Raw genomic sequence first — 285543 nt, 5'->3', positions numbered from 1 at the left:
ATTACCCCTAAAGTCAAGAACAAGACCAGGATGTCTGCTCTCACCTCTTCTATTTAACATTGTGCTGCAGGCTCTAGCCAGAGCAATTAGGCAAGAAAAAGAAATTAAGCACATCCAGATTGGAAAGGAAGGAGGTAAACCACCTTTATTGGCAGATGACATGTTCTCGTATGTACAAAACCTAAGGAATCGACTAAAAAACTATTAGAACTAATAAATAAATTCAGCAAGTTTGCAGATACAAGATCAATATACAAAAATTAATCATATTTCCATATATTAGCAATGAATAATTAAATAATGGATTTAAGAGCACAATTCCACTTACAATAGCATCAAAAAGAATAAAATACTTAGAAATACTGTTGACAAAAGAAAGGCAAAAGTTGTACTCTGAAAACTATAAAATGTTGTTGAACTAAATTAAAGAAGACCTAACTATATCTTTTATTCATTCATTTGAAGATTTCATATTGTTAAGATCATGCTAAATTTCAAACTGACTTACAAATTCAATGCGAACTCTATCAAAATTGCAGCTGAATATTTTGCAGAAATTGGCCTGATCTTAAAATTTAATGGATCCTAAAATTCATACAAAAATTAAAGGGACCAAAAATAGCTAAAACAAACTTGAAAAAGAACAAAGTCAGAGGACTCACACTTCCTCATTTCAAAACTTACTACAGAACTTACCAGAAAGATAATATGGTGCTGGCATAAGGGTAGACATATAGATCAATGGGACAGAATTGAGAATCCAGAAATAAACCAGATTTATGCAAAAGGGATTTATGCCAAATAAACTAGATTTATGCCAAGACAATTCAATGAAGGAAAAAAATAGTCTTTTCAACAAATGGTGCTGGGACAACTAGATATCCACATGCAAAAGAATGAAGTTGGATCCCCTTCTTTACACCACTTGAAAATCAACTTAAAATGGATCAAAAACCTAAATGTAAGAGCTAAAACTACAAAACACTTAGAAGAAAACATAGGTATAAATCCTAATGACCTTGGGTTAGGCAGGTACATCACCTAAAGCACAAGCAACAAAGGAAAAGATAGATAAATTAGATTTCATCAAATTTTAAAACTTTTGTCCTTCAGAGGATACTATCAAGAAAGTGAAAAGACAAATACAGAAAGGGAGACTGCATTTGCAAATCACATACCTGATAAAGAAAGAGTGTCCAGAATAGATCAAGAATTCTCGCAATTCAATAGTAAAAAGACAAATAAACCAATTTAAAAATAGGCAAAAGGCACAGACATTTCTCTAAAGAATATATACAAATGGCCAATAAATACCTGAAGTAGATGCTCAATGTAATCAGCCATCAAGGAAATGCAAATCAAAACTACAATGAGATACCACTTCAGACCCACTAGGATGGCTATAATCAAATTAAAATAAAGAAGGAAATAAAATATCAAGTATTGGCAAGGACATGGGGAATTCAGAACCCTCGTACATTGCTGATAGGAATATAAAATGATACAGCCACATTGGAAAACAGCCTGGCAGTCCCTCAAAATGTTAAACATGGGGTTTCCATATGACCCAGCAATTCTGCTCCTAGGTATATACCCAAGAGAAATGAAAACATACATCCATATAAAAAAATTACATATGAATGTTCATAGCAGCATTATTCATTAAAAAAATGGAAACAACCCAGATGTCCTTTCGCTGATGAATGGATAAATAAAATGTGGTGTATTCGTACAATGGAACATTATTTGGCAATAAAAAAGAATGAAGTACTAGTACATGCTACAATGTGGGGAACCTTGAAAACATTATGCTAAGTGAAAGAAACCAGTCACAGAAAACCACGTATTGTGTAATTCAGCTCATGAGAAACGTCCCGAATAGGCAAATCTATAAGGACAGAAAATAAATTAGTGGTTACCTAGGGCTGGGGGACTTCAAGGGAAATACGGAATGACTACTAATAGTTGCGGGGTTTCTTATTGGGGTGAAGAAAATGTTGGAAAGTTGATTGTGATGACAGCTGCCCAACACTGGCTATACCAAAAACCACTGAATTGTACCATTTAAGTGATGAATTATATGGTATGAGAATTCTAGCTCAATCAAGCTTTTTTTTTTTTTTTTAACATATTCTAGGTAGAAGAGAAAATATCTCAGAGTGGGAAGGCCTGAGATGTAGAAAGAATGGTGAGCAAAGATGGTAAATATGTAGTTACATTCAAAATACAGTGACTACATAATACAACAGTAATGACGTCTAACGTGGGGGCGTCTAACACAACAAAATAGAACTTACTTAGCTTTGTTATGCTAAGTAAGAGTATGAAAATAGTCAGGGGAACAATTGAAAGAATAGATAAAGAAAATAAAACTGCTTAACTAGTAGGAGGAAGAATGAAACCCAATACACATAGAAATCTGGCCCTCGTCTCGTCACTGGTGGTACAGGCAGGTCACAGAACACAGCACCTGTGGGCAGAATTCCACGGACAAGGCACAGCTCAACTCAAAGCAGCCAGCTCTGTTTGGTTTTCTTCTGTTGATACATTTTCCAGTGAGGATCAAATCCATTTAATTCAAAATGGGGCACTAAAGAAAAGGAACAGAAACAGCTGTACAAACAGAAAGCACACAATAAGAAGGTGGGAATAAACCCAAATATTACAATCAATATAAATGGACTCAATGTTCTCGTTAGAAGACAAAATTTCCAAGCTAAACTCAAAATTAAATTCTAGCTCTAAGCTAGTTATTTTTAAATCTCTGAGCCTAGGTTTGTTTTTATGTTTGCCTCTTTGTTTCTCTTTTAAAATCGAGCTTGATTTAGACATAATTCATATGCCACACAATTCACCAATTTGAAGTGTCCAATTCAGTGGCTTTTAGTTTATTCAGAGTTGTGTAACCATCAATCCGAGAACATTTTCATCATTCCAAAAAGATACTCTTGTGTCCATTAGCAGTCTCTCCCCATTCCCCTCAGAATTCCTCAGCCGTAGGCAACCACTTCTTTCTATTTTTTTATTTCTATAGTTTTCCTTATTCTGGACGTTTCCTTTGAATGGCATCGCATACTATGTGGTGCTTTGTGACTGGCTTCTTTCTTTCATTTAGCATAATCTTTCCAAGGTTTAACCACATTGTAGCGTGCCTCAGTACTTCATTTCTTTTCTTTGCCACATAATATTCCACTGTATGGAACACTATCTATCCATTTTATCTGTCCATTCATCAGCCAAAAGACACTTGGGCTGTTTTTACTTTTTGGATATAAATTATGCTGCTATAAATATCCATGTACAGTTATTAGGCGATTGCATCCTTTTGCGAACATCATAGAGTGCACTCACACACGCCTAGCTGGTCCAGCCGCCTGCACACCTAGGCTGAGTGGTGGAGACTATTGCTCCTGGGCCGCAGGCCTGGGCAGCACGTTACTGTGCAAAACAACACGGGATTAAATCAGCACAAGAGAAAATGACAAGATCAAGAGACAGGGTAAACACGAGATGTAGGGGACTGCTGCCGGTGGAACAGGGCGTCCTGTTTTACAGCAAACTTTTTTTATAAGTAGGAAGAGTACACTCTAAAGCAACAATAAAATATAGCGTAGTAAATACATAAACCAGTAACATAGTCATTTATTTTCATTATCAAGTATTCTGTACTGTACATAATTTAATGCGCTATTCTTTTATATGACTGACAGCACAGATTTTACACCAGCATCACCACAAACACACGAGGAATGATGTTATGACGACCACAAAGTCACTAGACAATAGGAATTTTTCAGCTCCATTATAATCTTATGAGATCACCGTCACATATGTGGTCAACCATTGACCAAAATGTTGTTATGCAGTTAATGACTGTTCAACTTTTAAAAAGAAATTTTTTTATTGGAATATTGGGCAACAGTGTGTTTTTCCAGGACTCATCAGCTCCTACTCAAGTCATTGTTTTCAATCTAGTTGTGGGGTGTGGGGGGGGTGCAGCTCACTGGCCCATGTGGGAATCGAACCGGCGACCTTCTGTTATGAGCACTGCGCTCTAACCAGCTGAGCCAACCGGTCACCCTGACTGTTCAACTTTTCGTGTGAGCATGTTTTATTTTTCATATGTTATGTGTGGACATCTGTTCTCTAGGAGTAAAATTGTCGAGTCATTTGTTTAACCTTTTGAGGAATCGACAGATTTTTCCAAAGCGGCTGCACTATTTTACATTTCCACTAGCAGTATGTGAGGGCTCCAGTTTCTTCACATCCTCTCCAATACTTGTTATTATCTGACTTTTTTATTACAACCATTAGATTGATAATGCATCATGACCAAGTAGGGTTTTATTACAGAACATAAGTTTGGCTTATCATTTCAACATCAATCAACACCATTCACCATTTTAACAGACTAAAAAATAAAAGCCATTTGATCACCTGAATGGAAGCAATAAAAGCATTTGTCAAATCCAACAACTATTCCTAATAAAAATTCTCAGCAATAGAATAGAATGGAATGGAATGGAATGGAAGGGAAGGGAACTTCCTCGCTATGATAAAGGGTACAAAACCTACAACTGATATTGTATTTAATGGTGAAAGACTTAATGTTTCCCTCCTAAGTTTAGGCTCAAGTCAATCTGCATTCTGCCTTGACATCCCCATGTGGCTCCTCTACACACGCGATGTACTTACTCCAGGACATGTGAGTAATAAACTTCCATATTTCAATTTCTCTTACAGCGTATTGTTGAAACTTGACTCACCATCTGGCACCCTGTGTTCCACTTAAGAAATGCTAATTGAACAAAGTCATAACCATAGTCTCGTCACCACATGGTGATGGAACAATTGGATGTCCATATTTTTTAAAAATTAACTTTGATCCATATACCTCACACCATATACAAAAATTAACTCAAAATGGATAACAGACCTAAATGTAAAATATAAAATTATAAAACTTCTGGAAGCAAGCATAACAGAAGATATGTGTGACCTTGAATCATTAAAGAAAAGAACTGAAAAACTGGACTTCATCAAAATGAAGACCTTTTGCTCTTTAAAAGACGTTGTTAAGAGAATTTAAAAAATCAGGTCACAATCAGGGAGAAAATATTTGCCAATCACATATCTAAGGAGGGACTTCTATCCAGAATACACAAAGAACACTTAAAACTCAACAAATAAAAATTAGAAAAGGGCAAAAAATTTGTACAGATACTTCACTAAGGAAGATATACAATATAGATGTCAAATAGCACATGAAAAGATGCTCAACATTATTAGCCAAATAGAGAAATGCTAATTAAAACCATAATGAAATACCATTATACAACATTAGAACTCCTAAAGTGAGAAAGACTGATCCTACCAAATGCTGTGAGGATAGGTTAGAACTCTCAAGCACTGCTGGTGGGAATGTAAAATGCTACCACCACTTTGGAAAAGTTTGGCAATTTCTTGAAAAGTTAAATATATACACCAATCATACAACCTAGCCATTCCACTTCTATTTACCCAGGAGAAGAAAAAGCATATGTTTCATTCAACTATTTGTACACCAATGTCCATGGAACTTCATTTACAATAGCTGAAACTGGGAGCCACCCAAATGGCCATTGAAAGGTGAAGGATAAACAAATAATGGTATATGCATATTTGTGGAGTATTACTCAGCAACGAAAAGGAATGAACTATTGATACACACAGCAACTTAAATGAACTTCGAAATATTATACTGCATGAAAGGAGCTGACAAAATAAAGTATGTGTTGTATGATTCCATTTTATACAATTCTAGAAAATGCAAGCCAGTGTATAGAGACATAAAGCAAATCAGTAGTTCCCTGGAGGGAAGGTGAGGGACAGGGCATGAGGAAACTTTTGAAGGATGACAGCTATGTTCTATCATGAAAGTGGTCATGGATTCACAAGTGTATACAGATGTCACAGTCATCAGCTTTGCATGTGTGACGTTAGCTTATGTCAATTATACCTCCACTAAGCTGTTAAAATTATCAGAAGATATTATGAGCTTTCTCCAAATACATATTAAAAACTATGCGACATGAATGAGTTCTAAAAATTGGCACCAGAAAAAATACTATTTAAAATGGTGTCCTGTAAAGGTGCCCATGTGGGCCCCTGACCTGAATAGCCCTACAGCCACAAAAGAAACTGAATCCAAAGTTTCAGACTTTGCACAGTTGAAAACACCAGGCTCAGACAGCTTTCCAGGCAAGTTCTACCAGTCAAGTTTTAGATCATTCCAATCTTACACAAAATACTCCAGGGTTCATAAAAAACATAATCCCCAGCTCATTTTTATGGGATGAGTAAAAGCTTGGTATCCAAGCCAGACCCGACATGATGGAAAAAGGAAACTATTTCACTCATGAATATAGAGACAAAACTCTGGACAACAACATATTAGCAAACTGAATCTTCTAATGAATAGAAATGACAACACATCATGACCTGTGCAGTTTATCCCAGGAATGCAAAGTTGGTTTGACTTTGGAAAATAGATCAATGTAATTTACCACATTAGATAAGTCAAAGGACAGATGTTATATAATAATCTCAAGAGATGCAGAAAAAGAATGAGATAAATTTCAACTTCCATTCATGAAAAAAACTCTTAGAAACCTAGGGAGAGGGAGAAATTTTTCTTTAGCCTAGTAAGTAGCATCTTTTTAGAGCAAGCAATATAAAGCATGAGGAATGATTTAAAACTTTCCCTTTAGGGGGTGGCCAGTTAGCTCAGTTGGTTAGAGCGTGGTGCTAAGGACACCAAGGTTGCCGGTTCGATCCCTGCATGGGCCACTGTGAGCTGCGCCCTCCTTTAAAACTGGCATAAGACAAAGATGCCTGCTAACACCACTTCTAGTCAGTATTGTATTGGAGGTCCCAGACAGCACAGTAAGACAGAAAATAAGATAAAATAAAAATGTTAAAAGCTTAGAGGATATAAATATTGGAAAGAAAGAAAACATAATAACTACTTGCAAATGATGTGAGTGTTTCATGGACAACCTAAAGGAATTCGGGCATATAGCATTAGGATTTAGCAAGGTTGCTAGATACAAAATCAGCATAGAAAAATCCATACGTTTCTGTGTCCCAGGATGAACAATTAGGAAATGTAAATAATAAAAACAGTACTGTTTATAATAGTTGCCTCATCTATAAAATGTGAATGGTCTGTCTCACCATGTTTGTGTGGGGATCAAGGAGGTTAAGCAAGAAAAGTACTAGTAAGTACACAGTTACTAAGTCAGTACAGGTGATTTCCTCTTGCTGCTCGCCGGGGTACCGTGTTAGGCATCCTCTGGGGACCACACGGCAGGACTCAACTCACATCTTGGCCTCCAGAGCTGCAGGAAGCCAGGTATCACTCTCATCCAAATATCTATCATGTAAGGCTGAAAATGACCAGTGCCACAGGAGACAAGGCACCACGGAGCCAGAGGACGGATAGAGATGTTTTCCATCTGGAAACACTTTACTGGGGGCCTTGAAAGTAGGCAGAATATAGATACTCAGAGAGAAGAGATAGAAGGAGGGGCCATTGTGGACAGTGGCTGGAGGTGAGAACGGGAGGGTGTGAGGAGTTGGTGCTGGCCGCAGCCAATACCTGTGTCTCTCATGCTCTTTCCTCTGCTTGCTTCTGAGCTCAGCAGGGTCACCTATTCCATTCCCTGCTCCACCCGGCCCTGGTGGCTTCCCCAGAGCTGGTGGCCCTCTGGCTTCTGAGGTTTAGAGAGAGGCCTTCTGTCTAGGAGAGGAAATCTCAGCAAGGGGTTTACTGCAGGGACCCAGGGTGGCCGTGAGCCAGGCCTGAGTGCTGACCGGGACTTTGGAAGGAAGAGGGAAGGGGGCCTGGATGTTTGAACAGCTGGGGTGGATCAGGGGCTGCCATCCCCATTCTCCTCTTCCCTCCCCTGCTTCCGGGCTCAGGCTCAGCTGCCCTTTCCTACCTGGGGGTCTGCCAGTCGAACAGTCGGTTATTGGAGCTTTGTGGCTGGAGGGCATTTTCTGCTCTCAGACAGATTATTGAGGAAAAGCGTTCTGTGTTTTCCCCTAAGCGGGTTTATGAGGAGAATGTAAAGGCACACAGTAGAATTGTGCCATGGGGTTCCACAGAGACCTGGGCTGGAGACCGGCCCCTATCAAACAGTGATGTATAAATCATCAGGAGTGATTAATACAAAGGATAGCTTCTGAGCAAAGAATACAGGACATACTTTGTTTCCTCAAGGAAAAAGGCCAGGGAGGGTGGCGATCTGGCCTGGAGCTTTTTGGGAGCCCTTCATGAGGGCTTTCTCAGCCCCAAACTTCAGTCACACTTCCCAGAAAAGCCAGCCTGAATCCCTTGCATGGCTGAACAGCTTTTTATGAGCCATGTCTCCTGAATCTCGCCTCCACTTCCTGGCACATTTCTTCGTCCAGCCCCAGCTTCATCTTGCTCATCCTTCATGGGGTGAATCCTAAGTACCAGGCATCCCCAAGGATGGTCACTCTGCAGCCACCTGTCAGTGGCCATGGGCCCTGGGTTCTATACCGTGTGACAAGGCCTGGAGGGGCTGACCCCAAGAAGTTCTGTACAAAACCATCGCTCGGAGAATCCCCTGCAGGGACGAGAGTTACTTTGGGTTAGAGTTTTCAAATGACGTGACATGGGACTCTCAAGAAATTTCAGAGATGGTCTAGCAGATTCACTGGGACCCTCTTGACCCAGAACAGGCATCAAAGTGACTTAGGAAGTTCGTGACTGAGAGAGACTTGCACTCAGCCCCACCTGGGTGGGAAGGAGCACACGTGAAAGCTCAGATCCCAACAACCCTACTCATCAGCGTGTAATCTCGCTGAGCCTCAGTGTTTCCATCTATAAACGGGGGTCAGTGATTCCTTCCCACAGGGTTACTGTGAAGCTCAATGAGACATAAAGGGCTTATCACTGAACGTTTGAGAAAGTTACTTCCCTTCTGTCCCCTCCCCCGGCCCCAGCCACCACACAGTGTTGGAGGAGGGGTACTTTGGAAATCCCCATGCCTGAGAGCTTGGTTTCCCTGCCTTCCTGAGGATGGCATAGCTGACACCATTTTTCCAGGGGTTCCCAGATCCATAACAGTATGCTGCCCCTGGGGTGTGGGAAAGGGGTAGCTGCAGGGCGGAGGGCTGGTGAGAGGGGTGGATTCTGCTGACTTTGCCTTTCTCCTCCTCTGGATCAAAGTGGGAGGAGGCTCCAAAGGAAGGAAGCCAGCCTCCGTTTCTAGCCAGCCTTGCTTTTTCTTTTTACCAGAGGCTACAAGATCCGTGGGGCAGAAAACTGTCAGGAGGCTGTGAAATAGGAGAGGCAGCTAGCATGGGGATGGCATTCTCTGTTCAGGTCAAGTTTCTGGGTCCCCCCAAAGAAACTTAAAAACTGGGCTCTCTTCATTTTTTTTCTCCTCCCCTCCCCCACTCATTTCTCCTCCTTCCTTGCTGACTCAGGGGGTGCTCTCCTGGCCAGTGCCCTGGCCATATGCTTACCAGCTGGGAAGTTTGGGGGCCTCATTTTTCTTCCTGCAAAATGGGCATAACAACGGCAGCCATCTCCACGGGTGGTTTGGATTAAATGAGATGGTGCAGACATTTATTGTTTGCCACTGTGCCTGTGCTAGTGTTAGGTTTCAGGAGTGGACCAACGTGACTCAGACAGCAGGTCCCCAGCCCCTGTAAGAAGCTCAGAGGGAGAAGACAGACACACAACCCTTCTTCAGGCAAGGCAGACAATGTAATCTGTGTAAATGGTGCCTAAATAAAGTGTTGTGGGAACAGGGGAATGATTACCTCTTGCTGAAGGTGGTAGAGGTGGGGGCAATCTTTGAAGACCTGCTGGGGAAGGTATCCTTGGAGATGAGTGCTGCGAGTGGACAGGATTTCTCCGGTGGAGAAGAAGACTGGGGGATTCCAGGCTGGGGGAAGATGCGGGAACAAACCAATCAGCCTTGAAGTATGGGCTGTGTTTGGTGGAATATAGGGTTTGCTGGAGGAGGGATATACAGTAAAACCAGAAAAGACACCACACAGTTGATCCCACAAGTGGAGCTGATGGTAGGGCAGAGGTGGTCTCAGATTTCCTTCCTGTGCCAGGGCCTCTGGGCCCAGGTCCTCAGTCATAATACGGGAATAAATCATAGACTCCTAGGAGGCAAAAAAGAGAGAGGGTGGTAAGGCTCATGACTCACTGTAAGGACTTATGAAAGCGGGGTCCTTCTAATATTTCTTTTCTGTCCAACGACCTCCCCCACACAGGCTCAGTCCGAAAAGCAGACTCAGCAGAAAGGGAGTTAGTTGTGGACGGAGTGCTCACTGTGGTGTCAGCTCCAGGGGTAGGGGCGCCATTAGGTCCAGTCAACAAACAATTATTGAGATATCACCGTGTGCAGCATGCTGGCAGTGCATGGTTCATGGAGAGCTCTCACCAAGTGGAGAGAGGGCTGGAGGGATGGAGGAATGGAAGCAGGAATGGAAGGAGATGGAGGGGGAGATGGAGAGAGGGCCGTTTGACTAAATGAAGAATAAAGGGGTGGAGGGATGGGTGAGGGAAGAAGGGAGGGATGACAGGAGGGAGGGAAGGAAGGAGGAATAGAGGGAAGGGCAAAGGAATGGAGAGATAGATGGATGAACGAAGGGATGGAAGGGTGGGAAGTGGATGGAGGAATGGAGGGATGGAGAGATTGAAGGAGGAATAGAAGGATGGATGGATGGATGGATGGATGGATGGATGGATGGATGGATGGATGGATTGGTGAGTGGATGCATGGATGGATGGATCTGTGATAAGATAGATGAGTGATGGATGGAGGAGAGAGGTTAAAATGAATGATTGGCTGGATGAAAGAAAGTATGAAGGGGTGGAAGTTTGGGTGGAGGGATGGAAGGAAGGATGAAGGAATAGAGAAAATGAGAGACGATGGAATAGAGAAATGGGTGGATGAAGAGATTGAAAGGTAGAGAGGGGATGGAGGAATGAAGGGATAGAGAGGTAGAAAGAGAAAGAGAGATGAATGAAGAGAAGGATAAAGAGTGAAGGAGGGAGGGAGGAAGAGAGGGAGAGAGAAATGGAAAGATGGATGTATGAATGGATGGATGGATGGACGGATGGATGGATGGATGGCTAATGGGGTGGAGACATGGGTGAAAAGCTGAAGGTCTGGTCATCCTCTAAGGAGCTCACCTTTACCTGTCCCTGCAGATCCTGGCGCGGGGTATGTGTCTGTTTGATTTTTGTTTGACTTCAAGATATGTATGCATATTTGTCTAATTGAAACCAATGTATATAGACATTTTTTTGGAAAGTTTGGGGTCCCTGCAAATGCTAAACCATCCCATTTTAATTTTTCCTGGGTTAGGAGTAGGAGGTCCTTTGAGGAAGACAAAGAGAAAAGAGGCAGGGCAATCTGTTGGGGGAAGAAAGAGGAGGCGAGGCCAGTTCAGCTGTTCAGTGTAAACTTCCCACCCTGGTGACATATGGGGAACATGTGGCCCCCTCCCTCCTGGCACTGGAGACTCATCATGCCAAGAATGCTGGCAGTCAAGGGCACAGAGCGTTCCCAGAGGGAACTACTGGTAGTTGGGCAGGAGGCAAGCATTTAAAGCTACAGCCTGGAGCCTGGCGTGGGAGTGGGGGACTGTGGGAAGCTGAGAAAAGGTGGGTTCTGTGCTCCTGTACCCCAGGGCTCTAGGCACAGTCACCCCTCCAAGTCTCCAGCAGGGACCAGATGAACTGGGCCCTCAGAGCCCGTCCCGCTCTGAGAAATCAGTGTTGGTGAAAGAGCCCTGGACTCGGGCTCCACTCTGCCACTCACTTTCCTTGGGACCTCGAATATGTCACTCCTTTCTGGGCCTTAGTTTCACGTTGTTCCAAACACCATCCTGCCCACTGGAGCTAGTCAGCGAGGACGGGTTCATGACCAAGTAAGAAAAACATGCACTGTGTATTGAGCTTTCCAAAAAGCCCAGTGTTTTCCATGTAAAAAACTGTCCATTATCTTGAAATCGTGCCCGCCTTTCTCTTACAGTTTTGGCATTAAAGAATGCCATTTCTTTTATGAAATAAGGGCTAGTAAAGAGAATCTTGTCAGACAAGCCCCTTTTATTTGTGTAATTTTTTTACTGGGTTCACAAAACCACAAATTGTGAAGCACAGACAATTCCTGAAGGGCCTTCCAGAACTGGTGGGAATTCTCTGTCCCAGATGGAACCCCTCCCTTGCTCCCGTCTCCTCCCGGTCCCCACCAGGCCTAGATTTGGAACCATGATGCCTACAGCTTCTCTCTTGAACCTAACCTACCCCTGGAGGCAGCAGTGCCATGGGGTTCAGGCGTAGGCAGGGACATTCACTGCACCAGAACTAGGCCTTGCCCTCAACAAGCCATTTTAGCCTTGACGTGTGATGGTCAGTCCAGTTCCCCATCCCCCATTCCCCACACTCCGCCCACCCGGGACCTGTTCACTCCTTTGGTGACCCTGTGACCAGAGTCCTGAGAGGCGTCCCAGGGCCGATGTGGGCTGATGATTGCTCCCTGTGAACTGCACTGCGTCTGGAGAGAGTTAAGTTCAAGTTCAACATGGGAGCAGCCCTGTTGGGCTGGGTGGCTCAGACCATAGAACACATGATTGAAGGTTGGTGAGCCTCAGCACATGTGGACTGGCTGGTCTGGACCCCGAGGGTTCGTAGGCGCTGCCAGACAGCGGGTGGGGTGTCCATTAGAGGCAGTGGGAGCATGGCAATCAGAGACACTCCCAGGCCAGAGCAATGCTTCTAGAATCTCCTCCTGGGACATAGCTCCCTCTTGGGTATCCCCCAGCCATTGCTGGCTTTCCCCCTCTTGAAACTTGCAAAAGAAACACCAGGGCCAGCCCCAGCAAGACCCGCCAGCTCAGCAGTCTCTCCCTGCCCCGTGCCCCAGCTTGGCGAGGTCTCTCTCTCCCTCTCAGCAGACAGCGGGCAGCTTGGGAGACCACGGAAGCTGCAGACAGGCAGGGCCCAGCCGGGCTCTCTGGTTTCCTGGATCCGAGAGTTTGTGCTCATTTATTATTTAGCAGATATGTCTTAATCACTGACTAAGGGATGTGTAAAGCACCCCTGAGGGTGGGGTAGGAGTATGTGTGTCTGTGTATCTGTGTCTGTGTGAGTTGGGAGGGCTTCTTAGCTGAATCAGATAGGGCCTCTGTGCTCCAAGGGGCCTGATTCCAGCAGGTGTGTATGTGGGGGGGGGGCCCACGCATTCATGTTCACAGGAGCAATTGTAGAAGATGGGGGTAGGAGCTCCTGCTAAGGACCAGGCCTTGAGATATTGCCTCCCTGGTCTTGTTTTTCTCCACAACACCTGTCAATACCTGACATTCTATATATTTTACTTCTTTCTTTATTATTTCTATCCTCAATATGTTCCACAAGGATGGGGATTTTTAATTGTTTTTGTTCACTATAAATTCTCAGTACCCAGGATGGTGCCTCGCACAGAGAAGATACTCCATGAAGTTTTGTTAAATGACTGAATGAATCAATGAGCAAATACATGCAGCATTTCAGCTTTGAGCTGAACCCCCCATAGTGTCTCCCAAAGAGCTGTGGCCTGAATGAGGGAGTGAGTGGGAGGGAGGGAGGTGAGCTTTGCCCTGGAGAATGTTAGGTTCTGGCAGGTCATCAGCAAGGCCTTCAGCTCCATCAAAGATGACAGGGACCCACCTGGGCAGAGCGGCTGGGGGAGGGGCTCCCAGTATCCACTTAGGTTTCTGGGCGCTCAGGCTGTGGCTGCCCTCCAATCCATTGCCTGGGATTAAGGACAGGCCCCAGAGTACTCCTTCCCTGGGACCCTGGGTCCCATGAGGTGGGAAAACCCTGGGAAGCTTGCCTACCCTGTGCCCCTGGGCCTTCTCATGCTCCCACAGCCCCTGTGCATCTGGCGGCCCAGCGCGTGCCCCACCCGCACTACCACTGACTGCCTAGCTGGGGGTCTCCCCCTTGCTTCAGGCTGGGAACCAGGGCTGACTGGTCATCATTTGCCCAGCCTCTAGCATACAGTCATGTCATAGGGACCCAGGGGATGTTGGAGGTGTGAGTGAAGGAGGAAGGACTAAATGCCACGCCTCCTCACCCCCACCCCCACCCCCGGATGGCAGCCTCAGCACCAGCCACCTCGCCTTGGGGTCTGCCTCCTGTATCTTGGCCACTGACTCACTTGATGGGCAGCCTCTGGAAAGCTCACAAAAGCCCATCTGTGAGCACAGACCTGCTTCTTCGCCCCTCCCTCTCTCCTACCCCCAGGATTGCTCTCAGAGCCTCTCCCTTTACCTCCCATTAAAATTAACGTTCATTGACCGGGATTTCCTCAGGGTGCCTCCCCTTCCCAGAGCAGCCCCAAGCCTGGCTTCCTGCCTCTGGGTTTCCTCTTAATTGTCCTTTTCCTTTTACTTGTGGGGTGGGAGGGAGGGAGGGGGAGGGGGAAAGACAGCTGGGCCAATCCAGCTGTTTCCCCAGCAGCCCGGAGCTGCTTGGGAAACAAGGTGACAGCCAGCTCCCCCCAGGTCCCCCCAGCCGGGTGAGGATTAAGTTAACAGGCTGCCAAACATTCTGGGGCAGCCACCTCTGGCCCCTTGGCTGGCTGGCTCCCCGTAGCCAATGGAGGGGGAAGTCCAGTGAGAGGAGTCTGCCCCAGTCCAGTGAGGGGCTGACACATTGCACAGCAGGGATCCTTGGGTTTCCTTCCAGCTGCCCCCCACACACACACACACACATACACACCCTCACCCTTGATCTTCTTGATCTTGTTTCTGCTGAAACTTCAGTCAACGGGGCTGCTCTGCTGTGTGACCAGACCTTCTACCTTCCCTGGTCTCCCATTTTACCTTCTGGAAAGGGGAAGAAATAATGAGGCTGAGAGGGTGCTGGACGTCCACCACTGTCCCCTTGGACTCTGGGGTCCATCCATCAGTCCCTACATTTTGCACTGGGTCATTTAGTAAATGTTTGCTGGGCCTCAGAATGTGCCAGACCAGGTGTTGGGGACACAGGGATGAACAAAGCACAGAAAGGCAGATGGAGAAGAGACAAAGAGAATTCTGTGTGATCAGGGCTCCTGACTGAGGGAGGCAGGGAGCAGAGAAGGGTGCCTATATCTGGTGTTGAGAGACCAGGGACGACTGACATTTGAAAGACAATCATCAGTAGCCAGTAGGAGAAAGTCCTCCTCAGACATAAAAATGCCCTATCCTATGGGCGGTGTTGCTCATACAGTTTCTCCCTGGGGGCTCAGGTTCCTGGGCTCCATCTTGCCTGATGAACTATTCCCATTACAACTATCCATTAGTTTCATTGGGGTTTTTGAGTGCCCTGACCCAATAGGATATAATATATACATATATATGTATAATAATATATTATTTAAAAGTTAGCTCCTACAATTACGGAGGCTGAGGAGTCCCATGATCTGTCATCTGCAAGCTGCAGGCCCAAGGAAGTCAGTGGTAATTCAGTCCAAGTCCAAAGGCCTTGGATTTGGAGCCAATGGTGTAGATTCCAGTCTGGATCTGAAAGCCTGAGAATCAGGAGTACAGAGGGCAGGAGAAGATGGATGTCCCAGCTCAAGCTGTAAGGCAGGGAGGGTCTAGTTAGTTCTTCCTCCACTTTTTGTTCTAGTAGAGCCTTCAATAGATTGGGTGAGGCCCACCCACACTGGGGAGGGCAAACTGCTTTAATAAGTTCTCAGATTCAAATGCTAATTCCCTCCGGAAACACTCTTACAGCTACACCCAGAAATACTGTTTAGCCAAATTTCTAGGTACCCCGTGATCCAGTTATGTTGACACATAAAGTTAACCATTACATCCCTCTATTCAGTTCCTTTCTGCCAACCACCACCTCCTCTATCTTCTGAATCCAACTTAGAATTCACAGTGGTCCACCATTTCAATGACATTCTTGCTTATTCCTGACTCCTGTCTTCCATCTATTTTTCATACCCCCTGCACAATTCCAACCCTAGATGAGTTCATTCTCAGCTTTCTCTTTGCTGGCACCAGGACAGCAGAGAAAATCACCCCTTCGGATGGATTGCCCCAAATTGAGGGGCATTCTACAAATTGAGGGGCCCTTACAAGACCCTCAATGCCCTAGTGTATCTTGGAACCATTCACCCCCCAAGCAGCAAGCAAGCACTCGCCCTTGCCTTGTCCGAGCCTTTCATTTATTCCTCTGCCTCTCCAGTTTGGCTGCCGTCTCTCATTCTTCCAAAAGTGGTGGCTCTCATCAGGCTCCAAACTGACCTCCTAGCTACTAAATTCCATAGGCATTTTACCCCTCAGCAGTGTTCTACCGGTTGAGAATTCCCTCCCTCGTATTAGAAATCAATTTCATGTTTTCTGTAAAAATAATATATATGCTTATTATAAAAATTGACTACAGAATATGGACCTGAATAATGTAAAAAAATCACCTGAACTCCATTACCCAGAAGCAACTGTTATTACCATTTGATTAATACAATTCCAGATGTCACTTTATGTACACACACAGATAAAAGGATGGGCAGATAATAGAAAAATAGAGAAGTGTAGTGTAATAATATGGGATAACAGATATCCTATTTTAAAATATAAAGTATTGCATTTAATTTTACCTGACTTTAATGTAAAAAACAAAAACAAAAAAAACAAAAACAAAAACAAAAACAAGAAAAAAACATCAGTGAGGAGAAAGGAACTGACTTAAGTGTTATAACTTTGAAAACAGTTTTTTCACTGGATACCTAAAGCTAAAGATGAAACACCACAGGGCACTATAGTCTCATTAATTTGTTCCGCAGGGTGTCTAGGTTAGCCTCCTAAAAGTACTTTACATGTGCACTAGGGCCGAACAAATAAAGTATATATATTCTAGACCAGTAGAGCCAGGTTTTTCACTGTCAGAGAAAGAAGTCACAAGTACGTAAGAGGGGAAGCTAGAATGAGTGCTGTAATGCTGGATTACAGTCAAGATATCAGCATGAACTCATGTTTATTAGAATACACACACAGGTCGAAGAGAAACAAATACAGGTATGTGTGTAGACATTTATTTCCTAGCTCTGTTTGCTGAGAAGACCTGGAAGCAATGACAATGATACCCCGGAAACAATAAGCACACTCAGCACCCAGGTTTTGATCTCTAAATACCATTCTCCAATAAAAGGAACCAGGACTCCTCAGAGAAATGGCTGATGCTAGGGCTGAAACAGAGAAAACATAAGATGAGCCTGGAGCATCTTGTTGTGCCAGAAAGTAAGAAAGTGCTGACCAAAAATAAGAAAGAAAAGAAAGTGTCAAAAGAAACAGGAGGATATACAACATCCTAAGTTATTAGGAAATTGCAAATTAAAACAACAATGAGATACCACCATACACCTATTAGAATGGTTAAAATCCAAAGCGCAACACAAAATGTTGGCGAGGATATGGAGCAGTAGGAACTCTCATTCATTGCTGGTGGGAATGCAAAACATTCCAACCACCTTGGGAGACAACTTGGCAGCTTCTTATAAAGCTAAACATAGTCTTACCAAACGATCCAGCAATCATACTCTTAGGCACTTACCCAATTTGTTTGAAAACTATGTCTGCACAAAAACCTGCACACAAGTGTTTATAGTAGCATTATTCATAATTGCCAAAATGTGGAAACGACCAAGATGTTCCAATAGGTGAATAGATAGATGAATGGATAAACAAACAGTGACATATCCATGCAATGGAATATTATTCAGCAATAAAAGAAAAAAAAAAAGAGCCATCAAGCCACAAGGATACATTCAGAAACTTTAAACGCATATTGCTTCGTCAAAGAAGCAAATCTGAAAAGGCTACATACTGTATGATTATAACTATATGACATCTTGGGAAAGGCAAAACTATGGAGACAGTAAAATGATCACTGGTTGCCTGAGGTTAGGGGGGAAAAGGAATGAATAGGTGGAGCAAAGGGGAATTTTAGAGCAGAAACTATTCTGTATGATTCTGTAATGGTGGCTGCATGGCTATGCTTTTGTCAAAGCCCATAGACTATATTATACAACACACAGCGTGAACCCTAATGCAAACTATTGTCTTTAGTTAATAATACTGGGTCAATATTGACTCACCAGTTGTGATAAATGTACCACACTAACGTGAGATGTTAATAATAAAATAAACTGTGGAGGGGAGAGGGCATGTGTGATGGAGTATATGGGGACTCTCTGTACTTTCTGCTCCATTTTTCTGTAAACCTAAAACTGTTCTAAAATATGAAGTTTATTAAGAAAAAGAGAGAGAGAGAGAGAGAGAGAGAGAGAGAAGAGCCAACCTGATAAAGCTCCCAATGGCCAAGGCTGGAATAATTTGAGCAATAAAATAATGATAATGTTTCTTGTCACCCAAAGAATAAAATACATAGTCATGAGTCCATAGTGGCATAAAGAAACGACTGACTAAACAGATAAATGGAGGAGAAGAGACACATCTTCCTTCTAGAGAATTCCAACTAATAAATGTAGACGGAAGGAGGGCAATAGAAAAATTACCATGAGAACACGAGTGTAATAATTCCTGGCAGGGAAGATCTACTGATGAATGTCCCCAGAGTATTTCTCCTAATATATTTATTAATTACTGTCGTGGTTTTAATATATGTCTGCAAATTCTTTCATACTCCTCCCTCTAGAAAGTGGAGATGAATTCCTCTCCCCTTTTAGTAAGGGCTGGACTTAGTGACTCACTTCTGTCAAATAGAAGATGGAAGGGGAAAACAGTTTCTTTTCCCAGAGAAACCTGGTAGACCTCACCTTAACCAAGCGATCAAGGTTCATTTCACCAGTAATAAGTCATAGGATACAAGAAGGGCACTTTTACTTTTTTGGTGTTCTTCCCCCAAATCTACAGTCTCAGTCAAGCATGAGAAAACATCAGACAAACCCAAACTGAGGGGCATTCTACAAAATGCCCAATCAAGGGTCTTCGAAAGTGTCAAGGTCATGAATGACAAGGAAAGACTGAGAAACTCACAGATTGGAGGAGACTAGGAGACATGACAACTAAACGTACTGTGCTATTCTGTATTAGATCCTGAGACAGAAAAAGGGGATTCGTGGGAAAACGGGTGAAATCCTAATAAAGTCTATACTTGATTAATAGTCTTGTACCAACACTGCAATAGTCTTGTCGTGTCTTAGTTTGGACAAATGTGGCATGGTTGTGTAAGATATTAACCCGAAGAAATGTTGGGAAAGGGCCTATGGGGAACACTCTGCAACTTTTCTGTACATCTAAAATTATTTCAAAATAAAATGCTTAAAAATAAATTGGTAAATTGAAACAGAAGAAATCGCTCAATTTTAGATAAAAGGTTTTTTTACTGCATGTGATATTAGTTCTTATCAGGCCCTTTTCGGTAAATTATTATTTATGAGATTAGAATAATTGTTATTTTGAAAATGACATTTTTTCCAACTTTATTCCAAATATCTCCCGATTTTTGCTGTGAAAAATGAGGAAATTAACACATTTACAATTCCTCCTAGCTTCTCGCCTCCATCTCCCAGCTCTTGTTAGTCATATTATTATTTTATTGTTGATGTTTACGGCGGTTATATTGTGCTCTACACTTCAAATTCACAAAGATTTTCATTACTGTATTTAAATGAATGTGGTGCTTATCACCAATATGTTTACCCTGGCTTCTCCTTTCTGAGCTATTTATTTTAATAAATCCCTTTGTTGACTAGATTTCACTGCCCAATAGTTTGTGTGTTTCAAGAGGGACTAGGAGGCACTCATTCCCAAAATTCTTGGGTGCTTGGGAATGTCTGTCTGTGGTCCTTCTATTTGAAGGAAACTATCTGGGTCTAAATTCCTTGGGTCACAATTTTCATCCTTTAGAACCCTGTAGATGTTGCCCACTGACCCTGGCACAGAACATGTCTAGAGAGAAGTCTGTAGCCAGCCTGGTTCCTCCCTTCATGTAACTCAAGGTTTTTGCTTGGGTGCTCATAAGATTCTGTCTTTAGACTTGAAGTTCAGTAACCTCATTAGAATATCACATTTGATGCTGATGGTCCGGAATCAATTTTGTTGTGTTAAACCACCCAGTTCGTGGTACTTTGTTACAGCAGCCCTAGGGAACTAATACACTATATGTTTATTTTATGAAAATGAACAAGGGAAACCTCAACAAAAATTGGGAGTCTGGAAGGCCTGTAGAGGGAGCTCTCACACCCTACCACTGGGTGTCAATCACACCAACCAGGAAGACATTAATTACTGACCCTAAAAGGAAGAGGCTCATTTAAAGACCCCAACAGGAAAAGACCTGCCTTGCACTCCCGAAAAGGAAAAGGAATTGTAGCCACTTTACTACACCAGCAGGAGGAAGGAAGATTTTCCTCTTGCCCAGCAACAAGCCCAACCAATGGAAACTCCACAGCTCAGCCAATGAGAAGCTATCATCGCCTGAACTCTTACTTCCTCCAATAAACTTTCATTTTTTTTCTTGCTGATTACTTTCTTGTCCCACAATTCTTTCTATAAAAGCCTTCAATCTTATATAATCCCTCGTAGTACCTTTGCTTGCTAGATGAGATGTTGCCCAATTCATGAATTGTTTAATAAAGCCGATTAGATCTTCAAATTCACTCAAACTTTTTTTATTAACAGTTTGTTCCTTTCCATTTATTTTTGTCTGTTTCTCCAGGTGTTTGCCATGTACTCTTCCCTGTCCTATGTCTCTGTTTATTCTGAGTTGTATTTCATCTTTTTAATTTCTAAATGTCTTTATTCGTTGCTTTCACTTTTTTCCTGAGTGCTGCCAACTCTCTTTGTGTGTGTTGCTTTACAATCTCTTCAAGGAACACTTGACATCGCTTAACTCATTCAGAGAGGTCAGACTGCAATCTCTTCGAGTCCATGGAGAGTTATGTGCTTGAACTCTCCCTCCATTTTTTTTTTTTTAAATAATGCCTCTTGTGATGTAAGCTCTTTTGCTTTGTGCTTATGTTCCTTACCTCCATTTCCTCTTTTTATCTCTTTTGTTTTTTTCAGTTGCATGATGTTCCTTTGTGATTATCATTCATCTTGGAATCAGGCCAGACATTTCTTGAAGGTTGATGTTGAAAGGAACAGAGTAGGTAATCTGGGAGAGTGATTAGGGTTTGTGCTGTCCAACACACTCTTACTAAATCCTTCATTTTCTTTCCCTGGGGCACATCACCCCCTACTTTCAGCCCCAAGGCTTCCGAGATTCTCAGCAATGACCTCTAGGCTGCAGGGCTCCAGAGTGTAATCTGCAACTTCTATCTGCCTCCCTCTTTCTTTGCCTCACCTGGCAGTCTCCCGGTGCTGGGAGGTGTTGGAGCTAGTTACGGAGACATAGCAAGTCAGCAAACTCTGTCCCTCCTCCCACACTGCCCTGTGGCCTTGAACTGGGCCTGACGCCTCCATGGCCTGAACTCAGCCTAGACCTGTCATCCACCAGGCAGGCCTCTCAACGGTCACTCCCTGGAGGAATACCCACTTCCTCCTCAGGGCTCTGGATTATCTCTTATTTGAGATCGCATTTTATAGCATTTAGCAGGTCATACTTTCTGGTTTAATGAAAAATGGAGGTCTTGCCTTTTTTTTTTTTCTCTTTCAAATTCATTGTTTTCGGTGGGCTTTGGGTTCAAGGAGCAGAGTAACCAGGACTTTAATCTGCCATTTTAAACTCCTGCTTTCTTGGAAAACTCTTGGCTTCTAGCACCTGCAATACACGCCTAATTTTCCTTTTTTCTTGTAGACAACCCCTTCTTGTCACCCCTTGTCCCTTCCTTGTCTATCAGGCCATGCAATGTAGACAGAAAGGAGGTGCCTTGCTGAAGGCCACACAGCTGGCAAGGGGAGGAGCCAGGATTCCAACCCCAGGCACTGTGGCTCCACCACTAAGGATGGGGGCTTCGGGAGAATGAGTTAATTTCTATTGGGCACTGCCTCACCTGCAGCTTCGAGGAACCGCTATGCCATCCTCTCTCACTTCTCAGGTCAGAGTCCCAGAAATAATAACCAGGGGCTAGTATGACGGAGAGGGACTTGTCCCACTTTCTTCCATCAGCTTCATGGCCTGCGGGGAGGGGGGTCTGTTGGCATCCAGGAATCCTGGATATTGATACTCTGGAGCATTACAGGGGTTGCAGTGAAAGGAATAGCTGTTTCCCAATATAAATAAGGCCTCAGGAAATGGTATCCTATCTGGTACCAGTACTCAGTCAAGGAATAGATAACGGGCCTAGTGGCAGTGAGGATGCAAAAGAACCCCAGAGCCTGGGACCTGCATTTCAGCCCTACTTTGCCATCGATTGGCCCGTGGGGCACCTTGGGATCCACTGCCCTCTCTTGCCTTTGTGTCTCCATTTGTCCAGGGGGTGGGGTGGCCTGAAGGATCCCTGAGTCCCTGCTGATGTTGGTGCTTCAGGATTCTGGGCCCTCCTCCAAGGCCTCTCCTGGGGTCTCACCCTGCTCCCTATTCGTCCTGTAATCCAGTTTAAGCAGCTGGGTGGGGATTATCACAAGACCTCTCTAGGGTGTTTCTGAGATGGCCCCTCAGAACCTGAGGCTAAGGCCAGCTGGACAGCACAGGGCCATTTGTTTTTGAGACCCTCAGGTCGCCCTGACCATTCACTCTTCCTTGCCAGTGGGGGAGGGGCTCAGGGCTTCTCTTCCTCAAAGAGCAACTTCAGAGTTGCTGAACTTGGGTTTCCAAAGGCTCTCAGGGAGCCTCTCAAGCCAAGGGCAGTTTTGTGGCCCAGCATTCGGTCCTTCAGATGCTCCAAAGGAAGCCTACTTACTCCAGGGACGTAACCTCAAGTGGCCTAGGAGCAGCCAGTGGGAAGCTAAGTTATGGGACCTAGTTGAGGCTTGGGCTGTGGACAGAGGCTTGGGTGACAAGCAGATCTTGAGTCTTGTCTCTAGTCACTAAGACCTTTTGATCTTCCTGTCATTTTCTTGTCTCCTTTCTTACTTATGAAAGGAAAAGATAGACTTTTCATCCATCCATTCTAAAGCGATCCATCCATCTTCTATACATTATCCTCCATCTTTTCATCCTTTCCTTCATTATCCATCCATCTGTCCATCCATCCTCCATTCAGTCATCCCTCCCTTACTCTGTATATCCCTTGTTCAAAAAACCATCAGCGTAACAATAATTACAACAAGACTACTGTGAACAACAATGGCCACTATTTATTGACGTTATATGTCAGGTGCTGTGCTAATTGCTGTGCTTGCATTGTCTCATTTAATCCACCTCTATCCAAGGGGTCTCATGTTACAATTGAGGAAACTGAGGGAAACAATCATATTTCCCTGAGGTTGGAAATAGGAAGAAGGTACCATTTCTCTAACTTCCAGTGCTCACCACAGAGTGGAGACTGATCTTTGAAAATATAGGGAATCCAGAAGCATCGATGATATTTATTTACTTATTTGATTGAAGATGTCCTTGACAACATTACACACACACACACACACACACACACACACACACACATTCTGCACAGTAGAAATGCAAATTGATAGATGCTCCAACAGGACTTAAATAAAAGTCCTGCAGAAGCACTGAAAGAGGAGGAGGGATTGGAAGAGAAGGGAGAGATCAGGGAAGACATCACCGTAGAGGTAATATCTGAACTGAGTATGATTTTGCTAAGCAGAGAATGGCTCTACAAGTGGGAGGCACGGCTGAGTGCAAGGGCATGGAGGCATGAATTGAGAAGAGGTGATCAGAGAAATGCAAATCGTTTTCGATGTTTGGAATAGAGGCATTGTGGGAGAACGTGGGCAACGTGAGGCTTTCAAGAAAGGCCACCGTGAGCCTGTGGGGTCATTAGAATGATGTGGTCTCAGAAATAAATGTCCCAGTGCTGCCCGGCTCACATGTTATATTGAGGTATGGGGAATACCAGATTATGAAATAGTCTATTTATTATTATCCTACTTTAGACTATTAATTGTATATGTGTTTATAGAAAAAAGACTGGAAAGATATTCTAGAATCTTAGCAATGGAGATTTCTGGGTGGTGGAATTTTGGATGGTTTTTATTCTTCTCTGTATTTTCTTTACAAAGAGCATGGTGGAAGGAACCTGGGCTGGGAGCCAGGACACCTGGGTCCTGGTCTCTTTTTGGCCCCTGACTTGCTAGACCTTGAACAAGTCCCTTCCCCCTCTGGCTCTCTGCTTCCTGATCTGCAGAATGAGAACTGGCCCCATAGACTTCAGGTCCCATCTGGACTGGCTGTTCCACGTTGAGGTTTCTCAAATTGGAGACTGGAAGTGTGAAAATTTTCAAAAACTGAAAAATTTTTAAAATTTTCCAAAAACTGAAAAATTTCCAAAAACGTTTTCATGTTTTTGTTTTGATGATCAACTTTAAGAAATGAGCTCATACACATAAAATACTAAGAATTATGTCTGGGACATAGTAAACCCTCCTCATATGTGAGCTATTTTTATCAAGAAAAAAATGCTGGTTGCCATTTATCGAAACAATGCCTCTCTTTTACAGTGATTGTTTACAATGAAAAGACTTTTTCCTAGAGTTAGACTTTGGGTCTTGGGCCAGTATTTCTCAAATCGGAGCCTGCGGACCTCGGACCTCAGAGATCCCCCAAACACATTTCCTTCGATAAAAGGGGGTTACCCACGAGTCAAGGTTAAATAAGAAACACAGGTTTAGAGCCCCCCAAGAGCAGGGAATGCAGGTTCTGGATACCTCTCATCTCTGCTTTCACAGCTTCCCTTCAGCAGGGGTGACTAGCTTTTTCTTGAGGTTGGCAGACCCCTTGGAAACACAGGTACCTTTCCCGGGAAAATGAGTCCCTGGGGAGGCCTCCCTGCCTGCAGGCTCAGTCCAGCACCTGTGTTCTGTAACGCAGCCCTAATTGAAATCACATTAACATTATGATTCCATTACAGGGAACAAGAGGCTGGCTGCAGGAACTTGCCCCGTGAGGCCTAATCAGCTGGACTGGAACATTTATAAAGGGCTGTGCATCTGCTTGGAGCTCAGTGTTAAGTAAGGCAGACGGGGTCCTATTCATTATTAACAAGGCTTTATGCGTTTGGCCAGGCAGGAGTACAATGCTGGCCGCAAGGGGAGTCTGATGGAGGAGAAGCATTAAGGCGCTGACTGCAAACAGCACCCCACCCCCACACCCCTCCCCTCGCCCCCCCACTCCCTTCTGCTTTGTCCATCACTGGAGCCCAAGTTGCCTTCACCCAGGAGACGGTGACTTCTATCCCCAAAGTCTTGCCTGTGGCAACCCCTCCTACTGATGGGAGAGACTAAGTAATTTTCCTGAGGTCCCATAACTAATACGTGGTAGAGTCAGAATTTAAACCCAGCGGGCGGCCAGATGGCTCAGTTGGTTAGAGCGCGAGCTCTGAACAACAGGGTTGCCGGTTCGATTCCCACATGGGCCAGTGAGCTGCTCCTTCCACAACTAGATTGAAAACAACGACTTGACTTGGAGCTGATGGGTCCTGGAAAAACACACTGTTCCCAATATTCCCCAATTAAAAACAAAAAAAGAGTTTAAACCCAGGCAAATTGGGTGCAGAGTCCACATGCTTGCCAACCTGCTGTACACAGTCCGCCCCTTGACACTCCCACCTCTCCTGGGTTGTGCCCGTGACCACTCAGCGTCCCAGCAACTCCAGATCCTTGAGGTTGTGATGTAAAGGAAAGCGCTATAGAAATCAGAAAAAAAAAATTTCAGAAAATGTGGTTGGGAGTTCAGCTCTTCCACTCATTTATTTTATTCCCTGCTCTAAGTACCAGGCACTGTGTTAGGTACCATAACTAAAAAGGTGAATGAGACCCAGCCCTTGCTCCAGAGACGCTAAGAAGTACCCGGGCACTCCCCGATCTCTGTGCATTAAGCATTGTGTAGACCAGAGGATCTAAGTAAAACATGCATCCTTATCCTTAATTACAACAAATGAATTCTTAATTATAGTGTAATGTGTAAGAACCGTAAATGGGAGATTAATGAATTATAAGAACGAGAAGTATTTCACTATCAGATATACGTATATAAGATTAAATACCAAATTAAATATGATTGGAGATGATATTATGTGATATTTAGGCGCGCAGACTGTGGAATCCCACAAATCTCATCCTCATCCTGGATTTTTTGCTTAACTGTTGTGTTGACCTTGATCATGTAATTTCTGCTCATGGTGTCCACTGCTGCCTATTCCTTCTGGCGTGCCTTGTAGGGGGGATGAGGTGAAAGGACATGCAGTACTTGACATCTTATAGGAAGGGATGTTGCGTAGTCACCAAACATGGCTTTGGAGTTGAGAAAGAAAGTGTTGGTCAGTAGAGGATGGTGGTTGAGAGTATGAGCTCTGAAGGCTCTGAAGAATGGAACTGTTCCTAAGTCATGGCTCTCTTCCAGTGGCTGTGTAACCCAGGGCAAGTAATTCTATATTAGGACCCTCAGTTTCTATACCTGTAAAATGGGAACAATAGTAGCACTTGCCTTACAAAGCTATTATGAGGATTAAGTGAGATGACAGATATAAAACACATGAGGTCTGAGACACAGTAAGGGTTAAAAACAAAACAAAACACTTCAGTTATCATTTTAGAAGACTATTCAAAGGTGATGGGAGCATATTTAGATCTCCACCAGCGGTGTGGACTCTGACAAGTCTTCTGGCCTATGTGAGCTGGTAAAATAGGGGTGGCAAAGCCAATCCTAGAGAATTGAGAGCTAATAACAGATGTGGATATGTTTTGTAAAAGGTAACACCATGCACACATGTGCAGTTCCGTATTGAGCACTGACTGTACACCAGTCCAGGACTTAGATGTGGGAGATGGAGAAAGGGACACATGGTCTCCTGCTCTCCAGGGGTATCCAGTTGGCTGGGGGAGGCACTGTGGCAACTCAGCCTGCCCCATATGTGTGATATCAACTAGGAAATGCAGGCCCTTGGAGGGCAGAGAGTAAGCTGACTCCTCCTGCCCGTGGCATTTTGGGGGCAGTCTGTTCACTGGGCGTGAGCATGACGTCACATGTTTCTGTTTTTTTCACCCACATTTTACCCCACCTCCTTTGTTTGGTGACAATATTTAAGTTCTACTTTCTTGGGAAATTTAAATTATACAATGCAGTGCTATCAATGAGAGTTATCATATTTTACTTCGATCCTCTGATCTTATTCATCTATAACTGAAGTCTGTACCCTTTTACCAACCTCTTCCTATATCCTCCATTCCCCAACTCCTGGCAACAACTTTTCTACTCTCTGTTTCTATGAGTTCAACGTTTTTTGTTTAAGATCCTAGCTATAAGTACCATGCGGTATTTATCTTTGTATGGCTCATGTCACTTTGCGTAATGCCCTCCAGTTTCATCCAGGTTGTCACAATGACAGGATTTCCGTCTCTTTTAAAGCTGAATAACGTTCCATTATATATATAAATGGTTAGGGGAGGCATAGATAGATAGATATAGATACAGATATAGATATAGGTATAGATCACATTGTCTTGATCCCTTCATCCATCAGTGAGCACTTGGATTGTTTCTGCAGCGTGGCTATTGTGAATAATGCTGCAGTGAACATAAGAGTGAAGACATCTCTTTGAGGGGTTTCATTTCCTTTGGCTATGTACTGTGTTCCCCCGAAAATAAGACCTCGCCGGACAATCAGCTCTAATGCATCTTTTGGAGCAAAAATTGATATAAGACCCGGTCTTCTTTTACTATAATATAAGACCTGGTCTTATATAACTTAATATAATATAAGACGGGGTCTTATATGAATTTTTACTCCAGAAGACTCATTAGAGTTGATTGTCCGGCTAGGTCTTGTTTTCGGGGAAACACGGTATGTACCCTAAAGGGGAACTGCTAGATCTTTTTAAAATCTTCTGAGAAAGCTCTGTCTTGTTTTCCATAGCGGTTGCACTAGGTTACAGTCCCACCCACAGTGTATAAAGCTTTCCTTTTCTCCACATTCTCACCAGCATTTATTATTTCTTGTCTTTTTGATAAAGGCCATCCTAACAGGTGTTAAGTGACATCTCATTATGGTTTTGACTGGCACTTCCCTGATATTAGTGACATTGATCATATGTCTTCTCTCCACATTCAAGAGGGACGATTTGCTTCCCTTCCCTCCAAGGTGCTGAGGACCCTGACCTTGTCTAAGGAATAATTATAGAAACGAAAACTATGCTTTATTATGAGCCCTTTCTAATGTAAGGCCCTGAGTCCTTTACACGCAAACATAACAGCTCTGCTGGGAGGAACCTGACAGATGAAGAAACTGCGGCTCAGCGGGGGTGAGAATTGTCATTCCAGGATCCATGGCCCGCTGGTGCAGGCTGTCTGATGCCCAGGCTGCTGTCCAGTCCTTATCCACGAGACTGAACTGACCCGCACCCACTCCCTACCCCAAGGAAACATTTCATGACCGTGAGGGGCCTCTTCCCATGTCACTTTTTACTCAGATCATAAGAGACAAGGACCGGGATCAGTAGGGGTCCAGCCTACAATGGCCCCCTCCCCAGCTCAGACCCCACCGTAGTAGGGATTTTGGATTATTTGATCTTTCATCCCAATCTTCTCATGAAATAACAACAAACAATAACAGCTACCATCTCTCTAGTGCTTGCTAGAGGCCAGACGTGTGTCATCCCTCCTAATCCTCGTGTTAACTGCTTAGGAGGTGGACAGTCACTAAGCATATCTTACAGGGGAGGAAACAAGCGTGGAGAGGCTGAGTAGAGCTAAAAGGCGAATCCAGGTGGCCTTCCCCTAGAATTTCAGCTCAGCTTTCCTAGTGTTCACCTAGTTTCCCCTAGAGCACTTCCTCTGCAGGTACTGTGTGTGCAAGCACTGCCCAGACAGGGTCCCAATGAATTCTCAAACTGTCCCTGCAAGGCACGTACTACCAATGAGATTCTACATGATTAAATGATTTGCCCCAAAATATGTAATTTAAGTGGCAGAGCTAGAACCTGAACCTCTTTCTGAGTGAAGTCCAAACCATGTTCTCCACCTCCCCTGCTTACATGGGAGGGGCTCCCGGTGACCTTTCTCATGCTGGGGCTGGAGAGACAGGCTCCCGGGGACAGGGCAAAAGCAGCCCCACAAGGAAGACAGAGGCAGAACCTCCTTCAAAGCCACCCAAAGGAATCAGTGGCCTCCATCAAACTGCCCCCGATTCAAAACAGAGCCCTTAAGCCTGGCTGCCCAGCTTCCGAGCTGAGATCAGAAACCATTTCCAGCAAGCCTAGGTCTTTTAAGTTATTTACCCATCTGCATTTTTCATCATTTGTCATTGATTTGCAAGGGCCCTTCCTGAGAGCCCCTCTGGTGCCCACCTGGCAGGGTAGCTGGCTCTTTGCCTCCCTCACCCCTGGGATGCTCCCCTTTTCCTGTAAAGCAGCCCAGCACCAGCTGTCTGCTCAGTGCACCCCCCCAACCTAGATCCTCCATTTCCTTTGTCCCCCTCCTCCCTCCCCACACCTCCCAAAGTACGAGGGCTGCAGGAGTTCTGGAGCAAGCGATTTGAATGCAAATGCGACTTCTGCTCTCCTCTCTCACACACACACACCCCCCACCCACAGTCTGCACCCCTCCCCCTCCCACCCTCGCCCTAGGAGGTGGACCTCTAAGGATTGCATCCCTCGGGCTGCCTCACTCTCTAGATTGTGGTTGGCCTTCGGTAATGAGAAACACAGCAGGAGACCAGAGAGTGGCTGGAGAGAGGGGTGGGGGTAACTCTACTGAGGTTTTGGCAGCAACCCTCTACCGTGGCAGCTCCTGTCCCACACTCCAGTCCTGCGGGGTTCTCTCCTCTGATGCCTCAGGCCCAGGGGAGTAATGGTTTCCAGCTGTTGCTGGTCTGTGGGTGCCTCAGCATCCATTGTTAGTTCCCTTAGCTCTGTCTACACCTCTGGAAAGTCCCTTCATTAAATCCTCCTCAAAATCCTGGTTGATATGACTTCGTTTCCTTCCAAGACCCTGAATGATCCACGGGAACTCCTGGCTCCATGAAACACAAATCATGGACAGAAATGAAAGCTCTCAGGGTAAGGCTGCCAGGGACCCAGGAGATACTCACTTTTATTTCTGGTTAGAGGACACAAGTCATGCTCCCACCACCACACACCTTAAGTGGAATGCCTTTATCCACTGCTCGGGCGCTCTCTCTCTCTCTCTCTCTCTCTCTCTATCTCTCTCTCTCTCTCTCTCTCCTCTTGATGGATAAACAGGGAGCCTCTGTTTAATCAAAACTCTTTTGACAGCTGCTTTGTCTACAAAGGTCTGAGGCTAGATTTGCACCTCCTGAATGGAAGGGGTAGAACCCCTGACGGAAGAGTGAATTTGGGTCACAAAGCTCCTCACTGGGGCCAGTAGCCTTCCACTGTCCCTGGCCAGGGCATGATTTGGGGCAACTCCTCCACAAACCGCATGGAGCACTTCAATTGGCATGCTTTTTCTGCAAGTGATAGAAAGACCAATGAAAACAGCTTGAATAATGAGACATGTATCTCACCTAACAAGATGTCTAGAATGAATATTACAGAGTTAGCAAATTCAGCAGCTCAGCGGAAGTAGGACTCAGTTGGCTTTTCAACTAACCTCTTGGCTTTCCCCTCATGGTCACAGGATGGCTGCCACAGTTCCAGACATCACAGCAAGATCTAAAGCAGGAAGGCAAGAGATCCTATATTACGTAGGACAGCTGCTATAACAAGACCCAAAATAACAATGGATTAAACAGCATAGAAATTTATTTTCCTGTCTCTTTACGGTCCAAGCCCAGTTCAGGGTTAATATGGCATCCTAGTCGTATTGAGGTATCTCTGTCTTGCTGCTCATCTGCAAGAATGGAGATGGTTGATCTTTATGTTAAGTGTCCTAGTCATCAAGAAGGAGGAAGAGAGGGAGGAGAGGACATGCCCCTTCTTTTTCAGGCACAGCCATAGAATTTGCACACGTCACTTATATCATTGATTAGAATTTGGTTGACACGGCCATACCTACGTAGCCATAAGGGAAGCTGGGAAATGCAGTCTTTGGCTGGATAGCCATGTGCCCAGCTAAACATGCAAAAGGGTACATGGAAAAGGGTAAAACAGATACCTGGGATGCAAGCTATCTCTTCACAGGCCCTGTCGCATGTCCCCTTTGAATAATAAGGAAAATCTTTCCAGGCACCATCTACCATCACTGTCAAACTCTCCCTTACATTTTATTGGCCAAGGTCATGCCAGGACAGCTCCCTATCTACAAGGAAGCCTGACTGGGATGCAGGTTCTGCCAGGAAAAAAAGAAGAGCAAGAATGGCTGTTGAGCGGTTAATTCAGATTGTCTACCAAATGACACAGCTTTCATCTGGGAAGCAACTTTATTCTTGTATCCTTTTTCCTCCTCCTCCTCCTTCTTTCTCCTCTTCTTTTTGTGGCCAGCAACACAAGCTGGTTCTGCTCAGCCAGGCCAATATGAAGGAGGCCTAACACCTAGGAAGTGTTTAAACCTTGTTGGTTAGTGTTATTATTATTTCCCCTAAGATCTCATTTAAAATAAAAGTTCTGTGGCTAAAGGAATTTGAAATGACTAGTCTATTAGAACAGAAAGGGCCCAGGGTCCGCAGGCCTGTGACCTGGCAAATCCCAGCCTCCTCCTGCAGACTGGATCTGCCCACCTTGTGCCTTTATGCCAATTGGCAAACAAGTCCCCTTCGGAACCCTGGGGACAGAGTCCCACGCCAGGGCACATGACTGGGCGGTTGGCCAGCCTGGATTCCAGCCCCCATCTCCCTCCTTAGTCGGGTGCCCTTGTTCACGGCACACCCTGCCCATCTTCCCAGGCCTCGGGTTCCTGTTTGGTTTGGTGGAGGTTACACAGCTCCCCACTTGTTTGTCAGGGTCATAATGACTGTTGATGTGGCAATGACTGTGCAAGGGTTTGAAACCTACTCTGTCCTTGTGAGGAAGACGTGGAGTTGACCAGCTGGGAGTCATAAGTGTTAGAAGAACAGGGTTTGGGAGGGGGCAAACGGGGGCCCCAGGGAGATCATCTGGGAAGAGCTCTTGCCTGACCCCCGGGAGAGGCCTGGGGGTGTCCATCTGCCACCTCCACCAGGCCTCACCCCAGTGCTGGCAGACCCCCACCTGAAAGTGCCTTTTAGACACGGCCTTTGACCTCTCATTCTGTCCAGGCTGTCAGATGAAAGGGGTGCGGAGAAGGGAAGCAGGGATGTAACAGCCCCCCAGCTCCACCAGCCCCGGGGCAACCTCCCATCTACCCCCTCTGAGATGTCACAGAGAGACCTCCTGCCCTCCTCACAAGCTGCAACTTTCAAAGCCAGACGTTGCCATCTGGGTACTTTCTCGCTCTCTCTCTGGATAGGTTCCTTCGACAACCTAGTGCAGGATTTTTCAAACATGACCGATCCCAAGAATCACCTGGGGTAACTGTCAAAAGTACAGCTTCCAGAGCCTTACACCCCTTGCATTCTCATTTAGTGAGTCAACGTGGGACCTAGGAATCTGCATTTGCCAGCACCTTAAATGATTCCATGGACACTGAAGTTGGAGAGTCACATAGCTATTGAGATTAAGGAGGTGGGCTATGGATCCCTTCTGACCTGGATTAGATGCTGTGTGACCTTGGGCGAATGATTTGACCTCTCTGGTTCCCTCTGAGACAAAATGGGGAGGACAGAGTTCGTACTGCAGAGGGTCCTTGTGAAGCCTGAGACCAATCGAACAGGAAAAGATCTCAGAACCTGCATGGTGAGCTTCAGCAGATTTATTTATTTATTCTTTTCGTTATTACTATTAATATCCTAGCTAACCCCTCCCTGGACTAGGACATTGTGTCACTTAAGTGAGGGGAGCAGGGGTACCCAGGGCCCCTGAACCAACTTCCAGTCCTACGTTTTGCCTCCTCCTCGGCCCCCAGATGGGAGCTCAGCCCTGTCCACCCTTAGGGTCTGTTAATGCCATCAGCTCTCTGGCCACATCCGCTCCTGCTGCACTCAACACCTCATCTCCCCAGAGCCCCATTAGGCAGCCTGCCTGCTTCTCCCATCAGTGCTGGCCCCCTTTGGGGTGGGAAGTAGTCAGTCCCACTTCAGGTGATAAGCCAGCAGAGAGCTGCCGCAGACCCCAGGCTCCTGGCTGGGGAGGGGGCTTCAGGAGGGCAGGGAGTAGGTGGGTAAGTGGGGACTCCCTGTGAATGGTCGCCAGTTCAGGGTCTGCCCTTGGCACTGGGCCAGCCGCTGAGTCCCAATCTCTCCCCTGGGCTGTGTGGAGGTTGGGACCAAGATGCCTGGGTAGAGGAGTACAAGGTGGGGAGATATGAAGCGTCCCCCACAAGTCTCCTTCCCTCCTTCCCTCGGGCTGGAGGTGTGGGGTCTCTGATTCAGACAGCAGATGTCTTCTCCTTTCCACCGCACACGCTGGGTATGCAAAGAAATCCCGGCTGTCCTCTCGCCTCTGAGATGATTTCTACACAGGGAGAAGGATGGCGGAGAGGCTGTGGGACTGAGTTTGTTCTGGCCTGTTACTGGGGCCTGTCTAATCCCCTCGGATCACGGCTTCCTCATCTGTAAAATGGGGTCACACAGGCCCTGCCGCCAGCAGGTTCCCGTAAGGGTGAATTACAACCCTGGACGATGGCACACAGTAGGTGCTCCACTCATGGTGCCTCCTCCATATACCTGCACTGGACAAACCAGTGTACTCACCACCCCCCACTAATATCCTCGTTTCCCCTGACCCTTCAGTCCTTGCTCCCACTCGGATATAATGCTTACAGAATTGCCGTTTGGTCTAGAGCCAATGTTGCAGTCTGGATTTTTTTTTTTCCTACCTACACTCATAAAATTCAACCGCAGTATTTCATGTACGAGTATGTCACTCAATTCAATAAAAACTTACTGAACACCCTTCGTGTGTGAGGTCCTGCGTTATCATCTTGAAGAACCTTCTCTTGTTAAACTCAATAACTTCCTAGGAGGCCAGTACCTTTATTATTCCCATTTTAAGATAAGGAAACCAGGATGCAAAGGGATTAAAGAGCTTGCTCGAGGCTCCCATAGTGAACAGCTGAGATGGAGCTCGAACCCGAAACCTAGGACTGACTGAGGCCAGAGCCTTGCTCTCAGCCCTGCATTCTGCCCTCATCAGATCCAACCTGGTCCCTTCCTCCATCCCAGGAGCTCTCAGTGAGGTAAAGAACTGCAACACTTGGTTTTTTTTTAAAGCCCAACTGCTACCTGCAATGCCCCTGAGATCACTGTGTCTCTAAGATAGTGCTGAGGAGTCATAGCCCGTTGATTTTATTTTATTTATTTAGTTTTTTTGGTACTAGTATGATTTTACTGATGCTGAACTGCACCCATGGTCTGGACCTCTTCCTTATGTTGGAGACAGGCCCTTGGGTTCAGAATTTCCATGGCAGGTGAAAGATCAGAGTGAGATGTCCTCTTTGCTCCCACCTTTGTCCCAGGCTTGTGGAAGTTACGAGCCCTCCCCTGGGACAGCAGAAAAGAAGAGAGTCCACACACCACTGTTCCTCCGTGCCTCCTGTTTTGCTAGAATGAAGGCAAGGCAGAGGGCAGGGATGCTTGTCCATCTGAGCCCTCAGACTCCCAGTCTCCTACAGGACAGGGGTGAACAGCCTGGGCAGAGCCAGACTGACTAGGTTCAAATCCCTGCTTTGCCACTTACTAGCTGTGTGACCCTGGGCAGGACACATAGCCTTTTCATGGCTCAGTCTTTCCATCTGTAACATGAAGGTAAGAGCAGACTCCCCTTGTAAAATTATTGTGAGGCTTAATTGAGTTAATGCCCAACCAGGAGTAAGTGCTTGATAAATGCTGGCTATGATCCACTGCCTGGTTCCACTGCACGGTCATCTGAAGTTGAACAGCCCTCTGCCCAGCTCTCTGCCTCCGAACCAAGGCTCTGCAGGTCCAACTGAGAAAAGCTGGAGCGAGTCCACGTGCTTTGCACAAGCCCCCAAGCCATCTGGAGTCTGCTCTGGCTTCGGTGACATCTCACCATCCAACAATATTTCTGATTCTGAATCAGACCTTGACCAAAGCCCATGGAGTCAGGCCACCCACTTGGCTTCCACAGGGCTCAGATTTTGTTGCCTGTTTCCTTCCCGTCATCACCAACACAGTGGTAAAAAGAGGCCTGGATTTGGATTCAAGTTGTGGTCTCACAGCAGACTTCCCAACACCTCGGTTGCTTATCTTTCCTCTCCACGCGCTGAGTCTAAGCCCCACAGCAGAAAGCTCCTCCTTGTTCTGACCCCCAGGAGCTACACTACCACAACCAGCCACCGCCTCCTCCTACTGCCCTCTCTAGAAAGACCAGATTTCCACATCTTGCTGTTTATTACGGCTATGCTTCTCCTCACTCCTGAAACTACCTTTTACTTTTGTGCGTTTGATCAGTACCTACTGATCCTTCCTGATTCGCTCAGCTAAGGTATCACCTTCTCCTGCAAACCTTTCCTGAACTGCATTGAGAAGAGATATGCTCAAGATTTAGTCAGGATTTTGTTGGTTGCAAGTGACAGAAATGCAAACCAAACTGGATGAAATAATAAAGGGAATCCCTTGGCTCATGGAAATAAATGTCAGCATGTAGGAAGTGTCAACATGCAGGGCTTCAGGTACCGTTGGCTCCAGGGGTCATAATTACATTCTTTGCACTCAGTTCTCACCCAGAGGCCAGAAATCGCCTGGCAGTTCCAGGCTGACACCCCATATTCCTGGCAGCTTCCCTTTTCTGAGTTAAGCTGCAGACTTGCTGGGGTTTTTTGTTTGGTTGGTTTTTGTTTTGTTTTTTCCTATATTGGACCTTGGGTCACAGAATTGGATTAATCATAATTCTTCCTGCACAACACTTTCTTGTTCATGATTAGTTTTCCTTTATTTGTTTATTTATATAAACACTCAGGACCTGATCATTCAACAGAAAAATCAGAACATTTACCAAAGCTTGCATCTGTCTGTGGGCTTCTTCCTTCCCTATCCAGGGAAGCCACACTTCTGAAGACTTGCTCAGGATTCAGAATGATCCCCTTCACCAATCACATGATCATCCCCTTCACCAATCACTGTGGCCTGGGGGAGAGAATATACTGATTGGCCGGGTCTGGATCACAAGATCACACATGGAGTTAGGGACTGAGGGAAGAGTTAGCCTCACCCAATGCATGTGGATTGAGTGGGAGTGATGTGTGTTTTCCCAAAGGTGACCTGAGGGGATGGATGCCAGGTGGAGAAAACAAGAACTGTCAACCACCCGTGGACCCAGACTCAGTGTCACATGAACCAAGTCCTTCCACAGCCACATAGGGCTCAGGCCTGCCTGCTTGCCCGAAGGCAAGGACCCGAGTTCCTGGACATGATGAGAGTCGGTGAGAAAGGAGAGCTTGATTTCTCCCACAGCCACCAGGCCCTCATCCCCACCTTGGCCAATGGAGTAAGGAAAGGGGGAGGGGAGGACCTTAGGCTGGGTGGACAGAGTCCTGGGTTCTGGTCCTGACTCCTCCTCCCCCTCCCCACCGGCCCATCATGTGCTCAGGGCATCACCCATATCCTCTCCTTTAGTCCTCACCTGGACTCTGTGCAGGAGGGTCCTTCCTATCACTCTCTTACAGCCCAGGCACCCGAGGCTCAGGGAAGAGAAGGGACTGGCGTTACATGGCTAAGGAGGATCAGGCAGAGCCACAGGATTCTAGAGCCTGGGGGCCCCTGGAGTCAGTTTGACAGACATGTTGACCTTAGGTGTGGAACTCGAAGCCCAAAGAAGCTGGATTCTCTGCCCCAGATTGCAGCCCAGCGCCCACTCCACAAGGTCATCAACGGCCTACTCTGCACCCTAAGGCAGACCTGTCCTCTCCCCTTCCGATTCCTTAACTTCTGTCCCTCCACGTCCTCATCCTAAATAGGGACAGCCACAGGGCCCCCTTAGGAGTTCGTAAGACTAACTCAGGGTCTCACCTCCTAGGGGCTGGGCATAGTGGCTGGCACATGATAAATTTGGTAAATCCCCAACAAATGAGGATTTTTTTTATAATTGTAAATCTAGGCCTGTGTTTCTCCATCTGTAATGTGGAAAGAAGAGACGCTCAAATGAGCTAAGGGGTATATCAGCGCTTTGGGAAATGTAAGATTGAAACAGTCATGAAGACGGGCCTGATGCAAACCAGTGCAGTGGTTCAGAATACAGACCCTCACACCAGCGGGGTTCTAGTCCTCTGTCACATGTTAGCTGAGTCATCCTAGGCAAATTTGTCAACTTTTCTCTGCCTCAGTTTCCTCATCTGTAAAATGGGGGTAATATTAGCTGCTCCCTTCTAGAGTTGTTGTGAAGATTATTTCTCTATGAAGTGCTTTGAACAATACCAGGATATGGTTAACGGGTTCGTAAGTGTCAGCTGTGACTAAAATTGCTGGTTATTAGGCTTTCACTTTTTACAATCAATTATAGTTACTGTAATAAAACAAAATGTAGGTGCTATTAACCTTCCAACATAAAAATAAAATCACACAACCAACAAACATTAGGGAGTGGTCACTAATTTCCTCACCTTTCATGGAGGGTCATCAGGGGATATCGTCTAAAACAGACAGATGAAGAAATAGGGGTGGATGCATTTTTTAAAGTTTAGTTCAGAATAACAAAAAGCAAACTTAGAGTGTTTGGGAAAATAGAGAAATTTATTTTTACATTTTTAACCATATGTATGTATTCCTCCCATGAGAAAAAAAAGTTTAACAACAAAATTTAAAGCCAACTAGATAAAGGTGTATCCACAAAATAATAGCAGTTGCTCCATATGTGCTGCCTTGGAAAGGGTTTCTCAACACATGATTTAGCTTGGAAACAAACCGCAGAATAATAGATTCAATATGATCTGGGTTTGTAAAGGAAAGAAAGGTGAGTGGGTTGAGTATTCAAATGTGGAGAAGGACACGTGCTAAATTATTAAATGCCAGTCTCCCTCTGGTTAGTGAGAAAACGTAGAAGGAACAGAGAATTCACACGCTCGTATCATTTGGAGTTCTTTTGACAGCAAGCGTGTACTACTTATAAAGAGGAAATGCGTAAATGCAGAAATAAATTTGAAGCTAATGTGATGACTTTTATTGCCAGCAGGAAGGAGAGTGATACCTAGAACCGTGGTTCCCGCCTTTCCCCTCACTTCTGACCAGGCCTGGGTGGGAATTCCCACTCACATCCTGGGACTGTTGCAAAGGCCCCAGGGACAGTGGCCCTGATCCAACTCCTGCGGGGCCTTCAAACCCAAGGGGCCTCTGCTAAGGGGCCCCAAAAGCAGCACTAAACTTATCCTGAGCAACTCCCTGACCCAGCAAGGAGCTGGCTGCCGGGATCAAGGAAGCCTTGTACTTAGTTGGCCCCACAGAAGGTTCTGGAACTGGAAGCAGACAGGCCGAGGCAGGCCCAAGTAAGAGGTCACCTGTGGGTGGTAATATGAGGGTAACATGAGAGCTCCTTCAACGTGGCACCAGTCATCCAACCATTCAGCCATCAGCTGTGTATCACGCCCCTACTGATGTCTGAATTCTTACAGCTTCATAAGGACTCTGCAACGCTGGTTCTCATACTTTCTCCTTATATTAAAGATATGTAATATCCTCTTTAATACTCTACAATGAACCCCATGGATACTATAACCTGCTTCCACACATAATTTTTCAAAACTATTCACACATAATGCCCCAACTGTAATATAAAGGAGAAATAAAAGGAACCTTGTGTAAAATAAAATGTGTTTGCACATGTAAGTGCTCAGGCCCAGCTGCTCCAGAAGACAAAATGAAGTTGTCAGGAGCTCGTAGCCTCTTCAGAGGCATCCTGAAGGTGACAGCTACAGGAGAGGTACAGAAACGTGGGGTGCTGAGAGGAGACTCTAACACGTGTCACCATCCAAAATGGTGAGTGGCTCTTGACATGTTCTGAATAAAACCAAATATAGACTTCTCTTGCTTTTGTCTTCAGTTGCAGCCCCGGAAAACCCAGTGTATATTCAAACTGTGCAAAGATGCTTTGTATTTATTTATATGTAGAATGGACTTAGTTACAGTCTAGACTCATATAATTATGAGTCTCTTCTTTCCTATGATGTCCAACAGAACACGGGAGAGTCATGTGGATTGTGGGACAGTTCTCACCAGTCAGGACGGTCCCACCCTTTGTTCATCACCTGCCTTCCCCAGTCCACTGCCCGCAAAATACAGTCGTGCTCCCCACCTGCCCCCGGCTTTGTGATAATCAAAAATTCACCCCCGTCCATTTCCAAAACATCCCTGAGGGCAGTGCCCCTCAGTTATATGCATCATGTAATCATCTGAACAAGCTGATGTAAGAGGTACTAATATTATCCCCATTTTACAGATGAGGAACCTGAGAGCACCCAGGTAGGAGCAGCTGAGCCAGGACCCTCACCTGAGGTTGTCTTAAGTCCACCCAGTCCGCTACACTGCCTTCCCCCCTGTCCACCAGGCCTGCGCTGGCACCGGGGACCCAAACATGTGAGAGGCATCCCTCCTAGACCCCTTCCTATACAGCACGCAGAGGACATGGACAGAGGAACGCGGGAAGCGCAGGGGACATGAGCGGAGGAGTGACCACAGAGGAAGAGTTCCACAGGTAGTGAAGCTAGAGGGACAATGGCTGAATGGCAGAAGTCAAGACGTAGAGGACAGGGGAGCGTGATATGCTCCTCAGGAGAGGGAAAGAGTGACAGGGACGTGGGCCAGGACAAGCAGGCTGTGATGTCACAGGGAAGCAGCCAGGAGGCCCGGGGAAGCAGTGTGTTTGGGTTGGGGAAGCAATGGGGAACCATGGGAGATTTTAGAGCAGAGCAGTTATGTGAGAGTGTTGGTTTTAGAACAATCCCTGGGAGCAGAAAGGTGGGGGACCTGGAGGGTGGGGAGAGGAGCTACGGGATCAGTGATGGGTGTCTCGACAGTCCAGGAGGGGGATAGGAGTGGGAGCATGATGACAGGGCCATTTCAGAGAGAGAATCTTCAGCCTTGAAGCAGGTGGGCTGTGGGGCCCAGTGCGGAGGCGCCTCTAGTGACTTGGTAAAGCAGGTAATGGCTGGAGGAGAAACAAATTCAAGTCGAACTGCAGCCTGGATTGGGACATTTGATTTTGAACTCTTTTTCCCCACAGGGCCTCTCCACCTGCTGCTCCCTCCACCTGGGATAGTCTCCCCCAGTTTCCATCGTGGTGGGGCTGTAAAATGTCTCCTCTTGAGAGAGGACGTCTGCCTAGAATAACCATCCCTTCTGCTATTTCGTGTCCTCGCACTCTGCTTGTTCCGGTTGTAACACGCGTCCCCGTTGGTAATTATTACTGTTCTTCACCAGCTTGTTTTCTGTTCCCCATAAGAGAGCCGGGATCCTCCTTATTTTGGGTCACTTTTGTATCCCCAGGGCCTAGTACTGTGCCTGGCATACTTGAAAATGTTTGTTGAATGAATAAATGAGATACCAGAAGGTCATCAAGGGAGAAATGCTCACGAGCACTCAGACATGCCGCTGCTGCTTGAAAGCCACCATTTGGGCTCTTTCCTTTGATGTCAGTCCTGCCCGCTCCTCACCTCAAGGACCTCTTTAAAGTCACAGAGAGGGATGTGAACCCTTCTCTCTGAGCCACCCCACTAGGAAGGGGTATATCAGGCTCTTAGTGGAAGCCTGGGGTGGGGTTGGGGGTCTCTGTGGACCTCCCCTCCACTTGCTGCAAGAGGGCAGTGGGAGGAGCTCCCTCCATCCCTGCTCTGAAAGTGTGAGAGTGTGTCTGGGGGGGGCAGGGGTTGAGGGGTTGGGGAAAGGGAGCTGGGAGCCGGAACTGCCAGCAGCCAGGAGCCGGGTCTTTCCTGGAAACCAGAGGCAGAATGCCAGAGGCAGGCTTTCCCAGGCAAACCCCAGGCCCAGGGGAGGGGGCATCAGACCTGAGCTCAGCAGGTCCGACATGTACCCGGTATCTGCACCCCCTCCCAGGTCCTGCTGGACCAGCCCGTTTCCCTTTCTCCTCCCCACAGAGCTCCTGAAGGGGTCGTCTGCCTTAATAATAGAAGTGAAACGTCCCCAGTTGTGCTGTGACTCCCGTTGTCCCCCTTAATTCCTACACTGGCCCTGGGAGGTGGGCACTGTCACCATCCATATTCCACAGAGGGGGAAACTGAGGCTGAGGGAGGCTGTGAGTCACCCAAGGATGAAGACTAGGCAGAGGCAGCTTGCAGGCTCTTAGCCATCCGGCAACGTGTGCCGTCACCCTCCCAGCCCCACATCCAGTGGTCCCACGCTGACAGAGGAAACTGGCCGCTGGGGGCCCTCCGGCCCTGAGCAGTAAACCCTGCTGTGGAGCTCTGAGAGCCTTGCTCCCATCGTCACAAACACTCACAGGAGGGTCTGCCTTTTTCTGCCTATCTCCTTGGGCAGGAAACTCAGCCAGGAGAGAGATAAGGAGAAAAGAAAGGACGGGGAAGGCCTCTGTGGAGCCATGGCTGCTGCCTCCCACACACAGGGCAGAAGAATAGAAGGAAATGGCCAGAGAGAGGCAAGTGTCTGTGTTGGGGGGGAGGTGGCACCGTGGGGTTATCATCTATAAATAACCCTACCTCCAGGCTCCCCAGGAGAGAGCCGGAAGAGCTTGAGGCCAGAGGACCTGGTCTGTGTGGCTGGGAGTGGGGGCAGTGGTCATTAGTGTCAGCCTGGGTCTCAGATCAAAGGGCCAGCTGAGGATAATGGCGTGACCTAGGACCCTCCCCCTTGCCTCCTACTTGAGGTAGCTGCTCTGACCCTATAGTGGCCCAAGCACGTCGTGTAGTTTTGCATCTTTCATGCATTCTTGGAGGCCTCTCTCAATCCACTTCGTCCTTCAGTCGTCCCGCCATTCCACCACGCGCTCCCACCCCCTCATCTATACATCTATCTACCCTGCCTCCCTGCCTGCCTCTGAGCCTTCCCACTTTCTGTTCCTTCTCTCCACAACACTCTTCCTTCCCTCTTCACCTTGCTAACTTGTTCTTCAGGAGCTGACAGCTTCTCTGAGTCTCTTGACTTTTCCTTTATGGTGGCAAGATGGCTGTCACACCTCCAATCTTACATTGTTGAAGGTAGCAAGGAAGGTAGGTGGGTGTTCGGCATGATTTGGAGGAGCCAACCAACAGTGTCTGCTATAAGACACCTACTAGCCAGAAAGACATTAGAAAACTCTGGAATGCCTTCTATTTTTTTTACCCCGCCCCCTTTTTTTTTAAATGATCTGAGAGCCGCCAAGTCCTGTTCATTTTAACTCCATAAGATCCGCTCAGTCTGTCCCCTGTTTGTCATCCCTTCTGCATGGCCTTTGCCAGGGCTACAAAGGCTAGAGGACCACAGTAGCCTCCTAAATGGTCTCTCAGGTTCCTGTCAATCTCCCTTCATCCAACGAAGTTCACTGAATCCCTACGATGTGGCAGACAGGTACTGATGTAGGCATTTGGGATGGTTCAGTGAATGAAACGAACAAGCTCTGCCCTCACGGAGCTTATGTTCTCACAGGAGGAAGGAAGTAATAAACAATAACCGTAACAAATAACGGAGTTATCTAGATGTGGGACAGGGACCATCCTATATAATATAATATATATACATATGTATACATAAATCAGGACTAGGGAGATGAGAGGTGGGGGTGCAATATTAAATGTGGTGGCTATTATGGGTTGAATCATATCCCCCCCCCAATTTTATTTGTTGAAGTCGATATGTCCCCCTGTACCTGGGAATGTGATCTTATTGTAACGTGTCTAGTTAAAATGAGGTCATACTGGGGTAGGATGAGTCTGTACTGGGTCCTTATAAAAGGGAAATTTGGACACATACGTATAGGGAAAATGCCGCGTGAAGAAGACAGAGATCGATAAGCTAAGGAACATCAAAGTTTGCCAGCAAACCACGAGACACTGGAAGAGAGCATGGAGCAGATTCTCCCTTACAGCTCTCAGAACAAACCAACACTGCAGGCGCCTTGATTTTGGACTTCTGGACTCCGGAACTGAGACACTACATTTTTGTTGTTTAAGCTACCCAGCTGGCATCACTTTGCTATGGCAGCCTAGGAAACTAATGCAGGAATCGGATAGGGCTCCTTGATAAGATAGCTCTGAATGAAGATGTGAAGGAGTGTGTGTGAAGGCAGTGAGCATATCTAGGGGAAGAGCACAGCTAGGTAGATGGAACAGCCAGTGCAAAGACCTTGAGGCAAGTACTTGCCTGAAGTACTTGAAGAAGAGCAAGGAGTCCAGAGTGTAGTAAGTGAAGGGTGCAGAGTTGTAGGACAGGGAATCAGAGAGGTGAGGGGCTAGAGGGTAGATGGTGTCAGGGACTCAGGTCATTGCATAGACTTTGGCTTTTCAGCATGAGATGGAGCCACCACAGAGTTTTGAGCTGAAGAGTGACATGATCTGACTTCCATTTTAACAGGCTCACTCTGGCTGCTGTACAAGAAGAGACTCGGGGTGGAGGGAGGTAAGGGGAATGGGAAAACAGAAAGTCAGGGGCTATAGCCCAGGCAAGAGATGATGGTGTCTTAAATGAGGATGGTGGTGGTGGAAGTGGGAAGTGGTTGGATTCCAGGCACATTTTGTAAGTGCAGCTAACAGGATTTCCTGACAGATCTGCTATAGAGGGAGAAAGGGATGAGTCAAGGATGACGTCAGGGTTTTTGGCCCGAGCATCTGGAAGGATGGAGTTGCCATCAACTGGAGAGAAAAGGCCATGGTTCTTCCTGCTTCTCGCAGGTTTGAGGGAGAGGTGGGAAAGATCAAGAGTTCAGTTCTGGACATATTAACTTTGCAAATTCAAGTTCCTGTTCATCTTCAAAACAGCTGTCAGAGTGATGTTTCTTTACAAAGCAAACAAACAAATGAAATGAATGAATGAGTGAACAAAAACCCTAGTTAGCTAAGGTATAAAGTCCCAACTCTTTAGTATGAGTGGAACAGTCTTTTAAAAAACCTGCCCAGAGCTGGCCCGGTAGCTCAGGTGGTTAGAGCTCCATGCTCCTAATGCCAAAGGCTGCTGTTTCAATTCCCACATGGGCCAGTGGGCTCTCAACCACAAGGTTGCCTGTTCGACCCCTCGACTCCTGCAAGGGATGGTGGGCTCCACCCCCTGTAACTAAGATTGAACACGGCACCTTGAGCTGAGCTGCCTCCCGGATGGCTCAGTTGGTTGGAGTGCATCCTCTCAACCACAAGGTTGCCGGTTCGACTCCCACAAGGGATGGTGGGCTCCACCCCCTGCAACTAGCAACGGCAACTGGACCTGGAGCTGAGCTGCGCCCTCCACAACTAAGATTGAAAGAACAACAACTTGACTTGGAAACAGTCCTGGAAGTACACACTGTTCCCCAATAAAAATCCTGTTCCCCTTCCCCAATAAAATCTTAAAAAACAAGAAAAAATAATAAAAAAAAATAAAAATAAAAAACCTGCCCAAATACATCTTCCCAGCTCTTCTCTCTCGAGCGCCTCCATGCTCCTTATGCCTCCAGGCTCCACTGAGCCTCTTGCAGCTCATTCATTCGTTCAATCATTCATCCACTCACTCAGCATTTGTTTAGCATTTACTCTGCCAGACACTGAATTAAGCATCGAGGCCACAGCCCTCAGGGAGCTCACTGTTACCAGCACTGTCTCATTCCCACACCCCAGGACCTTTGCACAAGCTCTTTTATTTGCCTCAAATCCCAGTTACCGTTTTTTTCTCCTACCCCTGTTCACCTTCTAAGGTCCAACGATTACCCGCTCCTCTAAGACACATTTTTAATACCCTAAGCTCAGGGAGGTTGGTGTTTCAACCTCTGTCCCTATCATCTTTGGGGCCTCTCAAAGGCAGGTACCTGTCTTGATTCAGCCCTTTTTCTCTACATGTTCGAATGAATGAAAAGTGGAATGACTGAATGAATGAGTGTAGTAAGGATCTGGCAGCTTTGGTCTTGGTCTGACCCACACTTGGCTAATGGTGTCCTGGTCATGAACCCAGCTGAGATGAGCTGGCCATGGTTCTAATTTTTTCCCCCCCAAAGGAACTGCCAGCAATGTCCTTTGATAATTGTATGGCCTCTTAGAGAATTGTTTTGGGTTCTCCAGGCTGACGCCCATTGGAGAGGAGGAGAGGGGCCTATTGAGAAGCACGGGAGCCAGAGAGGTGTTTCTGGTCCCAGTGAGTCCAAGTACCAGCGCCAGTCAATCCCTGAGGCCTCTGAGGAGAGCTGAGGTAACCATGGCAACCGGGCACCAGAGCCAGGAGTGGAATGGAGCCAGGCCTACAGAGAGGCCTGCAGGCCAGGGTGGGCTCCAGGGCCACTCTGTGTTTGTCGGGGTGAGGGCACAGGGGGAAATGAGGAGGTATCCCAGAGACTAAGGCGTGAATTGCCTGTGGGAAAGGGGGGATCTGTAAGGGACAGAGTCAGGGTCCTAAGTTGATTAACTGTCTTTGTGAGCCATACAGTGCAGTGTTCTCTAGGCCCCAGGCCCCTTCTCTGAGAATCAGAAAAGAAAGACAGTGTGAGAGGATGTAGAAAGATTGACACTGGTAAAAGGGGCAGAGATGCACTGGGTGGGGGGCCGGGGGGAGAGACCTCACAGGAAGAGAGGGAGAGAGTCAGATACCTATATAAAGAAAGTATTGACAGAAGACAGAAAGACAACCAACGACACAGAGACTGAGAGACACACAGAGAGACTGATGGAGAGACAAAGGGCAAGAGCTAATAATGGAGGTAGAATGAAAGGCCTACCTCCTTTCAAAAAGAGGAGGTGAAGAGATGGGAGAAGTAGACACAAAAAGCCGGGAGGTAGGAGAAAAATGGTGGCAGAGAATCAGAACCAGTGAGAGAGGAACACAGAGAAAATATAGGTGAAAGACGGACCAGAAGAAGGGGGGAAAAAGAGATAGAAAAAAACAAGAATAGCCAAAACTGAGAAAAAGAAAAAGGAGAAAGAATCAGAAATAGAGAGATTGGCAGGAAATGGGGAAGGAGGAGATGGAGGCTGAAAGATGATCGGATTGGCAGAGGGGTCAGCTGAGGTGCAGTGGTGGCTCCCGGCCCTGCTCTTTGCAGGACTTGAGACCCCTGCCGTGTGAAGGATCCCTGGAGATCCCCTGTCTGCTCCGGGAAAGGTCAGCAGGGCTCTTCCCCTTGCCTCCCCAGGAGAGTGGCCAGGCAGAGTGTTCCTAGGCCCAGGTGCCCCTGTGCTGTTTGGAGGAACCTCAAGGAGCAGCTGCGACTGGGCTGCGGTGGCTGCAGTAGCAGCAAGCAGCATGTTGGCTGCTGGAAGGTGTCCTGGTGGCTTCTGCACTCCCAGGGTCCTCCATATATCCTGTGCATGTGTTTAGCAACCTGCCTCCAAACTAGGAGCTGTGCTTACACCCAGGGTGGATGACAGTCTATTATTGGGAAAAAGAAGCTGGCAATGTTTTACATTTTTCAAGGTGGTGTTGCCATCTTTGCAGGTTGCCATCTTTGCAGTTGCCTGCTGAATGGGAAAATAAAAGCTACTGTTTTGCCACCAAGAGATAAATTCCTCACAGACGATGGTGGGGCTTAATATGCTTTCTTAATAGGCTTTCTATAGAACCCAATATCTCTTTTCACTTTGTCTGCCAGGAAGCTCAATACTAAATTGTAGTGATTCATGCATTTATAACCAGTTTCTAAACCAAGGATGCTTATGTTGAAGTCCATGGATCCCAAAGGTTTTCTAAAGCCCCTGAAATTGTATGCAAAATTATTGTCTTAGTCATAGACTAGGTGGCTTAAACAACAGACATTTATTTCTCACAGTTCTGGAGGCTGGAAAGTCCAAAATCAAGGTACCAGCGGATTCAATGTCTAGTGAGGGCCCTCTTTCTGGTTTGCAAAAGGCTGCTTTCTTGCTATATCCTCACACGACGATAACAGGACGCTCTGGTGTCTTTTTCTCTTCTTATAAGGCCACTCCACCCCCATCACTTCATCTAAATCTAATTTCCTCCCAAAGGTCCTACTTCCTCACACCATCACATTGGTAAGGGCTTCACATATGAATTTTGGGGAAAGACAAAAACATTCAATCCACAACAGTTATGTGTATATGTATTTTTTTTTTGCGGGGGGGGCATTCTTCAGCTTTCTCAAGGTTCTCAAAGAAGTTCATTACCTTTAAAGGGTTAACAAAAAGGGGCAGCCTGGATCAAGCTTACAATAATATCCCGTGTGTTGGGTCAAGCCACTCTCAGTAACTTTCTGTTGCAGAGGCTGCTGGTGTTCCACCAAAGCCCCTCTCCAATTCCTTCGAAGTAACATAAGTACAGGTGTGCAAATGGCTGCCCAGCTGGACTACATTTCCCAGCCTTCTCTGTACCTGGACAGGGCCACCGAGCAAGTTCCAGCCAAAAGACTGTGAGTGGAAGGTATGATGCTACTTCCAGGCCATGCCTTAAGACGCTGGGCGGACCTTTTTTCTACATTCTCTTCCTCCTCCTCACTGGCTAGAACCTGGCAATGCCAGGGACCTATTTTCAAATGACCATGACTTCAGCGGAAAAGCAACTAGCAGGAACCTGTCAATCGTGGCGCTATTACGTGAGGGAGCAATATATTTCTATAGTGTTTCTCTGTGTTTGGGAGTCTCTGGTACAGCAGCTGAGCTTTGTCCCAACAGATGGTCATCCTTGAGTTCCCACTGCAAAGTCACACGCGTTGAACCTGAATCACCTACTTTCTGGGGCCTCTTAGCATTGTGTGAGGGTATCCCTGCCCCATCATGACCACCCAGAGGGCCTGTGCCCACGCCTGGACTGCAAAGCTCATAGCTCTCCAGCACTTCCAGGTCTTCCTTTCCCCAGTGATAGACAGTCACAACCCACTTAGTCCTCACTCCCCACCCTCAGAGCCCTTCTGAGTTCTTGGCTTTCCTGGGTTCTGCCTGGAAAGGCAGTGTACTGGCTCAGGGCACAACTTCACACTTAGTGTGCCTCTGGCCAAGTCCTGACCCTGCCCTGCATGGACTTTGGGACCTCAGGGAGCTCATTTGACCCCTCTGAGCCCCAGTCTCCTTATCTTTAAATGGAGGATGATAAATAATACCCACAACACAGGACTGTGGTGAAGATGACGGGAGCAAATGCATGTGAAGCTCAGAGGGTATTTGGTAACCTCTAGCAATCATCGCCACTATGGTCCCTTTGCGTCCAATCCACGTGCCCGATGGACAACTGTCCTCTGTGGAGCCTCCTCCTCCGACGTTCTCACTCTAAGCCCCAGAAGCCTCTCTCCCCTAAGGCCAGTCCATACTTCATGAATTATCGAATGCTGCACACCAAATCACTCCCACAGTTAGTGGTATAAAACAATATCTCACACAGCTCTGTGAGTCAGGAATTCGTGATGTTTGGCGAGGTTGTTTGGGTTTGGGGTGTCTCCCGAAATTGTAGTCAAGATGTCAGCTTGGGATGCAGTCATCTGAAGGCTTGACCGGGGTGAAGGATGTGTTCCCAAGGTGGTGCACCCACATGGCTGTTGGCTGGAGGCCTCAGTTCTTCACTGTGGGGACCTCTTATTGTGGCAGCTGGCTTCCCCAGAGTGAGGACAGAGAGAGGGAGAAGGAGAGAGGGAGAGAGGAAAGAGAGAGAGAGAGAGAGAGAGAGAGAGAGAGAGAGAGAGAGAGAGAGAGAGAGAGAGAGCACAGGCCAAAATGCCTTTCATGATCTAGTCCCAGAACTCACACACTGTCACTTGTGCCACAAGCAAGGTGGAAAAGGCAAGGAAATGATACAAAGCAGTGAGTGGGGGCAGATCAGGCTGGCCTTGTAGGTCACTGTCAAGACTTTAGCTTTTACTCTGAGAAGCAACAAGGACAAATTCAGGCCTGTCCTTTGGTCAGTACTCCCCCTGTCCTCAGGTCTGTGTCGTGGCGGAGGTGCTCTTGGGGAAACCCTAGTTACAGTGAATACCGCTATGACTGACAGAGCGAAAGGGCCTGGATCACAGTTTCTGGGAAGCCACAGGGTGGCCAGGTGCGGAAAGGCAGGAGTCTACTGAGCCCTCAACCCAGGCGTTCCCTGTGCCCCTGGACAACCAGTACTGGCATCTTTGCCCTTAGACTTCTGGGCCCAGTAATTCAAGTTCCCTCCCACACCTGGGATTGGCTGAGTCTTTTGTGTACGACTTGGCCAGTGGCTCCCTAGGAAACTTGCTTTTAAGAGGGAGAGCACCCTACTAAGAATTACACAGGACAATTCAAGCATGAGCAGATTCCTAAGTAGGGGAATGACAGGCAGTGAAGCAGAGAAGACAGAAAAAAGAGGTATTGATAGAGATTGAGAAGGTCCGAGCTGGAAGGGACACACAGTTCATTTCATCCAACCTGAACCACGCAGAAAGGGCAAGCCCTTGTCCAGGCCAGCAGCACGCCACCAGCAAATCTGGAACGGAATCTTGATCTACTGATACCACTGTCTCCTGGTGTTGGGTGTACTCCGGGCTCCAGGGAACCCTCTTCGGGCTTAACTGTTCCCTTGAGTTCTTGTTAGTTTGTTTGGGGGGGTGGGACAGTGATTCCAGGCTATGGAAAGTGGAGTACGGATTGTTCAGTGGGTTTTTATCTCTAATAAAGTGCTCTTGTCCTGCTTGTTGTGCCCCTTAGGAGGGGTGAGTGGTCACCTACTACTCCCCTAAGTGGGCCTTGAGGGTCTTTCCCTGCCTTGGAACGTGCAGAGGGCCGGGGGCCACGTCTGCATTCATAGGGCAGCCTTGTGTCTAGCCAATCCCAAAGGAGACAGCCTTCTCTATGATTTGGGAGCACCATCAAAGCAGGGACCAAATCTGTCAGAGTCACCATTGCATGCCCAGTGTTCACCTAGCATAGTGGCTGGCACATAGGTGCTACTCTAAAATATTGGATGGACGAGGGGGACCTCTGATTTGAGGGATCATGTCCCAGAACACAGCACTGTGGCTCTGATAACAGGTGCTCAGTGGTGCAGATAATCACAATAAAATCTTTTTAGCTGGGGAGGATATGCTATTTGGTATTTTCCCCTTTAGAGGACGTAATCTCCTAACTGTTTTGCTCAATCTAATCTTTATTGATTATTTGATTCATTTCTTCACTCACTAGGTATGTATCGAGCCACTTCCAGGTGCTAGTTGCTGTGAATTAAACACTGGACAAGGCCATCCCAAAGTGGCTGGTTCTTGCACACTCAGTCATGGACTACTGCAATCTGCTATGTTGCAATCCTCTGAGCAGACCCAGGGTCTTATAGCAAAGGTCAGCCTCTTAAAAAATGGAGCCACTAAGCAAACTTTCTCGGGAGCTTTATGGAGTTAAGCTGTTTATGCTGGGGAAGCGTTTCTAAAAACCGCCCATGGGGCCTTTTACCCCTCTTATAATTGGCTCCGGCTCCTGTGTAACTGGGATAAATCAGGCATCAGCCTGCCTCCAGGTTTATTAGAGGTTTACATATTTGGAATAAAAAGCAAAGAATCATCAGGCGGACAGTAGCAGAGAGGAGAAACCTGGGAAGAAGAAAAAGTAGAAGGAGAGAAATGGACAGCTGGGCAAACGGGCCTTGGCGCTGGTTCTGCTGCAAATCAGTGGATGAATTTGGCTGCCATTTACCTGCTGTGATCTGAGCGGTGCCTCATCTGCAAAGAAAGTCAGTTGGGAACATCGCTTTTGATAAACTCAGATACTCCCCTCTTCCTCTCTTCTGGGAGTCCTTATTCCCTCTCTTCCTTCGTAAGCTCTCACACATCCTCTTTTGTCAGAATGCTAGATGAGGGTCAGCAGGCATCACTGTGAAAAACAAGAAAAAGCCACAGGAAAGCTCATTGTTGTCCAATGCTTGTTAACACAAGAGCAAGATACGCTGCGTATTTTTTTGGTGGAAAGGTCTTGAGGGTCAGTTCACATACTGGCACGTGAACTAGTTGTTCCCATTAAATGAGTCAGACAAAATGTTGTGAACATTAATTTGAGTAAGTGAATCAGCCTCACTCTGAAAAAGAAAAGATACCATTAGGCAGTATAGACAGGTACCAACACACACACACACGAGCACAGACATGTGCCATCACACACACAGAGACATGTGCCTTTACATTTACACATATGTACACACAAGCACAGGCACATACATATACAAATATAGACACACATGTACACATAGGTACGAATATGGACCATCACACATACACATACAAGCACTGACATGGACTCACAAACACATGAGCCTGGGTATGTATACACACAAGCACAGACACACTCACACACACTCCAGTCAACCATCACAGTTCCTTCCATCGCCAAGGCTTTGTGAGCTTCATGAGGGGAACTAGAATCCCAGTGCACGTAATAGTGTGTGATGTTCTTCCTGCAGTTGTTAGTTGTTCCCATTTAACAGATGGGGAAGCTGACCTAACAGGATAATGCTACCAGAGGCAGCAAGATAAAGTGATTAAGAGCTCAGGTCCTAGAGCCGAATTTGAATCCTGGCTCTACCACTTAGCTGTGCAACATTTGTCAAATTACTTAGCCATTCTGTGCCTCAATTTTCCCATCTGTGAAATGGGGATAATGATAGTAGTAAATATTCAGAAAGACCTTAGAAGAGCACCTGACATATAGCAAGTGCTCTGTAATATTAGTTAAGTAAGGACCCCATTTCCAAGGAGCAGGAGAAGCCCGTGGAGTCTTACAGTTTTGTGCATCTGTTCCGGGGATAGCAGGCACAGAACACATTTGTCAGGAGAACTTGACGTAGGGTCCTTTCTTTTGAGCCTAGTCACCTTAAAGTGTATGTTTGGACTATGGAAGCTAAATGGGGAAGCAAAGACAGACGGGGCCCTAGTTTTCACATAGTAGACAGCTTAAAAGAACAGAAAGTTATTGCCTTACAGCTCTGAAGCCTGGCAGTCAGTCTGAAATCAAGGTGTCAGTGGGGCCAGGGCCACACTCCTTCTGAGATTCTGGGTAGAAGCGTTCCTTGCCTCTTGCTCGCTTCTGATGGTGACCCCCATTCCTGGGCAGTCCTGGGCTTACAGCTGCTCGGTCTAACCTTTGCATCCATCGTCACATGGTCTTCTCCATATGTGTCTTCACGTTGTCTCCCTCTGTCTGTCTCTGTGCCCAAACTTCCCCTTCCTTCCCTTTAAAAAAAAAAAAACAAAAGAACTCCAGTCGTATTGGATTAGGGCCCAACCCAACAACCTCGTCTCAACCGGATCATTTACAGAGACACTGTTTCCAAATAAGGTCCCATTCACAGGCACTGGGGGCTAAGACTTCAACATCTTTGGGGGGAACGTAATTCAGCCCGTAACAGAGAATGAGGGAAGGAAGGGGGTGGGAGGGAAGAAGAGAAGGGTGAAGAGAGCCAGGGAGTAGGAGCCAGCCTGTGCTACCTAGGTACAGGAACAGGGTCTGTACTGACATGTGGCCCTGTCACTGAGACAGGTACAGCTGGGTGCGGATCTGTCCTGGAGCCGGGAGATGTTTAAGCCCTGCTCATGTTTCAATTCCAGCTCTGCCACTCATATGCCGGGTGATCAAGGATAGAGAAACTCTCTGTGTCTCAGTTTCCCCCTCTGTAAAATGGGGGCAAGAATAAACCTTTCCTTATAGGATTGTTGGGAGGAATAAATAGAGGCATGGCGTTTGGTGAAAGTGCTGGGATTTAGTAAGAGCTCAATAAAGTTCTTAGCTGTGGTCTTTGTAGCTTTGCCTCCCTGTAAGCACACAGTAGGCTGTCAATGCTTCATGTATTAAAGAGACTTGGTCTTCAAGGAAACTAGGCACCGCAGTCTTGAATACTTACTGTATGCCTTCTGTAGGCACTTCACATGGGTTATTTCAATTCATCATCTCAGACCCCAAGAGATAGTTACTATCTCCGTTTTGCAGAAGAGGAACCAAGCTTCAGGGAGGTGAGGTGACTCGCCCAGGGTCACAGTGGGGTGAGATTTCAACCCAGGTCTAATCTGCCCCAGACCAGAGCTGCAACATTCTGATGCTGCACGGAAATTGGTCCGAATTTCCATTGTTCCCTCAGCTAGACTGTTAGTGACTCAGAGGAGAGGTGTCCTCTGCTCATGGGCAGAAGAGCCCTTGGCCGTGGACCCACTTCCTGGATGTTGCCTGGGGCCCCTCGTTGACCAGTTAGGTGTATTTGCCTTCCGATTGCTTTCTCTTTGGGAGTTGTTTGCATCAGAGTGCAGAAGCGGGGACATAAGAGGCTCTGGGATTGGGAGCAGAGGTGTAGAGACTACCTCATAGTTCACAAAGGAGAGACAGTATCTGTCAGCAACTGAGGCTCACAGAGCTGAAAGTGAAGCAGGTTTGGTCAAAACAACACTAGAAGCAGGACCCAAACTCCCCTAAACTCTGAAGTCAGCTTGCTGGCAGATCTTGGATAAGTCACCCCCGCGTAACCTGTGTTTCCATCTGTAAAATGGGAAAGCCGTTCTACAAGATGAGTCTTAAATTTAAAATCAACTGAATTGCATTGATCACTCCCCATCTGTCAGTCTGATGAGGAGTCAGGGCCATACACATTCTTGGTTCTTACTCAGGTTTGGGTGTCCAGGTACAGAGCCAGTTTCCAGCGCACGATGGTACCTTCACAAATATTTGTTGCATGATTGAGTTGTACCCGGGGACCCTGAGTCATCCCAACTTGTCATCTCAGCACCTCTGCTTGGATGATAAAGGCGATTTAAACAAAGACTTACATTTGTTCCGCCCTTTCTGGTTTTCAACGCGCTTCCGCAGACTGTCACCTGCTTCAATGTTTACAAGTGCCCTGTGCGTAGGTGTTATCAGCTCCTTGTATAGAAGAGGAGAGAGGCTCAGAGAAGATAGGCTCCTCTCCCGCCATGGCCACACAACCAAAAAGTTCAATGCCAGGATAGCCCCAGGATTCCAGACCTCCTCCCTGCCCACCCCTCTCTCCCTTTCTCGTGAGCATATGGTCGTTATGCAAGTGAAAAGAGAAATGTTTGAATCTCAGTTCTTTATTTGCTGGGTGACTTTGGGCAAGTATTTCTGAGTTTCCCTCTGTGGAAAAGCCATCCCTACCTAACAGAGTTGTTTGGAGGCTTAAGTAAGCTGTTGCTCTAAAGGCCTTATCGCAGTGCTGGCACACAATACAGATTCCTCCCATTAAAGATTAGGAGTTTAAAGCACAGAGAGGCAAAGTAACTTGCCCAAAGCCACACAGCTGGTGAACAAAGGAGCCAGGCTTAGAATGTGGGTTTATCTAAATTCACAACCTGAGCTTCTACCCAAGTAAGCATTCCATGAATGGTAGTTATTAGTACTGTATTATTTAGTGTCAGTTGATAAGATAAAGGTGAATGATGAAAGTTCAACAGTCACCATATCTGGCAGGATCTATTCCCAGGGCCCTGCTTTCTGGAAAGTCGGGTTACCAGCACCCAGAGGAAGCTGGACTCTGGGCCCCTCCCAGCACAGCCATCCTGAATCTACCTCTTTTCCTGCGAGGGGTGGGGGGAGGAAATGAGCGCCATCCCTTTTTTCCAGCTGCCAGCCAGCAGCATTCCTGGGGGTGGAGGAGGACCTTGGCAGACCTGGCCCTGGGCCTTGTACTGAAAACACTCAGGCTAGCCATGGCCTATGGGTATTTGCTGGAGGGAGAAAAAGACAGAAAGGGGTGATCCCTGCAATAGACCCAGGCCCTGGAGGGTCAAGACCATGTTCTTCAAACCCTGAAGGACATTTCTAGGACTTGCAAGTTTATTTCTATGAAAATCATTGCAAAGATAAACAAATTTAATCACACTCAGTTATACATTTAATGAACTGTCTTTTTTTGGGGGAAATAATTTGCAAATTACATGTCGAAAGAGATAATTCAGGAAAAAATCAGGGAGGCAATGATTACATATTTAAAATGCGGACTGCCTGGGAAAAGGGAGGTTGTAAGATCAAAGTGCCTTTTGGGGAAAGGACCTGGCCTGTCTGGCATCATCCAGCCATCCATTCATGCATTAGACGCACCTTTATGGAGCATTTATTACGTGCCAGGGGTTGTGCTGAGAACTTTCCATGAGACTCCCACAGCCACCCAATGCCAGCGGTGTAGTTATGATCCCCAGTTTAGAAATGCGTCAGCTGAGGCTCAGAGAGCTTAAGTGGCTGGATCAAGGAGGCAGTCAGGGAGTGACTCCAATATCCCCGGAGTGCCGATTCTGTGCCAGTTTCTGGAGACCCGAAGACGAACAAGGCAGGGCCCTAGTCCTTGAGAAGCTCCTAGTCTAATCAGCCACAGATTTATAAATGTTAGGACTAAGAGGTCATCCCTTTCAGGGATTTCAAATTCTGTTTAAGTAAAGGACACTTTCTCCTTGAAATCTTATGTGAGGTACCATCGTACAAAACAGGTGAAAAGGGAACCTGCTTCTGACTAAAGCTAGGAGGGAGATTTCCCTCCCTCTCCCATGGTCCTTAGGTACCTACCATGTTTCCCCCAAAATAAGACCTAGCTGGATCATCAGCTCTAATGCCTCTTTTGGAGCAAAAATTAACGTAAGACCTGGTCTTATTTTACTATAAGACCGGGTATAATATAATACAATATAATACCAGATCTTATATGAATTTTTGCTTCAAAAGACGCATTAGAGCTGATTATCCGGTTATGTCTTATTTTCAGGGAAACAGGGTAGGAGCAGGACCTGCCAGCCCAATTTGAAGCCAAATGTCTCATTTTATGGATGGGGACACTGAGACCCAGAGAGGGAAGGGAATTGTCAAGATAGCCAGGATTGGAACTCCGGCCTGTGGACCCCTGGTTAGGAGCTCTTTGCTCTGCATTATTGCCCCCCGGATGTTGGTGTGTGGGTACTCACCCCAGGGGTCCTGTGCCCAGTGACGGGTGCAGCATCTGGGTTGCCCAGCACTGCCCACATCCTGGTGAGTTTGGGGTTTTCAAGTGCCAGGGAAAACAGAGTCTAGAAGGCCCTTGGAGGAGAGGTGAGCATTTTCAAAAGAACCCTTTCTACTAGAATCCCCAAAATCAGGGTTGTTGAAAGAGGCCTGGTCTAGAAGTCATGAGGCCTTGGTTCGATGCCCAGCTCTCTGACCATGACTAGAATCTAGTCCATGTTTCTTCCTCAGTTTCCCCATCTATAAAATGAGGTGGTTGGATGACAATGAATTTTTCACAAGGTTCCTTCCAGAATGGGGACATGGGGAGTCTAGAATCTCCTGGGCCAGGCCACTTCTGCATTTATGACAACCTAGACTCCAGTTGGTCAACAGAGGCCTTAACAGCACCTTCACTCCCTCCTGAGGACTGCTGACCCTTGTTCATGCCCCCCCCGCCCCCCTTCGTTTTCCTCTATTCCCAGCCTCTATCCTCCCTATCCCCTCTCCTTCTCAGTTTCCTGACATGCCACAACCTTGGTTCCTTTATTTCTTTTTCTCAAAGAAAAGCAAGAGGTCATTTGTCCAACGCCTCCATTGTACAGGTGGAAACACTGAGACCAGAGAAGGGAGTGACTTCCCCAAGGTCACCCTGTGAGAGGGAGGCCTGTTTTCTGCAACCGCGATCACCTTCTCATGTCTAGGACTGAACGCTTGGGATTCCGAACTTTTGGCACAAAGGACTTCTTGCCTAACATACTTAGAATTGTGTTTCCCAATTGTGGGGTACCAGAGCTCTTCAAGGAGAGGTAAGGTCATGCATCCATGGGCTTTCAGTCCTCTGACCTCCCCAGGAGTTGGGGGTGGGAAGTCCCTTTTCACTTCTCTTTCAATCCTTTTGATCACAACGTGTGGGAGTCTCAGTTTGTCGCTAATGTATCTTTAACACCTTTCTAAGCCCTTGCTAGTCTCCCTTTTCAATAGAGAGTTGGCCCCTAGCTCAGCACCTTCCTTAGGCAGTAGGATCTTGCTGGATTTTTTTAAAAGTTTTTTTTATTGTGGTTAAATATACGTTGTTGAAATTTAATAACATTGCTTTATTTTCATTGTATTTATTTTATGGTTACCTTCTATTTATAGGCATGTGATGCTGGTTTTCCATTTATGGTAATGATATAACATTTCTTTGAAAAACCAAGCACATTTAAGTGAAAAAAAAAACACAAAACGACAAAACAAGAGTTGATTTAAAGAAAGCTATGAAGCAAATGGTTCTATCTGGTGTACAGATAGGGCCAGAATCTCGATGGAGACAAGGGAATGGCTGAGATCCGGGGAACATGGACTTGGGACCGGAGCTGTTTTCCCAGCTGGGTGTCGAAGTGTCCGATTGGCTTGCTGGGTCGTCATTGCCTTGCACCCCCTTCCCCCACTTCCGCCTGCCTGCTTCTACCAATCCCCCAGACCTTTAGAAACTCCATCCCTCCATCCTGTTGTCTCTGGCCTCGACCTCCCCAGTCCCTGCACCCTTACTATAGGCTCAGGCTTTTCTCCTCTTTAAATTTATGTGGTGCCTTGCATCCGAGATAGCCTTTTCCAACAGCATTCCATAAACGCAGGGCCTGTGAGGATTCTCAGCTCAAAGGGTCAGCCTCTCCCCCAGCCCTGTTTTGGCAGCTGAAGGGGTGAGTGTGAAGCCTGAGGCCCTTTAGCGGTTTCCCTGTCCTTGTGTTACAGAAATTGCACTATTAAAGATTTTTCTCCCCTTGGGTTAAGCATTGCTCTCTCTGGGTCCATTTCAAAACAGTGGATCCTGTTGTTTCCCTCCCAGCCACACTTCTACTCTATTAGCTTCTCCTCAATTTACCCAGTGACTCAGTGAAATGGTTGAAAGGACCAGACATTTTCAAAGTCCTTAGAGGGATGTATCCTTTTCCTGGAATGTGGCCAAGGAAAGACAGCGACTTCTTGCCCCTTGAAATTCTGCCCTGTGGCCTGACATCACCAACATTCATATTCAAGACTGGAGTAGGTTCAACTCCTATCAGTCACTCTCTCCTTAGTACAAATCGGTTGACCAAGGGGCCCCCTCCTGTAGCAATTCTATGTGCTTGAGTGTCCAGGGGCTGCAGGCACTGGGTAGGGGCGCATCAGAGCTGGGACTCAACTCCAAAAAGAGCGGCCCAAGGAAGAGGAGCGGACAACCTGATCCCTGTCGTCTGGCGGTTAGCAAGCACTTCACTTGGGCTGTCTGCTTTGATCTGCTTGCTTACCCATTTTGTCTGGGGCAGGCTGGGTGGGTAGCGGCTTTATAGAGGAGGTTCAGAGGTTAAATGTTTCCTTGAAGTCATGTGTCAGGGGCTGAGGAAGGGTTATGTGGCTGTGGCAGCAGCACAAAGATGGAAAGAGAAGTTCTGAGACTGGAGACACAGATCTGGTCTCTTGCAATCAAGTCATTTGCATCTGGTCTGGGGTCAGGACTCTCTCCCCCTGCTGCAACCCCTCCAGTCGCCTCTGTTACCTGCAACAATCTAAAGCAGCCCAGGGAGGGTGAACCCTGCTGGCTTTCAGCAGGTACTCCCAGGGCTTCGGGAAGCCCAGGAAGGAGGTGCGGGTGGAGGGTCAACCCACCTCCGACCCTACAGTCGGGTCAAGGGGAGTGGGGCAGTGTAAAGTTTCCCTGGAATAAATACTCCAGGTCTCGCGTGCCACTCTGCCCACTTCCCCAGCGGATCTTCTGAACTGAGCCGGAGCTAGGGCTCATGAGGAGAGGAGGGAGGCGGGCAAGGGGCGTAGGAAGGGAAGAAGGACAGAAGGTGGCCCAGTGCCCCCCAGAGCAAGGCTTGGATGCGGGACTGAAGGCGGAGACCCAGGCAGGGAGGAGGCGAGGAGTAGCCCGCGGGAGGAGACGTGCCTTCACGGCGGCCGCCACGGCAGCGGTGGCGGCGGCGACTGGAGACTGAAGGGGAGGAGGTTTGGGGAAGGGAGGGAGCGCGGGGGAGAGGGAGGGACGGAGGTTGGTTGGGAGGTGGGGCCGGCGGGCGGGCGGGCGGCTGCAGCTGCCGCCAGCATCTCGGGGGCTCCAGGCTGCCGGGCGGACGCGGCGCGGAGCGATCCACAGCCGAACCGCGCGAGGCCGCCCGAGCCCCGGCCCCGAACCCCGAGCCCCGAGCGAGTGCAGCCGCGGCCGCCGCCTCGCGCCAGCGGGTCCCTGGACAAGCCGCCGCCGCCGCCAGGAAGGCAGCCGGCGCCCAGCAAGTTGCGAGCGCGCTTCTCCGCCCGGGGAAAGTTTCCCTCGCGGCCGCCGGCAGGAGTTGGCGAGGGGTCCAGCCGCTGCCTCTGGAAGGTAGGGGGCTCCGCACCTCCGTGCCCTGCGTGCGTCCCGCAGCAACGTCCCCGGGGACTTGGAGACTCCCCGCGCGCTCCCCCTGGGAGACTGTTGGGGTTGGGGGTGGGATTGGGGGGATCCCAGGACGGTCCCGGGAAAGCCCTGGAACCAAGTTCTACTTAAACTAGCATGGGGAGGGTCAGGGAGATGTGCTCGTCCCCGAATCCGCTGAGAGCTGGGGGCTTCCCACCGGACAGGTGCAGCGCCGGTCGGCGTTGAGCCTGGGTGGGTGGGTGAGTGTGGGGCGCCAGGAGAACGGCGGGGGGTGGCAGGTGTGGTTACAAGGTTCAGGATCTCGGCGAAGGTTGAGCCCTGAGGGAGGGGTGCGCGCTTCGCTACTCTGTAGGAAGGCAGGTAGGGACCAGGGATTAGGAGCGACGATCTGGCCCGAGAGGATTTGCTGGGCCCAGTAGGGCGCTGAGGGCGTGCGGTCTTCGGGGTGCCTGGCAGTTGTGCTGGGTAAGAGCGCCACGCTTTCCTCCGGGGGACCCCCCTAACTTCCTACACGGTGTGTGCGGTTCGGGGAAGCAGAGATTCTGTGGGGTGTCGGTGGATCCGAAGCTCGGGCATCTCCAGAATTAGGGGGTGTAGTGGGAGTCGGCGTGGAGGGTTGGCGGGTTAGCGAACGGCGTCGCGCGGGCTTTGGGACCCGGCTGGCTTGAGGTGAGTTCACTACCGCCAGGGGGCGTCCTTCCCTGGTCCTTTCACCCACAGGAACGCGAGTCCTGGTTCCTGCGACAAACGCTTTGAAAATCCAGGACAGACAACCACAGACCGTCCAAAACACGCCGTCTAGGCCTCCCCCAGAGGAGCATCCGGCTCCACAGCCGGACTGGGGGAGAGGGTCCGAGTATGAGGCTCGGTGCCTCAGTTGTAACTGCAGTGTGTGCTGGAAAGCTTGGCTGTCAGGAGTTGGTTTTCCTGGGGGACTAGCAGGGTCTATGGGTGAATTAAAAACTCACTCCCAGAAAAACAAACGAGAGAAACTGCACACTAACAGCAAATTTGTGTGGAGAAAATGGATGGGAGAATTAACTTTTCAAGGTTTCTTTGGAGTTTGAAACCCTAACCCCTGAATGCACGCTTTTTGTAAAAGTTGTACCTTTGTTTCCTGGATCAGGCCAGTCCCCTACCTGCTGTGGCCCAGTGAGAGTCTTGGAGCATAGCCTATCCCCTCTTGTCCATCCTCATTCTGGGCACAAATAAACGGGGAGGTACAAGTTGGGGATGATGAGAGCCCCTTAAAGACTGGAGCAGCCTGGGCTCAAGTGGTAAATTTCTCAGTCAACAGGAAGGCCCCTTCCCCCCACCTGGGGTCTACAGGCCACATTCATCTGGTCTGGTGGAAACCTGCTATGTGTCCCATTGTCTGACCTCAGGGGCCCTGTGTGTTGAGTCTTTGTGTCCCTGCCAAAACCTTGCGGAGCAAGGTGGCTGCTGGCATCTGTGAAGAGCATCGTCTTTGTCATGTGTGGGGCTGTTTGTCACTGAAGGGACTCTTGCCTCATTTCTCTCTAATTCCCTCCCTCCTTCCTGCACCCCAAGTGAGTACAAATGAGCAAATCAAAGATGGTGCAGTGGTCTCATAGGGGCTGAGGAAGTTTTCATCTTTCTCTTGGCTGTGTGCTCATTGGGTAGTCCCCCTCCAGTGTCCCCTGAATCCCCTGCAAAGGTGATGGAAATGGGGAGGACCCTGAAAGAAAGTTGAGGTTCTTGCTTTTGATGTAGCCCACCTAATATTTTTGTGGGGTGCTACCAACTTGCTCTAGGACAGAGTTGTCATAAAGGAAGATCAGCATGATTTTTCTTTTGAGTAGAAGAGGAGAGTGAGCCCGGAGACAGAGGAAAGGGTGGAGGAGCTGGTCTCTGGATGTGTCTTCAAGACATTCCGTGGGGCTAGAAAACAAAAGGATTTTTTGTTTTGTTTTTAGTGACTCTTGTTTTTCTGTGGAGGAAAGCCTGCCGGGAACAGCCCTGCCCTTGGAACCTGGGTGTGAGCGGGAGGCCCAAGGGCTGGCAGCTCCTGTGTTCCTCTCATTCTCTCTGCACCCCTCTCCGCCCCGCTCCCCCCACAACATACCCTGAAGAGAATAGGGAATTGAGCCCCCAGGGCTGCTGACGTCCAAGTTTGGACTTAGCATATCGTGTGTGGACTCAAAGTGCTCCCAGCCATGTTGCTGATCTCTGATTCAGCAAAATTTCAAGTCTTGGTCACTCTGTGTCCTTGTTTTCCTGTCCCCAAATCCATTTAAATGGCTGACCCTCAGGGAATCTTTACCCAACCCAAGGCTGAAATAGCATTGCATCCGTGAAAGTTCTAGGGCACTTTCTAGAAGCCAAAGTTCATCTGGAGTTGGAGTTAGGACATCTTGGGTTGATCCCCAAAGCAGCCCACCCCGTATAAAAAATTCCTTGTCAGCTGGGAAGTTGCTCCTTGAGTTACTTAACGAGGTTTTCCTGGTCTGGGGGGTGGGGTTGGAAGACAGGGTGCTGCGCAGGGACAGGTGTGTGAGGGGATATTGAGGCAAGGGCTTACAGCAGGGGTTTGTGGGAGGGGGTCAGAAAGGGAGGAAACAGCAGATTCAAATCCAACTCTAATGGCCCATCAGTGTGGCCTTGGGCAAGTCACTTCCCCGCTTGATGCTGCTTTCCCAGTCTATGGATTGAGGGTCCTGGCCCAGGAGGTTCTGAGGGGCTTTGCAATTTAGGAGAGTCTAACCTTTTAGGATGCTAGGCATCCCTGCTCTGCCTTCGGTCCAGTGGAGGGCACCTTCCTCGGCTGTCTTGCCCCACCCTACTCCACGCCTGCTTAGCAGAGTGAACCAGGCTCCTGACCTCCATCAGATTGTGGTTTGGGGGTGGAGAGGGTCATGTCGATGCTCCCCGGGAGCTCCCTATCTGTCTGCAGGCTCAGACTTTGCCTTTCTCCTGATGCATGTCCTGCTCTCACTCTCTCCCTTTCCCTGGCAAGAGCAAATGTTGGTGGCTGCGCCGCCCCTTTTAGGGTCCCCTCTTTCCAGAGGGCTGCTCTTCTGGCCTATTTCATCAGCTGTTGAGAAGAAAACGAGGGACATTTGTTCACGCTCCGCTGGGACACAGCAAAGGGAGGGGTCTTGGAAACCAGCACTTTGGCCCCTCCCCAGGAGCAGATGATGGGCTGAGCGGGTATTTCTGCAACTTGATGCCATTGAGCAAACCTGCCAGCTTGGGCTCCTCCTGCTGCACAGGCTGGCACCTTGGACCTGCATCAGCGCTCTGATGTAGGGAGAGGGAGCAGATAATGAAACACTTATTAAAATAAGAGAGAGTGAGATGATGAGCAGCAGTGTTTGCAGCTGGCAAAGCAGGTCTTTCATCTCAGCACTTATCTTAAGGTCCAACCCTTACCCCTTGTCTGCACCCCAGACTGCTGCTTTAATTAGTGATTTAAACTACTTGGAGATGAGCAGAAACATGTTCGCTCTGTGTGTGTGTGTGTGTGTGTGTGTGTGTGTGTGTGTGTGTGTACATACTAAGAGGCAACAAGATGGAGTGGAAGGGTCACTGAATCAGGAGTTAGATTTGTGTTCTAGCCCTGATTCTGTTACAAATGGGCTGTGTGACCTTGAATGAGTCACTACACCTCTCTGAGCTTCAGTTTCCCTATTTCTTTAGAGGCAGCATTATGTGGCAGTTAGGCTGCCTGGGTTTGAATGCTGGCTTTCTCCAACTTAGCTATGTAAGTCTAGGCCATTCAACCTCAGTTTCCTGATCTGTAAAATGAGACTAATAAATACCTCATTGGATTGTTGTGACTAATTATCCAGATGAAACGTATAAAGCTCTTAGCGCAGGGCCTGGCTCAGTAAATGCTTAGTAGATAGTCAGTATCTTCACTGTCATTATTGTCATTGTTACTGTTATTGTAAAGTGGGTGGGGGGGAGGATCAACTTTGATCCTTTCCAGCTCTGATCTTCTGGGGCGTGGTATAGTGTGTGTGTTTGTATGTCTGCTTTAGGGATGGAAGACAAGGGTACATAAAATAAATTGCTTTTATGTTTTCTTTCTTCCTTTTCCTGCCTCACTGAGGGACTCCTGAGTTAAAATCTTGCGAGTATTCTCACGATAGCCCTGTCCTCGTGGCAGGAAGCCCAATTTGACGTCACTGAAAATATCCTGGTTTCTGGCACTTGAGGGATGATATTTCATCAGCTCGTATTTGCCCATCATTTCTCTTCCACCCTTTGTTTCCCAGCCTGAACCAGAGTACGAAGACCATATGTGCAGATAATGAATTTAAGCTGATACACAACTCCCAGATTCACCCAAATAGAAGGCCATCCTCCTGGAAGACACTTTCGACTTCAAAATAAATAATCTGGCTCCTCTGGTACATTGCATTCTATCTGGCTGGCCCTGCTTTCCTCTCTGTTCTGCTCCTGAGTCTGTTGCAGGGACGTGGGCCGGGCCAGGTCTGTGATCTAAGGCTCTGGGCTCCATCAGCCGTCTTGGCTGAGGCAGCCTCCCCCCTGCGGTATCTCTGCCTCATCCCCTTCCGGCAAGGCTGGTGCTCTGAGCCATCCTAGTGATGCTCTTTATGGTAACGGACACTGTGGTGCTGCTCACCATCAGCTAGGAGCTAACCAATGCTTTCTCTCACCTCCACCCTCAAGGCTGGTTCAGATGCTGTCCCCATTTTACAGATTGGAAAGGAAGGCTCAGAGAAATCAAGAGAGTAAGTGATGGGACTGGGACGTGATCCTAGGTTGATCTGATTCCCCATCCTCTGCTGTAACCCACTATGTGATCTTTCCTCGTGTTTCAAAACCTCCTGTGAGCTCCAAAGCCCCAGGGAAGATATCCCTGAGATTCAGGCAGCCCCCTTCCTCCCTGCTTTTGATCATTTTCCAGGCTCAGAATGCCTTATGGGATTCCCTCTTTTCATCCTGCGTTGTTTACTCAGCCAGCCAGCCTGGGGACAGTGAGGGGAAGGAGTTTTTTGGGGCAAGACTGCTTCCAGGAGGGGAATGATCTTATTAAGCAACAAAAGGTTGTAATTGAAAGAGGATGTGTGTTGGAGTCACAGATCTGCATTTGCGTCTTGTTTCTGCCACTTACTGGCTATAGGGCTCTGGTTTCTTTATCTGTCAAAATCAGAATAATAGCAACAATGATACTGTTAAGTAAAGTAACACTAGCTGCCACAGCAGATGACCCCAAATTCTCGGTGGCTTACCACTGCAGGCTAATTCTCGCTCACATGACTTGTCTAACATGGATCTCTGCTCCACATGGGTATTCAGGGACCCAGGCTGCTCGTCACTCCACCATCTTTGTAGCTGCACCTGGATTACGTGGCACCCACAGTTACTGCAGAAGGGGAAGAGAGATGGAAAAGGCACACTAACACTAACCTGCCTCAGCCAGGAGGCGACATACATCACTTCAGCTCTAGTACTTTGGTCAGAACTGTCACATGGCCCCCAACCAGCTATAAGGGAGGCTGAGAATGTAAGGCAGAGGGTGGATATTTGCTGAGCACTAACTCCCTCCATTTACATTTCCCTAATAGAGTACTGTGAGAATTAATTGAGATGGTGCTTTTAAAGCTTCTAGCATCGACCTGGTGCATAGTCCATAAAACAAGGAAGATTACTTTTCCTAATAATCCCTGATGTGCATTGCTCTTTATAGATTACCGACTATGTATGTGGAAATATATCTCTGGGCAGGTCATCTATTGCCTATAATACACTGGAGGGAGGTGGGGCTTAGAGAGGCCCAAGGGACTAGCAAAGGAATAAATACACAGCAAGGGCATTAAGGTGGGCCCTTGACCTTTAGCCCTTGACCTTTAGTTGCTCCCATGGGCACCTTTGGCTTTTACTGAAGTTTACTTCTCTGAGAACTTCCCAGAATCCTCCAGTACCTACTTCTGCTCCTGTTTCCACCTCCCATATCATAATGGTGTGGAGCTTCTGTATTCATCATGTGTGTGCAAGGGTCAGGAGGAGAAAGGGCCGGGGAGGGGAAGTTGCAGGAACTATCTGGAAGCTGAGGGAGAAGCCGAAGGGCATGAGGTGAGAGAAGCCATACGTACTTGTAGATATTCGTAATGAAAGCCATAGGAATTTGGGCCCTACATGCACTGCTTTGGGAACTGCTGTGCGTTCAAGCTTTGGGGTTTCTCCCAAATGATGTACAAGGTTACCTGTGTTTCCTGTCTCACCTATGCAGCCCCATGCTGGCCCTCATGGAATTGGCCAGGGAAGGAGAGGGGCCAGATGAGGCTCTCCGGCCCTGTTTTTCTGCAGACAGTAAGACGGCCAGAACTAGGTTTGAAACCTGACTCTTCACTGGGCACTTGTTCATCTCTCTGAGCCTCAGTTTTCTCTTTTGCAAAATGGGAACAATATGGGAAAGTTAGAAAGCTAATCAGGTGCCTGGCACATAGTAGGTCTCAACACATTTGTACATCTCTCCTCTCCCACATGAGTAAGAAGGAAGAGATGCCTTTGGCAATGCCCACCCATAACGACCGTGTCTTGGATGGAGAGGCACTGGGTGTCCATCCCCGGCAGCCTCTGGCTGAGCTCTTAGGTTGAACTAATATGACTTCGATTTGAAATGGGTGAAGAATATGGAGCCCTGGCCCTTGGATTTAGGCCCGTTTTTTCATGTCTGATTTACCATTGTCAGTGAGAGGCCTGGGGGTGTGCTGCTGAGAGAGGCCCCCTCCTGTGTTGCTGCCTCTCCAGCTGGGACAGATTGCAGCACTCTCCACGGCCAAGTGTGCCTCAGCTTCCTGGGGGAGCAGCCCTGCAGCCACCTGGTGCCTGACATTTAGGGCTCCCTCCAGCAGGGCAGGCCCAGGGTTCTCATCTGCTATGGGCTTCTAGCTCCTAGGGGAACGAGGCACTTCTGAGCCAAAACAGAAACACCCCCGGAATAACTGTCCCCCTGAACAGACCCTATGGGAATCGCTGGCGCGCTGGACCCTGGAGTGGAGGGGTCTTTGGGAAAGGATGGCTTCCCAAGACAGGGTTCTGAGGTGGTCCATTGCCCCCTTGGGCGTAGTGGACACTTGTGGGCGCTGCATAAATTGGCTTTCCACCGCAGCTGCCACCAAGACGCTAGGAAGGCACGCTGACTCCCGGCTTTTCCGAGAAGCACTGCAGGCACACAGGCCAGGGAGGACTGTGAGTTGGCACCGCGTGGTTCCTCAAACACACCTCATTACTCCTAGCCCCAGACCTCAACGCCTGCAGGAACACTTGAGACAGGGCTTTGGGCCGGCTCAGGAGCCCTGTGAGGCTTCCTAGAGCTACTGTAACAAAGTGACACAGACTGGGGGCTTCATGCAAGATGTTTATTCTTTCATAGTTCTGGAGGCTAGACGTCCAAAATCAAGGTGCTGGCAGAGCTCTACCTGCCAACACTTTGCTCCCTCCTAGCTTCTGGTGGCCGTTGGCAATCCTTGGTATTCTGCGACTTGTGGACACATCACCCCAGTCTCAGCCTCTGTCATCACATGGTGTTCTCCCAGCGTTCATCTTTATTCCTCTTATGAGGATAGCAGTCCTATTGGATTAGGGTCTAATGACCTCATCTTAACTTGAACCTGATTACTTCTACAAAAACCCTATCTTCAGATAAGGCCACATTCACAGGTACCAGGAGTTACAACTTCAACATATCTTTTGAGGGTTCACAATTCAACCCATAGCAGGTGGGTATGTTATTGCCCCATTTTACAGCCAAGAAAACCAACAAAGAGGTTAAGTAATTTGCCCAAGTTCATAAAACTATGCAACTAGTAAGTGATTGGTAGATCAATCTCTGTACGTCTCAGGGTCCTTCTATATAAAGTGGGGCTTTATACCCTCCTCGTGGCCTCGTTATGAGCGTCAAAGGAGGTAACTGCATCCAACACACTGTGTCCACAACTAAGCATTTGTGAAATCTTTGTTCCCTCTTGACAGGCCTGGAAAGGTGCTGGGTGTTCAGTATGGGCTCAGAAAACAGCGACGTGTATGAGTTGTAACCGACTGCAGATAGCGTGTTTTCTAGAAATAATGCTCTGAAACGACTGCATGAAAGGCACCATTTACATTCTTTCAATGTATCTTTGTGGAGTTGCCTGCCATCTCCTCCATCTCCTCTCAAGTTGAGAATCTCTGGTTGAGATGAATTGTTCTCGCTTGCTATGTATCCTGGGTTCACCTTTAGCACTGGAAATCACTGACTTCTGCAAATTGAGCTCCTCTCTCCAGGTGCGGTATCTGGGCATCTCTACCCGAGGAGGGAGCGTAGGAGGGAAGGCAGATGGCTGTCAGCTACAGAGCCCATCCTGTAGGGGCCCAGGAGGGTTTGAGGGTTCAGATATGCAGCCTCGTCCCCAGGCAATGAGAGCAGAGGAGGCGGCATGCCATTGAGGGTGAGGAGTGTGGCTTCTGAACATAATGGCCTGGGTTCAAATCCCAGTTCAGCCAGGTCCCTTGATCTTTGACAAACTGCTCGGCTCCTTTGTGCCACTGTTTTACCTCACAGGGTTTTATGAAGATAAAATACGATTCAAATGCATACATGTATCTCTTAGGATTAAATGTGGCACTTCAAAAGTATTCAGTGAGTGTTAGAATTATTCTGATTATTTCTTATCGGTTTCCCTTAATGGAATGAGGGCAGAAACCTGTCTGCTTTGTTCTCCTTGGAGCCTGCAGGGTGTAGCTCAGTGCCTGGGGTTCAATAGATGTTCAGTTCGCACATGCTGAATGAATGAGTGAATGAATGAATTCTTAGTCGTAATTTCTTTGAGACACATTCTTCCTTGCTATGCATGGAGGCCTCTACCCATGGGCCCCTCTTATCTAGGGACACCACAGAAAACAACCCAGGTGGGAGCCCCAGGACGCCATGAAAAACTCAGGAAAGGTCCTTATATCTGGGGGTGAGGGTAGCATCCACCTCCCCATGGAGTGAAGTGCAAATTGCAGCTTGGAGGATGAGGAGTAGCTGGGGAAGGGGAGCCTGGAAGGTTGTGTCACCACAGGAAACAGGCTGTGTGGGGGCCCGGTGGTTGGAGCCACATCTGTGGTGTTGGGTTTTCCCACGACTTCTGGGGGAACAGAAGGATGCCACACTGACACATGGAGGGGAGGCCAGTCCTCCTTCAGGGCTATTACCTAACAGGTGTACCTCATTCGAGGCAGGCCAGATCTATACAATGCCAGCTGGATCAGGGGGTCCTCATTCAATTTACAGATAAATGAACTCTCAAATTCCCATTGCTCCCTACTGCCTTAAAAATAAACCTTGATTTACCGAAGTTCAACTTACCCACTTTGTTAGGGAAAACATCTGTTGTGTAACGTGATCATGTTAGCCTCCTGGCTGGAAACCCTTCAGTGGATTCTCACTTGTGTTCAAAAGGCTTTCTCCGGCAGCCTCTGCCCCCTCCCCCATCCAAGCCTTTTCCCCTCTGTTCCAGCCCACCTGTGACCTTGCTTCTTTCTCTTGCCCCCACCCACACACGGCTACTCTACATGCTCTCCTCCCCCAACCCCTGCAATGCTTTTTTACTTCTTCTTTAACTACCTAATTCTTCCTCATCCTTTGGATTCCAGCCCCTGCGTCACCTCCGCCAGGAAGCCCTCCTGGACTCCCGAGAGAGCCAAATTCCCCCATCTGTTGGCTCCAATTGCTCCTCCATCCCCTCCTTCATGTGGTTTCATCACAGTTGGGCGACTGTTGACTTGTCTTTGTGGTTATTTAATGCCCATCTGCCTCACTTTAGTGTAAGCCCCACAGGGCAGGGACCCTGTCAGTCTTTGCTCATCCCTGTATCCCCGGTACCTGCAGGTGCCCAGGAGGTGCCTCCCTCCATTTTCTCCCCTGCAGCCCGGTGTTTTTCAGGTCAGGAGCATGGCGAACATGTATTGGTCACTTGCAGTGTGCCAAGGCACTTGCAAGTCTGATCTCATCCAATAGAATGGCTGACAGTCCCAATTCTACCACTCACCGGCTCCACAGCCTCGGGCAAGTTACTCAACCTCTCTGTGTCTCCTTTTCTCATCCATAAAATGGGACTAAAAATAATACTTGATTTATTGAGCTGTTGTGAGGATTAAGTAAATTAATTCATGTCAAATTTATTTTCTCACAGTTTTGGAGGCTAGAAGGTCATGATCAAGGTGTCAGCAGATCTGGTTTCTTCTGAGGTCTCTTTCTTAGGCTTGCAGACGGCCACCTTCTCATTGTGTCCTCACATAGCCTTGCTTCTATGCACCTTCCTTCCTGGTGTTTCCTTGGTGTCCAGACCTCCTTTTCTTTTAAGGACACTGGTCACATTGGAGTAGGGCCAACCCAAAAGCCTCATTGTAACTTAATCACGTCTTTAAAGGCCCTATCTTCAAATACAGTCGCAGTCTGAGGTACTGGGGTTAGGGCTTCAACATATGAATGTAGAGGAACACAGTTCAGCCTACAACACCTAATTTGGTACTGTGATTATCACCATTTTATGGCTGAGGAAACCGGGGCACAGAGAGGTTAAGTCACTTGCCCAAAGTCACACAGCTGGGAAGCAGAGGTGTAGAAATGCAAACACAGGCGGTCTGAACCCCAAGCCCATTCTCAGGACAGTCTGTTTCCTGGCTATGCTCCTTTACAGGAAATCAGGGTCTTCCCTGTTGGAGCCAGTTTGTGTCTTAACGGCTAGGCTGGGGAGGAAGCAGGATCTAGGGGTCTCAGAGGCCTCTCACCTGGCCCCTTCCTCCCTTCCAGCCCTTAATCCCTTGTTCAGTGGCAGCTACAGAAATTTTGAGGGAATTGGGACCCGGGCTGAGAAGGAGGCCACGATGGGGTGGCCAGGCAGTAAGAGGCTTCCCGGAAGTGAGGGAGGTTACCAATTCCAGGGTCTTCTCCCTTCCCAGAAGTCATTTGTTTGACTTCCCAGTTCTCAGAAGTGCTTTGAAAAGAATCATGTTTTACTGGTGAAAGGCTGAGGAGGAAAATAATCAGAAAATATGGAAATAGAACAAAAGCCTATTTAATGGAAACGCTCAGTCTTCACCCAGTGTCCTCGCCCAGAGACCAGTGTTACCAGCTTCCGGTCTCTTTTGAATTGTTTCCTGGGGAAATAAGCATATCTATGTACACAGCATCTTTCATTTTGTATACCTGGTGATGTTCCATACCTTCTACTCTGCATCTTACTTTTTTTTTTTTTTTCACTTGTTCTGCATTAGCACATGTACTTCTGCTTTGTTTTAGTTGGGTGTCTCCAAAAGCCTACCATGAGCCAGTATCTGGGTACAAATAGTTTATAGATGAGATTGGTCCCAGAGACGTGAGTGGGCAGAGAGGGGAGGAAAGCCAATAAAGGTGGGATAAGAAGCAGCCTCTTGCTGTGTGTAACTGGGGATCCATCCCCGTGATTGTGTGGCGCTCACCTCAGAATCGTACCAGCGAGCCGTCATCAACTTCCGCCTCTCATGGGTTGAAGGTTGCTCCTGGGGACATCAGCATCAGACACCATGTTTCCCCGAAAATAAGACCTAGCTGGACCATCAGCTCTAATGCATCTCTTTTTTTTTTTTCTAATGCGTTTTTGGAGCAAAAATTAGTATAAGACCTGGTCTTATTTTACTAGACTATAAGACCAGGTATAATGTAATATAATATAATATAATATAATATAATATAATATAATATAATATAATATAATATAATACCAGGCTTGATATACAATAAGACCAGGTCTTACATTAATTTTTGCTTCAAAAGACGCATTAGAGCTGATGGTCCAGCTAGGTCTTATTTTCGGGGAAACATGGTACCTTCAGCCTGTCTTCTGGCCGAGAGACTGAAGGCGGGACTTGAGTACGGGTTACCAGTGAACAGAACTGTCCCCTGAGGCTGTAGGGGGTCTCTGCGTGGACCATGAGGTATGGGAGAGGCACAACTCGTGTCCGCTGCTTAGCACACCCTTTCGTGATAGATGCCTAGTATTCCCACGTGGAGAGCCCTGATCCGTTGACTAGTGATGACTTGGAATGCCTTTCTCACACACGCCACGCCCCTTTTCCAACACTCCACCAAGCAGACAATCTGTAGTGACCGCCTATGCTGGAATGTCTGACTGGGTCAATGGCCATCTCCTCTCCTACAGTTGCTTGACCCTCTCTGGCCTCTTCTTGCCCCCCGCCCCATCCCCTGCTTGTTGCCCACAGATGTCATTTAACCCTTTCATCTCATAGGCTCCAGGTGCCTGGGCCAGGTGGGCGTCTGTGAAAGAGACCTGGGGCCCTTTGCAGGGGACTTGTGAGAGGGAGGCCAGCTGGTCATGACAGAGGCTGATTTCCACCTTCCTCCAGGGTCTTCTGTTGGCAGATCAAAGAGCTTTCTGTTGTTTTGTTTTCCTTTCTAGTGGCTTCTTGCTGGGGAAGCAGGCTGAGGAGCCAAGGCAAACAGAGCGACCTCTGAGGCCACTGCCTGCTTTTTGTGCAAGGCTGAGTGAGATGGAGGGAGGCCTTTGGTACTGGGGATGGGCTAGACCTGGGGTCACAGGTGGGAGCCCTTCCCTCTTCTGAGCCCAGAGACCTGAGGGGAAAACCAGGGGCCAACCTTAGTGCCTGGTGGGCCCCAGGAGGCCTGGGGATGTGGGAAAACCATGGAATTGGGAGAGTGTGGTGGCAGTGCTAGGAGAGCTGGATGGCAGCCTAGACCCACCCCTTGAACTGCTGCTGTCCCCATTGTTCCCCGACTGAAGAGATGGGGACAGCACTGGACTAGGAGTCCAGAAAGGCAGAGTTTAGAGCCTAGTGCTGCTTTGGCTTGAACTAGCTCTCGTTTCTGACGTGGACGGCTGACATCTCATCCACACACTGGGGAGTGGGGCTGCTTATTCTACGGGTCTCTTTCCGACACTAGAGTCAGCCCTTGGAGTCTCGATCAGGGACCGTGACCAAAAAGCCTTGAATTCCCTGAAGAGCGCTCAGGAAGCCCAGGCGTGATTGTTGATGGGAGTGGGGGTTGTTGTTTAAATAAATTAAAAGCAAGAGAGGAAAATTCATCAGCATTATTTTCAATAGCTGGGAAGATATGCATAATTTTTCCTCCTTTCATTTGATAATTTTTTCTTCTCAAAGTAGTTTAAAGAAAGAAAGTGTCTGATGCTTTGCTGCACAATGAGCTCAAATAAAAATATTCTTTTTAAAAAGTGGTTGCTATGTAATTGAATTTAAATCATGGGCATTTTTTTTTCGAAGTAGCCCAACGACTATTCAAACACCATTCAAAACGGTTTGAGAGGTGTGTGTGTGTTTGTGTGAGAGTGTAAAGAAAAGGAGATCTCACTGATAGAGTCTTTTTGGCAAAACAATAATAATGATAATAATATATTAAATAAAGTTGTGTGCCTGACTTCATGCACGTGTGCTGTTGAGAAATATACGAGATTAAAAAATCAAATGCTCTTCTAGAAGGAAGAGATCCAAAGGCAGCTGTAGCGTGAGTGGCATTTGAATGAGCCGGTAAGTGAGAATTCTGGTTTCTGAATCCCACAGATCTGAGTTCAAATTCTGACGCTGCCCCTCACCAGCTGCATGACATTTGGCAAGTTTTTCATCCTAACCAAGCCTCCTTTTCCTCCCCTGGAAAAACGGGACAGCACAGGCCGGATCAGGGGCCTAGCCAGGTGCTAGGCGTGGAGTGACCTGCCATGTCATCTCTCTTCCCTTCCCTTTCTCTCCAGAAGCCCAGGAGAGGTTTTCCATGCAAACACCAGACCCATAAACATCATCTCATTTGATGCCCAATGAGCCGATTGGGGTGAGATTTTTAATTCCCATTTGATGGAAGGGGAAACCTGTAGTGCTGAGATTATGGAATTCCGGAGATCACCGTTGATGGAGGGGTATAGGAGAAACGGGAAGGCTTTGTCTGAACCACCCCAAGGCTGGCCTTTTCCTTCCTAAGGGGGTTTTTGCCTCTGAGCTGTTTAGTGGGGAAAGAGGCTCCTGGTGTTGCTTGGTGTAGGGACCGTTCATTGTTTCCTTCTTCCATTGTGTGCAGTAGACTTTTACCGGAGGCTTGAGGCTGAGGGCAGTACATCCAGAGGGTGTCTAACCATCCAGCCCAACACTGCGCAGTGGGGATTGTTCTGGGTCCTAAGGCCCCTGATCCATGCGCGCCTGCCATAAGGAGCTCTCTCCTGGTCCCTGACGGGCTGGGCCCTCTCGCCCTCTCCTCTCATCTCCCAAGCTTCGCCCCAGTCTCAGGCCCACTCCGTCCCTCTCTCTGAGGACACAGAGAGTTTTTCTCTCTTGGTGTCACTTGGAGGTGCCCGTCGTGTGGGTGACTCAGGTGGTACTTTTACCAGACAGAGAGATGGAGGATAGGTTCTGCCCAGTACCCAGCTCACCCTCTTTTCCTGCCGTACCCATGCTCCCTCGGCCAGAGGCCCTTTCTTACTGGTCCCGGCCAGGCTCCTGGCCCTCACACTCCCGATGCTGCCTGGTGCCCCAAAAAGGAAGCACGAGGCTCCTCGGAAGACGTTATTCTTAAGAAGCCTCTGGTGGGGAGTGGCAGGCCATCTTCTCCGCTCACTTGTATTCTTGTCCCTCCTATAAGTGAACAGGAGGCTATAAACAGAGGCAGCACGTCTTACCCCTCCCCCAGAAGAACTCAGGAGCCGATGATGAGTGTGTGTACACAGGTGCCCTTGTACGGGTTCTCCTGGGCCCTGAACCTGTGCCGTAAGGCGTCACCAAGGACTGTGTCTGAAATCAGTGTGACGTTGGAGGCAGCAGATGACTGCTTAGAGATCTATGGGGTGACGAGCAACAGGATTAGGGCCGGGCCTGTGCCGGCCAGTTCAGTGGGTCATGGAAGAGAGCCGTGTGGTGCAGCGGTTAGAGCTGGGGTCTGGGGTCAGGTCTCCTGGGTGGACTCTGGCCCTGCCACTTTCTGGTGTTGTATGACCTCGGGCTGGTTAAGTCTTGATACTTCCATTTCCGTCTGTGTGAAAGTAGATAACAGCAGTGCAGCTTGGTGGGAGGCTGAAGTAACCGAATGCATGTGGGGTATGGAGCGCAGAGCTGGAGCGGCCTGTGCAGGACACCCGTGCCTCACCATGGACAAACGAGTCCCCAGAAGTTTGGGAGAGGGGTGAACTAGACCTCGTGGGAAGATGTGTGCAGGAGGCAGGGATCCCCCACATTTTGAGTTACCCTTGGGTCCTCTTCCTGTCACATCAGTTCTGCCACGACTGGGCGTAGCCAGAAGTCTCCCAAAGAAACTGCAGGCATTTCTGGGGTGCTCCCTTCACTTCCGGGAGCACCCCAGAAATGGCTGCAGCCAAGCTTTACTGGGGTGCTTGGGGCTAAAGAACATGGTGATCATTCCACGTGCTGAGCAGGCTGGGTACCTTCCTAGGCCACCCCTGGAAACCCCAAAGCTCCATGGGAGGAGAAGACTTCGGAGGTGACGATAAAGTTGTCCCGAAGGAAGAAATGCTCTTGTAACAACCGTCTGAGGACCCAATTTCAGGCACATTTTGTTCAAAATGGCCTCAAAAAGCACATTTGCCGATGTTAGGGAACTTTTCGCTTTGTTTTTTAGTTTTGTGTTTTAATTTCTAGCGTGAGTGAGGGGAGAAGAACAAAAAGGAGCCATCTGCCTGGTTGAAGGGAGAAAATGAGATCGCTTGGTTTTCCTCTGCAGCAAAATGCACTGTGAGTTTTCCTGCAAATGTTAATGAAAACAGAAAGTGGTAAGACAACAGAGGCCCCCCGGCTGCTGCTGGAAACACCTTCACATGGGAGCCCCTCACTGGGTGTGTGTGTGATATCACTTCAGAAAAGGGCAATTTTCAGCAATGTCAGATCACCAGTCTCAGCGGCATTAGGGAAAATCTCCGTCTTGACGCCAGGGAACAGGGCGAGAACGACGCCTGGCCTGCTCCTGGCTGCAGCCTTGTCTCTGTGCTGAGACCCCAGCCTGCAGCCAGCCTGGGCGCCTTCTCCACTGCCTACTGCTTAGCGGGGAGGAAGTGACACAGATGTGATAGGTTGGAGATGAATGAGGGTACCATCATGGTTCTGGGTTTTCCAGTGGTTCCTAGTTGGTTGTGAGACGCCCCATGGAGTGGAGAGCAAGAGCCCTAGAGTAGAAATGGGGAGAGAGGTTCCAGTTCCAGCTTTGCTATAGCCTCACCATGAGTAACCATGTGCAAGCCTCACCATTGCTGTGTAACCTTGGACCCTCTCTGGGCTCGTTTACATCTATAAAACCTCTGTGTGTCAAGAATGGACTGGGGGTGAGCTGCAGCTGCCCCCTTTGGATGATGGGGTGTGCCTCTCTCTCATTCTCCTTCGGGGTCTTTGCTGGGACTTGCATTTGGAACCCACAACAAAATGCTGCCCTCTGGGACTCCCAACCTGTGTCAGAGAGAAGGGGTTTGCAGATGAGGGATGGATGAGTTAGAAGGAGCAAAGACCTCCTGGTCATGCTGGGATCCATCCTGACTCTGTCCAAACTTACCATCTGGGCGACTTTGGGTGAGTTATTTAGTTTCTCTGAGCCTGTTTACCCATTGTAAAGTGAGAAGAGTAGCACCCACTCCAAAGGATTGTTTTGGGTTTAGCACAAGACTAGGATTAGAAAGCGCACAGCATGCCTTTTCTGCCACTCCCCACAGCTGGCCTGGTTGTGTCCCCTCATGCCCACTGGAAGGGGAGACTTGCTGGTTCCTGAGCTGTGGCCACCTGGACCCAGTGCTCCCTTTCTTTGCTCGTGTTGGGGTGGGAGATGGGAATTCTCTGGGGCTCTGGTAGTCCCCCTCTTCCTGGCCTGCCCTGCACCAGGGCCCAGCTAGCATGGAAGGGCAGGATACGCCTCTGGCTCGTCAGGGCGAGATGCCAGGCGAGGTGGTGACTGCAGCTCCCGGCAGGTAATCCTGCCAATCATGGTGCCAGGTTCTCCCTCACAGGCAGCCATCTGCTTTACCTTGTGGGCAGCTCACACTTGGGAACATGCTGTCTTCACTCCCCGCTCCATGGTACCTTCCTTCCTTCTCCATTCTGCCCACAGCTGGGAACAGCCCTGTCTCCAGGGGATGGTTCGCAGGCACACGGTGCTTCCACGAGAAGCTTTCTGGTTGGGTCTTTCCTGACTACCAGATTTTCTTATCCCAGAAACAACTTGGGTGGGGAGGTGTGGGGACCAAGTGCCTTCCCTTCCCCAAAGCTCAGCAGCCTTACCTGGAAAGTGGGCGTTAATCATACCTGGCTGCTTAGGAATCCTAAATATGATTGTGAATATTACTGTGGCTATTGTTAATTGGTTCTGAGAAAGCATCTAGTGGGACATTTGGGTTGACTTTGGTGTAAAGAATGTGATTTGAAATGGCCTCTTTGTCTCAGAACAATTCCTGTTGATTCATTCAACTGTGGGAATTTGAACAGGGCCCACATGTTTTTCCTCCTCTTGTTCTCTCTCTCCAGCTCTTGGATTTCCTCTCATTCACTCACTCATTCACTTGTTCGCCACTCACACCCTTCTTGCTCACTCATCCACTCTCACACTTGTTCACACTCATCTTCTCACACTTAATTTAAGTGAAGGTGGAACTTCAAATGGCCCAAATGTTTTCCCTTATATCTCAGAGGCTCACACTGTCTCAACTACACACTCAAATGTATGTACCATGTTTCCCCGAAAATAAGACCTAGCTGGACAATCAGGTCTAATGCGTCTTTTGGAGCAAAGATTAATATAAGACCCAGTATTATATTATATTATATTGTAGTATACTATACCTGAATGGGGTATGCCTATATAAGTAAAATAAGACTGGATCTTATATTAATTTTTGCTCCAAAAGATGCATTAGAGCTGATTGTCCAACTAGGTTTATTTTTGGGGAAACACAGTAGTGAAACTCACACTCAAACTCCCCTCCCTCTTTCCATCTCCGTCATTCCCTCCCCCCACTGTTACCCTTTTCCCCACCCCTATCCTAGTAAAGCCTGAGGTCAGGAGACCTGGTTCGCATTCTGTCTCTTTTACCAACTGCCTCTGTGGCTGTGTGACATGGGCCAAATCACTCAACCTCTCTGGGCTTAAATTTTCTCCCTCCCAACAGAGGCCAGGCTACCAGTTTACATTTAGAGAGATGATCACTTTCTTATGCAGTATCTCAGATGCTCTGAGCTAAGGTCCTTTCTGCAACTTAAATTCCTTGACTTTCTGCGAGTGAGGGGATTTGATCTCATTAGGCAGACTGTGTGCTGACCTGAAATTACTTTTCCTGGTATTGGAGAGACATCGTTTTATTTTGAGTTGGAAATTAACATGAGGTCAGGAGAAACATGGCAAGTTCAAGAGGATGATTCACTTCTGACTTTACAGAGACACATCATAGCATCTCATTCGGTCTCATTCCTTACTTCCTCCGATGTCCCTGGCAGAGAGGACTAGGGAAATGGGGGGTGGGGGTTGAACTCAGGACATAGACCCGGTGTTTTCTGCCCCCAATCCACCCGAAGGATCCACTTCATTTCGTGTCCCCCTTTAAGCCTGCCCAGGTCCCATGGACAGAGAAGCTAGAATTGACTGAGAACACACCACATGGGAACGTGCTGTTATAAGGAATCCTTGCAACAGCTCTGTAGGTTAAGTGCAAATATCGTTCCCATTTTAAGGATGGTGAAACTGGACCATGAGTAGGCTGAGCATCGCAGAGCTTGGTCTGCAACTGGGCAGTGGTCTGCACTTGAGTTAAGCTTTTGACCACCAAACCATGCTGTCCCCAGTGGCCCATTGGTGCCACAGTAGAGTGGAAAGAAAGAGGATTTCAAGATGGGAGTCCAAGTTTTAATCCTGCTCTGCTGCAAACTCATTATGAACCTTGGGTGAGTCCCTTACCCTCTCTGGGCTTCAGTTACCCATCGTAAAACGGAGGAGCGGGACCAGTGATCCCCAGAGCCCCTTCCAGCATGGTTTTCTGTGGCTTTCTGGGGAGTTAGATTTTAGGCAGTGACTAAGAATCAGGGTGTTGGGGTTAAATCCTGGCTTAGGAGCTGTGTGGCCTCGGGCAGGTTACCCATCTTCTCTGATACTCAGGTTCTCTATCTGCAAAATGGGGAGAAGATGAACACCTATTACGTAAGGCCGCTGTGAGGCCTGAGAGGGGTAAAGTACCTGGGACCAGTGGCAGTGCTCCCGTGCCTGCCAGGTCTTCCTGTGGCTTTCTGGTCTGTCTTGGAAGACCCTTTTGCTAGGGATGTGGACTTGCTACCTGGCAAGGAAAGCCCCATCCCAGAGTTCGAGGCATTACATCCCCAAGTGACACAGGACATGGGTCACCACGATGCCTTCGGATAAAAACCACTTGGCCACCAGAATGAAATATAATGGAGCCGCCGTGTGAACTAGGGTGGGGGCTCTTCCGCCCTCCCCACTTCCGCTCCTCTTTGGTCTGTGCCGAGGAACCCATGGGGGACCCATTTTGAGAATCACAGGCCATGAGCTGATAGACGATGAAACCGAGATTGGTTTCATTGTCACTCACCCAGGCATCAGAAGCTGGGCGCGTTTGCCAGAGTCGTTTTCATTCGCAGTATCGTTTTCCGTTCTTAGAAGAGGGCTCTCCTGTGTTTCTTTTGGCCATTGATCTTAATTAATCATCTAGAGACATGTCTTTCAATATTGACACTTACTTAGCGGCTGACATTTCTGAATGATTCTCCTGTGTCCTCACAGCTACAGGTAAAGGCTGCATAGATATTTATTGTTCAATTAAGGAAAATGGGGCGTTTTATTTGGAAGCTTTTGAAACACAGTATTTACCCAAGTAATCCTGCTTGATTCTGCAGGTGCTTTGGAGACCTAGGAAAGTGTATTTGACCAAAATACATAAATAAATTGCGACCAGAATGAACCCACAGATGGGGTGGTTTGTAGGGGCTCTCAAGAGCTCCGTTGAAATGAAGTATCTCTCCCCACTCCCCACACTCCCCTCTTTGGTTTTCCAGATCACATGGTATTCCTCCCTCAAAACCTAATTTCCGCACAGATTTAGTCCGCAGTGACCCGCCACATGAAGAGCTTTACTGAGAATCAATAGGCGTGGGTCGCTGGTGAGGGCTCCACGCCTGCTGCATGTAAAATACCCTGGCAGCAAAAGCGAGATTGATGCTGGCAGCACATCTAGGGCGTCCCAGCGCAGTGGGTCCCCCTGCCCATTTTAAAGGCGAGGTGCTGTGGCTCACAGAGAGGCTTGCGACTCGCCCAAGGTCACACAGTACGTTAGAGGCAGAGCCCTGGTCCTCTAGGGTACTAGGGACTAGGCTGGGGCCCTGTCCAACACACCGACCCCCCTCTTTGCTGAAGCTAGGCTGCCCTTTGCTTGCGGATCTAGGTAATAAACCAGTTCTGCAGTGCCTGTGTGTGCAGAGAGAGACGGAGGGAACTGTCGACGTGAGGCTGGCTTTTTGGAGTGCATAAGCAGGTTTAGCTAGAGGCGCTGCCATCAGAGCAAGTGGAGAGGGGCTCTGAGACATTTGCCTGTTACCACGGTGCCCCCATCCCAATGTCATGGGAGGTTCAAGCATGGAGACCTGGGCCTGGCCTACAAGTGTAGGAGAGACACATGAGAATTCAATTCAAAGCTGGCGAGGCTTGTGTTTGGCTTCCTCGCATGCTGTGCGCTCTGGGGATGGGTGGGAACACTGTCTTCTGCAAGCCTGACCCTGGCAGCCCTGCATATGTGTTTATTTCTGCCTTTTCCACGTGGGAGGCCGGCGTCTGGCAGGGTAGTGAAGTAGGCAACCTCTGGGGCCAGGCAGCCTGGGGTTCACGTCCCCCCTTACTGCTCAGACCTGTGATCCCAGGCTAACTCCTTGTGCTGCCATTTCCTCTTCTGTCAAATGGGGACACTAATAGTCCCGTGCACACAGGGTGACAGTGAGGACTTAAGGAGATAATCCACAGAAGTCCTGTTCCACACACAGGAGAAGCAGAGTTTGCATTCGCAATTCATTTGGGGAACTTTAGATGGGGGTGTTTAGATGGGGGAGGGTGTTTCTCTATTTAAAAAATAATGTTTATCACTCTTTTTCCTGATTATAAAACTCACATGTATGTATATGCCAATTACATAAAGATACCAATTGTAATATTTTGCTATATTTCTTTCTGGTTTTTCCCCTGTGCATTGTGTGTGTGTGTGTGTGTGCGCGCGCGCACGCGCGTGTGTGTGCAATTGGGCATGTACAGTCAAAGTATAATTTCCAAAAAATTATAAATCCTATAAAATCTCATATAAATGTAAAATGAGCATGGGGCAAAGATTGATTTAACTCATTAATGAAAGAGCCAACCAGCAAGATGGTAAAGCTGGTTCTCAGGAGAATGAGAGAAACAGTGGTTATTATAGGCATTGGAGAAAGAATAAAGAATGCTGGAATCGATGGCTGGATTGGATACAAACCTGGTTAATGCCCTACAGGGCAATAGAATCGTAACCTTTGGAGTTATCTTTTCTATAAGACGTACAACTTTCCATGTAACTTCACCCGAGTTAGTTACATTCCTACATAATCCCCTAGACAGTTAAATAATCCTTGGGCCTGCTCAACTATGCTCCAATATGATGCTGAAAAGACAGGTCTCTCCTTGCCGTATTTCCAAGTTTTGGATCATTTTTCTCAACAGTATCTGTATACTCTTTCTGATCGTACACTAGAAAACACTGTTCATCTCTTCTTCTATATTTACTATTACACGACATTTATTTTCAAAAGAAAGTTTTGAAGGAGGACCCAGAATTCCCCAAAGGGACCTGCTGCTCATAAACTCAGCGTGATTGAGGTGCCCCCCACCCCCCCAGGGTCCCAGGGCAGCCGCACTTGCCTCTGTCGCCACCATGTTTTATTGTTATCGTCAATTTCCCTGTCTCTCTCCCCATCTAGACTGAGTTTCTTGAGATCAAGGATTTGTTGAGCTGAACTGTCTTTCTGCTCCTTCTATCCCAAGCACCTGGTATGCAGCGCAGAGAGATTCACTTCAGAGATGCTTGCTGAGTGAGTGACCATGGATGTTAAGAGGACTGGCCTCTTGTCAGTTACAGAAGGTGAGCCTTGCTGTTAGGAATTAGCGGGCTCCTCTCCTGGACTGGCTGTGTCCTTCTGTGGAGTCAAAGATGCTCCCACCCCCCATGCAGGTTCGCCACCCCCATCCCTGCTTCAGCCAGTTAATTGAGTTTGGAGGGCTCTACACGCTCCGTCTAGAACACCAGTCTTGTCTCTTTTCTGTAGGGCTCTTAAGACTGAGCTCTCTGAATTCCTGCCTTTCTTTCCTACTCAAGGTTTAAAGGGGTAAAAAGTTCTTGGCCACCTCAAGCTGGGGAGAGAAAAATGTGGCTGGAATTATTAATCTCTGCACCACGAATTTTAAAGCTCTCTTGTTCCACGTGTTGGGAAAACCCATCAAAATGTTAATGGCTCTGTGGTCTTTCCTCCTGCGGGCCATTTGCATTTACTTGGACTTAAGCAAGGAAGAATTACAAAGAATTGGGGTGCAGTTTTCCCAGATCCCACCACAACCCTGTGGGTTATAAAGCCTGAATTAATAGTCCCAGGTTGAGGAAGAAAGTTGTGGTTGGCCGTGGGGTTTGGCCTTTTCACTCAAGTCTGGTTATAAGTTCTCAGCTTTCAGCTTCCTTGCTAGCTGCAGGGTGGCCAGTTTGGAAATATCTCTATTACTGTCATGTGGCTTTTAATACAGTCATACATCACTTAACAATGGGGATACAATCTGAGAAATGCTTCGTTAGGCAATTTTGTCCCTGTGAAATATCACAGTGACTCACACATACCTAGATGGGACAGCCTACTGTGCACCTAAACGATATGATGTAGCCTTTTGCTCCTAGGCTACAAACCTGTATAGCATATTACTGTACGGAATACTGTAGCCCGTTACAACACGATGGTAAGTATGTATGTATCCAAAATATCTAAAACTAGAAATGGTACAGGAAAACTACGGTATAAAAGATAACAGGTGGGGCACCTGCGTAGGACCTCACTAGACGTTGCTCTGGGTGAGTGAGTGGTGAGGGACAGTGAAGCTCTAGGTCCTTACTGAACACTACTGTAGACCACAGACACTGTACACAGAGGCCAGAGTAAACTTATAAAAGAACAGAAGATTAAATCACGCACAGGAGAAACGATGTACTGAAGAGACGCGGTAAACAGGAGATGGATGAGGCTGCAGCCGGCGTTACGGGGCGTCCTGTTCTACAGCAAACTTTGTTTGTGATAGTAGAAAGAGTAAACTCTAAAGTAATGCTGACCAGTATAGTATAGGAAATACGTACACCAGTAACAGTTGTTTATTATCAAGTATTATGCACTGTACGTAAGTGCATGTGGTACAGTTTTATATGGGTGACAGCACAGTGGGTTTGTGGACACCGGCCTCACCACGAACAGGTGGCAAATGCACTGCACTACAACGTACGGCAGTCACGACCTCACTAGTGGACGTTATGATGGCTATGGCATGTGTCACTAGGCGATAGGAATGTTTTAGCTCTGTTATAATCTTATGGGACCGCCATTGTAGATGTGGTCCATCATTGACCAAAAAACATCGTTAAGTGGTGCATGACTGTATTGCTTCTCTCGGAGGTGGAAGATCCTTGGACACGCGTCCCTGTATGTGTAAGACTGCACAGTAGATCCATGTTGAGTTCAAGATCTGGAACATGTGGAGACACAATTTGCACGAAAGCCAGCTTCAGCTTGGCTCTTCTTGAACCATGTACCAGAAGCACTGATTGGTCTGGTCGCCTTTGAACCCCCAGGTATCTTTGCTGAAACAGTCCAGTGGCCTGAGAATCTCCCAGAGGCATCCAGGGGAGGAAGGACATAGGGGGTTGTCCTAATGCAGGATGGTCTCAGGCTGCAGACAAAATCGTGGGTTCTGGTCCTCCCTCAGCCTGGGTCAGCTCTGTGACTGCAGACAAGCCACTTGACCTCTCTGAGCCTCAGTTCCTTTCTTTGTTAGAGTGGAGGAGGACGCTGGTCATTTGGTTAAAGCGTGATGTCTCCATGTTTGTCGTCTGTTCATTCAGATGACACTGTGGAGTAGGTGTGCGCAGGCTAGGGTCCACCTTCGGGGACAGGTCTCTCTGGGACCAGATGCTCAGGTCCAGGATGCGGGGCACTGCTGGCAGGTCTGCTGCCCCCTCCCCGCGCGTCTCCTGCGAGAATGAGTGAGCCTTACTTAGCAGACGTTATGGATAGAATCATTTATGTTTTCTGTGTCCCTTTCTCCACGAACAACACAAGTACGTTTAGTTACATAAAAATGCGGCTGCTCCCTTTCCTCATGTATAAAATTGGAAGAGTGATAATACTCCCCTTGCAGTGTGGGAGGAAGAAGAGGGAAGATCACGTGTAAAGTGAGTTCTAGGGGATGGAGAGGATGGAGAGTTCTTATCCTTACCTCCTTCGGGTAATAAGAAAAAACTTCCAGACGGGATAGAGGGGGAGCGGAGGCAGGGCAGTGCCCGCTGGTGACAGGGAGTCTTAGGCTCCCAGAGGCCACACAGTGTCCTTTCTGCTCATCTGAGCATCTTGGCGTCTGTCTCATGGGGAGGGCAGGAGAGACCCTGGCCAGCATATGGCATCTGCAGAAAAGGCCCAGACCTAAAGGGAGGGAAGCGGGGGGGGGGGGGGGGGGGGGGATGATTACTAATGGCAATTGCATTGAGAATAAACAGCTTCCTGTGTTAGCTTCACCCTGGCCCTTCCACCCTCCCCAGGCCACCAGGAGCTGTAGGGCTCAGGTTGGGAGTTCCTTGTCCACTGGGATCCTTGCCAGCAGTGCCAACGCCCACTTGCTGTGCCCAGTTATATGTAGGGAGTGGCTCTCCCTTCCTGGAGCAAAAATAAATCCCAATCTTTCTAAGGATGTCGTGGCTCCCACCTCAGCCCCACTGTGACCCTGGGGTACAATTAGCAGGCCAACTCAGGGCCTCCTATGGGAACAGAAGATGATGGGGCTGAGTGACACGGGGCGAGGCCCTGGGGAGTGGCGCTGGGGAGCAGCGAGAGGAGTGCAGGTAGAGAGAAGGTGCAGAGACAGGATGTGGTTTCCTTAAGAGCTGCCCAGGGGATAGTTGACATGCAGGACACAGCAGGAATTCCTCCTGAACACTCCTTGGCTCCTCTCCCTCTCCCCACCCCCACCCCAACCCCCTGCGTTGCTAATTTAAAACAAAGTAAAACAAAGCCCTGGCTTTGCTTTGGAGCCATAAACTGCAGAGCTTTTCTGTGTCAACAAGCCATGCATCAGCTGGCAGTGGCCCAGCCTGGATCTGGTGGCCTGGCATTGGTGTGGGAAGAGGGCATCCAGGGCTGAGCCACCTCCAGGGTCTCACAAGTGCTGCTCCTTCTTGGGAGTCCTTGTGGTCACAGGGCTCGGAAGGATGGCAGTTCTACCTAGGAGCCAGGAAGAGATGTGAGGTGGCTGGAGGAGGGAGGGAGGGAGAGAGAGAGGTTGTAGCAGGAGCTAGCCAGGAAAGGGCTTATCACTGGGCTCATCTCTTCCCTCCCTCCGTTCCTTGCTGCCTCTTCCAGGAAGGCTTCCCAGCTCTCTTCCTTCTCTGAAATCATACTGACTTGGGATTCTAAGATATCAAGAGACTCTAAACCAGTTGTCTTCAATGTTACCTAGAAATTTATTATATAAAATATTAGAAAGTTCAGCTGTAGTGAATTAAGTGTTAGCATATGTCTGGGGTGTAGACCCCATCTTTTCTTTGTGTAGACCCCTGAGGAAGTGAGAGAAGGCTATGAGACGTGTAACTTGAAACCACCAATCACGGCCACTACCAGTTTTACAGAAAGTAGCAAGCAGGTTCCACTTTATGGAATTCCTTCTTCCTTTATTCATCGGCTGCTGATTTTGCGCCATGTACCATGGCAACCACTTACAATCCGTTAGCTCACCTAGTCCCCAGCTCAGGCCAGCGAGGTAGGGCTATGATTGTCCACACTTTGCAGGCGAGTTCAGTTTGACTGTGGGGTCTGCATATTGTGAGGATCTGAAGGTGGGCATGGAAAGATTGGCAGCCAGGGATCAGATGACAAAAGGCCCCATCTGTAGGCAAAGGGAGGCCAGGAGAGAGAAACGATACTCCACATTTATGAGCTCAGTCTTACAGCAAAGGAGAAGGCAGGTTGGAGGGAACAGAGGCCACCAGCCCCCAGCTGGTGGACTAGCCTGGAGCCTGTTTGCAGCAAGCGGACAACAATGAAACGGCTGAGCCCAGGCAGGGAAGGGCAGAGGCGGTGGGATGGAGAGGCAGGGATACTTTGAGAAACATGGGATGGAAGAGAAACAATGATTGGAAAACAGAGAGAAGGTTTGGATGTGGGTGTCAGTTACGTAGGGGTGCTCTGTTTGTGAAAATTCAGTAGGCTGCATACTCATAGTACATGCACTGCTGTGTATATATGTTCTATTTTAATTTAAAAATAGAGTAGGAAGCATCAGGGTAGAGATTAAAGTCTCTCAACGGAGCCTCATCCAGGACACCAAAGTGGCTCTCAGAATTTTTCTTATACCTTGAGAGCTGCTTTCTCTCACACAATGCAGATTTGCTTTGTTTAGAAGAAAGAAGAGAAGGAAAAAGATCTGAGTTTCGAGCTGGACCTTGCAAAATGGGAGGACTTGGCTAACAGTCACCAAACCCACTGCCCTTCATTAAGCTCTTACTATTCACGGAGTCCAAGGCACACTTTATTTCTTTTTTTCCATTGTCATGTCTCTGGAACCAGGATGCATCGTTCAAAAAGTGACAAGTCATAATTAATTCACTGGCAGTGTTTTCTTTCTTAGAAGTCCATAAAATAATGGTGCGATTATAATCCACGGAGTCTTACATTCAAGAAATAGGATATTGGACGGCAGGCTCTTTAAGTCCCGTGTACACATTCCGCACGCAATCCTCTCACAGCTTAGGAGTTCTCAGCTGTGGTTAGCCTTGTTTCTCAGAGGAGGACTTGAGGCATGGATTAAGAAGGTCAGTGGCTCAAGGTCACAGAGCTAGTTAGAGGTGGACTCAGGATTTCAACCTGTGCCACTTCAACGTGGGGGATCTTTGTACAAACCAAGGATGAGGATCGTGGTTTGCAGCCTGGACAGTGGTGGCCTTTCCTTTCCACCGCCAGAGACACCAAGGTCAACAGCGACCTCCGTTACCCAGCCACCATCTTCCAATGCTGCCTCTCGTCATCCAGCTCCAGTCCCCCTCTTGGCCCTAAACCCTGGGATTCTTTTCTTCTTCCCAAGAGAGCAGCTGAGTCTAACATCTGCAGTGACCTCCCTCCCTCACAGAGAGGAGGGGGCTGGAATGAGATCTCAGGGGAAAAAGGAAGAAATTCCGAGCCCAGCTGGTTTCTCTCACACAATGCAGATTTGCTTAAATGAGAATTAGGATTAGTGCTGGATTTTGCCTCTCCAGGCTGACTGGTAATAAACTAATCTCCCCTCAGGCGGCAGGAAGGCAGAATTCCTCTGAAGACTGGAGACAGCTTCAGGCTCCGGAGTACAAAACCTGGAAAGTAATTTTGTTATTGACAGCCTACCCGCATCACCTGACATGCAGCCCGCAGCTCCTTCCCAGGGTGGCCGTGGCCTTTAATTTCGTTAATGTGTGACATCCACCCAGGCTGCGTGGCTGACAGGCACACTCGACATTAATACGTGTTCTTCATGGTCCCCAGAGCTCATAAAAGCTCATTATCAGTTCTGATCCTATAAATGTAGTTCCTGGCTCCTGGCTCCCGTGGGCCAGAGTTCCTCTGAGATGCCCCCGGCAGTGGAGCAGTGGCCATCTGCGGAGCCAAGAGATCAACTCCTCCTTTTGTCCAGGGGACTTGGCCTCCCAGGCTACTAGGAGGTGACTGGAAAAGCCCTTGTGTAGACAGAACCCCGGGTTCCAAGTTACATCCAAGAAAAGGGGCTCTTTCTGCCCCGCTTATGTGAGGGGAATTGATTGAGCATTTTGGGAAGGCAGTTTGTCTACATCTATTCAGAGACAGAGGTACAGAGTCTCTGCCCAGCCAGCCCACTTCTAGGCATCCAGGCTTTGGAATCTCATGGACACTTCCACACAGAGGTATGGGGATCATTGCAGCAAGGTGGGAGTTATAATGGCCAGGAATGGAGATACCCCACATATCCGTGGTGGGGGAGGAAAATAAATTATGGTCCACATTTATTATGGGGTACCGTGCAGCTGTGCAAAAGACTCAGAGAGTCTATATAACCTCACCGTCGTGGGTAGGCATGATATCCCTGAGAAGTAGCATTGTAGAACATGTGTGGTAGCACCTTACTCGTGTAAAGTCACGTCGTCTGCTTGTGGGCCCACACGGGCACATGCTCACACACACATGCATGCACCCATGTAATTACACAGAATAAGATCTAAAAGGTCACAGTACAACAACTTTGAAGTGGTTCTGTATGTAAAAAAGGATTATGGGTAAGGCAGAACTTTCACTTCCTCCGATGGCAGCCTTAGTCTCGCCTGTGAGGCATGAAGGCCCTCGGGCTGACACTGGCTGGGTGGACGTCTGGGGCAGAGAGAGCCAAATAAAATGAGGTCACGTCCACCAACCAAGCCCTATTTCCCATCAGTCAGGAGGGAGTTTTGAGAACCTCTTCTGTGCAAGGGGCGCACTGACGCTGGGATTTGTAGAGTGGACCTGGAACTCATTTCTCTCCTGTTTGCACTTCTCCCCCTGTGGATATGGCACTTGCAGCGGGCTTGGCGTCCCAGGGACCTGAGTTCTGGTCCTGGTTCTGTCCCATTTTAGCAGTATGACCTTCGGCAAGTTATTGAACTCTCCTGAATTCACAATCCTCATCCCTGAAGTGGTGATACTTTCTCATGTGATTGCAGAGGGTATCGGGATTATTGTCATAATCATTTGAGACAACCTGAAACTTGATCAGGGCTTCCACTGCGCAGCCTGGTCATTTGGGCTCAAGGAGCTGGGCTGGGGATCTTGGCTCTCCCCTCTCTGCTACAAATTTTTCTTTTGTTTCTCAGCTGTGCCTGTGAATAAGCCGGTCCCCTGGGACTGGCCCAAGTCTTGGCTGGCAGGTATGTAGCCTGGACGTGGTGAATTTGATCCTTCTCCTGTGACCTGGGGTCTCAGTCAAAGTGACAGAGAAGAAGCGGGGAGAGACGGGTCTTCGACCCCTGCACTGTGGGGCTGAGCTGTTTTTCTCACCGCCAAGGACCCCTCCTTTTTTTTACATCTCTTTGTCGATACCAACCAGATCTTGAAAGTATTCGTTTGCCCAAGGAGCCTGCATTCATTAGGTAATGATGAATTCTTTTCCACGTTTTCAAAATTACTCAGAAAGCCTTTTTTTTCTGCCTGAGGAAAATGGAGTTCCCACACCAAGTTGGTAATATTCTAGCTGGAAGCAAAGAGTCGCGGTGTGATGTTGTGATTAGCATGCTCGAGGTCGTCACGTGGACATTGCACAGGCTCCCGGGCTGATTTGGGAAGACTGAAAATACGCCCCGCTCCATAAGCCCTGGGGATGCCATCCTGTGAGCCTACGTGGGCTGGGTGCTTAGTTCTGCCTTTCTGGCCACAGGGAAACTTGTCTGGCTTCTGCACCTGCTGATGGGGAAGGAGGCAGTGGACACGTCAGACAGTGGGTACACATTGGGACCGAGGGTTCCCCCAGAAGCCACCCTAACCCTTGCCTTTTCAAAATTCTTTTTTTTTTCTCTTCCCCCTCTAGAGCTTACCTAGAAGCCACCATCAGAAAGAGACCTCAAGAGAGTCCTGACAGCCCTGAAGGGAAAAGACACCCGTTGAAAGAGGTATGATTTGGGCAACATGGGGGAGTGGCATCTCAACTTATTCATACAGAGGGTCTGATCTCCTCTCCTCTTCCTGCCCTCCAGGCTCTCCCTTTCTGAGTGGGAGAACTCTCAGCTCAGGCTGGGGGTGCCGGGCACATGACAGGTGGCTTTCCTCTCGTCCTTGCCCCCAGACGTTTGTTCAGGGAGGGGGAGCAAAGGTGAGATGTGAGGAGAGAGAAGCTGGTGCTGAGGCGGGATCTCGTGAGGCTGGCTGCTGCCCTGCTGAGGGGGCCACGGGCCATGGCTGCTCCTCCACGGCTCTACCCAGAAAGTGAAGATTGAAGGATCGGAGGGAGGGAGCCCTCCAAGGGAAAGCAGAGCTCCTGGGGCTCACGGAGGACTCCTTCCATTCCTCACCCTTCCACACGCCCACCACAGTCTTGGAGATACCTTCTTAGTGTTACTCCTTTGTCTCCCCATCTCAGGACTCTCTTTTGAATCAAGTTCACATTCCATGATGGACTTGAGAATGGAAAAGCCCAGGTTAGCTTCTGGGACTCTGGAAGCTTCTTGGGCTGCCCATAATCCCAGGACATGTGATGGGCTAGACTCCTCATGGAAAGTTCCTGAATGTGAAGTCATGATGTCTGTCCTTTGGCGCAGCCTGGGCTACCGTTGTGCCTCACGGGCCCTTACCAGCCACTTCCCTCCTTGAGCCTCATTTTCTCATCTGTTAAACGGGGCAACAGTGACTTGAATCTCTGTTCCAGTCTTCGTGTCCTCTATTTCTGAGGTTCCAAACCAGTGCCTGAACTAGAGGAAGTGACAAGGGTGGTAGGACAGCCGGAAGGCAGAGATGGACTGGGGCCTTGGGGAAAGCTGTGGAGAGGAGAGAGGATTTGAAAGCTCCAACGAGATCTGATGGCCAGTCTTGGGCGAAGGATGACTCAGACTCTCAGTGGAACAGCCACAGGGTCTGAGGGGCAAATGGACCAGGGTTTGAGTCCCGGCTAATCACAAGAGTCAGATTAACCAACATTGAGGGCTTCTCCATGCCCGGCTCAGTGCTAAGCACACTCCCTGCATTATCTCATTCTGTCCTCTCAACAGCCTCAGAGACATGAGAACACTGGGCCTCAGAGAAGTTAAGTGACTTGCCCAAGGTCACACAGCAGTGAATAATGTGGCTGAGATTTGAAGCCCTTGGCTGAACTACCCTACAATTTTTATGTATTTTGCTTACCAGCTTTGTGACTTGAGGCTTAAGTTTCCAAAAATAAACAAACAAACAAACTTTTAAGCCAAATCACCTCTCTGAAATTCCATTTCCTGAAAAGACATAAAAATGATTTGTTTCCTTGACCTAGAATTTTTGTTTTTAAACTTTGGGCTCTTCCTAAAATCTCTGTGGGTGCTGGTTGTCTGATCTCTAAAATGGGGGCCTAATCTCTACCCATGGGGTGGTTTGGGGGGTAAGATGAGATGATGAACTCCCAGAAAGCTCCCCACATTGTTCTTCCCTGCAGACCCCCTCCACCTGCCTTCCTGCCCCTACGGATGCAGGGAGGGTGGACGGGGTGTACACACTGTGGAGAGCTGCTCCCAGCCGCCTTATGGCATTTGAAATTTTGCTTATCTGTGGTGGCCGTGGTTGGGAAGCACCCGACCACTTTCTCAGTCACTGATCTGATATGCTCCTGGTCTCCCAGCCTATCCTCTCACTTCTGGGCTGTGCCGCTGGCTGGGTGGGGTGTTTTAGGCTGGAATCCAAGGCAGGGTGGTCGGCTCCCAGAGGCAGAGAAAGCAGGGCCTGGCTGAGACCCGTGTGGACAGTGGCACCAGAGTGGCGGAGCGGCGAGGCCTGGAGCCTGCTTGGGCTCTGTCTCTCCCTAGATAGCATCTGTGTCCTGCAGCAACCCTTGCTCGGCCAGCGCCAGGGCCATAATCTTAATTGTAAGCCTCCCGGCAGCCGCCACCCTGATTGCCACAGGAAGCCATTGCCTTATCACAGAGCCTGGATCTTGCATGGTTTTCTTAATCAGGGGAAGGCTCTGAAGCAAGTCGGAAAAAGCTTAACTTCCCCAGGATCTTTCTGCTACAGATGCTTCTCTAATCAGAGGAAGCCATGGGCCTGGGTGAACGAAGGGAAAGAATCTCTTTGAGTAAAAAGCAGCAAGTGTGCTGTTATTCCTGGGTTACCGTCAGGAGGGGTGCCGAGGGAGCAGAGCGATCTAGCCTTGCCCCTCTTGTTAGCCAGGAAACAGATAAATGTTACAGAGTCACAGGATAAGTGCAAAGCTGACCACAAGGCTACAGGCAGACAGGCATGTTCTGTTGTGGGAAACGTTTGCTGGGGTTTGGCAGCCAGACTGATGGAGACCGAATCCTAGCTGTGCTGTTTGACTTCAGGGGAGGGATTCAATTCCCCCAGAGCCTCCGTTTTCTCATCTATAAAATGGGCAGACAGCATGCATCTCACTGGGTGGTTGTGAGTGTGAGAAAACTGCCTGCGCGATGCACCTGTTTGCTTTGAACGATGGCAGCCCCCTGAAATAATGTGGCCTTCCAAGGTGACCTTTTTGAAGAGGCTCTGGATCTTGGGATGTGAGCACTGGGTGTTTATGACCAAACGGTGGGGTTACCCTGGAGACACATACCTCTTTCTGTGCCTGGTCTAAAAAAGGGCTGAGTGCAGGGCCTGGGTTATGTCAGCTCTCTGTTCTGACACCCCTGGGGTGTGGGGCCACCTCGGGTGTGAACAGTTCTTCCTGAGCCTTTCTCCCCTGGTTTTCACTTCACCCTGATGATCTTTACTGGACCTTTTCTGAAGATCATTGCTGATCCTCCTCGCTTCCCAAAAAGCAAGTATCTATCATCTCTTGATAGGTGAGGACAACTGGGGTTCAGAAAAGAAAGTTGTAAATTAATCCAGGCTTCACCTCTAAAAAGCAGCAAGTTTAGGACCGAAACACAGGGCTTCTGCTCCAAAGACAAGTGTGTTTACCGTAGAACTTACAGCACCCATGGTGTCTACATGGCACACTTACAGAAGCACCTCATTTGCACCCACAGCCGCACCCCACAGCACCATGGTGGCTTCCTATCATCCGCCGCGTTTTCCACAGTGCCCACAGAGGCACCCAGGGTGTCCACGAGGCACCCCACAGGACTCAGCATCACCCCATGGCACTCACTGCCCATGTATCCACAGAACACCCTGCATGCCCACAGTGGCAGCCCACGGTGTCCATGGTGGCACTCTTCTCATGTTCTCCACCCATCCTTGCACGGAGTTTGGAACTCAGGTAGAAAGGGAAGTCCTCTGATGTTTGTCTCTCAGCCAGGCCTCTGCAGCAGCTGAGCTAGCGAGTGAAGGCAATTTCTAGGAAGCGTCAGGCTCTTCCTCCTGCCGAGATCGGACAGCGGGAAGCAGGTGTCAGGGACAGACTGATGGAGGCCTGGCTGCCCCAGGAGAACCTATAACCCAGGCCCCATTTGATCTGTTTTTTCTTTTGTTGCTCGTGCTTTTGGTGTCACATCTAAGAATCCATTGTCAAATCTAGGGTCTTGAAGATTTACCCCTCTGTTTTCTTCTAAGAGTTTTATGGTTTTAGCTCTTATATTGTTTTTCCCTGAAAATATGACCTAGCCGGACAATCAACTCTAATGCGTCTTTTGGAGCAAAAATTAATATAAGACCCGGACTTATTTTACTATAATATAAGGCCGGGCCTTATATTAATTTCTGCTCCAAAAGACGCCTTAGAGCTGATTGTCTGGCTAGGTCTTATTTTTGGGGAAACACTGTATTTAGGTCACTGATCCATTTTGAGTTAATTTTTGTATATGGTGTGAGGCAGGGGTCCAACTTCATTCTTTGGCATGTGGTTATCCAGTTGTCCCAGCACCACTGGTTGAAAACACTATTCTTTCCCCATTAAATAATCTTGGCGCCCTTGTTCAAAATCAGTTGGCCATAGAGGTAACGGTTTGTTTCTGGACTCTCAGTTCCACTCCATTAGTTTATATGTCTATCCTTATGTCAGTACCATGCCGGTTTCATTACTATAGCTTTATGTGTAACTTTTGGAGGAGCATTATTATATTTTAAAGCTCCCTGAAGTAATTCCAATATGCAACCAAGAGTAAGCACTACTGGTTTTTAGAGGAAGATGAGGCACTGTTAGGGAGGCCAGCTGGGAGACTGCTGGAATGATCTAGGGCAGTGCAGGGCGAAAAATGCAGCCCTGAAGCAAAGCCACAGTGATAGTGGTGAAAAGGCCATGAAGGAGTTAAGGGAGATGAGTGAGAGGGGGAAACGTCCTGATCCTGATTCCAGGAAGGCCTTGGAGATGTCAAAGGTGAGAATGGAAGCCGGTGGTCCAGGTGAGCTTGATTAACCTCCTGCCCACCCCTAATATGATTTGGAGGAAGACCTGGGTCCCCATCCCAGCTCTGCTCCACTGTGACCTTGGGCAAGTTGCTTGACCTCTCTGAGCACCCTCATTGTCTCTGTAAGGTGGATCAGTCTTCTCTGCTACTCACGCAAGTGGTTGGGTGAGGATCAAATGGGTCAGCTGTACAAAGGCTGAAGGACTTAAATGCAACTGAATGCTTGGCAGAGTCTCTGCCCCAAAGTTCCTGCCAGTTGGCTGTCAGTATCTGCCCACCCGCCTGCAATGAGGCTCGTGGCCTCCATTGCAATCTATGCTACCTTGGCCTTCCTTGGGCTGACTCTGATGGTCAGAGTGTCTCCATGCTGAGTTGACATCTGTTTTCTTGTACCCTCCGTCTACTTGCCCCAAGTCTGCTTTGTGGGGCTGTGTCACTCCTTTTTGTCCAGGCCTCGCTCTTGCATCCTCACCCCTCATCTTCTCATCTGCTGGCTGAAAGCTCATAGTTACCTCTGCCTCCCCTGGAGGATGCAACTCGGTGTTCCCTTGACTTCTTGCTCACCCTCCTCTGGGCAGAGTCTGGCCTGAACTTGGCACTTTCGTAGTTCAGCCCTCACAGTTGGGGCCAGAGCTCCAGCTGTGTTCTGACCGCAGCCCAGATGGGTGGGACCAACACCTCCCTTGATCTGGACCTTTTACTTCTATTCATGCAGCAAGATGGTGTTAGAGTTCAGTGATTCCCCCATCCCATTTTTTCATTGACCAGGTAGAAAAGGGATTCCTTCGCTCTTGCTGCATAGATCACCTTTTCCGTCGGGTATTTATAAATCATAAAGCAGTTTAATGCAGGAGGGAGAGCATAGCTATGGCATTAGATGAATTTCAGCACTATTTTTGAATTAGTTATTAGCTTGGGCAAATTAACTCAGGTTAGTCTCCTGTTAGATGAGAGTCACAGCAATTGCAGACGTCATGGTGAAGATTAAATGAGACGATGGATGTCAGGTGTGTCACCCATTTCCCAAGAAGGCAGGAGTCAACGTTCCAGGAGGTAAAGGATATCATTGCCATTATCATCCGAACACCACCCTTCATTTTTCTCCACTTCTGACAGGTGGGGTGCAAGCCCTGAGTTTAAGCACAGAAAGGGGCTGCAGCCCAAGGGCTCATCTCCCTTCCTGGCTTCCCCCTCACTCTGTCTGAGATACGTACGTGAAGGGCCAGGGTGACAGGTTATCGCCGTCCCAGTTTCCGGCTCACTCAGCCCAACTTCTGCTGGGCCTTTCTGGCCGCGGGCCAGTCCTGTATCCACATGTGACTCCTGACAGCTCCCTGATCGTTCTCTCCCTTGGTGGATATTTTCCATCCCAAACTTTTCCCTTCTTTTTCAAGTTGTTTTAAATTTACCCAAGAAGGTTCATCCCAGGGCCACATACCCATGGGCCCTGATGGGAGGCTAAGCTGGAGAGTGTTTCCCTCGGAGATGCCCCATCTTCCTGGCACGGTTGGTGGTGAGAGCAAAGCCTGACAAACCCTTGCTCTGTGGGGTGACCACTCCTTGACATCATGGAGAGATAACACGAAGTCTTCATTTTCCTCATCAAAAGAATGAGCAAACCATGGCTTTTCTGTTTATGTAGCAAAAATTAGCAGAAAGTCCTCTCAAGAGGCTTTATTATTGTTTTTTAATGACATATATCCACATTGTGACTCACAGCTAAAGAACTTTCAAACAGCCAGGTGTGGCAAAGAGGGGTGGAATAGGCACCCCATTTTCAGATGCCACATCAGCATCAGAGAGGGAAAGTGACTTGCCCAAAGCCACACAGCTACGGAATAATCGAGATAGGCCTAGCCTGAGAGTCTTCTGACCTGGAATGGTGGTTGTTCTTCCCCACCCAGCTGCTTCTCTTATTGATTAAAAGTGTAAATATTTTAATAATGGCCCAGAAATAAAGGAAAAAGTCCAAACCAGCTGGCAGCACTGCTTTGTTAGCTGTGGTAGTTTATTACCTGCCAGAGCTGCTGATGTGACAAGAAATGACTGATGCCATAGCCTGTGATTTGGGGTCACCAAGGTGTCTCCTTTTCTGGGGCCTGGGCAGGGCCGTGTTATGAAAGAAAGGCACTGTGGAAGGCCAAGGAAGGAAATTGGGCTCTTGACTCTGAAACCTTTTTTTTTTTTTTTTTTTTATTAAATCACCTTATTTTCTAGAGCAGTTTCAGGTTCACAACAACAAAACTAAGCAGAAAGTGAAGTGAGTTCTCATTTTCTCCCTGCCCTCCTACATCTACCCCCTTGGTCACCATCCTGCACCACCGTGATACATATATTGCAATCAGTGAACCTACACTGATACATCATTGTCACCCAAAAGCCCATAGTTTAGATCGTGGTTCACTGTTGGTGATATACTTCTATGGGTTTTGACACCTGTATAATAATTACACGTATCCATCATTATAGTATCGTCCAGAATAGTTTCACTGCCCTAAAAATCCTCTGTGCTCTGCCAATTCATCCTTCCCTCCCTCCTAAGCGCTGGCAACCTCTGATCTTTTTACTGTCTACATAGTTTTGCCTTTTCCAGAACATCGCATAGTTAGAGTCATACAGTCTGTAGCCTTTCAGATTGGTTTCTTGCACTTGATCATATGCATGTAAGTTTCCTCCATGTCTTTCCATGACTTAATAGCTCCTTTTTTTGCCCCATTTTTTGTGATAAAATATGCATAACATAAAATTTACTGTCTTAACTATTTTTAAGTGTACAATTCAGTGGTATTAAGTGCATTCACATTGTTTTGCAGCTACCACTGCCATCCATCTGTAGAACTCTTTTATCTTACAAAACTAAAACTCTATCCCCTTTAAACAATAACTCCCAATTCTCCTCTTTTCCCAGCCTCTGACAACCACCATTATACTTTCTGTCTCTATGACTTGTTACTCTAACTACCTTATGTAAGTGGAGTCAGAGAGAATTTGTTTTGTGTGTGTGTGTGACTGGCTTATTTCACGTAGCATAATGTCCTCCAGGTTCATTCATGTTGTAGCATCTGTCAGAATTCCTTTCCTTTTTCAGGCTGAATAATATACCTTTATATGTGTAAACTACATTTGGTTTAATCCATTCATCTGTCCACGGGAACTTGGGTTGTTCCACATTTTAACTATTATGAATAAAGCTGCTAAGCTCATTTCTTTTTAAAGCGGAGTAACATTCCATTGTCTGGATGTACCACAGTTTATCCATTCACCTCCCGAAGCACATCAGGGCTGCTTCCAAGTTGGGGCAAGTATGAATAAAGCTTCTCCAAACATCTGTGTGTAGGGTTTTATAGGGACATAAATTTTCATCACGTTTGAGTAAATACCAACAAGTATGATTGCTGGATCATATGGTAAAAGTATGTTTAGTTTTGTGAGGAACTGCCAATCTGTTCTCCGGCGTGGCCGTACCATTTTGCATTCCCACCAGCAGTGTAGGAGAGTTCTGCTACTCCACATCCTCTCCAGCATTTAGTGTTGTCAGTGTTTTGGATTTTGGCCATTCCAATAGCTACGTGGTGGTGTCTCATTATTGTTTTAATTTGCAATTTCCTAATGACATATGATGTTAAGCATATATTTATATGCTTTTTTCCCCCCTCTGTGTTATCTTGGTGAGTTGTCTGTTCAGGTCTTTTGCCATTTTTCAATCGGGTTGTTCATTTACTTATTGTTGAATTTTATGAGTTCTTTGTCTATTTTGGATAACAGTCCTTTACCTATATACCTTTTGCAAGTATTTTCTCCTAGCCTGTGACTCCTCATTCTACGGACAGTGTCTTTCACAGAACAGAATTTTTAAATTTTAATGAAGTCCAGCCTATCAATTATGTCTTTGATAAATTATACCTTTGATGTTGTATCTAAAAAGTCATTGCCATACCCAAAGTCATATAGATTTTTCTTCTGTGTTATCTTTAGGAGTTTTAGAGTTCTGCATTTTACATTTAGGTCTGTGATCCATTTTGAGTTAATTCTTGTGAGGGTTGTAAGATCTGTGTCTAAATTCACTTTTTTGCATGTGGATGTCTAGTTGTTCCAGCACCATCTGTTGAAAAGACTACCTCTTCTCCGTTGTATTACCTCTGCTCCTTTGTCAAAGATCAGTTGACTGTATTTATCTGGGCCTGTTTCTGGGATCTCTCTTCTGTTCCATTCGTCTATTTACCTATACTTTCACCAGTACCACACTGTCTTGATTACTATAGCTTTAGAGTAAGTCTTGAAGTCAGGTAGTGACAGTGCTCCAACTTTGTTCTTCACTATTGTGTTGTCTATTCTGTCTTTTGCCTCTCCACACAAGCTTTACAATCAGTATGTTGATATCCACAAAGCAACTTGCTGGGATTTTGATTGAGATTGCATTGACTCTATAGATCAGATTGGGAGGAACTGACATCTTGGTGATATTGAATCTTCCTATCCATGAACATGGGATATCTCTCCAATTATTTAGTTCTTCTTTGATGTCTTTCATCACAGTTTTGTACCTTTCCTTATATAGATCTTGTGCATATTTTGTTAAATTTATACCTAACTATGTCATTTCTTTTGGTGCGAATGGAAATGGCATTGTGCTTTAAATTCAGATTTCACTTGTTCATTGCTGATATATAGAGAAGCGATTGATCTTTATATATTAACCTTGTATCCTGTAATCTTGCTTGACTATAAATGCTTACTAGTTCCAAGAGCTTTTAGTCAGTTCTTTCAGATTTTCTACATAGATAATCAGGTCATCTGTGAACAATGACAGTTTTATTCCTTCCTTCCTTAATTTGTAAAAATAAAACCCTGTAAAAAAAAACCAACAACAACAACAACAAAAAGCTTCCTTCCCAATCTGTAATAATGAAAAAAAACTTTATCATATTGTATTAGCTAGGGCTCCTAGTACAATGTTGAAAAGCAGTAGTGAGAGGGGACATCCTTGCCTTGTTCCTGATCTTAATGGGAGAGCTTCTACTTTCTCACTGTAGGTATGATGTTAGCTGTACAGTTTTTGCCGATGTTCTTTTTCAAGTGGAAGAAATTCCCCTCTAGTCCTAGTTTGCCAAGTTTTTTTTTTTTTAATCATGAATAGATGTTGGATTTTGTCAAATGCTTTTTCTGCATCTATTCATATGATCATGTGATTTTTCTTCTTTAGTTTGTTGATGTGAGGGGTTACATTAACTGGTCTTTGAATGTTAAACCAGCCTTGCATACATACATGGGATAAATTCCACTTGGTCATGGTCTATAATTCTTTTTATATATTGTTGGATTTAATTTGCCACTATTTTGTTGAGGATTTTGCATCTATGTTAATGAAAGATATTGGCCTGTAGTTTTTTTTTTGCCTGGTTTTGGTGTTAGGGTAATGCTGGCCTCATAGGATGAGTTATTAATTATTTTCTCTGCTTATATCTTCTGGAAGAGATTGTAGAGAATTGGTATAATTTCTTACTTGTTTGGTAGAATTCACCAGTGAACCCGTATGGGCCTGATGCTTTCTGTTTTGAAAGGTTATTAGTTATTGATTCAACTTATTTACTAGATACAGGCCTATTCAGACTGTCTGTTTCTTCTTATGTGAGTTTTGGCAGATTGTGTCTTTCAAGGAATTGATCTATTTCATTTAGGTTCATAATTTATGGGCATAGAATTATTCACAGTTTTCTTTTATTATCTTTTTAGTGTTCATGGAAACTATAGTGATCTCTCCTCTTTCATTTTTTTTTTAATTTATTTTTAATTTATTGGGGTGACAATTGTTAGTAGAATTACATAGATTTCAGGTGTGCAATTCTGTATCACATCATCCATAAATCACACTGTGTGTTCACCACCCAGAGTCAGCTCCCCTTCCATCACCATACATTTGATCCATTTCTGATATTAGTAATTTGTGTTCTCTCTCTCTCTTGTTAGCCTGGCTAGAGACCTTTTGATTTTATCCATCTTTCCAAAGAACCACCTTTTAGATTTTTAATTTTCTCTATTGATTTCTTATTCTCTAAAGCCTACGTTTTAGTCATGAATCTATCACTATCTAAGGGTTCTTGAGGGGTAAGTCCTTTCCATTCTCAGAGTCTCAGTTTTCACATCTGCAGAATGGATGGTGATGACAATGCCTGGCCCAGAGTTGGTTTGAGGGCAAATGTCAAATGTGAATCCACATTCATTGATTCAGTAAGTATTTGTTGAGCCCCTACTGTATACCAGTACTGCTCTGCATACTGGGAATATCATAATGAACAAAACAGAAAAGTCCCTGCCCTTGGAGACCTAACAAACTGAATGCCAAACAGTATTAGGTGCAGGAAGGGACGGGGAGTGGCCAGGGGGTGCTATTTTGGATAAGGGCATTAGGAAGGCCTTCCCGATCAGATGTCACTTGAGCAGAGACCTGAAAGCACTGAGGAGTGAGCCTTGACTTTCTCTGTGGGAAGAGCCTTCCTGGCGGAGGGAATAGCAAGAGTCAGGGCCATTAGGCGGGCAGGCAGCTGGCATGGTGAAGTATCAGGGGTGCCAGGGTGCTAGAGCAAGGGTGGTGTGGAAGGAGAGGAGGCCGGAGGGGAGCTGCCAGCCGGGTTGAGGACTTTGGGTTTTGATTCTAAGTGTGATGGGAAGCCAGAGAGCAAAGAAGAGACAGGATCAAATTTACATTTTACCAAGATCACTCTGGCTGCTAGGTGGAGAACAGACCTGGGGGCCAGCGTGGAGACTGATGTTGGAATCCAGGCGAGAGATGAGGTGATTTGGAAAGACAAAATGGTGGTGGAGGTGCTGAGGGGCCAAACGGTCAGGATTTATTTTGAAAGTGTTGCTGACAGACGCGCTAATGGATTGGATGGGGTGGGAGAGAAAGAGAGGAGTCGTACGATGATGAGTTTGTTCCTGAGGAAGAGCCTGGGTGGGCTAGACTTTGGTGGAGGGTGAAGGGAACGTACGGAGTTCTGTTTTGGGACATTTCAAGTTGACACATTTATTAACCATCCCAATGCAGGTTGCAAGAACGTGGATGGCGATACAAACCTGGAGTTCAGGGGTAGGTTGGGACTGGAAAGACAAATTTGGGAGCCAGCAGCTTGCAGAGAATATTTCAAACCTTAGACCTGAATATTTCAAATCTGAGACCACCAAGGGAGGGGGTGTAGATGGAGAAGATCATGGGGAACTGCAGGGTTTTGGAGACCCCAGGAGGGTGCCCACGGGAAGCAACGTGGAGCTACCCAGACGGTGGCCCATCCTGGACACCAGGGCACACAGATCTTATTTTCGCAGTGCCCTGGGAGCTGTGGAGTGGCATGGAATGAGAAAGCAGCCAGCGGCAAGAGCAAGCCCTGGGTTTAGTGCTCACCTGAAAGAGCACTGTTCAGCTGTCGGTACCTGACATAAAATAGAGCAGGTGCAGCAGGGAATACCTAGGCATCTGACACCTGGAGAAGATGATTTCTTAATACCCGCCTCCTCTGTACATAACATGATTTTCAGTAATAACAATGAAATAAAATCAATTCTAATAATGGCCAGAAAAGAAACACAGACAGTAAAAGTTTCCTTGTAGTGAACTTCGTTATATAACCGTTCTAGTCGACAAGCAAACATCACAGTACACAAAAAAAGGGGTGGGGGGTAAGGTAATGGGTTCACATTTTTAAATTATATTAATGGGTATTTTGGAAAAAAAAAAATGCATGAAGAAAGTTCCAGAAGAGCGAATCCCCAAGGTTCAGAGAATGACTGGCAGAGAGGTGGCCGCGTTGGCACTAATCCAGTTTCTACCTTGTCCTTGCAATCACTGTGCTATCATGGCTTAGTTCAAATCTCGATTCTAGTGCAGGAAAATCTAGTGGCACTGGGGCGGAGGCGTGAACTCTGCAGAAGAGAACTCCAGGAGTCCTGAATCCTTAGTCTTAAGATGAACGTGTATAACAGAATCGGCTCGTGTTGGGTTCTGTCTGGGTGTTTTCTGAACCAACCGCCATGTAAACACAATGTTTATTAAAGGTTAAGTAATCAAAACGTGCTCACGTGAAGCTTACATACATATAACTCACCCATGACTATAGTGATTATTTAGAACTTAGAGCAACAAAAGATTGTTTTTAGAGGCAGAGTGTTTTATCACTGACATTGTTTAAAATGGTCAGCTTTTGGTCGGTTTTATGTTTGTTTTTCAATTCTCTGCCGACAATTCATCCCCTATTGCTTACATCCTGCACTGACTGCTCCCAGGCCCCGCCCTTGGCACCGCACTAGGGAGGTGTTTCCAAGAGGAGTGTTGGGGGGGACAGTGAGGGGAGGAGGGGAAGGTGCCCAGAAGACCCTGAGGAGAAGACGCCGTGGCTGGTCCCGCAGTGTGGCTAGTAGCTTTCCAGGTGGGCTAAATGCAGAAAGGATTTCTAGGCGGCCAGTCTATGCTGAGGCGGGAGGCGGGACAGAGCCTGACATCCTGGGGGACCCTGACTTGGTAGGTATTTGGCTCCAGTTCCTGAAATCTCCAGTTCAGAGCACCATCTGTGTTCAGTGTCTGACATTTTGAAGAATCAGGCTGAAAGCATCCTCCTCAGGGTGAAGAGTGCCTGGTGGATGTGAGGCTGTGCCTGTCCCGGGGACCCATGCAGCCCTGCTCAGGGGCTCTCCCTCCCCGCTCTCCCTCCCTCTCTCTCTCCTTCCCTTCCCCTTTCCCAGTGCCGTCCTTGGAGGCAGCCGTTCTAATGAAAAATCTCATAAATACCAGGAGATAAGGATCCAGGGCTTTTGGTTCTTATTTCTGCCGAGACTCCCTAGACAGCCTTTTCGGTAGGAAACGTCCCTTTGGAGCTGGGAGTTTTCTCCCAGACTTCAAAAACAGGGCTTCTTAGGAACACAGCATCTGTTTCAAGTGAACTTGAACCAAGAGGCAGGTGTGTCCCACAGGAGAGGGATAGGGCAGAGTGGGAGGGTGCAGAATCTGCTTTCTGTCTTGGAGGAAGCTCCTCCAAGTCTAGTATGTCCCCATGCCGGGCAGTGGCTGTCAGTACATGCAGAGAACTGGGGAGCAGGGGACTTCAGGCCAGAGTCTAGGCTTTATGCTGCCTGATGTCCAATGAGTACGCAGGCCCCTGATGGCAGATACCTCCCCACCGGATAACACAGCATCTCCTCCAGCCTGGGAGCGCCTGTGACTCTCAGAAGTCACTTTCTAATTGGGTTTTTTACAACTCTTAGCATTTGTACTCACAAGTCCTCTTTGCCTCCCTCCCGCTCTCCTTCCTTCTCTTCCTTTCTGCCTCCCTCCCTTATTCCCTGACCATCCACTGGGATACAGAGATTAAAAATGTCCAACCCCCGCCTTCAATGAGCTCGAACTCTGACAGAACAATCTGAACAATCGCTCAAAGGTAAGAAAAGTTGAGCGTTTTGTATGCATGTGTGTGCGTGCCCACGTTGTTAACGTTAAGACAATAAAACAACATTATAGAAAGCTTGGAAAATGGAGGGAGAAGAAATCTGCCAGTCCCCCTCTCAGGACAAGAGGCCCACTCGTTTCCTGCTTTTGTTCCCACTCAGGCGCACTTCAGCAGAGTTGCCTCTAGAAAGTCCATGCAGTTTGGCTTCCTGCTTTTCTTTGCTCACCCTCTCCGGCTGCATCCCAGCTGTGTGGGACCCTGTCCTGGGCGGCACTGGGTAAGGGAGCCCCCACTGTTGACATGCGGCTGGTTTCCACTCTTAAAGGCATGCCTTCTAGAAAGGCTAGCTGGGTAGAAAATGAAACTGCAGGACACCCAGTTACATTTGAACTTCATATAGACAATGAATAATTTTTAAGTGTACGTTCCATCCGTATTAGTCCCATGTACTATTTGGGATATACGCTAAAAATGATTTGTGGTTTGTCTAAAAACCCAAACTTAACTGAGAGTCCCGTATTTGATCTGGCAACTCTATACCTGGAGTGTCTTTTTGCAAGGGTGTAGTCAGTGCTGCTTTGTTTAATGGCAGAGAAAGCTATCCGGCTGACATGTTTTCTTTCCCATTTTGTGAGGAACTCTCTCCCTGACTTGACGCTGTCCCTTCCCTGGACCACCCCGCCCTGACCACTCTGGTCTCCAAAGCTCTGTGAATTAGCACACGTCCAGCCCCCACAGTCCCAGCCTCCCTCCCTCCGGAGCTCCCCATGCCTGCTGATGTGTGCTTTGCTCCCTGCAGGGGGGAGGAGAGCACGGAGGGGGCTGTGAATCAGCACTCCCTCTCGGGCCCCTGGAGCGGCCTCCTCCAGAGCCCACCAGCATCTTTGGCAGCTATGGATCTGAGCAGTGTGTGTTCCTTGTCATGTTGCAGGAAGCGGAGGTTTGAGGGCTTGGTCCAGGGCTGCAAACCCACAGAGGCTTTCTTTTTACCTCCATCTCTCTCTCTCTCTCTCTCCATCAATGAACTTATTTATCATTCTAAGCCTGCTTCAGGGTGATAAAAATATAAATCTAAATGGCAGACAGTAAAAAAAAAAAAAAAAAGTGATTGACTGGCGACTGGAAAGACAGCGTTGCCTTGTGGTTAAATGGATTTTCTGTTTAACTGAGGGTTAAGTAGAAAACTCGTTTTGATTCAACCTCTGTTGCTGCAAATCTTTCTAAAATGTGTTAGCCTGCTCCCTGGTTTTCCTGAGTGCACCATAATGACCATAATTGAATCTCTGTTGGCGGAGCATCCTGTGGGGCGTCGGGGCACACTGTTGGAAATGTCAGTCCTCTAGGTACAGCCAGTTCTCAGGCTTTAGAGCCTGTGGTGTAGGCTGTGTGCTTTGCAATGGTCCTTATTCACTGCCATCTCATTCTATCTTCCCAGCCACCCTGGTCCGGGCCTCAAGAAGGGACCATTTTACAGGTGTGGATACTGAGGTCCACCGATGAAGCACTTGCCCCCAGTCACTTTGGCTGGTGGAGGAGCTGGACCTGAAGCCAGCAGAGGTGGAGGTGGTATGTTGACCCAGATTCAAATCTGGCTTTCACTTGTTGGCTGGAAGAAGACCATTAAGCTTCTTGAGCCTTGGTTTCTTCATCTGTGAATTGGGCACGATAACCTTTTTTTGCAATGCTGTTGTTGAGATTAAATGAAGTAATGATGTGGGTGGGCTGCACACCAGGGCCTTCATATATTGAAAAGAAATATGACACAAGCACACCCTCTCCCCCTGAAAAAAATCAAACATACCTTAGTCCTGGGACCTTGCATCATGGTTCTTTGTACTTTCCTGTCTTCCTTCCTCCGTCCACTAGTGATTTTGCATACAGATCACAGGACTAAAATGTCTGGGTTTGAATCCTGAGTCTACCTGCCAATCCCCGTGCAGCTACATTTCTGAGCCTCGGTTTTCCCATCTTTATGATGGGGGTGTTAATAGTAACGTGCCTCTTCAGGCTACCACGAAGATGAAAAGCTAAAAAGGTCATCCTGGGGCAAGTGTTTTGCAAGGATTTGCCATCACCATCCTAGGACTTGGTTAGGTGAGTCCTAGATAGTAACCAAGCTTTCCTGGATATAGTTCATATCCTGAGCATGTTAGCGGGGTTGGGCTCGGGACCTAAGCTCCCTATTGGCGCCCCTGGAGTTTGTATGGTCAGTCTGGAGAGGGAGAAAGAGACCCCTCTCCTCTCGAGCCTGCTTCCTGCCACTGTCTGGCTGATGTTTACCTGTCTCGGGGTGCTCAGGGAAGGATACCGAGAGGGACCTGTGGGTAACTTATGAGGCCCCTGGCTAGAAGATTTCTACCATGACAGGGCCCTCTGCCCAGGGGACACTGGCCTCGAATAGTCCCTCTGTCTGGGGCACCGTCTCGTCTGTGCTCCTTCTCCATATATCATGCATTTCTAGCATTTTAAGAAGGCATTTGTTTTCTCCTTATCAAGCGATCCACTTGGAGCACAAGAGGACTATCTGTGTGTGACCTCTGAACCCTCCAATGGGGAGTCGGGGTGGGGCTGGGGAGGACACTTTGCCAAGCTAAACCCTGGCCAGTGAAGCCACCTCTTCTGGCCTATGGGCGGCTGGCTCCGCGACTCCTTGGGTCTTGTAGGCAAATCTACTTCCGCTCCTGAGTGACCAGTGCTGATTTGTGCTGAGCCACCTCCTTGCTCTCCAGGTGACCCACTTCTGGACACCCTCTGGGACTCTTTGGGGGTGGTGGGGGGTTGCAGCTAAATAAATAGTCACCCTGGTATTTTAGGACAGGAGCAGCAGCCTGTGTGTGCAAAGAAAGCCCCTGGGTAGGCTGGTTTATTTATGTGTTTCTTTTTAATGGGAAGGCTGAGAGAAATTGCGTGGTGTGTGAATATTTACAGGCAAATTACTTCAGGGAGGAAATGAATTCATTCTCTCTCCTCTCCCACTGTTAACAGATCACACTGTGGTTCCTGCCGCCTGCCTCCCACATCCCTCTTTTCTGTCTTGTAATTCCTTGAAGTCTTTCTGTCAGCTCCTTGCCAGCTCCAGAAGGAGCGGCTGGGTAGATGTGTCATTGTAATGCACCATGCATTTATTGAGCACCTACTGTATTCCAAGCCCCGACTGAGGCGCCGGGGATGGATTCTGAGGTGAGCAACACGTCTGCTCTCACGGGTCTCCCAGGCTCAGGGCTGTGTGGACAAAGAACAACAGTGCTCTGTCGAAGGAACCAGTCGCTTTGAGGCTCCAGGTCCTGCTGAGCCAACAGAAGAGCGGGTCTGGCACTGTGGGCTTTGTGGGGCCGCAGGCAGAGGGGTCTGTCCTGGGAGCCTGCCCCCGGATTGACCTCTGGGCCCTTCTCAGCAGAGAGAAGCTTCCCTTGTGCTCTCTTTCCGTCTAGCTTTGCGTGCTCCTACTCAGTCCTCTTCCCTGACTCCCACATTGTCTGTCGGCTGTGTCCTTAGTTCGGTCCAGGTCATGTGACGTGAGACCAGCCCTTTATCCTCAGGATTCTGAAATGGGGCCCGAGAGAGAGTAGACATTTCAGAACTGTGTAGGGCCTGTCTGCCCTCAGATGCTAAGAAAAGCACTATGCCCTTTTTGTGTTCGGTGAGGCCCCTCCTTGACTTGCTATAGGCAGGAGGGAGTGGGTCACACCAGCTGGGTGAGATCCTGGGGAGGCTTACTGGGGAGCAGCAACCTTCCTAGGCTCAGAACCTTCTGGATCAGGTCTTGGCTGACATTTGTCACCCTGGGAACAAATGGAGGAGCATGCCACTGTGGTCTCCTTAAGACACACACAGACTGCCTTCCACTGCTCCAAATGGGCACACACACACTTGTTGCACATGTGCCTTCACACTCTCCTTTCCTTGCACACACCTATGCACACCTACGCACATGCCTGCACATACCCTACTCACACCCCTGCACACACACGTCCATGCAAACACCGCACCCCTGCAGGTACTTCTGCATATCCACCCCTGCTCCCACTTACCACCCCCAAATCCTTCCCTATGCAGATTCCCTCACTGCAAACATCCGTCCTGCCTACCCCTCCCCACCGTTTATGTACGTGCCTGTGCACACGTGCTGTCCCCTCCACCCCGCACACACACACTCACTGCAACCAGGCTTTTGGGTGATCTTGCTTATTTCTCAGCTCAAAGCCTACAGAACTCTGCATTATCTGGGACTCTCTACCCAGATGCTGAGCCTATCAGAGGCTCTGGAGAGAGTGGGAAGGTTGAGTCAGGGAGTAATCCTGGACTCAGAGCAAGTACCCTCTGAGGCTGGGTGCATTCCCTGAACCCCCTGTTTCACACATCCATTTATCCATTCATTGATTCATCTACCCATTCATTCTAGCCCATATGGATAGAAGTGACCCAGGAAAAAACTTGGCCTGTGTCCTGATGGGGCTCACCTTCTCGTTGTAGTCAACTTCCTTTATCATTTCCTTCATGGGTTGAGGTTTGTTAAGGAGAAAATGACATTGGACCTTCTACTTGGTTTTGGAACCAGAAACTCTGGAATCTGGTTTCTGCCACTTGCTGGCTGTGCGACCTTGGACATGTCATGTCATCCTTGAGCTGGTTTCTCCACCTGTAAAATGGGGATCATGGTACCTCTCTCCCAGGAAGAGCCCTGGGCTCAAGATGGCAGCTGCGGACACCAACTTGGGGACTTCTGTGTTTGTCAACAAAACCCTCCTTAAAACAGGGGTGGGATGGGGTGAAATAAACTGCTTGCCACTGCTGGTTGCAAATGAGAAGTGAGGACATTGGTAAATGAAAAGTTTCAAAGTACTGGTGGGTCTTTGAACCTGTCTGTCAAATACCAACTTTTCAGCTATGGTTGGTCAGTTTCTTTGTTCTGTCCCTTTAAGAGAACGGGATTGAGAAAGGACCAGCTTATCATACACATTAAAAGAATATGATGCTCTAGAGATTTCTGGAAAGGGCAAAAGGAGTAGCCAGAAACTGGTGGCTTAGTCTTTCGTGGCTGCACCAGAGAGCCCTCAGCCAGTCCTCTCATCTGTAGAGTAGAGATAGTGAAGCCTGTTGAAGGCTTGGAAAACCCCCCTGGTGTCTGCACGCTGGGCCTTGCTGGAGGGTGTCCCACAGTCACCAGATTCCATTGATAGACCCCTCCCAGTCCTCATCGGGTTCTCCTTGAGACAGATCCAGATGCTGGAGCTGCCAAAGGCCTGGGGGACCAAGAGGTGGCTGAGTGGCTTTTTTGTTATTATAACACCTTTAATTGGTCATTGGAAAAATGCACTGGCTAACTTCTAGAGAAGTCTCTCTTTCTTTCTTTCTCTCTCTCTCTCTCACACGCACACACTCACACACACTCACACTCACACACAATGACTGTTAGCTCCTTGATAGATGGGACACTATGTATCTGTGTTTGTTGCTCCAGAAGCTGTAATAGTACGCAGTAGGGTCGACAGATCTTTGTTGGCTGATGAATGAAGGGAACCTTCCAGAAGCACGTGCATGCCTCTGTCTCTTCTCCCACATCTCTGGGCAAGTTTGGTAACAGTGTAGGACTATCGAGAAAGTGTAAGTACTTTCATGTACATTCATCCAGCATGTTTTTCTCCCCCATCGCCGCCAAAGAACCACACATTTTATTGAGATACAATTTAAAGTGTTCAATTCATTTTGACCTTGTATACACCCATGTAATCCACACTCCCAGTGAGATAGAGAACGTTTCCATCAGCCCAGAAAGTTCCCACGAGCCCCTTCCCAGCCAGTTCTTCCTCCCCAAGGGCAACCACTGATCTGCTCTCTATCACTATAGGTTAGCTTTGCCTGTTCTAGAACTTTTTTTTTTTTGATGTTCTATCATCAATTTTATTTATTTTATCTTATTTTTAAAAAATATTTTTATTAAAATATAGCTAACATACAATATTATATTGGTTTCAGGGGTCCACCATAGTTATTCAACATTTATATACCTAAAGAAGGGATTACCATGATAAGTCCAGCAACCATTTGATGTCATACCATGCTGTCGCAATATTACTGATTATATTCCATACAAGAAAACCATTCCCAGACAAGAAAAAGCTAAAGGACTTAATCATCACCACAGTCTCTGAGCACACCGAGGCCACCACCAGCCTGGGGCCTGAAACTGCGATAGTTTTCCAAACAACAATGCAATGTGGGTGGTTTCGGCTGCTCTGGAGAAAGTGACCCAGGTGTTGGGGAAGTTGGGTGGGGTGGGGTCCCAGTGAGTCAGCAGGGTGGAGCTACTGAGCTCACCAGGCCAATCGGATTCAGATTTAGCTGTAAGTGTAGGGAGAGGGCTCAACACAGGAAATATGGTGCCTGCCTACTGGCTGCCGGGGTTGGGGTGGGGGTTGGGGGGGAAGGACCCCACATGGGGAATTGCCGACTGTCCTCCAGCCCTTTTCTGGAAGCCACACACCTCAGTTGGTCCCCCGTATGTCTCCAACACCCCTGAATCACTATCTCCCTGTTGGAACCCAAGGTGAGTGCCTGGAAGCGAGAACATCTGCACGCGCGCCCTTTAGGAGGACGTTGGGTTTCCCTCAGCCTTCCATCCCACCTAGACAGTCGGAATCCCCACTGTGTTTCACAGCCAGATGTTGTGAGGCTCCTCTTCTTGCCATCAGGACTGGGGCTGGGGAGTCTGGTGTGGGGCTGGGGTCCCTCACTTCTTTTTTGGGGGAACCTCCACAGCCGAGGTATCCCTCCTGATTCTCAACTGCCACACGGAGGTTTGGGACCCATTCTGCGTCTCCGCCCCTCCTACCAGTCTGGACGTGGCTTCTTCTTTATATCTTTAGGTATAAAACTTCTGTCCAGCCAGACCTCAGATGGTTATCTGGTTGATTGTTCTGTAATTTAGTTGTAATTTTAATTCGTTCATGAAAGGAAGCGGGTCATAGTGTTTATCTACTCTGCCATCTTGGCTCTTCCTGTTCTAGAATTTCTTATAAATAGAATGCTACAATTGCATCCTTGCATTTGGCTTCCGTCACTTGGGTTAATAGGAGACGAATCTGAGATTCATCCATGTTGTTGCCTGTATGAGTAACTCAGTACTTTTTATTGCTGTATAGTATTCCATATTTTGTCCGACCCCCCCCCCCTCCCCCCCCTGTGATTTATCCATTCACCCTTTGATGAACATTTAGTTGTTTCCAATTTTTGGCTACTATGTATTCAGGCTACTATGAACATTTGAGTACAAGTCTTTGTGTGGACGCATGCTTTCTGTTCTCTTGGGGAAATACATGTTTAACTTATAAGAAACTGCCAAGCTGTTTTCTAATTTGGTTGTACCGTTTCACACTTCCACCAGCTGTGTATGAGTGCCCGTTCTTCCACAACCTGGTCACCACTGGGTATGGTCAGCTGTTTAATTTTAGACATTCTATAGTTGTGTGATGTTATGTCATTGTGATTTTAATTTGCACTTTCTTAGTTGTCCAGTGAAGTTGAGTATCTTTTCATGGGCTTATTTTCATTTGAATATCTTCTTTTGTGAAATATCCATTCAAGTCTTTGGCCCATTTTTATTGAATTGTCTTTATTACTGAGTTAAAGGAAATCCCTAATTGCTGGAAGAAAACATGGGAGAATATCTTCACCACCTTGTGGTAGGCAAAGATTTCTAAGGGCATTACACATAGTAAATATAAAAGGGAAATTTGATGAATTGGACTTCATCCATCAAAATTTAAAACTTCTGCTGACACTGTTAAGGAAATGAATAGGAAAGCCAGAGATTGGAAAAAGAAATCACAACACATGTATCCAGGATATATCACAACTATTTCTGAGGATTTGCCCGATCCTATGAGCTCCTACAGATCCTACCTGCTCCCACCGCAGCTGGAGTGCTCTTTCTGGAACACCCGTTTGATGGTGGCTGGCCCCTGTTTCACTTCCAGCACTCACAGGATAAATCCCACATGCTCGATGTGGCCTTGAGGCTCTGCCCCTCCCTCCCCTGGCTGTCTGCCATTGTGTGTAGCCACCTTCTCTCAGTCCCTCAAGGGTCTAAGCTCTTTCCCCCCGGGGAGCTGACTTCCCACAGGCCGTTTTTCTAGAACACTTCTTCTGGCTGTTCACACAGCTACCTCGCCTTGCTGTTCAGTATGCCTCCATGAGGGAAACATCGTTGAATCCCAGAGGGATAGCCTGGCACTATGGTGGGGGCTTGAATGGAAGGGGAGGAGTCAGGACATAGCCTGTGTTGTTTGCTTTGGGGGGAAAGATTGAGGTGCAATTTAGAACCCTATCCTTTGACTCAGGGGCAAAGCGCAAACTACCGAAGGTCATTGACCAGCCGGAGGAGTGGACACTGGGTCCCAGAGGCCCCTGCTGGGCCAGACACCCTCCCTTGAGCTTCTGGGTGTGGGGAAGGGCTGGGGAGCCTATGGAAAGACTCTGGAGCCCAGAGCAACCATGAAGTATCAACCAGTGCCAACCAACGTAGGATAGGATTTTGTTCCGCTGCGTACGGCAGGCTCTTGGCCCTACTTTGTCAGCCTTCTGCTCTTGGTCTTGTTTCTACCCCATTTCCTCTAAAGCCTTTTTATTCTTTACATAAGACAGTCATGTCAACCCATTATCTTTCCAACAAGACCACAGACTGTATGAGAATATGTTCAGGCATTAGTGGCCCCATCTCTGCCCCCTGAGACCTAGTGAACCCCTTGCCATCAGCTGTCTGGGGACCCTGTGCTATCACTTCTCATGTATATCAATTAATGAGGTACTATTATAAAGTTCTTTGTCCACTGTCTGTCTGTTCCTGGACGGCAGACTCTGTGAAAGCAGCCACTACTTCTGCTGTGTCTACTGTCGTGTCCCTAACACTCAGGGCTGTGCCCAGCCCACAGGAATTGCTCTGTGACTACTTGACCATTCAGTGAGGGTTAGTGAACAACCACCAGCAAGACAGGCAGCCCAAGTACAGTCTCTCATTTTCCCAGTTGGGAAACCGAGGCTTCACGAATGGCAATAGCTTGTTCAGAGTCTCACAGCTGGTAAGAGGCAAAGTCATGAATGCATTGCAGATCTTTTGGTTTCTAGCACTTTCTGCCCTACGACAGCCACACGCCTTACGTCTAAGTTTAAACCCAATAATGAGAGTGGTGAATGCTATAAAAATGTAGAGTGCTGTATAAATAAAAGGTATCATGTAAAATATCTCTGGTGATTTTAATCATTGCTAACCACAGTAACGAGACAAAGTGTTATTCTAAATATGGGCAAGGCGAGTGCTAAAATCCAGATGTTTCCTAGGGGGCTTGAGACATTTTGCATTGTGAATGCTTCTGTTAAACACGGATGAGATGCAAAAGAATATTTATAAAATAAATATAGGGACGAATTATACAATACATCGAGCACGTGAGTATCTACCACCCAGGCCCAGAAATACCAAAGGTCCCCATCTCTTCCCATCCTAGATTTTCCATTTATCCGCCTCCTGCTTTTTTTTTTTTTTTTTTTTATGGTTTTTCCACATCCGTTACTTTAATATTTCCTCTTCACTTATATATACATTCAGCAAATGCTTGTAGAACTTTAATGCCATGGGTAGAGTTACAGAGCTCCCAGTTCCACCCCTACAGCCCTGCAGTTTTTACAAGGGAAGAAAGATAGGCGATTTTGTTTTCCTCTGACAAAAAAAAAAAAAAAAAAATTCTCCCAGTGGTATGTGCACCCCACCCCCCACCAGCCCCTGAAGCCAGTTTTTCCCCTCACATGCTTCGTTTGCAATTTGGCCCCCACTGCAGGCCACTGTGAGTGTTTTCCACAACATATTTGTGGCTTTGGCAAGGTGGTTGATACCATTAATAGTGTTCCCTTTGTCTGGAGGTTTCCCCCTGTTCCTATTTCACTCGGTATGCATTGGGGCGTTGACTGGACTTGGCAAAGCAGAACTTTCTTTGCTCCTGGGGCCTCTCACTCTTGCCGCCTGCTAAACGGCGGTGTCAGGGCAGCTGTGGTCAGAGAACAGGGGTGGCAGGCAGAGGACTTGTGGCAGAGCCTATGAACACTGGCTATTTAATATCTGCATATGAAAGGCAAGTCCCTTAACTCCTGGGTACAGCACTCGTGCCCAGTGACTGGGCTGCTTAGAGCATTAGGAGGGCCCTGTCTAGTTAGCTGTTTTCCTCAGGTAAGATGAGGGCACCAACAGATACCACCCCCAAGCCTTCACAGTGTTTGACAGTTTGGGGTTACAGACCTTTGCACACCCGCCGTGCTTATCTGTGATGTCCCCGTATGACAGATAAGCAGACCGAGGCTCAGAGAGGGTGGGATTTGCTTGTGGTCCCTGCTGGTAAGTGGCAGAGCAAGATGGGGCCGCCTCTCTGTTCTGTGAGCTGCTTTCCCAGTCCTCCTCGTGGCAACGAGGGACGAGGTGAGCGTCGGGGGCTGGCGTAGGGGGATCGTCTGGCAGGGAAAGAGGTTCTGTGCCTCTGTGCCTTGAGATCTGGCATTGGATAGGATCAGAGTGAAATTCAGTAATGTCCTCAGAGCCTCTTCCTGCCAATTTTGTGGCATCTGTTACTGCTGGGGACAATTGTTAGGGCCTTCCTCCCCTGGGTCCCCTGGTGGGTGGAAGTTGCGCAGGGATCTGGGATGCTGTCGTCACTTCCCCATTACCTGCACCTGGATTGTCCACTTGTATTTTTAACTCTTGCTCCATTTCCCTCCGTCACCATTTGGGGCCATCTTAAGAATGCAAACCATTTTTACTATTAGCCAGAGGAGGGCCTAGTTAGGAAGGCGTATAGGCTGCTTGTGAGGGTGGGGACAAGATGGGAGTGTCCAACAAAGATAGAATGAATTCTAAAGCTAAGCAAATTGGGGCAAAAATTTCAACTCTTGAAAAACAGGGATATAAGCTACCATTTTTGAGTGCTTCCTATGTGTTAAGCTAATATTACCGGCACTGACTCACTCAATTCTCACGTTAACCTTATGATATATGTTCTTTCAGGATTCCCATTTTACAGATAAGAAAACTGAGGCTCAGAGAGGAGCGTTCGGTCTCATGCAGTTAGTGAGGAACACAGTTGGGATTATAAGCCAGCCCTGTTGGATTCCAGAATTTGGAATTATATTCCCCTTCCCCACCTGCAGTTCGCATCTTTCCACTGCCGTGGGTGGTGCAGACCTGACAAAATTCACAGTGGGGTCCCTATGGCAGTCCTATGTGCTGGCATTGCTGGCTGCTGGAGGTTGATTCTCATTCCCTTAGCACAGGGACGCAGAGTGAGGGAAGCAGTGGGCTTAGAGGGTAGGATCCAGGCTGCCTGGCCTTCTTAGCTTCCCGGTGCCTAGTTACCTCATCTGTAAAATGGGAATAATAATTTGATCTCACGGGGTTGTTATGAGAGTTAAAGGATATAAAACATTTAGCACCTGGCCAGGTCCAAAGCAAAGATATTGGCAGATGTGGATATCATTTATGTCCTGACAAAATCCAGGGACAAGGCTAACCCATCCTCCAGTTAGTTTGGGACACTTTTGAGCTCATCAGTAATTGCCCGTTGTTTGCTGAGGCTACTTTCTGGAGCTCTCAGAAGTCCCCCAGTCTCACCTAACTCACTGTTCCTAGGCTGTATGTCTGCCCTAAAGCCCCTCATTCTACCAGTCACACTGTGGACCACCTAGAAGCCTGGCCCAGGCTAGGGTCTGTCTCACCCACTCTCTCTGGCAGAACAGGTATCACCCCCATTTTGTAGGTGAAGAAAAGGTTGAGAAGCCAGAGTATGGAAATAGGAGTGGGTTGGGTATATCTTTTATATGCCTCCTCTTCCGTGGGTCATGCAGGGGCCCAGACACCCTCTAGAAACAATTGGCAGGCTGGGGCAGGCTGAGGCTCTCGCAGAGCAGGCTGGGGAGCCAGGGAGCAGCCTGCGCCCCAGGACGCTTGCTCCCCAGATGGCCTTGGGCAGCAGCATGGCTGCCACTGTCTCAGCGGCTCTTACAGCAGCGCTGTTCTGTGGAACTTTCTGTGAGGACCGAATTGTTCTGTGAGTGCGTCGTCCAGTACGAGAGCCACTTGCACACTGAACTCATGAAGTGTGACTAGTGCAACCGAGGGACTGGCATTTTCATTTTATTTCATTTTCATTGATGTAAATAGCCGCATGTGACCAGGGGCTGCCGTATTGGAGAGTGCGGGTTGGAGGAGGGACTTCCTGCAAAGGGACATGTTTTACAAGAACTGGTGGCACCTCTTCTCTGTGGCTTTGTTGCTCTTGTACCTGGAGAAGCTGGCCAGGATTAAGGAGGTCACATGTCTGAGTTGATGTTACACTACTTCCCTGCCCACCGCTCCAAGGAGAGGAGAGGGCCAAGTGAAAGGAGGAATCCATGCAGCTGGCTACCGTTGCCTTTCTGCAGACAAGGCTGTGCAGGGTGCCTGGGCACAGCGTGTGGAGCAAACCACAAGGAGCCCGCAGTCACGCTTGGTGGAGGGACTTTCTCCCCAGCAGAGAGGCCTGGGAATGGCAGAGGAAGAAAGACGTGCCAATTTTCCCTGTGTAGCAACCTTATCATGACACCCTCATGTCAGTCGCTGGATTTCATTCACCCAGGGAGAAGAGTGTTGCATGAAGTCATCAATGAATTCTTTTCACGGTTTACAAATGTTTACAGGAGGCAGAGCTGGGATCATCAGAGAAGCTGAGGTTCTCACTTCCCAACCGAAATAAGTCCCAGGCGGGGGAATTAAGCAACCAGCCAGTGTCAAATCTTGTAGGTCTCTTTCCATCATTAGCCAACATTGGGATTAAATTGTCCAATTTGGACCCTTTTGGAAGGAAACTAACTCTATGGGTTTTTATGTCTGCTAAGGAAAAAGCTTTGTACGATTTGTCTGTTCCTTTGTGAACTGGCTACGTGGCCTCAGACAAGTGATTTAACCTCTCTGAGCCTCAGTCTCCTCTCCTGACAAAGGTGGGCAATGATACCTTGCAGGAGGCTTGTAGGAATTTGGTGAGACAAGAAGTGGGACTGACCTTGGCAAGCAGCGCAGCTCTGTTGGCCCCTGAGTGTCTGTGATATGGCTGGGGGAGGTGTCTCTTGAGGAGGCTTCAAGATTATTGATGCTGATCCAGGAGTAAGCCAGGGGTGGATTGTGTGCCATAAACCCAGAATTATGGTATTTGTGGAATGAAATAAGAAAAATATCCCACATCAGTAGGAAATGAGTCTTTATTTTCATAGTCTGTCAGCAGGATTCCAATAGCATTGGGATAAGACAAACAATAATGGTTCATGTTCAAAATGGAGCCCCACCCACCCTCTCCCATTGCTTGTCTGTGTGGGACTGTGCAGGGTGCATGGAGCTGAACGACCCCTTCAGGAGCCCTCGCCCCACGCCAGTGCCCTTTTCTGAGTGTTTTGGGGGCCTGGGGGCTGCTGGCCGGTACACCGGGGAGCGGGGTCACTTGGAGTTTCCTGGGCTGTCAGAAGGATGCCATCATGAGCTTGTCCTCGTCCTGTCCCTGAGCCCAAACCTCTGACGTCGTGGACTCATAGCCCTTGGTTGGTCGCCCAGGCAGCAACTTTACCACTGGGCTCTCTGGGGCCAGGAAGGTGTCTGGCTGCTTCATGTACGTGTGCACATGTGTGGGTGCATGTGTGTGCTTGCTCTGGGCTATAGGGCAATGGAAAAGGAGATGGAATTGCTGATGTCTAAGGACACCTGGAACCTGGTCAGCAGAGCAAGATACCTCAAAATGGGCACATTTGAGGCTTAGCATCCCACATGCCCCTCTGAGCTTTCGCTTCTCCATCTCTAATGTGAGGTTGCTAATAGCTAATTCAGCGCTGGGTCATTGCTGGGCCAGGTGCACGATGGGTGACCACAGAATGGCATCTGGGACAGGATGACCTGGCAATCACCCTCAAGTCAGCTTCCTATTGTGGTCCCTTTAGGGAATGACAATTTTTTTGTGGTCTGAGGCAGGAGTTTTTATTCTGCTTGGGCCCCGCGTTATCCTGGGGACATCTAGTACGGGGTCTCTCCAGAGACGCTTGTCCAGGCTCTCAGGAAACGGAGGCGACCGCGGTCCCCATCGGAAGGCACCAGCCTCCTGCATCCCCACGCCTTCTGAACGACTCCAGTCCCTGTAAGCTTTTGGAAACCGGGTCTGGGATGACTTCCTCGCTTCACCTGTGTTATTTCACCGCTGAACCATTCCCCAGGTATGGAGGCAGCGCCAGTAGGGAAGAACCCCGGGGCGTGGCACTCGGCCACTGTGGACTCCAGCCTGGGTCTGGGGTGTGTGTGAGTCACGGGAGCAGTCTCGTTTGGCCCCTGGTGTTCCCACCTTTGTGGGGAAAGAGGAGCTACGCCTGAAATGCATCCGTAATAATTTCTCTTCCAACTTTTGAACGAATGGGCTTGTCTGTTCAGTAATGGCCGTGTTGGGTCCCCTGAGGAGGTTGGAGAGTTTCCATCAGGACCTCGCGTGTGCGGAGGCTGGAAGCCTGGGCCGCAATGAAGGAGCTGGTGGAGGCGTCTTTCCATTCGGCATAATGACTGCCCGTGCGGCCACCAGCCCCACCTTGTCCTGGTCCCCAAGAGGGGCGCAGCCTAGTCCCCTCTTCTGTGGGCCACCTCCTCCTCCTGACCCTCTGCTTCCCCAGCCACAGAGGACCCCGTCACCAAAGTTTGCATGTCTGCTCTGGAAAGAGGGCACTGGGAGCAGCATGCAGGGTGTGGGTGCTGCTCAGAGGGTTCCCCATCAAGGCCGGCAGTGGAGGAGCTCAGTGCACCCCCAGTTCTCGGCCGTACAGCCTTGGGCAGGTCATCCAGCCCAGTGAACTTTGGTTTGTAACAGCACCAACGTTGTCAGTGGGGAGCAGGCTTTGATTCATTCATTCAGAAATATTTATTGAGCCCTTCCAATATGCTGCAGAATCTATTCTGGGTACCGGGGTTATAGCAGTAGACAAAGTTTCCTCCCTTGTGGAGCTTACACTCTAGTGGGAGAGAGAGACAACTAAATATATAGTCCCTGTGAATTGTATGCATATAATTAAATATCTATTATTATTGGCTCATATATTTTATATGAGTAACTATATATTTAAGGTAGTGAGAAATTCAGTGAGCAATGATGGGAGAAGCTGGTAGAGGTCGGGGGACCTCTCCAGTTGACATGTAAGCAGAGACTTGAGGAAGTGAGGGACTATGCCTGGAGCTTCTGTGGCAAAGACAACTACAGACAGAGGGAAGCGTAGGCTTCAAGGGCTTGGGGCAGTGATGGGCTGGCGAGCCCCAGGACTGAAGCAGAGTGATGGGGCGGGGTGAGTAGAAGGGGGAGGGAGACAGTCAGGAACCCCCATGGAGGGCCTTGCAAGCCTCCTTTGACTGGGGGTGTTTTCTTGCTGATCATTTGCTCCTTCGGTGTTGGTTAGCACTTCCCCAGTGACTCACCCTGAGTGGGGGGTGAGGATGCAGAGATGAAGGTGGGTGTCTGCCCTGGGGGGCGGGGGGGCTCACAGCAGGCTCTGGGACATCAAGTACATCCTGTCCATGCTGGGGCTTTGGGGGAGCGGGGTGGGGGTGATGCAGAAACAATGAGGTGCCTGCGCCCCTCTGAGCCCCTTCAGTGATGGCCGAGACCAGGGAAGGCCGCCCAGATAAGGCGATGCCGCAGCAAGCTCTGGAAGGTTGAGTGGACCTCTGCCCAGGAAGCAGCCTGGGAAGGAGGCGCCGAGCAGAGTGCACAGACCAAAGGCACGTGCCAAGCCCAGAGGTGCAAGAGAGCGTGGCCAAGCGGAAGGGCCATCTTTCAGTATGGCTGCAAGTCCAGGCTTTGCAAGGGTATGGGGAAATCATGAGAGCGAGGCCAGGTATGGGGAGAGCTCCAGCTCGTCAGACCCTGTGACCTGAGGTCAGGCTGTCCCAGGAGCCAACTCTGAGGGGAGGATTCCTGTGCAAGTGATTTGTTAAGGATCTGCTCCCAGAGGAATCCGGTGAGGAAGTGGGGAAGGCAGTGAGGAAAGGGGATCCCAGGCACAGTCCAGCAGAAGGGGGCTCCGGCTCTACCCTACAGGGGGGCTCAGAGCTTGTCCTCAATTGAGGCGAGGGAACGGGGGATTCTCTGCACCCGCCCCTGTCAGTCACTGGCCCAGGGCCCCCTGGCAGGAAGGTATGTAGCTCAGAGCACTTCCGACTCGCTGGGGGGACACGGACGAAGCTAAGGTGACCCACCGTCCCTGTCTGCCAGGGACCCAGGGGTTTTCTGGGATGTGAGACTTTGAATACTAAAACCAGAACGAGAGGTCGCCCAGAGCATCACGAGTGTTCACAATGACCTCACCTCCTCGCGCCTCCGTTTCCTCTTCTGTAAAACGAGGATCATAAGAGAGCCGCCTTGTCGGCACGCTGCTGGGTTCATTAACAAATAACCCACGCAGACCCTTGGCCTCGAAGCCACTGCAAGAGTGTTTGTTCTCTAAGCCTCCCTGTCACCTGTGGGGCACCAGGTGACCCTAGGAGGATGAGAACCGACATTTCTCAAACCAGGGGTCCTCCCAGTTCTTTGCCTGCCACCACGCTTCCTTCCCACCCCCGCCCCAACCATTTGACAACTGCCCATGGACTGAGGACCGAAGAGGAGGAGGCTGTGTCTTTAAGTGTTCCGAACAGCACTGAAATGTTATGACAGTGCATCTCACAAGGGATGCAGTTTCCACGGCAACCCCACACTCAGATAAGCAAGCCGCCTGTATTTTTTTCTGAAAGGTTCAGGAACAGGGGGGGAATTAGGCGATCTGTCAGCGGGTGGGACTTGAAAGCAAGAGCCACGTCCATTAATCCTTGAGCTCTGATTGCATTATCCGGGAATGAATGTGTACCATTAGAGGAAGGAGAAGCAGGGCTCCTTCCCCGTGCACCCCATCTTCTGGACACATGGCAAGAGGAAGAAAGAGAAAGAGCCATGGTCAACTTTTGTATGAGAAATTGCAGCCCTTTAGACTCGACCAATTCTTTCCCCACCTAGTGTACCCAGGGAGGGAGTGTGTGTGTGTGTGTGTGTGTGTGTGTGTGTGTGTGTAGAGTTCAGACTCAGGCTTTGCAATCAGACAGACACAGGTTCAGATTCTGGCTGTTCCAGTGGCTGGAATATTGGACAAGCTGTTAACCTTTGGGAGCCTCAGTTTCTGCATCTGTAAAATGGGATAATAACGATAGTACCGGTGCCATGGGGTAGGCGTGAGGATTTAATATGATGAACACATGTGATAATGCTCAGCACAGTGCCTGGCACACAGGTGCTGAATAAATGCTAGTTATTAACATTTATTATTAATAACTGAATCAATGGGGGAAATGGTGCCACTTTGGTTTATGCATGAACGAGAGGTCATAACTGGCTTTAGGCAAAAACTGGCATTATCCAAGTCCACATGCCTAAAAGCTGCTGCTATATCTGCGGTTGGAACCCTCCCAGGGTCTTCCCATCACACTTCAAATCGGATTTAAACTCCTCACTGTGGGCTGGCTCCTGCCAATCTTATCTTCATCACCTTCCCCTCGCAAACTCTGCACTGGACCAGTTCCTGGCCTCACACCAGCTACTTCTCTGCTGGGACTGCTCTTTCCTCACTGGCCCGCACCAGTGAGAAGTGTTTGACATCATGCAGAGGATGCTGCTGCCTGGTCCCCTGGTTCTGATGTTGGCATCAGACAATGTTTAAGATGTCTGCCCTGGAGCCATTCTGTCTGAGTTCAAATCCAGTGCTCATCCTAGTAAACGTGGGCCTGATGATTTCTCTACACCTCAGCTTCCTCATCTGTAAAATGGGCACAACGATAGTCCTGCCTCCACTCATTCGTTCAATCTGCCAAACGGTAAGGTAGTGGTGTGGCAGGAGACCAGATGGGGGCTACTGCAATAGTTCCAACGGGCGATGGCAGTAGCCACCTGTGGCACAGGTGTGAAGGTCAGATATGCACAAACTTCCAGTAGGTTTGCACCAGGTGATTACCACCTCCTTACTCCTGCCACTTCTGGTTGTCTAGGTCCCTGGGGCCTGAGACTCCATTTTCTACTATAAGAACAGGGCAATTACTAACCACGGGGTTTGGGGCCTTAGGATGTGAAGCCGTGGGATGCACCGATTTTCTTAGTTGAGAGACGTGGGGCTACCTCTGTGCTCTGAGCCCACGGCACTCTTGCTCCAAGGGCCTTCTGTGACTCTGGAGTGACTGGGGGCCCACCAGAGCCCCTGTTCTCAGGCCTGCTGAATGTGGAGTCGTAGCCCCAGACAGGGCCTGTCACCTGCACTGTCCGCCCCAAACCCCAAGGCTGCGCGTGGCTGCATCTGCCCCTACAAGTCCTCCTGTGCCCCCCAACCCGTCAGGCACCCCTCCTGCCCTTCCCGCATCACAGCTGTAGCTCATTCATTGGTCTCCGTGTCCAGGAGACTCTCGGCCGTGATCATCAGCTTTGACAGAGTCGCCATCCGAGAACTCCCAGGATGACGAGGAGGCGGAGAACATGGAAGCTCCTGGGTCTTTGCTAATTTATTTTGACAACTGTAATGTCATTTTAATTATTTATGCTCATGCTCCAGAGTTCACTGGCAAATGACCTGGAGGTGTGTATTTCGTGCAGTGGAGAAGGCATGGAATAAGAGATTTGTTTTCAGCTTTTACGTTTTTTTTGCTGATTCTTGGGAAATGAATTTTGGAGTCCTCTGCCCCCACCCCCACCCTAGGGTTCCTCCACCATCACTGGAGAAGGACTTTATTTTCACTCCACGGAAATAGAAAACAAGAACCCAGCGCTCAGGGTCCTGTGGGGGATCCTAGCCACCCTCCCTGTTTCAGGCTGGGCCGCTCCTCTTTGGGTTTTATTGCCTGCCCTCCGGGGGTGTGGCCTGCTCACCGTGCCCGCAATGGAACCTGAAATGTCAGGGTAGGCAGAATGTTGGTGAGGACTCGTCTTGCCCCCTTGCTGCGTGCATGAGAGAAATAGTGACCAGAGAGGGCAGGGATAGCCTCGGTCACACAGCAAAAAGCAAACCACAGACCTGCTGACGCCAGTCCGGTGCGAGCCCACTCACCCCTCCTCTGTCCCCCCACCACATGCTGGGCGTTCGTTAACATGCATATTTCCTGAGCCCCAGCCTAGGTCTGCAAGGGCTTTCTCAAGCCAACTGTCACTGGAGACACTGGCTTGGAGGGTGTGGTCAGGACTGGGGTGTCCTCAGGGCCGTGGCTGGGGGGCTTCTCATGAGGTAGCATCCTCCTCTCCTAGCAGGTGTCACCGGACCTGACATTCTACCACTGGCGGGCCTTTCTTTGGGGATGAGCATTGCCGTCGGTGTCCTTTCCGGTGCAGGTATTCCTGGGAAGCCTTGCTCATGAAGGCCACGAGGAAGTCCCCAGTAATGACCCCTCATGTCTGCCGGGCATGTTGCGCTGTCAGCTTACCTCGCAGAGGGTAGACAGCAAGGCTCACCTGCCCATTTCACAGATGAGAAACAGAGTCTCCAAGAAGTTGACTTTTCTGAAGGCATATGGCCCGTGAGTTCACAAACCACACTCTGGACATTTGAGCCCCTGCTGTGCCCTGAGGGGTCAGGGTTAGGGAATAAGGGAGGAGGGCCTAAGGGGCCAGGTGAGGGGAGTGAGAAAAGGCTCTGGTGGGGCCTCCACAGCCTCCGCAGTCACCATTGTTTCCCTCCCTGTTTTAGCAGCGTGGGAGGTTCATTCATTCATTCATTCCTTCATTCATTCCTCACAGCCTCTGATGGTCAGTGGTGAACTGGTTTTGGAGTGAAAGACCTGTTGGTAATCTGCTCTTTTAAGGACTGGTGGTGTAACCTTAGCTATAATTAGGGGGAAGAAACCTACCTCTCAGGGTTGACATGAAGCGTTTTAAAGTTACTTCCTGTGTGTAAAAGTGCCTTGCACAGCGTTTGGCACAGTACATGGTCTCAGCTGCTGCTTTCCAAGTGGGCAGACTGCTGTCTGTTTGCCCAGGAGGTGGAGCCTGAGTCTCGTCCTCAGGCCTGGGAGTGATGACATGCAGGAGTGTTTCCCTGGTCGGACCGTACTCAGTGATGCCACAGCCCAGTGACTGTCCCCACCGCTCTCTACTGAGCATTCGCTTTCACTCGTCCTGTCAGCAAATGCTTCTGCAACACCTGTCATGGATAGGCATTATACTATGTACTGAGACTAGAACAATGCATAAGAGAACGCTCCTGCCCTCAGGGAGCTTCTCACCTTCCAGTGCAAGGCGAGGGAAAAGAAACAAGGAAACACACTAAACATAAAACTTTCAAGTGGAGGTCATGCTGTGCAGGAAACAGGCAGGGAAATGTGATAGCGACTGGTTGGGATGGGAGGAGAGACTTTGGATGGCGTGGTCAGGGAAAGCCTCACTGAGAAGGGAGACAATTAGGCAGACTCCTGACGTCAGTGTGAAGCTCCAGGGGAAGAGCATTGCAGGCGGTGGGACCAGCAAGTACAAAGGCCCAGGGATGACATCTGAAAGGAATCCATCATGGCTGGAGGACAGTGAGTGACAAGGTGAGTGGTGTGCAAGTTGGTGAGCGAGGTAGGATTGTGGGGGTCTTTAGAAGACAGAGCAAAGAGTTTGGTTTTGGGGAGAGGAAGCAGTCAGACCACTTTAAGCAGGAGAGTGGTATGATCTAATTGCAGTGAACTTTGTGGAGAAGACGGGGGGCGGGGGGACAAGAATGGGAGTGGAAAATCAGTGAGAAGGCAACTGCGTCCAGGTCAGAGATGATGGGGCCAGTGCCGCAGTAGTTAGACGTGGTGAGCGGTGATTGGATGTGGGGCGTATCTTGGCGTAGACGGGGTGGGATTTGCTGATGGATATGAGGGATGATGGATAAGAGGGATGGAGAGTGACTAAAAGATTTTGGGGCTGAACATCTGGGCGAAGAGTCCTCCCGTTAATGAAAATAAGGAGGCAGACACACCTGCAATATCTCTCTGATAAAACTAAAAGATTCTTAAGGACCGTTTCCGTGCAGACTCATCATTTTATCGCCCCTATGCCTCGTACAGGACCTGACAGGATGAGGTTCTCAGGAATGGTTTGTGGGGTGCATACGTACCCCACAAAGAGAGGGGAAAAGGACTCAGGAAGAGACGAAAGTGTGAACAAATGAAAGGAGGAATTACTGATACTCCCATGCCGAAGGCGGAACAACATCCAGCCTTTCCCTAAGTGGATGACCCAGAACACTAACCCTTGGCCCTAAATGGTTGTGCAGCAGAGAGGTCTGAGAACCAGCATGGATTCGGCCTCCCTTCCTGGAGATTCAAGAGCACATTGGGTCAAAGAAAGGCTCTGTGAGGCCCACACAGAAGATCCTCTTTAACTTGGGTGAAGCCAGCACGTCCCAGACTTCAGTGATCACAGAGCCTTTTTTTTTTTTTCCCTTGCTAGTTTACTTATTAACATCTGATCACACTTCAAAAAAGGCTCTCAGGCCAGCCCCCCTCATATCTGCTCAGTTGCTGGCTGTCACTGCAGAGGGTCAGAGGGCCAGAGTGCCCTCCCACACTTAGCTCTTGGGAAATCTCTCTCTGGGGTTGATTTCTCTCTGGCAGCATTAGCATCATAATAACGCTAGTCCTACTCAGTTGTCACCCTGGGCCAGGCACTGTTGCAAGCAGTTTCCCTGCGTTTGTCATTGCAAGCTCATAGGAGCCCTCTGACATGGGCACTGTCATGGCTATCCTTATTTTACAGATGGGGAAAGCAAGCATTGGAAGGATTAGGTGGCTTAACCAAGGTCACACAGCTGGGAAGTAGCAGAACGAGAATGTAGGAAGGTTCCAGAGTCCCCCTCCCCCGGCCTAACCACTACCCTATCCTGCTAGGGGCTGAGTACCCTCCCCCATCCATCCTGGACCCCGGCTGAGCCACCCTGGGGCCCCCCAATGTAGCGTGTACATTGCTAGCCTGAGTCTGGACTCCCCTGGGCAGCGCACCTCCCACCCTGCCCTCAGCCATCCTGGAGCCAGGGCTGAGCGACTCAGAAGCCCATGGAATTAGAGAGTTTTAAACAGGAAACTGGTATAATTTTGGTCAGGAGCTCAGGCAAGAGGGAGAAGCTCTGCCAGGCACAGCCACATCCAAAAGAAATAGAGAGGGAGGGTTTAGGGTTTCAAGTTTGTGCGTTTAAGGGATATTAAGGCAAATAAAGGACTTTTATTTAGCCCTGTTGAGGCGTGGCCCTGTCCTGCTTTTCCAGTCTTCCGCGTACCTCCTTGTCGAATTGAGTGGGACTGGGGTCCACCCGGGGAGGCCAGCGCAGTGCAGCCCCAGCTCCCACCCTGACCTTTGTGATTTGTCATGGGAGCTCCCTCTGCCCTACCCCCTCCGCCCCCTCTCCCAGGCTCTGTCCCAGCCACTGTGTCCCCCTCCTCACCCTTCCCCTCCTTCAGTTTTTGTTCTTCTGGAGCTCCCCAGAGACTGGGCCACTGTGGGGGCTGCCAGGGCGGAGAAGACACAATGGGACGCTTGTGAGGCTATGGACCCCTCCTGCCCCCTCCCGAGGGGCCCTGTGGAACATTCCGCAGCCTTGCCCAAGACCGCCCTGAACCTTGTCCCCTTGGGAAACCAGACTAAACCGGTCTGGTGGGGAGAGGGCTTTTTCTCAGCCCCAGGAGTCTGTCTCCTACCCCAGCGTCAGGAGGGAGCACCGCGGCTGGTGAAGCAGACAGATGACCACTGACCTGGCAGTGGAGTAGCATTTATTGAGTGTTTATCATGTGCCGGCTGAGATCTACGGGGTCACAACAACCCCATGAGGTAGCTGCTGCTAGAGAGGAAACTGAGGCAGAAGGCATGATGCCCCTTGCCCAGGGTTACAGTCAGCAAATGGCAGAGTCAGGACTCTAACCCAGGCAGGCTTCTTTCAGGGCTGCTCTTACTCATCCACTGCATTTATCAGAAAGCTTAATTAGCAAGTGTTTGTGAACTGGGCACTCTCTCTGCCACCAGAACAGCCTCTCCCCAGGGCACGTGCTTTAAGATTCATGACACACTTGTAGATCACAGTCTTCAGGATGACCACACAGGTATTACAACACCCATTTCGATGATGGAAAAGCTGAGGTTCCGAGAAGTGAAAGGAATCACCAGAGGACCCGGAGCTCGTGCATCCTGCTGATCTGGGTTTGGAACTTCTTCTGGATCCATTGAATTTCACTGAAGCCTGCAGCTCAGTGTCAACACAATTTGGGTGCTGTGAACGAAAGTCTAATTAATGCAAGAGACCAGAACCCAGGTCTGGACCCGCCCCTTTGTCTGTGAGAGCCGGCCATCTGGTCCAGGCCTTTTCCGGACTGACCAATGGACTTGTATTGGCACAGCGTTGGGAAGCTTTGCTCAAAATACAATTGCAACTGATCTCTTCGAGGAGCCTCTTCGGGGGCTGTCCAGCAGGACTCTGGGTGACACCTGTCTGCAGAAGTTTCTGGTCTCCCTTCCTGGGCCAGATATCCCTCAGGCCCCTTCCCTAGAGAGGGACTGCCCGGGACTGGGAGTGGGTGTGGGCAAGGACTTCTCAGGCAGTCTGTCAGATCATAAATCAGGGCTAATTGCAGAGCTTCTCCCCACAGAGGCTCAGTGTCTGCCGGGAAGGCCGTCTCCTGGGACAAGGAAACTTCCGGAAGGCTATAACTGCTCTCTGCCATGCAGGGACCCCGCCTCAGCTGCGGGCTGCAGGGGCCTGACCTACAGCCCTGGGCTACACAGCCCATCCACGGCGGCGCCAGAACCAAACCTCAGATCTTCTGACCCCCGGTCTGACTCCTTGAAAACTCCATGTGCTTATTCATTTATTTTTTAAATAGCATCAGAATCAGATTGGCAGGATTGCTGAGGCTGAGGGTTGGTACCTGGGGGTTCATTGTGGTATCCTCTCTGTTTGTGTGTATGTTTGAATATTCCCCAAAGCATCAGTGAAAACCATAAACTACATGTTAGCCTCCTCACAAAAGCTTTCTCTGAAAGAAAATATTAGATTCATTCTCCTCTACAGCCCCCTCTTGCTTCCTCTACAGAACTGAGGACAACTCACGGTTCTTACATGGTTTGTCTGTTTCCGTCCGTCTCTCAGTGTTGACTTGGCTTTGTTACCTGGAGTGTCCCTGTCTGCTAGCACAGAGCCTGGCGTAGGGAAGGCAGCCAGTAAACACCTGGGGAATGAAACGGTGTGCATATGGCATCTGGAGAAACAACACCAGCTTTGGGGCATAGTGGGAGAAAAGGAAAAGTATTTCCAGGAGTTGGTACCTCAGGGCGGCGGTTAACAGTATGGAAGACAGAAGGAATTGTCTGGTTTGAAGTTACCTCCAGTGTTCCCTGCTCAAAGCCCCCGTTTCTTCACCTGCAGAACAGCCATCATAATGGTTCTAGTGCCAGGGGGGGCCAGGTCATCCATACAGGGTGCCTGGCACATGCCCAGTGCTGCCTCCATGCAGGTGGGTGGGTTCCTTGGCTGCCCATCAAGTGGCTGTGGGAACATCGTTTAACCTCCCTGAACCTTCTCAGCCACCTTTACAAGACAGGGCTATTGTGCCTTATTTATCTAAAGGAAGAAGCTGAATAACTCTCGGGGTCTAGGCCTTGGAGAAGCCCTGCTTTCCTCCCCACAGAAGGTTTTTATTTCTCTGGCTGGCTCTGTCCGGAAGGGCCCCACTATGCTTCCCAAAGTCCCGGGCCCGCTCCCCATCTCCACGAATGAAGGAGAAACTCAGGTGAAGTTGGTCCTGGCCAGGGTGGGAAAGAGGCCCGTGGGGTGCCAAGCGGGGGCGTTGGAGAAGGCGGCATGCCTTTTCAAGACGTGTTCCAGGGGCCACCAGACTGGGGAAACCTGCTTTGTCACCACCCCAGGCACTGGAGTCCAGATTAGAGGCTGGCTAGGTTTCTTCCTGCCGCGTGACTTGGGGCCATACCCCAAACCCCTGTCCTCACTCCAGTCCTGAGAGCTGTTTGCCCCTCTGCAGACCCGAGGGGCCCACCCCAGACTCTGATGTGACTGTGAAGGAGGAAGTTCCACGGGTGAAAGGGCCGCTCTGTGCCAGAGGGGTGACGTCTGCGGGGTGATCCGGGGCTCTTTTTCAGCCAGACCTGGGGCATGGCAGGCTCGGAGATCCCTGGTCTGGTGGGAAATCTCCAGTGGTAGCAGCACTTGCTGAGTGTGCACAGCGCCCTGTATGGCAGTGTGTCGTTTATGAGCTCATTTTAACGCTCATCTGAAGAGGAGCTTCCGTCTTCATTCCTACTTCATACACGAGGAAACTGAGGCACAGCAAGATGGAGTAACTGGCCCAGATTACACTAAGAGAGAGAACTGGGATTTGAGCCCAGGCCAGGTGACCCACTCTAGACTTGACAACCTTGATGATAATTCATTCTCAGCAGCCAGTCAAGGGGTGGACAAAGACAGATCCCCCTCTCCTCCCGTCGTCTATGTAAACTCTCTCATTAATGAATGGGGGGAGGGCCCTCACCCGGTGGAAAAGGCAGTAGGTGGTTATTTGGGAGCAAGTCCTTGGGCAGATCCACAAAGGTCTTTGATGGGTTAGGAACCCTCCAGGAGAAGGAGCAGCAAACACAAAGCTGTGTTCAGGGACCCCAAGAAGCAAAGCTAGATGTGGCTGGATGGGTAGGCAGAGCACTGGGAGATAAAGTGAGAGGGGAGGGGTGGGGGCGGCAGGCCTTTGAAGAGTTTGGATTTTATTCCAAGTGCAACGAGAAGCCTTCCAAGGGTTTTTAGCAGAGGAGCTCTGAAGTTCTAATTTGCATTTTAAGTAAATCTCTGGCTGTTGCATAGAAAATGGATTACAGGGGCCAAAGTAGGAGCCAAGAGACCAGATAATGGAGATAGAACAGGACTGCCCCCCAGGAAGGACCTGCTGGGGCATGGGCACTGTGCACGCCCCGCCCCCCCCACACACACTTATACACACACACACACATAAACATTCACACTCATACACACACGCGCATATACACACACGTCGGGACTCAAGAGCCCAGGGAAGAGGTGGTTGAGGGTCTGTGGGGGTGGGGGGGGCTACAGATGATGGGGGGACCCGAGCATATAGCTGGGAGGTTTGTTGAGACTGGTTTCCCAACATAATGGGAGAGAAGAAGAAACGGTGAGGGAAAACTATCCTGAGGGCTTTACTAGGGAAGCCCTCCCCGAGTCAGCTCAAACCCATTACTTGTATTATTGTTCTTGTTCATATTATTTGTAGTGTTATTACTGTAACATTGCGCTTCTATGGTAAACTGGTGCACCCGCCCCCTGACAGTAGGAACAGTGGTGGGATAGGGGAGGAACGTGGAGGGAATTTTATTTACCTGCCGTCAATTGAGTACTTGATATTTTCCAGGCCCTACCAGGCATTAAAAGTTATTCCTTGGTCCCTGTGACTGTGTGTCTGCCCTTCAGTCTGAATAGTGCCAGAAGCGAAATCCACAAGGATAGTTAAGGCTTTTTAGAGGACAAAAGTGGGAGAGGGGTGGAGAAAGCCTTTATCGAGGTGGCCTTACAGAGCTGAGGTTGGGAGGAGGACATTCCCGGTGGTGCAGCAGCATTTGCCAAAGCTTGGACGTGGGAAAACACGGGGTGTATGTTTTCATCAAAGAAGGAATAATACCTTTTGGTGGTAATTCTGGTAACACATAGCGGAGTAGTGAACCATTAAGCCTGAAAGGTTGGTTGGAGCCAGATTGTACAAGTTCCCCAAATGCTGAACTTGGGACTTACCTGTTTAGCCTTGGGGGAACCTTTGAAGGTTTTGGATCAGGCCGGCGGTCTAGTTGCTCTGATAGGGGAGCAGAGGATGGGCTGAAGAGGTAAGAGATGGCAGCGACTTGTCTACTGCAATGATCTAAGCAATAGAGGGTGCAGGCCTCGTGTGCAGCAGGGACGCCGGGGTCGAGATAAGGGGCCAGATGCAGGAGGCAATGGGAGACTCTATAGGACTTTGGAATGAATTGCATCCAAGAACAGAACTGTCTCTGCGTTTTTGAGCTGAGGTACCGCAGAGATTGTTCGGGCTGCTAAGAAAAATGATAGGAATTCAGAGGATAGGGAAGGAGCTCGTTGGAAGAGCCAGAGAGAGAGAGGAACTCAGCTTTGGGCAAAGAAGTTAACGATTCTTACTCCCTCACCCTCCCTGCCTCAGAATCTCATTCGAGCAGCATTTTCTCAGCACTCAGATGGACATTTGACCAGCATTTGAGCCTTGAAAATAAGACTAGAATGTGGCCAGCCCTGAGCCTGACTGCATGGTTGTTATCAGATCACATTGTTATTTATCTTTACTCTGCTTCCTTGACTCTTTCTACTTCTAGATGTTGAATTCACTTAGGGCCACAGGCAGGGTCCATACCGGTTTTTTGTGTTTTTTGTTTTTCCCTTCTGTGGACCCAGAGTACACCACACTGTCTGCCAATAATAGAAGAGTTCAGTAAGTATTTGTGGATGGAAAACAGGGAAGGAGGGAAGGAGGGAGGAAAAGAGGCAGATCTTATTCATCTCAGTTCAGCACTGAGCCCAGCCTTTGGAAGCCCCTCAACTAGTATTTGTAGACCAGTGTTCAGTGGCTGAGTGATTCTTTGCAGGCTGAGGTTTCAGAGCTCCTCTGATAGCTGCCATGCTTGCTGTGGAATGTTTATCTTTAAGGTTTGGATCTAAATGTTTCTTTCAAGTCCAAAGGCATTTATAAACCTCAGCCCAAAACAACAAGTGGACTGCGTTTCTGAGGAGGGTGGGTAGGGGAGAAGGGAGAGCGAGGGAACCAGTCCACTCCCCTGCCCTAGTGACTTCTGGGGTGGAGGTGAGAGCTACAAGAACAGCGTGGGGTGTTTCAGGGGGGAGAGCCACAAGCCCTGCCTCTCGGGGGTTGCCTGGTGAACACTCAGGGGGACAAATCAGTTTATGGAGAAGTTACAGACCTTCTCCTGGATTGGCTGTTTAGCAGCGAAACTGCGGCCATCCTTGGGGGGCGGGGCGTGTTGGGAGTCCTTCTCTGACCTCTTGGTAGTGGGCGTGGGTCTTCCTGACCACAGGCCGAAGCAGCCCAGAGATGTCTACCCAGAAGAAACTGTGCTGGTCACCACTTTTCATGAAGGTTGGGTCTCATCGATGCCTGGGTGGGAGTTCTTGGCAGAATAAAAAGCCAGCTCTCATGGGAGCCACAGATGTGTGCATCTGTCCCAAAAGCCAGTCAGAACACACAGAGAGACCTGGCTAAGGACGTTTCTGGCCACTTTTCACAGCTCTTTGTGATACAGAAGTTAAACATAAAATAAGCTACTTCCACTGAGGCAATTATTATCTCAGGGAGTTTTCTCAATGTTCAAGCGAAATTAGGGACCGTTGGGGCGTAGGGTCTGGGTGTTTACATCTTGTTCTGGCTGCTGGCTTCTAGGAAGTACTGTCCTTCTCAGGGTGAGATCAAGACCCAGGCTGGGAGACCTGAGTTCTCGTTCCAGTTCTGAGATTTAGTTGTGGGACCTTAGCTCAGCCACCTGGTTTCCCTGGGTCTCCATACTTGCCCTTCTGTATTAGTTTGCAAGGGCTGCTATAACAAGTTACCACAACCCGAGTGCCTTAAAACAAAAGAAGTGTAATCTTTGACATTTCTGGAGGCTAGAAGTATGAAATCAAGGTGCCGGCAAGGGCCTCGCTTACTCTAAATTTCGAGGGAGGAATCATACCTGCCTTTTCCAGCTTCCGGTGATTGCTGGAAGTCCTCGCTGTTCCTTGGTGTATAGCCGCCTCGCCCCAGGGCTGTCTCACCGCTGCAGCCAGGCTGGTTCATAGTTGAGCTGTAACACAATTGAGCTGTTCCACGGCGTGCTGTATCACAGATGAGCTGTTTGCACTGAGTCAAGTTTCCTTCTTCACTGCACCCCAAATTAGGGATTCCTGTTGGTGTTGAATTGGCACCAATGACTATTGGTTAACATCCATCTGTTGACAATTGCCATCTCTGCCTCCGTCTTCACAGTCGTCTCCCTTCTGTATGTCTATTTATCTGTGTGTGTTCGCCTCTTATAAGACACAATCATTGCATTTAGTCTCCTCCCGAAACCAGTATGACCTTGTCCTAACTAAGCATATCTTCAAAGACCCTTTTGCCAAATAAAGGCCATATTGTGAGGTTGCGATAGACACGGATTTGGGGAAACTGACGCTATTCAACTCAGTACACCTTCCTCCTTTAAAATGTGGTTGCACTTTATGAAGTTCAACGTATGAAGTGCCTGTTGGGTGCACCATGCTGCGGAAGGCGTCTCCAAAGATAAGTAAGACTCTGTTGTGGATTTTCCAGCCTCATTTGTAACAAGCCCATGTCAGCTGAACTTGCACTCGGCCTGCTCAGGGTGGGGGTCCAAGAAGCCAGGGCTTTCCCCAGGACATGTAGCTGCTTAACTGTAGCACTTGTGGTGTCTGCATGGACAGCCTGAAACTTGCTTGGATATCTAAAGAAAATGGTCGAAGGTATCCTTTTTGTGTCATGTGTTCCACTATAAAAATCTGTCTAAGTTGTCTTGGGGCTAACACACACTTTCTCATTCCACAAACTCTCAACCCAATAATATTTGGAACATTAGCCGAAAAATCGAAACATAACGGGCAGATCTAAATCAAACATAACGGGGAGGCTGGTTCCTTCAACACTTCCAGAGCAGGGAGGAAGTACATGAGCAATCGGTGGCGTGTGGCGTGTCAGATGATTTTCTGTAGCGCTCACGGGAGCTAGAACACTTTCCGTTTCAATGGTTATATTGTTATTTGAATGAGTATTTGATAAAGTGTATTTGACACATCAAACCCATGGTTTCCTAGATAGTATTAATTAAGACAAGGTTGAGTTTAAAAATTGAGTAGGTTTGAAGTCATTTGAAAGAAGTTTCAGTGAAGAATAGTCCAGCGGGGATATGTATAAGGTAACATGAGTGAAGGTAGCATGCAGGGGGTGTGGATATGGCCACTATGGTGGGCGAGGGGAGCCACTGGCCACTATGGTGGGCGAGGGGAGCTACTCCAGGTGGGGGATACTGGTTGAGCGGATTAGAGAGTCTGGCATTTATACCGGGTTTGCATATCGGCTGCACTGCCTACTGGCCTGGGAACCTCAGGCAAGTCAGGGCCTTGGAGCATCCGTTTCCCCATCTGTAAATTGGGGGTGGGGGGGGTGGGAGCCCCTGTGGCACCAGGGAACCGTTTCTGTGGAGTGTGGAGCACTGGCACAGAGGGAGAGCCGAGACAGGCTGGACATGGCTATCAAGCCAGAGGTGCCTCCAGTGGGATCCAGATGAGAAGACAGATCCAGACTCTGATTGCACCAGAGACGGGGCCTGGTGGGGCTGGCTGGGTTCCAGGGCTCTGAGCTGGAGGGGTCTTCTTGAATGCCTGACCCTGGAGAGTGTCCTGGGAAGCAGCCTCCTTCCTGTAGGTTTGAAGATGGAATGGGACCAGGAAGAAATACTGTTTTAGTAATTCAGGAAGCATTAGTTGGGGTTTTTTGTTTGTTTCTGTAAGCTTCTACTATGTGCCAGGTGCTTCATTTGAAGTTTTATTGCTCCTGCAACAACCCCATGAGAAAAGTGGTATTATCCCCATTTTACAGATGAGGACACTGAGGCTCAGAGAGGTGAAGTAACTTGACCAAGGTCTTATAGCAAGAAGAGGTGGAGGGAAGATTGGAAACCTCCACAGTCTTGCTCCATTTAGCACCCTGCTCCTACCGCTCTTGGGGCTGGTGTCTCTGTAGCTAGATCCAGAGAACAGCTGTGGTGTTGGACAGACCTGGTACAGGAAAGGAGACCGGAAATTGAGCAGAAAATTCCTATACCTCTTTGTATATAAGGAAGGATCCCCTAGGTACAGGCTTCCCACAGGCTTCTGCTTTTCATTTCACCTGTCTTTCCAGAAAGGAGACACCAGGGCTCATCACCTGATCCGTGGCTTTCCCGTTTTCTTAGCAGTAGAGGAACAGGTAATACTGTCCAAAGGTATCCTCTAGAGACCACGGGGGTGGGGGCTAGGGGGTGCAATCTCATGGGATTAAAAAGCAATTTGAACATGAAATTACTCCCTGGGGCCTGGCAGTTACACAGAGAGAGGGGGATATAATTTGACATTTCTTGGAAACTGATATTCGCCTTCCCAAGGGACCTGGGTTTGTGGACAGTCTTCTGGGTTATGTTTCCCTCACCAGGGTTTGCGATGACTGCTGACTGCCCTTATTCGTACAGGGCTCAGATTTCCTCATGGACTTTCACTTACTAACAGGCCTGAGTTAGTTTGGCACTTGGATCTATTGTGGTTCACCATGTGTCTGTCTTGAACTTCGTGCCTTACCTGCTTCCCATGCATACATGGTACACAGGCAGAGACCATGGTAATAACGAGAGCTACGGCTAATCATGTAGCTATGACCATGCGTCAGGCCTCGTTCTAAGGCCCTTCACATGTTCTCAATTATTTCATCCGCAGCACAACCCTTTGAGGCAGCTATAGTTGGCCTCGTTTTACAAATGAGGTGCGGAGGTTAGGTGACTTGCCCAATGTCACACAGTTCAGCTGGGGCAGAAGAAGATTAGAACCAGAGTCTGCTTTCTTGACACTATGCCACACTGAGTTCGTTGCCTGTGAATTCCTTAGACACACACCCAGCGTGCCCTGAGCCGATGTCTGTCACGGAGTTTATAATAATTGCAAGTACTCGTTTATTTTCCTAGTTATCTCCACTGTGAGTTCTTTGAAGCTGGGACGTGGGATTATCCACTTCTGCTTCTCCAGGACCCACTATGGCACTTAGCACATGAAGACTGTTCGATAATGTTGTTTTTGTTTTTGAAACAAAAGGATTTGAATTTGAAGTTCACTTTCAGGAAAATTCACATCAGTGGGTGCCAAGAAATCAGGAAGAAGCCATTTGAGAAGCAAAAAGCCACCAGCCCATAGAGGTGGCCAGTTGGTGAGACGTGAGGCAGAACAACCTGGTTCCTTGCTTGATGCTGAACATTAGTGTGGAGCAGAGGTTGGTTGGTGAATCTGGAGGGGGGTGGTGCTTGGTGTTTATCTCAAGATGCGCTGAGCACAGCTTACCCAGCTCTCCAGAACAATGGATAACCAGTATGGCAGTGTGGTGTTATGGTTAGAGCAGTCTGGGCTTGAGATCCGGCTCTACTGCTGATTTTCTTTAAATTTCAGCTTCCTCTTCTGTAAAATGGGTTTGTTACGAGGTTTGAATGAGATAGACAGTGAGAAGTGCTCAGTGCACTAACTTGACCCATAAGTGCTCAGTAAATGTTACCTTAATAATCTCACATTTTCAAAACACCTTTCCCATCCAGTGCCTACTGGATCCCCCAACACAGCTTGGCGAGGCCCCATTCTGTAGAAGAGGAAACTGAGGCTGAGAGAGCACAAAAGTGAGTGCTTAGTTCCCAGGGTTAGAAAGAGAGAGAACAAAAGTAGGGCCAGGGCTGACTCGAACCCAGGGCTTTACCGACATCACCCTGTGGCCTACGTATCATCGAGAAAGCTCAGGCTTTCCTTAAATTAAGAAACTAATCATAATTTATTGCAGTGAAATTCATATCACATCAAATCAGCCATTTAAAATGAACAATTCAGTGGCAGTCAGCTCATTCACAATGTTGTACAGCCATTTCTCTAGTTGTAAAACAGTTGTATCCTTACCCACAAAGCAGTTTTTCTCCATTCTCCTCTTCCTCCAGCGCCCCAATCTGCTTTCTTTCTCTATGGATTTACCTCTTCTGGGTATTTCACATAAAGAGAATCCTACAATAGGCAGCCTTTTATGTCTGGCGTCTTTCACTTAGCATAATGTTTTTGAGGTTCATCTATGCTGTAGCATCTATCTGTACTTCATTCCTTTATCTGGCTGAATACTATGCCACTGTGTGGGTATATCACGATTTGTTTATCCATTCATTTGTTGATGGACATTTGGGTTTGTTTCTACCCTTTGGCTATTGTGACTAGTGCTGCTGTGAGCGTGCGCGTGCCTTTACTTGTTTGAGTGCCTGTTTTCAAATGTTTTGGGTATATACCACTTTTCTTAAATTTTAAAGGAATAGAAACATACAAGCAACACTGTCATTTCTAAATATTACGAAACCAGAAGGCGTTTATAATGAAAGAATTTAGTTACTATCTGTTTCATCCCCTAAAATAACAGACTTCAGTTCTGCAAATGTGGTTTAAATACCTCTACTTCCCTGGTCAATAATTGGAGTTTTTTGGTTTTTGGTGTTTTTTTTTAAAGATTTTATTGGGGAAGGGGAACAGGACTTTATTGGGGAACAGTGCATACTTCCAGGACTTTTTTCCAAGTCAAGTTGTTGTCCTTTCAGTCTTAGTTGTGGAGGGCGCAGCTCAGCTCCAGGTCCAGTTGCCATTGTTAGTTGCAGGGGGCACAGCCCACCATCCCTTGCGGGAGTCAAACCAGCAACCTTGTGGTTGAGAGGACGCACTCCAACCAACTGAGCCATCCGGGAGCTCAGCGGCAGCTCAGCTCAAGGTGCCGTGTTCAATCTTAGTTGCAGGGGGCGGAGCCCACCATCCCTTGCAGGACTCGAGGAGTTGAACTGGCAACCTTGTAGTTGAGAGCCCACTGGCCCATGTGGGAATCGAACCGGTAGCCTTCGGAGTTAGGAGCACGGAGCTCCAACTGCCTGAGCCACTGGGCTGGCCCAATAATTGGAGTTTTAAACACACACACACACACACACACACACACACACACACACAGGCACACACTCACGTGCATACGTGTGCCTGTGCCTTGTCACATGGTGGCTACCGCTTTTCCACTGGTTGCTGTCCAACTGGGAGATTGTGTCTCTGTTGATGTGAATTGACACAATCTGATGTTCGGTTTTTTTAACCGCCTCTAATAGGCACTCAGCACCATTCATCGGATGTGAGAAAAGAGAGAGGGAGAAAAAGGCACACTCTGCAATTCGCCTTGCAAGTAGAATCAGAAATACAAGCTCGATGATCTCCTAGTGATAAACTCCTTGATGGCATGTGCCATGTTTTATGCCTTCTAAAAAAAAAAAAAAAGTATTCTTTCGCTCCAAGTGTAAGGTTTGGGGCTCTGCAAATATTTCTCAATGAGTTGATCACGGCACTATTTTGATGTGCTAACAAGCTCCTTAAAGGAGATGGCTACGGTGGGTGAACTAAGGAACCCCCAGAAGGAGAATAGAAGGGTTAGCTCACTTCCCAGGATGCCAGCTGTCACAGTTAACCCCGTGAGTGGGCACGGCCAGCAACGCCGTGTGTTGCCATCGGCCTGATTCTCCATGCTGCACCTGGTGGAAATGCCGCTGTCAGTACTTAATCAAAGCAAGCCTCCCCAATCTCCACGAGGTGGGCCTTCAGGCTGAGGCATCTTCTCTCTTCCATGGCCAGGCAGGTCTACCCAGGGCAAAGAACATGTACTTTGCAGTCCTACAGTCCTGGGTTCAAATCCTAACCCGGCTACTTCCTGGCAGTGTTCTCTTGGATAAATGACTTAATCTTTCTGTGCCTCAGTTCCCTCATGAGGTTCCAGTAATCATGAAATGAGCTTGAGCTTGTAATATGTTTAGAGAGGTGCCTGGCGTGCATTAGGGTCTCAGTTCTGTGATTGTTGTTGCTCTGTTCTTCCTTCTTTCCTCCAGAAGACAAGACATTTCTGTTTCTGGTGTACAATAGAAGCTGTGTCTACACTAAGTGGCTGCTCTCATGGAGGGCAGTCCAAAGGGGAGGATAAACATGAAAATAAACAGAATCACAAATGGCATACCACGTGTTGCTGGAACAGAGGAGCAGCAAACTCTGACGGTGGGTGTGGACCTGTCTTTACAGAGAGGAACTCCCTATTCTGGTTCTTAGAGGATGAAGAGCAGTTTGCCTGGTGGAGAAGGTGGGGCTGGCATTCTCAGTGAGGGTCCAGCGTGGGCAAAGGCAGGGAGGTGTTTCTGACAAAAGGAGCAATGTGGCCAAAGGTTAGGGTGCTTGAGGTCTCCAGGTGTGTGTGTGTGTGTGTGTGTGTGTGTGTGTGTGTGTGTGTGTGCGCCTGTGTAATTAAGGTAAAATCTGACAATGCCTTATTACATAAAGCTACAAGTTAGTTATGAATTAGGGTTGAACGTTAGAGGAGTAGCGGTTATTTTGCCTCTTTTACCCTTTGGAACCAGCCAATTTCAGCTCAAAGAGGTGACTAAAAGAAGGGAGCCCACGGTAAATGGGGACCTTAGCAGATGACAGGACAACGTCTCTAGCTCTGTACCTGCCTGGCCACCAGCCCCACCCCTGAAATGATATCGGACATCATTATCATGAAGGCACATGCCAGGCTCACGAAATAGCTTCATTGGGCTAGCGGAGGGGCTGGTGGGTTCTTAGCCAAAGGGGATTGAAGGAGGGAGAGGGGGTGCCACAGGCAGCCCCCAGCCCATTGCTGCTGCTGCTGCTGCTGTCACCAGCAGGCGCCTTGGGTTCCCGGAAATGCCAGAACCTATCAGTGTGCAAAAGGGCACCCATTACGTATTTTGCTCAATGGCAGAGATAAATCCTCTGTGTGTGTGTGTGTGTGTGTGTATTAGTAAAGGACAGCACAGCTGTATCTCTCTGTGTAAGTCCCCAGCACTAGGCCTGCCCCTTCAGACACCACATACCCCTCACCGCACAGGAGGAGCTGTCCCTCTGTGCTCAGCTCCCTCACTCCCGCAGCAGCCCTGAAGGATTGCCATCTCCAAGCCCCAGATTTTCTCCAGCCCTGCCAGTCCGTTCCTGGCCTCAGCAGCCTTCTCTTCCTTGTTCTGCAAGACAGGCTCAGCCAAGCTGCTTCTAGAGAGATGGCCCCAAGCAGAGAATAGCCGGCCGAATGCCTGTGGGCAGGGACTCGGGGCCATGTCTTGGGGACAGACAGACACAAAGGAAGAGGGGGCACTTGGAACGGATGTAGCCCCAATCCTGACTGGGCCACTTATGACTCCTGTGGGATCATGGGCAATTCACAGAACCTCAGTTTCCACAGGGGAGCGTGGGGATCATAGCACAAGCTTGCATTTGTGGGTTGAGATAATGCACTAAAGTGCCTGGCTCAGCCCCAGTGCTCAACACCCAGCTTTTGCGGGCACACGGTGAGTAAATTGGAGACAGGCTTTCGTTTCTCATGTCCAGGACAGGCTGCCAAAGGGCTCTTGAAATTTCAGCTCAGCAGGTGCTGCTGGGAGGGAGAAGGACCTCTAAGAACTAGCTTTGTGCCTTTCCTTGCTGTGTGATTTTGAACCACTCACTCGGTCTCTCTGAATGAGGCTAAACTTAGGGGTCGTACAACTACTCCCAGCAGCAGGGCCTGAGATGCATTCATGGCAAATACACCTCAAGGGCTGTTATTTTGCCTTTTTGTTGCAAGATGCATAAAACTTGGTGGTGAGAGGCCTAGGAAGGAGCACGTGGCCAGAGAACAATGACCACTGGCAGCCATCGTGCAGGGCAGAACTGCGTTGGGCGGAGCCCTCCTATGTCCTCTGGATCTGTCAGCCTGGTCCTGCACACCTGGGAGGCAAGCACACCCAGATCTGGAGAAAATTCTGAGCAACTTGGGCCATGATGTGAAAAGAGGCGTCAAAGGGACAGAGACCCTGGGAACGGGCCTTGGCGATAGAGCCTTCAGAGATCACCAAACTTTAGAAAGCTGCAAAACCTCTTTTTCAAAGGAAGCCCAAAATAGGAAACAGACAAAAGCAACGAAGGAGTCCTTAGGCGGTTTAATTCTTCATTGTGTGGTGGAAAATGCCTCATTGTTTGTGGCAAGTCAGCAGAGCACCAGGGTGGAGGGTCCAGACTTCATTTCCTTTACCAATAAAAATTAAAAAAAAAACAAAACAAAAAAACTGACATCTGCATCTGGTTGAAAACTTCTTCCTGTTGAAGAATAAGGACATTAAAAAAAGACAGCTACCATCTCCCAGCACCATTATTGCCCCAAAGAAAGAAGATTTGTCCCCACCTAGCACCAGATAGGAAGGACAGGACTTTACAAAGGAGGATGCTCTGCTTCATGAAAATTCTGCCTCATCCTGAGTTTGCTCATTTGCTTATTTGTAACCTGCAGCAGCAAAGCAGTGGGTGGGAACCCCGTCCCAGGGGCTTTCTGGCCACACAGTTTGAAGAGGGCTGACTTTATCCCAATACCTCATTTTACAGATGTGGAAACTGAGGCCCTAAAAACAAGACAGCTCGTTCATTGAATGACACTTCGTAAGTGTCTGTTCCATGCCATGCACCAAGCCTGGGTTAATACTGAGGCTTCAGATTGGAATTCCATCTAGGAGGGCTGGATACCAGAGGGCTCAGTGGTAGACTCATTCATTCATTCATTCATTCATTCATTCATTCATTCATTCCTAGTTTACCGAGCCACTGCAATAGACCGGCTAGATGGAAATGCAAGCTATAAACAGGGCCTACAAAATACAGCCTAATGGGGTTTAAGGCTGGTGGGGCAGATAAATAAAAGTAAAACTAAAGAAAGCAAAACAATGATTTTAGAGAATGAAAGTGATACAAAGATATGAAACAGAATAACATGAGAGAATGACAATGGGGGGGGTGGTCATATGTTTCTGATGAAGTGATCGTTTCCGTGAAGACCTGAACCATGAGAAGGACCTGGTCATGCAAAGAACTGGCAGAAGAACATTCTGGACAGAGGAAATGACAAGAGCCAAGGTTTTGCGGTGGAAATGGGTGTAGTGTGAGGGAGCAGCATGCAGGTTTCAGAGTCGCGGCTGCTGGTGGTGAGGGCGGTATGGAGAGGAGAGGGGGTGAGGGCAGGCACCCAGGCATCATCTGCTGACCCTCCGGGGAGAAAGCCCAGGGCTGGCGTGCCTAGCAGGCATGCAGCTGGGGCTCCCAGAGGTCTCACCCTGGGGATCTGCCCGAGCTTTGGCCAGTGTGGAAATGGAAACCCACCTGTACCCCAGCCTGTGACATGGGGTGGGCAGTCCTGGGGGGGGGCTTCCTGGCCCTCAGTTGGGACCCACTTGCCACCTGGACACATGATCTGGATACAGAGTGGGGTGAATTGGGGGCTGGGGACATCTTTCCCGTCATCTCAGTGTCCTTAAACCAAGGGACCGGAAGAAATCTGTCGCCATTCTAGAAGGTGACCGAGAATGTAGAGGCTTAATCCTGCAGCACCACTGCTCACCAGCCCTTGGCAGGGCCTGCTGGACTTGAGGGGCACCCTCAGAGTTGGGGTGGGGTATCTGGAGGCCTACTTAGCTGAGGTTGCACCTCCAGCCCTTGGTGTGTATGTGTGTGTGTGTGCGCGTGCGTGTGCATGTGTGTAAAGGGGGTCTGTGTGTGTGTGGTTAGAGAATGACGAGATTCACTCAACAAATACTTCTTGAGCACCTGCTCGTTGCTGGGGATTGTCGTAAGCACTGAGGGTGCGTGGTGATGGTAAATACATACCTTAGAGAAACCCAGGCCGTGGTGAGTGCGCGGAAGGTAATGAAAAGAGAGGATGCCAGAACGATGGGGGTGAGGCGTGGGATCGAATGATCAGGGAAGACTTCGCGTTGAGCAGGGGCGGTTGAGAGTTGAGCTTGAGAGCCTGCCAGCCATGGGATAGTAGGAGGCACAGGGGCCACCAAAAGCACTGAGGGGTAAACAAGATTGCGTGTTCCAGCGACGTAAAGAAGGCCAGGTGACTGGAGCAGAGAAAGCTGGGGAGGTGGGGTTAGAGCAGCGCAGGGAGGATCTTGCTGAACTTCACCTGTCAGGGACTAAGGGGACAGGCAAGACCAGTCCTTTTCCTTTATTCAAATATGTCCAGGAAAGAAAACCTACGTCCGTGTGAAAAAAGCTGGTGAGGTAAAGAAGGCATTAGAATCTAGAGACCTGAGTTACTGTTGTACTTTCCTGTGTGACCTGGGACAGGTCTACTGCCCACTCTGGGCTTCTCCTCTGTAAAACAAGATTACTAGACCAGACCAGGAAGAAAAATAGGTTTTCCCGTTAGTGCCAATTCAGACCGGTGACAGTGGCTGCCAGTGTGCCCTGGGCTGAAAGGATGCTGAGGTCCCTTCTGTGTTGATCAGCAAAGAGTGCTGGAATCGATTAGTGATGTCTGCCACAGGCGAGACAGTAGCAGGTGGTTGTATGTGTGCCACACATTTGCCATTCCTGGATCATTTACGACTAAAACTGACAGGAGACCACACTGGATATGTTTGTGCTTGTACCTGTCTTCGGCATCTGTGTATTTTCCTCTCTCGTTCATCAGAATCGAGTGCTGTGTGCGCCCTGGGCACAAACCAACATCTGAGCAGAATAGTAGCTAACATGTTACACTGCCTTAGAGTTTTTACCAGGTCCTCGTGCTCGTTACCCATGAAGTCCTCATCGCAACCCTGGGGGAGGGTTTTTAAGTCTTTTCTCCATACACTGGGTTTTGAGGCCCAGAGAACTTATTTCTGGCCATGCAGCCAGCAAGGGGAGAGCCGAGATTGGAACCCGTCTCACTGCAAACACCACACTGTTTCTGCTGTAACGGCTGCCTTCTCAGAGAAGGTGAGGAGACTGTGCCCTGATGGGGAATGAGTCTGTGACAATCGATGATGACTGCTGCTCCTCCTGTCCCTCCCTGCTTCCCCCAAGCCTGCTGTCTCCAGAGCATTCTGCCTCCTAATCCGAGTGCGTGTGGATTTACTGGAAGGATCTGGCTCCCACGCTGCCCGCCGTCTGGGTGCAGGAGGTGGCCTGGCCCAGCCAGAGTCTGGCAGCTCTCCCCTCTGACTGCTGCCTGCTTTTCCCTCAGTCTGTCCCTGCCAAGAAAGCGTGAGAGGACGACAAAGCAGAGTGCCCAGGTCCAGGTGAGGGGGACTGGTAGGGCAGTGACTGTCTGTGGCCAGCTAGGCTCTGTTGCCGTGCTGTGGGTCTGAGCCCCGGTGCAGTCTGGTAGGGCTACTCTAGTGAAGGCCCCGTCTCAGGGAAAGGAGGGACCCGAGGGGCAGGTGTGGGGTCCTGCTGGCCCCTGGTGAGCTTCGCCACCACAGCAAGCTGGAGAGGCAGCTGAGGGCATGCCCAGGGGGCCGTCCTGGGTTTCAGCCCTGCCTTTACAGCCTGCCAGCATCTTGAGCTTGAGCAACTCCCTCCATCTCTCTTTCTCATAGGAAAATGGGAGTTGCATTCATTATCACCCAAATATAACAAGAGATTCCAAAACTCAGTGGCTTAAAGCAACATTTATCCTCATGTTCAGGGCTGTGGGGTGGACTAGGGTGGCTTGGACTCCAGGTGGTAGGCTCCCGGCTCTGGCTGCAGGTTGGGTCTGAGTCTGCTCCATGGGTCTCTCATCCTCCTTGGACCAGCAGCCGCTGGGGCCTGTGCTCACCTCTTTGCCTTTATTCTGGGGCAGTGGCTTCTAGGACATATTCTTCTCACAGCAGTTGACCAGAATGCAAGAGGGCCTTCCCAGGACATCCAGGGACATCCATGCCTCTGCTCTGACATCCCATTAGTCAAAGCCAGTCTCATGGTCAGGCCCAAGGTCAAGGTCTGGGTGGTCACTGCCCACGTGAGGCGGTGGCAAGGATATGGATAAGTAATTCTATTATGGGGAGGGGAGACTTGGGAACTGTAACTCCAGCTTCCACTGAGAAGCACAGGACTCATATACCAACCACTGCTCATTTCATCGAGCACTCGCCATGTGCCAGGTGCAATGCAAAGTGCCTCAGGTGCAACACCTGTCAGGTGGCCATTCCCCACCCACAGGTGGGGAATGTGACGCTGCAGACGCTGGAGTCTCCCCAGGCCACCGGAATCTGGGTCCAAACCCTTCGCCAGTGTGGTCCAGGCACTTCTCCCAGTGCAGTTTCTCTTACAATGAGTGCCCAGAGGTGCCTGCACTTATTCCTGCTTTGTAGATGGGAGTCTGAGGCCAGAGACGAGAGTCCCATAGCTGAGCTTATCCATCCGGGAAGCCCGGGAGTCTGTCCGAAGACCTCTGATCCTTTCCGTGCTAAGATCTGCTTCTTTTGGCCTCAAGCATGTATTAGGCGAGGACGGCAGAGAGCGTCAGCTTGCAAGTCAGGATGTCCACGTTTTACCTCTGCTAAGTGCGTGATGCGGGCGAGTCTCTGTTGTTTAACTTGGCTGCTACAGAACTGACGGTGAATGATAGGAACGCTCGTTTCCTCCAAGAGCCCTGCCAGTGCCGCCCTGCCGACCCGTGCAGCGGACGCTATTTCTATACATCCTCCCTGGGCCCTGACCCTGACCTTCCTCTGCCCCCGGTTCTGAGGCTGGGAGAGCCTGGGGCCTGAGAGCCAGAGGATTTCCTGGCTCAGCCCCACCAGCTGCTCAGAGAGCATTCAGCAGGGCCCCCACCCCAGCTCCCTGCCTGGGTTCTCTGTTGCCAGCGGATTGGGGCAGGCGGGGCGGATGGCACAGGTCTTGTTGAAGGGTGGCTGGCCCAGTGTCCTGTGTTCGTCTAAGACCCAACTCCCTGCTTCTCTCCTCTGCAAAGCAAGAGGGGAGGCCAGTGCCAGCTTCACTCCTGGCAGAGCTGCAGCGCCCTCCTCTCTTTTGCCCTCCCCCACCTTACCCCTCCTACCAACTCCCAGGAAACGCAGTAGTCAACGTCTGCCTCTTATTCTTGCAGGGGAAGGGAGGAGGGAATGAACTGTTATTTATTGACTTTCTTTCATGTGCCAGACACTAGATAGCATAGTTATTATATTGATATATAATATACATAATATAATTATAACGTGTCCTAGAATGGCCTATTATATCACTAAAAGAGCCCCCTGGCTGGGGTTCAAGAGGCTTAGGCCAGAGTCCTGACCTTGTTACTAAAAGCACGTGGCCTGACCTCCCTGAGCCTCAGTTTCCCCATTTGCCAAGTGGCCTAGGTGATTTCTTACACCACTCCCAAGCCTGATATTCACGAGTCAGGCCTGGCAGGCCCCTCTTTAGCAACCACTAGGGGCCTTTGCCTATCCGAACAGGGAAAATCATCTTCTTAGACTGAGGTTTTATGGATTGTTCAGAATATTCACTGGTATCTAAGCCATCGAGGGTTCTTGATTCTACATGTGAATCTGGTTCTGAAGATGGAGTCAGCTTGTTCTGCTCCCCCTTCCTTCAGCATCACCTGAAGACAGGCTCTTCTCTTGAGTGGTTTGGGCCTATCTAGTCAGAGGCAGGGGGCCAGACACCATAACCCTTCAGCTGCCTTCAGGCTTTTGTTCGGTGCTTCTGTGAAGGAATTTGCACCCCAACGAGCTTCTTAGTGCTAATTAGAGACCTTGGAGGGGCAGGTAATTATAAGGATGGGGTTGAGGTATCTTGACTTTGGGGCATGGGGGTGGGGACTGCAGAAACTGCTACATTTCACGCCAATCACAGGAGCCCAGGGAATCCGACTCGTGTGTGTGTGTGTGTGTGTGTGTGTGTGTTCCCTTTAAAACTGCTAATTGTCAGGGTGATAATATTTTCGCATGTTTGCTCTCCAGGAGAACATTATTACTGAACACATTGGCAGTCTTCTTCAAGTCACCTGGCCACAGTCAACACGGAAATCCTAATTAATACACGTGCGTGCCGCTCTTGGGCAGGGCAGCAGAAGTAACTATCATGATTTAATTGACTTTCTCCCGTCTGTTATGCACTCTGCATTTTCCATTTTCTTGAGCCGAGAAGGTTGGGTTTTTTTTTTAACCTCCTTTCTCTCTCTTTTTTTCCCCTTTTATACAGACTGTCTGTCACACCAGGGCTCTATGTGTCAAATCCTATTACAGTAAATATTGTGACAGCACAAATCTCTGTATTACAGAAACGTCCAGAGCCTGAACCAATGGCTTACTTATTGGGAGCATATTGGTTTAGTGAAGGTGCAGGCAGACCCAGCGAAAGGTCTGGTAAGGAGACAGGGAATCGATTTGCTCAGAGGTTCTGATTTCGGCCAGCTCCTTGGGCCACCTGCACTAGCGCCATTCAAGGGCAGTTGCTGTCGAGATACACTCAGGGTTCAAGGCAATCCAAGAGGCAAAAATGGGACGCCTCTGAGCTCCTGGAGCCAGAAAACCGTCTGAAAAATTCTCTCTCTGGTCGGGCTCCCTCAGGATGGCTCTTTGCTTTCTCTGCTTTCTAGTAGGGTCTGCTAATTTATCTTGACCTTGACCTTCTAGTGAGTGGACTCCAAGCCCTCAAAGGTTTCAGTTCAGCTCCCCATAGTGAATTGGCCGTGCATTCGGACCTCCCTTTGCAAGCCTGACCATACCTTACACTCTAAAGATCAAAGGGTGGGCCGCCCTGGGCACAGGTGTCCTCCTTGGTCCAATCAGCTACGGCCAGTACGCAGGATCATGTAGCCCACTGTCCACTCCTCAGGAGCAAAGCCTTTTGCAAATAGATGAGATTGTGGCAGGTGCCAACACAGCACTGGAGAGCTAGACTGCTTGGGTTCAAATGCTGGTTTGGCTACTTACTTGCTGTGTATCCTTGGGCAAATGACTTCAACGTCTGTGTCTTGGTATTCTCATCTATAAAATGCTAGCACCTACTTCACAGGGTTATTATGAAAGATCAGTGACTTTAATCGTGTGACATACCAGATAAACACTCAATAAAATGTTAGCTTACCAGAGGAGGCCGCCTCCAACGTCTGATAAGCTAGTGAGAGTTCCAGACATTGAGGATGGCAGGGACCTCCAAGCAGCCATCCATTACGCTTTAGCCTTCTCATTGTCCGCAAGGGGAAACTGAAGCACAGAGAGGGGTTGTAACCTTTTCTAAGGTCGAAGAATTTTGACTAATATGATATTGGACTTTTTGGCATGGAGCTAAAATTAAGACCAAGACACTTCCTTCGGCTACGTTGGGGATTGCTGAGAGCACTTGACTTTGAATTAGAACATTACAGATAAAATAAGGTAGAAGAGAAGCTAAACGCGGGATTCTTCTATTTCTTTTCTTTGTCTCCACACAGGAATTCTGAGGTAGGCTCATGTTAAGGTTTTAACTTTTTTGAAGTACATCGCCTTCATCAATCATCTTTTTCAGATGATTCCTATATATTGGGTCAGTACGTAAGATATCACCAATCAGCTGTTATTTTAGACACTCAGTTTCTCTGAGCCTCAGTTTCTTTACCTGAAAACGGGGATCTACTGGCCTGTATGAACTGAAAGCTTCTCAAGGACAGCGCTACCTCCTCGTCCTCTCCTAGGATGTTGTGAGCACACAGTAGATATTTGCTGACATTTCTAGAAATGAGCTGAGTGATCGCTTGAGGTAGTAGTGAGGGTCAGAAGCGTCGGGGTGTAGACAGGCTGTGTGGATGGTTGTGCTCCTGAAAGGTGAGGCCATTAGATACAGAACCTGAGATTCTAAAACGTTAAGATACGCCAAACCATGACTGTAATGGAGAACGGATGACCTTTATTGGGTCTGTTTCTTAGGATGAGTGGGGATGAAGGCCAGACTGGAGGGGGTTGAGAAGTGAGTGAAAGATGTAGAAATGGCGACGAGAGGTAGAGACAACTCCACTGAGAAGTCTGGCTGTAGAAGGCAGGAAAGAGAGAGGGTCACCACTGTGCATGGGGGTGGTGGAGAAGTAATGAAGATACCAGAGCACTTTTACATGTTGGTGAGACAGGGCCAAGTAGAGGAGGTGCTCAGTAAATGTTTCCTGAATTAAACGAACTTCTGTCTGAACTCTCCGGGGCGCCTGGCTCATCCTCAAGAACGGTTGTAGATGAGGTGTTTGGAAATAATGGAGAGCCAAAGACTAGGGTATTGGTTAAGGGTGCCGGGTCCTGTAAGAGGTAAACTCCCTATCTCAGTGGCTTAACACAATACAACAGTTTAGTGAAAGCGCGTGTGTGTGGGGGGGGGGACAGCTGTCCACACCCAACATGTGTCTTCTCAAGGTCATCAGGGAAGGAGGAAGGAGAGGTAGAGAGGGCCCGTCTGCTTATTGATCACATTGCCCTGGAAAAGCTCGCATCAGTCCTACTCCCACTGGTGAAAATGTATCTCCTGGCCACATGTGTGCAAAGGAAGCTGGGAAATGGAGCTCCTGGCTGGGCAGGCCCTTCCCATCCACAGCTCTTCACTCTGGAAGGAGAGCATGAGTATTTGGGGGCAGCCAATCTCCTCTGCCCTGGAATTACAACCCCTCCCAGTTATCTGAGGAGCCCTTCCCAGCAGCCTGAGGAGATACAGTCTAAGTCTGTGAACAATATCAGACAATCATCTCTAATGCGTCTTGTGGAGCAAAAATTGATATAAAACCCGGTATTATATTATATTATGTTATGTTATATTGTATTATATTATATTACATTATATTATACCTGGTCTTAGAGTAAAATAAGACCGGGTATTATATTATATTATATTATATTATATTATATTATATTATATTATATTATATTATATTACATTATATTATATTATATAAGACCTGGTTTTATATTATAGTAAAATAGGACGTGTCTTATATTAATTTTTGCTCCAAAAGATGCATCAGAGCTGATGGTCCGGCTAGGTCTGATTTTCGGGGAACCGGTATTAAGTCCTGCTGGACAAAGTTAAGGGGATTAGAGGAGCAGGGTTGGCACAAGCAGGGGGAACTGAGTTTGAGCACTTGTTTTTGCACCCCCTAGCTGTCTGGCGTTGGGCAGCGTTCTGATCTTTCTCAGTCTTTGGAAAATCCTTCCTGTGTTGCGATGAGGGTGAGCCAGACACTCGGCATGTAGTCGGCGCTGAGTACCCGTGAGCTGTTGCTGTTAGGATCCAGTCTCTCTCCCCTTGTCATGTCATCAGCCGTGAAAGTTCTTGACTTAGTTTCTGACTAAAATGAGTAGAACTGATGTAGCTGTGAGACGTTTTTTATCTTCAGCATCTGACATTAATTCCTGAAACAATTAGAGAAGCTCATGGAGTCAAGTAGCTGGAGGAGGGGGAGGAAGAAGAGAGGGAGGAAGAAGTCCTCCACTTGACTTGGTCTTCCCCTCCCGCTCACACCGGAAGACCAGCATCCATGGGGCTTATTTCTTCTAGGAACAGGTCCCGGAGTTCCGCTCTCTGGGCAGCTGCTCTAAATCAGCTAAAACCCAAGGCTTGGCACTGGCCACGCCCACCCCCGTCCTCCTGCTTCCTGGGTCTCCCCTCAATGTAAGACCTGCCTCACCATCACACTTGGGGGCTTGGAGTTAAGGCCTTTGAGTTTCCTTGAGTTCGGCTGATTCTAAAACATCTCTAGGCTCCAGTGCTTTTGCAATCTCTCCTCCATGGCTTCTCCCCTCTGCTTGGGAGGGGTGGATTGGCACCCCTCATTGCATGCCCCTCCTAACTGTCTCGATTTAGCAGTTACATCCTGGCTACTGATTTAGTGTGGTAATTTGTTGCCTCTTCCATCCCCCCACTTTAGCTAATCTACTGGCCCCTTCGGGGGGCCTCTGACCCTCAGTCTCTAAGGAAACCAAGCTGTGAGGGGGAGGGTACCTGAGAAAGATCTGAAGGGAACGTTTCCCCAGGAGGGGAATGACTGACCCTTCTGCTGTACCTTGCACCTCTGGGGCAGTTTGGGCCACTCTGCCACTTGCATACAAAGCTGGGCCCTTGGCCTGGGGCTGTGGGGAGCCAAGCAGGACAATGGGAGGAAGGAGAAAGCACAGAGATAAAGCCCGGGGCCCACGGGTCTGTGCCTGGGATTCCTGAGGCAGGTTCCTCCAAGGCCCAGAGCGAGGAGGCTTCAGTATAAACATAGGCTGGGTTTCCTGCGTTTACAAGGCCCTTGCCGGTTTTTTTTATTGTGCTGTTACTGTTGAGATAATTATTCCATTTCAGGAGAAGCCTGAGCGAGGACAGACATGTCTGATGTTTCCACAGGGATACTCCTATCATTCATTCATTCATGCCGGAGACATTTATTGGCTTGGCTTTGCTTGGTGCTGGGAATATTAAAAAAAAAATCTGCCCGCCCCTCTTCTCAATAAAACTCTTCTTGGTCCTAGAGACAGATACCACACAGAGATTCTCACAGTTTAGTGTGGCCAGAAAAACAGTAGGAGTTTGCCCAAGGGTTAGAAGTGGAGCTGAGGACGGAGAGATTGCCTTTTTGGGGGACGGGCATTGGTTGGGGCCCAGGGCTGGGAGACCAACTATGTTCTGACCCGAGTGCCCTAGATGCCCCAGATGCCCCCTGAATATCAAAGGTGGGCAAAGGGTTTCCTGTGTTTTTTGTGTTGTTGTTACTGTTTTGTCTTTGTTTTTGTTTGTAAATCTCTACTGACCCCAAATCAAAGGACTCTTAGAAGGCTTAGAAGGCGGTCAGGTAAGAGGCTGATATTTATTTGGCACCTTCCATGTGCCAGAAACTATTGTGCGAGCTTTTACAGATCACCCCAGTGACCTTTGAATCCTCAGGACACACTACGAGGTAGGACTGACATTTATCCCCATTTCACAGATGAGGGGACTGAGGCTGAGACTGGTTAATTAACTGGCCCAGTTCACATCACTAGGAAATGGGCAGCTGGGTGGGAGCCCGGGTCTGCATGACTCCAGCACCCTTGCACTTCTTCCTGGGTCCTGCCGCCTTTTGTAATCCTTGCCCCACTTGGTGTGTTCCACTGCCAGGTTCTCGAGCAGGAGCACGAGCAGGGGCTGCACCGCTCCTAGGACAAGGCTGATCTTGCCTGACTTGATGTGTCCAAGTGGAATCCCCTCCTGGGGGAGAGGGGCCTCCTGACCGATTTGAGCTGAGAACAGGACTCAGTCTCTGGCTGTCTCTTAAAGGTTTCTGGAATGTTGCTGGATGAGCACTTGAGCCTGATAGAAATACGTCAGGGTGGGCTGTCTGGGTTTTCATATCACCTGGGGCCTGTATGCTTTTACAAGTCCATTTCATAGAGTCTCAGACTACCCTAGTTTACACAACAGAGAGCCTGCCGGGCTTGTTTTCCATTAATTAGTATGTTAGGGTTGGGTGCCTGCTCGCCTGTCTTGTAGCACACGCAACACAAGGCAAGGCAAGGCAGCCTCGGAGAACAGGGTCTGTCTGCCCTCTCCTGGCTACGGGGTCTTGGGCCAGGAGCTTCTGTACTCCCAGCCTCCATCGCCAGCATTAAAATGGAACAAGGACAAAATCTACCTTAACAGGTTGGAGGAGAGACCATGTGGGATAGGACATACAAAACACTTTTTACACCCCAAAATGAGGGAGCTAGAATAGCAAGAAGTGCTTTCCTGGAATAGGGAAAGCTGAAACAAAAGTTTGTATCCACCGGCGTCCATGGGGCAGGCCTTTCCAGATTGTGCGTGTGTCTGTCGCCTGTGAATATCACCAATATTAGCACTTAAATTTGCTGTGTGCCAGCCCCCGTGCACAGAAGAGGTATTACATGACTTTTCTCCTCTCATTCAGTTTAGAGATGAGGAAACTGATGCACAGAGTGGTTAAGCAACTTGCCCAAGGTCACACAGCTAGTAGGTGGTGATGTAGGTGATGTTGGATCTGCCGGCAGTTTCTGGCTGCGGGCTAGGATCGTGTCTCATGAAGCCGAAGAATGGAAACACAGACTAGGGAGAGGCAAAAAGTTTTAAAAAGAGGATAGTTTATTAGAGGCAGGAGAAGAGGTTGCAGCTCCCGAGTTGGAGGGGGGTCCCGAATGGGGGGCTGCCCCATGACTGAGGCAAAAGTTCTTACTTTTATACTTTCCCTTGCCTGCTTGGGGAAGGGGAGCTGCTTGAAGAAGGGAACTGGCGCCTTCTAATGAAATTCCTCTACCAGGTTTGTTCTGCTTGCCCATCCTGAAGGAATTAGCAAAGTAACCCACTCTTATCTATCAGATCTGCTCCATTTGTCAGGCCAAAAGGAATTTTATGATTAACCTCAAGGCCTTGTTACATTATATCCTGGAGCGAAGGAGTGATTTCAAAACCTGGAGTTTTAGGATATGGCTGTCTTTTGTTTATTCCCCCAGGGACCTCCCTGTCTACCTAGGGACATGCTAGCTCACCTGTATCAGTGGTAGAGCCAGGAGTTGAAACCAAAAATGTCTGGCACCAAAGCCGTGGCTCTTCATGCCATGGGTCTGCCCCTTAATATCTGTGTGGCCTGTGGCTAGACACACACAGGTGCTCGTATTCTGAGCAAAGCATGAGTCAGCCATAGTCGGGGCAGTGGCTCTGGGAGTCCCGGGGCGGGGGGGAAGGGCATGGTTTTACTCTCTGCATACCATCATTTCTCCTGTATGCCGCCCCCCTCCCCGCATCCTTTAGGCTTTTGTGTCCAGCTGGCCAGGGCCTTGCCTGGTTGGGAGGTTCTCGGACTCTTGGGTGCCTCTAATTGTTGCTGGCCCAGGAGCCTTTAGTCTGCAGGGGCCCTGCCTAGGTGACCAGTTTCCTCCGGTCTGGGCTGGGGTCATAGGTAGAGCCAGCCAGCTCTGCCACGGTCGTCCTGTCCCAGGTGACTGCTCCCACTTAACCTTTGCGGGAGACCTGATAGTTTCCAGGCCAGATGCTATAATCTGACCTTGAGACCGCCAGGCTCTAGGGTTTCTTTTTCAGGTCCCTCATGGCACACGGCAGGGATCCGAGTATTGGAAGCCCGGTGATAGACCAAGACCAACAGGCCTTGGGCCTCATTGCCAAAGGACCGAAGGCTCAGGAGGGGGCCTCACCCTTGGAGGGGCTCTTGTCTTGAATGGCTTCTGTTGACAAACTTATGTTGGGAGGCAGAGGTGGGGCAGAGCTGGGGAGAGAAGAGAGCAGTAACTTGGTACCTGAGGACCGGCTCTGGGCTCTGCTTTGAGCTAGAAGCCATGTGACTCTGGGAGTCGCCTGCCACCCCTGAGCTTCAGCCTCCTCATCTGTGAAATGGGGAGATGGAGTGAGAGATTTCAATTAGATACAAATGTCTCGAGTGCCTTCAGTCTCCTCTGCTCTGAATCCCTAGAAGTCAAGGGATGGGACAACTTGAAGAGAAGTAATCGGGGAAAGAACTGAGGCTAAAACCAGGTCTGTGCTCTGGAAATGTGGGAGAGACTAGTCAGTGGGAAACAGCAAGGAATGAGAATTTATGATGCATCAGTCCACCCTGCCGTCTGTCTAGCCCCACGTCTGGCCCATGTGCTAATGTCTGTCTAGAAAGAATGGGTTCCTGATACCTTGGCTGTTTCTATCCTTATCCTGGACCCTCCATTATGCTTGTCTCCTGCTCCATTCCAACCTGTCTCAATTTCTGCTCCTCCCTCCTTGGTCAGAGCTTCCCCTTCTCCCTCAGTCCCTCCTGAGTCCTGGCTCTGCATGTCTGTGCTGGAACAAAGGAGGGGGTTCAGCTTTGTCACTTTCGTTCATGATTGTCATAGTCTCAGCCTGAACGCAGGCTAAAATTATCCACCTTTCAAAACATGGTCTACCTGACCACATGTGGTTTAGAGTACCTCCCAAGAGGCCCTTTCCCACGATTTTCAGCACTACAGAAGATAATCTTTCCAGCTAGAAGACTCCTGGGTGCTTGAGAGAAGATGTGCTGGGGGGTTTGGAGACAGGGGCACGAGAAAAGGCTGAGTGCCATCCTGCCAAGGAAGGTGGCAGAGGGGGGAGCCTCGTGATCTCCCTGCCATGGCTGGCTGGAGGGTTTTGGGAATTCTTCTGACTTCTCTGGGACTCAGTTTCCATATCTGTCCAAGCATGAGGAGGTCCTCCAGGGAGGAGAAGCCTTCCTCTTCTTACTCTGACTTGTCCGTGGCTAAGAAAGCCTGGCTGGGTCCTGGAAAGGCTGGCTGAATTGAACTGACAAACATGAGCTTACTTCAGCTACTGTCAATAAGCAGAAGATTCCTGCATTTGCGAGAGACTGCTTTCCTAAACCGCAGACCTGTGTCCCCAGTGTCTGGATTTCCCACAGGCTCCTCTTGACGTCACAGCTTCCCTCCCGCCCCATGCCCCCAGCCTGTTTCCCCTTCTGCAGCCCGACTGCAATGAATGAAGCCTCAGTGTACCCGCTGTCCAAGGCATGGCCAGGGAAACCTCCTTCACTCTTTCTCCTCCACCCCCGCCATACTCAGCCCATCACCTTGTCTGTTCTACCTCCTAAAAAAACTCTTGAATCCACTTCCTTCTCTCCATCACTGCCCTCATGGAAGCCACCATGAACTGCCACCAAGATAACTGGTCTCGCCACCTCCCCTCTGGCCCTTCCCCCTAATCCAGTCTCTCTATGACAGGCCAGACATTGTGTTTCAAGGTATGTTTATGTGTTAATTTATAGACTTCATTCTTTTAGAGCAGTTTTACGTTTACAAAAAAATTTGATTGGAAAGTAGAGTTCCCAAATACTTTCCCCCACCTCCTACACACAGTTTTCCCTATTAGTTACATCTCGTATTATTGGAGAACATTTGTTACAATGAGGAGCCAATATCGATACATTATTACTAATTAAAATCCATAATTTACATTAGAGTTCACTCTTTGTGTTGTACATCTGTGGGTTTTGACAAATGGACATTGACATATGTCCATTATTATGGTTTTATACCGAATAGTTTCACTGCCCTAAAAAAATCCCCTGGGCTCCACCTATTCATTCGTCCTTCCCTCCCTCACCCCGTAACCTATGTAACCACTGATCTTTTTTACTGTCGCCATCGTTTTGCCTTTTCCAGGAATTGTACAGTATGTAGCTTTTCCAGACTGGCTTCTTTGACTAAGCAATATGCATTTAAGGTCCCTGCATGTCTCTTCGTGGCTTGATAATTCATTTCTTTTTATTGCTGAATAAATGCCATTGCATGAAAGAGCACCGTTTGTTTATTCTATTTGTCCTGTCGAAGGACATCATGGTTGGTGCCAGTTTTTTGGTGATGATGATGACAATAAGCTTCTATAAACATTCAAGTGCCAGTTTTTGTGTAGACGCAAGTTTTTGACTCATTTGGGTAAACACCCCGGCGCACAATTGCTGGATCAGGTGGCAACAGCAGGTTTCGCTTGTAAGAAACTCTCCCACCAGCAATGAATGCGAGAGAACCCTAGTGTTCCACATCCTCACCAACATTTGATGTTACAGTTGTTTTTGGATTTCAGTGAGTGTGGATTGATAGACTTTAACAGGTTTGCAGCAGTATTTTATTGTTGTTTTGGAGCCCAGCCGTTTTGGAAAAGGCAATTTGGACCAACCGTAGCTCTCCCAGCATTCCGTGCTCCCACTGCACTTAGAATACAAACCCCCCTCCTCTGCCTGCCTCACCAGGTCACGTCACCCCCGTTCCCCTCACCCACTCCACACTATCCACACCAGCCTCATTTCAGTTCCTAGAACAGTGAGAGTCCTTTCTTGCCTTGGGGCCAAGCTATTGCCTCTGTTTAGAGCACCCGTCAGCCTTACTGCACCTGGCGGGTGCCTCTCGTTGCAAGTCCCTCTCGTTCTTCAGTGTTCAGCTCAGATACACCTCCTTGGGGAGCTCTTCCTCTTCTCTTTCATCCCACTCTGTTTATTGCTTTCACGGCACATGTTTTAAACTGTATTTACAGATTTATTTGCTGGATTATTTATTTAATAATAGTTTGTGAATGCCACGGGAGCAGGAACCATGTCAGTTTGTTCACCGTCTCATCCAAGTGTCTTGCACAGCATTTGGCATCAAGATGTGACTCAATATTTAGTCACTGACTGAGAATGGATGAATGTCCAGTTTATAATGAATGAATGTCCAGTTTACAGCTGGACAGGAAAGGGGAAATATTTACTGACGATCAAGGTGCCAACCAGACATATTCATTATCTTCTTCAATTTTTTTAATATAAATTTTATTGGGGACTATTGGGGGACAGTGTGTTTCTCCAGGGCCCATCAGCTCCAAGTCGTTGTCCTTCAATCAAGTTGTGGAGGGCGCAGCTCAGCTCCAAGTCCAGTTGCCGTTTTCAATCTTTAGTTGCAGGGGGCGCAGCCCACCATCCCGTGTGGGAATTGAACCAGCAACCTTGTTGTTAAGGGCTCATGCTCTAACCAACTGAGCCATCTGGCCGCCCCTCGGGCAGCTCCATGGCAGCTCATTGACTTCATTCTAGTTGTGGAGGACGCAGCCCACTGGCCATTGTGGGAATTGAACCAGCAACCCTGTTGTTCAGAGCTCGCGCTCTAACCAGCTGAGCCATCTGGCTGCCCCTATCTCCTTTGATTTTAGGAGGGAAGATCATCTGTACTTTACAGGTGAGGAAACCCAGGCAGAGGGGGCCTAGACCAGGTATCACTCAGATTCCTATAGGAGCCGGGCAGCTGACACAAATAAGTGAGCAGGTTGAGTGGCAAACAAACAAACTAGCAGCCCCGGCTCAATGATCACGGGCATGTAAACCATGACTTTATTGTCTGCGAGGCACCAGGGAATGGTGGGGACTGAAGTACATTTTAACGCGTCTTCCATCTAAGGAGAGAAGCTACTTTTCAGCTGCCATATTTTCAGAACTTCTGAAATTTAAAAAAAGAAGTTGAAAACTCAGATATTTAAAGAGATATTTCCCAGTTGTTACATATTGCCAATTCATTCACAGTTTTAAAAAGAATTCAAAGTGCCACTGTGCTGTTGCTGTGTTCGGCCAATGGAGGTGCGGTACCCCAGACCCTAGTTTCAACTCTGGCTTAGGGTATAGGAAGCAGAAAAGCAGGAGAGGTCTTGTGGGAACCCCAAGCTGTCCCGCCCCATCAGACCTTAGGAACCGACAAAAAGATAATGTGTGCTCCGAGCTCTGCACTCAGAGGAAACATAAGGCCCAAGGAAAGATGTCAGGACTTCCTGGCACACTAGAGCTGACAAGTGTTACGTTGGTTTATCCCTTGGCTTTCAAGGTCTTTCATCCAGGCCTTTGCAAGCCCCAGGGACCCAAGAACTTGGCCTTGGAATAAGCAGGCCCACAGATCCAGACCTGGTCATCACTGCTTATTTACATAGCCCTTTGACCTCTCCTTGGTCCAGTTGGAAAAGTCTGGGTAGTGGGAGCGTTTGGGTCATTCATTCATTCACCCATTCGTTCACAAATGTACATTGCTACCTACTGTGCACTGGGCCATATTCTGCAGGCTGGGGAAATAGTGAACAAAGTTGTGTCCTCATGGAGCTTTCCTGCTGGGAGTCACTGCAGGGGTGGGAAGTGACCTGAGACAATCTGAGCTGGGAAGTCTTCTTGGAGGAGGTGACATTTGAACAGAGGCCTGAATGAAATGACTGAGTGAGCTGAGTGAAGGTCCAGGATATGAGGTTCTAAGCAGAGGGAGAGCCAGTACCAGGACCCCCAAGGGACCCGAGGTGGAGCAGCTTGGGGGGTTCAAGGAACAGTAAAGAGGCCATTGATCCAAGAGGGTCGGGGAGGAGGACAGTGGAAGGAGAGCCTTCCCGAGTCTGGTAGGTGCCAGCCACCTGTCCACGCACTTGACTTACGTCATATGTCACTTCATTTGATTCCTTGATTCCCCACACATGCACAGGCATCATTATACTCACGTCTTCACGGAGGGGTTAGGTAACTTGCCCCAAGTTGGCGTCCATCGCAAGGGACCAGTGTGTGTCATTTGAACCCAGGCTGCCTGCTCGGCGTCTTTTCCTTCACATCAACACATTCCTCTGCTTCTTGCCAATGTCAGTGTATCTAGCACCCGGTACAGTTCCAAGCAGAGTCCATGTTATGAACAAGTGAATGAATGATTCCGTCATTCCTTTTCCCTCTTCCTTTTTCCCTGTTTCCCTTCGGTCTCTCCCCTGCCTAGCTTCTTTTCCTGTTCTCTACCTAAGAGGCTCAAACTGCCATCTTGGGTCCGACCCTCCCTTGGCTCTGAAAGAATCTTCCCAACTCTGAGCTGCTTCTCTGCGTGTTGACATAAGCCTGGAACCCGTCTATCCTGTTCTCCCCAGATCACCACTGTCTCTGGAGGGGTCTGTTTCTCTGTAGCATCCTTACTCTCCCAGGGACCCCAGGGAGGAGCCACTCGTCTGTCCTTCCTCTGGCTCCACAGCCCAGGGCTGTCGGTCTGCTGTGGCCCGGCCTCTCGGGTCTGCCCCACCTTATCTAATGGTCAACATTTGCTGCATGTCAGCGTGGAGCTAGGAGCTAGGAGCCATCCCCACTACCAGGGGCCCTGCCACACCTGCTCTTCCCCAGCTCTGCAGCAGCCTGCGGCCTGTCTCCTTGTTCCGCTGGCAGCCTCCCCACCAGCTGCAGAGACACTTATGTAAAGAATCCTCAGTGGCTTCCTGCTGCCAGTCTTCCCTGCTGTTTTAAGGCCTTCTACAGAGACGGTGGGCCTGAATATCCTTGGGGCTTCATTTTCCTACAGTGTCCCTTTGACATCTACTAAATGATGCTGTTTGTCGACACCACTCTGTGTCTTTGCCCACACTGTCCCCTCTACTATCTTTATAAGACACCTCCTCCAGGAAGCCTGCCTCCACTGCTCCAACAGAAATACCCTCCCAACTTTGAGTTCCATAGCACATTGTCGGCCCTTTACTGTTCACTTCCATGCTTGGCTGTCCGTGACTCGGGACAGTGCAGGGTCCTGGGTGGACACACGGACCTGCGTCCAAATCCTAGCTTTCTTTCCTGTTGGCATAGTGACCCGTGCAAGTAGCTTAACCTCTCTGAGCCCCACTCCTCCATCTGTCCAGCAGGATAATAAGACCACCTTGCTGGATTCATTGAATGATTAGAGACGAAATAAAGCTCCTAGCTCCAGGCTGACATGCAGCAAATGGTGACCATTGGATAATAACTCCTCATTTGACCCCTAGCTGTCTTGATGCAAAGGGTGTTACCTTCCGCCTCCTCCAGGAAGCCCTCCCTGGCCTTCCAGCCTTAGTCCCTCCTTCACCAATTATCCCTATTATCACCAATAGCACTTCATTACTGACCACTTTTTACCCCTTACAACAGTTATTTGAATGATTTTATCTCCTATGCTAGACTAGGCTTATGAGGATGAAGGTTATAATCTTACCTCAAGGAGCTCACCTGCCATTGCTAAATTCACTGCGGGTCACTGTTAACCCAGACAGGCGGCCAGCAGGGAAGCAGGACCCGGAGCAGGTAGGCCAACCTTCAGAGCAGAGAAGGTGCTGGCACCTCTGGCCTGAGCACTGACACCAGTTCTAATACACACCTCCCCTGGGCCTCGCTGTTTTCCTTCTTAAATTTACCCTCTGGGTCTCTGGGCTCTGGGGACGTACAGGGGAATCGACACTCCCACCCCATTCCTTGCCGTCTGCAACCAAGCTCTCCCTCCCATGTAGAAGAAGAGGTGGCTTTGCCCATAACCCACCCAGAGGGAGTCTGCTGAGCCGGTAAGTAACAGGCGGACAAGCAGGGGCTTCCCTTTGAAAAGGCATTTATGCTGGTGGCCAGGAGATCATTAATTACTGCTGTCCCCCCCTGCCCTGCCAGGTGCGGCCCAGGGATCAGCTTTGTTTCCAAGGCTTAAACCCAGGCAGGCCATGAGGTTGCAGAGAACAGGAGGAAAGAGGGGGCTTTTAAGATTCTTTTTTCTCATTTCAAAAAAGACCCTTGGGGAGATCCAGCCTGTACCTCAGACGCCGAGGGTTCTTTCTTCAGGAGGGGAAGCAGCGGCCCCAGGGAGAGACCCAGCAGTTGTGTTTCAGATCACACTGTGTGTGTCTGAGTTGGCAAATGATGAATCTATTTTTTTTCTTTCTTTTTTCCTTTTTTTTTTTTTGCTTTGATGAAACCCAAGGCCCCGCAAGGAGTTTTCACCCATCGTCCTTTACTAAATGCGTCTCCCCAGCAGTCCTTCCTCCATTTCCTCACGTCTCCAGGAGTCGGGGAGTCATACAGAGGTTAGGCGTTCGGGCTTGGCGTCAGGCAGATGAGGGGTCAAACCCTGCTCCGCCGCTCACGCACTCTGCAACCTGGGCACATTGCTGAATGTCTCTGGCCTTGGTTTCCTCATATGAAAAATGCAAAGTGCCTTCTCTCTGTCCCACCCCCATATTGTCTAACTGCTTCCTGGAGCCAAGACCGGCGCCACTGGAACTGAGCATGACATGGGGAGTGGGGGGTGACAGAGTGATGGGAGGGGGGTAGACACTCAGGGGCCATTTCAGGGGCACTTGGCCAGCGGGGAGCAGCCAGACGGCGGAGTGAGCCAGGGACTCTGTCTGGGTGAGCGTGGTTTGTTGATTCCCGGGGCTCTCTAGGCAGGATGGTTCTCCTGGGGCCCAGGGTTGGGTCCTGTCCTCCCAAACACGCTCCCAGATGCCACCTCAGTGTGGGGGCCATCCTCAGCCCCTGCAGAGCAGTGACTGGCGCCCGTGGCCAGGACCTCTCCAGAGGACACGGCTACCTCAGGAGTGAGCATCATCCCAGTTCAAACCGCGCTTTGCTCTACAGGAAACAAAGGTGCTGTCTTGGCCAAGTCCTGCACAGGGCGAAAACGCCCCCGCCACAGCCAGGGAACCTGGAGCAGGGTTATGTGAGGCTTACTTTACCCATCTGTGAACAGAGGCTGATGAGGCAGAAGTCACTGCTGAGCATTTAAGGAGACTGCTTGGAGAGGACGTCCCTGCCCTGCAATTCCTGGCGCAGAGGGAGCGCCCCAATAAGACTCACTGGTGTTGTCACCTCGGGGCGGGGGTGAGGAAGGCAGCTTTGGCTGTCCTTGCCCATTTCACCTGGGGAGGTGTCTCTCTCCCGCCTTAGGGGGAGTTGGATTGTAAGAGCTAGATGTCACAAGACATCAAAAGATGAAGCAACATTTGCACAGTGCTTTGGAAGGAATAAAATTATTTTCATAGGTGATCTTGCTTCATGCACCTAACCGCCCTGGGGTGAGGGAATTATTCTTCTCATTTTGCAGAGGACAAAACTGAAGTTCAAAGGCATGAAAGCACGTGCATACCTGAGGGCACCCAGCTCTGAGAGCTGGGATAGAGCAGGATTCCAGTCCAGGGCAGGCTGGCTCCAGAAGGTGATCTTTCTGCTGTCTGGCCGCCTCCCAGAGGGGCAGGCACAGGTTCTGTGGGCCAAGCAGACCTCAGGCTCTGTTGCTATTTCTACATCAGTGCAGCTGCATGCCACTTGACAGTGTGCAAAGCAGACCACATTAATTATCCTTCTTGATCATGACACAGCTTGCAGTTCAGGCAGAAGATCTTAGCCCCACTTTACAGATGAGAAAAGCACAGCCTAGAGACGGAATCACGTGCCAGCTGGTGGCACAGAGCCATTTGTCTCCAAGCTCAGGGCTCCTAGTTATTGGCATGTGACCACAGGCACATCACTGAGCCTCAGTTTCCCCACTAATTCTGTATCTGAGGCTTGTAGTGAGAATTAAATGACACAAGGATGCAGAGAGCCTGGCATTGCCATAGTACCAGGTGGGCTCTCAATACAGGAACATTCTCTTCCCTTCGGGAAACTCTTACATGAGCCTCTAAGGGCAGCCAGAGCTGTGGAGCACTGCCTCAGAGGACTGAAAATGTACAAACATTTATTGAGTGCCTACTGTGTACATGCCAGAGGGCTTACTGGTGCCAGACGCAGTGACTACATGCAGCTTACACTCCAGTGTAGGAGACAGACAGAAATCAGGATGGCATGGATTCATCAAATGACTGCATGTTGTCATAAGTGGTATGAGGGGGGAAATAGCAGAAACAAGAGAGAGGAACTGCTTCTCGGTCAAGGAAGGCCTCTCAGGAGGGGACCTCGAGCTGGTGCCCTAAAGCAAGCGAAGGCTGGCCTTGCAGAACTGGGGAGAGGAGGATTCCAGGTTGAAGGGCGGTGTGTGCAGAGGCCCTGGGGCAGGAATGGATTTGCGTGTTCAAGGATGGAAGGAGGAGCATTATGGCTGGGGCCTCGTGAGAGATAAGAGAGTGGTTAGAGTCAAGGCCCGGAAGGCTGGCAGGGACTTGACCGTGAGGACGTGGTCACGGGTTTGGACTTTATTGTAAGTCTAATATAAAGCTGTAGATCAGGTTTGAAGCAGGGAGGAACGTGATGCGATTGAGGTTTTAAAAAGTAAGCAGTTTATAAATTTCTAAACAGTTATAGTTGGAAGGACCTCTAAAATATGATCTGGTCCCCCCTTTATTGGGCAGTAGGGAAACTGAGGCCTCAGAGGTGGAGTGCAGGTGGCCAGTGTCACACAGCACCTCAGGGCAGAATTGCCCTCAAACTCAGGACCTTAGAGCTTGGCTTCAGTGTTCCTTCCTTGGAGATGCTGGCATAAGCCCCAGATCAGGCACCACCTCTGTCTCCTTCAAGGATGAGCCCTGCCTGGCTTCTGGCCCCATAGCCTGAGGGACTGTGCCAACATCCGTGCTTTCCCAGGTCAAACGCGTGGCTGTCCCTTTGCCATGAGCACTTCCGCTCCATGGCCACTGTCTCAGGTCTCTTCATTTCAAAGGAACCCACGTGGGCCAAGTTCCGTTTTTAAACCACATCTTCACCGTAGTAACTGCAATTCTGCCTGAATATCCTTGATTCCATGCAAAGATAATCTGCTGGTGATTCCAAGCATGCGTTGAGCATTTTGGCTCTGTAATGAGCAGAAAACGATGCATGGTTTTCTGTGCAGGACCATGTTTCTCTCTCTTGGAGGGGAGTCCAAGAAACGTGACACTCTTTTTTGCAGATGGGATGAGAAGGCCAGGACTTACCCAAAGTCAGAGAGGGAGAGTGAGCAAGAGAAGGGGCCTCTCTGTGGAAGCCAGGTGACCTGAAAGGGAAAGGAAAGAATAAAATGAGTGCAAAATCCCTCAATGCCAGCTTTCGAACCTGAGAATCATTCTCCAGGCTCTGAGAATCACTCTGATAGGGCTTTAGCGATGCTTTGATCCAATCTGTCCTCTACTCTCATAATTAAAAAAAAAAAATCCTACTTAGGAATAACACGTATACAGTAAAGTGCATCCATCTCCAGTGTACCGCTCAATGATGTTTTGAAAATATATACCAGGTAATCATCATCCAGATCAAAATACAGAACATTCCTATGTCATCAGCCCAGAAGGCCCTCCTGTGCCCCATGACAATTGGCACTTTCCTTTGCCCATCCCCCTGCACCCCCAGGTAACTACTGTTCTGGCTTCTATCACTACCGAGCTATTGGTCTTGTTCTTGAACTTCATGTACGTGGAATCATACAGCATGATCTCCTCCAGGTCTGGCTTCTTTAGCTCAACATAATTTTATGATCCATCCATGTTCCTGCATATAGTAGCAGTTTGTTCTTTTTCATTGCTGTATAATATTCCACTGCATGACTACATATATGTATATATGTGTGTGTATATCTATATATCTATTTCTATCTATATCTATATCTATATCTATCTATCTATCTATCGATCTATCGATCTATCTATCTATCTATCTATCTATTTATCTATCTATCTATCTATCTATCTATCCCTCTGTGGATGGACATTGAGTTGCTTCCCGTTTTGGGTGCTTATGAATAAAGCTGCAGCACACATTCTGCTCCATGTCTTTTTGTGGGCATCTGCAGGCGTTTCCTTGGGGATGTAACTGAGTGTGGAAATGCTGAGTTGTCAAGGTTTAGCTTTTATAGACACCACGAAATAGAGTGGCTGTGCCATTGGTCGGTCCCGCCGGCGGCAGTGTATGCAAGTTCTAGTGGCTCCAGCTCCTCACGCACGCTTGGTATCATCCGTCTGTTCAGTTTTAATCAACTGGTGGCTCTACAGTGATGTGTTATTGTGGTTTTTATTTGCATTTCCCTGGTGAGTGACGATGCTAAGCGCCTTTTCCTGTGCTTATCAGCTATTTGGATACCTTCTTTTGGGAAGCGTCCCCCTTTTCTTGCCCAATTTTAAACTCGGTTTTCTTGTTCTCTTCTTGATTTGTGGGAGTTATTTATGTATTCTGGACACGAGTCCTTTGTCACACACAGATATTGCGAAGGCTTCTCCCAGGCTATGGTTTGCATTTTCACTCTCGTAATCGTGTCTAAGGATAGTCTGAGAGGGAAGACAATGAATATTGAGAGCTTCCTCGTGCCAGGCCGGGTAGTCTGCACGTCTGACTAGCTCGGTGCCTAATGCTCCCACCACTCAGTGAGGGGGACACCCTCGCCCTCCACCTCTCCACACCCCCACGCCACCGGACAATAGGGATTTAAGGAATCGAGTGGCTGGGCTAGAGTTCTCTGGCCGCAGAACTTCCTCTTTCGGCTTTGGGTGTCAGTGAGAGAGAAGGTTGCCATTCCCCCGCGTCCCATCCTTAGCATGTCTCACCAGCAGCAGCCAGGCAGAGAAGCATGATCAGGAAAGTCCTCTGTCTCTTTGCCTTCCTTGGAGGGAGGGCTTCCTAATTACCCGCCTCGTTTTGTTTGAAGTGAATTTCTTGGCGTCGTCAACTACATTCCATTCCAGATTCAAAAGAGCTTCCAACAAGGCTGGCACTATCTGGTGTTTGGAATTATCCTTAATGCCAATACCTTGCATGTCGATAATTCCTTTGATTTAGAAAGTACTTCCCTGATCGCTGTCTGATTGCATATTCATTAGCTTAAGCCAGTGAGGTAAGTAGGGCAACAATTATTAGAGAGATTGTGTCCAGTAGATTTTTACCAAGGATTGATCTGCAACTGGGCAGAGGGACGCAGGTGAATGAGTCCCGTGCTTGGGCATTTGAAGTCCAATGAGTAAGATGTATGTCTCAGGTCACCATCCAATGCGGGGCAGGGTGCGGGGGGCGGCGGGCAGTAATAGAGACTCATGCCTGATTCAAGGAGTTTTTACTACGTGGCAGGCGCCATGCTCAGGGGACATGGCAAGAACAAACTAGAAAAGCAGACACAGTCCCTGCCCTCATGGAACTTGCAGAGATGAAGCAAACGCAATGAGAGCACAGCACCACTGTGACCACCTTGACCTGGGAGAGATGGGAAGCTTCACGTAGGAGGCAACACGTGAAGTGGGTCTTGAAGGATAAATAGGAGTTCATCAGGTGAGGGAAGAGGGCTATGGTATTTCAAACGGAGAGAATCTCATAGACAAAAGCCTGGATGTATGACTTACCCAAGGTCAGCGGGCCAGGACAGGGATGAGTCTGCTGCTTCTCAGCCCTGTGTTCTTTCCGCCCTCCATGCTGTCTCCCTTCACCCTGCCCAGAGCACACAGTCCACAAAGAAGTGAGTGAGTAAGCGCCGCCTATGGCATGTCCACCCAGTGGCTGAGCCGTCACCAAGGCCAGACCTAGGGGCAGTTTGCCAAGGCAGCACTGGCTGTCGTGGGTGTGTCTCATCTAAAAACTGGACGTGCTGAAAGGAGTACAGTGTCACCTTGGGGATCCTGTGATTCCCACAGACTCCGACTGGAGTTATTACATCTGTAAAGTGAGAATAACAATCACAATAATCGCTGCACTGGAGAAGCCTTAGCCTTGTACCAGACACTGAGCTGAGGGCTTTGCACGCAGTATCTCCTTTAATCTCCACAGTGGCCCAGTGAGGTATGGGTCCCCTTACTACCCATTTGAAAGGTGACAAAACTGAGTCTCAGAGGGGTGACATGACTTGTCCAGCATTTCACAAGCCAGGAAGTCGCAGAATCTGAATTATCCCTGTGTGACTTCAGCGTTCCAGCTCGAAGCTAATAGGTCTTCCTCTTCACACTTCTGTCCACCCCAACATACATCTCAGGTGTTTAATGGGTATCTGTTTCCTGAGTGTCAGTGTCCCTGCCAGCCGGGATTTTGGGGTAGGTCTGTGATTTGATGGAGAGCACATGGCAGGGGCCCATCTCCTGAGAGTCCAGAACTTCTGATCCTTCCTGACATGCAGAATTGCGGTGGACATGCCTTGTGGAAGCAAAACACAACTCAGTCAGGGCTTGGCTGGTCCAAGCAGCCCTAGACATTTAACAGAAACAGCCGGCTCTGGTGTATGCATGCTCAGGCCAATCTAGCCGAGAGGAAATAGACTTGTATTTATTATAAACTGTGAACCAAGACAGGCGTCCTGTTCGGTGGAAAACAGGTAGGAAAGTGCCCCCTGGTCAGGGGCGTTTGTCCGTCTTTCCCTTTCCATTCCACAAGCATTTGAGGAGATCTGCCGGGAGCAGAGCCTGAGCTAGAGAAGCAGAGAGGAGTCAGCAGATCCCAGGCCCTCAGGAGTAACCCAGCCCTTTAAAACTCGCCATTGAATGAGCGCTTACTGCCTGCCAAGCACAGAGCTGAGAACTGCCCCACCACCCTGAGGAAGATGGGACCTAAGGAAAGCCCTGTGTCATGCTCACACGCAGGAGGCGGAGGTGGGGGCTGCTTGGGGAGGGCACAGGGCTGTGGGCTCCCAGGGGAAGGCTGAGGGGGGGCTTTTAACCAAGGCCCTTGAATAATGAGCAGGATTTTTGACAGCAGAAATGGGGAGAGAACAGGGCAGGCGATAGAGGATTGCAGCCAAGCGCATGGCCTGTGGCCAGAAAGACCAAGTGTGAGGCTGGGCCCCTCACTTGCCAGCACTTTAACCTTTGGTGAGTTTCATCACTTCCCCTCTCCCCCACCTGCTTTTTTAAAAAATTGAGGTAAAATGCTCATAACATTAAATTAGTCATTTTAAAGTAAACACGTCAATGGCAGTTAGTATATTCATGATGTTGTGCAACCACCACTCTGTCTAGTTCCAGAACATTGTTACGACCACCCCCACCCAAAAAACCTGTACATATCAAAACTCGCCCCCTGAGCCCCTAGCAAGCACTGGTTTTCTTTCTGTCTGTATCAGTCTACCGCTTCTAGAGATTTCATAATATGTGGCCTTTTGTGGCTTCTCTCACTTAGCGTGTTTTGCAGTCGTGCCTATTACAGCAGGTATCTGTACTTCTTCCTTTTTCTGGCCGAACAATATGCCATTGTATGCATCTAACACATTCATCTGTTTATCCATGCAAACGCTGACGGGCATTTGGGATGTTTCCACCTTTTGGCTTCAGTGAACAGTGCTGCTATGAGCATGCATGCACAGGTATCTGTTTAGGTGTCTGTCTGCAGTTCTTTGGGGTGTATGCCTAGGAGTGGGATTGCGGAGTCACGTGGCACTACTATGCTGAACTTGGAGAGAATACATCACCTCTTTGAACCTCAGTGTTTACATCTGTAGAATGGGAATGATAACGATAGCTACCTCATAAGGGGTGGATGGAAAAGGATTTAAGGGTTAAATGAAGTGCAATGCCCAGGGTAGTGAGGGCTCAAGGTACATTAGGGAGAGGCCGTGTTAAAGAAGGCTGATGGCTGTGGGAAGGAAGAATGAAGGGCAGGAGTCTTCTGGGCCTGGCTGGGCTCAGCTCTGACCCTCAGCAGTGGGTTCTTTCTCTGAGGGACGGGGCAGAGTGAGCAGGTGGCTGTGGACCTGAGAACCAGGTCCCCTTCCTGCTTTTGGATGCAAGGAGGCTAGTCCTCCAGCCCCACTGGACAGCCCTCACCCACAGGAGAACGCCCAGCAACTGCCAATGTAGTGGTCCCCCATTTGCTGCTTGCCCCTCTCTCTTCCCTCCTCCTTTCAGAGCCTATCTAGGAGCTGTTCAGGCTTGGCAAGCAGCAGGGGTTCAGAAACCAAATTCACAGGTAAAAATTCCCATTCTCTGCCTGTTACCCGCCTGACTGAGCTGCAAAGTCTGCGACATAATAGGAGTTTGGATTGGGGGTGGGAAAGGAGCCAGCGTGGTTGAGAATCATTTGAGAAGGAGAGAGCCCCAGGTTTGTGATGTAGGGAGAGGCCAGAATGGTGCCAGGGCAGCAGTCAGGTCACCAGTGAGGCCCCGCCCTCCCCTCCCCCTAGGCTGTGGTCTCCTGAGCCACGTGGCCCAGGAATTGCACCAGGTGGCAGAGGGGTACAGCAAGCTTTGCCCTAACTACTAGACTGTCCACCCTCCCGTCTCTACAGCCACATTCTGGGCCCCTTTATTAGTGGGAGGCAGGTGCTGGGACCCAGTGGTCAGGTAGAACTGAGTTCCTACCCAAGCACCGCCATGTAGGATTTGCAAGTGACCTGGGCAAATTATAATCTCTCTGAGCCTCAGCTCCTTCATCTGTAAAATGGGAGATAACAAACCCTCTTGGCTGGGTTATTGTTGGTATTGAGTGAGACCGGGAAGGAAAGGGGGTTGCACAGCGTAGTGTAAGTTCTTGGTAATAGATGGGGGTGGGGGTAAGGAATGGTCACGGTCAAAGGGATGGAATCACGGTCGGTCTGCATCTCAGGCTTGACTCCCGCTGGGCTTTGAGTTCCCCGACTACAGGAACCGTGTCTGTCTCCTTTATGAGCACCCTTTGTCTTAGGGCGGCTTCCCTAACAGCAGAGCCTGAGTGGGGATGGTTGTGCAAGTGAATTATTGAAGGGGGATTCTCAGACGAGGTCTATGCTCCAGCAAGGGGTGTGCAGGATATGGCAAAGGAAGAAGCTAAGGAACTGCGGGGTTCAAGAGCAGTCCAGTCTCATCTGGATCCCGTGGGGACCTTTGGCGCATGAATGGCATCATGGAGTTTGTGCCTAACATATTCTTTTGGGGCTACAGTCTATGCTTGGGGGTACGGGGGGTACATAGGTTGTGGCCTCCCGGGCTTCTCGGTGATATGGCTCCAAACAGCCAGGAGCCAGCAGTCCCCCCCAGAGAAGGTGCAGGTGGAGCCTTCAGCAGCCAGCACTGCCAAGGTTAGGAGAGGGGTGCACTGTCCAAGAAAAGGGTCAGGGTGCAGCACTGGCATACCCCCTAATTCCTTACTTTGGAATCAGAAAGAAAACACTGGCTCTGGCACCTGACAGACCTAGAGGTGAAGCTTCTTTCTGCCACTTACTGAAATCATCAACCTCTCGGGGTCTGTTTCGCAAGCCCCCCTGCATAGGGTCCACGGGAGGATGCATCAGGTGCCCCATGGACAGTAGCTCCATTGGACCTGGCGCCACAAGTAGGTCCTCAGCACACATGGGGTGGGTAGTCAGGCTTCTTGCTTTCACCATCCCAGAACAGCGTCTCTCCTGCCAGGCCTGGCCCCACGTGAAGACCTCCCCCCTACAGGAAGGAGATGGACTTTGTGATCCCTAATAACCCCTGTCCCCAGGGCCAGGAGAGAGGAGAAGGCCATTGTTCTCAGCTCCCTTCCTCCAGAATGAGAAACACAGCCAGAGCCTTTAGCATTGGTTCAGCCAAGGCCTGGGCTTTCCCCAGAGATGTTTAACCCCAAATGATTAATTTATTCCCATTGTTATTTAGTAAGGATACACGGATACACTTTGCTTGAAAAAATGACACCTATCGGGTAAGATTGTAACGCCTAATGCCAGGCTCCTTTCCTCAGGGCTCCAAGCAATGGCCACTGTTTGTCCAGAGGACTGATGTTAGAAAACAAAATTCAACTGAGTAAACTTACAGATCTAACTGGCTTTATTCAATGATTCATGAGTTAGGTAGCCTCCCATCCAGCAAATAAAAAGGAGCTCCCAGGAGCTGTACAAAATGGACGGCTTTTATAGGCAAAAGGGGGCGGGTAAAGGAAATTTCTAGCAAAGAGTGGATAGTTTCAGACTTAGGTCACTCTCCTTTGTGGCGTGGAAGGGGTCTTTGGGGATTACCTCACTAATGCTGACCAGGAAATTCCAGACTGACCGGTTAAGATTACATTCCTGGGAGAGGCTGAGACTGCAATTAGGTTTTGTATTTAGTCTTGGTTTGCTGACGTGGGGCTTAGCGCAAGTGACTCCATTTTGGGCCTGTTGTGTCTCTTACCCATGTCAACACTTCAGAACATTGTCCATGTGTGGCTGCGATGTGGTCAGGAAAGCCCCCCATCAGGGCGGTGGCTGCCAGGTCCCAGTGAGGACCAGAATGAAGATAAGCCACTTCCCAGGGTCCCTGCCGGCCTGAGCTTAGCACAGAGGGGTGCGTGAGCTGCCTGGTTGGGGTTTCCCCAGAATGTGGATGGAGCTATAATCGTAATGCTAATAATAGCTTCCACTTACTGAGGCTTACTTAGCAGCAGACACGATGCTGGGCAAACTCCTGTGTCTCATTTGACTCTGCGAATCACACGGGTCATTGTCCCCATTTTACAGATGAGGAAACTGAGGCTCAGAGAGGTTCACGTAAGGCTTCCACAGTCACATAATGAGTGGTGGGCATTTGAATTCAGCCTCCGATGAGGCAAGGTGCTGGAGATCCCAATTCTTGCCCCAGTAGGTATCCAACTGGCTTTCTTCCAGGCATAAGTCATTTCATCATATGGACCTGGGCTCTTCAGATTCCTTTTCACGTCACCTTTACCCATCGGTGGGGACTGAGCCCCTTCCTTTCACTCTAAGATTGAAGATCATTGAATACCTCTGTCTCATTCTAAAGAGGAGAAAGTAAGAGCCCAGAGAGGGCACATGACCTACCCAGAGCACACAGCAACGCTGACCCAGAGCTGTGAACAAAGTTTTCCTGCCTCTTGGTCAGCATACTTAACCTTTGGCCTTATTGTTTTACTCTAAAACCAGACTTGGCCATGTGTGCGTGTGTGCACGCATGTGTGTATATGTGGTGAGGGGAGTGTGTGCCTATGTATGAGTGAAGAGCCAGAACCTGGTGGGGGGAGGGGGCATGGAGGCCCATAGGGAGAGGAAGGAAATGCCTGTTCTCAGCTGCCTCCATCATATGCAGCCTGAATGCTGGCCAGCAGAGGAGTAGCTCCAACCTGGCTGCCTGTGAGTGAAAACAACTGTATCCAGGCAGTAAACTCCACCCCTCCCGACCTTTACCTGGAGGGGTCCTGCTTCCTGTCTTCCATCTGGGCTAGTCCTGCATCTGCTGTCACCCAGAGGTTGGTGCCTGGAGCCCTGTGGTTGAGCAGGGAGCTTTATGTAAATCCCAGGCAAGAGAAACACAACCAATGCTCCCTGGAAACCTTTTCGGTAGCTTCTTGGGAGAGAGCTTCAGAGCTCCAACAACCAAGACTTGAACTTCAGACCCAGGAAGAAAACCCAGAACCTCTGAAGTCTCCAATGCCCCTCTATGAATTTCCTCTGAAATCTCATGTTTATTGAATGATTGAATGAATGGTGCACGCTCTGTGATCTTTTGGTAACTGAAAGAGTTGATCCACAGTCAGATGTAGCTTCATCGGCCCTGCTTATGTGCATGTGTACACACCATGCACTCCTGGAACACTCTCGACTCTCTTCGTGTGTGCTGTCTGTGCTAGAGTCTGCTGTCATGTCCGTTACACACACCTCTCAAGCAGACCACATACTGCTCCCTGCATCTCACGGCCCGTACATGGTCTCTTTGCTCAGCTAGACATGTGATTACTGTGCCCTGAAAGATCAACTGTGCTTAAATGCAGCTGGGTTTGGGGAAGACATTTGTCAAGGGAAGTGGGAGGGAACCAAAATGGTCTGGCAACGAACAATGAAGGGTAAACCCGGAGTCTGGAAATATGCAGGCTTATAAAATGCTCTGGGACATCCCAGCTTGGGGGGCATGGATGCCTCTAAAATCTAGCAAGACTTTTCTTTTCTTTCCTTTTCCTTTCTTTGCTTTTATTTCTCTCTTTCCTGAAAAACTTAGGTACTCATGCTATGCTAAAGCTTTAAGAAAAGAAGGTGGAACTTGGGCCATTAGTGATCTTCCAGGGCCTAAAACACCAGAAGGGGAGGTGGACCTTGCCGCATAGGCAGTGGGGAGCTATGGAAGGTTGTTGAGCAGGAGAGTGGCATGGTCCAAGCCCCACTCCTGAAGTTCTGTCCTGGCCCACCGGAGGATGGACTGGGGGCAGGGTGGGCAGGAGGGAGACTGTGGCTGTGGGCCACGTGTGAAGAGGATGAAGGCTTAGATTAGGGAAAATGGTGGAGATGACAGGTAGAGGGGAGGGGTCAATGTAGGATGTTCCCAGGTATATGGGACTGAGCTGTTGGGGGGAAAGAGAGAGAATAAAATCCAAAAATATTTGGGAGACTCCAATTGGGAGGGTTCCTAGAGGGGCCACTTCTGGGTAAATAATAACAATAAGTCATAGTATTCCCGAAGCTTTACTCTGTGCCGGGCACTGTGGTAAGTGCTTTATGTATTCTGCCTCTTTAAATACTCACAAGAAACCCCTGAGGTAATTACTATTATCATCTCCATGTTACACGTGGTGAAACTGAGGCATAGTTAACGTGACACAGAGCCCACACCCATAGCTAGGCTTCAACTCCAGGCAGCTGTGGGCAGGGCTTCCCTGCGTAACCCCTGCCCCACGCTGCCTCTCCAGCACAGGCCTGCAGGAGGCCAGCTTTACTGCGGAAAGGAGCTGCGGAAGCGCTGAGAGGTGAGGGCAGGGCGATTTAGGGTTCACCTGAAAACCGACCTGGATTGCCGAGGCATCATCACCTTGTGGCGGAGACCAGCAGCCTGCCTGGGCTCCTCATTCTGTGTGGTAGGCTATCAGCCCAGGAGATTAATGAGAGGGCAGGAAAGGAAGGAAAGGAAGGAAGAAAAATCGCTGCCCATTATACCTGTCCTTTGGCAAGCCTGGGTAATTACCAAACCCTCAGCAGTAAAATATTTCGTTTCGGTGTAATTGCTAAGTAATTATGTGGTATGGGTTGTGTATTAATCGTGTTGATTAATAACATGCAGGTAGTAATTAAACATCTGCTTCATAATCATGTACAGGCTGAAGCTTAACATACACACACATACGCATGCGTGCCTGTGCTGCATGCAAAGCTTCTCGGTTGCTGTGATGCTCGTGTGTGTGTGTGTGTGTGTGTGTGTGTGTGTGTGTGTGTGTGTGAGAGAGAGAGAGAGAGAGAGAGAGAGAGAGAGAGAGAGAGAGAGCACGCGCGCTAGCGTGTGCCTGGCTGAGTTGAGGCCACTCCTTCCCCCCATACATTAAGGCCTTTGTGTCCCCGCCCTCCCCTGGTTCCAGGGGAGGAACTGAGCTGGCCTTGGGGCTGTGCCACCCTGAGGCCCCTCTCAGAACAGAAGCCCCATGTGTGTCTCCATCGCTGAGCTGCTTGCTCAGTGGTTGGCACAGGGCCTCGGTGCTCCCTACCTGACAATACGCTAAAGTGCCTTAGAGCTCACTGTGCAATCAGTGTGAGACTGTGGCTTCCAGGGTCCTTTCGGGGGCAGGTTACTTTCTCCCAGCAGCGGGGAGAGAAAGTGACTGGAGGAGCCACCGCTCTGTGGCCCAGTGACATCCCAGCACACGCGTTAGGCCTGGATTGAATGATCTGACCCCAGAGGCTTCAGGGACCAAAGCAGGACACAGACTTGGGAGCCAGGAACCCTGGGTATAGCGTGCATCGTCTCCTACTTGCTGTGTGATCTCAGGCAAGTTGTGCTCCTTCTCTGTCCCTCAGGTTCCAGGTCTATCAAACAAAGGAAGAACACGGAGCTCAGAGGTCTCCAAGGGCCTTTCCAGAGCTGCTGTACTCGAATTCTAATTTGGTTTGTACTAATTAGGAATTGGAGACAATTTAAATTCAATACATCCGATCCTCAGTGAGTAAACAATCAGAAATAATGCCTTCCTTTACGACTTCTCAAAGACTCACTCATGAGCAATGAGAACCCAAGCTAAAATCAATAGCTTTTATTTCTCACAGAGAAATTGCAGAATCCTTGAGCTTCTGGGCATTGCAATTCATTCTTGTATTTTAAATTTTTATGTTTATGTTTATGGACTGCCATTAGGTAATATGGATCCGTCCTGAAGGTTGATTTTTTTCATTAACTTAACTCATTTTACTTATTAGTTCACATTTATAGCTTGGATATAATAAGCACACCGTGCAAAAGTCATAAAACAGCCCTTTTCTTTAGCGATATTTTAAAATCAAGACTCTTCTCTGAGTCATCCCAGGTTTATTTGCTCATAACTTGCTTCTCCTGTGATTGGAGGCCCAGCATGGCCAATTCCAGCCAGTCATTTGACCTTGAGCTCTGGTGTCCTTATTTTTAATAGGGAAGTGTACCACTAATTAGTAAAAGCAATAAATGCTTAAGTTTTAGAAAGCAAGCATCCAGTAATCACTCACTGTGTTCAAAGTGCTTCTCATACATTATCTGGTTGAATCCTACATCCCTATGAAGTGGCTTTATTTTTTTTTTTACTTTATAGGGGAGGAAACGGAGGCCCAGAGAGGTTAATTGACCTGCCTGAGGCCACACCGTTGGCGATAGGGGCAGAACTGGGATACAAACCCAAGATGTGGAAGAGCAGCCATCTTTCCTCCTCCACTTTCTCCCTTCCCCCAAGCCTGCCAGTTTTGGGTCCCCCATCCCCATCAAGCCTTTACTCTCCCACTGAGACAGGTTAGTTAGTATGATTGCTAGGTAGATAGGGGTGTCCCTGGTGGAATAAACAAAAGACAGCCATATCCTAAAACTTCAGGTTTTGAAATCACTCCTTCGCTCCAGGATATAATGTAACAAGGCCTTAAGGTTAATCATAAAATTCCTTTTGGCCTGACAAACGGAGCAGATCTGATAGATAAGAGTGGGTTACTTTGCTAATTCCTTCAGGATGGGCAAGCAGAACAAACCTGGTAGAGGAATTTCATTAGAAGGCGCCAGTTCCCTTCTTCAAACAAGTTCCCTTCTCCAAACAGCTCCCTTTCCCCAAGCAGGCAAGGGAAGGTATAAAAGTAAGAGCTTTTGCCTCAGTCACGGGCACCCCTATTCGGGACCCCTCCCGCTCCAGAGCTGCAACCTCTTCTCCTGCCTCTAATACGCTATCCTCTTTTTAAAACTTTTTGCCTCTCCTGGATCTGTCTTTCCATTCTTCGGCTTCATGAGACACGATTCCGGCCCACACCCAGAAATTGCCGGCAGATCCAACATCACCTACATCACCACGACCACCAGGCCCTGCCCGTCTTCCTGTCATTCTCTCATCCACTGTTTCCACTTGTCTGGGCTCCCTCTGGCTTTTCATCTACCTGGAGCACACCTGTGCTCTATGACCTTCAGTGGCTCCCCATTGTCTGCAGATCAAGTTCCTCCTCCTTAGCCTGGCATTCAAGGGCCTTCCTTATCCATCCAGCCCCTGCCTTCCCTTCCTGTCTCGTTTCCCACTCTGCCCCCACATGCAGGCTTGGCTCATGGTCCTGAATACCCATCCCACACTTGGGTACCTCCATGCCTTTGCTCACCCTGGTCCCTCTGCCCACAGTGCTCTCCTCTGCTCTCCATACATTCAAATCTGCCTCCTCTTCCAGGAAGCCTTCCCTGGGGCTCACGGAGGAACAGCCTCCTCCCTCCTCTGAACTGAGAGCCATGTGATGAGCCTTCCTTCACCAGCTTGAGCTACGAAGACAAAGCCATTGCCTTTTCTTCCTCTTACCAGAGAGCTCTTTTGAAGGTGTAGTCTGTGCCTCACTCATCTCTGGCATCCCCCGAGTCCCAGGTACACAGTTCAGTTAACCCTCACCATATGATTGAATGCTCATATTTCCTGTGGTTTCCAGGAAATAGAACGTCTGTGTCTTCTCTGGGGCATTCAGGGCCAGCCCAATACAAATTTAGGGAAAGACTTTGTCCAGGTTCTATTAACTCTCAACAGCTCTGCCTCCCTCCCTCCCACAAGTTTCCTTCTGTCTTCCTTCCTTCTTGGTCAGTGACTCAAATATAAAATCATTTTCCTCTCTCCTCCCATCAAAACGTACCTATCCTGGGCCCCATTGACTCAGCTCACTGCTGCTTGAATGGCCTCTGGTTTCTGGCAGACAAAATCCAGCTATGTGATGTTAATAGTGAATCGTGACAAAGAAAACGGAGACACCAGAGGAGTGGAGAGAGGTCTTATTTACATAAACGCATCGGCTGGATTCTCAGTCAAGGCTCCCGAGTAGCTCTCTACCACTTCCTGGGTTATCGTGGCCACTGGGACTAGAGCGGCAGCCCTGTCCTGGACCTGGCACATTACAGTTTGCATATACTTTCCGTTAGGCTGTCATCTCCGCAGTTCTGTGAGGTTTCACTGAGGCTCAGAGAGGTGGGTTGCATGCCCGATCACACAGCCAGGGGCGAGTGGCAGGTCTGGCGAGCCCTCAGTCGCTCTTTCTCTGTCTCCCCAGCCAGCACGGTTGGTGACCTCCTGGACCCCCCTCCCCTCGCCCCGACAGCAGGCTGTGTGTCTGCCAGCTCGATCGGCAGGGTCTGTTCCCTCAGCTGGGGCAGGCAGCCTGAGGGGCCACGGAGGAGACAGAGCCAAGGAAGGTGCCAGGCCGAGGGCAGGACGTGCCTCTCTCCTGGGTAGTGATGGGTTCAGCCTCTTGGAGTGTGGGATCCGGGGATAGGTGACGTAGGCCAGGCCCACATGGCAGGAACTGTGAGAACAAGCCCAGCTCCCCGCTAAAGCGCAGAGCTCCCTGGGCCGCTGCAGGATGGCCAGGGCCTTCTGACTGTCCTCTCGCAGTCCTGTCGGCCACTCAGGCACGTCCTCCCCATCCGACATTTCTGGGCCTGGACTCAGGGCGGTGGCTTCATTTGGCAGTGACACACACACATTTATAACGTACATGTATTCCCACGCTGAATGCCCCCACGCCCCACACACAGACGCAGTGTTGTCCACCCTTACGTGCCAGGCAGCTCATCTGCACGCGTTTATGACACATTCCTGAATTTCTCCGGTTCACATTCTATTTTAAACAGTCTAGACGGTGGTATCCACAGTGATCAAGAGCTTCTGCTCTTACGTCCACTATGGGTTCAAACCCAATCTGTGCTGTGTAACAGCCACGTGGCCACCGAGTTACCTAATCTCTCTGAGCTTCAGTATCTCATCAATAAAAGGGGAATGATAGCAGCACTGCTAGGGTTAAATGGGGAAAGGCGTGGTAAGCGCTGACCACCGGACAGTTCCATCTCATTTCCCACTCTGCCTTGACAGGCGGCCTTGGCTTGAGGCCCCCCACTTGGGTACCTCTGTGCCTTTGCTCACCCTGGCCCCCCTGCCCACGTCACCCTGCTCTCATCTCCACCCACACACATCTGCCTTCTCCACCAGGAAGTCTTAACGGGCCTGTGGGGTCACCAGTGCCGTTGTCATAGGGAAATGAGAGGAGAAGGGCCCTTACCTTGGCATGTCTGCCTGGGAGCTACGAGAGCCCTGGGTTTTGGAGCTGAACCCGACAGACCGTGGGGACTGACCGTGGCTCCAACACACCCTTTCGCAGATGGAGAAACCAAGGCCCCACGAAGGGAAGGCTATGCCTGTGTGCTCACAGCAAGTTAATTTGCCTCTGGGCTGGGACTCCTGCCTGCGGGTCTGTGGGGTCCATTGCTGCCACGTCTTCCTGGGCGTCACGTTCCCCCTGACCTACTAGTGGGGTGGGTGGTCTGCTACTCTCAGCGGGTTTGGGGGAGCAAGTGTGGACTGGGGTGGAAGTAAAAGATAGAGGCTTGGGGTCTCCCAGATGAGCCTCTTCATCAAACGAGTATGGGGAAGAGGCCCGGAGAGGCTGACACACTTGTCATCTGCGAGGGACTGAAGCAGAGACCCCAGGTGGCCGTGGTGAGCCCGTGAGAAAGCCACAGCTGCGTAGCATGCTGCTAAAACAATCTCCATTGTCACCTCTTTCCTGCAGCCAATTATTTATTTCTTTATCATACGCTTTTGGAAAACGCGGAGAATGCTACCCCTCCGGGAGAAGCCATCCCACCCCCACCCCTCCCCCAGTTCTCACGCTCTGGCTGCCGTCTGGTGTGACATTAGCGTTCACCAGCTTGCAGAGCGCTAATGACATTTGCATTTTTCTGGCTGGTGAAATGTGGGCTGGGCTGTGGGGTCCTGTGGGGAGTTTGCAGCCCAGGGGAGAAGCAGGTATGCTGGGCTGAGGGCCCACGCTGGTCTCTGAGAGGCAGAGAAGTGGAATCAGGGGAAGCAAATGAGTGGTGGCATTAGAGATTTTTGTCTCAAGACGTGCCAAGGACACACAGCAACTCCCAGTCCAGTGCTCCAGCTCCCCCACCGGCACTCCCAACATCCTGCCCTGCGTTGCCTCCCTAACATTTGTTCCGCTCTTGCTCTGTGCCAAATGCTCGGCTGTGGGCTTCACAGACCTATCTATGAAAGCCGTTTTAACTCCCTGCAGTCATCGAAGAAAGATGCTCTCATTCTCTGGTTTACAGACGAGGAGACTGACGCTCTGAGGACACCTGAATTGCCCAGGGGCCCATTTCTAGGACGAGGTCGCCCCAGCATGGGGCCCAGGTCCACGTGCCCCCAAAGCCCATGCTGTGGACATTGCTTCCTGCACCTTGTCCGGGCTTGAACACGGCCAGGAAGCCGTTCTCCATTCTGGCTGTCCCAGCATCCACCTGACAGGCATGCAGCAGAGCCCGGCCATGGGCGCGAGCTGCTCTAGGGGCTGCAAAGCTGACAACTAGAAAGGAGGGTGAATTCCTGGAGAGAGCACCCAGCCATGAGTCCGGAGAGACCCTGGGTTTGGGCCTCACTCTACCACCAACTTGCTGTGTGACTTTGGACAAGTAACTGCCCCTCTCTGGGTGTCAATCTCCTCATCAGTAAAATGAAGCCATTGGTCTGGCTGGATGGAGCATTCCAGCAATGCATTTGCACATGAGGAAGGATGTGTCTTCCAAATGCACTTGAACTCTCCTGGAGTTTCCACTCATTCAGAAATGTAAAATTATGTTTTATGTCAAAGCAAACCAAGAAACATTTGTCAAGCGTCTCCGCTCTGCAAAGGGCACGGTGCTAGACCCAGTGGGTGTGATGCTTGTGTATTTTTATTCGGGATTTACACACACAGGCAGATGCATATATATATTTGTGTCTTAGAATTGTCTCTAGGCAAGTTCATTTGGGACCTAGACGATGTCTCCCCAATCCTGATGCATAACCCCAGGCTCCTGTAGTCTTTGCTTTATCACACTGCCTCTTCAGGACCCAGAGAGCATTTCAAACAAAAAGAACTCAGTCAGCATGAGCTAGTGAGATCTCCCTCAACTAGGCAGTCATGGTTGGTTCTGCTTGTCTCTGACAGGTGGACACCTCCTGGATAGTCCCAAGCTTGCAGTGGCCAGAGCTTCTGACGCTGTCCTCAAAGCCACTTGAACCCTTTGAATTTGGCTTCGAGAAACGTGGGCACCTACCTTTTCCAGACCTTCCCACGCTGGCCACCCAGGTAAGGGACTTCATGCTTGTTCAGCACGGGGTTTTATGCTGCTTTTGTTGTTGATGTTGCTGATAGTAACGTCAGTAGGGCACGCTGGCATTCTTTATCACAGTGCAGTTTGGTTATCATCAGCAGGAGAGCCAGTGATTAAAGCTCTCCAGTCCAACAGACGGGTTCAAATCCCAGAACCACCAGGATGTGAGCAGCTTCCTTAGTCTTTCTGTGTCTCAGCTTCCTCAGCAGTCAAACAAGGACGCAATAGCACCCACCTTTTCGGTTTGAGGTAAGGATAAAATAAGGTAATATATGAAAAGGGCTTAGAGCAGAATGAACACACAGTAAGCTCAGAACCCAATAAACGTTCACTGTTGTGCATAGTAGGCCTGCACCCATGACAATTGGGAATTAGTTCATTCTCACATTCGCGCTAGAATGTAGACTCCACGAGGGCAGGGGGTTTTTCTGTCCTGTTCTTAGTTGAATCCCCAGATCCCAATAGAGTAGACTGGACATTATTTGTTGAATGAATGAATGAATGAATGTGTGAAGATGCTTTACGTATATTATGCAGAATCCTCAGAATACTCCTTGAAGGTCCTTGCATTAGTCAGAATATGGGTTTGGTCATGTGTGACCAAGATAACAGTTTCTTAAACAAAAGTGCAGTTGATTTTTCTCTAAGAAAAATCCTGAGCGAAAGGGATTCTTCTGCACAGAAACATTAGGGACCCAATTTTCTTCTGTCCTGTGGCGCCACCATTGCTTGTCTACATGGTCCACGATGGCCCACACCAGTCTCTCCATCCTACTCAGAAAGAAGGGCAAATCAAAAAAGGAGAGGGCGCCCCTTCCTTTAAGAGGGTACCTGTGTCATTTCCATTCATGTCCCACTGGGCAGAATGTACATATATGACACACCTGGCTGCAAGAGAAGCTGAGAATTAGAGTCTTTATTCTGGGTGGCCATCTGCCCAATTATAATTCTATTTCAGTGGAAGAAGAGGAAAATGGACTTTGAGTACCCTCCACCTTGCCACATAAGATGATCCACCCCCCTTGTTTCATCCTCTCTCCCTTTCTCCCTCTCTTCTCCCTTGCAACCAATCATCTTTTCACTGCTTCCGTAGTTTTGCCTTTTCCAGTGTCATATCTGAAATCATACAGTATGTAGCCTTTTCAGATCGGCTTCGTTCACTTAACGATATGCGTTTAAAGTTCCTCCACATCTTTTCATGGCTTGATATCTCCTTTTTATCGCTGAATAATATTCCATTGGCTGTGCCATAGTTTGTTTATCCATTCTCCTACCGAGAGCATCTCGGTACCTTCTAGTTTGGGGTGATTATGAATAAAGCAGTTATAAACATTCACGAGCAGGTTTTGTATGGACAGAAGTCTTAACCTTTTGGGTAAATACTGAGAAGCATGACTGCCGAATTGTATGGTAAGAGAATATTTAGAATTTTCACTGCCAGGCTGTCTTCCAAAGTGGCTGCACCTTTTGCATTCCCACCAGGCATGAGTGAACATTCCTGTTTCTCCGTACTCTCGTCAGCAATTGGTGCTGTCATTTTTGTGGATTATGATCCCCACTTTAAAGTTGTGGATTATGAAACTTAGAGAGGGCAACTTGCTCATGGTGATAGAGCAGGTAAGAGGTCCAGGAATCTTTCCGGGCCTGCTTGACACCTGAGCCCAATAGCTTCCTGCTATATCCCACAGCCTCTCCCCGGGTAGGTCTCTCCGAGACTGGACCAATGCCCTGGGGTGACTCTTCTAGCCCCAAGCTCAAGGGTGGCTGGATCCCAGGCCCTCATTCATTGGTTAGTGTCTGTCGCCCTCAGCAGGACCAAAGGTCAATGAGGCAGGACAGTGAGAGGTGGGGCAGAGTGAGTAGTTGAGCCAAAGCTGGAGGTGTCTCACTTGAGCAGCCAAAACATAACCCTAGGAGGAGCCAGACTGCTGGGAAGGCTGGGGTACAGGCCAGCCCAGGAGGCTGCTGTCCTGTGCCCAGTTCTAGGGTTTGAGGGGAAGGCTGGAGCTGCAGCCCAGGTCAGTAAGAACCAAGGATAGGCCCGAAGTGAAGGCTGGCGACAGGGAGTGGGGATGATGAGAGGCTGGGCAGCGGCTGAGGAGGTCAGATCCTGCATCATTTGGGAATCAATACTCAACTCAAACCCAATTGAGCAAGACAGGCAACTTATTAGCTTTTCGTTGGTTTCTAATATGTTGGCAATTGGTGTCCAAGTCAGGGCTGAATCCAAGGCTGAAATGACGCCTATGTCTGTGCTCTCTGCTTCCTTCCTATGAGCTGTAGTCCCCGACAGGCACTCTTTGCATGGCAGTGGGGCACTGAACAGCAGCTCCAGACTGACATCCTGCTCGTTTCAAATCCAATGGAGGGAGAACTTCTTCCCAGGAGTTCCAACAAAAGTCCCAGAGTTGAAGCTTATTGGATGGCTTTGGGTCACATGACCACCTCTGACCAATCACTGACACCAGGAGGAAAGAATAGGCTGATTGGCCAGACTAGCTCAGTGATGGGTGGTGGGTGGTGAGGGGTGTGTGTTGTGGGTTGGGAGAGTGGGCTTGAAAGTGTGAGAGGGCTGGTACCCCAAAGGGAAAACCTTATTTTCAGAAGAAGTAGGAGGGAATGCTGGGCAGACAAAACAACAGATGCTCTCTGTTGGTGCCAGGGCACGGGGTGGCGGGCATGGAGTAAGCAGGAGGGCTGAAGTCCTTCCTGTGACTTACAGCACCAGGGATGGCCTCTGACAGGTGCCGCTCAGTTTCAGTGCATCTGGTATCTGAAAGCTTGACTTATGCACGTATGTATGTGAGTGTGCACGTGTGCGCTCACACACCATGATGGATCTGCTGGTGGTGCTTCACTTTTCAAAAGGATTGCCCCCCAAAGTCCTTCCCATTTTGAGTCTCTGTGCTTCTTAGCAGCTACCCCACTATCTCAGCCACCCCATATCTGGCCGCCTTGGGTTTCCCTCCACTTGCTCGAAGGACCTTTTTCTTTTTCCCTTCACCCCCATTCCCTTATCTCTTGGGAAAGTTTCTTGAGCTATGCTAGCATGTCTATGCCATAGGTGGCCTCCTGGAAGTCCAGGCCTATGACAGCCCTCTTCCCAGAGGAGGAACCACAGCCACCCCTGAGACCTCTCAGAGGGAAGGAGAAAGAGAGGAGGCAGTCACTGACCAGCAGGAGACCCATCCCCAAGGGGCCCCAGGACCTGTGTGGGGTTCCAGAACATAGGTGAGCAGGCCAGCCTCGTAACCGCAGCTGATATCCACTGTGGCAGCTCTGTTATGTATTTACGGTGCAGTGTATGATTTCCTTTGAAAAATGATTGCTCTGCAGAAAAAAAAGATGGAAAACCACAGTGTATGCGGCTGCCTCCCAGGCAACTGTGGCCAAGTGCTTTTTAAGATCTGTCCTTTGCTTGATTTTGGTCAACCACAAACCTCCTGGCTCTTCACCAGTCTCCCCTCCTCTCTTTCTCTCTGGATCTCTCTTGCCTGTGGATTCTGCAGCTCTGACTCACCACACAGACAACTCAGCATTCAGCATCACCCTGCCTTATATGGTATGCTCAGTGCTCGCAGGGTGATGAGGAGTAATCATGTGTTCAGCCAGTGGCTGTTGAGTTCTTACCATATGCCAGACACCATTTCTTTTGCTGGGGATTGAGAGCGGGGCTCCATGCCTTCTCCTCTGGAAGATCTGCCGAGGGCAGACACTTCCTCTGCCTGTCTTGCCCCCAACCTCTTGTCCAGTGAGTCGTTCAGTTCCAAACCATAGTCCGACTTGGTGGATGTTTCTTGGTTACTTTCCACACTATGTTTTTTTTTATTATTATTATTTTTTATTGGGGAAGGGGAACAGGACTTTATTGGGGAACAGTGTGTACTTCCAGGACTTTTTTCCAAGTCAAGTTGTTGTCCTTTCAGTCTTAGTTGTGGAGGGCGCAGCTCAGCTCCAGGTCCAGTTGCCATTGCTAGTTGCAGGGGGCGCAGCCCACCATCCCTTGCGGGAGTCGAGCGGGCAACCTTGTGGTTGAGAGCTCACTGGCCCATGTGGGAATCGAACCGGCAGTCTTCGGAGTTAGGAGCATGGAGCTCTAACTGACTAAGCCACCGGACCGGCCCCAGGCCGGCCCCCACACTATGTTTTAAAGTCCCCACTTATGAACGATCTGCAGAGATGACCACTAGATCACTGTGGTCCCTTCTAGGCCACTAGAATGACTTGGTCCTCAGCACCTAGGACAGAGTTGAAGATGCAGCTTGTGATGTGTCCTGGAGAGGGAGGGAAGGCCATGCTTAGAGGTCTCTATGCAAACCTGGTCGGGGGTGTGCACAGGTAAGCAACAAGTATTGGCCAACTTCCACTCCAGTTCATTCAGCAGCACCTCAGAGGTCTGCAAGAGGCCCCTCAAGGGGCTTCTGGCCTGTGGTAACGGAGACCGGCATGAAAGTAAATCCCTGGCATCTAAGGTAGGGAATGAGAGGGTTTAGAGCCCAAATGTAAAAGAAGGCTTGGGGGTTCCAAGATGACATTGAGAGGCCACTTCTGGGTGGGGGCGGTGGTGGGAGACCAGGGAATGTAGTGCATTTGAACTGGCTGTGAAACTGGGTGGCATATGGGACAGGCAAGGATGCTGGGAAGGACATCACAGGAGGAAGAAACAGTGAGAGCAAAGGCCTGGAGTTGGGACGCGGGGCTTGGAAGACTGTGTCCGGCGGGAAGTGAGATGAACGCAGTCAGCTTCTTCCCTGCAGGCCTCCAGGCGTGGCCGTGCAGGCCTGTGGCCTTCTTCAAGACTGCCTTCAACCACAGCATGTTTGGAGTTGGTAGCTCTTCCATTTTCCTTTTTTCCCCCCTCCATCCTCAGGAAATGGAATTTTGGAGGGGCTCTTTAGAAGAGAAGATGCTGCACAGGGACCGAGAGTAATTAATACTCCACTCCCACCTCCGAGGTTCTTCACAGAATTTAGAAAGCGCATTCACTTCCAGTTTTGCAAGCAGCAGGCCTCCAGGCAGACCCTCAGCTGGAAATCAGAAGACGTGGGTTGTTACCTCAGCTCTGCTACCGATGTCCTTAGCCTCCCTGTCCTATAGTTTGTTGTTTGTAAGATGAAGGGCGAGGCCCCTTCTAGCCTTAAGCTTTTTATTCCAAGTCAGACCTGAGTTCAGATTCCAGCTCTTATGGTCGTGTGACCATGGACCTCTGAGCCTCACTTTTCTCCTCTATAAATTGGGGATAATAATACTACATATCTCACAGGACCAATGTGAGCATTAAATGAGATGACTAAATGAAATAAAGCATTTAACAGTGTTCTTGCCAGAGGGTTAGTACTTAGTGATAAGCACTGATGCTGTTCTCTTTATATGCTCAACTTTATAACTCTGGGAGGAATCCTCAATGGAGTCTTTGGTGTGTAGGTGCCTGTAGGGCAGCCTAAGTCCATGTCCCGCAAAATTTGGTGATAGGGCCGAACGCACACCCCTCCTATCTCCAAAAGGGGGTACAGTGTCTCCCTCCCTCACAATCACATTAATTGATTCATTCATCAGATATTTATTGAGCACTTGCTGTGTGCCTGGGCCTCTGACAGGTACATGGGATCCTGTTGAACGGGATACCCAAGCTGCCTGCTCCTCACGGCTCAGGCTGACTTTGGGGCATCGCCTCTGCCCTCCAGCTGGCCCCACCAATACCGCTGGCCAAAGGACTTCATACCAAGCATGACTATGCTCAGATCTGCAGGCTGGAGCCCAGGGGAGAAATCCCACCCCTGTCTCCCATGGCTCCTGGAACTTTGCATAACCAACCCCGCCCTTTCCATCTTGGGGCTAAGGCCCCAGTGAAATGCCAGAGAACCACCACAATTAACTGGTTTGGCCTTGTATCTGGACAAATCAAAGCGATGGATTGGATTGCCAAGTTCTGGTTCAGCATTATGCAAACTAAAGTTTCTGGAGAGGAAGAATGGCTTGCCACCATGCCTGGATGACAGGGCTGTTTCATGCTCACCCTCTTTAATGCCTGTTTGGATCCCCAAATGCAAGGAGTTTGGGATATCACTGGGGGACAAAAAGCCTGCAAATTTGCAGTTTAGAAGGTGCTGAGGGATCCAATGTGCCTTGTGCCTAGCTGATGCTTTCCTGGTGGCTGGGTATTCTCACCCTCCGTAGTCGCTTGCATCCCGCACAGAGCCTGGCAGGCAGGGCCTTCAGTCAGTGGTTGGTGAATGGATGGACAGATGGCCAGATTACGGTGGATTCACTGTAACAGAGGCTTTCTTAGGCTTGGTCCAAGTTTCCAAGGTGGTTGGAGACACCAGGCTCTGAGTGTGTTTTCTGGTGACAATTTGATTTTGGCTCCTGTGTACAATCAGTAGTTTTCAAGTCATGGAGTGAACGCCAAACAAGTGGCTTTTGAACTTGTCAGTTTCTCATTTCAGTTGCAGGAGGCTGCGTGCTGTGTGCCCTGATCTAAGGATGGGAGTTTGCTGTCAGACACGAGAATTCAGACCCCAGCTCCTCGGCTGGGTGACCTTGGGCATGTTATTTAATCTGTCTCAGATTCTATGTTCTCATCGAGAAAGTGATAGCACTAATAGCACCCAACTCTGTGATGAGCCTTAGAGGAAATAATGGGTGCTGAAACCAGGAGCAGCGCTCTGGGCACGTGGGAAATGCTCAAGAAAGGATGATGATGATCTCTTTAATGACCCCTTAAGCTATTTGTTAGCTGAACTTCTCTCTCCCAGACAGATTTTTGCAGACTGCTTTGCATTTTTAAGAAAAAAATTTTCCTTTTCCCCAACAACATTCTCTTTGAATATGGAGCTTTCCAAGTCTGGAATTTTTCTCCTTTTTTTCTCCCTAAGAGCAGGGGACAGGTCAAGAGGCAACAGTGGCCAGGTAGCTATTGTATTCACTTGCCATCCAAACGCAAAGTCCTGAGGCTGGTGTCCCAATGGTCCCACTGGAACAAGGGGTGGCCTGTGACCTCAGGGCAACTTGCTATTTCTGGCTCTGGATTGCTCCAAGTCTTGAGGGTCTCCAGTGCTGTGTCCTGGATTCCTGGGGGTGGCCCGAGGTGTGCCACATTTGGGACAGGCTCACAGACACAGTGTCTGGCCACATGCCCAGGTCCCCTGTTTTGTCGTGGAGCCCAGGGCTCAGTCCAGCGGAAGCTTCCATGCCTCTGGCAGGACAATCACTCCATCTCTGACAATCTGCACTTCCACACCTGCGCCGTCTGCTGCCACACTCCTTCCCTCATTCGAAGGAGGCGGGGGACTAGTACGCAGCCCGGTGCATCATTGGTGCTAATGGACTTGCAGCAGGTTTGAGTTTTACCAGCACTCGAGTGCAAGATGTGCTGTCTGCCTTCATTTCTTTAGATCAGACTTGGTCTGTCACCGAGCTCCTCTGCCCATTTGAAGGACGTTCGATCCCTGTCATGCTGGGGAGGAAGGAGTCTTGAGCCCTAGGACCGTGTAGGAGTCTTGGTGGCCTTTTTGTGACCCAGAACATTGGGGGGAGGCTACTGGACTTCAGTCCACTCAGGATCCCACAAAAAGGCTGCTTTGCCAAGTCTCGGGGTCCAATGAGGGCAAGAAGGCAGGGGCCGTTTCCATGCCAACCTGGGCACAGTGAGGTCTCTGGTTGCACTGGTAAGCTAGGAGTTTGGCTGTCTAGATTCCCAGCCTCTCTCAGTCACCCCAAGATAGCTGAAGTCCTGTCACCTCTTGGGAGGGCTGTTCTGGAATCAGGGCACTTGAGCTCGGAGCTCTTAGCTCCCACAAAATCCACTTCTGCTGACTCCAAAGATGCTTCCCACCCCTCTCCCCAGGTCTGCTGCCTCTGCCCTCCCCTCACTGGTTCTCACCCCTCCACCTCCGGGGGCTCCAGCCTAATGCCCAGTGAGACGTTTCCAAAGACCAGATAGTGGACTATGTTCCTAGGCCAGCAACCTCCAAGCCTGGCCTTGGAAAACAGCAGCCCCAAGGCGTAGGACCCAATGACTTAGCCACCATCTTAGGAAAGGGAAGAGAGAGTGCCCACAGCAGAGCAAACTCATCAGGAAAGATCATCTCAGTAAATTCTCCTGCCACCCACTTCAGCGCCAACAGATGAATCAATACCTTTCCTTCTTTTGTTTATTGAGCACCAACTATGGACCAGATTCTTGCAGAGACCGGAGGTGACACATTGTACGCGATGGACCCCAAAGGACTTAGGGTTTCACTAGCGGTTCTCAAATGTGGTCCTCTGACTAGCAGCGGCAGCATAGCCTGGGAACTTGGAAATGAGGATTTTCAGACGCCTGCCCCAGACCTAATGAACTGGAGACTGGGGGGTGAGGTCTGGCCATTTGGGCTTTGACAAGCCCTACAGGGGATTCTGAGGCAAGCTCAAGTTTGAGAATCACTGAGAGCAACCGGCAGGCCACAGCCCATCTAATACCCTGTGATGTGACAGCACAGAGAAGGGGTGCCAGAGCCCATGCTGGGGAAGGGGGCGGTGCTGGGCAAGGCTTGGATTATGAATGACTTAGAGGTGGACAAAGAAATCTGTGTGTGACTTGGAGGAGGGGAGTAGATTCCTGGCTGAGGAATCAGCACATGCAAAGTCCCTGGGGCATGATAGAGCAGAAGCATTGCAGGAGTTATGTGCTGCCGCTGGGGTAGAGTGAGAAGAAGGCATCGGGAAGTGAGGGGATAATCAATGGGCCTCTTGTGCTCGGAGTCTGGCTTGTTCCTCAGCAGTTCTGGGGAGCCATGAAAGGGTTTATGCAGAGAAGGTGGGGAGATCTGCACCCTGGGAGGGTGGTGGGGAGGATGAATGGTTGAAGGGAAGGGCCCTGGACCACAGCCGGTGACAAGCTGTCTTCTGGAGCCTGCGGTGGATGGGGAGAAGGAGGCAGGGTGAGGCTGGGACACCCTGGGTCCTGGAGGAGCCCCACCCTGTTGCTAGAACATTTCCTCAGGGGACCTGAGGCGATGGGGTTCTGGAGCCCAGGGAGCCATGTCTGCCCCTCCCTGTCTTTGCACCTCGGAAGCACTGTGACTGCCTTGTGCTGTAATTAGTGTCTGCGTTCATGCCTTCTGCCCTGTCTCCATTTACTCCCGTCTTGGGTGTGGAGGAGACTTAGGTACCATCTGCATGTTTGAGTTCTTGACCTGGAGTAGAAGCACCAAGAAATGCAAGAGCAAACCTGGACCCCTCTGCTGGTAGAGCTAGGTGGGTTGGGAGGGGGCCTGGAGGGGCCTGGGTAGGTGCCAGGGTGGGTCAGGAGGGCCCCTGTCCTCCCCGCGTCAGTGCTGGCTTGGGAGCCCCTTGGAGGAGAGGTGGCTGCGGAAGCTCCCAGCCCAGCCCAGCCCCTTCCTCAGACGCCATCCTCCTTCAGAGGCCTCCGCCTCCTCCTTGCCTTCCCAGGGCCAGGCAGACACGTGAAAGGCAGCTGGGGCCTCTCCCAGGCCCGGGGCTCTTGTTTGGGAGGGGGCCTCCTATGAGCTCATCCTGTGGTGAGTCCAGGGCTGAGAAGAGGGAACTAGCAAACCACAGCCAGGATCCCGAGTCCTTGGGGAAGCCGGCACTGGGGAGAGGGAAGGTGGGGTGCCCCCCCAGGGCAGAGGGTGGGGCAGATATGAAACAGGCGGCTGACTAGAGGGCCAGATATGGTCCCGTTTGACTGACTGGGCAGCCACTTTGGCTTGGCAGCTCCTCTGCACCCACTCCTGGGACTACCTTAGGCTCAAGTATTTGGAGCCCTGGGACGCCTGCTCTGTCCTGGTCTTATGCCTTCAAGGATCACGTTAGCCCCAAGCAACAATCAGTGCTGATTTGTGGTGTGTTCAGAGCAGCTGTGGTTCCAACTGAGGAGGTGCCAGCTAGGCCCTGTCCCCTCGGTCTCTTCCCTCAGAAGGCCTCTGTCTTTCTGCTTTACTCTGAGTATAGTTTTAACTCTCGAGGGAAATAATCAGCAAGAATTTGTGGCCTGACGGACTAACTGGACTGGGCGGGGTTTCAGGGTCATCTATGTTGACTCCTTGAGAGGTGGTCATTGAGCCTCTGCTTACATACCTCTAGGGATGAGGCACTCACTACCAATTAACAGAGCAATGTTCAGATTGTTCTGCAAGTTATTCTCCTGCTTTGTACAGACCCTGGGTTCAAATGTGACCCTTGCCACCTACTGTGTGGCCTCAGGCAAGTGACTTACCTTCCAGAGCTCTGGTGTCCTTTTGGCTAAAATGGGTTTGATAAATAACAACCTCTTGCTTGTAGAGAGGTTTAAATCAGACATCTTTACAACCATGAGTAAATCAAGTCTCTCCACAGTGCACAGACCAGGAGCCATACAGGTCTCCCAGCTGTCACATCCCCAGGGTAAATGTCAGTCTTTCCCTGGCACATAGTAGGAACTCAGTACTGGACTGGTTTCATTGCCTCCCCCTCAAGCAGACCTACCAGTGCCTTAGAGGCAAGGCCAGAATAAATCTTGGGTTTTAATCCTTAGTTAGAGACCCCAAACCAAAAGATGGCCTAAGCTGCCACCCAGCCCAGTTTCCAAAGGCTTCTGGGAGACCCAGTCTCCTACAGGCCTCCCCCCTCAGGCTGTATCCGCCCCAGACGCTTCATCCTTTTGCAGAACGCGCCCCGCCTCACATCGCCTGGGGTTCACCTCAGGTTTTTAAAGAGGTGGGCTGGTGGGTCTGTTCTCTTTCCTCAGATCTTACCGGGCAAGAAATAACAAGAAAGTGCCAGTGTGAAACCACATGTAGAGAAGGGGTGACAAGACTGGCAATGACCTCAGGTCAGCCTGCCACTGCCACCCCACGGTGTGGCCATTGCCCTCAACCATGCCATTGGCCCCTCTGGACTCCTGCTTTGTTGACGGTGGTGTTGTTTTGGTGCTTTTTAATAGCTTTATGGAGGTAGGCTTTATACGCACCATAAAATTCGCTCATTTTAAGGGTATGATTCAATGATTTGTAGTAAATTTACAGTTGTGCAACCATCACTAAATCTAATTTTAGAATATTTCCATTACCCCCAAAAGAAATCTGGTACCCATTTGCCTTCAGTTCCTGTTCCCACCCCTGGACCCAGCCCACCACCAATCTGCTCTCTTTCTATAGATTTTGCCTTTTCTGGACATTTCATATAAATGGATCATACATCATGTGTGGGCTCCAGTTTTTTATAGCCTGGTGGAGGGAGGTGGAGACCTTGTCCACTCAGAGCTATGCCTGTCTTCCCTTGGCCAGCCAAGGCCAACTCGTAAGTGTAATTTTTTTTAGAGTTGGAAAAACTCATAGAGACCCTGAGCACAATCTTTACCTTACTTCAGTAAAGTACAAGAAGTAATCTTGCTTTTTTTTTTTTTTAATTTGGGAAAGGGGAACAGGACTTTATTGGGGAACAGTGTGTGTACTTCCAGGACTTTTTTCAAGTCAAGTTGTTGTCCTTCCAATCTTAGTTGTGGAGGGCGCAGCTCAGGTCTAGGTCCAGTTGCCATTGTTAGTTGCAGGGGGCGTCATCCACCATCTCTTGCGGGAGTCGAGGAGTCGAACCAGCAACCTTGTGGTTGAGATCCCGCGCTCCAACCAACTGAGCCATCTGGCACTGGCCCATGTGGGAATCGAACCAGCAGCTTTCGGTGTTAGGAGCATGGAGCTCCAACCGCCTGAGCCACCGGGCTGACCCAACAAGTAATCTTTACAAAAGTAAGATACAGGATTGTACCCAATCTCACACTAGGACCCTCTGACATCTGACTTAATAAACCCCGTGTCAGGCAGCTTTCTATCCCCTGGAGACTAAAGGAAATTTGCATGTCCTGATCACATGACAAGTGCCGATCACATAAGTGCCAGGCTTGCTGATGGCATTTGATTTTTCGTTCCATCCTCTGAGATGGAATCATTTTACTGTTGGGGAAATTGCAGCTCAGAGGGATTGAGGCACTCACCCAAAGTCACACAGCTAGGAAGTGGGGGAAGCCAGGATTTAAACCCTGGGTCTCTGTGATTTCCAATCCATCTTTTAACACCTGCACCACATTTCCAATAGTAGATACTGGAATACAAGATGGGGGATACTTGTCTTTGTACTGGGGTAAACTCTGTCTTCCTAGTATAACTTCCACCCACTAGATTGGCCAACAAGATCCACACAGACCATCAACCTGGACATGGGATTTTGAGGGGAAGCGAGTCAAAGAAGACTTCTTGGAGGAAGTGATGTCTGAATTGGAACTTGAAAGATGAATAGGATTTAACAGGCAGAGCTCATAGGGAAGTGTTTCCAGGGACTCTTTAAATATTTCACAGCTGCTTGAGTCTGGAGGGAACTGTTGAGTATATCTACATTTGCTATTCATTCGCCCCAAACGTCACCGATAAGTGGTGGTCCAGCAGCAGTGCTTGAATACCTGCAGGGACAGGGAGCTTAACACCTTACCTGGGAACCCATTCCGTTGTGGAGCAGCTCTGACTCTAGACTGGGTTGAAGACGGCCTCCCTGTAGCCACAACTAGCTTGTAACCACACAGGTTATGACCGGGTCCCTCTTCTCACCACCAGCCTTCGGGAGGCTGAGCATACACAGGTGGGGTCTTGGAGGCAGCCTGAAAGTCTTGGCTAAAATGTGCCCAGTTCCTCCATCCATTCTCTTTGGGGTGGGCTATATATGCTGCTCAGGCCTGGCAACTTGCCTCTGGGATACCCAGCCCATGTCCTTGGATTTGGAAGCACGTTCAGAGAGTGATTAAGAGGATGGACTCAGGAGCCAGTGCATGGTTCACATCCCAGTTCTTCCACTCACCAGGTATGACCTTGGAGTGACCTTGGGTAAGTCCCTTAAGCTCACTGTTCATGTCTTAAGTAGGACTGAGTATAGTACTACACTGTCTTAACCTGCTGTGGCTGCCCTAACAAAATATGACAGTCTGGGAGACTGAAACAACAGGCAGTTATTTTCTCACAGTTCTGGAGTCAAGAGATCCAAGATCAAGGTGCCAAAAAATTCGATTGCTGGTGATGCTTCTCTTCCTGGCTTGCAGACCACTGCTTCTCACCGTGTCCTCACATGGCCTTTTCTTTGTGTGGAGACAGGGAAGGAGGGAGGGAGAGAGGAGAGAGATCGAGACCTCTGGTATCTCTTCCTCTTCTTATAGGGACACCAACCCTATTGCGTGAGGGCCCCACCCTTGTGACCTCATCTAACCTTAACTACCTCCATAAAGGCCCTGGCTCCAAATACAGTCACATTGGGGGTCAGGGCTTCAGCATATGAATTTTGGAGGTCACAATTCAGTCCATAGCATGCACCAAACTTATAAGGTTGCTATGAGATTAGTTGAGTGATTGTTAAGACCCGGCACATAGTAAGTGCTATATTAGTGTGTGGTATTATTGCAGCAGTTAGTGTTAAATCCAGGGCGTGGGAGACTCCCCTTTCCATCCTTGCTGCTAGTCTAGACCCTGTGAAAGCCTACTGAGCACACACACTTAATAATAGCGTGTATTTATATGCAGCCATAAAAAAGAGAGAAATTCTACCATTTGCAACAACATGGATGAAAGTTGAAGGCATTATACTGAGTGAAATAAGCCAGACAGAGAAAGAAAAATACGTATGGTCTCACTTACATGTGGAATGTGGAAGAGCTGAACTCGTGGAACTAGAGAGTAGATTGGTGGTGGCCTGGGGCTGCGGGTAGGGGAATTGGGGAGATGTTGATCAAAGGGAACAAGCTTCCAGTTATAAGATGGGTAAGTTCTGTGGATCTCCTGTACAGTATGGCGACTATGGGTAACAATTCTCATTGCGTACTTAAAGGTTGCTGAGAGAGTAGACCTTAAATGTTCTCACCACACACACAAAAATGGTTAAAAAATAAATAATAACAGCAGATATGTATATTGTGCTTACTATATGCCAGGCTCCATCTTAAGTGCTTTACACAACTTACTTAAGCCTCATACTAGCCTTATGAGATAGTTTTTCTTAGTATCCTGATTGTGCATATTAGGAAACGGAGGCACAGAGAGGTGAAGTAACTTGCCCAAGGTCACACAGCCATCAAGTGCTTAGTAAGTTAATACATACAGGTATTTTTATTCAAGTAATATTATTTAAAGGCCATCTGCCCATTTTGGGCACCCAGCCCCTGACCTCCAGTTCACAGTCTAGTGGAGAAGACAGACTCATGGTCAGACAATGACAGTCCTTGTATGCTGAGTGTTCTAATAGGGCGAACCCAGGGAGCGCATGACACCTGTGCTGTGGCACCTAGCAAGACCCCTGGAGACACCAGGGAGGGCTTCCTGGAAGAAGAAATGTTAAAGCTGAGGTCGAGAAAGGGGGGAAAACAGCTTGAATGAGGCGCTAGGAGGGAGAGCGTATAGCTGGGGTTGTTGGAGGATTTGTTAGCTGAGAATTTGCATTTAAAGATGGTCCTACAACGACACAGAACTTCTGTGGTGGCTCAGGCCTCTGGCATCACAGGGGTCTCCATGGCTTAGAGATCAGGGTGCAGCCCAGCACTTGTGGAAACTGGGACTTTCATGCTGGTTCAGGGAATTTTATGGTGGCCCAGAATATTTTCCAGCACCCAAGAGACCTGTATGGTCTTGTGCACTGTGACAGCCCCGGGATCTGGACACCCCCAGACTTGTTGGACCCTGAGGATTCTATGACAACCCCAGGGACTGCACGGCAACTCCAGAATCCCACCATCCTGTTCTTTATGGCTGTGGAAAGAAGAATATGTAAATTTTTAGTAGACAAATCCCTTGACTAGGGCAAAGGAAGCAGCATGGAAGGGGACTGTACCCAGAGGTGCTTTTACAAGGCTCACGCAGGAGGAAAGTCCAAGGAGATGTGGCTGGAAGTCCCCTCCCTCCAGGGTCTGGGGAGCCAAGGAGTCTGCACTCCTCAGGCTTTATTTCCTTCTGGAAAGCAGAAAATTAGCCATTTCAGGGAGGTCTGCAGGAGCTCTGTCCTGACTCGTAGGCCTGTGGCTCGAACAGGACCGAGGCTGCGGCTCCTGTTGCCTGGATACGAGGCACCATTCCTCAGAGCTCTCTGAACAGGTGCCTCGTGCAGGGCTGGGGGGCGGGGCTTGCTGCTGACCAGGATGGGGCTGGCATGCCTCACTCACAGACCTCAGCTTTGGGCCCTCCAGGGGCTCGCTCACAGGAGCTGGGCTTTCTCAACTGGCATCCCTGGGTTCGTGCCAACCCCGCTGCTCCAGGCCAGAAGGGTGAGGTGTCTTGGGGTGGAGGAGAGCCCTGGATGAAAGCGTGGGGATGCGTTCCCACTCCACCATGGCAGCTCTGCACTCCTGGATGAACTCCGTACCACGGAGGCTCAGTTTCCTCATCTGTAAAACAGGGGTGGGCCTAGCACAGTGGAAGACACACCCGTTTCTCAACAGATGTTAGTTCCACCTTTCACTCCCCACCCCCAACCAGAGATGGCAGCCAGGTACCCTGGGTATGGGAAGAGGGTGGTCCTCAAAAGAGGGGCTCATCTGTCCCTGCCTTTGTCTCTGAGAGAAACCTGCCCTTCTACCCTGGGAAGAACCAACCTCGTAGCTACCTTCGTCAGGCACTGTGCTAAGCATTTTACATTCATGATCTCATGTAGTCCTCTCTACAATACCACAGTGTTGTAGAGAGGACCATCATGATCCTATTTTGCAGACAAGCAAACGGAGGCATAGAGAAGGCAAGTAAATTGTCCCAGGTCACAGGACTAGAACAGAGCAAGGATTTATACCCACGTCTGTCTTGATTACGAAGCCCAGACACTAATCCCCTCTCTTTCCAAGTATCCTTCTAGAAAAACTCAGGGAAAAAAAAGGAAAATGGTGAGATGGGACCAAGCCAGAGAACTAGTTGGACGCTTGGCACCTGGCTGAGGGCACATCATTTGTCCTTCCGGTCTTTGTCTGGCCTGGCTGGCACTTTCCAGTTGGCAGCTGGGCAGGAAGGATGCGAAGGAGAGGAGAGGCAGCGGCTACATGCAACCCAGGCTGGCGCTTTGGACCATTTAAGGATCCCCAACCCTCAGTGGCATGGAACCTGCTGGGACTGAACCCCTCTCTTCTAGTGGCCCTGCTTTAGAGAAACTGGGGGGGTGTGCTGGGGAGTGTGGGGCCTCCGGTCTGAACAAGAACCAGTTCTGTCCACACTTCAAAGGAAGAGGCAGGAGGCTACAGACTGGGTTACTGGGAGAGAAGGAGGGTCTGGCAGTGCACTGACCCATTTTGCTTTTCCAGCCAAGTGGGGCTCAGCATGAAACCGGGGGACAGGAGTCATTACCCCACCCCCACTAGATCTGCCCTGGGGCTGGGGTAGCAGGCCCTGTGAAGAAGGGGGGGCCCTGGATCCAGCCCCTGTGTCCCAGCTTGCCTTCTCTCCGGCGGGGTCCCTCCAGCCCAGTGTGGGGCTGGAATGCTGGACAGCCCAGCCCAGATCCAGCCTCTTTGTTGCCACTGCCAAATACCAGACCACTTATCAGGCTTTTCCAGGGAGCTGATGTCCCCAAGCAGAGCTCCAAGCCTGCAATTAGGAAAGCAGAAAAGAGCTTAACTTTCTCTGGGCTATAGGCCTTTCAGTGGGAAAGATAAGCTTGGTCTGGATTAAGCTGGAGGGTAAAACAATATTTACTCTCAAACAAAACTCTCTGGCCAGGAGCAAATCTAGGCCCTGGGGCTTGGAGGGTAGGGGCTGCCAAAGGGTCTGCCAACTCCCACCAGGTCCCCAAGAAGTTCCTCCTCCCCACTGACCCTCGGCCAGGCTGGTTCCACAACCCAATTTGCCAAAATGCTTATTGTCATGAAATGAAAATGAGAAGCTGTGATGTTCAATGTGTCATTCTCTACAGCGCCCTTGGCCTGGCAATGATCTCATCCAATCCGTATGGCTATCTTGGGAGCTGGGCTTGTGACCCCAAATAGATCCAGACTCAAGTCCCAGCTCAGCCACTTCTATCTCTTGACCTTGGGGAAGTGGTTTCATTTATCATGAACCTCGATTTTTCACCTGTGCAATGGGGGTGAGGATAGCTGCCCCAAGTGTGTCATAAAGATGAGTCATCGTGTATATAAAACATCCGATCAGTACTCCGGCTCCTAGTAGTTCCTAATAAATGGGAGGTCGTTTTATGAAAGATAAGGCTCAGATATGTGAAACCAGCTATTCAGTGGCAAAGCTGAGATTCGTGCCCTGGGCGACGCGGCCCTGTGTGAGCCAGGCCTCCAACGGACCAGCAAGGGAGGGGCCCAGGGCAGAAGCTGGATGGGCAGGGAGGCCCTGGCTGGCCTTCATCCGGACGGCCATTCAGACACAGCCTTGAGCTCCAGAGAGAGGAAAGGCCACAATGCCTCCATCTCCACTCCCTTTGGGGAACAACAACCAGGCCATTCTCTTCCTCATCCCATGCCTCAGTGATTTGTGCCCCTGGAGGCTGGGAGAGGAGCACGCTGGCTCATTCCAGGGTGAAACAACGACAGAGGTCAAGGCTGTCCCTGATAGGGCAGACACTGGCTCCAGGGAAGGAAGGGCGGGCGGAGTTTAGAGTCAAGTAGGGTGTGCACCGATGTCCCTTCCCTCCCTCCCCACATGCTGTAAAAGGAGTCCTTCTAGGTTCCAGTGCAGACTTCACCACCAGTCGCATTGCTGTGAGGCCTGGCGAGGCCTTGTCCCTCTCTGGGCCTTGTCTTCTCATCTCCAAAATGAGGATATTGGAACTAAACAGAAGGGACTACTGCCTACGCTGGGAAAATCTCGGCAGGCTTCATGACTGAGGAGACATCACACTGAGCTTTGAAGCATGAGAAGTTCTCCAGGTGGACAAAGAGAAAAAAAGCATTGCAGGACCAGATTGTAGCACCCGCAAAGACCTGGCAGCTTTAGAGTATGGGCTCAAATGACCCTTTCGCAGTGATTTTTTTCAATTACATCAGTAATATATGTTCTTGGACTGGCCTGGCTGGTGGCTCAGGTGGTTGGAGCGCTGTGCTCCTAATGCTGAGGTCGCTGGTTCGATTCCCACATGGACCAGTGAGCTGCGCCCTCTACAGCTAAGATTGTGAACAACAGCTCTCCCTGGAGCTGGGCTGCGGTGAGGAGCCGGAGGTCGGCATGGGCTGCCCCGGGCTGCTGTGAGCTGCCAGGAGCAGCCAGTAGCCAGTGGGAGTGGCCGGTAACCAGCTCGACCGACTGCCTCAGCCGGGGGAGCGCAAGGCTCACAACACCAGCATGGGCCAGGGGGCTGTGTCCTACAACTAGACTGAGAAACAACGGCTTGAACCAGAGTGGAGGAGGGGGTTGGGGGAGGCGGAAGAAGGGGAAAAAAAGATAATAATATTTGTTCTTTGTAAGAAAAAAAATACAAATCACCTGAATCTAAAGAATAAAAGACAATCACCCATACTCAGTTAACATTTGGTACCATTTCAGCCCTTTTGAATATGATTAAGAAAGTGGCCTTTGAGCTCCCTAATGTACAGAGAATCTCAGATTCTGGGTGGACAGGAAAGAACAAAGAACTGTCTTCTGAAAGCAGAGCCAGGCCCCAAGGCCTACATAGACAGACAGCGTTTCCTGGGGGTGTTTCCTGGGGGTGGGGGCAGAGGCACAGGCAGACACTGAGGGGAGGGACGGCACTGGCGCCTGCTTCCGAGCCCCTCGCGGAGCCCTGTCGTGACACTGCCGGGCTGAGGAAGGGAGGTCCCGGGGAGGGTCTTTGTGTGCATGAATGAGGCCTTGTGGGAAGGGCCGGCACTGACTGCTGTTTCTGGGAAGTCCCTGCGCCTGTCAGCTGGCAAAAGGGGCCATCCTGCCGCCAAGTAGCTGAGGGGTCCCCGTAATGGCTTAACTGTGGTTTCCTAAGAGGTCTAGCTGCAGGGTATGGCAGGCTTGGGAGGGGGCCTAATGACACTGTGAAGTCACTGCTGTGATCTTGCCAGCTCTTTGGCGCCACCTTTAAAACATGGTTCATCTTAATGGACAGGGTCTAAGGGGGGGGGCAGGGGCAGCGTGGGCCGCCCAGGACAGGGGGCCTGAGCCGGGAGCAGTGGGTCAACATCGACTGGGGGGGGGGGCTGTCCACTCCTTGACCTCCAGGCCCAAGGCCCAGCGGGAGGGAGGGCGGTCCTCCTGAGGGATGTCCACCACCTCCTTGGGCTCCTGCCCTAACTTCTCCAAACCCCCAACACCTGAAACTTTTCCCCAGAGGCCTTCTCACCCTACTGAGGCAGTTAAAGCAGCCCACCAGGGAGCTCCAGTCTCCCCCGCCCCCTCTGCTAGACTGTCATCATGGCAGCCTGGGCATCTGGGGTCCCTGGGGGAATGCCAGTGCCTTGGGGGCCGGGGGATACAAAGGTCATAGAGACCACCTGAGCCATCATCACCTTGGCTACGAAAACAGGACAGGGTGTTCCATTTCCTCCCCAGCCCCTGTGAAGTCTGTTAACAGTAATTATGAAGTTATGGGGAATTCCCAGTTCTCCTAATTAGTGTTAATGGGGGGCGGGGTGAGCTAGTCACGGGGAAAATAGATGCCTTTGTTTGTGTTCTCCAAATGAGGCCACTGCCTTCTGTCTTTAGGTGCAATATAGCTGTGTTCTCTTCTCGTCCTCCTCCTCATGGACCGATATCCCTGTACCATGCACACACCCACTGACCGTCTTATTCCCTGTGTGCACATGGACACACACACACACACACACACACACACACACACACACACAGCAGCAGCAGCAGCACAATAGACTTCAAGTCTTTGGATCCTGGATTGAGACATCCTTTTGCAAAGCAAGCCCCAAAACCAAGCAGCATTTCAACCATACTGCCGGCCCCCCTTAGCAATACCATTAGAGACCCCGTCCTCCATGTTGTACCCCACCGCAGAGACCCCAGTGCACCCACCTCCCCAAATTTGATTGTATGAACAAACCATGACATGTTCCAGTTAGCATGGTGCGTGAGCCTGGCTAGCTGAGCAGGGTAGTGACATCCTACTCTTCCCGCTAACAGGCCTGGGCGCGTTCCCCCAGGAGCCAATGAGCCAAGCCTGCTCCCCTCTGTCTCTGGTGGAATAATGAGATCCAGCGTCTCCACGAGGACTGTGGAAAGCTACCCATCATATGGGTCTGTGGCCATCCTTGAGAAGGTTTCCTTCAGACCAAGCGGGAGGGAGCGAGTGAAACTCACATTTATTGTTCAGTATTGGCTGTTGGACCTGTGCTAGATTTTCTACCTAGGATGGTGCTTTTTCAGCTGAGTTGTGGGCACTCACAAGGCCTAGGGCCTCCTCCCGAGCTAGGGGGTGCACAAAGTCTCAGGATGTGTCCTGGCAGGACATCAGTTCTTGAAGATTTGGAAGACAATACCTTATCTTTATATTAAAACAACTGTAGATATATTTTGAAGTAAAATGCAAATATATGTATAAATATTTACATATATACATGTGTGTATATGTGTGTATACATATACATGTATACACACACATACACATACATACACATATAGGAGAATTTTGCTCTCCCACTTTCTTCTCTGGGCCGGGTCCCCAGATGTGTAGGGGGTAATAGGATTCCTTCCGGAGCCACTGCAGAGTCTATGAGGTTCTAAGTCACAGCATAATGCTGTGTGATGTTGGGCCAGCCACTACACCTCTCTGATCCTCCTTGATACCCGAACAGCACAATGGTAATGGTAACACCTCCCCAGGGCCAGCTTCACAGGTACACGACCTGGGCAGTCACACAGGGCCCTGTGCTTAGAAGGACCCCACATCTGGTTTAATGCTCTGCTTTTGCCATCTTGAAATTCTTAATGACTTTTCTATAAGAGACCCTTCATTTTTACTGGGCCCCGCAAATTATGTAGCTGGTCCTGCATCTTTCAATAAAGTTTTAGCAAGGGTTAAATCAGAAACATGTGAAAGGGGCCCACACAGAGATTCATTTCTCCCTCCTCCTGATGGGGAGCTTTCCACAATAACTTTCCACAGTAGTGAGAGAAGGACTACCTCAGACGGGCGGAGAGTGCAGGTAGGCTGGTCAGGGGAGGTTTCCCTAAGGAATTTGATCAGGATCTGAATGAAGTGAGGGAATACACCATGTGAAATATCTGAAGGAAAGATAGTCCCAGGCAGAAGGACCAGCAGGTGCAAAGGGCCTGAGGTAGGAATGTGCGTACCATGGAGAAGACACCAGTGTGTTTCAAGCTGGCTGGAGTGGGATGAGGGTAGGAGAGGGTGGTCGGAGATGAGCCCAGCAGGATGGGGGTAGGTCTTGTGAGCTGTTGCGAGGATGTGGTGGGGGTGGGTGACGAGGTGGTAGAGGATTCCTGTAGCCAGAACTGGGTGCTTGTGGTCCCCCCTGGTTAGTTACCTGGAGGCCAGAATAGCAGGGGGAGAAGGACGAGGGTGTCCCATTGTCCTCCGGAAACTTGGGGGGAAGTTGTATCTGGGCAAGGGATGAGTGGCAGCCTTAGGACCCACCTTCTGCTGTTGCTGAGGGGTGGCCCCCCTCCTAGCTCTCTCTGCCTCCTCCTCTGATTGAACAAAGCTGCCCTGGCCTGTCTGGGCATCCTCACCTCACCGGAGGGGGTAAAGCTGGGAAGGGGATGGGCGGTAGTGGGAGGGCGGGCCCATCACCCCATCAGGGGCTTCTGAGGCTCTGTCTTAGACAAGTTGTGCAATGAGAAGGCTGACCCAAAGGCACCCCTGACAGTGCCTGTGCCAGGAGAGCCCCCAGGAGGACCACTGCAACGCAGCTTCGCAAGCCTGGTCCTCTTCTTCCAAAGGAACTCAAGGTGTAGGGCGTGAATGCCAGGAAGTGGGACAGCTGGGTCAGCAGGGCTGGAAACTGACCTGTGCTTGTGGATAAGCAGGCACCCTTGCTCCCCGTGGTGGCCCACCTGCGGAGAACCTCAGCGTCTCCTCTTCCCAGCCCTGGGCAAGAGGTGTCACCTCCCTGCGACCCCAGCCCCTCGTCTGTAAGTGGGAACGTTATTAGTGACGTTGAGAGGACTGAATGGAAGCACAGGTGAGGCACCTAGAGCGTCTCCCAAACGTGGGATGTATTCACTCCGTGAGACTTCTTGGGTGCAGGGCCCCTGCTCAAGTGTCACCTCTGAGCCAAGGGACCTGGCCACAGAGTGCCTGAGAAGTGAGCAGAAAAAAGAGTGAAACAGAATCTTAAGACCAAGCCAGGCCATGATGCTAATAACTTCAGAACGTGGGGTATGATCGGGGCTGGACCTCAGGCCCCTCAAGCGTTGACATTCTCTAAGATGGAAAAGTGATACATTCCTCTGTGAGAACACACCCACCAGGAAAATAGCGCTCCCCTCTGGGTGGGGGCAGCAGACTGTGGGCCCCCATCTTGTGGCCCTAGATGGATGCCCAAAAAAGGGACCGGCCTGCAGGCCTGGGGCTCCTGCTACCCCAGATGGGAGAGTGGCAGTGATGGCTAGTTGTTAGGAGCTCCAGGCCCTGAAGCCAGACTGCCTGGGTTCAAATCCCAGCCCTGCCACTTACCAGCAATGTGACCGTGGGCAAGTGACTTCATCTCTCTGAGCCTGAATTTTCACAGCTGAAAAGTGGAGGCAATAATACATCTGGCACATAGAGTTGTAGGGGTCCATGAGAACTGAGTCTGGCACATGCAGTGCTGTAGAAGTGCAGCAAGTTCTTGTATTGATTCTCTCCTGGTGAACTGAGGTCGGGGGCCTCCTTCCCGGGCCCGGGCTTCTTGGCCCCCAGCCACACTCTGAACCTCTGCAACAGTCCCCTCTGGGAGCAGCTGGGCAGCTGTAACCTTGTGATAAGAACAAAGCATTCTGGGAAGAAAGGATTTCTTTGAGCATCCCTGATGAAACTGAGCAAAAGATCCTTAAATCCATATTTCAGAGGTTAACCTGACCTTAAACTGGTGTGAGGTAACTGGAAAGTAACAGAGAGCCAGGCAGAGGCCTGGGACTTTAGAATTCACGCGGGTCGGCTCTAATCCTGCCTCCGCTGCCCTCGAGTCCAAGCCCTTCAGGGTCTTAATCCTAGTCTCTTTGTCTGTGAACCACGGATATTAATACCTTGCACTGTTGTGGGAAAGCTTCCATAAGATCTATGTGAACATGTGAACCCCACCACCCGGAGCCCAGCAATGCTGGGAGCCTGCACTGTTCTAAGCACACCCCATATTTCATTCACCCCAACTGCCCACCCCAGGGCACACAGCTAGGAGGGAGCTGATCCCCACCCCCAATGCCTCCCGTCACTCAGGTAATGGAATCTAGGTTCTCTGTCAGGTTTCTCTCTTACGGGAACATTTCCCTTGGAACGTCTGATATGACGCCTCTACAGAAGACCCATTTCCCAGAGAACCTCTTCTCCAACAATATTTGCTATTCGGAATCGCACCCTGGAAGAGGCAATTTGTAGAGAAATGGCCTCAGGCAAAATTCAGAATCATCTTCCCACCACTCACCTTAGCCCGTTGCTTCCGTCTGCCTGGACACAACAAGATCTACACAAGTGGTCAGGGCCCTGGTGGTTCTGAAGTCATCTTACAGTGAGAGGTGCTTGCTCAAGGTCGCATAGCATTTAGGGGTGGGGTCTGCCTGGAGCCTAGGACAGCCTTGTTCTAAAGCCTGCTCCATACACCTGCCCCTTCCCTCCCCAAGTGGTGCCTGGAAATCCCAACTTTGCCCCATGAACTTGCTGAGTCTTCCTCTTCCTTAATTAATTACTGGGCAGCCAGGGGGAAATGAAACACCTGCCAGGCTCTTCCTTTTCCCAGCAAGGAGGCTCTCCAGAACCCCTGCTCCCAGCAGGGCCCCGGCAGTACGGAGGTTGCCTTGGGCAAGCCGGCTTTGTACAATAAGCTCACACATGCAGAGCCTCTAAATTAAACATGGCCACTGCCTGCTGGGGGGTCACAGTCCCAGGGCAGGGATTTATGTCCAGGCCCCTGAAGGAGGTGTGCTTTAAGAGCAGGGTTTCAGCTGACGTAAGCAGGTAGTCTTACACCTCTCCAGGAAATGGCCTGAGTCTGTGTGCACGAATGAAGGCATTCAGAGAAGGAAGAGAGAGCAGAAAGAGGCAGAGACATAGCCTGGCACACGGGACCCACAGCAGAGAGAGGGCCACTTGGCCCAGCCCCAGAGCTAGGTGGCTGGCTGTGAAACCCAAACTTGAACCCACACCCCCAGACCTAAGGGAAGTACCTTTTATCCTTACATCCTCAGAAACTGGAAAAGGTACCAGTTTGCTTGATTTGAGAATGTCCTGAAACCCCCTTCCATAGGCTTCTTCTCAGCGTCGCCATCCTGGTCATACAAGGGACACGCAGGTGTCACCATTGCTGTCTGTGCTCTGCAGGGCAGCTTGAGAGTACAGGAGTGGGGACAAGGCCGTCACTGCTGAGCTCAGACACACCCCATCACCCTAAGGTCCGGTGTTCCCGCCAGCCACCTTCCCTCTGCTCCCAGACTTCCCAGAATTTCAGCAGGGCCTTAACACTGAGTGCATTATTTTGCTAACATTTCTTAGCTCTGGATGCTACACATGCGAGTGTATTTACATTTTTAAATGATGAGGTCTGCTCATCAAATACTCAGACAACCATTTCCATTTCTAAAAGGACAATACCTAAATTCTTTCCACCCACAAATGGAGCCAATGACACCCAAATGTTGGCCCCACACTGGCGCTGGGAGTCATAAAACCATGGCTCAGGGCCTGGGGCGGATGAGCAGTAGGTGTGGCTACCAGATGAATGAGGATAACAGCACCTGCTTCTAGGCAGCTTTTCCGAGCCTCGGGGGTGTGGTCTCATTGGACGTTCACAGACCTGTAAGATCACAGGGTGCACTGAGGCTCAGAGGCCAAGGTCTCACAGGTAGGGAGTGGGGAAGAGGAGTCCACATAGTCAGTCTGAGCCTTTGGTCACTTTGCACGTGCCCCCCCCCACTCCCCCCATCCCCCAAGCCCAGGCAGGGCGAGGAACTTGCTCGCCATCACTCAGTCGGTTAGTGGCAGAGCAAGGACTCGACAATGAGCCCCCCAATTCCCACTGCAACACTCTTTTCTAGTGGGTTTCCTAATTCTGGAAAGATCTGTGGTTTGCCTCAAGAGCTCTGGAACAACTTCCACACCCTCTGATCTCAGAGGCTGGGACTAAATGCCTGGGTTCAAATGCCAGCCTAATAGCTGTGTGACTCTGGGCACGTTACTTTACTTCTGTGTGCTGCGTTTCCTTTGTAAAATGAGCCTAACAACTGTACCCATTTTACAGACCGTTGCAAAACTTACATGGTTTAACAGATGTAAAGTGTTTAGAACTGTGCCTGGCACACAGTAAGCACTCTGTAAGAGTTAGCTCTTATCATTGCCATCATCAGCCTCCTCGTCTTCCCAGACCTGGGCCACACCATCCACCGGCCTCCCTGCCCCTCATAATTGCTGCTGAGCCTCAGCAGAGCAGAGAAGAGGCCTTCCCAGGCTCAGCGGGCTAATCAAAGGGCACATCCTTGGCTTGTAACATACTCTGCATCAGTCATCTGTCATCAGTGAGAGCCGCAGGGAGGGGACCAACGCCCGCAGCAGGCAGGCTGATCAGGGCTGCCCAGACACGTTGCCATGTGCCAGACTCAGCAGTGGCCATGCCCGAAGAGTCAGCCTTCCCTGGCCCTCCCTTTCCAGTAACCCTTGTGCAACAGAGCCCTGATGCCAAGAGCTCTTGGCAAAGGATGCGGTCCAGGGGTCCCCTTCTTGGGTTCTTACAGGGCAGAGGGGTCAGGCCATGGCCTTAGTGGGTGACCAGCTCCATCTCCTCTGGTTCCTCGGCCTTTCTGTTGGACAGCTCGCCCTGTGCTGCTCAGACCCTTGCATGCCCCACTCCGAGCTCTACGCCAGGCCTCACCAGCTCCCGGGAGGCACAGCCAGAGCCTTGCCTCCTGCGGTCTGAGTTAGCTTCTCATCCAGGTTTTTCTGCTTCCTGAGGGCACGCCCATCCCCCACGAGGGCCTGCTTTGACCTTCACGACAACCCTGGAGGGGGTACCCGCTTTATCCCTGTGTTCACAGTGAAGTTCTGAGGCTCAGAGAGGTGCTGGGACTGGGCAGAAGCTGCACAGCCTGAATACAGGACTGGAGCCCAGCTCTCTGCATACCCAGTTCTGTCCTCCCTCCAGTTCTCCATCCCCCACAAAACGGGGAAACACATCCACTTCTAATCCTCTACTTTAGCCCCAGGTAAGTAAGTCCCTCAATAGTCCTTAGGGTCAGGGGTGTACAAACTATCATCTGTGGGCCAAACTGTGCCCAGTCTTTTTTTGTATGGGTTGTCCAGAGCCATGCCCACTCATTTACGTGCAGTCTGGGGCTGCTTTCTCAAACACAGCAAAATTGAGTCCTTGTGACGGAAACAATATGGCCGCAAAGCCTAAAATGTTTACTGTCTAGTCCTGTACAGAACAAAGTTGCCAACTGTAGATGACGGCTTGGCACGTCCTCTCATGTCCCCCTCAAGTCTGTGTCCCTTTCCTTGGCTCCCCATCTCCTGCCAGCACCAGCCCAAGGGAAGAGCAAGAGGCGGGAGAGAGGGGTGGGGGGGTTTTCCGTCCCATTCTACAGATGGGGAAACCAAGTCCCGGAGAAGTTTTATTTCTTCATGTTATCATTTACGATTTTGTCAAAAGGAAGTAGAAATCCTCTCCTGGAGGTCGGTAAGACCAAATACTTGCTCTTCCCTGCGATTCCATTGAAGGACTGCCAGCATCCTTCCTGGATGGAATAATGGAGTTTGATGGAATTAGGAAACAGGCGTCTGTGGAGAGAAGAGCAGCTTCTTGTGTGCCTTTGCGATCCGGGCCTGTCTCCAGCCAAGCCAGGCCCTTTCACTGCCCCCACCCCGGGCCCTCATCTTTCTTTAGGGCTCCTAGGAGCAGCTGGGATGATGTTTTATGGGGAAGAAAGAAAACAGGGCTGTCTGACTCCTGCCATCCGTCTACTCAGGCCCTGGCCCCAGAGTTTCCCTTTGATTTATTTCCTTTTCTCAAGCCAGGCGGGGCGCTCTGTCACAATTTCTCTGGTTTTTTTTTGTTGTTGTTCTTGTTTGCTCTCCATAACTTGAGCTTTAAATATCTGTAGTCATTCCTCTTATAGGAAAGGGTTTTGGCCTCCCTAATTTGGGCCAGGTGACTAGACTCAATCGCAGTTGGGAAGATCCGGTGTCTCTAATATTTATTGCCAAGCAAATGGAACTGGGGCAGCGACCCCCGTGGACATGAAGCTGGGGTGCACTTGGTTTCCACTTTAATGACAGTTCCTGGGTCCTGGGTGGATGCGGGCAGGGTCGGGGGAAGCCTCACCACTCTGCCCTCTACACAGGAAACCTGGTGGGGAAGCTTCAGGATCACACAGGACCACCCAGCTCTGAGAGGCCACCCCTCCAGGATGCACACAGACATTACTCAGGCAGGAGGAAAGTGAGCCAGGACGAGTGAAGTCCCCTCACTAAACACAGACAGGCTGAGACCCAGGAAGTGCATTGCAAAGAGGAGCGGACAAAGCGAAATCCACAGGACATGGACAGCAACCTGGTGTCACTGAAGGAGTTGAGAAATCTCAACAAACAAACACAAGGCACAACAGCTAGGTTGAAGCCCTCCTCGCACAGTAGCTTTGTTGTCTCCGGCAAGCTCCTTGACTTCTCTGGGCCCCACGTCCCATACATATAATCATGTGGGCCCTGCTCGCCTCACTGGACGCCTGTGAGGATTGAGCAAGAGCATAAAAATAGAAGGGCTTTGGGAGCTGTAAAGCAGAGTATTGATGGAAAGAGTTGTGTGGTGATTAATGTAAAGCAGGAGGGAATTTGGTTAGATGCCAGGAAGAACTTCCCTACTTAAGCAGGAGATGTCAGAATGAGGTTGCGGGGTTTGTCCTCCTTCCTGAAGATCTTTAAGAATAAAATCAGATTGGTTTGCCCGTTTAGAATATTCTTGATGTTGGCAGAGGCATTGGACAAATGACTTTTTAATCTTTTTCATGACGCTATAGTTAGTTCAATCAAACAGGAAAGTGATCAGTGGCCATATCTGTGTGTGGGTGTGTGTGTGTGTGCGTGTGTGCGTGTGTGCATGCTTCCATGTGTGTACCTATGAGTATGGCTGCATCTGTATGTCTATTTGCATTTGTGTCCGTTTGTATATCTGTGCATTTGTCTGTGTGTATGTATCTGTTTATGTCTCTCTGTGTCTGTGTGTCTGCATGGCTATGTCTGCATAGCTATCTGTGTGGGTTTGTGTGCATGCGTCATGTGTAGAGCAGGTCACTGAAGCCAGACCTCGAGTTGACTCACCTTTATTGCTAAATTGTTGGAAGAATTTCATCGTGCTGTCCTATCCAATTTGGGAGGATGTGAACAAAGCACCAGGGTAAAAAAGGATTTTAAATTTGATTGATTTGTTATTGTTGTTATACAACTATCTAAATTTGGGCCCGGAAGAGCTAGATGAAATGCTGGAGTGGACTGCGAAGGCCTGAATCCAGGGCGCCTGCTTACCTGTTATCTTGGTGTCTTCCTTCCCCTCTTAGGGCCTCAGTTTCCACATCTGTAAGATGGGGTTAACAGAGCCCATCTCACAAGGTTCTTGTGAGGATTCCATGAATTAGCCTTTAGTGTCTGGCCGTAGAAAGGGATTTGTACATGCTAGTCATTACTGTTATTAGCTATAAGCAGTGTTTCTGGCCCTGACTCCTGCTAGATGTAGCAGAAAGAGCACTGACTTTAGAGCCACAGCACCTTGGGTTCAAGTTTGCCTCCCAGTAGCTGTGTCGCCTTGGGGATGTCACTTTCTCTCTCTGATCCCAGTTTTCTCAGCTGTAAATTGGGAAAAATAATAGGCCTGCCTCGTAGGACTATAGTGAGGTTCCAAGGAAATAATGGGAGAACTACCTAGTAGACACTTAAGAGAAAAAGTAAGTTTTCTTTTTCTACCTGCAAACGAGAAATTCCCCCTGGGACCACACTCACCTCTCATTGCCCCCAACAGTGGAATTCTGTGTCTTACCCACTACCTGGATTCCTGGCAGGATCTGTTTTCTCCTGTATGATCTGATGTTATAGAATAAGTACAGCAACAGAAGCCAGGAGCCATGGGCACCCTTCTCTGCGTGGTGTGGATGGCGGGTGGGAGCTGCTCTGGCTGGAGTTAGCAGGCTCCTCCCACCCACCCCCACCCCTCACCCCAGCTCAGACCTGTGCCCTTTCCCCCCAGTTCCCAGGCCCCCTTAATACCCATGAAGCCATTAAATATTTAAATGCAAGCTGTGTGGCAGCCAGGTTGCCCCAGCAACAGCCCTGCATATTTTGGGATGGATTACCAAGTTTTTCAAAGGGCCTCTGGCAACTCCAGGCCCTGAAGGGGGATGAAATGTGGGAAAGGAGAGCTTGCCCGGAGGGAGGGTGAGCTCAGGACTCCCGCTCCCCACCAAGGCATAGAGATGCAGTCGGCAGTGAAATACAACCAGAAGACTCGAGGGTCAGAGAGAAGGAAGGTGTAGCCCAATTTTCAGAATCTGGACTTGAACCCAGGACTCATGTCTGCCCGTTCCTTCTCTTCACCACTTGCTTCTGCCTTGTGGGTGTATTGTCGAATAGCCTGTCAGCCAGCAGGTTTCCCAGTACTTAACAGCAGTGTGCCTTCTGGGGTCTAAATCCCAGAAGGGCCACCGTGGGAGGCCTGTTCCCCTTCTCCGAGCCTCAGTGTCCTTCTGGGTAACTGGGGGATAATTCAGCCCTTGTAGATGATTTTGGAACCGTGCTCAGTGTGGTTCCTGGCACCCGTGAAACAGGAGCAGTTATTATATTGCTAACATTCTGTCTGGTACCCTCGTGTGCCCTGAGCAGACTCAGAGGAAGTGGAAGACGAACCCCAACCCCCTGAGGCTTAGATCTGGTGGGGAGGGTCTGGCAGCAATGGTATGTTCAGGGAGCACATCCCTGCCCCTCCAATGCTGGTGCGAGTGTCCGGCTCCCCGACTGAGAGCCTGAATTGGTCTTCTTGCCCTTCCCCTGGATGCCCACGCCATGTCCCAGAACCTGAGTGTCCCTGCCACAATCCAGGATTTCCCAGGTGTACCTGACTGCATGTGTCCTCCCTGGACCCTGAGAGCCCTCTTGTTTACTTGGGATGCCTGCTTGTGATCTCCTCATACCTACTTTTCCCCAGATCCCCAGGCTGGCGTTCACCAGACTTTCCTGGAGGGCTCAGCCTGGATGAAGAAAGGGTTGGTTTGGCCTCGGGAGGAGGGAGGGTGTCCTCATCTGCCCTCCTTGGCCCCTCCCAGCCCTAAAACTCAGTCCCTCATCCTGCCTCAGCTACGTGCGCTGTTGGGCACCACACTGGACTTGGACTCTGGCGTTCTGTGGCCAGACCCTCTTTCTGACGCACAGAGTGACCTCCACGCTTCTTGCTCATGCCCAAGTTTAAATGGCCCAGGTTACCTTGCCTTCAGCGCCTGGACCATGGCAATTCAACGTCTCTGCAAGAGGATGCAGAGCCTTTGTCCCCAGAGGCCTTAGCAGTTGGGCTGTCTCAGTGCAAAGGCAGGAACAAGGACCCATCGCCCGCCTGCATCTGAGACGAGCACCTTCCATGGCTTGAGTCCAGCCCAGGCCCGTGTGGGGGATGGGAGGCATGGATTGTGTTCACTCTGGGGATCAGCAGGCACAAAGTCTCGAGGCTGCACCTCTGGAGGACAGCCGGGGCCCAACGATGAGGAATCCTGTTTTGTCCCAGCAATTCCTCCAACCTACTGTGTTACTTTGGGCCAGTGACTTCACCTCTCTGAGCCTCAGTTTCCTCGTGTATAAAGCAGGAGTGACCATCTCCTGGGGTGTTTGGAAAGATTCAGTGAGGTAATACGTGTAAAGTGCTCTTGGAAGTCAAAATAAATTAAGATGTCAGCCTTGACTGGTGGGAAAAGCAGCAGTCTGAAAACCAGGAGGTCCTGGCTACAGCCCTGCTTGCTTTGGGCAAGATCCTGCAGCTGCTTGGGCCTCAGCATCCCCGGCGTGAAAAGAGGGCATTGGCGGTATCCTCACTAAGGCCTTCCTTCCTTGGAGATTCTCTGATGGAAGCAGCCCAGGGGAGTTCTGGGTGGGGCAGAGGAAAGGGCCTGTGGAGGGACTGCGCGCCCAGGTACTGGTTCCACTCATGGACCAGAGACAGGGCCTTCCCAGACGCTGCAGATGCTCTCTGCCCCCTGGACATTGGCAATTCATGAGCCCCTGGACGGAGGCTGTCATTTAGGATCCTACTGCATCCACCACAGGCTGCCTGGTACCACTAACCCTCAAGGTGCTGCCCCCAGAAGCCTAATTAGATGTTATCCCCCGCTCAGCTGTGTCCATGTCCCTGTGTCCATGCCATCGCCAGGCATGCCAGGATTTAGGACCAGTTTCTTGTTTACGAGAACATCTGTCTCAGGATGAGGCCCAGCAGGCATAGCCAGCAAGCAAATAAGTCCTCCCCCTCCGCTTTGAACCTGATGGCAAGAATCGCTCTTCTTCTGACCGGCCTCAGCCCCCATCCTGATGACGGAGAACGTGGGTCTTGGAGTCAGACAAACCGGGATGTCAGTTCTGGCTCTGGGACCTTCCTAGCCTGCGGGAGTCTCAGTTTCCTCATCTGTAAAAGGGAACACTGATAATAGCATCTATTTTGCAGAGACTTTTGGAGGATCCAGTAAGATTGTTATAGGTAAACGCGCGTGGCACAATGCCTTGCATTATCATTGGGGCCCAATAAGTGTTGGTCCTGCCCTGTCCTCCCCGCCCCGCCCCCCGCCACGGGCCTCCCCAGCTTCTAGGCTCCAGCATTTGCTTCTCTCTCCTGCCAGCCCTGCCCAGAGCGTTTGGTTGGTGTGGCTGTTAACAGTCCACTCCAAGTACTGGGTTATCGATTCTCACTAGACTTGAGTGAGTCCTTGAGGGAGGGAAGCTCCTGGTTCTGGTCTCTGTGCCTGGGACCAAGCCCAGGGCTGGCACTGGGAGGTGTCTGGCACACGCAGGAAGGAAGCACCTGATGTGTAGCCGCTAAAGTGCTTTCACCTACATCACCTCCTGCAGTTCTCTCAGTGACCCTGGGAGTTAGATCTGAGAATCCCCGCGCCACCCATGAGGAAATGGCCTGGGAGCTGAGAAGGCTGGCCCGAATCTCACAGTTTGACAGGGCAGAGACCCTGCTGGTTGGAACTCAGGTTGCAGGTGAGGCGGCTGGGCTGGCACCCCGAGGCTCTGTCCTGCACCACAGCGCCCTCACCTGGCCGAGGCGCATCCAAGACATTTCTCACTACAGCAGCCGCGATCTACATTTGCTTCCTCTGATGGGGGTTTCGCCATTGCTCATACCCACCTGCCTCCCGTTCTCTCTCTCCAGAAAGCATGGGGCCGGGGACAGTGGAAGCAAAAGGAGTGATTTATGAACTGAGCTGTTCTTCTTCATCAGAGACCCCCTCCTGGGCCCACTCTGTGCAGATGGGAATGAGTCGCCATCTGGGGCAGTGGGAGGGGTGAGGTTAATAAAGCTGTCTGGCCCAGGCAGCGTCTGCAGAGGACAACCCTGGGGCGCTACGTGACCTCGCCTCATCTCTGCCCCTCTCTGGGCCTCAAAGCTCCCATCTGTCAGTGGATGGCAGGATCGGGTCATCCCCCAGAGGCCTCCAGCTGGCACAGGGGAGGATGCTAGCTGGCTCCCTGAGACACTCTGCCCAGTTGCCGGATTCCGGGCAGAGCAGCACCAGGTTGGACTCTTTGGGGACTGAGGCATAGCCCTCCCTCTCTGGTGTCCTCTCTCTGGTGCCACATCCATGACTGGTGTTTTGTCAGGAGCTCTGGTTTAGAATCCAGCAAACTCGGGCCCAAATCACGGCCGTGTCTTACTAACCATGTGAATAAACTCAGGCCAGTTAATTACATTCTCTGAGCCTCAGTTTCCTCATCTGTAAAATGATGTAATAATGGCACCCACCTTCTAAGTGAGGATGAAATGAAAGAATGCAAAAGAAATACTTAGCAGGGTCTGGGAAACACTCAACATTATTAGTTACGATTAGGTTCGGTTATCACAAAACTATAAAAGTCATTTGAATTTGGGGCCATTTAGGAAAAAGGTGTTTCTATGCGTCCTGACCAAGCCCCACACCCCCCTCCACTGATAACTGATGAACAGGGTTTGGGCGTTCAGTTATTTCCAATATATGACCCTGGCAGTAATAGCTCCCCATGAGAATAGTTATAGGTTATAGGTTTCCAGGTGTTTTTACCTCATATCATTTCATTTCACATGTTTCGTATGATGAATTCCTACCATCACCTTTGGCTTCAACACTGAGAATCACAGTGTTCAGAGGAAAACCTAGCGTCTCGGGGAGGGTAGTGATTTTCCACAAGTCTCCAGGGAGCTGGCTAAGGCAGGTGCTTTCCAGGCTTTGCAGAAGCAGTGGTGAGGGAGTGAGCGTTGACTGTCGTGAATGGGAAGGAATCTGAACGGACAGATCCCAGAAATCCCCCCTCGCTCCCCATGGGCATGGCCACCATAGCCCACGTTCTCCGGGGCCTCAGATTTTTCCTGGAACTGTCCTCTAGCCCAGTGTTTGAGCAGGACCTGGCTGGAGAATTCCCCACCAGTGTGGCAGAACAGGACTCTCCATCTGGGCCCATTTGACTGCTGAAACCAAACCTTCCTTTCCATTGCTGGGAGCTGGCTCTCTAAAGGAGCCTTCTGGCAATTCCTTATGCAAAGCTAAGGAACCCTTTCCAGCGTGAAATTTCTCTCTCCTGGGAGTCAGAGTTTCTGGGGAGGGGGGTTGATGGAAAGCGCTCTGCTGGTACTCTCTCTGCTGAGGCATCACTACAGATACCCAGGTCGCATCCAGGTGTGTAGGCCACCCACTCCTATGTCTCCTCCCAGTTCATCAGCCACGTGCAGCATGTCAGCATAGATGTAGCCCATGCCAGACTCTGCAAGTCTCTTGAAGATGTGGTTCCCCACGCAGCCCCAGCAAGGGCACCCAGGAGCTGCCATCTGGGCCAAAGGTGGGCACTCCATGCAGGCCTCCCCGGCTGGAGGGGGCCCAAGTGTTGAAAACTTTTCATTAGCGTTAATGGGCCCAGATTAGCAAGGCACTTGCCCTGAATGTGTTTCTGGAGTGTGGGTTTTCATAAACAGCTTCTTGAACGTCGCTGCTCCTTAATGACTTCCTATAGTAATTGAATATTTTCTCTTATAGGACAAGCTGGGCCAATAAAAGAAATATACAGGAGCCCCTCTGACCAGGAGACTCCGTCTGCTGACGCCTAAAGAACTGCCCAGGTGACACGTCAGCAATTGCCTCCCTCTCTCTCTGTGCCCCCTCGCCCCCCCGACACTGCCCCATCTCCCCCTCAATTCCTTTTAGTCTGTCTCGTCCTGTATCACTTCTTGCTGTCTCTCTCTTTCCCTGTCTTTCTCCTTCAGCCTTTCTCCCTCTTCCTCTCTCTTTCTGACTTGTCTTTGTCTATTTCTCTGATTGCTGACTCTCCATTGTTCCATCTCTACTTTTCCTTTTCCCACCATTCATTCATGTATTCATTCATTCACTCATTCATTCATACAGATATATTAACTGAGGACCCACCATGTGCCAGGGGCTACTCCAGACACTAGAACATGGCAGTGAGCAAAACAGGTCCATATCTTTAGGAAGCCTACCTTCTAAGAAAGGAAGATGCGTGCTACCAAAATAAATAAATAAAACATCAAGTATGTAGTGTATCCACGGACGCTGGCCTGGGCTTCCAGCAACAGGGCTACAGGCTCAGATCCCTCACTAATTGATTTTGTAACTTGGCCAAACCCCCTTTCCCTTTCTCAGCCTCAGTTTTCTCATTTCCAGAGAGAGGGTATCGGGTCAGGTCAGTCCTGGCCTGCCTTTTTATGACCAAGAATTTCTTTAACGTGAAATGCTGGTGACATACGTTATACAAGGGCTAGTTTCTAAATCAGCATTTACCCGAACAGTAGTGTCAAATAAAAGTTTCCCTTAAATCTCTTTAAAGTTCTTAAACACCTGGTTTTGTTATACATGAAACAGTTGGTTGCATCTGGGGGAAAAACACCCATCTGTTAGTCTGGAACCCTCCCTTGGCCAGGTGCGGGGACCCTGTGACAGGCACAGGAGCCATGAGGCCGTGAGGTCTACAGCAGCAGGTCCAGGGCTCCCCCCCATGGCAGATGCCCCCGTGGAAGGGCACCTGGAACCACAGCACCTGAACTGCTTTCCTGTGTGCGGGGGGAATTGAAGTCACACAAAGTCAAGTTCGCCCCCGATGCTGACTCCTACATTTTTATCCCTTTGAGTCCCAAGATTTAAAGGATTTTTATCTACCCAACAGTGCTGCCTTTACCAAGCTATTTATTCAGGATATGTTAAAGTTTCTCCTTAGTTTTTGTACCGCAAAGTCGTACATACCTGGTGGCCCAAGAAACAGGGTCCCCCGTCCTAGGGTGGCTTCATTGCTCTAACACCCAGGACACTTGCCCCTTGAGCCGGCCGGTGGTGAAGACATGATTTCCACGATGTTATCTGATAACCTGAAAATACTTTTAGGAGATGGCTCGTCTCAGGGAACCCAGTTTGAGGACCACTGTGCACACTCATTCTCCAGGCTCAGAAACCCTCCTTATCCGAGTCCTGCCCTCTTCTGACACAGAGAATGACAGCTCACGGAGATGCTTAGTGTCTGGGAGAGCAGGTAGAAGAGCCGCCTCGTGGCTGGGCAGCAGGGAGGAAAGAAGGGCCCGGGCCGCAGCGTGTCAGGTGTGGCATGAGGGGCTCTACACGTATGATCATTTAATCCTCAGTCCACACAGTTTGCTGAGGGGCGTCTGCATTCCCAGCTCCGTTCTGCAGACATGAAAGCACAGGTCCAAAGAGGTTATGTGATTCGTCCAAGTTCACAAGCCTCGAGGGTGGGAGAGCTGAGTCCAGCCTGACCCTGCAGCCCCCACCCACACTGATACTCTCCCCTCAGGGTCCCTGTTGGCTCCCCAGAATGCAGACGCCTCAGTGGGCCTTTCACTTGTGGCCCCAGGGAGGGCAGCATTTCCATAGAGCAGAAAGGCCCCTGTCTTTTGCATAAGTGCTTTTTGAACATCTTTTCTGAGGAACAGCAAAGCCCTTAGACCTCATGGGCTCAGGTGTCTTCTCAGCCCACCTTCCAGAGATTGTCTATGTTCCCACTCTCTTTAGAGGTAAATTGGGGGGATGGTGATGCTACTTCCAAAAGGCTCTGTGGATGGGTGGAACTAACAGCCAGATCCAGCTAGGGGTTGGAGATTCCATGTGTCTGTCACTCTTGTCTGGCCAATTGGCTATAGAGATGTGTCCTCATGATCAGAAGTCCTTCCTGGGGAGTGGAGCAGGCAGGCATTGGTCTTTGACTTCAGCCTGGTGGTGGATGATGGCCCAGGGGGCTGTTTCCCTTGGACAGTGGGAAATAAATTGGCATAGTAGGTGTGAAGACAGGCCTGAATTTTGGAGGATGGATGAATGGGGCAAGGAATTAGCATTCATTGAAAATGATTCTTAAGAGTTGTGGCTCCGGGTTAAGACAGACCTGGGTTCAAATCCTAGCTCCGGCACTTCCATGTTGTGTGATCTTGGACAAGTGATTCTACCTCTCTGAGCCTCAATTCTCTCACCTAAAAAATGGAGATGACATTACCTGGAGCTTTATGAGGAATGAATGAGATTGTGCATGTTTCTTGCCACGCAGTAAGAACTCAAGGTATATGCCAGCTGTTACTCGCTGTAGCTGTTGTTACCTGCCACGTGCCAAGCTCTGGGCTCAGTATTTTCCATGCATTATCGGGAATGCGTTATTTTTATACTAATTTTAAAGACAAGGAAACTCAGAGGCATGCAGTTCAGGAACTTGCCCCAGGCCACCAGCTAAGCCTGCCAGAGCCAGGATTTAATCCTCTGTCAAGCACCAAAGGCCTCTTTCCTGTTGCCCATCCTGTCCTGGAGCTGGCACCGGGCTTCTGTATCTCCATTCGCCCTCGGGCTCACATCATCTTCTTTTCTACCTGCCTCACTTTTGAGGTGGTTGGAGGCTCTTCCCAGAAGACACGTATCCTTTTATTGCATTTGTCTGGGAGCCTAGTTCTCCATAAACTGCGCATTCAATGTAATCGCTAATGAATGTTGGACAGAATAAATACAGGTAGCCTGCTCATGAGCTGCCATATTTATTATGCCCCTTAATAGCTCAATAGCCAGCGTCCACTGAAAGCTGGATCCTGCCCTAGGGAGCAGCTTTGTCCGGGTGGGCAGAGAGGAAGGACGCTAGAGGCCAGCCGCCTGCAGACTTCTCGGCATCTCACCAGGGCAGCTCCTTCCGCCCTCCAAAGGCCCGTCCAAATCCGAGTGTGACAGAGGAAGGACTTGGTGAGCACTGGCATGGGCCAATCAGAAGAGCTGCTGGCTAGACAGCAGGCCCGCCACACCCCTGGGTTCCCACTAAATCTCAGCCCTCCCACTGCCCACCAGGAGGTCGGGGCCTGGTTGGGGTAGACCCTCCAACCTGGTCCTGCCCATTGCCTTCCCAGGGGTGTCTTGAAGAAAGTGTGAAAACATTAGATATTGAATGTGAACATGACTTGTGCATCTTAAGGTCTGACTTGTGATAGCAGATGCTGTCTGCTTTCCCCAGGGACGCGGAAGGGCTGAGTCTCGTGGGCTTCGAGCCCCAGTGCCTGGCATCCCATCGATGCGCAATAGATGTTGTCAGAATAGAATTGTATTCAGTGACTCGCTATCGCACACTTTCGGGTAGGGACAGGGAAGGCTCCTGGGGCAGGTGGGATGCTGAAGGTAGTCACGCCATGGGCTGGGTCTGACCCCAGGAGTAGGTCTTGAGCCTCCAGCTAGGTGGCCCCCACCTCTTGTCCCTGCAGCATCCCTCCACTGAGCAGTCCTGTAGGCTAGAGGGCTTGTACAGTTTTGGGAAGTTTTTCAGGCCCAGATTCTAATCCTCATTTATGACCTTGGCAAATCCCTTAAGGCCCTGAGCCTCAGTTCGTCACCTACCAAATGGAAGGTTGACCTCCATATAACAAGCTAGTTATATCATCATGTAGCATCGTTGCGCCATTGCCACATGCTGAACATCTTGCTAAGCATGTCACTGCATTATTTCAGTTAATCCTCCCAAGACCGCTTGGGAGGAAGCTTCTGTTTTTAATCTCCATTTTCAAGTTGGAGAGAGCAAGATTCAGAGAGGTAGAGTAATTTGCCCAAGGCTACACAGCAAATGAATGGTAGAGACAAGCTTGAAGCCAAGTGGGATGGCTCCCAAGTTCTCACCCCTAACCCTGGCCCCACAGGGCAAATAAAGCACCTTCCTTGGAAGAGGAAGTTGTCAGCCTCCCACTTCCCCCACCCAGTGCAAGGGCAGGCTGGCTGCTGAGATCCCCCCGCCATGGGTGGGGTCCCCCAGTGGGGAGACTGAGGAACCTTGCTTTGTTTTAGGCGGAGCACCATGGAAGGCGACTGTCTGAGCTGCATGAAGTATCTGATGTTTGTTTTCAATTTCTTCATATTTGTAAGTATGCCTGGAACATGTCTGGGGTCTTTCTAGGCCTTTGCTGCATGGGCAGAACGACCTGCTGCTTGGAAAGAGTCCCACTGGACTGAATCCCAAGGGTGGGAACAGGGGCCAGTGCTAGAAGCAGATCTACCTGAAGGGGAGGCCCCCAGCAGTGCCCACCCCACTCCCAAGAGCCCACTGTCCTAGGACAGACATTTTGCACGGACCCTGGGATGGTTCAGCTTCTCTGACAAAGGATGAGAGCCTCAGTCCCGGCCACTGTCTTGGGATCTGAGCCCTGGTGGGGATTAGGGGAGAAGAAGGAGATGGAGGTGATCAGAGGGCAGAAGATGGAGCCTCACCCAGCCCTGACACACACACCTCCCGCAGTGCATTAGAGACATCAGAGCTGGAGGGGCAACTTAATGGAATTAGAAACCTCTCTGGGACTAGGAGACGGGGACTCAAAGCCCAGCTCTGCATCTTACCAGCTGTGTGATTGGAAACACAGTTCCCCTCTCTGAAGCTTAGTATCTTCATCCCTTAATTACCTACCTCAACAGGTTTTTGGGTTTTTTGGGGAAACTAAGCAAGATTAGGAAGTGCCTGCCATGTGTCAACACTGAATAGCTTAGCTCCCTCCCCATCCAATGTATGGATTCTGTCCACGAGGGACAGAGCCCTGCAGGTGACCAGCCCAGCACCCTACAGCATAGCCCACCTGCCGGCAGCCCCCCGCGGGCTCTGCTCAGGCCTATGGCCTTTCCCAGGAGAGCCACACTCCTGGTGTCTTGAGCCCCTGAAGGCTTTCTGCACCCCACCTCCACCTTTGAACTTAGTGCAGCCAAGACTTGGATGAATAAACGTCTCCTAATGTCCTCTGGGGTAGGGTCACTGTGAAAAAGAGGCCCCTTTCTGGTCAAGACTGACTGTGTGTCTCTATTTTTTATACATTTCAGCAACTCTCCTCGATTTCTTCCCCTGCCCCATAATTCGAAAGAGCAGGGAGCCCTACAGACTTGAATTCTAGACCCAGCTTCCAAGCTGGGTGACCTCTGGCAAGCCCGTGTTCCCACCTGCACTGGGCAGGGTCACCTGGGCAGCTCAATCCATGCCCAAGCCCTCCTTGAAGCACACAATTCTTGAACCCCAAAACCTCCAACAGCCATGAGGAAGGGCACAGGTTTGACTGGATATGGGTAGGGAGACTGAGGACAGAGGCACTACACAGCAGAGGGCAAAAAGGTAGCCTCTGTCACCAGCTGTCCCTGTTGGTCTTCCCTTTCTCTTTCCCCAGCTGCCAGGTCCCTCAGATTTCTGGGGGACTTCCTTTGCCCCAGCTGCACTTCCAACATCATCTCTTGCCGCAAGTCATTCCAGCTCTTCCCCCCAGTTTGCAGACCCCTCCCAGCCAAGCCACAGCCCATCAGTTCGCTCTTAGCCACCATCTGTCATTCCTCAGGTCACCACACAGGGACATCAAACACTTCACAGCCTTTCACATCCAGTGATGACAAACTGGCTGTCCTGAAACATGTTGATCCACTTCCAATACCCGTCTGTGCCCAGGACAAAGGGAACAGATATTTATTGAAATTGGCTAAGTACCTTCCCATCCATCCTGTCCTTTTTTCCTCCGGACCACCTTGGGAGATAGGAATTTGTATCTTCTTTTAATCTCCAGGAAGCTAAGGCTCAGAGAGGTTAGGCCACTCCCCAAGGTCTCGGAGCTAATAAATGGCACAGCCCTTTCTCTGGTTTAAGCTGCCTCTCTCTAAAGACGAGTAAGGCATGGAGAGATGGACCATGCAGATGAAAATATAAACAAGAAGGCTTTAGAGGGACGGAGTTGAGAGTGGGGAGCCCAACCTGATTGAGAGCTCCTGTTGGGGACCGAAGGGCTGGCGTTTGTCTGCATTTTCCCGCCCCCAGCGGGGTGCAGACACAGCATAGGTGTCAGTGCATGTTCATGGAGTTTGCTGAGTGTCCTTGCAGCAGGAGTCATAGAGGCCCAGGATTCGGTCCCCGCTCTGCCTCCAACTTGCTGTGTGACCTTCAGCAAGTCGTTGGCCCCCTCTGGGGCTCAGCGTGGAATCCGAGGGTTGGACTCGATGACCTCATTATCCTGCAGCTCTGACATTTCAGGAGAATCTAAAAGTGTCAAAGAAACTCGACATGATATGGCTCTCAGCAGGCCCCGGGGCGGGGTGGGGTGGCATGGCTCAGAAATCGGGTTTAAATGATGCATGCTGCACTGAAGATCAGAGTAAGTAGGAAATTTCGAAGCAGTGCCGGGACACGGGCTCCTGCAGCAAAGGAGTTCCTGCTCAGCTCACTGGGGCGCGCGCGCACGTGTGTGTATGTGGCGTCTAACCTCCCTGTCTGCCTGTTTCTCCTCCCTCCCTCCTGGACCTGGGAGCAGCTGGGCGGGGCCTGCCTGCTAGGCCTCGGCATCTGGGTCCTGGTGGACCCCACCGGCTTCCGAGAGATTGTGGCTGCCAATCCCCTGCTCATCACGGGCGCCTACATCCTCCTGGCCATGGGAGGCCTGCTCTTCCTGCTCGGCTTCCTGGGCTGCTGTGGGGCTGTCCGTGAGAACAAGTGTCTGCTGCTGTTTGTGAGTATATCCATCCCCCACCCCACCCACGGGCACCCTGGGGCAGGAGGCCGAGGCCCCTGTGCCTACACTGCAGGAGGCTCACACTGCGGTCTGAGCCAAGTAAGAGGCCCTCCCGGAGTGGAAAGGCCACCAAGGTTTCCCATTGGCATTTGCGGCCCCCACTTCTGGAACCTGCTCTTTGCGCTGGGTCCGTGCCTCTTCTGCGGGCCAGCTGCCCCCAGGTGGAGAGTGGCCTTGGCCTCCAGGTCTGAATAGGCAAGCGTCTCCAAGACATGGTCAATTGAGAACCTTGACTGTGATGTTTTTTCTATTGCTTGTTTTTCAGAATTCAAATTTATAATAACTCCTCTGTGAAAGAGCCGAGATAGCTGTGGGAGAAATCATTCACTTTTTGAGTTTCCAGTTCTAAAATAGGAATGATATGATCTCTGAAGTCCCTTTATTTATGCAATAAATAGTCCTTCAACTGCTACTACCAGCCACTAGGTGCTGAAGCTTCATCGGGGGCCAAGAGTGGTCATGCCCTCCCCCTGGAACAGGCCTGGGGTGGCATTGGGCCCAGGCGGATGGGCTGGGCAGCAGGCAGCCTGCATTTGAGTGTGCGCCCTGCTCTGCCCCTAACTAACAGTGTGACTCCTGTCTAGCTTCTTAACCTGTCTGAGGCTTCGTGTCCTTGCTTGTTAAGCGAGGAGCCGACCAGCTTAGCTGTCGGTGGGAGCCAAACGGAATAACGAGTAGATGCTCTGTTTCTCTAGTCTGTTGCATTCCCATGAGCTGTGGTCCTTTGGGCCTCTGCTGACCTTCCTGGCCGTGGTGGATGGGTCTTCTTTCCCTATGGGATCCTGTGTCCCCAGGGCTAGGAGAACTTGTGGGTTGATCCCGGCCCTGCTATGGGGTATGTTAAAAACAGCCCTGTTGAGAAGAGTGTGTTTGGATGGGTGGGGTGGGAGTTAAGCAAGAGAGAGATCTGGGCTGGTCAGCGGGAGGAGGACGTCCTTGCAAGCAGTCCGTCCGCTCCTGCCCATGAGCCGGCTCCGGGTACTTCGGGAAGTAGAGATCTGGCACAAGGCCTGCGCCTCAGATGAGAACACACTGTCGGGCCTCCATCTGTGTTCCAGTGAGATGCCCCACATCGCAGAGAGAAAGTGAAATCTGCTGTGAAATGTGTGACACAGGAGCCTAGGGTCCCTTTGGCCTTCAGCAGCATAAACGGTGCAAACTTTTCCTTTGGAGAGAAACAAAGAAACTTGTGGGTGCCCCCTGGTGGAAAGCTCTCTACAGTGTCGGATGGTGCAGGGGCAAGTCTGGGCTTGGCATGACTAAAAGGAGCTGGGTATGGTCCCAGGACACACCGAACCTCCCCTTTCGCCCACCGCACCGCGGCCCCCAGGGCTCATTCATTGTTAATGGGCTCAGCTCTGAAGCCAAGACAGGAAGCCAAGCCGGGGCTCTGGGCTGGGGAGGCATCCAGCTAAGTGGCTCCCTCTGAGCCTGCCAGCTGGATGAGGACATCACTCTCCTCAGTGCTGAGAAGACCGAGGCCCAGGATGAGGTTTGCCCCAAGTCCCCCAGGGGAGAGTTAAGTCCCGGCCGTGGCCGGTCCAGCCCACCAAACCTTAAAGAAGCCCCTTCCCGTCCCTATCTTTTGCTGCCTTTTTTCCTCCCTTTTGTATCTCTTCAGTCTTATCTCTCTGCTTCCTTTCCTCATCCCTCTCCTGAATGTTCCTTGCCGCTGTCCTGTCTCCCTTCACCTATGTTCCCTCCTCTCTCCCTCCCCTCTCTGATGCCCGGAACATACAAGCTTGCGGTCACAGTACGGATCAAAGGCAGGGGACACTTGGCCCAGGTCTCCTGTCTCTCAGACCAGGGCTGGCCCAGGGCTCCTCACCTGGAATGGACTCATGTGGTCCAAAATTCACCTAAAACTATGTGTAAAATATTATCTCAGGGCCTGCATGTGTGTGTGTGCCTGTACATGTGTGTTGTGTGTGTACTGTGTTTACCCAAAAATAAGACCTAGCCAGACAATCAGCTCTAATGCATCTTTTGGAGCAAAAATTAATATAAGACTTGGTATTATATTATATTATATTACACTAGACCTAGTCTTATAATAAAATAAGACCAGGTCTTATATTAATTTTTGCTCCAAAAGATACATTAGAGCTGATTGTCCGGCTAGGTCTTATTTTCCGGGAAACAAGGTGTGTGTGTATATTGTGTGCACATGTGTGTTTGTGGAGGAAGACAACACAGCTTCTGGAAGGTTTTCAAAAAGATTCATGCCCTAAAAAATGAAAAGAAGCACTTCCTCTTCCAACCTGGACCTGCCCATGTGGTGGTTCCATTTGAAGAGGGGCAGTGAGTCTCAGCCCTGAGACACTGGGGACCTTAGAGAAGCTGAGACGGCTTCCTCAACCTGCGGAGAGGAAGGGAAGACTTGTATTGACAGGGGCCGAGAGGGAGCAACTTGAGCCTCCTCGGGAACCTGGCTCAAAGACCTGCAGAAAAAGAAGGTCTGGAGATGGGGGTAACTGAGCACCTCCTTCCCCCTGCTCTGAGGCTAAAACCCACCGGGTCCCAGGGACCTTTATGTAGCCCAGGGACAATGAGCCTAATGACCACATCCCCTAATAATCAATTTTTCTAAAGATCCATTTTTCAAACACTCCTGTTGATCAATTTTACAGCATTTTCACGTACAACAGGATAACTTCAGCCTCTTATTGACATTTTGTGGCATCTCTTTTTCCTGGTTGCTTACCTCTGAGTAGTTCAAGGAATTTTTTTGGCCCATTTATTGGATTCAAAATTGTAAAATATTTTATGACAAAGGCATGCTAAATTGGAAAAGAGAACAGCAAAAAAGAGAAGACTATATTTAAAAGAGATAAATGCGCTAAATTGCACGTGAAGTATGTAAATTTAGTAGATATTTATTAGAAATGAGAACTGAAAGCAGATGTCCTGTAGGAAGATGGGTTAGCAATGTCTGGAAACACTCACCAATAGACACAATAGCAGTTTCCACCCCTTTGTTAATTTCCCCATCCTATGCAAAGTGCTGTAAGTTTGATGCTCAGACACTGGCAAATGTGTCTGTAGGCAGATGGAATGAGGTTAGATGAACCCAAGCAAACAAACCCTGGGAAAGGTCCCGATTAGGGGAAGTGCCAGGAAATATCAGGACGAGTCCTGTGGCTGGTTCCAGGGGGATCCCCTCCAAATAACCAGTGGTAACCCTGTTAAGCAGAAGGAGATCATTTCAGGCTGGAGAACACGAGTTGGCAAAAGTGACACTGTTATGTTGGCATCACAGCCCAGCACTTTCCTTCAGGTGACTCATACACCCACTCAAGTCACCTCAGGTCCCTGTGCTTGGTGAAACCCTACTCCAGGCGGGAGTAATGGCAAGGAGGTCTGCAGACTCCCCTTCCTCTGGGGCGGCCTGCTTTCCCTGTCAATGAGTTATCAGGTTCATCCTTTAATTTTGTCTCATGAATCTTCTGCATTTCATCTCATGAATTGCATTTCTTAAATTATGAATCTTGACTCAACATAAGCTCTATAAGGATGGGAACCATATCTGTCTTGTGTATATTTGTTTACCAGTACCTAGTACAGTGCCTGGCACAGTTGGTGCTCAGTAAACAGTCCTGGAATGGGTTTTGAAGTCAGAAAAGCTTGGCTCTATTCCCTGCTCTGCCACTTCCTGGCTGTGTGACCTGGAGCTGGTTACTTAACTTCTCTGAACCTCAGATTTCTCCTCCATAAAATGAAGATAATACCTCCTTCCGAGACATAGTGTTGTTATCATGTTTCAGTGAGAAAATGTGCATGCATCTTGCTTTGCTCTGTTTCTGGCACATGTGAGCACTTCATAAATAGGAAATTAAAAAGGACTGGTGTTGCTCCACAGGAGACCCTACACGGCATGTGAAAGTCTTAAGACCCGGAGGCCCTTATAAGTGTCAAGGTAACTTGGTGTTAAGAGGCTGTGTTCCGGAATCAGAGTTCCCGTGTTTATCCCAGGTGTACAACCTACCTGCTGGGCCATGCTGCCCCTCTCAGGGTCCCAATTTTCCCATCAGTAAAATGGGGGTGTTGATAACCGCAGCTGCTTCTCCAGGCTGCCGAGAACGTTCAGTGAAACGATCCACGTGAGCCTCACAGTACCTAGGTAGTAAGCGCTCAGTAGATGGTAGATGTCGTTATTTTTCCAGAGATTGCCCATGCCAGCACTTGTCTTCAGGAAGGCCATGCTTCTTCTTGGTTCAGAGCCACCATCTGAGCAGCTCTTGCATGGTGACAGCCTGTGCACAGCACTTCTCCTGCCTCGTCTCACTGAAGCTGTGCTAAGACCTCCTGGATAATGCACACATGCTCCCAGGGTGACGAGCACGCGGAGTGCCCGAGGCTGGAGCTCAGTCTCATCCATACTTTATAACTGTCTAAGCCACAATCGATAGCCAGAGCGAGCTGAATCACATCACCAAGGAGGGAGACCATTTCTGAGGCCACTATTCACGAGCTTAAGGACTGTCAGCAACTCCACCGAGAGGGCACAGGGCAGGGAGGGGCCCCCGTGGGAAACAGAACCGGTGGACCATCCATCACCAGCCAAATGGAAGTGCCAGGAGCCCTGCCAGGGGCCTCCATCACTGTCGGGGGAAGGAAGGCCACAGAGGTAGAGAACACATCACTCAGCCCAAGGACCAACCAGTGCGTGAGGGAGGGAATTGTGGGGCCAGTGGAATGGATGGCAGGCGTTGTGGCCAGGGGCACAGGACGCGCTCTGTCACAGTACCCTCTGGTTGGGAATCTCTGCCACCTTGACCTCAGCCCAAGGTCACCTCACACAGCTGACCCCAGCAAGGCCGCCACTGACCTGTCGGAAGCAGACCCCCAGCATTCAGCAGAGCTCAGTCCTGAACCATGCTTCTCTGCAGGGAGGTGGCATGGCACTCTGAAAGGAGCTGGATTCAGACGAAAGGATTTGCTCTGAAATGTCTGAGCTGCCCACCTTTGGAGTAGTCATGCCCTCCCGTGGCTTGTTTCATCCATTGTGGAAATAGAGAACTAACAGAAAGGAGAAGAGATAGGCTCGACTGCTGAGGAAAGCCTCTTGGAGGCGCGAACCCGTGCTGGAGCCAGCTTGAACCTAGTGAGAGCCCCGTGGCCGAAGATGGCAATTTGGGATGTGGAGTGACAAATCGATGCTTTGTGCTGGCTGATCTGTTTCAGCCAGGGCTTCTCCATGGGTTTGGGCATTTAAACAAGAAAACAAAACTGTTAGGCAATGTCTTAGGTCTGTGTCCTGGGCAGATCAGCTCGAAATCCATCCTGAGGGTCTCCCCAAAAGTGGTCTGTAACCCAAGAGGTTTGGAGGAATCTTGGGACCTCTATGGGGCAGCCGCTGTTCAAGCTAAAAAGTCAGGCAGGTAACATGACGGGGTCTTCCCAGAGTGGGGATAAAGTGGCAGACACCTTCTGGCAGGAAGATACACCAGGGACGTTAACCAGCAGCGCCTGAGAGCGGTTGTGAGGAAAGCAGCACACAGTGTGTCACTGGGGCCAGGCTGTGGGAGCTCGTGGAAGAGCTTGCATGAGCTGGCTTCTGCGCTCCTCCTGTATTCGTAAGAGCCTCAATGACAAGCTTTGCTCAGCCCCCTTCATGACACACAGAGCACTTTCTCATCCATTACTTCATTATTCCCCACCGGGACCCCAGAAGTGGGTGTTATCGTTGTCATTTCATTGACAAGGAACCTGAAGCTGAAAGCATTGGAGTGATTGTCCCAAGTCACACAAAGCAAGGCAAGGTGGGCTGAGGTGTCCTGACACTAGGCCCAGAACCCTTTGCCTCCTTTCAGCCAGGCACATCCAGTGCAGCCTGCTGGGGTCAGCTGTGTGAGGTGACCTTGGGCTGAGGTCAAGGTGGGCAGAGATTCCCAACCAGAGGGTACTGTGACAGAGGCAGCTGGCTGAGGTGGCTGGGACAGTGTATAAGAACCTGGCTCCGTGTGCACTGGGGATTTAGTCCTCTGCTGGTGGTCTCAAGTAGGGTGACAACTCTGGGATTATCGCACACTGCACATGCCAAGGCCCCCAGCAATGCTAAATAGTGAAGACACAGCCATTTCCTCTCTCTTCTGCCGATAGCTCTCAGCCCAAAACAGTGCCCGGGACGACCAGGGCCTGATCTGTAGCAGACAGCAAGGTCATGATGGCAAATCGGTCACTCATGGATTCATTCATTCATCTGGTTGCCATGAACCAACGTCCTGGGCATTGGGAATAGCATCTGAGTGACAGCCTCCATGCTTAAGTTAGAGAAGCAGTGGGGACACAGCAGCTGGGATGACGGACATCTCTATGGGGCACCCTGACGTGGGGAAGCCAGGAAATTCTTCTCCCCAGGAGAGCGGCTGGGGCGAAACCTGATTTGGAAAAGGAGGAGCTGGCTGGTGAGGAAGGAGGGGGCCTTCCTGGCAGAGGGAGCATGGTGTGTGAGGGCCCCAAGAGGAGAAGCTTCATGCTTTATTTGGGGAGGCATCAGGAAATGCAGTGAGTGGAGGGGAAGGGGCTATTAGATTCAAAATCCTGGCCCTGGGGGTTTCACATTGTGATAGACACACCAGCTTCCCTCCAATCTTGCTCCTTTGCTGCATCTGGAGGTCACCACCACCTCCCCACTTCCCGAGGGAATGAGAAGCAGCAGCTGGGAGAGGTGGCCTTGGGGCTGGCAGGGCAGGGCAGGCCTACCAGGGGTCCCTAGGGAAGTCATGATTCCCACAGCTTGGACAATCCCCCCGGAGGGGCCCAAACAGGTTTCGACATCCATCTCCTTCTAGGGCTGCCAGGTAGTGTTGTCCAGAGTGTTCACTGCACCAGGGGCCTCATTCAAGGAGTGCCATGGGCACGGAAGACATATTTGTTTACTTTTTCCATATTTGTATTAGAAGATTGTTGACTCCAGAGGTGGATTGCTGGTGTGTTTATGATGGAAAATGCCTGGCTTATGGCAGGGAAGTTCCTTAGCGTTCCAAAATCAATACATTGTGTCAATAGTGTAACAGATGGAAAGGTGCTTCTGGTGAGCGAGTGTCCCCTTCCCCCCTGCCCGCCCTCAGGACTCACGAGCCCACTCCCTTCTCTTTGCAGTTCTTCCTGTTCATTCTGATCATCTTCTTGGCAGAACTCTCGGCGGCCATCCTGGCCTTTATCTTCAGGGAAAATGTACGTACTGGATCCCACGCACCCTGACCCCTGCAATCAGTGGCCGTCATGGCCAAGCTGCCCTCCTCCCCTAGAGTCAGCCTCTCCTCCAGCACTTCCAGCCCAAATTGTGACCCACCATCCCAGGGAGGCCCCGTGGCCCAGAGAAATCCCAGGGAGCTGCTTCTTGCAAGGGCTCTTCCAGAAGGTCAGAGTCGGGGGGCCCGTAAGCGTCTCTGCTTTTCCAAAGCGTCTGATGCAGCCCCACACCTGATTCTGGACTCGGCGATGCCACACTTGTCCAGCGAAGGTCCAGCAAAGGTCACTTCGCAGTCTGAGGATAGTCAGGGAAGCTGTGTGTCCCCCCCTTCCCCCCTTCCTCCGCTCTGGAATGTGAGACATGCAGGAGAACAGGGCAGAGCACTCCTGAATGAGGCCCTGACCGGTATCCAATTTGGGCCACTTGCCCCCACAGGCCATCTTATCCCAGAGGCTCCAGCCACCCTGGCACCAGCTCCCTTCCCTGAGTCTCTAAAAGCCAGGTACCAAACCAAGGTGTCCTAGAAACAGGAGGGGAAGAGAGGCAAGGGGACAGGTCACACCTGCTGGCACAGAAGGGAGCAGGAGTCAGTCAAGTAACCTGTGAGCAGCATGGTGCCCAGACGTTCCCTCTGGGGGTACCACCCAGGGCCCTGCAGCAGGAAGTGCGGTAGTTAGACCTTGGGAGAATATTTTGAGGGTAGGAAATGTTGGATGTGCAAAGACTCCCTGCCCCACATCTTCTTCAGGGCCTGGGCATCCTCTTGGCTCTGTCTGAGGAATAGTTCAGAGTGGAGAGGGTGGCGTGAGGGGCGCCCCCCCGCCCCCCCCCCCCGTAAGCCCTCGCTCGGAGAAGCGCTGCAGGACCCAGCCAGGTTCTCAGTGTGCCCTGGCCTCAGGGTTACTAAGGGGGGTGTGAAGGCTTCAAGCAGGTGATCCCACCACGTGGGGAGGCCACAAGCCTTGGGGCAGGATCAAGGGACCCGCCCCAAGTTGGCAGCTTAGGAGAATGCCAGGAGCCTGGCGCCAGGGCCCTGAGGCCTTCCCTCCCCTCCCCCAAAGCAGGTAGATGGAGAGGCCACGGAGGGGCGGGGGCAGCATCAAGCTGCCAGGTGTGAGTCTCAGCCTCCTTCTCCCTCTGCCTCCAGCTCACCCGTGAATTCTTCACCAAGGAGCTCACCAAGCACTACCAGGGCAACAATGACACAGATGTCTTCTCTGCCACCTGGAACTCGGTCATGATCACAGTGAGTGATACCACCCCCACACCTGTGCCGTGAGCTGTCAGAGCCGTGATTCCCAGTGTAGCAAAAGTCTGGCCTCCCGAGCCCGTCTGCCCACGTGCCTGTGCCAGACATCAATAATCGACCAGGGCACTGGCCTCCGGGTCAATCCATACAGCAGTCCCGGAAGACATGGCCAGTCAGACACGGCCCAAGCTCAGGACAAAACCTGCTCGCCATCTCTGACTTGAATCCATAGGCAATTGTCACTGCCATCAACGACAGAAATCATAGCCACTGTTGATGCAGTACTGACTGAGTGCCAGGTGAGGTAGGAATTGTTAACCACTGCCCTCGTTTTAAAATGAGAGCACTGAAGTCTCAGAGAAACTGAGTAACTTCCTCGGAGTTGCACAGGCAGAGCAGGTGGAGCCAGCCCACACCTGGGTCTTGACTGCGCTCCACCTTTAGAGAGGCTGTCTGTTTACCTGTGCCCCAACCCCTCCCCATGTCCCTGGGGCCAGCTCCCACCCACTAGACCCTTCCCTTTGCTCTCCTCCTAGTTTGGTTGCTGTGGGGTCAACGGGCCTGAAGACTTTAAGTTTGCATCCGTTTTTCGACTCCTGACTTTGGACAGTGAGGAGGTGCCGGAGGCCTGCTGCCGAAGAGAACCCCAGAGTCGGGATGGGGTCCTGCTGAGCAGGGAGGAATGTCTCCTGGGAAGGGACCTGTTCCTGAACAAGCAGGTACCAGGCCTGCTCCCCCAGGCAGGGGGACCTGGGTGGCCAGAGCTGAGTGGGGGGCGCTGTCGCCCCAGAGCGTCTGAAGGCATTCCCGAATCCCATGGGAAAGTTGACCATGGTGTGGGGCTGAATGGGGCTGATGAAGCTCCACCCAGGCCCGAGGTCCAACCAAAGTGGGGAAAAGGTCAGGGTGGCAGGAAGTCCAGCAATGGCACAGGCCAGAGGAGGGGGCATTTTGGCTGGGGCTAAAGGATAAGTAGGAGCTTTCCAGTGTTCCAGGCAGAACACTCCTTGAGCTTCTGATAATGCTGGGTGAGAGCCAGAACCAGAATTACAGCGAGGGCCCCTCCTCAGTCATGCACTCTATTTGGGGGGAAGCTCACATTTGCCATGTGGGAGCACCTCCTGATCCCGAGGGAGCAAGAATTCCCTGACCTGATTCTCCAAGGTCAGGGAAGCTCCTAGACTTCTTTGCTTCTCCTGCAACCCAAGGACTTCATCTACGTCTCGGGAAAACCCTTTCCCTTCCTGCATGTGCCACCTCTGGGGCCCACGGTGAGAGGCCCCCACTGACCAACTCCCCACCCCTCAAGTGTGTGAGAGACCAGCCTAGGTGGGGAGAAAGGGGGAAACGAGGGTGGACTGAGCCTGCACCCACGCCCCTCACTGGATTAGGCCTTTAATGGGGATCTCGGGGGAAAGTTCCAGATGCAGGGGACCCCTCCGGGGACAGGAGACAAGGCCCCAGTTCCTGTGGGGCTCACAGTCTAGTTATTATAGAAGAAGCAGATGACAAACAAGCAGCAAACAAGACAAAATGTGGTCACTTCATGTGGCAATGACTACTAGGAAGGAGGTAAAACCAGATGAGAGGCGAGGAGGGATCAGCGCGGGGGCTCAGGGCCGGCCTCTTAGAGTCCAGGGCAGGGGGCAGTTGAGCTGAGGCCTGATCCTGGCCGTCCGGTGAGGCTCTTTCTAGCCTCAGCTTTGACTTAGGAACTCAGCACCCCGATCCCCTGCACCTGCCCATGTCACGGCAAAGGATTCATGGGGCCCCAAGAGCCACGTTCCTCTGCCCCTCACGGTCCTGCCCTCCTGCATTGGGGGGAAGAGACAAAGAAACGAGGGTCCTGGGATCAGGCCACCCTGGGGGTTCAGGGGGGTCTGCTGTGAGGAGAGGCTGCAGGACATGGGGGGGCGTTCCAGGCTGCGGTGTCAGCCTGGCCTGGGCTGGTAGCCATTGTCACCTTGGCCAGGACACAACTCTCTGGACCTCAGATCCCTTGCACAACAGTAGAGATTGCTGGCTGCCTCCATGCTCCATTCACCCCTTCCTCTTTGGAAAGAGGGGCTTTATTATAAGACCCCCTGACCACCAGGTAAAGGCTGTCCCTTCCATTCTCCCTTGCAGCTAGGCCCTGTGACCAAGTTCTAGCCAAAGGGAGGTGAGCAGAGGTGATTTGTGCAACTGAGTCACGTCCTTAAGAGAAAGCGTTGTGCCTGCCCCCCCACCTTTCCCCCTGGCAGCTGTGGGGACAGCCATCTCGGACCTTGCAGAGGAGGGTGGCCCCCTAGGATGTCAGAACATCAAGAGAGGAGGAGCCTGGGCTACTGACAACTCCACGGCGCAGAGCAGCCACCATGGCTCGGGATTTGACATGAAAGACAAATGAACTTCCAACTTGTTCAAGGAGCTGCTGTGAGGAATGCCTGGTGCCCAGAGCCAAACCTGTATCCTAAGGCCACTTGTGACTTGTTGCAGTAGGCTTTTCATGGGCCCTGGTCCTTCAGGGCTTCTCCTGCCACGCTTCCCATTTCTGATTCATCCTCTGTGATGATGCCTCTTTCCACCTCCTGGGTGTAGCTTTTACACTGGCACTTACCAGACAGGTCCCTAAGCGGCTACATTAGGTCTTCGCAATGACGGTTCCTCCGCGCCTCCTGAGTATGACTGAGATCGACTCCAGGGACTCCTTTTCTGAGACACTCACATCTCTCCTGAGCATCCTCCCCTTTAAAAGCCTCTGCCGAGGAAGTATCTGGTTGTTTTTTTCCTCCAAAGCCCACTTCCCTAAAGCCCGGGATGCGTGTCTGACTTGGCCTTACATCCCATCATAGTCTTGTCAGTGAGCAACACATTTGACTGGAAGTAACTGAAATCCCAGCTAAAGGGACTTATGCAAATACCTTTGTGCCTCGTATACACTCTTCCCCAAGGGCGAAATGGGAACAAGCCCAGAAGGCCCAGCCAAGTTCCGACAGGGTGGCACTGTCCCGTCCATTCCCCCTGCTCTCCCCGCTCCCTCCGAGGGTGTCAGTATCTGGGGCTGCCATTGGCCAGCGCGGTCTTCTTGGTTCAGTCCAGGGACCCAGAGTCTTGGGTGCTCGAGACAGATTGGGCGAGATGAGCAGTGAAGGCCTCAGGTGCCCCCCCCCCCCGACCCCCGCTCAGCTGAGAGGGGCACAGGCATCTTCCTTCTGCTGGACAAGGTCCCCCTGGGTGACGCATGTCAAAGTCACCTTCACGCTCAGGGAAGGATTTACTGTTTCTCCTGTCCCCTTATGTAGAAGGGTGTGTGTGGAGAGAGGACACCTGGAGACATACGGGGTAAATGCCCCCCCACACTCTGTGCTCAGACAAGTCCCACCATCCAGGAGGTGCTCAGGGGGACCCAGAGAGTGAGGATAGGAGTGAGCACAGGGACTGAAGCCTTGCTCCATGCCAGCACTGTCGCCTGAACTTTGGGGCCACACGCCAGTTCCCCGGCTGCACACCCGTCCTGACACTCGCCTGTGAACCCAGACTGTCCCTCTGGCTGTGGCTTCACCTCTGGTCCTTCCCCCCAGGGCTGCTACACGGTGATCCTCAACGCCTTCGAAACCTACGTCTACCTGGCTGGAGCCCTCGCCATCGGGGTGCTGGCCATCGAGGTAAGTGACGGCCCCACTTCTGCGACTCCCCAGAAACAAGGAACACGCAGGGTCTGGGGAAGACCCCCCAGGGCCTGCAATCCCCATCCCACCTCCTCGTCCTTAACCAGGATCCATGAGTCCCCCAGCCCAGGGACTATGGGGTGATAAGCCCTGCCGTGTCTGTCCGCTGTCCGAGTCATTATTGGACTCGGGACACGTCTCAGCAAGTCTCTGGGCAGTGGTGACGAGCAGGGCCTAAGGGTCACTCCCTCATATTCCTCCCACACCCCCATTTCCACCCCTTTCCCACCAAATCCCCACTGTCCGCACCCCAACCCCACCCAAGGTCCAGAGTAAACTCTTGGACGGCTGACTTGACGGAGGGGCCGCTGTCTGTGCTTCTGCATCAGGCATGTTCTCTGTGGTGTGTTCAGGGCCTGTAGGGCCTTGTTAACCTCACAGGGTGTTCTCAGCCCTCCTTACCTGAAGGTCCCAGTGCCCTCCAACGGGAGGCAGCTGCAGCTTCTTGTAGACACCAATAGGGGGCGCTTCGGCCAGAGGGCGGAGCTGCCACCTGCCTTCCCGTCTCAGGGATCTCAAACCCAGTGCTTAGGGAGGTTAGGGGAGCACCGTTACCCCCACCCCACCATCTCCAGGAAGGGGCACTAGCGCTTGCAACACCTGGCAACGTGGTCACCTTGCTCTGCTTTGTACTGTGTCTTACGGCCTTGTTTAGAGAAGTTTGTGGGACTATTAGAGACGCCAGAAAGGCTGGGCTCTTTTATTCACTCATTCATTCATTTACCCAGCAAGCATAGACTGAGCCCCTACTGTGTGCCAGCACTGTTGGAGGTGAACAAGTCCTCTCAGAGGAGGTCGCAGTGAACAAGAAACATAAATCTGTGCCGGGCCCAGGGACATCACAAGCACATATCCGATGCAGGAGGAACATGGGCGTTTAGAGTCCAGCTCCTCAGCCCCTGTGGGAGGCAAAACCCTGCTCCCAGACAGGGGACCTTTCCCATGGTCCCCACCCAGCCTTGCCTTCCCATCCCCGTCCCTCCTGGAGATTTGGCCATGAGCCTGTGGTCTGGGGACTGTCCCCTTGTGCTACTTGCAAGAAGAGCTGTGGCCATGGGGGCATCAGCCAGTCTGGTCAGAGGGCCATTCCTGAGTGGGCCTCTGCCTGCCCCACCACCGCAGGGCTCTTAGACATGTGATCAGTGGTTGCACTCCTACTCTGGGAAGGGCTGCCTGCACCTTTCTTGCCTCTTAATAACAATCCTGGTGGCTTTTCACTAAGTATCGATTACATAACAGGTGCCATTACATCATCAGATCATCACCTTATACTTCAATCTCACCACCTCCCTTTGAACTAGAAGTGGGAGAGTACAGGTTCTGAGTGTGGGTTCTGGGGTCAGGATGCCCGGACTCAAATCCTGGCTCCGCCGCCTGTAACTGTGTGACCTTAGGCAGGTTGCATGACCTCTCTGTGTCTCATTTCCTGGTCTGTGTAAAGTTTCTGAGAAAGCACTTCAAACTATGCCTGGCACACAGTGAGGTCTGAAAGGAAGTGTCTGGCCCAAGGTCATCGCTGGCGAGTAGGGAGCTGGATTTGAACTCATGTCTCTTGGTTTCCCAAGCCCCCTTCTGCCCATGACTACACTGCACGCAGAGGCCAGTGGCTGGTGAGAGGAGCTTGCCACCAGGGGAGTGTCGGGAATCCCTACAGCAGGAGTGTGTTGTGATGTGCGAGACCCCTTCCCCTCGGGGGGGTGGCACCGTGGAGAGCGGTGGGGACCAGGGTGTTGCCTAACGAGCCAACTCCTACTTTCTGTGCAGCTTTTCGCCATGATCTTCGCCATGTGCCTCTTCCGGGGCATCCAGTAAAGGGTGTGACCTGAAGCCTGAAGACTCATCCCACCCATCACTGCCCAGCACCCAAGCCCTCCCTACCCTCCCCCACACCCTTGCCCCCTTGACCCTGGGGGCGGGGGAGCCGGGGAGGTGAGGCCATCATGAGTGGCTAGGAGAAGGGACGGGGAAATCGCTATTTTTTTAACAAAACAAAATGACAAAAATATGGACTGATGTACCCCGCCTGGATTCCAGTGGGAGCCATGGGCTCGGCACAGGTGCCCCAGCACCTGCACCCAAGATGCCGACTGCACTGGAGACCAAAGGGACGTCAGTCCTAGGTCCCCTCCTCGGCCCAGCCAGACTCTGGCAGCCCTCAGTGCTTCATGGCCAGGTGCCAAGAAAGTGAGAATTCAGGCGACAAGAAGGCAAAAGCAAATCTCGGAGCGAAGTCGCCAAAGCCCAGGGGACCCAAGGAGACATGGTCAACACCTCCAGTCCTTGAGGACTTGGCACCTACACGCAATCCCTGGTCCTCCGGTGGATGGAGTTATCCCTGCTCCGGCTGGGGCCCAGGGTAGGCTGCGGACACTGGACCCCGTGGCCCAGCTGCTGGTCTCCTTGCTTTCCGCAGCTGTTGGACCAAATCTGGAAGGCGCAGATTCTCATCCACAGTCACACAGCATATGCATGACAGTTCTGAACGAGAACTGGGTCATCTCCAAGCTGCCTGTCCGTCCCTCCAGGGCTCCGTTAGTCCAGCAGATCTGCGGCTCACACCCCTCCCTGGCCTCAGCATTGTGGTTTCCCCAGAAGAGACAGCAGAGTGGTCAGGAACTGCGTCTTCCCAGCTCCACAGCTAAGACATTTTAGGACTCTGTCGCCCCGCCCTCCTCTCACCTCCCCACACTTGGAAGCCCCCAGAAACACACACATGCACACACATCAGAGTCCCGTTTCCACACTGCCCACCTCTCCCTACAAGCTGTCGCTTTCCCTGTTCTCCACCAATTCCCTGGCTCGGCTGGAAGGAGCCCCCAAGATCATGGGTTCTCCTCTCCCCACCCAGAACTGTGGCTTGGGTATCTTCTATAAGGTCCCCAACAAGACATCTCCACCCTCTTCATGAACACCTCCAGGGGCGGGGAGTTTACTACCTCCCAAGACAACCTCTGCCTTCGGACTGCTCTGACTATAGCGTCAGCTCAATACACGAGATTTTCCTGTGGTTTTTTCCGTGGCACCCCACTTGCTCTGCCTCCTTTCCTAAGTGTTAAGGCCACATGTTGTCTCACCCCGAGCCCTGTTATCTCCAGGCTAAAGAACTTCCGGGCATCTCATCATTTCTGCGGTGACATGGTTTTCTGTCCCTTCACTGTCCATAGCACATTTCTGAGTGCTCCCTCCAGGCTTGGGCAGGGAGAGGTTTTCCCACAAACTCACGGACACCCACTGCAGCACCCACAAATCAGCTCCTCATACACAGACCTCAAGTGCTAGACCAGTATCGGCAACTGGATTGCAAGATGCTTCAACCCCAATCAGTCAGGAGTGGCTGCCAGAGGCTGTGCCAAGGATCTGAGGTTTGGTCTGGGCTCAGTGGGAGAGGGCAATGTAATCTCTATTAGTAATGTCTGCTGGATACCTTGAGCTTGATTAGTGATGTCTGCCACAGGCACGGGAATGGGAGGATCGGGGGTGCCTGCCCTCCTTTCCTGTCTCTACTCTCTTCAGGGTCTGGGACAAGTCCATTCTGTCTCAGACCCTGTGCCAGCTTCCAGCCTCCCCTCATGCTTTCTAGCCACTGGGAGAGACAAAGCTGCAGCCCAGTGCTCCCTTAGTTTACCACCTGCCCCCTTCTGAGATGCAGTCAGGGCTCTGTGCCTGCTGTAAAGACTTGGTTAGACCCTCTTCCCGTTGCTCCCTTTCCCCCTGCCACTCTCCTACTGTCCCCACCTGTCCTGGCCCTCTCTCCAGGTCTCCAAATTGAGGCTTTCCAAATTGTCCGTTAATAGCCGGCCCTGGCAACTCCACGATGCCATGAGCTCCCTCGTGACTAGGCATTCCTGGGATCCTGGGGGCCCCACAGCTGGTACCCCCGCCCAGCATGAGAAGGGCATGGGGCCTGCCCCTCTAGACCCACCCACACGCTTACCTCCAGCTTCCTGGAAGAGGCAACTGGATGGTCTGAGATTGAACAAAAAAACAAAAAAACCCAGGCTGTTTAGGCGCAACTTAAGGTCAAATTGGGCAGCTGCCGTCCAGGGGCAACCGCAGCTTCTGGGCCCCATCTGGTCTCCTACTCACTGCCCACGAGAATCTGGGGCCTTGAAAGTAAGAAGAGCCTGGCATCTGGCACCACGCTGTTCTTTCAGTCTCTTTCCCTCCCACCCCTCCTGGGCCCCACAGGAGTTCAAGGTCACGGAGGACCACCTGGGTGAGGTGGGCTCATGGGTGGATGTGAGACTGTCACCACCAAGGGCTTTCCAGAAAGGTGCCAAGGCGCCCTGACTCTGCCCCTGCCGACCTTCCCAGCCACGGACCCGGTGCTCAGGCTGAAAAGCGAAAGCAGGCCAGAGGTCTGCTCTCTGTAGCATTAGCCCAGGCTGGTAGCTATTTGCAAGGCTGCCTATGTTCATTCAAGGAGTGTGGGAAAAGAAAGCTCCACCCCCATCTAAGGAGCCTCTCTCAGGCTCCAGAGCTGGCTGGGCTGGTCCAGATACAGCCCATAAATAGGTGCTGGTGGCAGTTGTTGGCTGCTGGGGTAGGAGATTAGGAAGGCCTCTTTAGAGACTTCATCTGACCCCAATAACAGGGCAAGGGCCAAGGAAGACCTTACACGAGTCCTGCACTGTTCCTTCCTGCTCCAAAAACTACTGCCTCTGGGAGAAGGACATACATCTTAGAGGTTGGGGCCCCTCCTCGGACTCCCCGGTCCCTCTCTCCTGTCCACGCCTAAGGGGCCCAGAAAGGATCCCTCCAACTAGCCGAGGCCTCAGCACCCCGTCTCCCCAGAGGTCCCCTCTTCCCTTCCACCTTGGGCCCTATGTTGAAAGTCTATTTTGAAAAATGTAAATGTTCCTTGCAGTAGATAGCAGAGCTAATTTATCATGTTTATTTCCTGTGAGCCCCCCTTTTTATATTATATATCAAGAGTTTTTGTAATATAAAACAGGACACCCACACTGATGGTTTTGCACTGGTTTTTGTGACCATTTCTTACAAAAAGAAAAAGGAACAAAGAATAAATAGTGACCGTGAAGAAAATTGGTCTTGATTTGGGGGTGGGCTGGGGCTGGGGTAGGAGCTAGGCAAGAAGACACTGGGTTCTAGCGGCAAGGGGGGATGGGGAAGGGACATTCTGGGTCTTCCCAAACCTTTAGGATGGGAGCTGGGCCCACACCGAGCCTTCCTCACTGAATGTGTGGGTTCCTTTGGCCCTCTCCCCTTTGTCACTGCATCCTCCCCAGCTAGGACTCCTCCTTGTTTTACCATCCTCCCTGCTCCCACCCCCCCAGGCTGTATGTCTTGTCTGCCAGGCACTCCCTCCCTCCGGGCCTCAGAGCGATGTTTAACCAAACAGCACAGAATTTCAGGAACGCTGCTCTGTGTCAGAGCCTGGGCAGCGCCATCTCAGTGGGCCCTCAAGACACCCCATGGAGCAAGGCAGTGCTCCCCCCATGCCCCACCAGGCTGAGAGAACGCTTGGCCGGCTCAGCCCCAGCAGATGCCCAACACAGAGCCTGACTACAGACCTCATGCCTCCGTTTCCCTGCCTGCCTCCAGGGGATCTACCAGCCACGCCCAGCGGTGACAGGCCAAACTACCCATCACCCATTAGAGGACGTGGCTTCAGCCTGTAGAACTGCCCACCCGCCGCCAACACGCCCTCCCAAAGGCAGCGGTGGGCTCCCAGCCTGCCCAGGGCTCTCCCTGAGGACAGGCACGACCTCCAGTGGCATGACACTGACGCCAGGAGAGAACAGGCCCTCCCTGGTGTCCAGGTTCCTTTCCGCTCAGCCACGGTTACCAGCAGCATAGCCTTAGGCACCCGACCCGCTGGGCCTCTCCTCTGCTGTGTACCAGTGGTGGTGCCACCACTCGGCTGGGCACTAGACATGTGGCTGCAGGGACAGCTGGGCACAGGGGAGGGCAGTGTGGCCCCGTGTGGGCAGGGTCAGGTTCCCAGACACAGGCCCACATGGCAGTAGCCAGAGCTGGGCTGTACCTACAGACCATCTTACCCCTTAAAAACACTTTTACAACAGGAAGCAAGACTGCTTCTCTCCACGTGTCTCCAGAACACGGGCTGACATCCCTGGTGTGCACACTTGTGTCCTGGAGGGAAGGAGCGTGTTGGGAGGAAGGACTAACGGGGGGCCCCCAAGCTTGTGGGCCTGCACGGGGTCTTCAGCTCTAAAGGAGCCAGTTGTCGGCCTTCTCCAGGGCATCTGGGGGGTGGTAGAGAGGAGGTAGCCTGCTGAAATAGTCCTATTTATTCCCCCTGCTGAGTTTGAAGGGTACCCAGTCCTACCCCACCAGGCCTTGGGGGCAGCGCAGGCTGGAGGTTCAGAGGGCAACACCCTGGGGAGTGGGGGGAAGTGGTGAGGGGGCTAAGCCTGGTGAACAACAGACCCTGGGGAACATGCCAAGGGACAAAGAAATGCCACTGCTTTTCTTTCATCATCCCCAAACCCCATCACTTCTAGGTGGCTTCCACCTCAGGTTATCTGTGTGTCCATCTGTCAGAGCCAGCCTGTGGGGGAGGCCGCTGGCAGTCTCTGGACCCAGGCCAGTTGGGAGAAGGGGATTCCTAGGGGCTTCCAGGAGTTGGGGTAGAGGCAGAACAGCCTTAAGTGAGACCCCAAGAGCCAAGGTGGCTGGGACAGGGCTCTGCTACATGTAGCCCACCTCACGGGAAGGCTGCAAGGGAAGTGCCAGCTCAAACACAGCCACCCCTGCCTGGCAGCTGCAGCTGGGCTGCGGAGAGGCCAGGTGTGTGTGTTTGGGGGTGGAGGTCCCCACATGTAGGGAGAACCCACAATAAGGAGTAAGGGCATAGGGTCAAGTCCTCGGGTTTTCCAGGCATAGACAGATGCCAAGTTCAGCTGCTTGGGAACTAAACTGGCTGGGGGTGTCAGGGGAGGACAAAGAGGCAGCTCGCAGCCTCTCGAGAGAGAAGAGTCTCCCAGCGGAAAGGGCAGGAGCCGCCCCTCAGCCCAAAACCCCGTGATGCAGGGTCTTCAGGCAGTGTCTGTCCAGGGGATCCGGAGACCAAGAGACCAAAGAAAAGGAGGCGTCACTATGTGGGGAAAGAACAGCGGTGCAGAGGCCCCGTCCCTCTCCAGACCTGAAAGCTCAGAAGATCACAGTATTTGGGGAGTGCCCAGGAGGAAAGGAAGGTGGCCACCCATCTGCCTGGGGCAAAGCAGGGTCCTTCCCGCCTTCCATGAACCAAAGAGAAACAGGCCCAGGGCCTCCCTGCCCCAGAGGGCCCCCGGCCTGGCAGGCAGCTAAACTTTCTTGGGTTTTCGGCCGACTTGGTAATAGTAGTAAACGCTGATGACGACAAAAAGGAGGCGGCTGGCCAGGAGCAGCAGGATCCCCAGGGTCATGAGGCCCGTCTCGGCGAGTGTGGCAGTGACCACTGTGGGAGAAAGACCAGGAGGGGACAAAGGTCAGAGGAGGCATGTGCCCTCACCCCACCACAGGGTGGCATGCTGATCCGGGAGTCCCGGGCCGACCGCCTCCCTGCTCTGCCCTGAGCCGGGGGTCCTGCCAGCTGTCTGACCCCACAGACATATCTGTTCTGAGGCCCCACACGGGACAAGGAGCAGGGCCTGTGGGCAAAACCAGTGTGTACTATCACACTTGTGCTGGGGTGTGGGAGGCTGCACATACACGTGGGGGGTAGGCTGTGGAAATGCACGGGTGTGCATTCAGGAAGATACAGGTACGGGGTAGGTGTGTGCACACAGGTGTGCAGACGCACAGGTAAACACAGCCACATGAGTCCCTCCCCCTCAGACAGGTTCCATCACTTCCTGGAAAGCCAAGTGGCAAGAGCTGGAAGATGGGGACAAAGCTGCCCTGCCCGCAACCCGCCTTCAGCCTCCCTCCCTCACTGCCCACCTTAGGACTCACCCAAGAACTGGACTCCGAAGTAGCAGGCTTCCGTGAGCAGAGTCCATCGGATGATAACTTTCTCAGCCGTGTAGAGAGCGTTCCACATGATCAGGGAGATGCCTGGGTGGGGACGAAGAATGGGACAGCCTGACCCACCCACCTCTCAGGGCAGGGGCAAGGGGCCTGCTCCTCCTCCCTCTGGCCCTACCTAGCAAGGATCCTGGACTTCCACACCTCCTGCCCCCACGCACGCTCCTCAGATTAAAACTCATCCATCTGTCCCGTCTTGTTCCCTCCAGGGTCAACTCTGCTGCTTCAGCCGTAAGCTCGTTCCTGTTCATGCAATTTCCTATTCACCATGGGACACTGGGCAAGTCAGATCCCCTCACTGGGACTCAGTCTTTTCATCCATAAAATGGGAAAACGGAGCTCTAGGTACCATGCCCCTATCAGGTTCAGTTATGATTCTGGATTAATGGGAGTCGATGAGTTAATGGGCTACCTGGTCCTATAATCACGTTTTCTTTCCAAAATGGACTCGTTGGAGACTGAAAATCTGAGCCCATTAAGGAATCACTCTAAGGAATTCCCCAAGGGGGGAAAGGTAGACCATATTTTCAGTGGAAGAACCACTCTCGCAGACCCAGCTTACCCAGTGTCTGCTGGCTCTGAACACCAGATATGTACTCATTTTATTTCAACAAACCTAACCCTGTAACCCTGGCTCTCCCACTGGGTGGGTGAATTGCTTAAAGCCGTCCCAATCTCCACCACTAGAGGTATTGGAGCTGGCCCTTGAAGGTTGAGGAGAAATGCAATTGGCACAAGACGGGCGAAAGTGCGTGCAAAGGCACAGAGGCCATCTGGAACTGGGGATGGGGCTTCATGAGGTGTGGCCGGATGTGGGGGAGGTAGGTTTGGAAAGGCAGGCTGGATCCACCCCACAGATGACCCTAAATGCCAGGTGAAGAGCTGGGACTTTATTCTGCAGACGACAGAGAACCATGGAGTGCTTTGGACAAAGAGAGGGACACCATCTGGGCTAGGTTTTTAAAACTGGAATTCAGCTTCCTAACAAGCACTGTCTGTGACTGAGATTGGAAAGGGAACAAGTGGTTCAAATGAGAGGCCCGAGGGCGTGAGGGGTTTGCAGACACCATGTTGATTGTCCCGCCTTCTCTAATCTGCGAGGCCCTGGAGGGCAGGACCTGGGCCTCATTCATCTCTGTATCCCAATGCCCAGGTGGTGCTCTACACCAGGAAGCGCCCGGTAAGTGCTCATTCCAGATGATGGCAAAGATGGAGCCCCAATCCACTGGGTGCATTCTACCAGGGGCCACAAGATGGCAGCATACACCCAGCAGAGACAGACGAAGGCTGAAGGGAGACAGCTCTGGGAAGGGGAGCCCCTGCACAAAGGAAGGCTCCCCATGTGCCCCTCAGCCACAGTGGGTCCCCTAGCTGACCATCACCTCCCCCAAAGTCTGCCCCAGCAATACTCACTGAGGATGGCCCCACCATAGAGGCGGATGGGGGTCTTGCTGGTCACCTGGGCTCCATCAAAAACCGCGTCATAGAGCTGGTCAGGGAAGGCAAGGGCCTGCGGACAGCGGGCGGAAGGCTCAGGGTGGGAGGATTTGCTGTTGAAATTTCCCCTGGACATCTTCTTCCCCCAGGAGCAGGGGCAGCGTCCCGGGGGCAGTCCCGGGTCAGGGACTGGATCGCCCCCACCTCTCACCCTCATGCCAGGACAGAAGGGGCAGCTCAGGGGCAAGGAGGCAGAACTATGCCCATGGATCTAGCAGGCTCCAGGCCAGGCAGGCACAGGTGGGATGAGGGCAAGGAGCCGGGACATGGAGGCAGCCAGGGAGCCTTGACAGATGGGGCCTCGGCATGTGGGCCATGTGGGGAGGGGCAGGGGAGGAGCCCCACAGGCCGAGGGTTCCCCAAGGGTGGACTGGGGGCTCACCATGATGGCAATGCCGGAGAAGAGCACAGCAGAAACAAACTGCCAGACCCTGGGGAGGCATCAAGAGGAAGGTCACGGCCAGGTCCCTTGCTGCCACCCCCAGACCCAAGGGGACCCTCTTCAGCCAAGATGTCCAGAGATGGCTGGTGTGTGGGCAGGGAATGAGATGGGATGGAGTCAAGGGCAAGAGCACAGGGGCAAGGCTGAGGAGGCGGGGTCTTACACAGCCCCTCCCCGTAACGCTGTCCCCAACCAACACTGACACATAAATGCTCACCTCAGCCCCAAAGGCTCCCGAACAGCAAACTTGATTTCGTTGCCCAAGACCTGGCTGATCTGTGGACACAGCGGGGTCACATGCAACCAGGCTGAGGCAGTGCTCAATATGCCCACTTATCATCCCCCAAACCCCCAGCATGCCCAGGGATCCACCTGGGTACCTCTGTTTAGCCAAAGGGCCATCCAGGCTGGGAGCGCCACCCTGAGGCCACTCCCTCACTGCCTGCCTGACACCAGAGCTTATGGGAAGAGGAAAGTAAGGTGGCTAAGAATGAAAGCTCAGGGCTCTGCTAGATGTGGGGAAGCCTGGCTTACTGGTGTGGCCTTAGGCAAGTCACCTACTCCCTTAGAGCCTCGGTTTTCTCACCTATAAAATGGGTTAATAACTTCATCTGCATCTCCCAGGGCTAGCAAGATTAAATAATGCTTATACAGCAGCTGGTGCAATAACAGGCACCTAATAAGCAATTAACTGTAATAACCTGTTTTCATTTTTGTTATTATTCCCCTAACATCTCCATTAAGTTTCTAGAAAAGAACTAAGTCCTGGGGCTCCTGCGGCTATATGGGTCTCAGCTCCTCCCTCCCCAAATGGGGGGCCAGACCTGCCTCCCCAAACCGGTGCTCAGAGGTGGACCCCTGGCTGTGGCCGGCTCGGCGCCCCTCCTGAGGCCTACCTTGGAGCGGTGGACCTCCCCATCGTCGTCCTCACCACCCACACCCAGGATCTTGCGGGTCTTCAGGCGGCTCACAAGGTCGGTCTGGCTGTGCTTTTTCATAAGAGGTGGGGGCTGCTTGGCCGCCATCTTGTCCTGGCACCCGGCCTCTGCAAAGGGCTGCAGAGAGACACCAGCCTCAGGCCATATATCCCGCCCAGCTTCCAGACCTCAGAGGGTACCAGGCCCCAGCCCAGGCTGAGGCCTCCCCCTAAGCCTTGGGTGGAGAACAGGACAGCAAATCTGAGGTCCCGGGCTCAGTCCCCACTGCCTAACCACCCTGCTGTGTGATGAAAAATGGGATGTCAATGCCCTCTTCTGGTCTCAGCTTCCTCATCGGGATGTGCATTTGGAGTGAGACCACACCCAAAATGTTCCAGGGAATGGGGGTAAATGAGGTTTAGAAGAGGGAAGAATGTGCCCAGCCCCGGGCCAGGGGTTCCTGAGCTGTGGGGTCCACGCTTCCCACTGAACTTTTGCCCAGATAATTCCTGCTGTCCAGCAAGCCCTCTCTCTCCCCCTCCCTCATATCCCTGAGACAAATTCCTTCAAACCTGCCAGGACTGAAGGAAGGGAAGGGGTCTGGCCCAGTGACCCAGCTGAGCGGAAGGAAGGCATGCCAGGGGTGTGGGCAGGGCTTCTGGCCGTCCACGCCTGTCCCTCCCTGTCACCAGCGCCCACCTCCAGCCTCTCCCCCCACCCACGACCCGCCACAGCCCCATCCTGGGCCAGGTCTTAAGCACCTACTGTGTGCCAGGCACGGTGGAGGGCAATCAAGACACAGAGCTGTGTCGCGTGCTCGATCTCACCACCAGTCAGCACAAAACCTAAGCAGAAGAGACGGGAGTGTAAACCGCCACGAGGCAAAGGCTTCCGGAAGTTGGTCTGGGGTGGCACTGGGCTCCTCTAATCCCAGCCTCTCTGCCCTGCAAGATGGGTGCTATTTACACCCATTTCACAGATGAGGAAACCAAGTTCAATGAGGTTCCACAGAAATGGACTGAATAACGGTAGCTCCCACACCCCACTGTGTGCCAGCTCCACCCAGGCAGCCAGGGTTTAACCACACTGCTCCTTGGGGACCGAGGTGCTGTCACAACACTTCAGCCATTTGCCACCATCTCCTTATGAATCCAGACAGAAGGTCTAATGAGCCTGGCATCCCTGTTGCTGCCAGGTGGGCCCAAAAGCCATTGTTGAGAACAGTGAAGAGCTGGCCCCCTCACCCATCCCTCCGCGAAGGAAGCACCTGGTGGCCTGGCCCTTGCCCTTCCTCTTCTGGCCTCCCCTCTGGCCTTGTAGTTTCAAATTACATACAGCAAAACTGACGATTTTGGTTGTAGTTATATGCATTTCAGTACATGTATAGATTCGTGTAACCACCACCTCCAACTTGGAAGAGGGCCGTTGTATCACTCACACCCTCCCCTCACCTTTAACCCCTGGCCACCGCTGGTCTGTTGTCTGTCACTATAGGTTTCTGTTTTTCTCAAACGTGTCATACGTGTATTAACGCAATCACATAGCCTAGAACCTTTTGAGATCAGCTTCTTTCTTTCAGCAAACTGCCTTTGCCATTCCTCCAAGCTGTGTGCCCACCACAGTGCACTCCTCTTCACCGCAGAGTGGTATTCCAGGGGACAGATGGACAGATGTACCAGTGTCATTACCCAGTCGCTCACTGAGGGACAAAGGGGTTGATTCCCGAGTTTGATGATCATGAACAGAGATGCTATAAAGATCCGTGTACAGACTTTTGTGAGACCATAAATTTTCATTTCTCTAAGGTAAATACCCAGGAATGGGATGATATTGAGTTATATGGTAAAGCTACAGTTCACTCTAGGAGAAAGTGCCAGACTGTTTTCCACCATGGTGACCCATTTACCCACAATGCACGAGTGTGCCAGTTCCTCCACATCCTGCACCAGGTATGGTCAGTCTCCTTCCAATAGGTCCCCTTGTGCTTTTAACCCTCACCCAGGCCAGCCATACTGCCTGATTCAGTCCTTACTGGCTGTGTGACTTAGACAAGTCACCTCACTGCTCTGAGCCTCAGTTTTCCCCATCTGTGAAATGGAGCCAAAATTCCCACCTCCTAGTGATCTTGGGGCAAAAAAGAAGCTTGGTCAGAGCATGCTTCTTCATTTAAATGTACAGCCACTGCACATTTAAATGAAGAAAATGCATTTAGTGAGGCTGTGCTGTGAGCCGGGTATGGGATGGTGGAACAGGGCCCCTGCCCTTTAGTAGCTCACAGCCTCGGTGCAGAGGGGGAGCTGATCTGTCAGTCATCAATCAGAGCAAGTGGCTTCTCTGAGCCCCAGTGTTCTCATCTGTGACATGCAAACAAATGGAAACCCTTACTCTTCCCCTAGGGCTGCTGTAGAGGGAAACAAAATAATGGGCAGGAAACGTTTTATAAAGTGCCAGCTAACTGCTAAAGCCCTAAGACCTAATGGTTAAGTGCTTAACTGCTGATGTCATACTGAGTTCAAATCCCAGACCTACGACTTCCTAGCCGTGTGCCTGTGGCATGTCACTTACTCTCTCAGTGCCTGTCTCCCCATCTGTAGTTGGGGAAATAAAACATCCTACCTCACGGGGATGTTGTGAGAATACACGATGTGATTCCCATGAAGCGTGTGGGACAGAGCCTGGCCTCTGAAACATGCTGTTAGATGGGCACTCTCCCCAGCCCCCAGCACCCTATGCAGCAGTAGGTCTGGGGCAGAGGCCAGGGAGCCTCAGGAGAGGGGCCCAACGTCTCCACCCCACTGGGCCACGCCCCCAGACCGCAGTCCCATGGCCTGAGGCGGACACGCAGGCCACAGCCCACCAGGTCTGGGCTATGACAGGGTCAGCTGCCTCCCTCTGCCCGACAACCCCTTCCCACCAACACACAAAGCTCCCCTCTGCACCCACCATAGGCCTGAACCACAAGCAAAGGCTGTGAGGTGTGGCAGTGCCAACCTACTGGGGCTGGGGACAGAAAGGGATTCCATTTGACATTGGCATCACTCGTGGAAGGGACAAGCTTTATCCACAGGTACTGCCATCAGGTACCCGGGCTGGTGGGACCCACTCTGGCCACCCCAAAGCCAGCCCCAGCAGCGAGCTCACCACCAACAAAGGGCCCTGGAGCCTCCCGGGGACAGTGAGATCTTGAACTTGACGTCCAGGGAGTGGATCCCCTGCACCTGCCTCTGCACAGTTAACTGCTTGAGCACTGAGTTCTATCCCGTCTTCACCTGCAGGACTGGGCCCAGCCCGGGGAGGGGAGGTGAGGATACAGCTTAGGTCCTGTATCCCCCGGACCTAAACATATCCCACCCCGAAGGCAAGCCCCACACACACACCTCTCAGATCTGCCCTTGAACTATCTTCCCCTTCAAGGCCACTCTACATGTTTCCTTTAGGCCTGGTCCCATTTTAACCCAAGAAGACAGAGGGCATCTCCCTCCACTCCCTTCCTTGCATCTGGCTGGACACTGACCTTGGTGCAAGATCCGGTTTCGAATCCTGATTCTGCCCTCTTACCTACTGCGGGGCTATAGGCAAGTCACCACACCTCTCCCAGCCTCCGTTTCTGCCCCTGTGAAAGGGGTACTGAGAACGCCCACTTTGCAGATGTGCTAGAAGATAAAGAGAGGGAGTGCGGGCAGTGCCTGCGGCCAAGTGCCCTGCCTGGGACAGGCCTGGCCCGGGCTCCTTCTACTTCCTTTTCTTCATTCAGCCATGCACAATGGAAAAAGCCTGCCTGGCAGGGCTGTCACGCTTCCTTTCCCAGACCCAGCTGCCATCTGAAGGGCCCCAGGGCTTCCTCAGGTGCCAGGCTTCCTGAGGCTAGGGGAAGGTGTAGAGAGCAGGGCTTCCCGCCCCCCACCTACATTTTACTTGGGAGGACCTGCGACGCAAGAAGGGAGAAGGTGGCTTGCAGCCCCGCCACACTCTGAGTTCATGCCCTTCTGCAGTCTGCCCCTGGCCAGCTTCTCTGACCTCAATTCCCAACAAAGCTGGCAAGTCACTGTCCTTTTAACAGTTTCTGCTTCTGAATCACTGCCCAGCCAGGAAGGCTCTCCCTGCCCTCCGGTCCCCCCACCTGGATGGTCCTTGTTCTTTGCATGGCCTGTCTGCCAGAGGCTCTTCCCAGGGCAGTGGCCTCCCTCCTCTGGACTCCTAGGGTTCAGAGTAGGTGGCCACTGCCACTCCCAGCCCATACTCCTAGGCATGTCACGGGCAGTTGATCCCCCTGAGACCCAGTAATATGAAGGCAAGGCTGCGAGTGCCCATCTGGTCTCCCTACTGGGCCTGGGGGCACAGCAGGCACTTTATCAGCACAGGTGAATGAGTGACAGTCGGGCAAGGGAAGCAGGTCTCCCCATACCCCCAAATCACTCAGGACCACACTCAGTTCAATTTGGCAAGGCCCAGGGGGGAGGCTCTGCTCCACACACACACACTAGACAGGGCAGAAAACTGAGGCCCAGAGTGGGCAGGGTCTGCCCAGGCCACACGTGAGCAGGGGGCAGAGGAGAGCAGGAAAGGGGCTTTGCACTCAGGCAGGGCTGGGTTAGAATTTGGGCTCCCCCTACTGGCCAGGTGGCCTTGGGCAAGTGGTTCATGGCGGGCTAAGAGAGGTTGCAAACTCACAAAAGGGCCTGGCACATGCGGTGCCCAGGCATGCTGGGGTTAGAGGGCTGGGTGAGGCTTGGCCTCCCCCACCTTATAGAGCCGAGACCAGCTCTGCAAGGTAAGCCCCAAGGGCCCAGGTTTCCCTCTGCAGGGCCTGGGACAGTCCTGGCACCTGAGCTCAACAAATATGTGACCAATTAGAGTTGGGAGAAGGTTCCCAGAGGCCCCCTGCTGGCCAAGGTCTGACCCCATGCAGCCCCTCTGGTGCTGTGGCATCAGAGGCTGGGAAAGAACACCCCCAAAGAGCTCCCAGTGGCAGCAAGACAGAGTGGCCAGGACTGGCCAGGGGCCAAGCAAAGCCCCCGGAAACGGAACCAGGCAGGAAGGGAGAGGCTCATCAGCGGTGAAAGTGTCAGAGGCTGATGACAGAGTGGGGTGGGGGGTGTATACTTAATGACTGGGAAACTTGGGCTCAAACCCCAATGCTTTGTCTTAATTGCACTGTGACCTCAGGAAAGTTTCTTAACGTCTCGGAGCCTCTATTTCCTCCTTTGCGAAACCACACTACTACTGCTTAGCTCACAGTGTTGTGATGAGGCATACTGAGAAAAGGCACCTGGTGTGTGCTACATAAAGGACAGCAATTAGTAAGATTATGGGGCGGCTGCAGGCCCTGGAAGTTCTGGAAGCTGAGCAGATGGGGCCGGGGCATCATTCTCACGCCCATCCTAAAGGGCCTCTCCCGACCCCTTGAAGACTTCCCAGGAAGCCTGGTTTCCATAGAAACGGGTGGACTACAGAGCTGTCCCTGTCATGCAACCTGACTGGCAGGGGAAGGGTACGGAGAGGAAGGGGCCTGGGACCCAGAACAGCCACCAGCTGCTGAGTCTGTGATTCAGGGGACAGTCACTGCTGCTGTATCGCAGCCAAGAACCACTTCCTTTCCAAACAAGACCCTCTGCCGGAGGAGCAGCATACCTGTCCCCCCCCCAATCTGGTAAGGAGAACTGCCCCCAGTCGCTTCCCCCCTCCCCGGGGCTGGAGGTGGGGGACAATTACTTCTAAGACCAGGAATTCCCTGTAACCCCACCACACCCCCACTTTACAGACGAGGAAACTAAGGTCAAAGTGACTTATTCAAGTGTCTCTTGGAGTAAGTGGCAGAGCTGACATTCAAACCAAATTACAGTTTAACTGGACATCCTGAGAGGAGCTGGGGCGTGTATGTGGGGGTGTATGTGTATGTGTGGGAGGGATTGTTTGGTGAGCCTGACCTCCAAAAACAACTAAGCTCTAAGCCATCTTCCTTCCCCTCTGCATCTCCCCGTGAGAGTCCCTGGTGGGTCTCCAGCATCTGAGCTCCGCCCTGGGGTCCAGCCTCCCTTGGATTAAAGCCTATGACTCCAGCAGGACCTGGGAAAATCTGCAGGGAGACCTATTGTTCTGTTATCACATTCGTGCAAAATAGCTGGAAATGGAGTTTGGGACAGGGCAACACCAGGGGTGGGGGTCAGTGGGAGACTCGGGTCCCTGGCCAGGGAGAAGGGGAGGCAGGGAGGGCCCCAACAAGGCAACCAGAGCCTACGCCATCCACCCTGTGGTCCTTTCCTGGGGCAACCCATCACCTCCTTGGGCAAGATGGGGTCTAAAGACCCCCCGCTCAGAACCCACCACCTGGGCCCTCAGGCAGAATGAATCTTGGGGCTAAAGGGACCTGTGTTCGCGTCATGGCTGTGCATTGCTGGCCCTGTGCCTTTGGGCAGACGCCCCTGTCCATTCCTTCATTACAAATGGGGGGGGGGGGTAATACCTGACTTACTAGGTTGTGTGAGCTAAATGAGGAAGTCACAGGACACAAAGGAGGCTTGAGGGACACAGCTGCGTTACCAACATTATCACAGCAGCCTCTGGGTACGGGGTTTTGGGGATGGGGGTCTCGGGGCCCACAGGCTAAGGGAGGAAGCCGAGGCCAGGCTGCCATGCAGCAGGGCGTGCATGCAGTGTGTCCCTGGAGAGGGTAATTATTCCAAAGGCCAGGCCAGCCTTAATCAGCCTTGTCTCCCAAGTAGCCGGTGAGCCAGGGGCTCATCCATCTCTGTCACGTCCCACCCTCACCTCCCACCATCACCATGGGCTCAGTGTCCACGCTGCCGCAAAAGGCAAGGATGACAGAGTAGAACTGGCAGGGAGAGGAGGGAGCGCTATGCAAATCCTGCAACAAAGCTCTGTAGTCAAGAAAGGGATGCCACACCACATTTTCACAAACCTCCAGGAACCTGAGAGCTGGCAGCTGAGGGTTTGCCCTGCAGCTGGAAGGCTGACTGGTGGGGGAGCCCTGAGTCACTGAGCTGAGACAGGCCTGCTGAGGTCACCGGCAGATTCTGCCATCACAGGTAGCCAGGGCAGGACTTTGGGACTCAGTTTCCTCATCTGAAGAAATGGGAGTGTGGTCCAGGCTACGACACTCCTGATTTAGCTTCCACACCGTGCGGTCCACTACCCCACACTCTAGCTGCCCGAAAGACCCTAGCTCCAGCTGATAGGGAACACACATATTCTTTCTCTCTACTAGTTCTCGTCTTTCGAAGGCACCTAATTTCCAGAAAGGCAGAGGAAAGCCCAAACGTTCATCACAAACAAGTATCTCCAAAGTATCAGGGACAAAAAATAAACATTGCCTGCTGTGTTGGAGACTGGGGAAGGTAGGGCAGGGCAGAGTGCCAGAAGGGGACACCCGTGGGGGCCTCAGCCAGGGCTCTGAAACTGCTGCTGTGTGTAAGGGGTGGGGGCAGCCATTGTCACCACTCAGGAGTCACTGAGAGGGTTTTCCCTGTTCCCAGTGTCACTCACAAAGAGCAGAGCACATGGAGAATTCCTGTCCTTTTCAGGCCAGGAGTGGGCCAGCCTCTCCCTTGGCCCAGTGACCATGTCAGGGCCCTCAAAGGCAGCTGGTGCTTCTGTATTCCCAGGGGGCCAAGGTCATTAGGACAGCCTTGCTTCCGGATCTCATGCTGCCAGCGCTCTTCTGAGAAGGCAGTGGACACATCCCTCTCCTCTCCCACCTCCCCCCACCCCTGTAGCTGCTCAGGAACTCAGAGGGGGAGGAGAGGAGAGAAGGAAGGGAGTTTCCTTGAAGGGATGCACTACCATTTTGGGCAACTTCTTCAGAAGCCAAGTGGTGATCTGCCTTCTGGGTGGGTTGAGGGAGGCAGGCAGAAGGGTCCGTGTACCTTTCCCAGGACGCTGATGGGCCAGAACCACAATCCAGGACTGACCATCTCTTCCAGGGTTTGGGGCTCTGGCTTAGTGTTTAAAGGAGGTCCCAACTCAAAAGGCCCATGTTTAATTCTGGCTCTACCATTTGTTAGCTGCATGACCTTGGGCCAGTGATACTACCTTTCTCAACCTCAGTTTCCTCATCTGTTAAATGGGTATAATAATGACACCTACTTCCCACCAATGAGAAGATGCATAAAAAAACACCTAGAAAAGTACCTGTTTCATAGTGAATGCTCAATAATGTTGATGTTGTTATTCTCATACTAGGAGAGTCAATTCTTTGCCTCAGTTTCCCCCTTGACCATACCAGCTTCAGAACAAGTCCTCTTCTAGGCAACATATAGAGTGGGGTGTTTACAAGGGGGTGACCATGGGAAGGAAATGGGAAGAGAGAGAACAAGAGTCACTCTGGGTCAGGAGGAGGATGCTGCCCCAACTGCACAAACAACACCGTGAGAAGGGAGAACCAGAGACATGGAGCCCCTTGGGTTACTAAGCCTGGGTGGCTCTCCTCTACGTCCCTGGTACTTGGTCAGGCCTGGCCCTGGGAGGGACACAACCAGTGCTGTGAATGAATGGTTGAGACGCAGGGTGAAGGGAAAGTATTGTGGGCCAGGAGTCAGAACATTAGGTGCCCTGCTTTGCAGCTGCCTCTCCTGGACTACATGTTCTGGGATGACTTATGTGCTGTTTCTGGGCAACACATATCTCATCTGTGAAATGGGGAGGCTCCATCCCTTCTCAGCCAGTCTTGCCTCCTATCTCTTCCCCATGGCCTTACTCTACCCTCGTTGCACTGACTCTTTACCTTTCCTCAAATACAGCAGGCACATTCCAGCCTCAGGGCCTTTGCACAAATTGTTCTCTGCAGGATCTTTACTTCCTGAAGCTATGTCCTACCTCCTCAGGGAGGCCTCCCTGACCACCCTTTTTAAAATGGCAATCTCACCCCTGGTCTTGACACAGAGCTTTTCCCCTTTACCTCCCAATACACTACATAATTTGCTTATTGATTTTATTAGTTATTTGCTCCTCCCCCCTTTAAGCGGCAGCTCCATGAGGGAATCTTTATTTTGTTCACAGCTGTCTCCCAGTGCCTGGAACTGTGGGGGCAGGCACTTCACTCACGACATCATTTTGGGTGGAGAGCTCACATTTTGTTCAATGAGGGCAAGTAAAGGACAGCACAGGGCTGTGTGGAATGTAACTGCACTCCCCGTTCTACCCCCCAGAAGGGCAGACCTTTCTCCAGCAGAGGACATGGGTCTAACATAAGACCTTGGGGGAGGGGAGGCAGCTGAGTGTGGGATTGGAGAAGCTGGAGGCGGGGGGAGGTGGCCTGGAGGCAGGGCCCTACAGAGCAGAAGCTTGAGCAATGGACCCAGGTGTCCACAGCCAGATATGGGTGAATAGCTTCGGGCCTCAGTCCTCTACTCCAAACTTGGAAGGGCTGATTAAGCTGACAGCATATGGGCAGGAAAGGTGAAGCCAGGGCAGCTGGCTCCCAGGATATTGGCGCCAGAGGGGGCCTCAAAGACCAGACCGCCCATTTTTCAGATGGGATAACAGAGACATGGAGAAGAGACAGTACCTTATTTCCTAACAACCCAGGAAAAAGCTTTCCTCTTGGGCTGAGTGTGGAGCTTCGGCTAAGGAATGGTCAGGGCCCCCTCCTCTCCAACAACCGCTCCCACCCCACCTCCAGTGTCCCAGGGATTTGTGGGCTGCAGGAAGAGAGGCCGCCAGGGACGAAGGTGGGCATCCCTGCAGCCCAGGGGCCTTCATCCCGCGGGACCGCCCCACCAGGAAAAGTTTGTCTGAAGGAAATCAACCAGGAAGTGCGGAGCGGCCTTGGCTTAGGATGAACCTCCGGGTTTTCGGCCTCCGCCCCGCTTCTGGCCCCCGCCCCCAACGTTCCCGCGGAGAAAGCCGCTCCCCTCCCGCCGCAAGGCGGCGGCGGCAGCCGGGGACCGCGTGGGCGCGTGGAGGATGGTGCGAGGAGACGCAAAGCGAGCGCCAGAACCTGCTGGGCGCGGCGTTCTGGAGGTTCCTCTACAGACCCCCAGGGTGGTTGCGAGCATTTTGCCGACAGCCGGGAGCCCCAGCCCACCCTGCGCCAGGCCAATTGCCCCACACCGCCCCCTTTCTGCTGCGCGCGCGACTTAGGGGAGAGTGGGGGGCGTCAGTCTCCACCTGTGCTTCCCCTACCCCGCCCCCAACAATTGGGGCTTAGGCGCGGCTTCCATTTCAGCCTGCTCCCCCACCCTCCCAACCAGCCTGGTGACTAGGGTCTCTCCAGTCTTGCTTCTGCCCGCTCCAATATGTCCTTTATCTCCCAGATTCAGCCACTCACCCACTTTCTAAGACCCTAGGCGGGGAACTCCGGGCGGTTGGGCGCCCCCGGGTCTTCTAGCCCAGCACCCCCGCCCCCACGGCCCCCCGAACGAGAAGGTCGTTCCAGACTTGTGGGCTGCGGGAACTCCGCCACCTCGGTCCGCGGCCCAGCGGGGGCTTAAAGGGGAGGAGGGGACTCGCAAGTTTGTGCAGTGTACTCCCCGGACAGGGGAACAATGGCGGGGGGGGGGAGCGGTGGCACAGATGGAGGGGGAGGGGACAGAGAACCGAGCGCAGCGACGGAGTCAGACCCCAGCGAGGGAGAAACTGCTTTTCGCTCCGTTTCTCCTGCTCCGAAGCAGAGAGCGCGCGAGCCCAGGAGGAGGAGGCTGAAGGCAAAATAAACAGTCCAAGCGGGAGGAGACGGCGGAGAGACAATGCCGGGGAGAGGGAAACCGAGTCAGAGGGAAGGGCAGCGAGCGGAGAACGCGAAGGGAGGAACAGAAGGGCTTCGGAAAGGCGCCTTGGAGAGCCGGGGAGGGGACCCGTGGGGTCCCGGCCGAATCCGCCGGTGCCAAGAGATCCTGGAGTGCCCAGCTTGTGCGCACGGGGTCCTCACTGTCCCCAGCGGTCCCTGAGGCCGCAGGGGCGCCTCTAGGCTGCGCTGCGCAGGCACCGGCCCGCCGGCGGCGGGAGGGGAAAGTGCGAGGTTCCGAAGCGGCGGCGGGGAGCAGAACTTACGTTGCTAGCGCATGCTGGCGCCGGCGGCGCGGATCTGGCGTGCTGGGGAACCTCCGGCGCTCACATTGCGCCGCCCGCGCCGGGCAGGACAGGCCAGGGCCAGGCTGGACTGCGCGCGGCACCCACCGCGGCCGGAGTATGCCCGAGTCTGGCGTCCCGCGCTGGTCCCTCCTCTCAGTGCCGCGCAGAAGCCAATGGCGCGCCGTCCCCTCCCACGCGCCGGGCTGCCTCGCCCCCGAGGGTGGCCGCCGGGGCGGGGGGGAGAGAGGGGTTGGGGGGGACTGGGCTCCGGGCTCCCCTGCTGAGGCTTTGCTAGAGACCGCCGGCGGGGGGCGCGCTCACGCCCTGGGAGATGGCGCTGGGGAATCAAAACTCGGGGCTGCCCAGGAAGACTTTCTTGGCAAGTTCTGAAGCCCGCCCCTTTTGTGAGACTATCAACACTCCCATAGTTTGGCAAACAAACCACAATGTCTTAAATACCTTTGGTGTAGTCCGCGGGGCCTCGGCCAGTGTCTAAAATGGAAGGGACTGCTTGGCTGGTACTCAAGTGTGTAGTAACACAATTCCAATGGTCACCTGCCGAGCGCCCTCCACTAGATGCCAAGCACCTTGTGCTCAAGGAGTTACAGGTATTAACTCATTTGATTCTCACAACTACCTATAAGGTCGGGGTGATCAATCCCATTTTACAGATGGCTGTCATTGTTTGATTTCATTTAGCCTCCTGGCTTCCAGCCCAGGCCTACCCTTCTCTCCCCCTACTAGGCGTGACTTTGCCAGATAACATGATACCAACACACACACACACACTCACACACACCCCTTCATCCTCCACACAGCCTCAGCGATGTTGCTGTAAATTGCACTGTCACTGACTAAGATTTTATCTGGGGCTCCTGGACATGTGGAGGTGGGGGAGGCACAGTTGTCAGATTGGGGAAAAGGCGGGTAAGAATGGGGTTTGGGAGTTCTGGAGGCTCTCTGGGAGCCTTTCAGCCTAGACGAACCAGGCTCCAATAAACAACACCTCTCCCCTCAGATTCTGGACTCATTTCAACCTCCTGTGACCAGTAACGTGCTCAACCCAACTCCCACCCCCTGCACCCTCCCTAGAAAACTGCCTGCATCTCTTCATCTTGTCTAATGGTCATACATTGGGGGTGGCAGCGAGGGAAGAGGTAGATGGCTGACGCTATATTTCACAAGACAAGAAAATGGGGCAGAGAGAGGTGAGTGGTGCCCCAGGCACCTAGCTAGGTGTGTATTTTGACACTAGGTCTGAGTTCTTTCTGCAGTAGTTTCTTAAAGGTTCATCAAGCGGGCTCTGGAGCCAGACTGCCCAGGTTCAAATCCAGGTCCAGCATTTTGGTGACTGTGGCCTTGGGCACACACAGATAGCAGCAGAAGAAACAACTCATAATGACAGGCAGTCCTTGGGGGGGGCAGAGTAGAAGGAAGAGACTATATCCATTACCCTCCCCCAGCATCCACTTTCCCTCAAGGGCCCATTAGAAGCTCTTGTACTCCTCCTTCCTATACATTTTTCTAAAGTGATGCACAGCTCCTTCAGGAACATTCCTTAGACTGTCCTTCTGTCGTTAACCTTTCTGAGTTACCTCATCTTTACATTGAGCATTAAAAAGTTCACCTCGCTGGGCTATTGTGAGGATTAAAACTGACATTCATAAAATGCACCCCAAATCTAGACAAGAATAGGTGCTTGGCACATGGTAACAACGAGGTGTCATTATTTAGAGTGCAGGAGAAGGGACTTAACTGAGAGGGTTTGAGACGGGCGTCATGACCCTGGCTCTGCTTCTAACCAGCTATGTGACCCCCTAATGCACCTGAATCATGGGACTATAAAGACACCTGCTTCTCAGAGCTTGTGAGAGTCAAATGAGCAGATTAGATGAAAAAGGTTTGCAAACTGGAATGGCCGATTCGTTATTGTCATTATTATTATGATTCTGATTATTGTGAAATGTTTCCCTCAAAATCCCAGGAGGGGGGAATGGAGCCAAGAAGGCCAGCTGGGAGAGGGTCACTCCCCCCAGCCTCCCACAGGAGCGTGGGAGCAGCCAGGCTTCCATCTGCCCTGGTTCCCCTCAGCAGGGGCGGCCTCACCTCCTCAGTGACCTGGTGGGAGTTAGTGTGCCTATGTGTGCCTGTGCAGGTGGGTGCTGGAAGGTGACATGGACACAAGGAATGCCAGTGTCCGTGGCCAGAAATCCCTTAGGGATTGTGAATTCCCCTGGGAAGAATGCAAATGCAATTGGACCTCAAAGGTGCCAGCAGTGAGCCTAGTTTTGGCATCTGAGAGGTGCAAGAGAGAGCCTATGGGGAGGGGCGTTGGCCTAGTCTTGGGGCCAGGACCTGGGGGCAGGTCTCAGCAGTGACCCACATCCTGAGAAAGGGGGGCACAGAGAGGAAGTAGAGGAAGAGGATGTTGTCAGGGGCCCTTGTGGTTGAGCCCAAGGGGTTTGGAGCTGATGGACCTGGGTTCAAATCCAAGTTATGGGACTATGAGTCAGTGCTTTCATTTCTCTAAGCCTCAGTTTCCTGGTCTAAAATGGTGATAATAGCAGAGCTTATTTCCTAGGGCTTATTGGGAGTTTTACAGACAGGATGCACATAAAGCAAGGAGCAGGCACATAGAAATTATTGTTGCTGATATTAGTCAGCAGCCCAGAAGAAGGAGGAAGGGAGAGGGCCTTGGGAGATGCTGGTGCTTTGTAAACTGTAAAAGGTGGCTCTGGCGTGAGAGTTGTCAGGCCAGGGTGGTTGAAGCTGCCACAAGGAGTACCGTTTGCGCCAAAGATGAAAGGGTCCCTGTCCCAAGGAGTGAGGCTGGCTCCCCTCCCACTTCCCCTCACTTCCCTTCAGAACTGCCTTCCCTGGTAAGAAGACCTCCGGGGCTTTCCTCTCTATCCCTCGTGGGCCAGCTTGAGCATAGCTTTGGGAACTGAGAGAAGCAGCTGGGAGCTCAGGAGCTCTGAGGCAGGCCTCCCCCACACTACCCAGACCTCCTTCTCTCCACCCCATTCCCCACGGCCACCCTCATTCCTGGGAATCATCTCGCTGCTCACTGCTCACTGCTCACTGCTCACTGCTGCTGCTCCAGGACCACAGAATACCAAGCAGCTCCTCACCTGGGAGAGAGACATCAGGATGGGGTGGAAACTATGAGATTCACCCTTTCCCAAAGGAAAGATGTGACAGCTCAGGTGCCAGCGGACCAAAGCAAGCCATTTCCTGCTTCCAATGGGGCAAGGCTCAAGGGGACAGGCGAGAGCAGGACTTGGTATTTAGACCATCCTGGATTTAGGGTCAAGGCCCTAGTCCTGGATAACTAGCTCTGTGGCCTTAGAGAAGCTGAGACACTTGCCTGAGCCTCAGTTTTTTAATCTGACAAATGGACAGAGAAAAATCACGATGACTCACAGGGTAGCTTGCAGGGTTAAATGTAAGTCCTGAGATCAGGGCCTCGTTCACAGTAAGTGTTCAATAAATGTTCATGGACTCAATGAATGAATGAACATGTGGAAATGAGAGTGAGTGGGGACAGAGATGGGGTGAGAGGGTGCCTGGTGGCTGTCTGTAGGAAAGCCATCCTCCACCAGCTGGGAGAGTCGGGGTTATCTGGGGGCCTTGTTTCCTAGGCTCAAGACACCCATTTCTCTGTGTTGGTGTGAAGGGGACAGCTTCCACAACTTAGGATAAAATAGACTATTCCTTATGGGCACAGCTGACACTTGTAAGCCAAACAAGAGCCTCAGGCTGAGTCCAGAAACTCTCAAAGAACAGGTTTTCACCTGTGCCAACAGATTCTAATTCATAAAATCACTTTGGAGCAGTGGTTCTCAGTGTGGTTACAGGGAACATGTTAGAAATGCAATTTTTCAGTCCTACCTTAGACTACTACAGAATCAGAAACTTTGGAAGGAGGGAGTGGCTGGAGCAGCAAGCAGTCTGCCATTTCAACAAGCCGTCTAGGAGATTCTGATAGGAGCTAAAGTTTCAGAACCATTGTTTTAGAGCTTGCAAAGCAGATTCCTCGATTCTCTCATTTAAAATGGTATTATTTGGTTCATTCTACAGGTAAGGGTAACTAGTCTCCCTCTGCCAGATAATACCCATCATGGAGGTGGAAGAGATGGGCCTGGAACCCACAGCATTTGGTTCTGGAGTATTTGTGTTTGCGTTCCCGGGATCAGACTGCTGACTCAGGTGGGGAGGGGAAAGGGCTCTGAGCTGAGGGGCTGCGACGGGATGCTGGCTCCCTCCCTCTTTTCCAGGAGAGGGGGCAGGTGGTGTTTGTTTATTATTCCCTTAGAGGTGCCCCAAACCAAATCTACATAAATAAAGCCCCGCCTGGCACTTTGAGGGATCGTTTTTATTAATACTCGCGGGTCGCTGCCGAGGCGGATTGCAATAATACTAAAGGCGGCCCCGCGCCGTGCACGGAGGTATCATTATGTAATTGCTTGGTGGAAGAGCTGAGAGCCAGGGCACCAGAGGCCCTGAGTGCCCTTGTCGGCATACTAGAGGCGGACTGGGGGCTCCAGCGGCGGGGAGGCTGCGCTCCGGGGCGCGGGGGGGGGGGGGGGCGCAGGGGCGCAGGGGCGGCGGGGGAAGCGAGCACCCCGCCTACGAGTCCAGGCTGGCCCGCTTTATGCGGCGCTGTCCTCCTATGCCCGAAGCGGGTTAACCCCTGCGTTGTTGGGTGCAGCCCTCCACTTGGGGCAAAGGGGCCACCAGAGGCAGATTTCCTGTCCCTGGGGACCCTGGAGGGTGAACCAGGGCTTTCCCTCCCCCACTCACCAGGGTCCCTCCTTGCCCCACCCTCACTCTGACCTGGGGGAGAGAGAAAGAAGACCAACACTTTCAGCAACTTCTGGGTGCAAGATGGGTGACCTGCATACCAGACTCCTGGCAGTCCCTGTGAGGTGCCCATCTTACCATCTTACAGATGGGCACCTGGGACCCAGAAAGCCTGGCTTCATGCACTAAGAATTCCAGTCCCTGAAATCCTCAGTTCCAAAGCCCATGTTTGTTCCCCTTGCACCCACCATGGGTCTTTATACCCACCATGAATCATCTGTTGCCTCAGTTTCCCATTGGGACTCAAAGCTCCAGGATGCTGTTGATGGAGTGGAAAGTACTGTGTGCTTTCAACATTAGGGGACGGGGGAGGGGTTTGGCACAGGCAGTACAGTAGCTGGGATGCTGGTGTCCACCTGGAAGATGGTGCCAAGGGCATGCTATGGCTGTGTCAGCACACCAGGTCCTGCCCCCACACTCCCAACCATGCCCCGACTCTGGGAAGCAACCCCTGCATATCCCCAAACACTCCAGTGCTCCAGCCCTCTTGGCCTTTGCTCAGGTGGGCCCTGTGCCAGGTTTGCCCTTCTCCCATCCACCAGACAGACTCTTCTCCCAGAAGTCTTCCCAGCACCCCCCACCCACCCACACACACACCAGGAAGCCTTCAACATTGTCTCTTCAAGCCCTGGGAGCGCCTGGTAACAGCACCTGCATTAGGGAAGCTATTGTTATCTGTCTGCCCCCATTAGGCCATGAGGTCTGGAAAGGTGGCTCAGTGTCTGACTTATCTTCATGGAAGTACCCCGCCCCTTAACACAGGGCCTGACACACAGTAGGCATTTTGCAGCACTGGGTGAATTTGAGGTGAAGGGTGGAACTCTCATATGGATTTAACGCTTGGTGACAATCTTCAGACCCTAGCTTCAGAGTTCCACAGACCTGCCAGTGGCTCTGCCAACTCCTAGCTGGGTGGCTTTGGGCAATTTTTGTAGACTCCCTGGGCCTCTGTTTCCCCATCATTAAACAGGGATGATGGCAATCCCAGTCTCATGATGCTAGTTAGTGTTTATTGAGTACTTACTATATGCTATGTATATGCTGTGTGACTTCGTGGACTCTCCAGCTCTGAAGAGGTAGCAACTATTGATATCTCCACTCTGTAGATAAGGAACTCTCCCAAATCACCAGCTGATAAGGGACACAGCCTGGATTCAAACCCTGGTCTCTCTGTCTCCTGTGTTTCTTATCTCCCTTTCACAGGATTATTTTGACGATCAGATGACAAGTAGTTAAGTAAGGACTAGCATACAATAGGTTCTCAATAAGGCTCACGCCTGCCCCTCCACTCTAAAGCTTTCAGGGCAGCTCTCCTTTTGCCCTTCAGCACCCCACCCCCACCCCAGGGACCCCTGGGCATTGTGGGAACCTTCTGTGGGAAGAGGGGTTAAGGAGGGGGTTGCGAGAAGACTTGGCAGAAGGAAGTGTTCTGGTTTCTGAGTATAAATAAATTATTGTTTTATATCCTTATATTAAGAGAAGGGCACAGCGTGCGTTTGCCAACCCAAGCATGTGGAGCTGCAGCTTCCTTGCGTTTTGCCAATTGCTAAGATGTGTTTGCAGCCCAAGGCAGTAAACAGAAGCCCACTCTGCCTGGCTGCTCCCACAGTCCTGGAGTGGGGAAGGACATCTGACCCCAGCCAGGCCTACAGAAAGAGTAGGTGTCCCTGGGGATGCTGAGGCAGGCCGAGAGTTCCTGTGGGTCTCCTTCACGCCGTGAGAACTTCAGAAGACTCTTCACCTCGCTGAGCCTCAGTTTACACAGCTGAATATGGTCCTATTACTAGTGCCCCGTCCATTTCGCAAGGTGAGAAAAGTGGTTGTACAAGTGCTTTGTACTCATGAAAATATTGTTGTCGTAATTAACCCGGAGAGCAGTAAGAGCACCCAATTCCATTTTGCCCCTTCTGTGCCTCTTCAACGCAGCTGTCACCAACTACCCTAATGCCCCGCCTAAGCCTAACCCAAGCCACTGTCCTGTCTCATGGAAACTGCCGTCTTCCCTCCTAACTGTCCCCCCGGCTCTTAGTTCTACCTCCTCCAGGTCACCTCCGCAGTCCAAGAGAGCTTGGAAAAAGCTGATCAGAGATTATGAAACATGGCTTTCCCTGTCGCTTAGAATAAAATCCAGAATAACAAGTCACCAGAGCTAGCAAGGGCCTGCGTTCTCTGGCCTGGCCCTCCCCTCTCATTCCCTCCATGGCAGCCATACCACATCCACCTTCCCAGTTCTTTTATCCACTGAACTTATTTCCACCTTGGGCCCTTGGCACATGTTGTTCCCTCTACCTGGAATGATCTTCCCCTCAGGCCTTCACAGCTGAAAGGTCACCTTAGACAGTTGTCCCAGACCACGCAATCACAGTAGGTCCCCATCACTCACCTGCTTCACCTTGTCTCATTGCCCTTATAGCATGTGCCACCATCTAAGATTACCTTTAAAATGTTAAAGTTACCTGTTTCTTCTATCTACCTCTTCGAGAATATACCCTCCTGGAGAATAAGAACTTCATTTGTCTCACTTACCATTTTATTCCCAGCATCTTATTCCATACATATTGCATAAAAGAGAGCGGGAGAGAGAAGGGAAGAATCACGACTAATAAATGACAACGTAGAGCACAGCCAAGGGGCGTTACTTCGATCACAGGAGTGTTGCAGTGCACGACCTGTGCAGCAGTACACAGCAGCCCGAGGCTAACAGCCGTCATAGCTCTCCCACTTCATTCTGCAGATTTTTATATCATTCCAGGTAACACGAATGAAAGAATGAATGTCTGCCTACATACATACGTATATACATCCATAAAATGAGTGATGAGTGGAACCCATTTTTTGTGTCAGAGAAGCTTGTAATCTGGTGGAGGGCATGGACGTCTGAGCAGATGCTACTCCCAGTTGCCCTCTTGTGCATTGCTCTGTTCTGCGCCTGGGCTTGTCCTGCGTGCTGTTCCCTCTGCTGGGATTTTTATCTCCCTACATGCTGCAATCTTCAGCTGCCAGAGCTTGTTCCTGCTTCTCTGGTCTCAGCTCATTTCCTCTGGAAATATTTCGTGATTCCCGACTGCACCCCCACACTCTAGCCCACACTTGGGCCCCCACAGACCCCAGAGCAACCCCAGCAGCTCCCTCAGGACACAATAATGGATTTGACAGCTGGGTTCTGAGTGCCCAGGGCTGGCTGAGAACTACTTCGGGGCAAAACTGTTCTCTGCTGTATCTTTGTGCCTAGCACAGAGCTGGCACCTGGCAGGTGTCTGAAAACTGTAGGAAAATGTGGGAATGAGGGAGAGACAGTGAGAGCAGAAGTGGGCTCAGCTGCCCCCTCCTACACCTACACAGCTCCCGGCCCTCGCATTCATCCCTGGGGTCCAAGAAGCCTGATTTAGAACCTCCGATGGGAGCATCTACCCTCTGAATTACCCTTCACTCACCTGCTACTGCCCCCCAGCTCCCGCCAAGTTCCAGACCAGCCTGGGCGATGGTGAGAAATCCCTGCAGCCACCCTGGTCTCTCTCCTCTGCCCAGCCCTCCCACCCCCTTCTCTTTTTCTTTCTTTTCTTTCTGCTTTGCTTCACACTCAATCCCCTCCCCCAGCCTGGTGAATGCAAACTGAAAAGAAAAGGAAAAAAAGGCCCACACAGCACGTCAACAGTGAAAAATAACCAATTTAAGGAGTAATCGCTGCTGTAATGATTGTCGAAGCCCTGAGTCACTGCAGAAAATCAGGCTGAGGCTCTGGGACTCCCAGACTCCCTGAGTCGTGTTTCAAGGGTTGTTTTATGCCCAGGACCTCAGCGTCTCCATCTGTAAAATGGAGGGAATAATACCAGTCCAAAAGAACCGACCAAATGTGGCCTAACGTCATGATTCTCCCTGGCGCTGCAATCAGAGGTTAAGGTAGCACGCACAGCATGGGACATGTTTTCCCTACACATGTGGGGGGAATGCAGTCAGTACGCAGGAGTGGGGGGATGGTACCCAGAGAGGCTCACAGTTTAGAAGGTCTCAGGAATGGCTTCCTGGAAATGGTGACATTTAACTGACCTGGGAAGGACCAATAGGAGCTATGGAAAGTGATAGAGGTATGGAAAGTCAGCTCTGGAACGAGCTAGAGACATCATCTGGTCCCACATTCTCGTTTTACAGATGGGGAAACTGAGGCCCAAGAGGACTGTGGGAATGGCTCAAAGCCACTCCCCTATTAGTGGCAGAGCCCAAATGAGAATGCAGGTGGCTTGACTCCTGTTCCCGTCCTCTTTTTTCTGATGTCCAACTAGCTCCCAATGACAATAAGGACAGCTTGTTGAATGCTCACTGACAGCCAGGCTCTGATGCCTGGGTGTGTGTTGTGTGTGTTGTGTGTGTGTGTGTGTGTGTGTTCTTTCCTTTCACCTTTGGATAATCCTCTTAGGTAGGATTAGAATATTGGCCCTGTTTTACCTTAGTAAGGTTCAGAGAGGTTAAGTGACGTATTCAAGGGCATACAGCATGGCTTTCTTAGCCCCTGAAGTCTCTCTCAGCTTCTCCATTCACCAAGTGGTCCCAAGAGAAGAGAGAGAGTAGTTCTGGGTGGTGGCCCTGGGTTGGCTGCCCTTCCCTGGGGTCTCCCTACTATCTAAAGAGGTTAGGGAGTGGTGCTGCCTCAGAGGGGTGGCAAGGGAGCCTGGGCTTTCCCTCCAAGCCCCCACAGGAAGGGAAGCAGATGGTCAAGGAGACAAGAGGCATACATTTAGAGTCCCCATCAACAAGAACCTGCTTTGCCAGGGCTCCTTGAGATGTCGGGCTCCCTGATGAGTGCATCCCAGCTTCTGGGGTAGGAAAGGAGCGGAACTAGGGAGTTGGGGAAGGACCAGGGAAGGGCCGGCCAGCCTCTTACCCACATTCGCTGGGGCGCCTGAGACAATGAGCTGTCTCAGAGGAAGTGGGGTTACCACTCAGGCACCATGTATGCAGAGTCACCAGTAAAATAAGGGGAGGTGGTTTTTAAGAATTTAATACAAAAAAAATCATCCAAGTACTATTGTCATCCTGGGATTTCCTTACAGTTATTTTAGAATGTAGTGTTGTTTTTATTTAGGGTTGCAGGGTGGTGAGTGGACACCAGCACCTTTTCAGGACTTGAGGCCTTTGAGTGTTATAGCTGGGAGGAGTGGTGGCAGTGTCTAAGGGCCACCCCTGCTCTGCTCTGGGGACATGGCAGGGGACTTGTTGTCCAAAAGCCATTAACTAAGGAGCCAGAAGTCTTCAGCACCAGGCCTGGCTCGGGCAAGATTTTACTGTGTACCATTTACTTTGTGAAATTGTGTGCCTTTTGGGGTCTCAATATCTTCACCCTTGAAATGGGGATAATTACTCCTCTCCTGCTTATGTCACAGATGTTTACCTGCCATTCAGGCTAGAAATTAACAGAGACAACAGCCAGAATGGCAGTGTCTATAGGACCTGGAAATCACCTGCAAAGTTGACCAAGAATTCAAATGAACAGGGCCCTCCTCAGACCTCCTGGGTCAGAATCTGTGAGGGTGGGGCCTGGGGATCTGCATTCGTAAGCCCCCCACCCCACCCCCCACGCCACCCCCGCCAAGTGATCCTGACCATCATGCAGTCTGAGGACCACAGCTGTGAGGCAGTGAATACTCATCAGGTTCCAGTCTGGCTTATCCTCTGAGAAGCCGTGTGGCCTCAGGCAGGGGGTTAGTGCCTCCTGTATGGACCTAGGGGACTGGCCTGGTGGGGTCCGAGGGTGTAGCCCTCAAGGTGCCTCTCTGAATGGTCAGGGGTGGGGCTGGGTGGGCAGTGGGAGGTATAGAGGGCCCCGGGCCCATGGAGGGAGGGGTTTAGGGCCTGGACTCTGGCCCTGACCACTTCTGTAGGAGAAGGGCAGACCACACCGCCCCCATTTCCAGCTGGGCCTCAAGGCTGCCGAACTCTGTGGAGGGGTGGCAGGTGGGCCATCTGCTCAGGCCTGGGGAAGGGGGGCCAACAGAGGCACAGAGCTGAATGGGCTCTCTGTTGGGTCTCAGCCTGAAGAACAGATGGCCTGGGGGCCGGGGGGCGGGGGGTGAGGGACAGACAGAGGCCAGGCCTGCCTCCTTCCCCCTGCCAAGTCACAAAGTCCTCTCTTCCTGGGAGAGAAGGCCCTCAACAGCCACTTACAGCAACAGCAGCCAGGAAGAAGCAGGTTTCAGGGGGATTAGGGGCCCCAACAGCAAGCTGCTGAAGCAGCCTGAGAAGTGGAGTGACACCTGCAGCCTCAGCTAGAGAAAGGAGGCCTCCCAGTGGGGCAGGGAGGGGCTCTCAGAGCCACGTCAGGCCCAGGGTAGTTCAGAGCTCACTCCATCTAAAGCTCTCCTACCAGTTTTGCAGATGGGCATACTGAGGCCTAGACAGCTGCAGAGAGCCCATTCCATGTCAGCCAGCAAGTAAGGGACAGCTGGGACTGGAACCCACCTGTCCTGATTCCTGGATCAAGGCTCTTTCTACCTCATCGACCTCCTTTCTGGCTGCCTCCTCCTTCTTCCTTCCTCACTTCTCCCTCCTCCCTCCCCAGCACTCCAGCCCCAGGCTGCCTTCTTGGAACTGGCCCTACCTGCCCACCTGTCTTTGCTCCTGTCCTTCCTCCTGCAAATCTTTCAAGACCCAAAGCAAGTCCCCACCTTCTAAGAACCTTCCAGTCCATTCTCGGAGCCTGCCATCCAGAATGGGAGGCCCATACCCGGTTGGCTTTGGGTTGTCAATCCTTTCATTGTAACTGAGGCCCAGAAAGGGAAAGACGTTTCGAAAATGTCCCCACCACCTCCTATCCTCGCCATTCTCCTGTGCTTCAGTTTTCTTTCAAAATGTATTAAAAGAGCTTTAATTCACAGAGGCTGTCAAGGAATCTGGTAAAATATAGGTCCCTTTGGGTCCCTTTCTTGAAAGGAGATATTTTCTCCTGCTTTCTCTCCAACGTTTCCCAGAGGGTCAGATTTCATTTCGTTTCAGAGGCAGGCACAGAACAGAAGCTGGGGTTCGTCCCGGGGGAGCAGCCACACCCGCTGACACCTGGGTGAGGCTGGTGATTGTTCCTCCCCTGTGTGCCAGCTAATCACAGGGCGATCAAGGTCTGCCAATTGCCTCCCAACGGTTGCTGCCAGGCCTGACCACAAGGGGCCTGAAGGGAGAGGTGAGGGGGGAGGAGGGAAGGTGTCCGTCCCCTTGGATAGGAGACACCAGGTGTGAATCCTGGCTGTAGCATTTACTACCTGTGTGAGCGAGGATCAGTCCCTGAGCCTCATCTGTACCTACTTAACCAGCCTGTGGGGACATCCCAGGAAGGTCACAGGAGGATCGTGTGAGCCCAAACTCCAGTACCCAGAGAAGGTAGAAGTCAGGCCTTAGGCCCTGCCCCTCACAGAGGTCCAGCGCAGGCGACAGCACCCCTGTCCCCAACAACCACACACTTCCCAGGGTGCCTCAGTTCACTTAACCAAGCAAACCCTGAGTCACCTCTTCACCTGCATTCCTGGCAGTGCTCTCTGTCCTGACCGTGCTCTGTGCCTTTAGGCACAGTCCTATCCCTCTCTGATTCTCAGGGTTCTCAGCCCTGAAAGGAGAGGAGTGGACAGCTTGCTCTCCATAGCCTCTTCTGACCCGAGGAGAGCACTCCAGGCTTTCTCTGAGCACCTTGGACCGGGCCTCCCTGGCGTAAGGGAGGCTGGAGAGGTCCAAGGCCAGGGAGTGGGGAGGCCAGTTTTCCATACCAGTATCTTCTAGCTGTGGCCAAGAGACAAGCCCAGTTCAGGAAAACATTTGCAGATGTTCCAAGTCCTGATTCTTTCATTTCATTATTCATTCATTTATAAAGAACCTATAATATGCCAGGAACATTCTGGGTTCTGGACATACAGCAGTGAAACAGGCAGACATGGGCCCTAAGCTTATGATTTAGTGGAGGAGACAGAAGACAGAGTGCACAAACAGATATATGCAGTGATCAAATGTGATTGATACCTTAAAGGTTACGAGGAGCTCCCAGAGAGCGAATAATTGGTGGGGGAGACAATATTCTCTAGGTGACGGGCTGAGCCTGGCTTCTCTGAGCGATGACATTAGAACTGGCACCTGAAGGATGAGAGGGAGCCGGCCATGTGTCGTATTGGGTGGAGGTGCGTGACCCTCCTCCTGGGCCAAGGAGCTCCAGGAGGCCAAGCGTGGCTGACGTGGCGTGGGACAGGAGTCGGGGGGAAGGGGAAAGAGGTACGAGAAGCAGCCAGACCCGGGAAGAAGTTTTACTTTTCCCCTAAGACCCATGGGATACAAGGGAGGGGCAGTAACTTGATCAAATCCACATTTCCCACATTTCCACAAGCTCCTGCTGGCTACTGTTTGCAATAGAGATTGGTTAGGAAGTGAGGGGGACGGTGAAGAGCTTGACACCGGGGTCTCTGAAGTGGAACTGGGCAAGGTAGTTCTCTGAGGGGAAAGGAATATTAAAACTTATTTCTATGTCTACTTTGTCCAAAAAAAAAAAAAAAAGGAAAGGAAAAGTATTTATAGGTTGACACTGAATTCCCTATTTGGTCTTGGTGTCAATTGTCACTTAAGGAAACTGGGACTTGGACTCCATAGAGATGCCAGCAGCCAGGTCCTGTTCCTTGCTTTTAGCGTTCTGAAGAATTTTCCTCTTCAGGTGAGACCAGTTTGGCCGATTTATAAACGATATTACCGTTCAACTGCTTGTTCAGCAAATGGACGAGGACTGAAAAAGAAAGGAGGAAAAGGAAGAAAAAGAAGTGAAAACACAAGCTCTGAAGTCCAGGGCTGGGCAGTGTGGGCCCTTCCGTCCTGCTGCAGTTGTTCCGACAGTCACCTGGGAGGCAAAGACAATGACCATTCAACTGGGTCTAACAAGAAAGTGGCCCCCGAATTTCCAATATGAGAAGACAACTTGCAACAATCACTTCTATCCACTATTATTACTAATGAGCCTAAGTCTACATGCAGATTTTTGCTTTGAGAGCTTAGCTAAGGATGGCATAAACCACTCACAATTATTAAAACACTTAAAAATATTATTTTAATCTAATTTAATTGTGTCATTTATTTCTATGCATGTTCGATAACATTCATAATATGTTAGTGCAGTAATGCACGATTATTATTTCTAAATGAATGAATATATTGAGCATGTGTGATCAAAACCTTTTTGCTGCGTTAAGAGCATGAGCGAATTTGGTGGAGCCCCCTGGCTGTGATGTGAAGAGCCCAGGCAGGTGGCATGGATACTGCTGGCTTCCTGCAGGAGGTAACTGTTGAGGTGGTGACGAGGCCTCCGTGCCCGGCCTCCTGGGGGTGCAGGGACCTTCTCTTGGGAATCCTCAGTTTCCTATCGGCACCACGCCATCTGTCTAGCTCATTCCATGATGGCAATTGGGAGAAACACTTCCTCCAGTCCAGGCTCTTGCCTGGGGAGGCTCTTGCCTGGGGAGGCTTTGGGTTTTTTTTTTTAACTCCCTAAGTGAAACAGAAGTTCATTCCCTTAAAGGGTAAACGGCAGATCCTGGCAAGGCTTTCTGATTATTTATTCACTGGCCAGTAATAGCCGAGAACACACATCCTCGCTGGAGAGAGGGCGTTTTTGTGCCTGCACACCAAGCCCTGGAGCCCTGGAGCTTGCCCCCTCGGAGGTCGCCTGCCAGCAACTTCTGCACGAAGACCCCCTTTTCTGGCCTGTCCTTATTGGGCCATCGTTTCTGAGTCTCTCTCTTCACAGTGTCCAGGAAAGGTGCTGTAATGCTAGGTAGCTGTGTGTGCCGGGAGGCTGCTGTGCGAGGCTCAGGCCTGTGCGTTCCTTGTGTGAGCGAAACTCCCTCCCACAGAGCCCGGCCTCAGGCTGCAGTCCCTCCCTGGAAGGTGCCTCCCTGCCTTTCCTTTTGCTTTGGGATTTAAGGTCCTCTGCAGGTGCAGGACTGCTGCCACCTACCCGCCCCTTGCCCGGCATCCAGGGCCCTGCCACCTGGGAGAGGATGTGTCTGGCTTCCTGCAGCTGGGCTAAGCAAGGCTTCTAGCCCCAAGCAACTTAACATCCTCTGGCTAGAGGGTCAGGGCACCAGGCTCCTTCCCATCCAGTTCCTCCCAACTTTCCTTTTCCCAAAAAGGTAAACCCCACAGGTCCTTGCATGCCCCCAGATGCCCTAAATTGGGCCAAGCAGCTGCCTGCCTCCCTTCTCCCCATAGATGCCTGTCTGCTTCTCCTGTCGCCAGGATGCAGCCAGAAAACTCCCCAGAGCATGTTTCCACTCCCGTTCCCAGGCAGCAGTTTCCATGTGCTGGCATGAGTGCACATTTATTAATAAAATGAGCAAAGTAACCGAACACGTTGACAGCCCCTGACATTTACCAGAGGCTCTGTGTATGTCCAGTGGCACCAGAGGAGCTTGGAGAGGCCCTGTGGGGAGCCAACGGGGATGTGTCCCTGACCTTGGTGAGACCATCCAGAATCCATAAGGGCTGCTTTGGCTCAGGGTGGCTTTTGGGAAAGCCATGGTGGAGGTGGCGTGGCCTGCAAATAGCTGTTGGGAGGACCTTGCTCAAGAGAGTCCCCCAGACCAACTCCGGACAGTGGCTACAACCTCTCAGCCCTAGGGAGTGGTAGAAAGCGGGTCAGTGCCCACCCACCAGGGGAAGTGCTCTTTGTGTTAATAACGTTAGTTTAGGGTCCCACCTCAACATTCAAGTGCTGCCTCTGCCCCTTACTGGCGGTGGGGCCTTTGCCAAATCACCTGGCCCAGCTCCCCACTTCTACATCACCTGGACTGCTGCACCCACTACCAATGTATCGTCGGGCCCGTCCTGGACTCGTGGAATCATCCTGTGCAGACTCAGGCCCAGGAACCTGGTTTATCACGTTTTCCACGTGTGTTTGCTTGTGGTCAGGTCAGCACTCAGGAGCCACTAATTAACCTCTCAGTTTTCATTCCCCCCCACCCCCAATGAACTGGGGATGAGATAGGGAAAAGGACAACTGATCCTCCATTTCAGGGTTGGTCATAAATTGATGAATGTATGTAAATAATACCAAAATCTAGCCAGCATTCACTAAGACTGCTGCTGTGTTAACTCATCCAATCCTCACACAAGCCTAGGAGCTATGCACTTTATTAAACCCCTTTCACAGATGAGGAGACTGAAGCTCAGAGATATTAAGTAATTTGCCCAAGGCTGTACCTATGGTAATGGCCAGGATCCGTGTAAACTGCTTAGCATGGTGCCTGGAACATAATGAAGTACTCATTAATTGGTGGTTTGTTTACAAGCAAAAAAGAAGGTGGGGGGCGGTTCAGGTCACTTGCCCAGTCTTTGGAAGAGGAGTTTTGTTCCTGCCCTGCCACCCAGAACATGGTGCCCTATCCCTGGCCCACTGGCCAAAGGATCTCCTTGCAGAAACAGCCCACTACCCAGAACTATAGCTAGAGCTGGCTGCCTCTGCACTGTTACCTCTGTCTCCAGGCCCCAACGAGCATCTTGGAAGCTTGACCCAACATAGTCCCTCCGTCTAAGTACACCCATTAGCCCTCGACTGTTTTACCCGAAAGCCTGTGAAGCAATCTGACCGGTGGGAGAGGGAAAATGTTTTATGCTTCCTTTTGCTCACGCCTGTGCGTTCAAGTTCACAAGTGGAGCTTTTCTTAGACCAGTGTGTCATTTATGCTAGAAGTGTAAATTTGACATGAGGGAGAATTGTACGGGGAAGGAAGGAGCATGCATTCAGCCGGGCGCTGGGATGGGACTTGGCCATGCTGTCCTGTTTTGTCTTCCCAACTGCCCTGCTCAGGGTACCTCCTTCTCTTGCGATCCCCTCCAGCCACGCCTCATCAGTCCCAGCCCTGAGTTTCTTGTTTGGGAGGAGTAGGCCTTGCTCACTCAGCAGAACCCCCACAGCTCTGTGTCCCAGCAGCCTCCAGTGCAGAGCTGAGCACACCCTACGAAATGCTCCAATACCAGCTCGCCAGGGGGCTTCACCTTTCCGTGCCTCAGTTTCTCATTCTGTAAAGGGAGGATAATAATGGTATCTGCTTCACAGTGCTGTTGTGAAGATTAAATGATCCAATACACGTGAAGGGCTATATGCCCAGTGCCTAGACTTCTGGGAGCCCTCAATGAATGACAGATAACGATGATAAGGATGAAACTATCAATTTCATTGATGGGATAAAGCTTTAGCCGATGACTTACAGATTGCTTGAGACCTAGAGCCAGTTAGTTGTACATTAAAAAAATAATAATGTTTTTTTGTGGGCATTTGGCCAGAATGGGGGTGGGGAGGAGGGGAGGAGGTAGGAGGTAGACATAGAGGTAGGTCCCTTGCTATGGCCACTTTTGGGGAGGTGTGCACAGCCTAGGGGCCAAAGACCCTTCTATCTATAGCAAACCCTCCCTCCCCATCCCTAAAGGACGGTGAGAGATTGTATAGCAGGACAGAACCCTAGCTATGGGGGATGAGACTCAGGCTGGACATGTGACACCGTCTGGGCCAATCAGTTTTCTCTCCCAAACTTTTGGATTTGTGAAGGGAAGGACACAGTCACTTGGTCTCCACATGGCTGGGATGGAAGCAGAAGGGTGGACACAGTTGCTCAGGGCAGCCGTGGGCTCTGAGGAACGGAAGGCATTGCTTGACAAAGAGAGAGGAATGAAGCCAGCTGGCAGAGAGGAGCAGAGATGAGGAGAGAGAGAGAGACGGTCCGAGAGCTCCCAGCCCAGCCCCAGTCAACCCAGGTCTGGCCCTTCCTGCCAGCTTAGGCTGGACAATCTGGAAGACACCATCAGAGCCTCATAAAGAAATCCCCCTTTTTCCTGAATTGAGCTTCAGTGGGTTTCTCTGTCTCAAAACCCTGGAGCCCTATCTTCATCCAGGCCAGAAATACCATGATAGGGGACCCATCCTCCAGAGCTCATTTATCAGAAAGCCCGGGAGAGAGGAGGAGCTGAGACAGGAGTGTTTGGTCTCCCACATTTTGGGGACAGAAATGGAATTTTGTAACCCAGGGAGTTGCCAAAGTCGGGGCTATCCTCTTACTGTCTGAGTATGGGGCAGTCCGTAGAACCCTTGCTTGCTTTGATCTGTGTTATCTTGAGCCATTTCTGAAAACGTGATTCCAAGACACAGCCCTCACTATAGGTGCTTAATGATAACCTAACCACAGTTCACATGTTTCAGCTCTTTCGATGTGCAGATTGCCTCGTCACCGCTCTGGGAAACTTACCTGGATCTTCCCATCAGGCCAAACTAGTCTCCCGTGCACCTTGGGCGTCCTTCTGCTGAAGCTGTCACACTCGAAACAAGCAGGTTGTGGAGGAGGACAGAGCATATGCTTCAGAAGGAGGTTAGGTGGGTTTGAATCCCAGCCCTGTGACCTATTTCCACTTGTGAAATGGGGGTGGACATCTCCCCATTGGGTTGTTTTAAGCATCTTAAGATACTGTGAATCTGAAGGGCTCAGTGCAAAGGCTGACATTTAGTGAAATCTCCAAAAGTGGCTTTATTACTGGTAGTTTGGCTTGGAGCCCAGGTCTGGCTGAGCCCAAGCCCAGGCCTAGGCCCAATTTTGCGAGGGTGTGCTTCCACAAGGCTTGATTAATCCCATGTCACTTGACCTGGGACAAGAGTGGGACCTGGTGTTCTGTTTGAGAACATATACACACCACCCATTGATGACTAGGGTTTCTCAGTCAGGCCCCGAGCCGGAGAGGGGGATGGGTAGGAGTGTGAGGGCAACAACTCGGAGGTCTTCCTGAAGGCAGCCCAGTTTGGGCCCCTGCACAAAGTGCTTTGCTGAGTGCTTTGGCCAATGAGTGCTTTGCTGAGTTGTGGGGGTTCAGTGCTCAAAGTCGTAGAGGAATCTGTGCCTCTCAGATTCTCAGAATCATCCACCCAAGTGTCCCCATCTCAGGTCCCAGGGTCCTACTCTTTCCCCAACAGGGCTCTGACTTGGCTTACGAGATCTGTCTCGGCTGTGCATTCATGCTCCTTTGTAGCTCTGCCACCCTCTGATTCCATCCTGAGCCTGAATTTCAGCACAGGGCACCCTTTGGCTGCAGGAGGAGAGGGTCTCCCTAAACAGGACGAGGGAGGATTTGCGTCTTCAGGGCATGCCCTGACTTGACGCTCGACTGACCTGAGTTTGACACTTTCTTTCTTTAAGGCTTCCAAAGCAGTTAATGGAAGGCAGCCAACCGCGTGATCCTTTACACTGACCATTGCCCCATATCCTTCAAATGCTAGAGCTTCCACATAACCTAGGAGGGCTTTACCTTCTCCCCACACCTCATCCCAGGCCTCCGCAGGTGACAGTCGTAAGACCTGTGAAGCTCAGTATTCCAGAGGTTGTCCTATCTACCCATCCCACTAGAACTGGGTCCTCACTGCATCTCACCAAGTGATCCAGTTCCAGAATGCCATCCTATACTATTGCTCTCAGGGCCACTCTACTGTCAACCTTCGTAGCCCAGGGTCCCCTTAAAGCAGAACCCAATGCAAGCATGTGGGTGCAGAGAGGTTATTTTGGAGGGTGATCCTAGGGAGCAGAAATAAGGGACCGATAGGATTGGAAAAAAAAGCAGGAAAGTCAACAGTGCCTCATCAGGCCACTACTGTGGGTGCACAGGCACCCAGTGCTGCTGGTGGGACCTTCTGAGCCGTGTACGGAAGGTCCCTCGGACTTGTCAGCCGGATGGCAGACTGACAGACGCACGCACCCATCAGTTCCTGTGCCCCGTTGCTTGAGGTTGGCCAATGGAAGCCAGCTTCCTTCCACATGTGCTGACGCTGTGCAGGCTCCTGACAGCAACCCGTGTTAGGCAAGGCACAGCCCCAAGGCAGAAAAGTAAAAAAAGCCTTCTGCTCACGTGAGAGGAGATGCTGTCAGTGCAAAGTGAGCTGAAACCCACATGGAACTGTTTGCCACAGTGTGTTGGACATAGAAGTGCTGCTGAGTACTGGGGACGCTGTGAATACAGGCTCTTGAGCCAGACAGTTTAGATTCGAATCCTTTGCTGTGCTTCATTTTCCTCGCTTATAAAAGGGGGAGTACTAAGAGGGAAACACTTGCGTGGGGGGTTGTGAGGTAAATGAGAAAATCCACAGGGCCTGGCACACATAAGCCCTCCATCAGAGTAACTTCTATCAACCCCATTTTACGGTTGAGGAAATTGAGATGTAATAGCTAAGGGATGGAGAAGGCGGGAGAAAGGGGGAGAGGGAGAGACTTCGTTTAGCATCATCGCAAACCGCCAGAGAAGCCTCAGTGTGCAACTCACAGAAAGACCCGGTATTTCCAAGCAGTCTTTCATCCTCTCCATGTTTCTACGCCCACCTTCCCTATCACGTGAGCGGCCTCAGGAGGGGAGCAGGCGCTCTTTGCTCTTTCTTCCCCTAAACATGCATTCAGGCTTCCTGGGCTCCAGCTGCAGGGTCCAGAGCTTCCTTGTGATGTCACAGCTGGTTGCTAGAGAGACCAGGTTGCTGTGACTGTCAGTCTGGGTCTGTAAGGACAAAGATCAGCATGCAAGCTGGGCCCAGGGAGAGAGGAAATGAGGCACCCCGGGAGGTTTCATAAACACCTCTCCCTGTGCCCCAAACACCCAGACACACAGCAGAGCCAGCTGCCCCCCCCCACGTCCCCCACACTTCCCCTGCCCCACCCTGCTAGACTACGAATTGACAACATATGTTTGGGGGCAAACAACCCCAGGCAGCCAGGCCAGGGTGACACATAGTCAACATCAGCCATGCTCCCTTTTCACTGCTCCTGGGGGAAAGGTACAGCTTGCAGGTGGCAGTGGCATCCTGAACGTCCCCATGGCAACAGTGAGGTCAGACCTCACTGAGGTGACTTCACTCTGGGGCCACTAGACTCAGGCTGGGCTGTCATCCCCAGCAGGGGGAATGGAAAAGCTGTGAGGAGTCTTTCCAGAAAAAACAGATGTGCCCTCTTAGGGGGATGGCTTTCGGTGAATCCAGCCCTCCTCTGGTTTAAAGGAAGGCGAAGACTGTGGGCCAGGGCTCGGCTTTTCACTGGGCACAGCTGGGGCTGCAGGAAGTGGCTTTCCTGCCTCTGAAGGTAGCAGACCGCTTCCCTGGAAAGGGCTGGGTTGTTCTGAAACCTGTGCACAGGAAAGCCCCCCGGGGGGATGGGCAGAAGCAGGGGGAGCACCCTCTGCCCTTCTCTGGACCCCAGGGGGGATCCACCCCTGAGCCCTGGCCAGGCCCTGCGCCCTCACCCGACGGAGCCTGACTCAATACAGCATCTGGTTCTTCCTCCCTGCCGGTTCATCCCTTCCTGCCTGCCCTGTTCTAGGCTGGACCACCTGCCTATTCGGGACAACTCTTCTGGAGGGACTCTTGCCTATCTCTGCTGGACCCTTGTAGGAAATAGTTACTCCCGACCTTGACCGTGACCCCATAGCTGGGGCTCTTCATCTGGTTGATGGGCGGCCTGGGACGAGGGAGAGAAACCACAAGTTGTCGTGGAGGCAAAGCCCACCCCTTTCCAGAAATGTAGCCTTGTCACGTCCCCTCTCTGAGGCTCAATCTCTTTCTACCTGTCCCTTCCAGAGAGGACCGCCAAGAGCCCATGGCCTGCTATGCGTTAGGATCTTTGATGGACACTTCACACCCATTATTCTATGGAATTCTCATCACAAACCTGTCAGAGAAGTATCACTAGTCTCATTTTAAGGATAAAAACAAGGGAGGCTTACAGAAGTAAAATGGCATATCCAAGGTCACGCAATAATCCAGCTACCATTTATAAGCATCTCTTTGTTGAGTTTTGCACTAAAATGCTTTCCATACATTATCTCAGTATGTATAGAGTAGGAGGTTAAACGCATGACCTCTGGGGCCAGCCTTCTTGGGTTTGATTCGTGCCTCTGTTTCTTAAAAGCTGTGTGTCATATAATGTTATGTGTCAATTATATTTCAGTTTTTAAAAAAGTTGTGTGACGTTGGACAAAAAATAGGACAGTAACAGTGCCTTCCTCATTGGGTTGTTATGAGGATTTAGTTGGGAATTAAAAAGCTTAGAACAGTGTCTGGAACCAAGTCAGTGCTATATAAATAATGCTTACTGTAAGTTTGAAAAAAGGGGGGCTGGGGATGGGGGTGAAGAAAGCCTCGCATCATCTTTCTGCGTAGAGTTCTGCTGTCGGTTATGTCATAGGGGGTCAACAGGCTCACAGAGGTGAGTGAACGTACCTGAGGTCACACAGGTTGTGTGTGGCAAGGCTGGGATGTAAGCCCGGGGTCCTGGCACCTGAAATTGTGCAGGTTCCACTCTGCCAAAAAGGAAAGCAGAAATTTTGCTGGAGGGCTAGGAAAAGTAAGGTCCATGGGGACTCAGAACCAGGAGGGACAGCTGCCCGCTGACCCAGGAGTGACCCAGGAACGTGGCTGGGGCAAGAGTACTCAGGGGCTGGTGGAGGAGGGAAGAAAAGGGACCTGGAGGGGCTTACCAGGACCCCAGCATCCCAAATTCCTGCTCTAGCTGAGTCCCATAGAAGGACCCATCACAAGTCGCCTGGGCTGCTGGCAGAACTGGGCGCAGGGCCACCTCCCAAAGCCCTGTGTTTCTTGCCTAGATTAAGCTTGAGCCCTTGTAAGCCCTTAAATTGACTGTAGTTACTGGGGCAAAGCTCTCAGAAAGTTAGGGGCAGCTGCATTTGCTCATTTCCTCCTTAAGACAGCCTGGGAGAGTAGAGGGAAATGGCTTCTCTCACTCACTCCCTGACTGCGGGTCCCAGCACTGCCTCCAGCCAGCTGGGTGACCTTGGACAAATCACTTCCCCTCTCTGAGCTTCAGTTTCCTCATCTGTGACATGGGGCCGTCATAGCACCTCACCCTTTACTGCTGTTTTGGGAGGGTCAGCGCTATCACATATATCATGTAGAGTAATTAGCTTTCCACTTGGCATAGGAACCTTTCACCGGTGGAGCTATTATTTCCAACTCCGTGTTCTAGACGAGGAACTTGAGCTATTTGTGCCTCGTGTCACAGGTCATTAGGGGAATGAGGGAGTAACGATGTAAAGCTCCAAGCACAGTGCAGGGTAGGGATTCAGTATGTGGAAGTCCCCTTCCCCCCTGCTTGACGCCCGTGGACTGCAGTTGAACTTAGTGTAGGGTGTCCAGGAAAACACTTGCATGCCCAGTCTGGGCATGTATCTTTGTGGTTATCTTAAGGTGGAGAATCGGAGGCCCTCACATGTTTCTGCTGCCTCCTCAGAGTGTCTTGGAACCAGAAACCAGGCCTTAAGAGATCATTCTGGGACATGCAGCCACCATAAATACAATCGAGTTTTCACCTTGTTCTTCCTGCACGTTCATTCTGGAAATGACAGACAGTCTCTGCTCAGTGGGGGGAATTAAGGGGTAGGGTCTCAGGCTAAGCCAGAAGGGACTATATGGACCACAGTGAACTTCTAAGGCCAGAATGGCGGTGGCAGCAAGACAGAGCAGCCAAGTGTGACCCCAAGGGGGAGATGAGGCTCAGCACGACATGGTAGGGACGTTCCCACGACACACGTCCCTGTTCTCACCTCCCGGTCATATGTGTGCACACTCTCATGCACAGACACACACACACACCCCTGTACACACTTGCCTGAAGACTGTCACATGACTCCATTCCTGGTGCCCTCTCCATTCTCCAGCATCACACACAGTGCTTGGCTGTCAGAGCTTCCCTTCCAAAGTGCCCTGACAGCCAAGAAGAACAAAGACCTCCCTGGGGCGGCCTGAGGGCTCAGTCTGAAGCAGCCTCCGTGACTGCAGCCTCTGTGAGGGCAAAATGAGGGCCGAGCTTCACCCCCATTATCTCATTTAATCTCATGGGCAGGAAATGCCTTTGCAGCCTTGCATTTGAACTTAAAACTTCATGAACACTTTAGCTGTGGAGAAAGCTGAGCTTCTTTTAATTTGAAACAAGATTGAAAAATGTGTCCTCAGCGGAGTTCCCCTCAGGGACCACACCTGGCGGGGTCTCTTGGGTGGGGAGAGGAGAACGATGATGGTGCTGGTGGGGGGGGCAGCCAGGGGACATTAGAGCAACAGAAGGTGATACCAGGGGAAAGTGGAGTGTGTGAGGAGTGGGGAACCAGGGCGTCTGTGGGGGGGCAGGATCTAGGAGAGAGGAGATGGAAGCAAGTGAGGCCGGGGGCTGCTTCCAGGAGGAGGAGGAGAGGAAACGTGAGAGAAGGCCTGCCGTCAGAGGAGGAGCTAGCAAACACAGCGATGTCAGAGGGGTTTTGTGTAGGAAAGGAGACAGGCAGAGTCTATATTGCACTACTCCGGCAGAAGCGTTGGAAATCTGCCGAAGACTCGACTGTGTGTCTGTGGACCAGGTGTCGGGTCCCCTTGGCACAGGGCCTTGGGCCTCCCGGTACTGGAGTCCTCCAGTCTCTCTTCCCCATTAGACTGTGACAGTCCCAGGGCTGCAGATGTGTGGTTTCCTCCCCGAACCCAGCCACAGCCCAGAACCAGGACCCATCCACATGGTCAACGTTGCTGGGACTCCAACAATAACTTTGCTTGGCTGAGCTCCACCTGGGTGGGTTTGGAGATTTTTACTCTTTGCTTTCTAGGTTGGTTTTATTTAACCAAGGAGGTGGTTCAGGTTCAGATCTCATCCTCACCTGTCCGGTTTCCGTTTTGCCTAGGAAATGGCTTGGCCTGGCCCCTTTAGGTTGGCCCAGTGCCCAGCTCAGGTCCTGGGAGCGCAGGAGGTAACGGGTGGGGTGGGGGGGGGGCGGCTTCTGGCCTGGCTATTGGATTGCCTGCTGGGAGGGAGGCCAGGCTTCCCTTTGAGAGGGCTGAGGGCGGAAGAGGCCCCCTTCTCTCAGCAGTCCATCCAACTCTGGGCTACCCTATGTGTCCCTGGCATTTGAGTCCCAAGAAGGGAGGGAAATGGGCCCCGTTGTCCAGGCTTATTTAGTCAAAATGAAAGAAAGAAACAGTAAAAGCCCCCATACCTGCTGTTTCCAGCCCCAGAGGCTCCAGGCTGAGATGCCGGAAGCTGTTTTGTCCCATTTAGACAGGAAGGCACCAATATGAACACAGGGAGTCACGGCCACAGGAAAGGTGTTTGCGGGACATCACAGGGAACCTCTTTCCAACTGGAATGGGCTGCCATGTTCTTTGGGGAGAAGAGGCACGTAGCACCCCTGAGGGTCCCAGAGGTTGGCAAACTTTCTGAGATGGCACGCAATGTGCCCTCAGGAGCTTTGGAAAGATAACTGCCTCTGGGAAGGAGAGCATACGTACAGCACCTTTGGCCCAGCTCTATTGTGAATTACCGATTAGCTGATGACCGGTGGGGAGTAAGGTGGGAGAAGGCCGGGCCCTTGGGTGGGAAGGGGTGTGTTTGGGGCGAGAGCTGGAGGCATGAAAAGGCCCCTAGAAAGTGGAGGGGGTATGGAGGGTCCATGCTCCTCTCAAAGTCAACTCGATCCAACCGGCCTGAGCCCAGTAACCAGTTCACTGGGGTCCTGGGAATTTGGGGATGGAAGCCATAGGGCTGTGGAGATGTGTGGAAGTGACCTTCCTCACTCCAGGGGCCAGGGAACTCCAATAATAAAACAATTGTTAACTGAGCACTTACAATGTACTAGGTGCCAGCCAAGCCCTTTACGTATGTGATAACAATGGCACCTACTATGTGCTGGGCACTCTTCTGAGCAAGTCATTTGTATTCATCTATGCAGTTCTCACAAAGCAGAGGAGGAATGGAGGCACAGAGAGGTTGAGTGACTAGTCCAAGGTCACCCAGGATTGGGACTCCACAGGCCAGACTCCTGACACACTGCAGCGTCTCGGGATGCTGAGTCTTTCTTCACCGTTACTCTGTGGTTGATAAAGTTGTTCCCCCTTGTCTGTGAGGGATACGTTCCAAGACCCCCAGTGGATGCCTGAAACTGGGGATAGTACCAAATCCTATACATGCTATGTTTTGCCTATGCGTACACACCTATGATCAAGTTTAATTCACAAATGAGGCAATTTCACAGGTAGAAGATCTGTTCTTACTGCCTATCCGAGCAACCTCCGCTTACGATGCTTTTTTCTTTCCTTATTAAGTCGAGAACTTTCACCTTTTCACTTAAAGGTGAAAGTTCTTCCCAGCTTCTCTGTGGCCTATCCGAATGGCCAGCATGACTTCTCTTGCATTTGGGGGCCATTATTAAGTAAAATCAAGGTGACTGGATCACAAGCGCTGTGATACTGGGACAGTTGGTCTGATCACTGAGGCGGCTACTAAGTGACTCGTGGGCAAGGAGCGAACACAGCAGGACCGAGGGATGACGTACATCCCCAGCGCAAGATTTAATCGCACTACTCAGGACGGCACGCCATTTAAAACTTATGAATTATTTCTGGAATTTTCTATTTATTAATTTCCGACCACGGGTAAGGGGGACTCCTGTATTATTACCTCCATTTTACAGATGACGCTGAGGCTCAGAGAGATGACCTGAGCAGGGAACGAGCCCCCACCGTGCCAGGCTCTGTCCTGGCCACCTTCCCACCTGTTACTCCTTTCGTGCTTCGTGGCCAGAACCCCATGAGGTGGATATTATTATCCTCTCACGGAGGAAAGAATGGGGGGAGGAGGGGTAAGTCATTTGCTAGATTTGACCCAAGAATCAATGCAAAGCCTGTGCAGTTTTCAATAGTTCTCATGGTCTCAGGGAGCCACAACTTCAGCACCCACATTTCAAGGCCCAGCAAGTTCCCCAGACCTCCCCCCACTTGCTCCCCCCCATTGCAGGGACCCAGATGAGGAAACTGAGGTGGGAGAGAGGGCCAGCCCCTCGCCTGCACCCAGTTCATTGCGCCCAACCACTTCCTGCCCCCAGGAAAGGCAGATGATTGTTCTGTTTCCCAAGGGCTGGAGGGGGAGCCCCTGGGCAGAGGACCTTTGAGAGATGCTAGAGTCCATGGACTAACAGTGTAGTCTTCAGTGTCTGGACACAGATGCTTGTTTAACCCCTGGTGGCCCTGAGCTGGTCAGAGCCTATAAAATGAGAATCATCATTGTCCCTCCCCCCGGGCTGTGAGGACCAGACAGAGACGGTTCCTGGCACAGGGCTGCTCAGGTCAGCTCCCCAGAAGCAGAACCTGAGATAAGGATTCGTGTGCAATGGATGCATTAAGGACGCGCTCCCAGGGGAATTGGGGGGGAGGGGGTAGGGGAGGAGCCCAGCCAGGGTGTCGCACTGCCGCAGTCTCCAGTGTAGGTTTCACCTCGGAACTGTTGGTCAGATTCAAGGCAAGGCCGTCGGTCACTGACTGTGTAGGTCACTCTGCCTCTCTGTACCTGTACCTGAGGCCAAAAAGGCTCTGGGTCCAAGGGCTGTTAGAGGCCAAAGCACACGGAAACCTGGGGGTGGGTGGGGAGGTGGGACACTCAGAAATGGCAAGAGGCATCTGGGGGGTCAAGGCCACCTGTAGGATCCATGGAAGGTGCTCATTAAGCAGGGGCAGCAATAGCTCATGCCACGGAGCAGAACCAACACCCTTGAACCTGGACAAGTTGTGTGGCCACCCAGCCTTGGCAGGTGTAGTAGTTTCTTGTTGCTGCTCTAACAAATTCCCTTTCACGTAGTGGCTTGAAATCACACAAATGTATTCTTTTACAGTTTTGCCGGCCAGAAATCAAAAATCAAGGTGTTAGCAGTACTGAGTTCCTTCTGGAGCCTTCGCAGGGGGAATCCCTTTCCTTGCTCTTCCAGTTTCTAGAAGCCACCTGCCTTCCTTGCATCCACTCCAGCCTCTTGCTCCCATTGTCACCTTTCCCACTACCAACTCTGATTCTCCTGTTTCCCCTTAAGGACCCTTGCGATACCACTGGGCCTTTTCAGCTGACTCAGAATAATCTCCCTGTCTCAACACCGTTAGCTGCAAAATCCCTTTTTACCCAGAAGGTAACATACCAGCAGGTTCCGGCGATGAGGATGTGGACATCTATGGGAGCCAGTATTCAGTCCACCACAGCAGGATGGGGACAGGTGCCTCCCCCAGGATGGGTACAAAAGCCCTACCTTTGTCTCCATGGTGCCTTCCATATTCCAGAGCTCGCTGCGGGATCAGGCTGAGACCAGACTCCCGCTGAGCCCGCAGCTTTGCCTGGCTTCTTCCAAGCCTACCTCTTTTCCTTTACTCCCTTCCATGTTTCTCCCAGTTAGTCACTTGCACAAGAATCCTCATCTCAAGCGCTGCTTCTAGAGAAGCTGCCCCAAGTCACTGGGTCCCATTATCCCCATTTAACAGATGAGGAAACTGGGATGCAGAGGGAGTGACTATAACATGCTCAAGGTCACATAGTAAGTCAAAGGCAGAGCTGGACTGGATCCCAGCCTCTAGATTCCCAGTTCTGGGCTCCCGGTCCCTCACTGCTCAGGCTCCAGCTCACTGGAGGGATTTGTTTAAGGGCCTGTGAGAGGGTTCTGTGGAAGATCAGAGAGCCCAGGTGGCCCTAATTGCCTCCTCATCTAGCTCACCTTTCCCTCAGGGCTGTCACTGCTGTCCTGCGGCTGCTTAGCTAGTCCCCTGCTAGCCAGCGCCTTTTCTTCCTGCTTTCTCTCAGGGCCTTTGTTGAGGTTGGGCTTTGAGGAGCCAGCTGGCTGCTTTGCTTTGAATTTCCCCAGCAGCTGTTTTGTGAGGCTGGGGGAGCGCTCTGGGATGACGTGGGAGGGCTCTGCTTTTCCTGGAGGATGAGGCTGGGACAGAGGCAGGCAGCCCCCGTCCCTGGGGCCTCTTCAGAAGACCAGGCCTCAAACGCGGCCATAGTGAGAGCTAAGAGGGGCGAGCCTGGGTCCTGTGCTGCTTATGTAACGAATGTGCTTCAATAAAATTGGGGCCAAATTATGACCGTCACTCTGAAGGCTGCGTGTGCATCTGTGCACATATCGGTGTGCGTGTGTGTGTGCGTGTGCGTGTGTTCGCATGTGCGCAGTGGGAAACGCCTACTCTTCCATCAGATGGATGGAAGATGGAGACAGAGGACAGTGGGAAATGCAAAGATGTTTACTCTTATCTTTCTGCCCTGGCTCAGCCTTCTGTACGGTGGACTTTCTGCAGGTCCCCGCTCCTGTTTGCTCCAATCCCATCTCTTTATGCTAACTCACTCCCCTACTTCCCCACTTCGCTTCCTTTTCGGCCACTTCCTTCCACCCTCACCTTCTCGGCTGTTCCTTGACCCTGGCTGTTCAGTGACCCTGAGCGTTTGCCGGAGCTGTGCCTTCCCCCTGACATGCCTTCCACCTGACATGCCTTCCACCTGACATGCCTCCGTCAGGTCCGCAGAAGCCCTTCCCTTCTTTTCTTCCTCTTCCTTGGGAAGAATTCACGGCCCCCCTTCTCTGCATTGCACAGCTCTTGTCCCCGTCTCTGTCACAGCACTTAGGCTGGGAGCTAGCTGTCCTCAACATGCTATGTTCCCCATGCGTCCCTCTAACACGGGAAAGGGTGGTGTCTACTTCATCCTCACATCCAGAACAGGCTCCTCCCGTGGGACCTTGCCCGGTCACTTAACCTTCTTGAGACTCAGTCTCCTCATCAGAAACCTCCCGGGGTGGACATAGTTCTGCTAGTCCCTTTGTCATCCTAGCCGCTCAGAGTCATGGAAGCTTCCTGTATACCACTTTTCCTGACCATACTTTTTCCTGTCTTGTAATCTACCCAGTTCAGACCCAGCTCACTTCTCCCGGCTGGCTTCTTAATCGCCACGGTGTGGGGAAAGCCCTGTTTCTTGAAGCAACTTCAGGGAAAGCACCACAAAAGGAAAGACCAATCCCTGCTCGCCACCCTAGCTGTCCCCTGCAGCCCCAGCCAATCAGGATGAGGAGTCTATGGAACATGTGCCGCTATCCCGGCTCCCCCACCCTTGGCCACCATTGTTAATCAATTGCCACACTCAGATGCAGGCTCAGAATCCTTCTCAACACAACACTCTAAACAGCTACTCCAGTCAGTGGGAACCGGCATGGAACACGGCAGCCCTTCGCCATCGCTGCTCCTGCCAGTGAGGGCAGCCCTGTAGACAAGAATTTTTCTAAACCCATCCACCAGCAAAAAATGTTTCCAGTCCATCCAGACTGAAGGCTCCTCTTAGCCCTCAAGCCTTTTAAGCCATCGACCCCAGCTCTGTGTCTAATCCACCCCACTGCATGATCCTCCTCCCAGCCAGTCCAGCCTCCTTCATTGCACCCCATTTCCCAAATGCCATGCTCCACCCCAATCTCCAAGATTTTGTTCAGCCTCATCCCAAAGCCTGGAATTCCCTCCCTGGACTTCTCTGTGTATTTAAATCTTCTCAATTCTTGGAGGGCTCCTCAATCACCACCTGCCCCAGGAACCCTTCCCCAGCTGCTCCTGACACTGAGAAAACCACCCTCTTGGATAGCGGCTCTTGGTCCTGGATGGACGCTGGGATCACATGGGAGCTTTAAAAGCTGCTGTCACTGGGATGCACCCTAATTGGTTTGGGGTGTGCCCTGGGTACCCGGATGATTCTAAAATGCAGCTAAGGTTGAACCACCACTAAGATCTAGTAGAACTTTCCACATACCCCTTCAGTGTATGCTATGGCCAGATCTTCCTGTGAAGTGCTTTTATGGATTTGTTTATTTGTTGTCCACGTGACTAGGAGCTAACGTGCTAAATCAGAGCATTTACCAGGGCCCAGGCATCATGCTGAGAGTTTCATTCACTTAGTCTCATTAAATCTTCATGACACTCCTGTGAAGTACGTAC

The 285543-nt window shown here is 50.5% G+C and overlaps 2 protein-coding genes and 1 non-coding gene across 6 annotated transcripts; 2 read left to right on the top strand and 1 right to left on the bottom strand.

The window, feature by feature from the left end:
• Positions 1 to 6754: 6754 nt before the first annotated feature.
• Positions 6755 to 6828, top strand: TRNAL-AAG (transfer RNA leucine (anticodon AAG)). The gene has a single exon. It is a non-coding gene; the product is annotated as a tRNA-Leu (tRNA).
• Positions 6829 to 59140: 52312 nt separating this feature from the next.
• Positions 59141 to 236990, top strand: TSPAN18 (tetraspanin 18). 3 transcript variants are annotated; one of them, XM_033119991.1, is made up of 11 exons: positions 59141 to 59396; positions 89272 to 89353; positions 179337 to 179477; positions 213828 to 213910; positions 218112 to 218184; positions 220592 to 220786; positions 227954 to 228028; positions 229195 to 229293; positions 229833 to 230015; positions 232860 to 232943; positions 234771 to 236990. In XM_033119991.1, the coding sequence occupies exons 5-11, from the start codon at positions 218122 to 218124 to the stop codon at positions 234816 to 234818; spliced, it is 747 nt and encodes a 248-aa protein (XP_032975882.1). In that variant the 5' UTR covers positions 59141 to 59396; positions 89272 to 89353; positions 179337 to 179477; positions 213828 to 213910; positions 218112 to 218121; the 3' UTR covers positions 234819 to 236990. The 3 variants fall into 3 exon arrangements, with proteins under 3 accessions (XP_032975882.1, XP_032975883.1, XP_032975884.1); XM_033119993.1 differs by lacking the exons at positions 59141 to 59396; positions 89272 to 89353 and adding exons at positions 103096 to 103152; positions 104597 to 104727; XM_033119992.1 differs by lacking the exon at positions 179337 to 179477.
• A 981-nt stretch (positions 236991 to 237971) lies between these two features.
• On the bottom strand, positions 237972 to 255117 carry TP53I11 (tumor protein p53 inducible protein 11). Of its 2 annotated transcripts, none has more exons than XM_033119995.1 (8): positions 254865 to 255117; positions 244619 to 244702; positions 243837 to 243995; positions 243158 to 243216; positions 242881 to 242929; positions 242415 to 242511; positions 240930 to 241031; positions 237972 to 240432 (listed from the first exon to the last, which is right to left on the bottom strand). In XM_033119995.1, exons 3-8 carry the CDS (start codon positions 243963 to 243965, stop codon positions 240299 to 240301), a joined length of 570 nt encoding a protein of 189 aa, XP_032975886.1. In that variant the 5' UTR covers positions 243966 to 243995; positions 244619 to 244702; positions 254865 to 255117; the 3' UTR covers positions 237972 to 240298. The 2 variants fall into 2 exon arrangements, with proteins under 2 accessions (XP_032975886.1, XP_032975885.1); XM_033119994.1 differs by having other exon boundaries at positions 244623 to 244702; positions 254865 to 255107.
• Between the last annotated feature and the right edge of the window lie 30426 nt (positions 255118 to 285543).

The sequence above is a fragment of the Rhinolophus ferrumequinum genome, chromosome 11 (genome assembly GCF_004115265.2).
Source record: "Rhinolophus ferrumequinum isolate MPI-CBG mRhiFer1 chromosome 11, mRhiFer1_v1.p, whole genome shotgun sequence".
Classification (NCBI taxonomy): domain Eukaryota; kingdom Metazoa; phylum Chordata; class Mammalia; order Chiroptera; family Rhinolophidae; genus Rhinolophus; species Rhinolophus ferrumequinum.
Note: the sequence above shows the minus strand (reverse complement) of the source record. Positions and strands in the feature narration are given on the sequence as shown.

Coding starts and splice junctions, on each gene's coding strand:
- TSPAN18 (XM_033119992.1), top strand. CDS start 218,122: ATGGAAGGCGACTGTCTGAGCTGCATGAAGTATCTGATGTTTGTTTTC. Junction 228,029..229,194: donor CCTTTATCTTCAGGGAAAAT/GTACGTACTGGA, acceptor CTCTGCCTCCAG/CTCACCCGTGAATTCTTCAC. Junction 232,944..234,770: donor TCGGGGTGCTGGCCATCGAG/GTAAGTGACGGC, acceptor CTTTCTGTGCAG/CTTTTCGCCATGATCTTCGC.
- TP53I11 (XM_033119995.1), bottom strand. CDS start 243,965: ATGGCGGCCAAGCAGCCCCCACCTCTTATGAAAAAGCACAGCCAGACC. Junction 243,217..243,836: donor GGGAGGTCCACCGCTCCAAG/GTAGGCCTCAGG, acceptor CTGTGTCCACAG/ATCAGCCAGGTCTTGGGCAA. Junction 240,433..240,929: donor CTTCGGAGTCCAGTTCTTGG/GTGAGTCCTAAG, acceptor TTTCTCCCACAG/TGGTCACTGCCACACTCGCC.